This window comes from Colias croceus, chromosome 9 (genome assembly GCF_905220415.1).
Source record: "Colias croceus chromosome 9, ilColCroc2.1".
Classification (NCBI taxonomy): domain Eukaryota; kingdom Metazoa; phylum Arthropoda; class Insecta; order Lepidoptera; family Pieridae; genus Colias; species Colias croceus.
This window is the reverse complement of record NC_059545.1, coordinates 9,247,652-9,493,670: the sequence shown is the minus strand read 5'-3', so window position 1 is coordinate 9,493,670 and position 246,019 is coordinate 9,247,652. Positions and strand designations below refer to the sequence as shown.

Genomic DNA, 246,019 nt, shown 5'->3' with positions numbered 1-246,019 from the left:
TTTAATACCAGCTGCTCCGCGCGGTTTCACCCCTCCGGTTGGTCATATCCCACCTTCCTCGATAAATGGACTATCTACCTATAATTTTTCAAATCGGACCAGTAGTTAGCGAGATTAGCGCTTTCGAACAAACAAACAAACTCTTCTGCTTTATAATATTAGTATAGATTAAAACTACCTAACCGTTTACCCCGCCATTTTTTTATTCTTCTTCTTTATCAGAATGTCCTCAATCGTCTTAAATAGAAACATAATTTGTTGTCGGCCAGAAGTAACTAGAGCATAACCCACAACATGTAGCTTTGCGGCACACGTGCTACCGTTTTTGATGTAGCTATAATTATAAAAACAAATTTGGAGTATGGTAATAAATGGTGAGCAATAGAATGACTTTTATTTTTGCAAATTATTTCAAATTAAATAGGGCGCTTGATTTAGTTTTGTATTACGGGAATGAGCGGACTGAACAGGTATTTGGACTATTTGGTACCTATTAGTTAGGTTAGGTACCTATTAGCCATTAGGTAAGTATAGATTCTAATTAAAATTTTCTATTGTTTTTCCTATAATATGCACTCGACCTCATAATTAATTTTCATGGTCGAGTTGTAATATAATATAATTTCCCCAATAGGTAAAATAATAAAATATTTTACTATTGAATTCAGAGCAATAAATACACACGAATAATGACCAATCTAGAGACAAGAACAACGGTAAGAATTATACGGGAATAATTCGGGGATGAAAAATCAAAATTTTGTTTTATTTAACTCAGCAGGCCATATTCGTCATACAATACTGAATGCACTATTGAATAGGTCTTCTCTTCTATCTATAGTTATGAGTCTTAAAATTCAGCAAGGCACCTATAGAGCCGGTGAACTCGCTCGTTAGCCCTTAGCCATACACGAATCCTTTCAGTGCCAATTATTTCAACTCGATAAATACTAAGTTCGGCCGCCATTTCTAAAACTGCAGTCGTATGCGGCCGTTTCCATAACAACATCGTTGTTTTGCCGATCCCCCATTCGCTTTTTTTAAACTTTTTCGCGGAACCGCCGTACTGTGTACGCGAAAATACCTTTTATGAGCACGGAGTTAGCGTCTATGTGCACCGCCATTAAGACCTCACGACAATATGTTATTTTTTTAAAAAGAATTCGCTGGTGCTTCGATTCCAGAAGCACGAGCTTTATGGGAAGCCATTGGTATGGATGTTATGGTTTTACGATTTTTTTGTTACTCTGGTACTCACTGGTTTGTATTTTGGTATTCATAATTTAAATTTGAATGAATTATTTATAGGTACCTACGGAAATTATTAGGTTATAAAACTATTCATAAAACACATGCATTATAATATAAAAATTGGAGAATTTCTAAACTATATCGCAAATATAATAATAATTATAATCAGTAATTTGATACCCGCGAATTTTTCAAAAAAAAGGAATGTAATACTAAACCATAGACATTCTTTTTTTTCTGCGTATGTGTTACCAAGACAATATTTCATTATGTCATTCGCTAACATCTGACGCAATCATAGGGTCGTTTTGACCTCTCTGGGCTTTAAGATTATGCTAAACATTCGACCTACAGACGTTCCAAGAAGCGGATAGTTATTTTTGTTAAGCGCTACATAAATTCTGATTTATATTTTATAAATATTTCGAATGGCTTTCGGACATTAAGATAATGATTTTAAATTCAAGGCAATCTCGTCTAGGTTATAACAAAGGGTCTAGATTCTATTTAGCATAAAATGTTATAAGAAGGACATGTTATATTTTTCTTACCTTACGCTGATTATTTTAGATTTAACTACATACTTTTATTTTGAAATGATTACATCTCTAGGTATCCTACACCTACATCACTACGAGCAACTCATCGATATAAAAAGCACCTTCCTGTTCCTTGTATGTAATTAAAATAAATTACAATTTCTTCGAAAACTTACAAAGAAGCACTAATATAATTTAATAGACGTAAGGAAATAAATAATTTGAAATGATTGATTGTGATCATCCTTTATTTAAATTTAATTGTCGCTTGTGGTTAGCAGTCAGATAAACTTTCATTTCTTTAATATTAGAAGGGTAATTTTACACAAAAAAATCTCCTTTCTAGATGCTCCTATACTTCCTAGAAGTTGGTTGATTTGATAAATTACATTTTATTAACACCGAGCTGTTAACAGTTAACACAATATTATAAAAAGTTCAAACTTTTTGTTGAATTTTGGGTTAGACTTTAATAAACAATCAAACTCAAAGGCAAATCTTTTCTCTTGGTATTATAATAATAATTATGTAGATAATAATTTACATTAGTTTAGGCATCGTCGTTGCGGACATCGGCTACTTATTCAATAATAACATATTATTTACTCGATCATTTTAATTCTTACACGCAATCTGCACATTTGGAGAATCAAATAATATTTATAACTATATAATTACTTCTAACTTCCTCTAGTAATTGATTTCGTCTCTAAAAAAAGTTGTTCATCTTTCAATCAATATCACTATAAAATAAAATAAAATTGTTAGGTATTATAGTATTACTAAAACAATCATGATTTCTAAGTTGTTTGGCTCTACAATTCATTTAGATAGTAAAAGGCTCAAACACTATAATATAAAACGCAAAGAATTGAAACATTATCTTTGACCAATTAAATAAAGAATTTATTGGTAACATGACGTATTAAAATTTAAGATTTGACGAAAATATTAAAACAGTAAATTAACTTATTTTTAGTACGATGTATGAGCGATAGATGGCGTTAGTCGCATTTCAAAAACACAAATAATATAAAATGGTCCAAAAGTTTTTAATATGGACTAATATTTTGAACATTCCTATAATTATAATAAGTAAGTTAATAATTCAACACAATACTATGATAACTATTACTTGATTCTCCACATTGAATATTATTGTAATCGTTATAATTTTCTGCTCTGTACCGATTAAAAGAAATGTAGGAATAATTTATTAAATTAACAATATGACTTTACAAGTTGAAAATTTTTTGAGAAAAAAGGCAAGTAGCGGTTTTAGCACTACGAACAGGTTGTATAAACTAAAATTGATGAACTATACCCGGCGCGGCCTAAGATGATCCCTATGACAGTTCGTCTTAGTGATTGCTCGTATGATGGATCGTGTCGATACTTTACTATTTTATAGGCAAAGGCGTGGTTTGCATTCAGCCACGTCGGTAAACATGTTTTTACAAATATTATAAAATGAATTTTTAATGTCTATTATGTAAACGAAACGGTAAGTAAAACGAAAGTTTTCCAAAACATAAAAATGCACCTTATCTTTTTCTTGTAATTTTTAACCCGTTTAACACAGTGTATATTATTTTATAATGAAAATGGAATCCCCCATTTCATTTTTCTAAAAAACTTATATTATCATAGGTAAGTAAATTAACGCGAACGGTAATTAATTAATTAATTATGCTGCGATCTTCTGTTCCATTCAATAGTGAATGAACTAAAGCTTAAGCATGGAAAAAATGTGAACTCGTTTCCTTTATCGAAATTTGTTTATCGATACTTTCCGCACTAGTCGATAAATGCCAACGATGTAAGTTTTGAAGGACGTAAACGTAAAGTCAGATTGATATAATTTCTCGTAAATGATAAGAATTGTTATAATTCCAACGGAATATCATTGTAATAGCATAAAGCTACGTAAAAAATAATAAATGCCATTTTTAGACGCCTCCAATACGTTTCTAATTTAATGGTGACGCCATTACAAGTTTGTCTCTTGAGAATAACTGTCAGTGTCATAGGGATCATCTTAGGCCGCGCCGGGTATAAATATCACTAAGTTGCTGAACTATCTATAATTCCATACAAATTAAACTGCAAATATTTTTGTGGATACTTCTATGAGGTTCATTTCGATTATATCTTTTTATCTCCGTTATTTTTAAACGCAGCTACTGTAGTTCTGTCAATTCTCAAAGATGAGGTGTTTTTTTAAAGACACATCAAAATAAATACATTTACAGCAGTGAAAGTAACGGAATCTACTCAAAACCTTTTGTTTCTATATATAATATTTATAATATTATTTATCATTGACTCAAAATCGGTTATATTATTATCGAATCGTTTATTTTCAAGGCAAGGAGAGAAAGAGGACAGTCAGAACCATTCGAAAACTCATAGGAAAACTCTAAAGGTGGAAAAATGACAAGGAAATTTTTTAAGAATGCTATTATAACTAAGCACAGATAATAATCTAGGTAATACTATAAGTATGAATAACAGAATTTTTCAAAATTCATGAAAAATTGCATGAAAAGAGCTTTTTAATGTAGAATAGAATAAGGAGAAAATTCTTGTTATCAAAAAACGAGAAACGAGACATGATTACCTTACCTAACTACGTTAAATATTGTTATATTCTTAATATCATTCTTAATATAATTCAGACATCATTCTTTAGTGAATTAAAATTTCCTGTTCCTGTGCAAGATAAGGTGAAAAAGGTGCTTGAAAAAAGTGTCTGCAGGCATTGGATAGATGCGGTATGCCTAAGAAAGAGAAAAGTGCCGCTTTCTTTATTATTTCTGCTTCTTAATTTGTGCTACTTCTTTGTAACTTCTGATTACTTCTTTATAAGTTCTTACTGCCCAGGACATTATCTTCCATGGCATTAACCTGTAATTATTTTATCGTAACCCAATACATGTTAACCGTGCTTCTTCTGTAGTCTTTTAGTTAATTGATCTCAATAATCATCATACAGATATCAGAGTCAATGACCAAATAACTAGTGCAATGCAATTTGGTCGCGGAACAAGTGTTAGATGAAATGAGACGGGTAAAAAAAGCAAAAAACCCCAGCATAATGGCGTCGCTCTGAGGTCTAACACTTTCTATTGCGGTCCGCGGTTGTAACTAGGCTCTTTAGGGTTTACAGTTTAATTCTTTGCTAATGATGCGCGAATATTCAGGTAGCGGAAACTTGTATAAGATATTACCCATTTGAATGGTATTACTTGAGGTACCAGAAGAATGGTTGTGGATGAATTATAAACAATACCCGTCAATCATACCACTTAAAACGGCCAGATGGACAGTGTACTTTATAGTTAAGTCGGTAGTCTCCTTTTTTTTAAGTGGGGAAATCTTCCAAATATACCCACAGCCCCCGGGGAAGAAGACGTGGGTTATATCGGATTCTTACCGACTAAAACCCCACTGTGTTCCGTCGAGCCGCTTTCATGATGGGGCCGCGGGTATTGGTTGGAATTCTTCCGCGACCAAGTCAGTAGTCTCCTGCTTTTTGGACAGTCGAAATCCGAAAAAGAGCAGTGTCCTTGTATGTGTGTAAAGAAGACACTCATTCAAAGAGCAGGAGATCAATAAGTCGATGAACTTGAGTCATTTTTATACGTACCTATCTATTGGGAATTTTCAAGCTCTAATGTCTTCTCTATCTCTGCTAAGGTGGGACATATTATCTTCTATCCAGATTTTAATAACATGAGGACAAAAGTAGAAAATCGAACACCAAAATTACAAATTATTAATTAGAACAGCTTTCGTGAATAAGTCTGCTTAAGGATTATTATTTTTTGTTTTCATTAAGTTCGCAGAATGATTCTCAAAGGTGTCACACAGGAAAAAATAAAAGAGTAAAGACAGGCAATTCAATTAAAATTTATTAAAAAGTTTTGAAAATACACGCAGAGTCAAATTCACATAGATTGAATTTGAAAAAATTACATCAGCTCAATTGCAAAAGGTTACGCCTGACCACAAATATCAATTCCTTATATCGATACAATACACAGGCTTATAAATAAACAACAAGGAATTATCGAAGCCATAAAACAAAGTACTAAATATAAACGGGCATACGATAAAAACCGCCATTGAAATTCGATTAAAAAGTAAGCATATCCAAACCACGAATAACAAACACAGGCGCTACACAAAACGAGAAGTCTCGACGTAATCGGCTACACCATTCCTTACCTCATAACTTGTTAAAAAAGCATAAACATCACATTCAAACAAGACAACGTAATTGTCGGAAACAAAAACTCATACGACTCCATGAATGGGACGAGCCGAATCCACCGGGAAAACGATAAAAAGACGCTCCATATTCGAGAAATGATTAAAAAAGAAAGATACAGAAAGAAAACGAGCAAGACGCGCCACGGCACGTACCGGGTAGTATTAAAAAGAGGAGTACGCCGGCGAAGCGTGAATGAAAACGCAGCGCTGCGACCCGCGTAACCGTAATCTTGTGATTATTATTTTTATTTTCCGTCTTGTGTACTCGCTTTTTTATTTTGTTAATTCTTATTATTTTTGTAGCGTGCGTCGAATGTAGGTCAGGAGTGGACTTTTTGGTTTTTCGCGGCAAGGTCGATGTTTTGTAGAGGATCCCACGTCAGGTGTAATTATTGTAAAGATTGAACCGGTATCGAGAGCTTTCTTCGGATAAGCGAACTATTCATCATTGTTTCTCGTTTGGATTGGAAATGTACGATTGCTATTTGCGAATGAGAGATTAAAAATCTAACATGCAGGTTGGCGAGTTAGGTTTTCAGTGAAGTGAAAACGTTTGTTCTTTTACAGCTTTTTGTATTGGTTCTATTATTCTTACCACCAGATAATAGAAAACGAAATATGATTTTCGAATAGGACACTAATTTTTATATAATTTTTACTTCATTTTGCTTTGTTTAGCAATAACATTTTTAATAATCTGAACAGTCATTTAGAAAAAAATATTTCACTTGCACCAACAAAAAATCTGTTTACATCTCCTACACGTACGTTTATTTCACAAACAACAACAAATTAAAAACCTTATTTTTCATTAAAAACTCAACAAAAATACCAATATGCGCACTGCGCAGGCTTCAAGACTCACAACAAGTCGGCTCATTTGGCATACCTACTTATACAAAAATTCTTTAGAAATACAAAGCCTGCTGTTTTCAACCTAATGCGAATATAATATACGTGCCATTGACCTCGAAATGGCGGCAAAAACTTGGCCAGCAATAATTAACAGTCAGCATTGTTAACCACACTGAGTCATTGCTTAGATTACTGAACTAATTTTAAACATGCTTTTTTGTGTAGTTTTTGCTACCATTACTCCAGTGTAGGGAACTGTTTGGTAGAATATTTCCCCAGAATACTACTTTAATGAATTAAAAAGTTCTTTTTTCGTATTTAAAGCATTCATTTATGGTACACGAAAATTATTTGGCTTCGCGTCACCGACATGCTAATTCCATGAAATTTTTCCATTTTTCAAGAAGTTTTATTTCATATTTTAATATTTTAGGTTGACTTTTTTGTTAAATGTATGAAAATTCAAATTAAAAAAAATAACATGAAATGTAGAGCAAATTGTTACGAATATTATAATTTTGTAGTCGGAAAAGCGTCTGTCTTCGTCTTTTATTTTCCTATTAGGTACTTTGTAATCTAACCAATCTTTTTTGTGATCTGTGACATTAATTAAGCGTGTGACATAAATTAATTAAGAGAAAGATATTCTATATTGCTTTAATAAAAAAATCTTATGTTGTTAATAATACGGGGAATCATGTTTAAAATATTTAGTAACAAAAATAAATAAAATACACCGCATTGTTTATTTGCAAAAATTGTAAATAACTTATAGCGAGTTACAATAATTGTTACCAACAAAAAAATCCTTTTCCTTATTACGTAGGTACCTACATATTTACGTAGCTTACTCATAATCAGGAATACTCTAGCCAGGAAGATATATTTTCCATTCAACATAAGCCATTAATATATTTTTTTTATAAATAAATTATATCTATATTTAATACTCCTGTTTTCGACCTCTTTATAAACGAAATGTTTTGCGGAAAACTATTTATGAGCAATTTGAATGTAGCTACTATACAATAATTCTTCAAAGTAGATAAAATAGGAAAGTAAATACACAACTCACAAGCGTTTACAGGTGTCTACCCACTGCAACGTATCATACTATGATCGTAACAGGAAATTGTTAGGCAAAAAATAGCGTGAGTACCGAACATACGTGTCAGAAGTGAAACTTCTTTAGCAAGATTATTACCAAAATCGTCGCCTTACTCCATGACGTGACGGTATTGCCATGACGCGATCTCGAAATTTTACTCTCAACGCGCCTAAAGAAGTTTCACTTGAAAAATCCATTGTATTGAAAAGTATGAAGCTATGCTCTAGACTCTAGAGTCTAGATCGTTCCATCACTGATCCACCGTCACGTACCTAGTATGCACGGAGCGTCAACAATTATCCATACATATACGGCTTTGATACGTAATCAATACGAGCAGGCATATTTATATAATATAGTGTTGCTTTTCGACCCTGACTTAAAAAAGCAACTATGGAGCTTCTTGCCGGTTGTTCTCTATAGATGCTTGCCAAATCGATGGTAAGATTGATACAGTTCAAAGGTGCTTCTAGAAGAAGTTTAATTGAATAAATAAATGTTTGAGTTTTTGACACGTTCCTAAGGTCTAAAGTAAGGTCTAAGCTAAGGTCATAGTACGATACGTTGTAGTGTGTAGAATCCTTTAGAATTTAGATGTATCTCTTTAAATCAACATCTAGGTACAATTATAATCTGTTTCTGTTGAATAAAGATTAATCTTAGAAAGGGAAAGGATAGATTAATAGTTGCTTATAGTTTTACGAATTAAGATGTCTATGGTAAGTTGTCGGCTATAAATTTGTTAATGATTTCAAACATTACATAGGTAATTCTAAGAAAACATAAAACAAAGGTTGCGGGATGGAGAGAATTTCTTCTAATTTCATATTCATCATCATCAGCCCATATACGTTCCCACTGCTGGGACACGGGCCTCCTATGAGGGTACAGGCCATAATCCACCGCGCTGGCCAAGAGCGTGTTGGCGGATGACACATGTCGTCGAACTTTTTAATTCTTCGACATGTCGGTTTCCTCACGATGTTTTCCTTCACCGTTCGAGCAGTGGTGATGTTACAAAATGCGCAGATAAATTGAAAAATCAATTTATTTCCTACGCGCTCGCCTGGTCTCGAACCACGGACTTATCGATTCGAAGTCTAAGGTCTCACCACTGAGCCACCACTGCTCTATAGCCACCACTGCTCTACCTTTCATATTGTTACTATTTTAATAGTTTATTGTAATAAAATTGCACATGATTTACTTGCACAAAAAGGTTTTTAGATTAAGCTTGAGAATATTTGAATTAATAATGTTCAAGGTAATTCAAAATACGAAACAAGATTAATTATTATCGAATTATGAAGTGTATGTCCTTAATTACAACAAACTCATAGCCGGTCAAAACCACTTTACTCTAAAATGGACAAAAACTTTTTTCACCGACTCCGTTAGTTGAAAACGTGACGTTTTACAGTAAAATAGTTGAGACTGTAACATCTATACTAATATTATAAAGCTGAAGAGTTTGTTTGAACACGCTAATCTCCGGAATACTCGTCCAATTTGAAAAATTATTTCGGTGTAAGATAGCCCTTTATCGAGGAAGGCTATATGGTTATATTTCATCACGCTAAGACCAACAGGAGCGGAGCAATGCGGGTGAAACCTCGCGGCACAGCTAGTAATAGATAATATGTTATTGTTTTATAGAGATGAGGATGAAGACGGTTGTGGAACATCTACATAAACTGTCCACGTAAACTCATCGGTCCTGCGTGTGATCTCTGTCTTTTCTGTGGGCTTTCCGTTCGATCGGGCTATTAGGGATATAATATTTTTTTATGGATGTACTATTAACTGTAATACACTTATTGATTTATATCTGTGCATCACTTAATATATAGGTGTATCAATATATTCCTGTACTATATGTATAAAATAAAGTAGTGCTAGTTACACCACATTAAGCTCAAGATCGGCTGAACGGATTTTAATGATTTCTCCGTTAGCTGGATTCGCGTCTACTGGGGTTAGTAGGTATAATAACTGAAAAAGAAAATCCGACTGAAAACAGCCTATTATCAATGAAGAATCTCCAGTATGATAAAAATTTGAATGATTTCCTTGATACTTACTATATTATGTCATGCAGTTTTACATATTTTTTAGAGGCTCTATATTATTTTATAAATATTGGTAATTTTTATAATAGTATTATGCAGAACCCTTTGGCCCTTTTGCAATTGCAGTATAATAGGTTTATTTTCTATCAATAGTTATGACGTCTCAAGTATTCGATGTGTAGGTAAATTAATAGTCAAGAAGTAAAGTTGAGTTTTTAATCCTTTTTTATAGAATTAACTACTTTTTATCAAGATTTTACAATAATTGTATAGTTAACACCTACAAGTATTTTTAAAAACATCTACGATCTTAAACTTTTTGAAAAAGGTTTAAATAGACATCTACATTCATTTTCACATAGGTACCTATAACCTTTTTATATTGCGTGTATTACTTAAATTATTAGTAAACTACTAATTTACTCTATATTTAATTAAAATTCTATAAAAACATAACTGGAATTACTTTTAGAACGAAGTAAAAAACTACTCCTATTACAATACAAAATGACAACCTACCTATGTAGAGGTCAAGAGCTTAAAATAAAAACAAATAAACGGCAACGACCATTTATTATTGATCAGGATATGATAATTGCATAGCTATTCATTTAATTATTTAAATATCAGTTGTTAAAGTCTATGTCTTTGTCTATACCTAGGTACATAAATTAACTATTACAAAAGCTATTGACTTTAATATATTTTAATTAATCGAAATTATAATTTAGTCAGAAGTAGGTACCTACAAAAATAACAAATTCATTCGAAACATTTAAAAATGGAACTTGGTAAAGAACTTTTTTTTTATTTTCCCCAGATTAAGTACTTATCATACTTTCCCGCCATTAAAAAAAATAATTTACGTCTCCATTTTACGTTTTGTTACCTTATATTCTATAGATAGTAATAAGAATATGTGTAAGTCTTATTATTTTTAAATACCAATTAGTAATAAAAAAAACGTATTGTCTCAAAACTAGTTTTTACAAAGGACGTTGAAATTACTTGGTCATCGATACACACAACATAGCATAGATATAACATCGCCACTGGCTTAACGCATTTAGTCATCGTTCTCAGTAAAAAGTAAAAATAACTTCGTCTGCATCTCAGTCTCAAGGCCAAATCCTGACTTGAACGATAGAGACGAACATAGGAGATACCACAGGCGGAAAAAGGATAGACGCTTTAGTGTCTTCGTCCTTTGAAAAGGGAAAGTGGTAGTTAGAGCTCAAGCGAGAGTGGGATGAAAAAATGTCCGAAGGGCGAAACGGGACGGAGATATTATGTAAATGTAAGTGTAAAAGAGACGGTTAACAAAAACCGGTTAATTTTAAAGGGCTCGCTTGGTCCACGATGCTGCGTGCAGCTACAGATGATTTTCTTTATTATGTTGATTTATATTGACGTACTATTTCTAGTGGAAAAAACGTTTCTAATAGAGTTGTAAGTTTGTTTTTACTTTCGTAGTGGCTTACAACTGTAGGCTGTTTATTTGTTTTTGTATACTGGTTTTGCTAAGTGAAAGAAAAAGTATTGGTAAACTTTATGAGGTTGAAAACTTATTTTGCGACTTCGTTTGCGTTTTCTTTTGGAAAGAGTCAAGATCTTTCATGAGCTTGTTTATTAGGTTGTTATGGAATACAAAATTTTATAGACTAAATGTCTTTTTCTCTTGATAGATGAAACCCAAAAGTATCTAATTTCTTAGATTTGTTGATAAGTATTTGTTTGTGGGTAAAAATATCAGATCAATAAATAAGTAGCTAACTACTTGAATTTATAAAAAAAATAAGATGACAAAAAAATGTTATGATATTCTTAAACGTATATAATAGATAGATATCGTAATAACGTATCCTTTATCAGGATTTAACTGTATTAAATCATTTATTATAAAAAATCAAAATTACTGAACAATTAATAAAATTGTGTTTAGAAATATCAATGTACTATCTTATGGTCTTTATTTAGGTACCTATTTAAGCGAATGTCTAGAGACTCTGCTCTCAATCGTGTCTCGAGTCCAGAACGACTGAACGGATCTTCATGAAATTCAGTACGTAGATAGATTGTGGCATTTGGCCTAGAAAAAGCTTCCTTTATTTGGATGCAATGTGAAACAGTTCTATGAGGCTAACATCTTCTATAAAATATTTATATCACTCCACACAAAAACATATGAGGTTTAGCTAAAGTTTAGTAAGTGGCATGTATGTATGTTATTATATACATGTTTTTAAGTAAGATTTCATACAATTTGCAAGATGTTTGCATATTTCATGACGCACATCATGAAATAGCTCTATGTAACACACTTTTATATGTTGAGGTAGGAAGAGTAGGTATGAGATATTCAACTGTGTAATCCGCTTTAACTGCTATTAAACCAAATCTTTTTCGATTGAACTTATCAAAACATTTTTATCTTGAATTTAGAATTATTGGAAAATAATTAAGTATGAAGCCGATAAACATATTTTTAAACGAAATTAAATAATAGATCTTCTTAGATTCCTGTAAGACTTCCACATCTAGCATAATTAACGTATCACTGAAGAAGGCACTCTGTACCCAAGTCAACATTTACTTACCAATAAATATTTGCATACACACACACACGCACAGTTTGCATGTGTGCGTACACTGCACAAGAATGCAACGCGTTGTTGACACAGCCAAGTTTGATATTCCTTTATTTATTGCTATAAAAACCCTTTACCAACCGCCATTTCATTTTGAACACTAACGTCTATTTCATAAAATCCTAAATCGATCGCCAAATTATCCACTTACGTCCTTATAATTGACATACAATTTAAAACGACAACAACATAATTTGAACGCTATTAACATATGTTACAGTGTGATTTTGTTTGCGTAATCAAAATAACCTATGACCTAATAGAACTGGCGAGGGTTGGTATATTTAAATAAGGATTTATGCGTTGTGTCTGGTGTTTTGGCGAAATACGTGGATAAAGATTTGTAAAGGATTAAAAACTGGAGATCTCCGATTTGGGATACACAATGGGCGAGTATCATCTTTCCGTATATTATCTAAAATACAGCTTCGCGTATTGTTTTGAATGTATTATCTGTGCTAACCATAGACTAAATTATTAGCTATGATATTGCGAAATGGCGGGAGCAGCAGATTAAAAAAAAATTGTTTATCGTGTTTTACAAAGTTCCAAATTTAAATTTTATTAATATGTATCATGTTTGTAGTGAAATATAGACAACTTGTAGTGAAATTTGAGATAGAGAAGACCACATTTATCGCAATCAATAATAAAATCCTAATAAGTAAGTATTTGAATTATAGGTACATATAAGAAAATACAAATACGGAATTAAAACCTAATAACTGTATGATTTATAAATAAGAAATTAATTAAAAACCTATTAATTTATACAAAATTAAGGCAAGATAAAGTTTATCAGATCATCACGCGAGCGAAGCCCCATGCGCATACTAGTATCTAAGCCTATATAAATAACGTTGAAACAAAATCGAGAGTAAGATCAATCTATAAAAACACTTTCATTAAATCTTTCCCACCAAGTCCCCAACCTGTTTCATATCCAACAAAAACATTATATTAATTTGGGATCCCCACAAAAAACGAAGATAGCCGATAAAAAAATCTAATGGCCAAGAAAAGGAAAAAGGATTGAATAAAAAAGGTAAAAAAGGAACTTCGAAGAAAGGTTTCGGTGTATACAGCGTGTTCTTATGAGATTTAGTTTAGATTTTAAACTTGTATAAATACTAAATAGGCTTAGTAGCACTTATTATTAATAGTTGTAAATTTTTAAGTTATATTATTCACACTACATAATTTGATTTGCCTGAAAGTAGATGTGTGTTTTAAATTCACATTTGTGGACTTAAACTGTCAGTTGTCTAGATCGACAGTATCAAATTATTTAATAGATTCATAAAGTTTATAGTTAAAAAATAAATGTAACTTCAATTGTTTTCCAATGACAGTTTTTACGACCAACATAACACTCTAGTTGTCCTGTTATTTGCAAGGAAATAATTGACAATTTTACGTACAGAAAAACAAACTCATACACAGTTAATAACAATGTTGTACTCGTTCTCTTAAAATAAACTGCAACTTTCGATCACAAGCAACATTCCGATAAATAAAACGGTGTAATTTTTCCCATTTAAAGATCATTCGTCTCGATTTGGAGACCATTATGCGGTGGCGTATGTTTTGTGATTAAATGATTTTTAATACAGTTAGACGATTTTGATAAGTAGGTATTGCAAATATTAATCATTTTACAAATTATCATCGCAATAAAAAATTGCAAGAAAAAAATATAAACATAAACCAACATTTTCATCATCATTCAAATTTTTTTTAAATTTAATTGCAGATGAAACGAAACATCCTGTATACACACGTGACATATATTTTGGGGTTGCATCGCGGTCAGGAATTCCATGGCAGAGTCATTTATATCGAAATGCAGATATTTTATTAAATGGACAGAAGAATAGAGTTAGATTTTCACTTTTAATTGATCAGCTCCGTTGCCATGGTGACAGTAACGACTTTGTGGTTTGTAGAAATTTCTTTTTTGTGCACATCTTAATATTATATTGTGTTCTTAAGTTTTGTCGCGTATCGTTTTTCGTAGAGGTAAAGTTTAATTAAGAATGTTAACAAATAAATAAATCTTTACTAATAATATTATAAAGCTGAAGAGTTTGTTTGTTTGTTTGTACGCGCTAATCTCAGGAACTGGTCCAATTTATTACTGGAAAAATTATTTCGGTGTTAGATAGCCCATTTATCGAGGAAAGTTATAGGCTATAATATATCATCACCCTAAGACTAACAAGAGCGGAGAAATGCGGGTAAAACCGCAGGGCACAGCTAGTAGGTATATAAAAGTAAAAAAATATATAAGTATTCAAAATCAATCGCGCTTGAAAGATCACAACTACACCCGCAAAATGATCTGTGGGTTAAGTGCACGAAAGCGCAGTCAATCTATTGATGGGTGACCACACATTGGTTGTATTCAAGATCCTTCATGCTCCGGTAAATACGTAAAATCGACCTATTACTATAGAGTATAGACAACAGTTGTAGGTGATTATAGAGCCCAGATATAGGTGGTTGTAGAGCCCAGATGATACTTCAATCTGGTTGATTTAACTACATGAACTTTAAGTAAACTATTGATCAATAACAATAAACAATTAATTAACATACACAGTTCATCACATTATTACTTGTAAAATAAAAGAGGAAGTCATCTGTTACATAATATAATTTTAATTATTGAGTACAATTAATGTATTTAATACTGGTCCAGTTTAATACATCCTAAATATTTATATGTTCAACAAAGTTGCATTTCGTTCTCAACCCAATATCTGAATGCATATAATTACGTAGCAAGTATGGAGAGGGCGCTAACAGGTGTTCTATCCATCTTACCGGACGCTGCTGTGCGTGGAACTAGGCGTCTTGATACTTTATAAGATTTGACCGTTTTTTGATGTTTTGTTTTGGACATGAGGCATTTTTAAGGTATAGACATAATACATTTTCGAGCTCAAATATATTGCTGCGATTCTGTAAAAATTAATTATCAAGTACGTTGATGAAAATATCCAATAAAGCTATGATGATTCATAAAATAATATCTTCTTAGTATTTTTCGTGGATTATCAGGTTAGCTTAGGGGTTGAAAACCATTTTATTATGTGTCTTAAATTACTTAAAATACCAATATGTAATATAATATAATCTGCTCATACATGCGAGATAAGTTTTTATTTAGTGTTCTCATTTACTATTTACAATCTACACGTCTATTACAAATTAAATACCTCGTGTCTCACAGATTGAATACCTACAATCTGTAAGAAACGAGTAACAACGTAAATAAAAATTACTACCTATAACGATTAAACCATGCTTTTAAAATCTGCAAGTAGCAAATGTAATAGCTATTGTTCGTAAAGATTACTTTAAATATTACTATTAAAGATACTTAAGGGGGGTTAGGCGGTCAGCGAAAATTCAGCTATTCGGGCCTGAGGTAAGCGGTGAGGGGGTCCGCGTTTAGTATGGAATCAACGTGCTCGGAACTAAAAATCGTAAGCGCCATTCACATTTTTATCAAAAAGTGAATGAAAATAGTTAGTATTTTCTAAATCTAAAACAGTCACGAAATCGAGAAGGTAAATGCCTATGTACTTGTGATTTTATATGAATTATTATCGTAAAATACGGTTGTAATGAGCATTTATATGATATTTTAGAGGTAACTTCAGAATTTTTTTTTATCGAGCAAAATTTTTCCAATCGTGTTTTGGAAACAGTCATCCCATCACACATACGTTCTGTAATACATATTAGAAATTTCAGTGCGAAAAAACCTCAATATTTTCAATTATAGCTCATAGAAAACAGTCCATTTTTCCGTGTTCACCTACTAAGGGCCCTTAAGGCGTAGTTTATTAATTATATTTTATTTACATCACTTATCCATGATCCAATATATAATTTGCTAAGCTTTGATAAACTTCACAGTATAATCCTTATTAAATAAACCAAATATCAAGACGGTTAATTTATTCTATAACATATAAATCACCTGGACCAACCGTAATAAAGAATGTTAGGTTTTTGTATCAGTGCTCAGAGCATAATACAGTCTTTATCCCACGGATTCACTTGCACATGTTTGTAACCCCACTGTGTCACGATGAAATAAGTAGTTCGCTAGAGGAAGGGTTATATTTTTAGTTTGTATGTATGTACGTTTACTTTCTTGGCATGTACCGTAGTGGTACAGTTTAATAGTCTATATTATTTAATTGAGAATTTTTTTTTAAATATGTAAATTAATATTTTGATGATTTTGTTAATAAGTATGCGGTATGGAATGTTTTAAAATATAATATCCTTTTAATATATTTGATAAATAATTTGAACTTTCAAGTTACCTATCTAAGAATTTACGCCAAGATTTACGCTATCCGTGCTGCAAAAGCTTATTTTGGTGAAACATTGAAGCTTTTGTGAACGAAAAAGTATTGAAAATTCTTCTATTTCCAATTCGATTTCTATTTTAGTCTTCAAATAACTTGTGTCATACTTTCATAATAATTACATTCCCTTTTACGTTAGGAAAACAAAGATAATAGGTCCCAGGAATAAGCGTCAACCTTATATTTTTTTAGGACTAGAAAAATGTTGGATGAAAGCGAAAAATAATACCTATCTGTTTTTGCGTTTACGTGAACATTTTTCTTCAATAATATAGTGAGAAGCAGGTAATACTAATTGATTATATAAATTAATTATCATCTAAGCCTCACGAGGTTTTTGAGATGAGATTTTTAAAATAATACGAATCCCTTTGTAGAGGGCAACCGAAAACCAATAAACTAATTTGATACTGAAAATCAATTTTTAGTCATCGATAAAAGGAAGTAGAAGAATTAATAGACATTACATAGATATTACATAATACACAATAGCAAGTACTAAAGTACATATTTATTTTATTAATATAAACTCACACGGTAAATTAATATTTATGAGTAAGTGCATTGTATTGCATTTATTATCAGTATTATCTAGTATCAGTAGTATTATCTACAAAATGTTTAAACAATAAAGATTTTTGTATTTTTTTTTTGTATGTTATAACTTACTTCACTGTGCTCGTCTATTGATAATAAACTCAAAAACTGCTGCACTGATTTTCATTCTGTTTTCACTCATATGTATAGCGTGTTCACAAAGAAGGTGTTATTTATGTAATTTGATACGTTTTAGACAATGCGGGCGACTTATGTATTAGCTTATCTAGAAAGTTTTTACGCATAAAACGATAAGTCTTAAAATTTAGAAATATAATTAATTTAAAATATGCTTACCCTCATTTAGGACGAAGCCACTGTTGCTATGCCGAGAAATGAAATAATATACTAGGGTTGCCTCTTTGATATTTTAAGAAGCCTTACATGTGTACACGTGTAGTATAATGTGAAGAATATGTTATCGGAATTTCTTATGATAAAAATGAACGTATTTATATAGATACAAATAAAAAAAAGAACTCAATTATTATTTATTCATTGGTACAATATGAGATTTTTATGAAGATTCAAGTGGTGATATTGAGCAAGGTGCAAATAATAAATCGTAGGTTCGTAATTATTCATTTGATAAAATTTGCTCTGTGCATGAGGATTATGGATGTCAATGAACACGTATATTCATATACAAGTTCTTGCCCAGTTCGGCGTTTTATGCCCAGGATTTTTTAGCATCAGTTTTATTCTTATTTATCAATATTTATTCAGTATTTAAAATATCATTAAGAACATGTAATTAAGAACTTATTAAACAATAACATTCTTTACTCCCAAATGTACCTTAATTTCATTTCAAATCTATACATATCGTAATCCAAACATTATAAAGAAGTTTTCCTCCCCAAAGCTAATGCATTTATCAAAATTATCCCTGTTAACACAAAAATAACATTCAACATATAAAACAATTTATCCCGCAGTGCCAACCCTAAGTGGATAGGACGGTGCTGTTTTTTCATTTACGAATATTTTCCTTGGCACACGATATTTTTTCAACGTGTTTTCCCAGTTGTAAGATAAACTACACTCCATCAAATGTATCTATATTTTTTTTCCATTTTTCCTTCGCAGTGACGTTTTAAATATTTCAGTTATTACAACATAATATGGGAATATTCTCTAATATTAATGTATGCTATTTTGCGTATGGTAGTTTTATTAGTTCATCAGCTACGATTAAAAACATAGGTATATTAAAGGTCTTCTCTAAAAGCTAAAAATGTATAGCCTAGTAATTAGTAGGTAATGTAGCCAGTAGCTTTCTAGTTTCTAATGGCGAAAAGATTTTTAAAATCGGTTAAATAGTTTTAGAGTTCAATACGTATTAACTTATTAAAAAAATATCTTTTCATATCTAGATGAGTTTTCTTTTTATTGAATGCTATGTGCATTTCCATTTATTATATTATTTTCTAATTAAAGATTGAAGTTAGAGACTTCTCGTTATGGCTATCTCAATACGTTCGCAGTGTTCCCTAATGCTGTGAATTGCCGGGGTGGCAATAAATAAAAAATAAAAAATGTTTCAAATGTAGAGCTACCTACTTCACACATTAGCTGTAGCAAACTACATTAAAACTTAAAATTTATATATTTTTAACATTAAAACACTTCAATTATACACACTAAACATAACCCCAATTATCTTCCTTTCCAAAACACAAAAAAATATGAATCTGATCAACCTGTTAATAAACAATAAAATCTCGATCGATTTGTCTATGGTGCGCGACGAATGCGCCCGCGCCACTCGCCCGTGACGTCACGCTTTGCCACTAATCGCCCAACTTTGGTTACTGTAACGGTCAGCAAGTAGCCTTAAAAAATGTTAAAGTACTTGATTGAAGATACGGTACAGTAGGTACCTAGGAGACGATTGATTGGTGATCATCGGTAAATTGAGAGCAGCTTCATACAAATCTATATACATATTAAAATGTTCGTCTGCATGTCCTTTATAGAATCAAAAACCATGCATTTGTTCATATCATGATCATAAGCGTTGTGTAGAGGTTTGTGAGTTGGTACGAATCTTCGACAGTGTATCACAAGCGAAGCCGCTGTGCAAAACTAGTTTAATAAAATATGATACGCGATATTATGTGTTTATAAATGTTTAATTAGGTATATTTTTTGATAGTGCAAAAGTTATAAATAAAATTAAATGGAAAAACATTCAGTCAAATTGATACATCTTCTACAACAAGAACACAAGAACGTATACTTAGATCCAATAAGCTTTTGTTACAATTAGGTAGATATTGTTTGATTATTTCAATAATGTATGTCATAATGTACGTTTTAAGCTGGTATTCAAAGCTTTTACAGAATTCACTATTGATTGAAAAGAAAAAAAAATGTGTGCGTGTACTGGTGTACACACGTAAGAACTAAGAAGTGAAACTCCTTTATGACCTTATTTTTCAAAAAATAATTTACCATATGCAACTTTACAGAAATACGTCGGTCGAATCACGCGTGGTAAGGATAAGAAAAAGTTGGCGCGTAACGAAAAAATGTTACACTAAATTTTTTTCCAACCCCGATAAAGAAGTTTCACTTCAAAAAAACTTCAGTTCACGTGAATTATAAAACAGATAGACGTGTAATTGTATTTGTAAACTCTCGTAGCAGAGGATTTTCCAATTTCAACATGATACAATGACACACCTATATCATGGGTTGATTTGTTTTATCACCTAGAACTTTGGAAAGTGATACTCAAACTTTTTATAGCATGACTAGCTTACCTACCGCGGCTTCGCCCGGTTTCTCTAAAACGATTTGAGATTTAAACTATCCTACCTCTCAAGTTGGATCAAACTGCACATGGTGTGCGAATTTTATTATAATCGGTTAAGTCGTTTAGGAGTCCATTGAGGACAAACATTGTGACACGAGATTTATATATATTAAGATTAACGGTCTTACTAATAAAATATTACACATTCGCTATGCTATGCTGATTAGTTATTGCAATAACCTGTCTTGTTTTTATGATTGACGTTTCATGTGAGCAAGAGCAGGACGCAGCTATGGTAGAAAATGGTAGAAATTTATCCGTTGTTTAACTTTTGTAAGGCTAATAAAAAGTTAAACAAGAGATTATAATGCTCAAGATAGCCAGAAACATAACACTAGTTTTTAATTGAAACCACTTCCCAGACACTTTCAAATTCATTTTTTAAAAGGACGCGACAATAGTACACCGTTACAATGATGACAAAAAGTTAATATGGCCAAATTCCGTGCACCGGTTTTTACAAAAAGAATTTGAGATTCTGTCAAAAGAAGTAACAAATTGCAGAGGAATCATTGAATTCAGTTTTTGCGGTGCTGACTTTGTGCTGATTAAATTTGACGATTGATTGACATGTATTTATAAGTTGTCTGGTAGCCATGTATTGTAAAACTAATGCTATATTGTATGTAACTAATAACTTTATTGTATGTAATGTTGCTCCAATAGTCTTTAATTAATGGTTGTATTTAACTTTGTTCGGCAAATATTTTGCATAGGTATGCTATAGTTAGGCAAATGGTATTTCTTTGAATAAATTATGTTGCTTTTTTATTAATTTTGAGTTTCAGTGTCTCCTTAGCAATTTGTGCCAATGTATCAAAGTATCAGTAAGGTTCAGATTTTGGTAGCAAAATTCAGGCCTGTATTTGCTCTATATTGGTCTATATTTCATAGGATTATGAAAACCCTGTAAATAGGGTATTTGTTTATCAAAAACAGCATCAGCATTTTTTTAATTTAATTGTTATAATTTAAATTAAAAATTAATGAATTATTCTTGAATTAATTTTTAAGTGGCACGTAGTGTCTGACGTTCTAAAAGTGTCACGTACTATTTTTAAACGATGATCATAAAAAAGATGGAGATTCTCATTTTGTACTTTATTTTTTACTTATTATACTGTGAAATTGGAGAAAATAAGAGTTTTATTAGGTTTTATACAAACACATGAATGCATAACATAGGTAAGTGTTTAGAAACTAAGCTGGGAGCTAATCACTATTATAAAGACCTAAGATGTTAAAATTAAACGTAGATAATACGTAAGGTATCTTGATTTCTATAGATATTATTTCATTTTACTATTGGTATTTTTTAACATTGTTTGATAAAGGCGTGGAAGATAACACATAAACACCGTTAATTCTACGAAGTTTTCATGCTTGATAACGGACAGAATCAACAGTTCATATAAATCCGAGCCAGTTTCCAACAATGGAGCAAAAACGATCAAAAACTTACCAAAAAACGGGCGCCGTAAAAAAAACGAGATCGGCGCAACAAAAAATCGATACCGCGACAAAAAAATCGATATCAGATCGAATGATCGTCGCATCGGAAGCGTGACACGATAACTCGATCGCGCGCACTCGATGCGAAATCGATTTTTGGTGCTTCTGCGTTTATAATTTACTACGTTTTCTACAAATGAGATGCGACGTTACAATCGATTTTCTAGTGCAATTCAATTGACACGCATTAATTGGAATTTCTAAGAATGCAATGATAAGGTGCATTTTTTATTATTGGCAATTTTAAGAATATTAATAAAGGCTGCTTTTGGAAAGCAGTCGGTATTCTCTTGCAAATATGAACGAACTAGATACACCTTTAAACATTAATAAAGTCCCCTACATTATGTTACTTTTTACCAAAAATATCTCCAAATGTGAAAATTCCAAACAATCTCAAAACTTGGACTTATGACCAAGCAGTAATATTAAATGATTTCTAAGTAATGATTGTGGTCAATTATATCCAAGTTCCAAGTAAATGACGCCTATTTGAGAGTTTTTACCGTAAATTGTACAATTAACTTGCTAGTGAAGTTATTAACAAATGGGTCTCAGAAAATAGCATTATTGCCATGTTTCGAGAAGAAATGATAACTCTTTATCTCTAGATATCGGGTATAAAGCATAGTAAAAAGAAGATTCCGTAAGTTTAAAGAGCATAAAATGTTATTAATACTTTACTACAATTTACAAAAATACATGTAGGTAGATATTAGATAAATTATATGTGTGTAATGTGCTAGTGTTAATTTTTTGTCACTATTAAATTATAATTTATGTTTTTGTTCTAGTCATCACCTCTTACTTATAGAGAGATCAATTTAGATAACTTTTTAGCTTAAAAAAAACTACATTTTTACAGAACCAAAAAGTAAAAGAGCTGTTAACAAACGAGCGTATTCTCAGAATAATAAATTATAATCATATAAACACATTACATACAATTTGACGTGAATGTTTTCACGAAGAAATTGATGGAAGGCACTTAATGATTCCCTCTAGCTTCTGTCCAAAAAGTCGTGACTGTACCAAAGCTAGTGTGTAGTGCAAGATATACAATATAAACCATATACATAATTTTCTATGCGCTAAAGTGTTCGAGGTATAGAAATTGTAACTATCCTACTAATATTATAAATGCGAAAGTTTGTGAGGATGGATGTGTATGTTTGTTACTCTTTCACGCAAATACTACCGAACCGATTAAAATTAAATTTATCACAGATAGTAGGTTTTATCTAGGAAATCCCACGGGAACGGGAACTATGCGGGTTTTTTCTTTGAAAACGCGGGCGAAGCCGCGGGCGGAAGGCTAGTCACACTATAAATAACAAGCGGCTTCGTCCCTATAGTACATATTATACAGCCATATTTTTAAAACCGTCCAGTACCTAGTATTTGAGACTAGCGCGTAGAGATACATAATTAAAAAATCTAGTAAGTACTGAAAATCGTTAAGTAAACCATGCAATACATGAATATTTCAGCATCATATTAAACTTAAGCGTAAGCATTATTTTACATAACTACCAAAAGAATTTTTATTCTCTACTAAAGTGTCTTTTTATAATATCTCTATAGAAACAAAAGAATAAAAAATAAAAAAAATCTCTATAGAAACGCTTATATAGCTTTAAAATCTAGTAAATATTACATTTCTATCGCTACACGACTGACCTTATACAAAAATTATGACGCCACTTACCGTCAAATGAATAGCTACTTGCACTCGTCCATCTAATCGATTCATGACATCTCGATGCTTAAAATCGATTTTTGGTCACGATATGCCCTATGAATGTGGGTCAGGTGTTACAAAAATATGGACAAGTGTGTCTTTTATACAGGCTATTATGAAATATGTTTTGAAAACAACCTTCGTAGGGACTCACCCTACATAATATGTGTTTATGTAATTTGAGTACAGATCTCGTTTTGGGCACTTGGCCGGGCTAAAAATGAGATACCTAAATACAGCACTTGCAGTAAAGAAGAAAAGCTCTTTAAAAGGTCTTACCACCCTGAAGTTGGTTACTTAGTAGTAAAGTTTGCAATTATACATGTCAAAATGGTATAGAAAAGGCGAAAAATTTAACTTCAGTGCGGCCAAAATGTGGAAAAGAGCAGTATCAACTTTCTCAAGGGCTATACAGGTTGTAAGAAGACGAATTTAGTTATTAACCCACTTCTGAAACATTGTTGCATGAATATAGGTATACTTGTCTTTCGAGACAAGTGCATACGCTGTTTCAGTAGGTATAAAAATATAGCTTTTCTCTTCTGTACATTTTAACAAATTAGAACGAGATGGTTCAAACTTCCTATCAAAATGATCATGTTTATTCACATGACTATTCATTGCATAATATCATCTAAAACCTTAAAAACGTTACACTGTGAAGATTGTTTTGAAACGCAAAAAGGTAAAATTACGTATGTTTACTGTTTAGGATAGCTCGACCTTTGGGGGTACAAGGCCTAGCTGGGGGTACAAGGCCTAGCTGTTAACCCCTGCCGCCAAAGGCGAACGGTGGCCACCGTTGGGTTTTAGTGGGTATGGCTTCCTGCGAGTCCCACATACCCCCTCATACAGCAAAACTGTAGAGGGGGATGCGTAAAGTGCATTTCCCAACGTAAAAAAAAAGGATAGCTCGACCTTTCATGATGAATTTTAGTGATATTTCACGGACCTCAACACATTTAAAGGTGAATAAAAAACTTAGTTATATGCCCTAAAATTTCCACTTGGCTTAGACTTCGTACTTCCAAGTCCTTATTCAAATATATTGCGTAGTATCAATTGAGATCTCGTGTAAAAGTTTAAACATTTCACAAATCTCAGTGTAGTGCTCGTAAATCTTCAGGCGGTGCCAAGTGCGATGCCAAGTCTTGTTCCCGCCGGTCGCCGGTTTGGTGCCGGCCACTCAACAATACTGAATATTTTGCTGATTTATGCACTGTTTATGTGTTGTTTTTAATGGGATTTAATTTATAAGAACTCGGAAAAACTTGATACGTAGTTTTGGTAGATTTCATGTTGTCTTCGTAGAAACAACGGAATTGCTTGGTCAATTTTATATTTTATCTTAGATTCAGGTACGCAACGAAAGCCGCTTGCAGAATATAATAACTTGAAGTAGTTTTGGATTTTATCCAAAACAACAAACAAACAATAGAACAAAACTTTCGTCTTCATTACATTATTGAAGCAGTTCTTCTTTAATCGTACCAAAAAAAAGAAGAATACATACTTGACTTTTACTTTAAAAGATTTTAAAGTAATATACCAGAAATATGCACTTTAAATGTGTTTACATTCTCTAACGAAACCTTTTCCCGTTTACATTTTTTCTTCGCTAAAATAATTGACTTCCGATTCAACGAGGAAAGCCCGTTCATCTTATTGTCAAATTTACAAAATACCATTCGAAATTCAACTTTATTTCCTAACAATTAAGTCACGATTCCATTAACATCGGTCACATTACATTTAAGGTACTACGAATTTGATATAAATGTATCTGTAGTGGCGTCAATCAAATTTGACTTTTAGGATGTGATGATAGAGTTGGTTTTAGGTGTTGATTGTATGCGGTCAGTTTCAGCCGGTTAAAGTGGAGAATGCTTCCGTTAATAGAATTTTAATGAAGAAATGTCAGGTCCGGCGAGATGTGCATGTCATGCCCATCTTACGTGTGCATGCGGCTACGGTCAGCAACAAAATCTAATATAATGATTATTTACATGGAGATAGAATTTTTTGTTTTAATTTCCTTTACCTCAACACTTGTAGTTTATACTATTATACGTTTATACTACATATTTAATTCATTCATAACTATTCCCTTCATCCTTAAGAGTATATTTTATAATGAAACTACTTTGTCTGTAAGATGCGCATAATTCATAATTCTTTATTTACGATAAACATGATATATTATAAGATATGATTAGAAGTAATAAAAATTGTTCAACCAAAAATATAGATTGCTAAAATTTATGATTTCTATCGTAATTTACCTTTTCGACATTTTTTGATTCTGGAAATCTTCTTAATTTTCAATGCCAAAAATTATTAGTAACAAAACTGTGAACCACTTAATCTGCTGTCGCTACCGAACATAAGTGGCCATCTATATTTGGCGAATCTATTCCATCAAACAGAATACAATAATTACCGCTATACAGTTATAGATGTTCCGATAGGGAGGAATACATTGTAGCACTCAAACTTGGCTACTATGTATAATACGTGGTGATAGGTGGACTAAATTATACCTATTATATTAATGTGTGTAATCTACTTTAGATGTAGTAGTGTAGACGAAAATATGCATGGTCTTCTTTCCTTCCATTTGTGAGAAATTTTTCTGTGTATTCAATCTTAATTTTAGTTAACTCTCACGTAAGTTATATTTCAATGTTTAGTTGCTGTAATTTTTTTGTAATAATGTCTCTTATTCTTCTACTCTTCTTCTTCTATCTTATTCTTCTGTATTGTGCGAAGCGAATATTTTCTTGTACACTAGTGTTTCGAATGTAATTAAATGAAGTATCTCCACTCGCTTCTGCTACGACTAAGTTGATAGGGATAAGAACTCAAAAGCGTATGACAAGAATATTAGTTTAGTATTAACAGTTTTGATTTAAATGTAGATTCATACAAATAACGACCGATATCACGTAAGGCTACCCTACTATGAAAAGACCACTAACAAACCAATCCTTACTAATATTATAAATGAGAACGTGTTTGATTGCTTGTCTTTCACGTCACAATAGTTATTTTGTTATAATTACTTACGTCTACAGATAGTTCGGAGGCTAGAGAGGTTACCGCGGTCAAATATGGGTGAAGTCGAGGGCGGAAAACTAGTGAAACCATAATAAAGAGTTTTAATACAGATGCAGTTATCCCGTCAAGCTCGAGTTCTTACCACGTGACATCTCGACGGAATACCCCAAGGCTGCCGTCTCTAAGCATTTGTAAATATTTTTTCTCTTATATGTAGAGTCATTAATTTGCGATTATGTGCAGAAGCGAGACTAGTGTGGGGTGTATACATAGTGAATCTATACTAATATTATAAAGCTGAAGAGTTTGTTTGCTTGTTTGTTTGTTTGAACGTGCTAATCTCGGGAACTACTGGTCCGATTTGAAAAATTCTTTCGGTGTTAGATAGCCCATTTATCGAGGAAGGTTATAGGCTATATATCATCACGCGCGGAGCATCTAGTAAGTAATAAATCTAGTGGTATAAGTAAGTACCCTCATAGGAGGCTTGTGTCCCAGCAGTGGGAATGTATATGGGCTCCTGCTGCTGATGATGATGATGATGATAAAGTAATGTAGTGGATGATGAGAAAGTTAAAGTTAGGTTAATTCAATTAATTAGTATTTTGATAGGCTCTACATTACCGCTACGCTACATTAGTTAATATATTAATTTAAAGTACTGCAAAAACTCTTTGGCTACTTTTTACGACATATTTACCTCGCGAGTGAAGCTGAAGCTTGAAACTAGTCCTTCCGTCCTGCTAATATTAAAAACGCGAAAGTTTTAAAAAGGAATATATTTGTTATTCTTTGACGCAAAAACGGATGATCGGAGCTACATGAAACTTTGTAGAGGGAGTTTATAGCCTGGATTAGCACATAGGCTCTTTACCAAGATCTAATTAGTCGATTAATAAAACAAACAAACAAACAACCATTATATACACACCCTTAGTCGAATAGTACAGAAAGCATTAAAGTACGGTTACATATGAATATGTTTCACGCGCCTGCGCAGGCTAAAAACTTAACTGTGGGTCTTAGATTTCTAGACTGATGACTTATTGTGGCTATTATAATACATGATATTTATAATGCATTATATTCGAGTACTAATGATTTTTTAATTTGAAGTTGACCAATGTAACAAATAGTGGTATTTTTTATCTGTCAAGTGAAAACAAAAAATACTAGTCCGTAAAAACTTTCTTCACTAATATCCTTAACATTGCGTTTTGCTTTAAACAGCTGTATCATTTTAACTATATTCTCATAGCCCAAAGACGTTTATTTACTTGATCATACAAGGTAACCTCATAGGACGCCCTTGACCCAGCAGTGGGAACATAAGTATATGGGCTGATGACGATGATGAAAGGTCCACTTTATTTTTAAGTTTGTACCAAAAGTTGAGAGAAATTAACTAAAACTCGTTTTTCTTCCAAACTATTATCATTACGAACCTTTGTTTAAGAAACGCCTAGTATTTTCGAATTGTGATTTGTGACATACATAATTATATTGTAATTACGAAAAAGTGTAACGAGAAATAAAGTTGAAGAGTGAATGATTTAGAATAATAACTTATTTTCCTTCCCGGAAATTACTGGATTTTAAACGTTAATCCATGCAATAAATTAATACTACGCTACTATCACCAATTACACTGAGTAAACTTCAAAATTACTTAATTGTCACGGAATAATTCAGATTTGCCGCGCAAATTTCTGATTGGTCAGAACCAATCATAGTGCTTTCCTATTGGTCAATAGATTCTACACTATTCTTTGATTGGTTACTAATTCATTTCTCTTCCTACTAAGATAAATATGTTCTATGTAATTACAGGTTTTTACATGGGATTGTAAATATCCCAATTATTTATCTTATCAGATGCAGCTGACGGCTTTATTGCGTATTATGGTTGAATGTTTTATTCAAAGGCCTTTGTAATTAATGGCGTTGTCTTTATTTGAATTTTCTGCCATTTAATTAAGTAAAATCCATACTAATATTATAAATGCGAAAGTAACTCTGTCTGTCTGTCTGTCTGTTACTCAATCACGCCTAAACTACTGAGCCAATTTTCATGAAATTTGGTATGGAGATATTTTGATACCCGAGAAAGGACATAGGCTCCTTTTTATTGCGGGAAAATGACGCATTCCCGGATATCCCGAGGGAACGGAAACTATGCGAGTTTTTCTTTGACTGCGCGGGCGAAGCCGCGGGCGGACACCTAGTCTCACCATAAAATCAATTCGCTAGGATAATAAATTTTTAGTATTTATAGGATTGTTGCATACAAAGGTATTTTCCTAAAATTTCTAAATATCCTAAATAAATAAAATCTTGCTTTCATAGGAGGAGAATATTTTATATCTACTAATATATTATATTCAAGGATGTCTACTCTCTACAATCATTAATTAATAATTTAATTAATTGTTACATACGCAAAAGATTGCCAACTTAATATTATTTCCTTATTAAAAACATGTTGTTCCTCTCGAATATTTGTGTCCTTCAGACATTTCATAAGATAATCAATTAGGTATGTTTGCTGAGTAAAAGAAAAGAGTGTACCTATATTACCAATTTTATTATTGATAATAATAATGATACCATTAAAATTTAGGCGTGAACGAATTTCTTTTTTATATCTAAGTACTATTTATATTAGGGTTGTTCTCTTAGGTTGTTCTATGATGTTCTATGCTACGCTTATCTATGATCTAAGATGTTACGTATACTATCAAATTCTATTGTTAATACAAATAGTACAAAGTTATTTGTTTGTTTTTATTTTATTTGTCAAGTGAAATGTCTCTGTGGTAAGTAATAATTAAAAACAAACAAATAATACATGTTGTTGTGAGCAGTGAGACTAGTGGCATTTTAATCATGTCAGCACTTTATTTCTTTTTAATAATAGTTATACTTAATACTATGTCCATTAAATTCTTAATTTGTGTTAAGGACGCTATAACGTATTTTTACAAAAACACGCTGTTTTTCGGTACCATTTTAACTTAAAGCAATTACACGTGAGAACATAGTAATATCTTAATTTAAAGATAATATATTCAGCTCTACGTTCATCTTATAAAAATTGTTCGACGTCATACAAAATTGTCGCTGAAATACGTTTTTTCCATCACAATAAACGCATAAAATGCAAAAAAATGGGGTCTAAACCGGTACCATTTTAGGAAAATTAAGAGCCTAATCTATCTTCTTAACTATATCTTATTGAGGGATATATAGTCCTTTATATATGGTGTAATTTTTATGAATCTAAATCAAAATTTTATTTCAATAATGAGCTAAATTAAAAATACTTGTCGATTTCTTCATACATTTTGTTCTCGCGGTTCGTCAGACCGCGCTCAGAAGCGCTCTTGGAAGGACGGGTGTATCGCTCCTCGTGCCAAAAATAAAAACGAAATAAAAAAGATTATTGTGCGTGCACTGTCTTTTTCGTGATTTGAAATATTTGATACTTTTTATGAGTAAACTGTTTATGTTTCATATTCCAATTATTTGTAATTTAAAATTATGTTTTTAAAATTACCTTGCCTGAGATCCTCTTTTTTATGGGTTGTTGAATAGATTGGTGGGGTAAAACAATTCAAGATGGCGTCGATGAAAATTTGGCTTTTTTTCGTGATGGGTGTCATTTTCATAGTTTTTGGGGTAGCTATTACCGAATATGAGGTCAAAACTGAAATCCAAGATGGCGCCGACGAAAATTTTACATCTTTTCGTCATGGGTGTCATTTTCATGGTTTTTGGGGTAGCTATTAACGAATATGAGGTCAAAACTATAATCCAAGATGGCGCCGACAAAAATTTTACAACTTTTCGTCATGGGTGTCATTTTCATGGTTTTTGGGGTAGCTATTAACCAATATGAGGTCAAAACTGAAATCCAAGATGGCGCCGACGAAAATTTTACATCTTTTCGTCATGGGTGTCATTTTCATGGTTTTTGGGGTAGCTATTAACGAATATGAGGTCAAAACTATAATCCAAGATGGCGCCGACAAAAATTTTACATCTTTTCGTCATGGGTGTCATTTTCATGGTTTTTGGGGTAGCTATTAACCAATATGAGGTCAAAACTGAAATCCAAGATGGCGCCGACGAAAATTTTACATCTTTTCGTCATGGGTGTCATTTTCATGGTTTTTGGGGTAGCTATTATCGAATATGAGGTCAAAACTATAATCCAAGATGGCGCCGACGAAAAATTTGACATCTTTTCATCATGGGTGTCATTTTCATGGTTTTTGGGATAGCTATTAACGAATATGAGGTCAAAACTATAATCCAAGATGGCGCTGACGAAAATTTGACATTTTTCGTGATGGGTGTCATTTTCATGGTTTTTGGGGTAGCTATTAACGAATATGAGGTCAAAACTAAAATCCAAGATGGTCGTCGAATTTCAAGATCGCGTCATGGTAATACTGTCGCGTTATGGAGCAAGGCGGCGATTTTGGTATCTATGAATCTCGCCAAAGAAGTTTCACTCCTGACACGTTTTCTCGGCACACACGTTCTTTTTTATTTTATTCTCTTCGTTTAAATGTTTTAGATAAACTTTATTTTAAATAAAGTTTAGCGAATATATTTAAAGAATATATTTAAAGTTACTAATATCTGTCAGAATATTAACATGATTGCCACAGAGTTGCGTTTTATATTAAATTTCTAAATATGCATTTCAATGTTCTTTAAAATTGTTTTTTTTTAAGACTTTCTACAAAACTGTGGGTGTTAACGTTTTTGTTATTTTATTTAAGTTTACTTTAAAGGAGTAAGAAAAATATACCTAATTATCGACGGTTACATTGGGGATTTGGTAATAGCTGTCTCAAAAACCTTGAAAATGACACCCATGCCGAAAAGATGTAAAGTTTCGTCGACACCATCTTGGATTTTAGTTTTGACCTCATATTGGTTAATAGATACCCCAAAAACCATGAAAATGACACCCATGACGAAAATATGTAAAATTTTCGTCGGCGCCATCTTGGATTTTAGTTTTGACCTCATATTCGTTAATAGCTACCCCAATAACCATGAAAATGACACCCGTGACGAAATGATGTAAAATTTTCGTCGGCGCCATCTTCGATTTTAGTTTTGACCTCATATTGGTTAATAGCTACCCCAAAAACCATGAAAATGACACCCATGTCGAAAAGATGTTAAATTTTCGTCGGCGCCATCTTGGATTTTAGTTTTGACCTCATATTCGTTAATAGCTACCCCAATAACCATGAAAATGACACCCATGAAGAAAATATATAAAATTTTTGTCGGCGCCATCTTGGATTTTAGTTTTGACCTCATATTGGTTAATAGCTACCCCAAAAACCATGAAAATGACACCCGTGACGAAATGATGTCAAATTGTCGTCGGCGCCATTTTGGATTTTAGATTTGACCTCATATTGATTAATACTTATTTAATAGCTACTCCAACTCCTTGAAAATGACACCCATGACGAAAAGATTTCAAATTTTCGTCGGTGCCATCTTGGATTTTAGTTTTGACCTCATATTGGTTAATAGCTACCCCAAAAACCACCCACATTTGCAAATGTGTTTGCTACTTAGGAAAAGTTCATATTTAAAGATAAAGGTAATGTGAATGTGTGGTAACGAATTTAATTTATTTCATTCCGACTGTTTCTCGGAATAACATACATTTACTAAGAATTGCTTACAATGCCGGGTTTAATATATTGCCGGTAACATATAGTATTATGTATGATAATAATTCTTAAAAAAGTATTTTATACATTTCTTAAAAAGCTTCGATATTGTATACAATAATACAATTCATATTCAAATTGTTGTAAAATAGTCACACTTTTTTAAGTTGGTTGAATACACTAAAATACTTATAAGGATCGTACCTACTAATAATAGTAACAAAATGAATTTTTAAAGTTCCCAGTAATCTTCTGGAATCAATTTCAATAAAAATATAAAAAAAAATAATATCAAGTATGAAGATGGTCTATAAAATGGAATGCGCTATGTTTACGTGAGCGCGATGTTCCCGCGAACCACGTGGCGACGTTAGATACCTAAATTTGAGTAACGCAGATTTGTGACAGCGTCCTTAACAAACGTGTTTATCATTTATAAAGGGCATTTTTATTACAACATAATATTTACATATTTTTAAGAACTTTAAATTAAAAATAGGTATTTCATTCGGTGCAAGGTAAATGTCGAATTTCTGACCGTTGACATAATATCAAATGTAAATAGACCAAGTAGACGAACCTTAGAAACGAACCTTTTCATGACACAGATTATAGGTACAAATAATAGACCGTCCTACTCTTTCTTTTGAATCTGTTCTGATCGAAAATTGGCGCCAAACGGTTCCGTCTCATGTTTTGGGTGTAACGAAAAAGTATTTTATCGATAATGAATTGTAACTTTCATCTATCAAACAAATTATCGGAGCACAAATAAAAATGTTACAAAAAATAACCTCAAACTTAGTGTTGAGAGACCACCGTTATTTAGTAACCACTTTTTAGATGTTTTCTATTCACAAATTCGTTCAGCTACACTTCTATTTTGATAAAAAATGTACCATCGCTTTCCTTTTATGTAAGTATTCTTATTTTAGTGTTGTGACACGTTGGTTTTTTATTATTCATCAACAACTTAATTTGACATTGTCAATAAGCTATTTGTGAATGTTAATTTTGTAGTTGTATTTTTTTTATTGTTAAATTTTATTGATTGTATAATGTACCTATACGTAGTCGTTCAAGTATGACAGGTATTGTTCTTTTATTTTATCGCATTTTTCATGTTTTATTTTACGTTATTTATCGTCTTTTATCATCGGGAAGATTCAGTTAAGATCTTTAAGTTTTTTATGGGACTATTTTGATGCAGTTTGGATACTGTTTAATTTTAAACCAGGATTTATCTAACCAGATACCTACTCTTTAAAACATTAAGATCAAAAATTTAAATTGTATTCTAATCCCGAATTTTACTTCAATTAATTAACCAATTAGGAGAGGTTGTTTTTTAGGGTTCCGTAGCCAAAATGGCAAAAACGGAACCCTTATAGTTTCGTCATGTCCGTCTGTCCGTCTGTCCGTCTGTCCGTCTGTCACAGCCGATTTACTCGGAAACTATAAGTACTACAGTGATGAAATTTGATGGGAATATGTGTTGTATGAACCGCTACAAAAATATGACACTAAATAGTAAAAAAAAGAATTGGGGGTGGGGCCCCCCATACATGTAACTGAGGGATGAAATTTTTTTTTTCGATGTACATACCCGTGTGGGGTATCAATGGAAAGGTCTTTTAAAATGATATAAAGTTTTCTAAAAAACATTTTTCTTAAAGTGAACGGTTTTTGAGATATCAGCTCTCAAAGTCGTAAAAAGTATGTCCCCCCCCCTCTATTTTTATAACTACGGGGTATAAAATTCTAAAAAAAATAGAGGTGATGCATGCTAATTAACTCTTTCAACGATTTTTGGTTTGATCAAAGTATCTCTTATAGTTTTTGAGATAGGTTGATTTAACTGTAATTTTGGTTAAGTTATTGTGCTTACACTGAAAACGATGGCTGAACCTTATAAGATAGATCAAAAAATATACTACAGTATTGTACACCTTTAAAAATCCGCGATGATATAAAATCTTTATAATGTAGGTACTTTTTACGAGAAATATTAGCTTATTCAAGCAATACGCCATTAATCCTTATCCAGTAATGTACCTTAAATACATTGTGCATTTGAATTGTATAACCACTAGAGGTGAAACTCACCTGGATAATATATTTGGTAATTTTAATTGTGAAGCTGGTGTATATACTTCTTTATTCAGTTATCACAAGCCGATTTGGGCACGCCTATAGCACGGAATATTTATAAATACATATATAAAATTAATATTCATACATAAAAGTACAAGGCAAAATATCGGGAGAGTTTAGGCTCCATTCACCAGGTGTATAAATTGACATAATAAGTTTATTATATTTGCTGCTACGGAACCCTTTGTGCGCGAGCCCGACTCGCACTTGGCCGGTTTTTTTTAATAAAGATCGCCTGCAATTTAGTTATAGCAGAACAGATCCTCATTAAATGATTTTTAATAAAATAAACTTCATTTTCAAAAGTAACTACGAGGTAACCAAAATCCGTTCAAACCACATCATCGTCATCATCATCATCATCGTCATCATCTTCATCACCATCATCCACCACAATCCAAGAAGTTGCAACTTGATTCAGTTTTGCTTAATTTCTTTATTGGCACGTTCCATCCCGGTTTTGGCACGGAGCCAAGTGCGTGACGAATTTATGTGCGTACCTCTTACGATTCATGTACTAAATATATTTTGGCTTTCGTGCTTCTATTACAATAAAAGGATGGCTGTTGGATTTATTTTTAAGTGTTCTTTGACTCCTTGTTAGCTTGCAAGTGTTGTTTAGTTTGTTTGGATGACATTGGTGTTGTTGGATTTATTTAACGTGTTCTAGAAATTAAAATACTTATATTTAATTGATTATTGTACTGTCTTCATCCCCTTTCATATTATGTTCATCAGTTTTTCAAAAAAAAGAAGGACCTTTTTTTTGAAGTCGGTTAGAAAATTAATTTTGAAAAAATGTGTGCGTGTACTAGTGTACACACGTATTAGAAGTGAAACTTCTTTATGACCTTATTTTTTAAAAAATAATTTACTATACGCAACTACAGAAATACGTCGAATCATGCGTATATGAAAACGTATGCCATAAAAAGATGGCGCGTAACGCAAAAATGTTACACTAAATTTTTTTCCAACCCCGATAAAGAAGTTTCACTTCAATAATATTGTTTAAATCGTAAAATTGGTAAAGACTAAGTTAAATCTAATTTCTATTCATAAAACAATCACTAAAAAAAAAAACACTATTCAAACACCCACGACACGGTTAATATACCTACGTTTCTCTGAACAGTCAATAAAGTATCAAAAAGGACAATATTATTAATCGCAATAAAGTCCACTAATAGCACTAAGTCATAGCGTGGCCACATAAATCCCTCGCACGCTGGCGTCACGCCAGCTCGCCACACTTAGCGTCTTAGCTCTGACCGGTTGATTCGCTTGGGGACCATGCACATGTACATGTGGTAATTAATAATTATAATAACATTTAATAATATGGGTTGTAAAGGGTTGGTCACAAATGATTTTTCTTTAGGCCGGTTGCAGAGCTTCACCGACTATCAGTGCATAACGTCAGTCGCGCTTGTCATAATATGTATGGAAATACGCGTGCGTATGGTCGGTCTAGCTATGAACGGTTTTATGAATTTCCATACATATGACAAGCGCGACTGACGTACGCCCTGATGGTCGGTGAAGCTCTGCAACCGGCCTTAGGCTTTTTTACATTTTAATTACGTATAGAAAGTCTGATTCTCAAATTGCGAGATGTCAGTCAATGTTCGTCGTTCCTCTTCTGTTTAATCCAAACGTGATTCTTTTTACTTTTACTACTTTCATACTAATGATCGACTGAAAATCTGAAGTCATAGTGACTTATGAAAGTGCTTACACATAAACAGCACAAATGTTGTAAAAAGGGACATCATTTTTACAACTAAAATACAGCACCTAAACCTATAGGTAGTTGTGGAAATTGAAATAACATACGAAAACATTACGTACACTCCGTTGTGCAGTCGGGATAACAACATGTACATTGTACAGTCTCCCCAACAGCTCGCACGGTACAGTATGTTTTGTGTGTTAGCGATGTCGTCCTTTTGTCACTTCTTTCATCGCCGATTGTCCTATTTTAGTTCTTTATTATAGTGCGTATGTAGTGGCTTAGTGGTTCGACTACATACAATCCAAAAGTAGAAGATTCGAGATTCGATAATGACGCCAAAAGAAAAAAAAATGCTCATTGTTAATGAGAATGTGGTTGTAGTTATCAGGGAAGATTAATGATGGAAAATCGCTAAAAAACTTTATCGTTTTCCTTTTACTCACAATTATTTATGTGAATAGTCTTGTCATTATTAACAATATAAGTTTAATAATTATGAAGATTTCATTATTATTCAACAATCCGGCCAACCATGTTTATCTTTCTACCTCATTTTCCAAAGCTATCAATTTTTTATTCAAAATATTGATATTAAGCTCATTGTACTCCCAAATGACATGAGAAGAAATTGATTTTTCATTTTTATTTAAGTTGATTATATACTTCAAGCTGGTGAAGTTGTATCTATAATTCTATGAAAAATAAAAAGTACTTAGTGTAATTTGATTATTTAAATACCTGTCACAAAAGTTAAAATGTTCATTACTTACTGAAATGGATTACACAATTTAAAATACGGACCAAACTTTAAGTAACAGAATAATATTCTAAAACCATAATCAAAGCGAACGATTGTTTTTATTCATTTGTATAAACTTTTGCTTGGATTTTGCAGTAATGCTTTGCTTATCAGTATTACTGCAAAATCCGCATTTTATCTCACACAGGGCTAATTCTAAAGCGCACACATCAATTAGGGGCAAACTGAGCCGAAATGCCGTCAGAGTTGATGTCTCACCCCTATTTTTTCAGCCCGCCACCCCCACACGCTGCGGTGACGCTTGCAATGCCTAGTACGCTTCGTGTGAAATGGTCTTTATATATTTTTTGTATGCTAGGATTTTTAGCAGCAATTTAATCCGGAAAATCAAATTACATATTGATGAAATAATTAAAATAGGAAACAATTTTGCCGAAAAATAAAAATCACTCTCACATATTTTAGCAATCTATGTTAAAATTGCAATATTTCGGTTATTAGGTATATAACAGCCCACTTTTTTCAACCTTGTAATTTCAAAGCTATACCACACCATTCATATCTCTCAGTCTACTTCTAATAAATACGCACAACATACAAGCACATATAACTAAATATTTCCTACTCAAAACAATACAAAATACCTGTCACGAGCCACGCTACAGCGCTCCGACTATATTCCGGGTCCATTTTGACGTGTCGATTTTTTCCCGGGCGGGCCTGTGTTTCGTTTATTTGCCACACATGCACCCGATCAGACGGGTCGATAGATCCGTCCATCAGTTGCATATATGACGATAATTCCTCATTCCACTTCAAATTTTCGAATTTCCGAAGAGCTGATTGGTTGCGTACGGAATATGAATTTTGATTTTTATTTGGGCACGATATTGAATTGGTAATTTTGGTTGTTAAAGCTTAATAATTCCAAAATACACATTTTCTCTTCTTTATTATAAATAGTAGATACCTAAATTAACAAGGCTAATCAAAGAACGTTTCTAGGAGTTATTCTTGCGAAGACATATTTTAAAAAGGTTCTATTCTTCATCAAAGTAGAGATTCCAATCTATATTTTACTCTATCTTATCAAAATCCGATACTTAATAATATCTATCTCCATTTACTATACGAAAATGCACCCAAAAACCAACGCTTTAAAAAAGTAACCGTCTCAAATCGTATAGGATTTTGTAAAGATACCATATCATAGGTGCTATTCACGGAAATAGGTCAAAACTGCAGGGCTGCTTATTTTAGAGCACTTATGCAGGTACTTCATAAGTGTGTCAAGTGACGGGGAAATGAGGAAACCTTCAAAAACCTAATGTTGTTTTGGTTCGTGTTTGTACTTGATTTGCGTTTGTTAGGTGGGATGCAACACTAGTTATGAACCGCTGGTTCGCAATTCGCATGGTCTAAAATAAAAGTTAATTGGTAATGAGTTATGGTAATCTATCTGTATATTGAATTTCAGTGGATTCGGTTTAGTAGTTTTAGCTTGCAGAAAAAATGTACTTCTTCGTAAATATTGACACGTCCATCAAATTTTCTTTATATTATTAGTAACAAAATTCTGCAAGCTCTTTAGATACTTGTTTTTTATTTTTAATTAATCATGGTTGGTTATCTATTTCCTAACCTAAGCAAATGAACTGCTTATATTATTATTTCAAATACTTATAGAAAACTAGCTTTGCACCCGCAGCTTCGCCCGCGCAGTCAAAGAAAAACCCGCATAGTTCCCGTTCCCGTGGGATTGCCGGGATAAAACCTATCAACCTATGTCCTTTCTCGGGTATCAAAATATCTCTATACCAAATTTCATGCAAATTGCTTCAGTAGTTAAGGCGTGATTGAGTAACAGACAGACAGACAGAGTTACTTTCGCATTTATAATAGTATGTATTTCCATATTAGTATGGATAGAGGCTACGGCCTACGCCATCTAAAATGTCGGTTATAACATGGTTATGACCATAATTTCATACAGATACAAAAATACTCCTAAATGTAACATAAATGTATAATAAAAATGTAATGTAACACACGTCGGGGGTCACATACATACATCCGATCCGTAAATTAGCAATTAATGAATGCGCTACGCCACTGACGCTCGCATTTTTACTGGCATGGAGATCGTAGCACGTCCGGCACACATGGGATGAGCTTACAACATATCCTGAGATATATCTCAAGATTTTTTTTTCTTAATTCTTCGAGGATATTCTCTATGAAAATTAATTTGAATATAGATCAACATATTTTATATAAATTTATAAAGAATAGAAAAAATTCGATCACGAGGCGGGACTTGAACCCGCATCCTTCGCGCCATTCCGGGGCGGATGCCTAACCAACTCAGCCACTCGTGACCCGCCTGAGCAATCGAATTTATTCTATCCTTTCAGTTTTATGTGTCTTAAGGGACACACCGCGCGCCATCTATTGAGATGATTTAACAACCATCTCAACCAATATGAAGCACTTTTCAGTGAATACAATATTGTAACGATGGAACACGACCTTTTCTTGAATTTATATTTTTTGGTTTTTATGGCATTCAAATGCTTTATAAATATAAATTTATAAAGAATAGAAAAAATTCGATCACGAGGCGGGACTTGAACCCGCATCCTTCGCGCCATTCCGGGGCGGATGCCTAACCAACTCAGCCACTCGTGACCCGCCTGAGCAATCGAATTTATTCTATCCTTTCAGTTTTATGTGTCTTAAGGGACACACCGCGCGCCATCTATTGAGATGATTTAACAACCATCTCAACCAATATGAAGCACTTTTCAGTGAATACAATATTGTAACGATGGAACACGACCTTTTCTTGAATTTATATTTTTTGGTTTTTATGGCATTCAAATGCTTTATAAATATAAATTTATAAAGAATAGAAAAAATTCGATCACGAGGCGGGACTTGAACCCGCATCCTTCGCGCCATTCCGGGGCGGATGCCTAACCAACTCAGCCACTCGTGACCCGCCTGAGCAATCGAATTTATTCTATCCTTTCAGTTTTATGTGTCTTAAGGGACACACCGCGCGCCATCTATTGAGATGATTTAACAACCATCTCAACCAATATGAATTTATAAATTTATATTTATAAAGCATTTGAATGCCATAAAAACCAAAAAATATAAATTCAAGAAAAGGTCGTGTTCCATCGTTACAATATTGTATTCACTGAAAAGTGCTTCATATTGGTTGAGATGGTTGTTAAATCATCTCAATAGATGGCGCGCGGTGTGTCCCTTAAGACACATAAAACTGAAAGGATAGAATAAATTCGATTGCTCAGGCGGGTCACGAGTGGCTGAGTTGGTTAGGCATCCGCCCCGGAATGGCGCGAAGGATGCGGGTTCAAGTCCCGCCTCGTGATCGAATTTTTTCTATTCTTTATAAATTTATATTTATAAAGCATTTGAATGCCATAAAAACCAAAAAATATAAATTCAAGAAAAGGTCGTGTTCCATCGTTACAATATTGTATTCACTGAAAAGTGCTTCATATTGGTTGAGATGGTTGTTAAATCATCTCAATAGATGGCGCGCGGTGTGTCCCTTAAGACACATAAAACTGAAAGGATAGAATAAATTCGATTGCTCAGGCGGGTCACGAGTGGCTGAGTTGGTTAGGCATCCGCCCCGGAATGGCGCGAAGGATGCGGGTTCAAGTCCCGCCTCGTGATCGAATTTTTTCTATTCTTTATAAATTTATATTTATAAAGCATTTGAATGCCATAAAAACCAAAAAATATAAATTCAAGAAAAGGTCGTGTTCCATCGTTACAATATTGTATTCACTGAAAAGTGCTTCATATTGGTTGAGATGGTTGTTAAATCATCTCAATAGATGGCGCGCGGTGTGTCCCTTAAGACACATAAAACTGAAAGGATAGAATAAATTCGATTGCTCAGGCGGGTCACGAGTGGCTGAGTTGGTTAGGCATCCGCCCCGGAATGGCGCGAAGGATGCGGGTTCAAGTCCCGCCTCGTGATCGAATTTTTTCTATTCTTTATAAATTTATATTTATAAAGCATTTGAATGCCATAAAAACCAAAAAATATAAATTCAAGAAAAGGTCGTGTTCCATCGTTACAATATTGTATTCACTGAAAAGTGCTTCATATTGGTTGAGATGGTTGTTAAATCATCTCAATAGATGGCGCGCGGTGTGTCCCTTAAGACACATAAAACTGAAAGGATAGAATAAATTCGATTGCTCAGGCGGGTCACGAGTGGCTGAGTTGGTTAGGCATCCGCCCCGGAATGGCGCGAAGGATGCGGGTTCAAGTCCCGCCTCGTGATCGAATTTTTTCTATTCTTTATAAATTTATATTTATAAAGCATTTGAATGCCATAAAAACCAAAAAATATAAATTCAAGAAAAGGTCGTGTTCCATCGTTACAATATTGTATTCACTGAAAAGTGCTTCATATTGGTTGAGATGGTTGTTAAATCATCTCAATAGATGGCGCGCGGTGTGTCCCTTAAGACACATAAAACTGAAAGGATAGAATAAATTCGATTGCTCAGGCGGGTCACGAGTGGCTGAGTTGGTTAGGCATCCGCCCCGGAATGGCGCGAAGGATGCGGGTTCAAGTCCCGCCTCGTGATCGAATTTTTTCTATTCTTTATAAATTTATATTTATAAAGCATTTGAATGCCATAAAAACCAAAAAATATAAATTCAAGAAAAGGTCGTGTTCCATCGTTACAATATTGTATTCACTGAAAAGTGCTTCATATTGGTTGAGATGGTTGTTAAATCATCTCAATAGATGGCGCGCGGTGTGTCCCTTAAGACACATAAAACTGAAAGGATAGAATAAATTCGATTGCTCAGGCGGGTCACGAGTGGCTGAGTTGGTTAGGCATCCGCCCCGGAATGGCGCGAAGGATGCGGGTTCAAGTCCCGCCTCGTGATCGAATTTTTTCTATTCTTTATAAATTTATATTTATAAAGCATTTGAATGCCATAAAAACCAAAAAATATAAATTCAAGAAAAGGTCGTGTTCCATCGTTACAATATTGTATTCACTGAAAAGTGCTTCATATTGGTTGAGATGGTTGTTAAATCATCTCAATAGATGGCGCGCGGTGTGTCCCTTAAGACACATAAAACTGAAAGGATAGAATAAATTCGATTGCTCAGGCGGGTCACGAGTGGCTGAGTTGGTTAGGCATCCGCCCCGGAATGGCGCGAAGGATGCGGGTTCAAGTCCCGCCTCGTGATCGAATTTTTTCTATTCTTTATAAATTTATATTTATAAAGCATTTGAATGCCATAAAAACCAAAAAATATAAATTCAACATATTTTGTTTAAATGTCGTGGAAAACGTATCTGTCAATGTATCTACGAAGTTTTAAAGGCTACGCCCGTAGTTAACTGCTATAGTAGTTATTCCAGAAACCTTACAATATACGAAGAGCTAATCTAATGAATATTTAAAAAATTATGCGTATATTACAGTAAGAATAAATTACATATTAATTTTACTACTACATGTACCTAGATCTACTACGTCTAATCTAACTAAATGTACTAAATGCGAATTGAATAATACTTAAAAATATAGAGGACTCGTACTATTTGTATTACGTCAAAGCCCTATTTTCAGTTATTTTAATTATTATTGAAAAGTATAAGGTAATTCTTTTATTATTTTTAAATAATTCGTTTACGTAAGCGTGCACGGAAGAATTATAAAGCTACGTAAGTATACAACTTATGTTATTTAAAGTAAGATTTTTTTACATTTTATTGAAATCAATAAAAACCTAAATAAACTTTCTCTTCTTGCATAGTAAAAGATGTAGATATATAAATATATCTATTCTATATACAATTTCTAGGTATCTTCCTAAAAATTCCCAGTCATATTCTGCATGATGAAAAAGCTCTCTGCTTGGTTGTGTATTTTTTAACCAAATTATATTCACATTCTTTCAGTTTTAATATTCTAACGTCATCATCCCCCACTTTAAAAGTGAAATAAGTAATTACCTACTCATTGTGTTATTTGTTCATTTCTCTCATAAATATCAGTTAAATACAGAATCACTGTAAATCCCCATATCTTGTGACCATGCCCTCGTATGTACTCCATCCATTTTTTCTACCCCCTCCCCACCCCCGATAGCACCATGCGCGGAATTTGATTAATGCAATGTTCACGATAATTATTCCTGTTACTATTTTTTGACAGGCTAAAGTTTTTTTTTTAATTTTTGTACTCTCGTACGCTGTGTACGTTAAATAGGGTTGGCAACGTTTTTATTCGTTAAAAACTTACTGTGTATATTGTTTATTGTATAATATGTAGTATGTAATATGTATCTGCGATCACGTTATATCCAAAGTTTATACAGTTCCTACAGGAATTAACTTGTGTGATTAGTATTTTTAAGGACAGTAAGGACGTCGATGAATGCAGGAATAACTTACCCAAGGTGAAACAATTTAATATAATATTATGTTTTTACTTGATCTAATTTCAGCTTTTGTCGTAAATTTTTAAGGTACCATATGAGTATAACTGGTATACTATAGTTCGATGTATTAAAAATTATAATATTTTTCTGTAACAGTGTAAATCTATTATCGTAGGGATGCCACAATGACGTCAAAGAATATTTTATAAGTTGCCAGCCCTGTATATAACGGTTACGTATTTTTCGTTAATACAACGCGGAAAACGTACTTTATTTGGGATTAAAGTTAACTATTTACGTAATACTTTAAAACAAGGAAGTTAAAGGAATTGTGGCTATCCTTGGATATCATTATTGTTTATTTCAGTTCAAAACAATAACATGTTCGTGGAAAAATAAACAATTGATGTTAATGACTTATATATTTTATTATAATTTTGAATACTCGGGAAAACACTATTTTGCCTATTTTTGTAGGGAAACGTAAGAAATAGTTGTAAACAAATATTAGTTGATTGAATACTAAGGTCTAAAAAAGGAACCCAAAAATGCTAACTAATCTAGGAAAAGTAAAGTGTATCCCAGGTAAGTACGAGAGCCATCTAAAACAATCTCCGTTGACAATATCCGTCCCTAGCAACCTAATAAATCCTCGTTATAAAATATATTCTACCAACCTATCAATAGAGTTTACTTTTAGTTGACTATCGCCATAACTATGCGGTGTTACATATTATAATTTGAACTCTATCAACATTTGCTTACAATACCATTTCTGATGACGTATACGATTTTGTTCCATTCAACTCTGCAAATGAATGTGAACCCTTTCAGCCAAGCAATAGAGTCCACATTGCTCTTTTACGTTTATTTTCATGATGCATAATGACGGTTTAAAAATTGAGATATAATTTTCCAATGCTAATTAGTACGTTCCCAGTATGTTTAGGCTTTTTATATCTCTTTACAAGCTTGTAGTTATTGAGGGTTGTTAGTGCGTTTTAACTTTGTTCACAGATTTTTGTTACTCAATTGAGAAAGCGGTTTACAAACAAAAAGCAAAATTAATTGAAGGACTGAAACGAGAGCGCTTGAAAAGTACTTGATTAAGCTACGGAATTAGTAATTTTAATATTTAATTCAAACTGCAAAGCCTCTTAGGTTCACCTGACTTTTCTTTTTACATGTTTCAGTTTAATTTCGGGTGCTTTAAATGGAGTCTCAATGAAAGGGTTTTATTTCTAATTATTCGAAATGCTAATTTGCTCAACTATCCATTCATAATCCATCAAATTATGAGGAAAATGCATTCAAAGCGAAATTTAATGTGGTCTTATTTTGAACATGAAAAATACGAGTTCGAAAAAATATAATGATGCATCTATAGAGAAACTAAAATGAGACGAAATTTGTTTATTTGTTTCAGACAAATCTCTTCAACTATTGAATTGATTCTAAAAACTCTTTCGTAAATGGAAGCTTAATTATTCTTGATTAACGAGATATATACTTCTGTTAATCAGAAAAGGGGTGGATAGTATAAAGTAATGCTTAAGATTTTAATTAGTTTCTGTGATGTTTATTTTCCACACAAATCATGGAAATAGCTCTTTATTTATAAGTTGCTAAATCGCAATGCTTTTCTGAAAATACTCCGGTACCAGGACGGAGACGAGATTTGTAGATTAATGAAATTCACGCACTAATTGTTGATCTTCTTTAACATTAAATAGAAAATTGAAGGTGTTTTATGTATCTGATAGTTATAATTTTTAAACAATGTTTAAATTAATAACATAAGTAAGTGTTTGTTTACCGATTCCCTCAAATAAGTTAAAATTATAAATTGAGATAATTGAACGTATTCCTTTTATAAGAAAATGTAAATAAACGCCTTAGGTTCACGAATTCTGGGAATTACATGAATCGAATTATCAACCCTTTATATTTAATACTATACTTTCGCCTCTTTTTCACTGAAAATATAAATAAAACAAGAAAGATTGACGTAAAATAGCAACCACATCCTTACATACTTACTTAATAGCCTTTCTTTCAAATATTATCTACACTTATATTATAAAGAGGAAAACTTTGTTTGTTTGTTTAATAATAAAAAAAATAAAAAAAAAAGATTTTGATGAAATTTGGCACAGAATATCTGTAGACCCTGAGAAGGAACATAGGCTACCTTTTATTGCGAAATATGTACCACGGGCGAAGCCGGGGCGGACCGCTAGTTCGGCATAAAGGCATACAAACTTAGGCATGAAGATATGTAGATATTTCATAGAAACACGAAACATTCCACCGCTTGACCACACTACGAACTAGACAATAGTTTTAAAACCCCGATACATTTATGTGGATCATCCATCACGGCCCCTCCCGCTCGCATCAATCTTATGCAGCCGGGCTGATGCTCTGCAGCGTAATTTGCTACTATATTTAATGAAATTTATATAAGTGTTTTATAGGATGCGGGATTTGGATGAATATTGGGAAATTTCAATGAATTTTAAGAGGAATTTTTATCATATAGTAGTACTTTAAATATGTTTGTATTGATAATACCCTCCTGGCTTCGCCTGTGGACATATTATTATGTGGCTTAGAACACTCAAGGATGACGAATATAATATTAAACGGTGAGAGAATTGTTGAAATCGGTCCAGTAGTTCCTGATATGCGCGTTTATATCTTCAGCCGCATCAGTCTAGATAGATTGAAGCGAACATACAATTAATAATTTAATGTACCGTCTTTCTTTTCTTTTTTTTCAAACTGCCATTGCCATGGTAACCGCTGATATTAGCAATCATAAATCAACATTCTTATATTTAAACTCAACTACCTATTTAATGGCCTTCCGAAAATTCCCAGGACATTCGACATGACGGGTCAAGTGTACGATAAAAATCAAAGGATTTATTCATCACGCGTGTTCCAATCGAAAACTGACTTTATTTTGAATAAAATAAAAATCGAATTGCAATAAAATTCGATCTCCTAACATTATCCTGCCCGCGGGTCGTGACTATGACATAGCGGTACAGGTGATGTAAAATGTGTTTTATGTTAAATTGGTAAGGTTGTTTTTTGTTCGTATCGTTAAGAGGCTTTAACGGATGAGGGTGGAATCCAACAAAAAGCAGTTGGACCGGTTAGTACGCTGTGAACGATTCCAAGTGATTCGATATAAGGAATCAAATGCCCTAATAATAAATTCATAATTTTTTTAACGAGTCTGTTTAAAATTTGTGACCAATTTAATGACTTTCTTTACGAATGGATTTACAAAAGTTTAATGTAGGTACTGACTCTACAGATGTTTTGTCGCACGCAAGATAAAGTTTTTAATTTTTACCTTTTCCCAAGTAAAATTTCCCAATTCGTAACTTAATATTGGTAAGAAAATTTAAATTGGTGAAGCTGTTTAAGACTTTTATATTAATAATTTTTTTGCAAACGTAGGTATATGTTATTTTAATTATTTTAAAGTCAAGGCCACTGGCTCAATATCCTTTACATTGCATACGTTGCTATTTGGAATATTGTCTTATTAACATGTGCAATATGTATAAAACTTAATAAAATATGCACTTTTAAATTACTTATGTTTATTATTTAGTATCTTTATTCTCTATTCACCATTTAGAATCTAAATGGTGAATAGAGAATAAATACTTATATATATTTTCACCCTCGCTAAATAATCTAAAATTTCGATTATTTAGCGAGGGTGAAAATATATATATATAAGTACCTATTTAAAAGTAGTAAAGGCATTTAATTAATGCTGGTTATTTGTCAAAAATATTTATATTATTTTTATGAATCTATATGAACTAAATACATACTATTTTACTCTATGTAGTAGGTATGCCAGTAGGTAATATGTATTTTTAATGTTTTAAGGCTTACAAACCTACATTAAGAATTTTTCTCTTAGTAAGAATTCACAGAAGGTTTAATGCGTAATAAATCGCATTTAAAATACTCTGTAGTGTATTTTATCTGTTTACCTATATCAAGTAGTCTAGACTCTAGTATTCACTATCACTTTCATCCTAAACTAGTTTACGCTCATAGCTTTGTTTACGTTATCATGATCTCAAATGTGATCTCAAACTCAAACTTTTTTTTTCACTAGATTTCTTTAATAAATACTTAAATTATCATTTTTTTAATAATACCTATACTTACATTGATAAATAACATATTAAAATAAAAAGGGACAAGTTTCGTTCAATATTTATCAGAATGCACTAAAGTTTGTTTAGTAGTTTAGTAGTTTTATAATTCTAAAATTTGTTACACGTAAGATTACGTGTAACAAATTTTAGAATTATAAAGTGTCTACTCAATATAAGATTATTGTTTAAAATTAAGGATTTTAGATGTTTCAGGATCATGAAACTGTTATCAGGCGGTTACAAACGCCCACATAAATTTTATGTTTTAATTAATTTAAATATATATATATCCGTCCCGGCTTCATCTATGGCAGTTTGCGATCACGTACATTTCTAGCGGTGAGAGAGCTTTTCAAATCGGTCCAGTACTTAGACTCTGAGATTAGCGCGTTTAAACAAACAATCTCTTCTTAAGTAATATTCAAAATTTTATTCTTAAAACGGAAAATATTTTTTTGATATTTTACTCACAATCTAACACCACAATAGCCTTTAACATTTCCAAGAAACCTTCATAGGCGAAAAAGCACCTTCCTACACATTGGAATAAAAAAATTTACGCAAAATACAATCATGTAGTCATATAGTTATATGTTTGCAGAACAGGTTCCTCAGTGGAATACCCTTGGTAATGAACTGAGCTGGTTTGACCTGGGATCACGTGAGTCATGAGTTATTGCTACGGAGCCACTAGGCAACGGTTGGTGGATTTGATAATATGTATATTGTATGTCTTTGTTGTGTTGAGTATGGTGTATGGTATTAGTAGGAAATCTAAATCTATCATTCTATACTAATATTAAAAAGCTGAAGAGTTTGTTTGTTTGAACGAGCCAATCTCAGGAACTGTTGGTCCGATTTGAAAAATTATTTCGGTGTTAGATAGCCTATGTATCGAGGAAGGCTATCGTTTATATATCATCATTCATCACGCTAAGCCCAATAGGACCGGAGCACTGCGGGTAAAACCGCGGAACACAGCTAGTTTATTATATTCGCAAATGGTATCAGTAAGTACAGTAAAGATCTAAAGTTACCACATATCCACAACTCAACTGTGTTTTAGTATTTATTATTGGGACATTAGAGATAGAGACAACAAAATCAAATAAAATGATGATGGAAAATTGAAAATAAAATGATTATTTTTATATCATCAAGTCGCATATTTTTTAGGATACAGTTTTCCTATGAGGGTTGATTGTTGAGGCCATAATCCATGCTGGCCAAGTGTGAGATGTCACATGTCGACGAATTTTTGGTTTGGAAGTTGGAACATGACAGCTACCTCCAGATGTCTTCGTGTGTTTTCACCATTGATAATGTGGAGATAAATTGAAAAGGTTAACACTCGATTTACAATATTATAGGTAAAGTACGGTTACATACAGTAGCATATTAAGTATTTTATGCTTAGATGTAGTTGAAATTACGACAATACTTTAAAGCAGTGATGACTATGGACACGACAGATAAATTGAAAAAATCGTATTTTATATGAATTTAAAAGGCATATCGGAGGCATTACTACTCCATATCAAAGTAGCATACATATTTCCAGTTACTAAAAGCTTGTAAAAAGAAAAAAAAATTGTATACATTGACCGTAACATCTTGTCACACATCGTAACCTTGTCCGCGACCTGCCTCAACGTGACGATATACAGTATAATAGCTTGCGCAGGCGCTATTTGCATACGCATTCGTTTTCTAATAGAAACAAATGTATTGCTTAATTAAATAACGATAAATTTCTTGGTTTTTTGTAGAATATAGAAGTTATTATATACCTTTTTTATTATTTGATGTCTGTATTATGTGTCTGTATTGTAATTATCAGAATTCAGAAGAAAATCATCTATCTAATTTACACCAAATCGTATAGGTACGCTGCGTAGCATGCTAAACAATATACATGAACAAGTAATACTTATTCTATTTATGTCAATACATATACAAAAAATATAACTCCACTTTAGACACAATTGGTAAAAAAAAATTCAGTAGAGTAAATCGAGAAAAATCGTATTGTCTCTATCATTTAAAATTGTTACAAAAATAACATTATTTTTGTATTTGAAAATCATTAAAACACAAAAAAGATGAATACATAGGTATGAAAATACATAGTAATGAAAATGAATACATAGGTATTCATCTTTTTGTGTTTTAATGATTTTAATTTCACCTCATCCATTTTACAAGCTTTTATTATACTTGTAGGATCACATTAGGATAGAAAATATGTCCATCTAAATAGACCATTTCACTAGTTATAAATTTATTAGTTAATCATCAAGAAATTCTTGTTACAACAATAATAGTTCTGTAATAAGAATTTCCAATTGATTTCCTATTTTTCAAATGTTTTTTTTTAATACAGACATAGTTCAGGATACATCGCCCATTTTTGCAAGTGACTACTATCAAGCTGATTTTCCGTTTGTAGCTTTATTTTAATGAGACACCGAAAAATTTCGTGTACGAAACTCTCGATTGTGGTAGCTAACAGAGATAACAAGGATAAAATTTTTTGATTTGATGGTTCTCACAACACTTGCAAAAATGGGCGATGTATCCTGAACTAACAAGACCTCTGGGTTGCACTTGCAACTTAAGAGCATCACCGCCACAACGATAAGGTGGTCTAAAAACGTAAAATATTCAGCATATTATATGAATATACAAAGACTTGTAAATTTTCAAATTATTAAAAAAAACATGAATCAAGTATACTAGATCAAGGATAACCTACAATTTTTCGAATTATTGGTAGATTATTCTTCAAAAAACCCAACTTTCCTTTTCCATTACATAAGAAATAAATAATTCATGTAAATATCAGTTTGTGGGATTTCTAGAGTTCATACACCGACCTTGGTGGGACATTGAGATCACATTTGTACCATAAAATTAAACTTTGATGCAATAATAATTGAGTGCATATTCCCTTACTGCAGTTTAACACTATTAAGACGAGTTATGTACCAACTGACTTTTTGAATTATTATTTTCATTTTCCTGTGTTTACTTTTGATAATGGCCAAAATGTTGACTTGAAAGTTCATGGATTTTAAGTGATTTAGATTATTGTTTTTATCATACCCATAATCTTGTGTATAAAATATATCAAATAACCATAATATATATGTATATGACTATCTACCACTTAATACGACGCTGTTTTATTAAAGAAAGCTGTAACTGAACCCAAATTGTTCTAACTGCGTATACTTATACGATACCTTTGCCAGAACAATTACAGAAATGTTAAATCTCTGATTCCTTTTTCCATAACCACAATCCACATGCATAGGTATCATATTTTTTCATTGAAAATATTAGGGCCAACTGATATTCGGTATCCTGCAGTAGGTATTCTGCACAGAACAGGAAAACTGTGGTATTCTGCATCATATAAAATCAACCAGTGAAAGTTATAACACGTAAATACAGTAATTTTCTTCTTTCTGTTCAGAAACATCCTGCATAATAATATGTAGATCGTTTTTAAACCTTCACTAATCATGAAATAAATCTGATGCGGCGATATTTTCACAGCTGTTTGGATCGCAGATATTCCTATTTAACTAAAATAATAAGATTAAATAAAATCAGAAGAAAATTGCAAAAATGTTAATCACGGAATGTAAACCCTCTCTGCACAATCGTAGTGATGCTCTGAAGAGATTTAGCTCAGAAATCGTTTATTTTTTCGTTTTCATTTCTATTTTCTATCTGTTGGAGTATAGAATATAGATGTAGTGGAATATCAAGATCAAAACACTACAAAAACAAAATAATATAGTAATACCCACCTTGTCTGCCTTTCAATTAAACCATAGCCTACCCCATTACAGTCCTCTTTAGTTATAAAAAGTAGTTATTTTTAGCAGTAATTCCGGCAAAGACTCGTCAAGTGGTCAAAATTTGATTTATTCGTAGCGCTGATTGCAGATTTTAATTAAAACGTCAGCCGATCAGCTGTTAACGCTTGAGTGTTGCCAAAAATGTTGATGCATTTCATTTAATGAAACTGGTATTGCCATTATGTATAAATAGAGCCTTATTGCTTTGCGAACGAAACAGTAAATAGAGATAAAATGAATAAAGGTAGTTTTTTATTATGTAACACCATAACTAAGGACTATCTTTTCATATCGATATTTAATCGATTTTATATATTGATATCGAATCTGAAATAAGAATGAAGAAGTAAAGAATAACGCCCCATTAAAGTAGGTATCCAATATAATAATTATATCACCAGCTGATTATTATCTATAGCCTATTTGATTTTTTTGTTACGTAAATTTTCATTGATTATCTGACATTAAAACTAACTATATTTTAGACAGAACATATAAGAATGATCAGAAGTCACACATAAATATCAAATATAGTTTAATAGTCTTAACAATGATCATCGTCATCATCTTTATTCGACATCATGAGAAGGAAGATACCTTAAGGATCTCCCAAAAGAGAGCATAGGTTTGTAAAAGAGTCAAAAGCTAAGCAGGAACTAGTAAAGTTGCGGCAGACGGGAATTTCCATAAATTAGAAGCTGTCGGTTGCGTGACGTGGCCCCAAACGTGTGTACGTCGTGGCAAATATGTAGAAACAATCTGTAAAAAGGTTTTTATAAATAACAAACATCAAGCCGTTGCTGCGGTAAGGCGAAAGACGCGACGAAACGTGGGTTCAAATCCCGCCTGGATTTGAACCCACGTTTCGTGAATTTCCCAATCGATGAAAAAAAAAAGAAAATTTAGACTCTGATTTAGAAGTTTGTATTTTTCAATTGACATTTTATAACACCATTTTATTTTTTATGTTCTACAATCTAAATATAAATATGCTAACACAGATTTAATGTTGTCGAAATAAATAATAATATATAAACTGTTGCTCTTTAAAATTAATACTTTGTCTAGAAACACATTGGTCATCAAAGCGGCCTTGTATATGAGTAGCTCCTTCAAAGATTCCATAATAACACGGCCGGCAGTGTAACGATCAAAGTACTAACTTTCCATGCCTCGTAGTAAGACGAATGACGTAAGTTGCGGAAGTTCAAAAAACTGCGTCTACCCTCACGTATTTTAAAAAATACAGCTAATACTATTGATTTGAAATTGGTTGCACATATTATATGTATATTTTAATGCATTTCATACATATAACTTTTGCATAAATATTTAACAAATATAAAAACACCTGAAAATCAAATCATTTCATGTTATTCATTTAAATTTAATTCATTCAATACAGTATATATGCTGCTTCAGCAAAAAATAGCGAATATGACTTTTTGATTAATTAGCTTCACGCGTAGAACCGTTAAATAAATAAATAAATTAGCTCATCCACTCTATCTATCTCGGCCAATTTTATCAACATTCCATCAGCAATTTTCATGAGAAATACAAACAAACAACCATCACACTACTACTATAAAGCTTCAATTTACAATTTACATTCCCTAATTACTATTTACTATACACGCACTGAATAGAGTTTAAACCTTTGTCCCAAAATCTGATTGCAAACGATAGATTGCTGAAAGCTCATCACAAATTAAATTGCGATTGATTTGCTTTATTGCGCGAGCCAATCAATTGCCGAAAAAATTGTAAAGCAGATGGCAGATATTGTAATAGAGATCCGTGGTGTACTGAATTTTATAGTTATCAAATTTACAATACGATTTAAGTAAAAAACTACTTGAAGAAATCGGAAATTTTATACCTACTACTAGAAAGTTTAGCAGCAATATGCTTTATTTATATGCTAAGGTTTTTTTTGTTTAAAAAAAAACAGTAATTTTAAGTTTACGTTTATTCTTGAAATGGGAATGTTTAAAATAAAATATGTAAATTAATTGACTAAAATTAATAAAATAAGAACTAACAATTTATTGTGTCTTAATAATGGTTACAAAAAATTATTAGCTACTTAATAGAGTTTAAACTATGATGATGATGTGAAATATTATTTTAAAAGTATACAAATAGAGCTTGGAGTATGAAATAATAAAGTTATATAAAAATAATATTAAAATACGGAACCCTCAAACAAATAATCCACGTTTAATCTGTAAAATCAACACGGGCGGATCGATTCCGCCATTCCATATGAAGGTATGTATATATTGTATATATATATGTATATGCAATTGTCGTTCTATCTGTGCACTTGATTAAGTTTTTACAGCTATTTTTACAAACAAACATACAAATGTATCTAATGATGTTGTAAAGAAAATTATTGCTCAAATTTAATAAGATTAAATTATTTAAGATCAATGTAGAGTTTGTAAACAAAATATTTTCAGTTTCATGATCATACTTACAAAAAAGAAACTAATATTAGAGAGTTTAATTTGTTTAATATATTTTCACAATATTTTTTTTATTTTTAATTTACTTTACATGGAACAAAACCATTGCCATAGTGTTAAATATAATTAAGGACTTTTAAATAAATCGGTTCTGTATGAAAATCGCCATAATAAAGGTATGTGCACGCAATTTCCGAAAAATGAACGTACTTAAAATTAATTGGCGCTTAAAACCACGTGCTCACGACACATTGGATGTCAACGAAAGTATTCATGCAGGCAAAATGTTTAATAATAATCATTATCATTTATTTTTTATAAAAGAGTTAAAAAAATGAAAATGTGTACTTTTTTTGGAAAACTTTAGTGAAGACCAAAAATTCGATCACTTCGCGTGATTCTTACTTTATTTTCGATGCAATTTATAAGTTCTAAGACTCTTTTTTTATTCGATATCGAAAAGAAGATATAGGATATGGATACCTTTACATCATATTAGAAAAATGTCCCTTCTACACTCGCTCGTCTAATTTAAAAATGTATGTTAAAAAGTTGGTTAATCAAACCGACTCTACGTTAAATGATACAGAATATAATATTTCTTGGGACACACAACAGAAGTCTGGATGTGAATATATACGTACTCTATAATAATACTCTAAAAACTATATAATAGGGTTGCTTTTGAAATAAAAACAAAATTACAGTGTAAATCTATTATCTAGTCAGATAACTCGATCGATGGCATAATATTTTGAACAGAATAAGAAAAAACAACAATTTTTTCTCTGCTGCTCTTATTGTTTTATTTTTAAACTAGTTGCGCCGATCTGTTCTGCCCGCATATATGTCCAAAACTTTGAACAAATACAGCCTCCGTCACTTGATAAGATATGTATGAGCTTTCAATAGGAAGCTTTACAATTGGCTAAATTGTTTTCTAGACTTTATATACAATTCATACAAAGACACAGTTTTTATTAAAAAAAAAACATGCTTTTGAAAATCACATTATTTTTGTTAGTAATTAAGTACTGAAAATATTTTGCATGATGGACGGAAAATAATATGTCATGGCATCTCAGGTAAGTGAGTCATCACACGTTCTTAAGCATCTACATAATTAATTGTAGATGTCTTTTCAATATGGACACAAAATCCAAAATATCATAATATGGTACGAAAATACAGATTACTGTATATTTCGTAGAGACCAATCTTTACGTGCGTTCAACTTACAAAAATGTTTAAACTTCAAACAGAACATGATTTGCCAAGAATTATAACCTTATTTTGGATTGATGCGTTTGAAAAAGTAACTATCAATTTATTAGACAACTAAGTTTAACTATGTTATACTAAGTCTATATGATGTTCTAAGTTGAAAGGTGGTAACCCTAAACTGGAAATGTACAAAATTATCACCACAAATAATTTAATACTTTACACTATACAAGTTAGCACATTATTTTTATCTGCGTCCAATTTGGCGCAGTTTATAAAAACGAAAATCAATTAATTCTTTTTTGTCATCGCGAATAGAAGGGACATTTTGCTAATATGATGCAATTACACTTGGGTGAGGTCATCACACCCACGGCGACCACTTAGACTTCTGACTTGAGACGATTTTGTGCGAATGAAAATAATCTACACACGTGTTCACATGTTTTGTTTTACTTATATGCATCTCTTTATTTAAAATATTTTTTCTTAAGGGTTCTTTAATATCTTTCAATGTCGAATGAATAAGTACAATATACCTAAATATATTGATTGATGATATTAATTAAGACGAAGGATATGGCTTGGAACTCTAAGAGGCAGAACTAGTATTTTACAATGCAATCAGATAGTAGATAATTTAAATAATAATTACATGTTACTGTAACATAACGTCTGCTTAAAAATAAATTAAGTTGTATGAAATTTGCTTTGTTTATATTTCAGCTGTGAAAGCAAAGTCTATAATAATACTTATAGTTACATGTCCGCCACGATTCTTGCTCTACAAACGTATAACAATTAACTTAATAAGACAAAGATCTAACTAATAATAAAATAAAAAATACACTCCCAAAAAAAAGCGATGAACTCCACAGCATCAGCAGTTAATGCCAAATACATATTAATCAGAACCGACAAAGATCAAGCTGGGAAGGACACTGTAAGGTCGCAATAACAAATGTGACACACTAAGGTGAAATGTAATGTCTAGTCTTAGGATACCTGATTCAAAACTGGTTTCAGTTTTACCACACACAATATTTTTACTAGTTTTTAAAGAAGTTTTACGATAAATTTCTCATGTAATAAATGGTACTTACAATTGTTATAATAAGTGGTTATTTATTTATAAAGCACTAACTGTGCATCCCGGCTTCGCCTGTGGTACATTTTAAGTGGTTATTTATTTATAAAGAACTAGCTGCGCATCCCGGCTTCGCCTGTGGTAGGCTGTCGATGATTCCTCGTACTCCAGTCGTCTAGTTTCAAACCTTAGTGGGCTCATTCTCAACACTTTGCTGCAGATGATGATGACATGAAAGAACATGCAGTGAAACTTTAATTTATAATACTTTTTAATCTTAGCTTAATACATGGTTTCCCACACCTTTTATTACAGGAAATAACAGTATTACAACTTACAAGACAGTGTGTTAGAAAAAAAAATAATTACAATAGCTTAAGAATTTTCAACTAAACTTTATGCAAAATGTGTAATATTAAATATTTTTTTGTATAATTTTTAAAAATATCACGATTAATAAGATTATTTCTTTACAGACTGTAGACTGTAGATTGTAGAAGTGTAGAGTGACCTCCTTTTTGGGTTTAGGTCATAACCTACACGCCCGCTAAGTTTATATCACATGTTTTCAAATTTCTATGTCAGGTAGATTGAGTCTATTTCATTATTCACTGATAGGTTTAAAATAAATATCAAGGTTATTTTCGTATTTAGTTTTGAAACCTTTACGTTGTTATTAGAGATCACTAGATAATACTTCTGTGTGCATGCTAAGAGTTTTAATAATATATTTGTATGTATTCCTGCATAATTTTAATAGCCAATAATATTTATATTTATGAAACCAATAATCAAGTTTAAAACACAAAGTAGTAACCCACGATCATACATACATACCGGGCAATGGCACGTAGGATTATATCTCATCGAAATAGCTTAAGATACGAGATGAAGAGATAATTCTAAAATCTAAAATTTTGTGTCGACGAGGTATGAGGATCTTTGAGTCGAAATTCGACCTACAAATAACTACTTTACTATTTCAACAAAGAGCGAAACCTCTAAATTAGGATCAGTGCTTAATTTTTTTACTGGTAGAACTGGATTTTATTGTATTTTCGTTATATGCACATAATCAAAAGACAAAAGATCAAAAGAAGATCTATATAAGAGAACAGGCATGTATCGAATTGATGGAGATTTGTATGTGGAACAACATTTATAGGATGAAATGCATGCAACTTTATCGATACCTACATAATAAGTATAGTTTGAATAAATCGCTACCGCTTATGACATTTACCACACCAGTTCTCACCCTTCTAGATCTTGATGGATGGACAGACTTGAGCGATTGTTGCTCCTATAACTATATTACAATATAATTGAATAGCTCCGTCTGTTGTTTTGCATCCATTGCACCCTTTAATGAATAGAAAAATATCTTTAACACAATTTTTTTCTTCAATACCAGTGAAATATTATATATTTTTGTAAGTTTATGTGATTAATATAAGAATTGTTCTTGTTTCTATAGATTTATTTACTTCTTTCATATTCATACACGCAAAATGTATAAAGGTTCTTTGTGCTATATAAAAATAATACAAATCAAAAACTGTTGCCAGAACAATTAATTATTTATAAGAATACAATGCCCATATTGATCATTTAATTATACTTTAAAAATAGCACCCAACGATAATAATATATTACCGTCAAACTAAACATCGCAAAAATACCAAGAAAGGATTGTTGCATTAACACTCGCTTCTAAAATTCAATTCATTACTCAACATTCAAACAAATTGGAACCCTAACACTATTGAATACGTTCCAAAACAAAAAACAGCCTGAAACTGCACTACCACGCTGAATCATTTCAGTGATAGACAAGGCAAGAACTAAAAGATGCTTTTTTCGCATACGTAAAAAGGAGATAGATGTATGTTCGCGGGTTCGCCGTCAAACGTCTGGAACTCTGACTTTTGACGAAGATGGATGGCGCTCCTAAGCAGTTGAATGCAAGCCATGAGAATGGATAAAAGATCCTTAATTACCTCAGATTTAGTTTTGAATCATTAAATCTGAAATTGCTTTGCAGGATAACATATGAGTTGGTAGACTTATGGTTCAGTTGAAGACCCGACGATCCTTGTTTCTGTAGTTCGATACTCGTTGGGTCATTTATCTATAAATCTGTCTGCTTAAAGAAACTTTAAAAATTTCCAAACATTCTAGTTCTATTTACAGTTTATAATAATCCATAATATGACAAAACCCTTTGTTGCAACTTATCCTTTTAAGTAGTTACAAATCAAATAGTAGTCACCACATCACCAATAAACATTAAAATAACAGGAAGGTCAAATTGAAACGTTCTTTCCAGATCCAACATAATTTTTGGTAGTGGAAAGCATCATGACGGTAGCCATCTCGCCTTTACTTCATTTGTTTTTCATTATTCCAAATTAGCTCCTAATATTATCATTCTGTTTTGAATTGATTGTATAGTCATAGACATCAAAATTAATTAGCAAAAACCAGAAGCTCTTTTACATATTATTATGACAAATAACAAGATAATTAATGTGTGTCTGTTTGTCTAACAGCTTACTTCGTAATCTTAACTTAAAGACTGTTGTCATATTCGTAACTGAGAACGACTCAAGCGAAGTTTGAAATCAAAAGCCTATATTAAATAATTAGCGACTAAATGTTAATTTAACTCAATAATTTAACACATATCCGAAGTTCATTCCAAAGGGATAAAAAGCATTCTACAAAGCACAATGTGGCCCAAGTATTAAGAAAGTAAATTTTACATGCCTAATTAAATATTCATTGCATTACAAATAGGGTCTACGAAGAATTTGTTTACACTCTTAAAATTTGGGCATTTTATTGGTGTCAACTATTAAGCACTTTTATATATATGCGTTATAACTAAACAATGACAGATACTCATAAAGCATCAATGCTTATTTCTCGTATGTAAAATTGTCCTATCCAAAGAAAATTCATTCATTCATACAACATAATATGGCAAATAAATCTCCGTAAACCATCATCCCCATTTGCAAGAAGGACCTTTACCAGCACTTGTACTACTAAAAAGGCAAACATAATATTATGTAAAAAAACGCAGTTTTTCCATCGATTCACCAGAAGTGGTGCTCTAAGCAATACAAGCACAAACTAACCGTGTGGTAGGAACCCTCAGAGGCCACTTAGCACCTCGTTATGAGGTTTTTTCGCGAATCGTTGCGAAATTTCACACCACGCCGTCAATGCCTTACCGTGTTCATATTGAGTATTATTAACCTGAGTGCTTTAAAAGCCATTTATGTCAATAGTTCTGTTTCAGCTGAAAGACGACTTTGATGTGAATTTCTGAGGTAATTGTCATCATATTTTGTGACACCCTTTTTTGCAAGTTTTCATTTAAAGAATATACGATATTAAGACACCTTTTGGAAATATTAATTTGAAAAATCAAGAATGTTTACTGTTCATCTACATCTTCTGCATGTAGACGTAGAAAGTTTTAACATAGCCACATAAAAGCTTCTTACATTTCGTATTTAACAGATTAGTTATTATCTTGATGTACTAATTATTTTACGATAATTCATTGACATACCTAAACGTTTTATATAAATATGCACCGACCAACTTATTAATTCCCCTCTATTCACCTCCACTTTCCACATATAAAATAAGAAGATGATAAGTAAATTATCAAAATCTTATTCCGTTCATCTTCCATCTCAGGTGGCTTTCTCATCTTTTTTATCTGTACCAAATCGCTTATAACGTATCCTTGGACCACAAACAACAAACCGGTCGTCCTTGCGGGGTCCACTCTCGGTTTCACGACCACACTATCGGTACGACCAGATATAAATGGATACCTACAAGTAAATTACCCGTAGTACTTTCAGTATTTGTAAGAATAAAATGCTAGCGTGTGGAGTTATAGTTGAGGCATATTAGCATAATAATATGTGTAGTAGTTGAGTATACGATATTGTAAATGCATCATATTAAATAGAGTAATTTATTAGTAAAATGATGAATTTCTTTTATTGTTCTAAGTTACTAAACGGCTGCACCAATAATGTCGTATAAATAATAATTATATAGATAATACTAGCTTACCGCCCGCGGCTTCGCCCGCTTTGTCTAAAACCTAATAAATTTAAAAATATATACTAAAACCTTCCTCTTGAATCACTCGTTCTATTAAAAAAAACCTCATCAAAATCCGTTGCGTAGTTTTAAAGATTTAAGCATACATAGGGACATAGGGACATAGAGACAGAGAAAGCGACTTTGTTTTATACTATGTAGTGATGTTAATTTGGCTTTTTTTATTGTGGAAATAGCAGGATTTTGATTTCAAATTTTACAAAAAAAAAAAAACATAATGGATGGCTAACATGGATGGATGTTTACTCATAAAGGAAAATATTGCTAAGTTCCTTTTAATGCAGATTCTTTGGTAAAACTACAAGGGACATAGATTCCCGCTTCTTAAAAAGGAGATCTTTAGCTTATTCTTTAGTGTCCAGGACCCAGGACAAACCGGTTTCCAATGCCATAAAATTTCAAAATCCCATTCAGACATTGGCGCAAAAGTTTATGGACTTAGGTAGCTTTTGTCGTAGGCTGAGACTAGCCTTTTCCCGACAGACAACATGTAAATGAAAAATGTATCGATTCACCAATTTGACAATTATAAATCACCAAATTATTTCAGGTTATAAACCTAAGAATATCAACAAACCCAAAGCATATAATGAAGTTTAAGCACCTCCGTCATTTTGAAAATATCTATTTAAATTAGAGCAAGTTTAGATAGATATATAAAACGTTTTTTTTTTTCACTATCAAAGAGCAAAATACAAAATTTACAGAACAGAAATTAAAATATATAAAAATAACAAAAGTTAATGTGCAATTTATAATCTACTAGTGGTCCGCCCCGGCTTCACCCGTGGAACATATATTTCGCAATAAAAGGTAGCCTATGTCCTTTCTCGGGTGTCAAAATATCTCCATACCAAATTTCATGCAGATTGGTTCAGTAGTTTAGGTGTGATTGAGTAACAGACAGACAGACAGAGTTACTTTCGCATTTATAATATTAATATGGATTCAAACATAAATCAAATAGTTGAAATGAAGAGATGATTGACAAGTGCTAAAATGAGGAACCGTCTAATAGAGCGCGTGGCTAATTGTGGCGAGAATAATTGTGCTTTTGGCGCTGAAGGTGTAATTATATGTGCTAGGAATATAAGGATAAGATGGAATTAAAAGTAGAACTCGGAACTTTACTGCTCACGTAAAGTATTATAAGCGTGTAAGTTATAAGTAAAAGTTAAAATATTATAAGTTATAGATATTTTGTTAAATCCGGACGAATGTTTCTTCTACTATCACCTTCCACTGAGAAGAATTGGCAAACAACTCAATAATTATCATTAAACAATTTGACATTTGCATGTATTCACTATTGAGTATTGACAATGAAGCGAAAATATAGACATGAATTTTATATATTTCTTTCGCTTCTTTTAATAAAAATGATAATTTTAATTGATAATCTATTAAATCACCATATTATAGTCACAAATCAATATTAACATTTAACTGTTATACTTTAAAAATCTATCAAAATAAAGGAACAACACGATTGATAGAAAACGTTTAAGTTCTTAAAGTAAAAGAAATCTCAAACTTTCTTATTAACTTTTTATTCCATGGAACATCCACGCTCAGACAACGGTCTTATCTTGATTGTTTGATAGAAACTCACTTCCGTATGTAAAGTAGTCCCGAGAATTAAAATTGCCTTGCAAGGTAATAGTATAAATATACTTATGTGTCTATTAACGCGATTTTCACTTGTTTTGTGCTTTCTAATGTTGGTTTTTGATATAACTGGGTATTTGTATACACAGTTATATCACAATTATTATTTGTCTTCTTATTAGATAATGTAGCTTCTTACTATAAAGATTAGTACTGGATACATCACTCATCATGAATGTTGACTTTATTGTAGCTTATTAGAAATCAATTAAACATCAAAACAGGCTGAAGTACGTACAAGCTTACTTCCCTTTTTGTAGATGAAACCTTGTAAAAATCCTTGCTTATAGCTCATCTACATAAAGAAAGCATTGTGCACAATGTCAAATTAGTTTCATGTTTGTTGATAGTACTAAGCAATTCAACAAATAGCACAACAACAACAACAAACAAATAATAAAAAATAAGTGTGGCACTTGTGGACTGCCGCGGTAAAGCTATTGCATAGCATGCCTTCAAGCCACACCTCCGTGCCCGTCCCCGTGGGAGGGTGAGCGTGAGGTTTTTCGTTACGGAATTTCTGGATTCGGTCCCCGCGCTCAAGGCCCGCGATAGAAGCTATATAATAGCTTAACAATTTCCCTATAATAGGTATTTATCTATCTAAGTGTCCATATTTTAATACATATTTAAGTTTGCAATTGCAACTTTCTTCTCCTTTCTTATCATTTGAGATATACAGATACATAATAAGATATATCGTTTAGATTCGCGGTAAAACTGAACGATTTCCTCAATTCACCGTTCACCAAAATGTAACGAAGACATTATATAAACCATAGCTATTACCACAATGGAACCGAATCACGAATGGCTCTACATTTGACCACATTATTTACATTTCACTTTGATGACCAGTTTACGTTGACCCGTATCTAACGCTTGATACGAATGTTAGAATAAATTTTTGTTTATATTGTTAAAAGTTAAAACATAATTATTATGAAGAGGAGAAAAAAAATATGCATCTTTTAAATGCTTTCAGTATCGTTTGAAGGACCGTTTAGCCTACATAACTAGTCTTTGAAAATCGCAAGTGGTGTGATACGCAAAATCGCGTTTATTTAGTACATTTGTTAGCTTTTAACTTAGGTGAAAACCAATACAAAATGATCACCTGCTTCTACACACTAGTTCTTGATAACCTACTTACCAATGAAGAAGAATATATAATTGAGAAACATGTGAAATGCTATGCTTCATACTCCAAAGGACAAAAAGTGAAAGAATACAGGATTTCACGAAGCTACGAACTATCTAATCTATGACAAACATGATCAATGATCATGATATAATATGATGCATTTTGAAGTGAAACCTCTTTAGGCGGGTTAAGAGTAAAATTTCATTGTCGCATGGAAATACCGTGATGTCATGGAGTAAGGCGTCGATTTTGGTATATTTGAATCTTGCTAAAGAAGTTTCACTTCTGACACGTGAGCTCGGCATACACGCTCATTTTTAATACATATTATTACAGGCCACTCATAACAAAAACTAATAAAACGTAGGCATAACATGAACTGTTTAATTAAAATGGAAACCTCATCTAACAGTGACATAAGCACTGCTTTCGTTATACATTTTCTTGTGTCAATTAATTGATTACTTTATTATGAATGACGGAGCAAATTGGTTTTATTAAGTATTATATTATCATGTATCACAAGCTTTATTAGAATAAGTATCATTTGTTAGATATTGTATGAATATTTGCATCCGTCTTCTTCAAGTAAAAGTCAGTGTTTATTTCACAATCTTAAACCTTCTCAAATGTTATAAATAAATTCTAAGCAAGGTAAAGCTCGCAATATAACATATAATTATTTTCCTTCTTCGTCTACAATTATAAATACATTAGTAATGATAAATCTGGATTAAGGGATGGTCCGTAAAGGTTATAATGTAAAGGGTATCTGTATCTTCAGAGTTCCTATACTAAAGCCAATTATATGGCTAGATAACACATATTTCAAATTACTTATTTAATATCAAATTAAACCAAAAAATAATTCATTAGGACACTATTATATATGCAACTTTAAAAGTAGAGTCAATCAAATAATAAACAAATACTAATGTTTAAACCTAGGGGTCACTCTAAACTGGTCGATGGATTAAAATGTACCATTTACGAGGAAGCACTCCATATAATCATATGCATTAGGTAGCGTATTAATCTTACAAATACTACCTCAAGGCAGAACCTGAAGATTGGGGTCAATAACTCGAAAAAGCGGCAATTTTAAAAACCTTTTTCATTCTAATGTATTTGTGTTCCATGATTTAGTTTATGACCTGTCTTACGTTTTATTTGATAAGGTACAATTCGTGTGAATTGACAATTTTTTTATATATTTATTTTTTAGGAATTTGCATAGATTATACAAATTCTCATTATAGGTTATTGGAAATTTAATTGTAAGTAATGTCGGAGTTCAGTAGTGACAACAATTTGACCTAAGATATTCATTAAAAAAAAATATACTTTAATAATTATGTAGTATGGTTGGCTACCATTATTGGTTTCTCTAATATTATTCAGCTTAGGATGTGGATTTAAATTTAACTATAATGAGATTGTAAAGATTTGGCTTAATGTAAGTCAAAAGCAACGTAAAGGATTAGAAAAAAACATATCCATTTATTATATTATTTAAATATAGAATACTAGCTTTCCACCCGCGGCATCGCCCGCGCGGTCAAAGAAAAACCCGCATAGTTCCCGATCCTGTGGGATTTCCGGAATAAATCCTATCCTTTGTCTCGGGGTAAAAAGTAGCTTATGTCCTTTCTCGGGTATCAAAATGTCTCTATACATACCAAATTTCATGCAAATTGGTTCAGTAGTTAAGGCGTGATTGAGTAACAGACAGACAGACAGAGTAACTTTCGCATTTATAACTTAAAGTATGGAAGCATTCAGCATCTAATGATTCCGAAGCTTTTTATCCCATTTGAATTGAAGCAAAGCTTTGGTGAACGGCTAGTTTATAATCTTTCTAAATAATAAATATCGTAGGTCATAATAATTATGTTGTTAGAAACTTGTTAGCCAGGTACTACAAATAAATGTGTTCTTATTTTTAGCTTTTTCAATGAAAGTTATTTAAAGAAATTAGCGAAAAATAATAATTACTGTTTAAATTAAAAGAATTATAGTCTTGTTAAAGATAGAGCGATATAGGTAGGTATAACGTTAATAAAAACCTGAATACAATGAATACAAGAAAAACGAAGTTGTTATAACAACAATATCAGAATTAATGGATTTCATAATTACGCCGAATCCTATGTAAGAGCGATTTTATTTATCTCGTTATTTTTAAGAAACGTAGAGCTATAGAATATCGAAAGCCCGATTCAATTAAAACAGCGAAATATGAATCCAATTTCGCATTTTAAAATCTATATTCCTAAAACAAATGCGGGAATAGAATACCTATGAGCAAAAAATTACTAGAATATTCCGCATCAGATTTTCGAGGCAGCGTGTAGGACCAATACCATTCGTATCTATCATTCATTAGCACAGCTAGAATCCAATACGACATTTTTTACAATCCCCAGGCACAAAGAACGGGCGTCCACTCCCACACTAGCGAACACCATACAAACAAACGCGTCTGTGTGAGTACAGAAAAACTTGAAAAAAATCCGACTGACCTGCGCACACACGCGCAAATACCGCGAAAAAAATCACTGACACAAAGAAAGTCTACCAAAAACTTCAATACGAACTTTTGTACGCACACTACGGCAACGCACGCACACTTCGAAAGTCCACAAGGAAGTTGTGGATGTGTTGGTAAGTGCAGCACGTCGTTACGAGGGCTAAACTTAGCGCGCGCGTGTGTGTGCGCTCACAGTTGCAAGAGTCCAAACTTCAGTAGCAAGCTACGGCACCAACATGCATCCGAGTTGCAAGCCGATAAAGAGCTTTTGAGTCTCACTTTAGAGCACTTTTTCTTCACAAACACATGCAGTTAAGTCCTTTTGTAAGTGGTTGGAGGCTGCGCAGCGCGGGTAGTTTTCATATTATAGAAGTTGAGGCGCGAGATGCAACGACCATAAGTACATGAGATGAGTATATCCATCTCACTCGCACCACCACCGCCCGGAGCGGGGGCCGATTGGGGGGTGGGGGGGTGTCGTGTCGCGTTGATGAACATTTTTCTCATTTTTTGCATTATTTTTACGCGAATCGTTTTTAAAGGGTTTCGTCATAATTGCAAAGCGTCCGATTATGTTATGCCCGATAAGAGCGCACATCTTAATCGTAAAAGCTCATTGCGTAAATGAGTTGTCTGCGGCTGTATGACAACTTCCTTTTAAGAGTGTCTTGAATAAAAAAATAAAAATTCTTATTCGATTGCTCAGGACCTTATGTAGCCATTAAAATTACACTTAATATTCATGGCAATAAGTATTAATCTCCATATTATCTTATCAATCTCGAATAAATTAGAATTAAGAATAAGACGTCGAAGATCGACATAAACAGACGCAGCGTATTTGTACGCATGTCTCGAGTAAGTGGCGGGAAACTTATTTTCCCGCGTTTTCTCGCGCCGCCATTTCCCATTATTTGCTAACTCGAATCTAATTAGAATAAATTATTTGACGCACATTACGATTTATCGGCGATAAAACGTCGGTCGGATCACATCTGTAGCTGTGCATAAATTAGCATAGAAATAAAGTCGAAATAATAACAGAACGTTTATGAAAGTATATTTTCGTGTACGTACAGTTGTGCGTCTGTTTGCGATTTGTATTGAAAAGTTGATCAAGTAATGCATAATTATGAAAAGGTTCGTGGCGATTGAGATCCTCCCGGTTGTAGGGGAACAAAAAAACGCATCAGTCGACCAGTCTCGCTGCAAGTGCGGCGCGCGCCGGCCGCATCCAAACGATAACCTTTTATTTTTACATTACGTATTTCGTTTCGCGTAGACTTTTGGACCGCGGTAGTATAGCGGCGCGATTTGTGCAACAAAATTGTGTTTTTGGACCCTAAAATGGAACAAAATGAACATTCGGATAGAAAAACAATAAACAATTTCCCGGCAAAATTATTAACCGCAACTAAACGCAGTTCAAACTAGATTATTTTTTTTTTAATTTCTTTTATTGATTGTTACACTCAGTTCTTACGGCAACAGTTTAAGTTCGATTACCGTTTAGTTATTTTAGTTTCCAATGAATCTGTAACTCGAAGAAACTGTAACGGACAGAAGGATAGAGAAAAGAGAGAAAAAGAAGATAAGAGAAAATGGCGCTTGCTTCTTCCGTGAGCTTATACTACTCGATAGTACAACGAGCTGCGAGGCATTACTTAGAAGATTACTGTCATACAGGTAAGATTTTTTAGTGACTAAGTTAATTAATTGTATTGAAATATATTTAATAACAATTAAGAAAATTAAATATGAAGTTAAGAAGGAAAAAAGATTAAGAGATTTATATTTAAGTTAATAACAACGCGGGTTTAATAGGTATATCTCTACAAAAAAATTTATAGAGCTCAATGTTTAATACATAATTAATTACTTACATATTGTTTATACATAAAAAATGATAGTTACATATTTACATATTTAAATTAATGAAAGAAACTTTCAGAATATGAACTTTTAAATCGTTATATTGATAAAGCTAATTTTAATTTACATAATTTAATTCAATATTTATATTAATAATGATTAATAGTAATTTAAATTTAATTTTAATGTATATAATATCTTGCATCTATAAATATTTTAAACATGTTTATTATAGAAAATACTATAAATAAATTACGATCATGATTATTTAAGAATTTTTGCCGCTCGAATATTAGTACTTACCTTTATCCGCTCTTTGCCCATTTGCAAAGACTTATCGAATTATAGACTGTTTGGACATTTTAAAAATAACTTGTCTGCAATAATTAATATTATCTATTGAATATATTTTCTTATGTTGAATCAAGTATAACTTTGCAAATTATGCCATATAAATTATTTTTTGGGGGCTCTACATTTTATAATGTTCTATTAATAATGAAATGACATTATTTTGATTTACATTTTTACGTCTTTAACTGGTCGTTTATACCTTTATAACATTTACATATAATATAGTATGTATGATAATTTAATTCTAATAAAACAAAAAAGTTTTTAAAAACGCTCTATTTTACAATTTCTCCTGCAACTATAATTAACTAAATTGACATTCAAATATCACAGATTAAAAATAAATAGTCCTCCGTTTGTTAATAACGAAGAATTAGGTCCTTTTTATACTAATATTATAAATGCGAAAGTAACTCTGTCTGTCTGTCTGTCTGTTACTCAATCACGCCTTAACTACTGAACCAATTTGCATGAAATTTGGTATAGAATACCCGAGAAAGGACATAGGATAGGTTTTATCCCGGAAATCCCACGGGAACGGAAACTATGCGGGATTTTCTTTGGCTGCGCGGGCGATGCCGCGGGTGGAAAGCTAGTAATTAACTAAATTGACATTCAAATACTTATCACAGATTAAAAATATATAGTCCTCCGTTTGTTAATAGCGAAGAATTAGGTCCTTTTTCAACTACTATTTTTGTAGAAAATACAGAACATCACCTTTTTCTAATTCTATGCATACCTACATGATTCTCAGATTGACATTAGTTTAAAAATCAAAAGGTTGAAAGCATTTTGAATTCAATACCTACTGAATAATGATAGTCATATAATTTTTATTGTATTTTTTACAACTTTTTGCGCGTTAACACGGAACTTTTATAGCGACAAAGTTAACAATAAACTGTATTATATTAAGGGAAATTTTGCACGCTATAAGTCTAGACTAGTTTGCGATAGGATTTGTATTGGATAAGTGCTATCTGGGGTTAGAATAAAATGCTTTATAGTACTAACTAGTTTATAAGAATCATTCTTTCTATGATATACCTAAGTACTAATACTTTACATACTAATTACTAATACGGAATAATATGCTTGATTTTAATACTCGCTTTTACAATAGAATTCCTCACAATATTAAAGAGTTTAGTAGTTCTAAATTTAAAACTTATATAAAAAATGTATTAGTTCAGAGAGCGTACTACAGTATTCAGGAATATATGGACGATAAAAACCCATGGAGCGTTGTCGCGTAAAAACCACAAGACAGTTCATTGGCATATTATGATATATTATGTAGTTAGATATAAGTTTCATATATTGTAATATTTACATGATGTTAAAAGAGCAACTATGGAGTTTCTTGCCGATTCTTCTCCATAGATACTGCTTTCCGAATCGGTGGTAAATGTTAAAAATACTTACCTATGTAATGACGATTCTAAAGTGCTACTAAATAGTAGTCTAATTGAATAAATGAATGTTTGAGTTTGAGTTTAATGTATTAGTATAATGCATAATAAGAAAGCCAAAATTAATGTAACATAAATTTAATAATTATCATTCGACGGTTTAATATATAATAATTAAAACTTAAAATCTGCTTTATAAATAATTTATTAAAAGAGTGTTTACTTAATGATATATTATGTAAAATATAATTTTTAGTAAATGTATCTACCAATGGCGTATCTTCAGATATTCTCACATGTTTATCAAATATTCAATTTAAAGAAATACTGGTAAATATTAAGTTTTGTGAATTAGTTCACCGTGACTCTATCATGTAATGTAGAACTGAGTTGTGTTTATTTATTTATTTATTTATTAAGGTTTACGAGAAATTGTTACACAAATTGACAAATATACATAAAACTACTGTGTGTTACTCCTAATTATATACTAAAACGATAGTATACAAAAAGCTGCCAGTTCTTAAAGTTGATATGATAGAAAGCTTAAGGCGCGGAATAGAGTAAAACCCAGCTCTAGCCGTTTTTTGTACTGTTTTCTGGAGCTATCTCCTTCTTATCCAAAAGATATATCAACTAAATAAAAATACATTAAATTTCTACATATTCTTGGCTCAAAAATGGCAAAAGTATTTTTTTATTTTATTGACTTAAAGTGTTATTAATCTCCTCCCAAAGAAATCCCAGAAATTAGAAATAATTATGTATACCGTGTATCTCCTCTTAAACTAATGATTCTTTTGATTTGGTATTTACACTATTGGATAGGCAATTTCATTACGAAAATAATGGTAAGAATTTTTTTTGGATAGGACCTAAACTAGATTTTATAAACATTTTATTCAAAATTTTGGGCGTATTCGCAACTATATCTCTTGCGCTTGTATGGGAGATTCAGTCGGCCGCTAGGTCTCGAGGGTGAAGCTTGTGTCGTTTGTCGCCGTGAGCGTCACATGACAATCACGTGACCCATGTTTATTCGAATCTACGAATATCAAACAATGAGCGAGGAATAGACGCTACTACTATTAATTATTTATAGTGAGATTTTAGAAATCATCAATAATATAATAACTGGTCAATGTTATTATAATATATTATTATATAATTATGATATTTAGTTTTTAAAACATTCAAATGCTTTATAAATATAATTTTTTTAATAATCGAAAATATTTTATAAAAATTAAATTTAAATTATTATAAATTTATTAATTTATGCAATAAATCACATTTTACTTTTTAAATTTTTAGTGAGGTATTAGGATTAGACAAACAACATATTTTTAAGTTTTAAGTATACTACTTTTTGTCATGGGTGTCATTTTCATGGTTTTTGCGGTAGCTATTACCCAATATGAGGTCAAAACTAAAATCCAAGATCGCGCCGAGAAAAATTTTTCATCTTTTTGTCATGGGTGTCATTTTCATGGTTTTTGGGGTACCTATTAACCAATATAAGGTCAAAATTAAAATTCAAGATGGCGCTGACGAAAATTTTACATCTTTTTGTCATGGGTGTCATTTTCATGGTTTTCGGGGTAGGTATAAACCAATATGAGGTCAAAATTAAAATTCAAGATGGCGCCGACGAAAATTTTACATCTTTTTGTCCTGGTTGTCATTTTCATGGTTTTCGGGGTAGGTATAAACCAATATGAGGTCAAAACTAAAATTCAAGATAGCGCCGACGAAAATTTTACATCTTTTTGTCATGGGTGTCATTTTCATGGTTTTTGGGTTAGCTATTAACCAATATGAGGTCAAAACTAAAATCCAAGATGTCGCCGACCAAAATTTTACATCTTTTTGCTATGGGTGTCATTTTCATGGTTTTTGGGGTACCTATTAACTAATATGAGGTCAAAACTAAAATCCAAGATAGCGCCGACGAAAATTTTACATCTCTTTGTCATGGGTGTCATTTTCATGGTTTTTGGGGTACCTATTAACCAATATGAGGTCAAAACTAAAATCCAAGATGGCGCCGAGAAAAATTTTACATCTTTTTGTCATGGGTGTCATTTTCATGGTTTTCGGGGTAGGTATAAACCAATATGAGGTCAAAACTAAAATTCAAGATGGCGCCGATGAAAATTTTACATCTTTTTGTCATGGGTGTCATTTTCATGGTTTTCGGGGTAGGTATAAACCAATATGAGGTCAAAACTAAAATTCAAGATGGCGCCGACGAAAATTTTACATCTTTTTGTCATGGGTGTCATTTTCATGGTTTTTGGGTTAGCTATTAACCAATATGAGGTCAAAACTAAAATCCAAGATGACGCCGACCAAAATTTTACATCTTTTTGCTATGGGTGTCATTTTCATTGTTTTTGTGGTAGCTTATATGAGGTCAAATCTAAAATACAACCAGGCGCTGACAAAATTTTGACATTTTTTCGAAATGGATGTCATTTATGTGGTTTTTCTTACAATCGTTTATATATTAATCGAGCAGAATTCAAATTATGTGGTTAAGGTGTAGCTTTTTGATGTGAAAGTTCTATAGGCGCGTTGAGAGTAAAATTTCAAGGTCGCGTCATGGTAATACCGTCACGTCATGGAGTAAGGCGGCTATTTTCGTATCTATGAATCTTACCAAAGAAGTTTTACTTCTGACATGTGTTCTCGGCTCACGCGCTCTTTTTTATTTTATTCTCTTCGTTTTAGTATATTAGATGAACTCTATTTTAAACAAAGTTGAGCGAATACAGTGAAAAAGCGAATATCTGTCGGAATATTGACACAGATTTGCGTTTTACATTACATTTTTAAATATGTATTTCAATAATAAATGCTCTTTAAAATTGATTTCTCCCGTAATATATAGGATTCGACTATATAGCAAATTTGAGTATAATTTACGCCGTGGCTCAAATAATATCACAAAACTCGCTTTCGTGATAGATCTTGTTTTTGATACGTAAAACAAGGCCTTGGAAGCGAAATTTTCTCCTTTAAAGTAAACTAAAACAAATTAACAAATACAAGCTATATAGTCGAATTCTTGAAAATGACACCCATGACAAAAAGATGTAAAATTTTAGTCGGCGCCATCTTGAATTTTAATTTTGACCTCATATTGGTTAATAGCTACCCCAAAAACCAAGAAAATGAGACCCATGACAAAAAGATGTAAAATTTTCGTCGGCGCCATCTTGAATTTTAGTTTTGACCTCATATTGGTTAAAACCTACCCCAAAAACCATGAAAATGACACCCATGACAAAAAGATGTAAAATTTTAGTCGGCGCCATCTTGAATTTTAATTTTGACCTCATATTGGTTAATAGGTACCCCAAAAACTATGAAAATGACACCCATGACAAAAAGATGTAAAATTTTTCTCGGCACCATCTTGAATTTTAATTTTGACCTCATATTGGTTAATAGCTACCCCAAAAACCAAGAAAATGAGACCCATGACAAAAAGATGTAAAATTTTCGTCGGCGCCATCTTGAATTTTAGTTTTGACCTCATATTGGTTAAAACCTACCCCGAAAACCATGAAAATGACACCCATGACAAAAAGATTTAAATTATCGTCGGCGCAATCTTGAATTTTAGTTTTGACCTCATATTGGTTAAAACCTACCCCAATAACCATGAAAATGACACCCACGACAAAAAGATGTAAATTATCGTCGGCGCAATCTTGAATTTTAATTTTGACCTCATATAGGTTAATGGTACCCCAAAAACCATGAAAATGACACCAATGACAAAAAGATGTAAAATTTTTCTCGGCGCCATCTTGTAGGTAAGTAATTTGACGAATATAATAATATTTATTTCATTCCGACCATTTCTCGGAATAACATACATTTTCTAAGAATTGTATACAATGCCGGATTTAATACATTGCCGGTAACATAATATGTATGAAAATTCTTAAAAAAGTATTTTATGCGTTTCTTAAAAAGCTTCGATATTGCATACATTTCCTAGGGGTTTTATAAAACACTCACACTTTTTTAAGTTGGTTGAATATACTAACATACTTTACGCTATCGCACTAGACTATTAAAGGTTTATGTATTTGTGTATAAAAGTTGGTGTATTTAAGGTTTTATTTACATTCATGTATATTTATTTCAACTAGAAGTCCTTCAAACCATTTGGCGACAGTTTTTGTAGAACATTTGAATGGGATTGTGTATCTAGTTTTAAAGAAATATAAAAATATCACCGAATGATGATCATTACAGAGTACCATCAATTTTGATTCATTTTAAAAATTTAATATTAAATTCATCCATATGACTATAATTTAACTCTGAATTGGTAAAGACCAAAATTATGTGTATGCACCATTATAATTTTTTTATATAAAAAAATATTTTAATTGTATGCCATGTCTGTTACTTCTGAGCTCTGTGAATTTTACTTGTATTTGAAACAGTTCACGCGGATGCGCGTTAGGTGGCGCAAGAATTATTTGCGAAGTATTGTAGAAGCGGCGGATAGCTGTGGTTCGGGAAAGAAGTGTGAATGCTCAAGGTCACTCGCTCAGGGAACGACCTTAAATAAAACTTCAGTTCATATTTTATTTAAAACAATTAATTCAACTCGCGCTATTAAACAACTACCCTAAACAAATTTATAATACTACTAGCTGTGCCCCGCGGTTTTATCCGCATTGCTCTGCTCCTGTTTATAGTCTTAGCGTGATCATAATATAGCCTATAGCCTTCCTCGATAAATGGGCTATCTAACACCGAAAGAATTTTCAAATCGTACCAGTAGTTCCTGAGATTAGCGAGTTCAAACAGACAAACAAACTCTTCAGCTTTATAATATATATAAAGCTGAAGAGTTTGTTTGTCTGTTATGATATAGTATAGATGAGCTTTCAGGTACCGTATTGACTGCTTATATTCCAACCTTTTACCATATCTGAAAGAAACAAATAAGTGTGTTAGTGAACGTAATTACATTCTAATAAATAAAACGCTACGAAGTGAGAACCTTCCGTAGTTTTTGGAAAAGAAACATTACCTTTCAAACAATCAGTCTTCTCTTACTTATAATTATCTTAAAAATAACATTAAGAAATTTGCTTTAATTCTTTCTTTCAAACAAATTAAACCTGACAAACTAACACTTATTATTTATATTTGCTCAAGCTCATTTTCATACCAGAATATCTTGCATGTTCATTACAAATACTACTAGTATAGTATCTGCGCAAATACGATTTAAAGCACAATTACATTACAATAGTGTTCTTCAATCGACTATAAAATACTTGACACTGCTCTTTTTCCTTAGTCCTTAATCCTAGGACAGCGATCGCTTAGTCGAACAAAAACAATTCCCTTAAGATCGTGTTCTAATCTGCAGCTAATAAAAAACAAGGAATTAATGTTGAGAATTTTTCACCCATTGAGCCCCGAGCGGCCCGATCGGGCCACGACACAATAGATTTTCTATTGTGTCTGTGATTCCGGGGGCTGAGTTGTTGTCCTAAAGATTCATACATAAATCTGGTATTTCCTACAGTAGTAAGTATAGTCATTTGAAAAAGCTCAAAACTTTCATATTTCATTATCTTCGAATCAAATGATTTATAATCCACGCTCCCAAATACTTTTCTATAATCAGTAATTAGGGTTCCGTAGTCCGACAAGGAACCCTTATTCTCACCCTCATTCAGTCCGTCCGTCCTTATAGTCTGTCACAGTACAATATCTTCTACGTTTTTTTAGTAATCTGCTCAGTCGTATTTCTTATTAAACAAATTTTATATTTATCGTTAATATTAATTATAATTTAATTATTCTGTATAATAAAACAGAGATTAAAAAAAATGATTTACTTTTAATACTTAACCAGTTGACAGTAAAGCGTAAAAGTATGGAAATACCCATTGTAACCTTTAAGATACTTTTTGTTTTTCTTGGAACAATCGTTATTTAATTATTTCAAGTATTTGCACCATATTATGTATACGAAGGTAGGTATTTAAAACACTAGTTAATCCTAGGTTTGATAATGTAATTCTTAATAATAGAGTTTTGAAATCAGACATATCCGAATAAAAGCTTAGTTGAGAGCTGATACATGGTGAAATAAAATAATCTAAACTTTTCCTCATGAATCATAGTTATATTTTTGGCTCTCCTTTTCTTCTCCTTTGTCATTTTTACTCAAGACTTCAGTATTGAAATTGGCAAATCAAGTTAACAGTCCATTGTTTTCCGCTATGAAAACGTCAATAACTAAAATAAACAAGTGCTCATTGACGTAAAATACTTATTTTTTAAGGCTCAAAATATCATTTTAATTTTCAAAAACATAAAAACCGGTCGTTCGTAAATAGTTACAAAACCACCGATTAAATATGGCCACTTAAACTTGAACTTGATAAAATAAATCGAAAAAACTCGTTGACAAAATTATTAATTGATCGCCACTTAAAATCAATAACACTTTTAATCAATAAATTGTTCTTACTACGCCCTTTGGTCGAAACCGGTACAATCGCGCTGACAATCCTTTTAAAAAAATACAATTTTTTTTACTTGAATTTTTTTATGTGAATTTTGATTTTACATTATGTGAAAAATCAACATTTATTAATATGTCTATTTTGTATTTTAAAAACATAATTAGCCTACGTAATAATAAACATATTTATAAAGGACAGTATTAAGTTTTACGCACGGAAACAATTCTTACGGAGCCTACACAGTATTTCATAATGTATTTTTATCAGTTCAATATATTCGACAAAACTTTCTATAACTCTCGAAATTGTTAAATCTTTAAGAAATCGTTCATTTTATTTTAAGCTTATTTCACGAGTGTTAATTATGCAGAAAAAATGCATTCATCAACGTCCTTTATTAATTATGCATTCTCTTACACACATGAATAAATTAATAAGTTTGCAATCAAACTAATTAAGAAATAAAAATTCGTTACATCAGTAATAATAATCATTACAGCAATGGAGAAAAACTGAGATAATATGTACTTTAAGTATATAGTTTTGAAATTGTGTCGTTAAAGATACAATATTTGAATGTAAATTGCGTGAAGTATAGTGCCATTTAAATAAATAAGCAATGGTGTGTCTATGTTTGAAGTTCGTTAAATCAAATTTTCCGTTTAACCCAAGCAATTATTAATTACAATTAGAATTTACAAATGCCTCCATCCTCCACGTTCAAAATTCAAAAGCATACATGCAAACAAACATGCAAACAGCTTACAAATTGAATATCGTAACATAATTGTCTACACGACTGTACTTAGAAACCAGTTGTGTAGCGTCGCGTTGAAACCAGTCGGGTAATCGCATCGGGGCGCGTTTATATGCAAATGCGGTGCATCTCTTAAAGGTCAAGGTCGGGATAGTGCACTTTTGCGTGCGACTGTATCTATTAGCTTGCTAGTTGCTATTAATAGTGGCAACTATGATTCAGACGCTTTATAACTCTATTCGAAAAGTTACAAAGTAACAGATAATGTAATGCTATGCTAGTAATACTGTTTGCAAGGGTATGTGAGACTGTCAAAGTGCTAATTTAAGCGCTTTCTTTGAATTATTTACATACTCGTATAATTATGTTATCAACGTTTTAATATGTATAAAAAATACTCTTTACACCATGTTTTAAACATTGTTAAAAGCTCTTACAATATTTATCTTATAACCTACATTTACTTTGGTTATTCTAGTTCCAGGTAAAAAGATGTCCGATTATGTTCAGAGCTTAAAAACAGAGGTATTGATGACCCAGTCCACTGGAGTATCGAATTAGTAGGTAACTGAGCCGCTTTCGGTGCCAAAATGACACTGACCTTAGGAAAGGGGTTAAATCTTTTTAAAGACTAACAATTGAACAAATTTCAACTATTTTAATGATGTAATAACTTTTATTATAGTAGGACAATCGGGTAATAAATATAATTTGCCTGAAGTTATTTGAAAGGAAGTAAAATAGAAAATCTTCAAGATAGAGCAGTTTTGTTTGACTTTGAGAGAATATATTTATAATTTTACTTTTTAATTACTTTAAAGTGAATATGTGTTATACAAAGAAGCCTGCAAATATGTCTTAAAAAGTTATTTATAAAATATTTGTTGTACGTCAAACCAAAATTACTCTACGCCTATAAATTAGTATACCTATAGACAGTAACCAGGTTTCAAATATTTTAGCTTTAATATTTGAAATAATGATTATTATCTAGGTCTATAGAAATATACCTAGATAATAATCATTCACACATGATACAATAACACGGGTCATTAACGTCAAAAGATAAAATATCCTCGAGTAAAATGAAATGATTTGTATGAAATTTGAAGGTACTATTTGTAAACTATAAGGTAATAACTGATTAACTGAAGCACATGACCGGACGTTTGTAAACTTTGATAATGTGTATTGGCACGTGATTTCAATGTTAGTAATGTTGTTATGTGATAAGTAAGACGTGTATGAAAAACTATTGCGCCAATAAATGTAGATGCCGAAAGTTGATGTATTGCATTAATTGCATTACTTACAAATTAAAGACATAGGAAGGTAAAAAAATATGCTATAAAGTTTATAATTATTTTTGTATGTAATTTTTATTACCGAAACACAGATAAATATTTTAAATAGAGTTTAAGGATAGTTTAAAGAAAAAATTGTCAGTTTGTGAACATAAAAACATGAGGTGTTTGTAAGTTTGCAATTTTATTGGTAGAATATCCACTGAAACTATACATCGAAATTTGAAAATTCTTTTACCTGCAAAAGCTTTATCCCTGAGTGACATAGGCTGTATTTTTTATTAGTTTTCATCCCGGATCGGCTCGCTTGTAATAAAACATTGTCGCAGCAAATATAGGCTCAAAGTTTTAAGCCCTACTAAATTTTTAAAGAACTTTACGCGGTTTTCACCTCTGTGGCGAAAGTTATCGCAGTCAATAAGTTTCTAAAGGCTATTTATTATCACCTAGGTTTCCACCCGCGTCTTCGCCCGTCGTTCCGAAGAAAAACTCACATAGTTCCCGTTCCGGGATAAAGCCTATCCCATGTGTTTATCCAAATTAGCCTCTATATGTGTGCGTTATCGGTAGTTCAGTAGTTTTTTCGTGAAAGAGTAACAAATATACACACATACACATATAGCCTCGACTGCTTCCTCAAAAACTTTGGCATTTATTATACATCGTGTCCCACTATTGGTATACTAAGCGCGAAGGGACTTGTAGTTTTGCATACACTGATCACGTTAAAAATACTTAAACAACAAAATTACATCAAAAAATTTTGCTAAATTTTTCCTGAAAATATATAAAAAATAATATAGAAATACAGGTTTTTTAATTTTACGTCAGTTCATACATTTAATACTTTTTACCAAAAAATATGTCCCAAACTAGATAGCGGGAGTAATTTAAACATTTATTATTAACTAGATTTCCGCCCGCGGCTTCGCCCGCGTTTGCAAAGGAAAACCCGCATAGTTCCCGTTCCCCTGGGATTTCCGGGATAAAAACTATCCTATGTGTTAGTCCAAGTTACCCTCTATATGTGTGCTAAATTTCATTGTAATCGGTTCAGTAGTTTTTACGTGAAAGAGTAACAAACATCCATACATCCATACAAACTTTCGCATTTATAATATTAGTAGGATATTAATAGACATAAAATCATAGAGTCTGTAGTCCTAGTGTTCTTCAGAGCACGTGATTGAACTACTAACTACTAACTTCATCACGTTGATTGCCACGTTTGTAAAACAAAGTTTTATTTACTAATATAGTTTATAAGGCACATTTTTTTAGTATATAAGGCACCCTTTATAGTATGTGATCTGTGCGTAATTTTGATGAGTTTCTTTTAAATAATGAATTAATATATTTTTGTGTGTAATATAGAAAAGCTAGGTAATCTATTTCAGCTACAGTTTCAAAGTTTGTAAATATTAGAGGATATTTTATGCTCTATCACGCTAAGTTACTGAACCGATTTGGCTGTAATTTAGAATGCAGATAGATTGCGACTTTTTTTTTCCTAAAAAATAACAGCTCCTATAGGCTATAACTATTATATGTATAGAGGTAAAGATATTAAAGTGAATGTGTTTCAAATCATTAGAAAGCTTCTTAGATTTTTGTTTCATGTTTTGATTGTAAAATATAAACTGGCTATTTCTTACTAAAATCTTTTAAGTTAAATCTTTTTTATTTCGTTACTGCCAAAATTATCACAAAAAAATCACACAAAAAATTTCTCACCAAATACAATACAATACAAAAATCATTGAATCAAACTGAACAAGGGTTGAGCAATGAGCATTCTTGTGCGTATTGACCCGGATAGGGCTGTCAAGGTCAGCCAAGTTCAAGGCCGGGGGTGGCAACCCTATGCGTGCTTACAGGTGGGGTGCGTTCGCTTGGCATCCTTGAGGAAGTTTAGTTTTGTTTTGTCTCAGATGTTAGAGATGAAGTTAGATGAAGACTTTATGGATATAGAGTTAGGTATCATATACCTATAGATATGCCGAGGTATATCTTATTGATTTGATTCAAACTTAAAATACTTCGATGCATGAGTTATATTAATAAGCAAAATATAATTTTTATGCAACTGTTTAATATTATATGAAAATACGAATTGTCTTGTTCAAATAAATATAACAATAATAATAAGATTAGATACCTACCTAAAATAGTAAGTAGTAGAACTTCAAAATGTTTACAATTTCACGATTGAATCTAAATGTAAAGTTACAGAGAGGGAATTTAAAAGAGTAGCCTCTTAGTAGTTAACACTCTCTACTCTCTAGTCTCCTTACTTTACCTAAACACAAAATTCATGCCATAAAATCGCTCCGTTTCAACGTCAATGATAGAGAAACAAACTTTTAATTTTTTAATAACCGTAACACATCGTTTATACGTACGTCTATCCTATAATTAAAACCTTATTCATCCCAACAATAGGGCTGACAACCGTTAATAAAGTCATAGACAATAATTATATCAATTACTGACTCAACTAGGCATAGAATGGACAACCCTATAACATATGTCTAAACCGCATGTTTGCTGACCAACAGACGGGCCTAGACAAATAGTAATAAGGCCACTTCCACACGTATCGTTATAAAACTTATAGTTCTATGAAATGGTTAGGCTTCGTCGAAACGTTAGGTTAAATAAATATTTTTGAATGTGTTATTTTATTACTACAGTTGGTTTTTTATTTATTATAAGCCTAATATGAATGTATTTAAGGTTCCTATGAAAATGGAAGTATTAAAAAATAACGATTATAAAATCTATGCCTATGCGTACTGTGTTATCTATAAAAAAGATGAATCAATTTTAACAGGAATTTAATTTTGACAGGATTTTTTTAAGAATATTCTTCTTATACTGTGCTTTCTCTAAACCAAATTAGCAAAGGGAGGAAACTTATTCATAAACTAAAGACTAAAGACACCGCCTAATATTTTTATCGCCTAATATTTAACCGCGCAGCTTCCAGCCGCGTTTTAAACTCTCGCCTCTCACCAGCTTTAACCAACCCTCCTGACCATAGACAATACAGATTGATCAACCTCACCCTCCCTCTTGAATCAATGTCACTAAGTATTGGTGCTTCGTATTAGTTCCTTTGTTACTGTGATAAGTCGTGATGATAAACCTTTTGACTTCCAAGTTCCAAGCTATAGTTAAATTATAAATTGCTAAAAAGTAATCCTAATAATACGGTAAACTATCTTTCCAACCGGCCTAATGATGAAACTTAACAAAATGATGCTTAAATCTTACTCGAGAATGTTGCTATCGAATGGTGAAAACAGAATGAAAATCGGTGCAGGAGCTTTTGATATTTAAAGCGTGCAGACAGACATATAGACGCGGAGGGTTTTGTTTCTTAGCATATAGGATGGATGTTCGTTAAACTCACGCAAAAACGCAAAGAATTGGTACAGAGATATGGTATGTTGTCAGTTGTGGCTTCTTTTCACCTGAATAGTAGGCGGGTGACGTCGCAAGATGCAACTTTATTAATTTAAATTTTAAACCCACTGACCCGCCTAGAATATATTGCAATATGTTAGGCGCTAGGCCTAAAGCAATATTTTGGAAAATAATAATTCTACGCCTCTGAAGTTTAGCAAACAGAACTGCATAGCAAACGCACAGTTTTTATATTAAACTAACCAAAGATTAGTTGTCACTACATCTACTTTATTTGTTTTTAACACATCAACAAGCCATTCAAATAGCAATCCTAATGCCCCGTCATAAAGATCGTTATCAATTTATTAAGTGTTAACATTTATAAATAAAGCGTCTGCGCTCGTAAAGCTGTCGATGTCGTATCACAAATTTAAGCGCTTTATCACGAGAACTTGCGACTATGGTATAAGTGAAAAGCGTAAGCAAGTTTAAAAATTTCGTTTAGTTCTTTCTCGTTTTAAAAGATACTGTACATAAATTTCAATAACTCTACCGTTTAACTTTATCATTATAAAAATAATAAGAAAAACGTCTGCAGATAATAAATTAGTAGTAAATTAGTAGATAATCCTTACTAATATTAAATCTATATTAATATTATTATAAAGCGAAATAGTTAAATTCACTCTTTTAAATTTGTCCAATTACTAAAATATTTCATATAAATTCAATTAATTACCGTCCCTCTATATAGAATTCAAAGCACATAAACTAAAACTATCAATCAGTGAGTGTTCAATAACAAAATCGCAGTCAGAATTTAGATTGTCGAATTTATTTTATTTTCATTTCAATAGTATACGAGTTAGTGAATTTCTATTTTAGCTCTATTTTTATAAAGAATTCGAATTGAATTGAACTTTTTTAAACGAAAAACTAACAGCTATGTTTAACACTAGCCGCTCACCCAGGGTCTTCGCGGTATTACCTAAGGTTTAAACAAAAACTCTCGTAATTAAATAAAAGATATTGTCGTTTTCTAATTTAGAAATATTCTTTAAGATCGGTAGAGTAATTTTTGAATTTATAGATACATAAACGCATCAAATCCTTCCTTTAATCAAAGATTAAAAGGTTTTAAATTTAACCTTTGTCCAAAACACGCTTTCCGCTAAAACCTGTCACTTGCTGGTAACTAGCGTGTTTACCGCGGGTTTCCTCGTTCACGCGACATCACGTGCTCACATAAATACAATGTAGACGAAATTTGTAAACAGCATATAGTCTGCTTGGTGCCGGCGCAATTTTAGTGGAAAGTATGTACTTTAAATTCGAAAGTATTTAGGGATGAACATGAAAATGATTTACACAAATAACTTTATTCTGTTAATATTCATAAATGCAATACAGTCGTTCTTAAAGACATGGCGTTATAATATTTGTCTCTATCGTTTTTAAATCCTTTCAAACCTATGATATTACATAGCTTCCTCTTCAGCATTGATGACTGAAGAGGAAGACAATCTTTGGCTAGTATAATGCAAATATATGCTTGTGCCCTTCCTAGCTTTTATTGAATAAATTTATACTAGGACAAAAGAGAAAAGAGAGAAAGAGCTTCAGAACTAATACCGGCTTTGAAAACTTCTTAACATTGGACTGATACAATTAACTATTGATATTAAAAAGATAACTTATAGAATTAGAATTTCACTACAACTAATTGCAAAATTTACTTATATTGTAACCCCGTCTATATAAATGAACTTAATTAATTGAGCTTATTACTAACCACTAACCTTACAATTTACAAAATAACAAGTAAATAAAAGTTTAAAAACTTACCTTATAAATAGACATACAGTTAGATGCGTATCATGTGACATACATTGAACTTGTCTCGGCCAACGTCGGCCAATTACATAACCTCGGTCGATGCCATCTAATTGTTTAGCATATGTAAACAAAGGCCAATTTCATTGTTATATGCAAAGTAAATTGTATGTTTAAATAGTGTTTAGTATCTTTTATAAGGAAAATTGTTATTTTGGAATTGTATCGCCGGGAAATGATTTTATAACAGCACACAATGTTTGGTTTGATGCTTTATCTTAAAGTGGTCCTCGTAGGATACACCCACGCCATATTTAGCCTTTAACACTCACAGATCACGCACACATCAAAAGAAGACATAACCGTCATCGATCCGGTAATTTACCAAGGGAGACAGAATTTTTTATCGATCCAGTAATTCCTGCGTTAAGCACGATCAAATAGACAAACCAACAAACATTTCAGCTTAATATTAAACCTAGATCAGCCTTTAGATTTTGAATATAAGCTTCATCTAACAAACAGAAAGTTATAAAAGCTGTGCATATATTATATTTCTTTTTAAAAAGCATAAATACTAAATATGACAGGAAGGGTGCATTAGGAAATATTAAAATTTTAACTCTACGCCCCTGGGAACGGAACGGAAACGGTGACAAGTTTATTTTCATGTTTTCTTAATTAAAGTTATGAAAAAATAAAACTAAGAAAATAAAACAACAGTTCCTTATCATTAAGGGATATATTTTTAACCGCTTTAGTTATTAGAAACAAAACAGCCTGTCTGAAACTCGATGTCTGCATCTAAATAATAAAATACCTACATAACGTCCAAATCCGTTCACTAGTTATTGCATAACAGACTAACTAAAATAGCCTAACTAACCTTATTCTAATAAATTAATAATGAATTTTACCTATAAAAAAAGTAAAGAGCTGATGCAGGTTTTAATAAACACAACAGGCATTTAAGAAATTGAGATAATACAGATAGTTTTATATAATCTGTGATACAGATCAATTGAATGTTCTAATTGAATCTGTAATTTGAACAGTCTATGAATCTGACATTAAAAAGCGCGGCAACATTAACTTTTTAAAATCTAAAGCCAGCTATAAATCCCGCTCCACACTCGCAGACAAACCCTGACCTCCGTAATGTCCACAAGTGGTTCAATTGGCGGACGTGACGTCATCGCACTTCCTCCCCTAATTGCGCCCGCGCATGGTTGCGAATTAATCATCTTTAAATATAACTGTTTGTGGGGATATGGGTGTTTAAAACTAATGAAAATAGTAGAAGGTTTTAGCTGGAAATTCTTATAAGTCGGGTGTGTTAACTTTGACTCTACTCACATTTAAAATGGCTGAATACAGAGGTTAGTATTAATAATTTATTTGATATAGTATTAAAATTTTAATACAATAACAGAACCATTACACATCTATGCTTATTGCTTATTAATAGAGTTAAGAGAATAACATATTAATATTACTCCGAATAAAATTTCAGCTTTATGTTTTGAACCACATTATTATAATGTTATATTGTATTTTGAAATACTTAGATTGGTTTCTTAAATGTAATACAAATTATTATTTGAACTTGATATGCAAGGGTAACAGATATTTAACATCTGTTTCAGTCAGAGGAAATTGATGCAGCTTATAAGATACATAATTTTGTATTTTTATCGAAAGGGATGTCTTAACTAATGTTATTAAGAGGAAAGATTTTACATTTGTTTGTTATAAATAGATTATAGAGTCAAAAACTGAAATCTACCTAGACTATTAGCCTGAGGCCCGATTTTTCAATCCTTGGTTAAAACTTTATTAACCATATTAACCAATAAAGTATTACCTACACGATAACATTAAAATGTCACCATTAAACTGTCAAACCCGGGCAATTAGAATACATTTTTGAAATGTTACATTAATACGTTATCAGAAGAATAAGTTTTAACCAACGATTGAAAAATCAGCCCTTAATTTAATAATTTTTACCGAGGATAAAAAAATGCAGTCTGGCGAAGCCGCGACAATCAGTGACAAATAGATTTGAAAAGTACCTAAAATTAGTTTAATAACATACTTACATTGAAAAAATCGCAATTCTAGATGTTTTTATAATATGTGTAGGTAATAATTTGAATTAGAAGACCAATGTTACATATTTTCTGCAATTAATTGTGAGTAATTTGAAATTTTCTCTAAAATTCATAGTCACATTTAATAATGTATGAGCTTCACAAATATGATTTTAGAAGTGTGACTAAATTATTTTGATATCATTCAATTGGGGAACAGTTACATCCAAATTGGTACAGCAGGCGTGGCAGTTGTTTCAGTTGATCCTTATTTCTCTAGTTATTTTATAACAACTGAAATAGACATTAACTACGTACAACTGTGAATAATAAAAACTTATTATAAAAGATGTATTATAAAATCGTATGAATAAGCTACGATAAGTTAATTATATACTATGCATAAAATTTTAATTAAGAGATTAAGACAGTTATCCGACTTCTAAAAATTATGAAGTTCTCAATTCACTGAATATTTTTATTAAAAACACCATGATTAGTTTAAAAAATCTTATATTACTTGGCGGTGCTGGATTTTCTTAGAAAAAAGAGTCTCCTTAAATTTATTTTCTTTAAAAGAGTCTCCAGCTATTAAGTGTAGTGGCCATTGGCCACATTGAAACATATTTCGCATTTTCTTGATTCGCAAAAACTGTAAAACGGTTCAAGGTAGAGACATACCTAATTCAAAATATAATGGCAAGTTAACTGAATCTGACTGTAATTTATTGTTTGCTAGAGTAATATAATAAGGTCAAAATTTTCTGACATTCGTCGTTGTGGCTTCGACGCAGTACCGCTCCTTACCAAAAGAAAGGCAGATGAATGCAGATACCTACTTGAAAACCTCAAGAAATTGTATATATTTTTCGAAACAAAATAAAATGAGTACTTAGTAGCTGTAGATAGATAATATAAAATAATTAAAATTTATACCGGTGAGCGGTACTTGCAATCTAAAATATAAATACATTTCTCTTATAATAAAACTCCTTTGAAACCGCATGTGGAACAATTAAAAGAAAAACATATTGAATAGCAGCGGCAGCATAATTACAAACTTACAAAAACACACGTCGCAATTAAAATAATTAAAATTTATCAGTGCAGGTAAACAAAAGTAAGACAATGCGAAAGTAATTTCGAGTATCTCTAAAAAGCCTAAAAGGCATCCCATTCAGAGCCGTCGCCTGGTAACACTGAAAAATGCATTCGGGAGACAAAAGCATGCTATTACGTCGCCCAGGATTAGCCCTATTGACACTACGTTACCAATTAAAAAGGGAGGGGTGCGTTTTCGTCTCGATTTTTTCAACAGACTCTTTTTCAGGCCGCGGGTGACCCCCCCTCCTCCCAGCGCTGTAGAAAAATCAATAACGCAGCCGTTTTTTCCGCGCGTAAAGCATGCACCGACACGGCGTGTAGATGTGTGTGTGAAACACATAGCTAGGGCTGCCAGCTCTTTATTTTTTTACGTGCCGCTCCATCGTGCCTTTGATTAGGATATGACGGTTTTACAGATGCAAGGCTTTTTCGTTTTACATACTTTTGTTTCTCCTTGAGACTTGTCACTCAACAAGGTTCTTTGAAATGCATGTCCTTCTATGTACTTCAAATATCCATCAGAAATCTCTTTTAAATGTATATTTTTTATTTATCCAAATATAAGATTGCTTTTATAACATTCCAATGTAAAAACTACAAACTAAAAAAGTGACTGTCTCTATATTATTACCTATGTATTCTGTATAGCCACTAGTGATGTGCACGAACGTAATTGAAACTATAGTTGTAAGAGTTTTGTATACCTAATGATATTAAATATAAATTATATTCTAAAAGTTATACCCTAAAACATATTATCGTAATGGAAATGCTGATTTAAATCCACAAAAACATGTATTCTTGAATACTCCATGAAAAACTCAATAATGAACGATAAACAACTTCTATTTTTTCTTAGCTCATTAAAACCAGCTTAAAACTACAATAAAATGCTTTTAAAATATGAAAATTCAACCGTGGAAAACGTAAAAATATATCTTCGTCATTACCACGTTTTCTTTAGAATTTCATTTCTAAAAAAATATAAAAAGGCCATTTCAAGACACATGTGAGAAGCAACAGGCGGAGTGAGATGAAAAAAACAAAAGAAAAACATTCACGTACTTCTCCTTCGCCTTCCTGCCTTAATACAGAAAGATTTATACATTTTAACGAGCTCTTATATAAACCTATGTGTATACCTATTTCTCCCGGGATAGTCAGTCATATAAAAGAGTCTACAAATTAGACAGTTTGATTTTGTTAAGTCAGTCATATAATAGAGTCTTTAAGTTAGTTTCATTTTTTTATTCTTAAGATTCGTTATTCATTGCTTCCATTTATAACTAAATGAGCATTTAATGATTTTTGTATTTTGTTCTGCCTTGCATTTTGATTCCAATAAGATCTTCATTATGAGCATTGCGTTTAATTTAATTTGAATGCATTACTGGTAATAAATTAAATACATTCTCTTTCAAACCGTAAAATCAGAACAACAAAACAATAATTTAATATCAAGTTTGTGCCAAAAATAAAAAGTCCATATCTGTTTAATTACGTCAATTTAAAAGCGACATTAATGCAAATATAAAAAATATATACTTGTCCGCGATGAATGCATTTTTGACTCGGTATTATATTATTCAAAAAATTTGAAAAGGATCGCATAACTGGTTCTCTAAAGATCTCAGTAAAATGAGGAACTGAACGTTCTGAATGACGTATATACTTGGGTTTAAGCGCTCAGCCAAAGGACCAACACGACCTTGGACATTGAAAGAACTTCCGCAATCCTTTATCGCAAAAACCATACATATAAACGAATTAAGAGACAATAAATATATTTGCATACATTTCAAATATTCAATACGGCAGCCTCCCATCACTAATTGTGAACGCAGACTAACGTAAAAAAGCATCACATTGAAAAAAATAAAAGGAACGCTTTGCACATTTTTATTTTGCATCGTCCATGACAGGAATGCTTCCGTCCCGTTTCCACCCCATTGTTGAGGTATACACGGGCGCGGATCCCGTCATCAGTCCATCTTTGTCTGACGCGCGCTTTTTTTGAATGTGCAAAAATATAAAAACGCCGAAACGGGCGGGGTGGCCCCCATAGCCCGCCTGCAGTGGTGTGCGTCAATAATCGTTGTTTAGGGCGCCGGCCGATCATAGGTCAATACAATGAAATTTATATGCAGTGATCATTTTTGTGTTCCGATACGATATGCTTCCAGTATATTCATGAGTTTTGTGGACTTGAAAGGTGAAATGATCATTCGTCTATACATTAATATAAAACACTTATTGGTAGGAAAAGGTACCTACATACGTACATTATTCGTATCATATAAGGAAAACAGATATAAAGAATAAAGATAATTGCTATTTTAAAATTTTAAAACTATTGGTTGAACCTAAATACGATATAAGGGAGGGTGTTGATAATTTTATATAATCAATAAAGGGTACTTCCAGCGCAATTTTATTACCTAGGTAATCCAATAAAAATTGCAATGAAACTAGACGATAGATTAATGAAAAAAAAATATTTATTACACTCTATGGTTTGTAAGCATTATCACACTGCTAATCGTAAGACAAACGCAAGCAGTAAAAGACAAGAACATCTTTCAAAGAAATTTCGGAAAATGGCAAACACTCGCCTCTTTATTAATCATAGCCAGCTCTTATTCAAATGAAAGTACTAGCGAATGACACTTGCCAAAACAACAAGTTATTTTACAGAGTAGCCTTTCCCTCGCTTTCACCGTAATAATTGGTCTATTTAAATTATGTCTAATATATAAATCACTATCAATCTGTGGTTCTAAAGAACTAATTACAGTTGTTGTCAACACAATTACCTACAACGCTATTTTTACATTCTATTTTCAAATCAAATACAGATAAAAAAATGTTGTGTGGTTTTATGAAACGTGAAACGTGAAAAGTGAAACTTTTTTTCACACTATAGACATAATATTATTTTAACTAAAATTATCGTATTTGTACGATAATTATCGTACGTATCGTGCGTCACGCGACATGCGCTACACAGACCAAAAAGTTTGAGACGTCGTAATAAAAGTTTCACTTTAAAAAATATTGACAATTTAATAAAAAAACGCGGTAACTCGATTTTTGTTTAACTAACATCAATTATTATTCGAATACAATATACATGAAAATTCTGTCATTCCATTTTTGAATTAAATGAATAAAAAATAATATCACCAGTACTAATAAAGTAATAACAAAAACGCGGAAAAACACGCTGAATTTATTTTAAAATAGATAACATCCATTATTTTTATACAACGACTTTCAATTTCTGAATAATAAATGTTATAGCACAATGATTATAAATAAAACTGGTTGGCGACGCGACAGACATCTTGTGTTGCGATAGGTTAGGGACAAAGCGTCTTACTTTTCTTGTCTTATTTCTAGAAACATCTTACGTCCTTTTTATTTATATTGGCCTTTAAGATTGCAAATTATTATGTTTTTAAGGTATTTTGATGATGTAATATTAAGTTGTTTTATCTGTGTGTGAAAATGAAAATTTATGTGATTAAAAGATGACTCTATCTGATAATAATAATTAATTCGAATAAAATGTGTGAAAAATGATCAATCTTTACAAAATATCCTGTTTACTTTCTTATATTTAATTTACGCACGTGCACATAAATATAGAATTGAAAATACTAAATAATAAATTACTTCTCTACTGCTTTTATAGAGCATATTTTAAACATTCTTGTAAGTAATTTATAATTACATATTTTCTTAATTATAATTATAATCCATAAAAATAGGAATGTCCAATCTACAAACTGTCTCATCTCTATTGAAGCAAAAGTTCCGTCAAAAGAAAAAAAAAACATATTTATCATGTATACACTCTCCAGATAATATAATAAAGCGTTAACAGTTCACAGGCCAGCTTCCCCCACATCAATGGGCCCATTTATCCGAGCAAATTTCCTGGCACTTTTCCCGCCGACTTAGTGTATAGAAAAAAGTTTCAACAAAAAGTTCAGTCGCCGACCTTACTTACGCAGTATCGTTTTATTGCAACCGTGCCCCTGGCCTCACTGCTTCTTACCTCATAACACAGTTTCTCTTGCGTCTTTCTCTCCTTTTTTACGTTTTTATCCCCCTCTCTCTAGCCGTGTGTTACACTGACTGGCCATAGTCGAAACTTCGAACGCTCTCAAAACATAAACTATAGACACACGCCACAGATTATTCAAAGACATCATTAAAAACTTTTTGTCAATTAATTACTTGGGGTTTTAAGTATACGTTTCTATTCATTCTCAAGGAAAGCGTTTCATTAAATTTCTTTAAAAAAAGCAGTTCTTTTGAGCATTATAATTAAGGCTTCGTTAAACTCTATACTTTGCTGAGTAAAAGGAGTCTTGAAAAGATGGTTTAAAAATTGAAAACGGAGTTTAAAAATACGTTTCTTAATTGACTTTCAGCGCAATATGATCTTGAATGGGAATTAAAAATATTTATATGACGTCTTCTTTAATACTTAATTTTCTTAATTGGACACTTAGCCTTTAACTTTTTTTATTAAAATCAAATGTTTGAATGTAAATACCTTTTGATTCTAATTCTATACATCGCTAATTAAATCGCTTAAAACATAATTTTGGTGAATAAAATAAACATTTTCATTTGAATAAATCTTTTCATAAGTTAAAAATGAATTTTTTTAGTCGTCTCTGCTAATTTAAGTTCATTTTTAATATCTAACTAATCCTTTAAATTCATAAGGATTTCCTTAAAAACTAAAATAATTTCACGACATAAATTTAACATGAATTTCTATTTTATTTAAAACTCAATCTCATTATAACAAATAACAAAGCATACCAAATTTTATTATAATTCAATAGCAGAGCGGCAAAACAGATTACCTATCTGATATATGACAAACTGGGCTCAATGTTCCCCTGGCAACAACCGTCCAGTTTAACTTGAACTCTGGTAAAAAACCGAAAATCCGTATTACCTATATATTTACGTAGGCGGGGTGGGTCACTCGTGGTGGTTGTTTGTGTATAATGCACATTTTTGCATGGAGCTTTGCACGCAGTGGCCTTAAATCGAGCTCAACTCTGCAGGCACGCACACATTGACAACCCGTGTATGGACAAGGACACAAATGTGTGGAGACGAACGGATTAACATCGCATCATTATACAGAGATTTTATGTATTTTTTATAAATAAGAATACAATATCTATTAGCTGTAAAAGCTTGTTTTCTTATAGGAATCTTTTTAAGGTTCTTATTGGAATGGCTTTAGAATTAGGTACGTATAGACAAATCCCATCATTAGTATTGCCTGTATAAAATTTTAAGGATTCTTCGAGCAAATCATACGTATGAGAGTGTTCGGGAAAATTGCTTTATAATCTGTGTTATTAATATAAAATTGCAAAGACGCAGCTTCAAGCCAGCCTTTAATACTCATTCCGTTAACACCGCCATGACACAACAACATGAATTACTTACAACAAAAATTGATCCAATTATTTTAACAACGTAATAATTTTAATTACGAACTACGCGCATTGGCTTGCATCTCCGTAATGGCGGCCTATAAAATAAAATAAAGTATCTCGTTATACAAGCTGTCATTATAATAATAGGCAGACCGATCGGGGTTGACGCTCGAAAAATTCTATCTCCCCACGAGGTGGGGTATGCAGGTGGGGTTGCCAGTGTTTTTATTTTCCCCGATTGGCGGATTGCAACGTCGGTAATGATCGATGGTATTAACGCGCGCTACTGCCCACCTAGCCGATTTGAATTCCCAACGATTCCTAGTTTTTACTCTTTTCGGACGTTGTTTAGACGTGAGTCTGGCTGCCACTGAATACGACTGAAGACGACGTCGCATGTATGCTTGCCATGTATGTATTTTTAAGCAGAAAATAAATTTGTTTTATGTACCTTACGAATTGAAACTTCAAGTAATACCTAGGTTTTTTATTACATTCTTATTCAAGTTAGCAGGCACTTGGCAGGGATAAAATACAAGGTGTACAGACATAGTGAAATCTTATAGCATATAAAATTAAACGTAGGTATCGCAAATAAAAATAAACCACCCATTTATTCCATCCGAACGGGTTTAACACAATGTAGTGTGTCTACAATTTAACATCAAAACGCATCATTGGACATAAAATTTCCGATCGAACGAATTTCCATCTTCATAAAACAACACTCATAAAAATTTCCGAACGCATGAAATCTTTTCGTTTTTTTTTTTTTTTGTTGTTCATGTCGACTGCCATGCACCCCTGTCCAGACTGATATTGGATAAGCTGAATCCTATATATTTCGATTCGTTTACAAATTAAACAGGCTGTGTGTATTCAGCCTCCCTCTCCCTACGTGTGCACTATGTACAGAGCCTACATGATTTATATACCCATATACATTTGGCATAATTGAAAAATGGCGAGTGAGTTAATGTCGGAACACGGTTGGACAAAGCAAATAATTTGCTTTTCGCGTATGAATATGGATGGGCCGCGTCTATAAATTCTCTCGCTCGTTTAAGGATAATTTACGTCTGAAATTTTTAATATGACTGTGATTTATTGATACTGAATGGGTTTTGGTGATGAATATGCTGTTTCGTTTTAACTGTCGTTGGTACAGCACATTACCTAGCCTATGTATAGTAAAGACTCTACCTTAAACTGAAAAGTTTTATTTATGTAAACTTTTTCAGTACCAACCCATGCTTATATAGTAGTATTATTGTCTTGTGGAAGTAAACTTATATGTCTTAAATTCCATATAACTATATTATAATATTATGGAAGAAAGGACGTACGTGAAGACAAATGAGAGAAATTATTATTATTCAGAGATTTTCTCTTACTTATATTTTTAAGCGAGTTCTAGTCAGAGTGTTTATGCTACAGAATATAAATTCTATACCTAGAGTATCAAAACGAAGAAAGTACAATAAACCATAAATAAATCACGTAAGAAAATTATATAATGCTAATCGCCCTTTTTTCCCAATAAAAAGCATCCCATGCCTTCTTTCTAGCTATTACACAAACTTTCATCCAAAAGCTCAGCCGTTCGCGAGCTACCAAACAAACACACAAACGATCACTAGGATACTAGGCTGGTCCGGTTTCCACGCAGTATGACATTGTAACACTGTCATTGCGAGTAGTTTGCATCCTGAAAACGAAAGTTGTCGGCTTAGTTCCCAGGGCTGTCACTGTACAGTTTTAACTAAGCCTACTTGTAAAAGTTTTTGGTACAACCTTGATTTAAAATAGATAGGTTTATAATGGTGGATGTATTGATAAATCGTGTAATTTTGTTTAATTGAAGTTTTTGTTAAGAACTTAAATGGTAATTTATTTTGTTTACACCTACATTGTAGACTGTAGTAAAAGTATATTAATAAAGTGCTTGTTAGAATTCTAAATTAAAAATAACAATTAATACTGATATAAAACATAAATTTTATCCTTTACAATGTACAATTAACAAGATAAACAGTACTTCACTAACGTATGAAAGTTGAAACATTTATGATTCCCAAAAGAGTTTTCCATAGCCAAAAACAGTGTTTAGATTTAGGTAAAAACAAAAATTGTAGCACTCAACCCGCAGGAAGTGGTGGCGTGTCTCAAACTTTTCAAACCCGCGCTTTCAGAGTTCGTTCACCCCAGACAACCTTCTTACAAAACCCTGTGCAACCACAATAATCCTTATTACCAACATGTAAAGCACATTATCCATTACCGCACACGCAAATCGCCGCGTGCCAATCTTATACTTTCGTATATAAAGTTCATTTTCGAAGTTTTAGCAAAATCGCTCTTTTGACGGATTTCTTTTAAAAGCCAGAATTTATAAGACTTGGAAATTCTCGCTTAGAACAAATGAAGTCTTTGTTTCAAATTGAAATTTAAGATTTACAAGGAATAATTGCATAAGGTCTGCTTTTCTGCATTGTTCTAAGTCATATTCTTAGAGTTATGTCAAAGATTTGAAGATGTTTTTATAAAAACCTTTATCATTGTGTGTGGAAAAGATAATTTAATTATAAAATTGAAATTTTAATTATATTGATATGACAGGTAAATTATTATCAAAATGAGATTTTCAAACCTTGATAGCTTATTTAATGACTTAACATAACACATGGCGTAGTCCTTGAAACATACATAAAAATAACAAATATTATATCAGGTCATAATCTATCTGTATACCTATCAATTCGAGTATTTCCTTTGAAATTTCGCCTCAATCTTACCGACAAACAAAAAAACAAAACGAAAAATCTAAACGAATTAAATGTAAATCTCAATTCTTGGAAACATCCAACAAACTTCTATTCAAAGTTAATTTATATTTTTAGATCACAATAAAAATTATTTATAAGAAAGAATGACATTCTCCGAATCGACCTTTCGGTAAAAATACTAATTTGGCCTGTGATAATAAATAATGTGAAATTGCTCAATAGATTTTCATGAAACAGTGCGAGGAAACATACAGTTATTTTTCTTTCCCGCCAGTTAAATGAGGAAAAATTATGTGAAACTTGAACTGACTGAACAGATTTTGATGAAAAATCGCATGGAGATAGCTAAAGATCCTTTCACTTTTTGAACCTTCTTAACCGCTTAACATATTTTAGAAAATGCGGATAGTTGCATTTTGATAGATTCTAACAAAAAGGAAAATTTAATGGGACATTATGAATTATTTTCTATAACGTCTTTTTAACATCAATCGTTGCTAAAAAGTAAACTACTGAACCGTCAACGAAAATACCTTTATAGACAGTCGAAGATCCTAATTCAAACACAGGTTCCCTCCAAAATTAACTCCTGTTAAAGTTAAATAGGGGAAAACTTACTGTGAAGTGCACGGATAGTTTCTATATCTATATATTATATAGTTATATACCAAATGTATCGCGTGCAGCCAAAAAGGATCGTTGATCCCACTATATTTATGAGTTTTTCTCTTAATTTATCGGCTTCGGGACATGCAACGTCGTACTTTGACTAAGTTTGCGCTGCAATGCGCTTTTAAATTTTTGTGTTGCGTGATGGAGTGTCTATTTACTGACTGTATGGTGGCTAAGTTTGGCTAAGTAACAGTTCTATGTAACTGCTTAGTGAAACTGCCTCATTTTGGGCGTTAAATTCTATTATTTATTGATATACAAATATAAGTACACTGAATAATATAATAACTTATCACATCTTATGACTCCCAACACCTAGAAGTGTAATTAGAACAATAATCATGTTTTATGAGCTTATTTTTTTTTTCTTTAAATTCGTGACAATTTGCGACATCAAGAACATACAAATGCTAATATAATAAATATAAATACATAGCATGATATGCAAGCACTCTTTTTTAAATCTTCTTAATATATATAAATCTCGTGTCACAATGTTTGTCCTCAATGGACTCCTAAACCACTTAACCGATTATAATAAAATTCGCACACCATGTGCAGTTCGATCCAACATGAGAGATAGGATAGTAATCGTTTTAGAGAAAGCGGGCGAAGCCGCGGGTGGTAAACTAGTACATATATAGTTTATATAAAATTTTAAGTCAATACTATATCTTTAAAATACCATTTACTAAATTTCAAGCTAAGGCGCAACAAAAAGAAAAAAAACCGGCCAAGTGCGAGTCGGGCTCGCGCACAAAGGGTTCCGTAGCAGCAAATATAATAAATTACAGTTAAATCAACCTATCTCAAAAACTATAAGAGATACTTTGATCAAACCAAAAATCGTTGAAAGAGTTAATTAGCATGCATCACCTCTATTTTTTTTAGAATTTTATACCCCGTAGTTATAAAAATAGAGGGGGGGGGACATACTTTTTACGACTTTGAGAGCTGATATCTCAAAAACCGTTCACTTTAAGAAAAATGTTTTTTAGAAAACTTTATATCATTTTAAAAGACCTTTCCATTGATACCCCACACGGGTATGTACATCGAAAAAAAAAATTTCATCCCTCAGTTACATGTATGGGGGGCCCCACCCCCAATTCTTTTTTTTACTATTTAGTGTCATATTTTTGTAGCGGTTCATACAACACATATTCCCATCAAATTTCATCACTGTAGTACTTATAGTTTCCGAGTAAATCGGCTGTGACAGACGGACAGACGGACATGACGAAACTATAAGGGTTCCGTTTTTGCCATTTTGGCTACGGAACCCTAAAAAGTCAAGGGAAAAGTCTATTTGATATTCATATTTGAATTATTATCATCATAAGGTCAAATATTTATGAAGGCACGCTATATATAAGTAAAAACAATAGTATTTCTAAATAACCTATTTGCACTAACAGCTAATTCAGCTCGCGGTTTTGCTCAAGTTATTTTCGAAAAAAGTAAATAATAATGTATCTAAAACAGAAAGCTCTATAACTAGCCAAATGTCAATGATATTATTTGTAGAGTTTGTGAACATTAATACTAACAAACTCTTCTATACAAACTCTTTTTTTTTTCGAAACGTGGAGACAGATTAAAAAACTTTCAAAATATTTACAAAACTTTCACTACAACACATCAACTTATTCAGCTGAACGCTCTATAACCAAGCGAAAACCAAAAAAATAATATCTAATTAAAGCAATACAATGCACACACTCGTGTTCGAGCATAATAAAGGGTCATTGAGACGAAAATAAAAAGCTTGCGGCACAGACAACGGCCCTCAAGTACAAGAGGCTCTATTTTTAACAGATTATGCATGCCGCTGACGAGGCGTGTTCGTACTCTTTTTTGCAACCTACTTAGTTGGACTAATTAGATGTGAATCTTGTGGTGTAGACTAGGCTTTATGTACCAGCGATGTGTACTAGATGAAAGAAGATAGTATAGGATTTGCTACACTTCATATACGTGGAACTATTAAAAAAATAAAGGAACTCTAAATGTTTGCTATGATTTTGAGACTTGGCTATGATATGATATTTGGTACATAGATAGATTACCTTAAGAAAGGAAAAAAAACTTACTTTTCGGCTTAAAAACTAAGTTTTACGGGGGTGAAATAGGAATACATTTGATAATCAGAACATGCTTAGTATTCATTCAAAAGCATGATTATCAATTAATAATTTATTCAAATTAAAAAACTGCTTTTGAATTCTAACCAAATTTAGTTATAACTACATCCCAACCATACCATACCACAGTAGCACTGCTGGATATCTAAGGCTGGATATAAGTTTTCGTTGTTTACAATGTAATGATTAACAGAACTATTCAACGGCAATCTGAAGAACTCTACAGGAAGGTGGTTTGCTTTTGACTACCTGTAACTATCATAGTTTCTTGGTACCTGGTTCTTCTCTGTAGAAACTTTACTTAGAACCGTAATATAAAGATCAAAAAGCTCTTTTTAAAGTAGCCTCATTACAATGATCAACAGTTTAAGTTTGAGTCTATCGCAATGGTTTAAATTTTTAGCCACTGTTTAGTTGGTTTAAGTTTGGGAATAAAAATATATTACCTCGGTTTGCTTCTGAAATCTTATTTCTTGCTACATCAAGGACCAATGTGTCCAACCAAGATTTATTTTATCGAGCTAAGATTCGAAGTGCTAGTGATAAATACGTAGTGTCATGAACGTCCGCCATGGTGCGTTCCTCTCATAATTAGCCCAAAATAGTCCCGTCTCTCTCCACCCTGCGACATTTGCATCGCGCCTATCCGCTCGCACGTCAGCTCCAATTAGATTTTGAACAGGAACTGGGTATCAATTATATTAATACGTTTTATAGATAATAAATCTAGGAGTGAAGAAGTTAGTGTTTCCTTGGTATCTGAGTTTCTTATTTATTTATGTGAAGTGTCGTTTGTCCAATTAAAACAATGTAATTTAATTTTAATAATCTTACAGTACGTATTTAACATGTAAAGGGAAACCCGAAACATCCTTTATAGAATCATACCGACGAATATATTCTGGTCTTCATTCTTAAATATTATTAAATTCATATCCATTAATAAAAGCTTTACTTACTTATTTTTCTATTATCCTTACTACAATAGCTAAACCGATTGGTATGAAATACATTAATCCTTGGAGAACTACCAAAAAAGCATCTACTTCAAATTTCTACACCAATTAAAACTAAAATGGCTTATTAATCGTATCGAAAGAATATTATATTGTAAAAACTAAATATAAATCGGGCTGTCAGCACCCATTAGTACGGGTCCTTCTGCGAAACTCGTTCATGACCCTGACGTGACTCATACGCTTTGATCACTTTCATAGATTTGAATAAATATAAACCATTATTCAACTAATGACTCTGTTTATTTCTGAGTTATTGTTTTAGACTATTCAGTGAATTATTAACTGGACTATGACAAATAGATTAATACTGACAAAGCTTTTGATAACATATTCAGGGAGCTTACATCATCATAAATGTGGAATTGAAAGGTGTTTTGGTTATAATTTTGATCGTTGAACATATATTTCTAACAATTTTATAAACGGATGTTTCGTCTGGAATAATTTCTTTAACTTATTTCTTATTTCAAAAATAATGCACCTAATATTATAACAAAGCTTTTTTATTCTTGCTTAGCATTTACGAATAATATTTTTTTTAAACTACTCTACCTTACGTTTGTAATGTCGCTTCTTCCGAGGAGAATCGGCAAACAAACTTAATGGTAAATGTAGGACAGTATAATGGCATGTAATTACAAGAATCACTAGCTTTATACATACTTATCTATACATATTTATAAAAAAACATTTTTGTTAACATCCGCCCATACTAGATACCTACCATAATCATAATATTATTTTGTTTCTATACTAATCAATGATATCAGATCATAAAATCACGATGAATAAGTTGCCTTACTTTACTCAAATGTAGGAGAAGCAATAACAATAATAGTTGCTACGGCTCTGGTCGAAACATGGTACAGACCATAGACTACAGATTGTAAAAGGCCTGGAAATGAGCTATTTATATAAACAGAATGAAACTAGAATCTAGAAGATAGAGTCCTCATATCACCTGAAAGATTCATAACCTTTGTACTGAGCAATATTTCAGTTAACACTTAATAAAATGTACAATATTCAGAGATCGATGTGCAATCACGATCACCAGCAGTACCCCAGAGGACATTAGCATTTGTCGAGGGGCGTCGCACGGAAATAGCACGGGCGCGTCACCAGCGCTCGTTCGTGTCCACTCATCGCGAGCCTCTCTTTAATTACGGGCGCCATCTTGAAATGTCACATTTGGCGGGAAACTTGACAGATCGCTTGTCAATTTTTTTTATAACAATGGCCAGGTTTTTTTTGTGTTGTTTTTTTAAATACGATTGTTCTATCATAAGGGTTATAGGAGTTATAAGTGGTTCTTAAGTAGCTTGGATCGTAATTGAAGCGAATTATAACGAAAAACTTAACTGACAAAGTATGAAGAATAAATAGGACACCAAACATCATATTATAGATTAAATAGGAATTAAGAATAAAACTCATTTGTATTCTGAATAACAAAGTACGTCCATGTAGCTTCAGCTGAAACTTTTATTGCATCCAACGCCATTCTTTATAGCCTGTGTGGACATACCATTAATTGCAGCAAGCATTTACGAGATTTATTATGTTTATTTCAAAAAAGCATGAGCGTCAATTGTCCAACAGATTTTTTTTTAGTATTTATTGTGCCTAGAATTTCTCATATGCGAGATTTCACGCAATAGGTAGTTCAATATGGCTTCATAAATTGCGCCTGAAAAATAACTTCTCAATAATATACTTACCTACAAAATCTTCATAAACATAGATATTAAAACAAATCTCGCGTGAATGTAAATATCACTCAATGAAGTTAGCAAAAAGCCAAGTAGCCGCTGTAAAAAATGCAATGCGTATAAACGCACCAAGCGAATTACACGAGCATATAAACATGATCGTTTTCATTGCTGCATAAGAGCCAGTTCAGAATGCATTAACCGCAACAAGTGCAGCAATAAGACGGCAAGTTATGTTCTTAATGCGTAACGATGGAAAGTGACAGATCATTTGGCGGGAATGCCCGGCGGACATGTTTTTAGTTTTTAGGGTTCTTTGTTTATGAAAATTTTCTTTGTGCGTAGCTTTCTTTAGCGTAGCATTCAATTAATACTCATAAAACTTATAAGAAACATTGCTTCTACAACTTTAATAATAACTAAGCTCAATATTATTTTGTGAAAATACGTTCGCATAGGTATTATGTTTTACTAAAATAATACAAAATGGAAATCATATAATACAAAATGGAATAAAAACTTTGTTAAAAATAATAAATATTTAAGCTTTTTTATATAGGTATCTCTCCTCTCACTAGCTTGTCCCTTTTTAATCAATCACATTGTTTATATGACTAGGTACCAAAAAATGACAAAACAAACAAATGGTTCGAGGCACTCTTAACCGTTTTGAATCACAGTAATTTATCAATTCAGTCTGCACGTGATTGTTAAAGTGAATATATATAATGTAGTAAAGCTGCAGATGTCTAAAGAATTTTAGTTTGTTTAAAGAATACTTATCGGATAAAAAATAATTATTTTTATAAAAGATAGGTTTAAACAACAAAAAGGTGCATCAATCAACTTTACAAATTAATATGAGGAGAACACCTCATCTGATCCAATTTCCATGTGCCCCAAATCACTACTAATTAATAAATAATTTATGATCGATTTCTAAGTCCTAACCTAACAAATAAAAAAAACAGCACCTACCTACATTCAACAGTTCTTCTAAACAAATAAAAAGTTATTAGTAACAATTCATCCTATTCCTAACCTAATTTTTAAAGCCATAACAGTCCAAAGATTACGGCAGACATACGGACATATAAAAACGTATAAGCGGTGACACCGACCGTACGACTTGCGACAATTTATTTTCGGTACAGGGCAATGCACTTTGCCGAGATCATCACAGAGTATGAAACACTAAAACGCATATTAAAACGATAATTCCGATTTGAATGATTTGGTTAATTTATTGCTTTTAATTAATATTAATTTGGTGGAATTTAAGATGATTATTTTTAGTAATAAAAAATGTGTTTAATATTGATTATTTGATTCAATTTTAAGGTAATTAACTAATTATAAACTATAAACAATTGTTGCGAAGTTATTTAATCAAAATTAATATAGAGGCTTCAATAAAACGTAAACTAATTTAATCTTAAAAGTTATTGTTATAATTACTTAGAAAATATTTAGTTATCTGTGGTTATTCAAACTAACTTACTCATAGATTTACAATCATTTTTATCGTTTACCATAATAATTGATCACACCCATCAGAATAACAGCAAACATACGATATTAAAAAAAGTTAAAGAAATCATCACTACGCCCAATTTCAAAACTGCTGGCGGTAACTGACTGACATGAACAGACTGACAAGCTAGTTCCCGGGCCGTCTTAAAAATAAACATATTCTATTTATTTTTCGGAAGCATTTTAAGCAAACATAAGTATTAGTACAAAGATTCGAAGCTTACTTAGCAAAAAGTTTTTAAAAAGTGTTTTTTCACAAAAATATTTGCACAGATATAATACAAATATTGGAATATAAACACAGAGTACTAAAAAGTTAGTAAAAGGTAGTTCTTTTGTTTTCCAATACATATCACATTTTTTTAAACCCTTTCCCAGGTCCTGCATCCCTATCTATCTATACATATATAGAAAACTCAAAGGTGACTGATATAGTGATCTATCAACGCATAGCCCAAACCACTGAACGTATCGGGCTGAAATTTGGCATGCAGGTAGATGTTAGGACGTAGGCATCCGCTAAGAAAGGATTTCCCGAAATTCTTGCGGGAACGGGGAAAATCGGGGATGCACGTACAAAGTCGTGGGCGGAAGCTAGTCTATACATATAAAACTAAAGCTATACATACAAATTATATATTTCCCACTATAAAGGCATAAAAATTAACTTATATACTCTGTGCTAATGAACGTCACAATGCCTCTATGAAGGAAAAGTGCTGAGCTCTTCGTTTGCAATGCATCTTGAAAAATTAGGCCGAGGAGACTCGAGATCTTTCTAGAACATACGAGATAGATGGACAATGTCCACTAAAGATTGTGGACTTATAATTAAAGTTGATATATTCTTCGGATATGTATATGTGTGTATGTGTAGAGTCTATTTACAAAATATACAATTTGGACCATTATTTTCTTAGGAAAATAAATTGTATGTTCTCGAATTAGAGAATATAGTGTAAGCCAAACTTTACTCTACCTAAAATATATTAATCTATGTTTTAGGTAGTATACAATTATTACTATGTACCCATTTTGAGATAGAGCTTCTGTTTAGCATTTAATGATTAATTATTATTAATTATATTTCCCCTTTTATCTTGCAGCGTTCTTAACTTTTTATTAAAAAATATGTCTTGCTTAACTTTAATGGAAAATTATCAGTGTAAGATAGAAATTATAGACCGTAGAGAATTTTTAATTATCCTATTTAACATGTATTATCATTTTGTAATTACGTTCTCTTTAGCTTTAACATAGCTTTTAAGATATAACGTCCCTTTCATTATAATTATTTATATTCTACTTGTACAGTTGTAGGTACTATTATTTAAAAACTAGCTTCCGCCCGCGACTCCGTCCGCGCGGATGTCGGTCTTCGCGTGGATGGTTTATTTCTTCATTTTGAGTAACTCTGACAATGATATCTTAATATATATAGGACCCAAATACGGCTAGGCCTATAATAATACGCAACGTGTGTTCGCGGTTCTACAGAACAACGTCTATGGATAAAACTGAAAAATTAAGATTATTTTTTTTCTACGTATTTTTCCAGGATAAAAAGTATCCTATTTTACGCCCAGGATAATAAGGTATAATTATACCAAGTTTCATCGAAATCGAACCGTTAGTTTTCACGTGATGCCTGAACATACAGACAGACAGACAGACAGACAAAAATTTTTTAAAACTCATATTTGAGTTTGGTATCGATCCAGTAACACCCCGTGGTATTTATTTTTTCAATATTTTCAATGTACAGAATTGACCCTTCTACAGATTTATTATATGTATAGATATGTAATTAAAGTACATTATGTTGAAGATTCATTGCAGAAACCTTTATTCAATAATAACATCTATAATGTGAATAATTAAAAAAACACATGATTAAATGACATTTCTATCAATTTTATTTAAATTAAAAAACTCCAACAAATGAAAATCGTTTCCACTTCCTCTCTCTTCCTCTTACAAAGATCCCTAACTGTGACAAATAATTTCACATAAAGACATAAAATGTTAACGAACTTACAAATAATGTACAGCACAAAGGTATGAGTAATCCATTCTTGCCATCCTGTAATGTCGATCGAATTTTGTGAATCACTAGACCAAAATAACCAGTTACAATGCCAGTCAAAACATTCTCTGTTCTTGTTTGTCACTTTTACTTTTAAAGGACTATTATTTTAGTCTGTGCTTTTTGTTCAAATTCAAGATATTACGTCTAAACTTATTAGTTCAGGATACATCGCCCATTTTTGCAAGTGACTACTATCAAGCTAATTTTCCGTTTGTAGCTTTATTTTGATGAGACGCCCAATAATTTCGTGTACGAAAGTCTCGATTGTGATAGCTAACAGAGATAACAAGGATAAAAATTTTTGATTTGATGGTTCTCAAATATTACAGGAAATGTATGTAATCCGTCATTGTATACAATTCGTAGGAAATGTATACAATTCCTAAAATCGTACGGAAATGTGTGAAATAAATTATTTTATACACATTTCCTAGGAAATCTATACATTTCCTACATAGCTATCGGAAATGTAAAACATTTAAGATATTGATATGTCGCAAGCAAGGGTTGGACTAAAGCAAAGGGGGCGCAGGACTTAAAAAAATTTTGATGGAGTTGGTGTCAATATAACACCTATTTATTATTGTTTTATCGTAAAGATTAGGGTAAAACCGGGATAGATGCCCCACTTTTTGAAATAGCCTCATAATTTAAAAAATATGAATCTTATACGAACACTTTGCATGAATATAGTTAGGTGAATTATCTGTTTTGAATTGTTGTGTATATTTTTTATCCTATCATTTATAGATAAAGTGTAATAACAATTTTTGTAGAACACCTTTTTTGGGGATAGATGCCTACCTATATGGATAGTTGCCCTACCATGAAAATACTAACGAGGATAGATGCCTGCAGAGTGGGATAGATGCCATACATACTCTATAAACGCGAAATCAAATAAAATTTACATGATAAACCGGCAAATATCATGTTAACATAACTAACACTAGTTGTTCTGTTGTCCAAGAATACACTCGCGCTCGCACTCCTTCTTTTCTTTTGTATTTTCGTGGCATGGTTCTGATACAATCAATATAAGGTCAAATCATTAATAAGTAAGTATACATAACAGTAAAAAAGCTAATTTAACAAGTAAAATCGGTTAACATACAGAAAACCTCTGACACAATCAGGTAAAAATATAAACTGCATGATTGTTTATCGACAATGACATGTATATATTATGTATTGAGGGATAGATGCCCTTAGGGTCCCCTAAGGGCATCTATCCCTCGAAAAAACAGGGCAACTATACTTTTTGATAAGGATAGTTGCCCCGGTATTTTTTTTTATTAAACAATAACAAAAGACCGACCATTTACACTTAGATATATACTTAATAAACCAGTGTATTGACATAATAAGAAATATAATGAAATTTATTAATACTTATAAAGTTATGCAAAGGCAAATATTAACCCTTCAAAATTTGACGTATTCGTGAAGTTCGCCGCGGAGATAATAACACGCACTAGCGAAACATGTCTTCACCAAACAACAGCTCATGCCTAACAGAGGTGCGGGGTGATAGCAGCACCTATTTAAATTATTAATTCATAGTCACGAGTTTTGGAAGTTAGGTTTTTTGAAAATGAGGCATCTATCCCAGTGCGGCATCTATCCCGGTTTTACCCTACGCTTATATAAGCATGTTTTATAGGAACAACTTTTCTCTAAAATCAAAAATAGCCGAGATATTCGCCCTCAAAGTTAGGTTAGGTTTAGGTTAGGTTAGCCGTTAGGTTAGGTTAGGTTAGGTTTGTTAAAAAAAAAACTACACAGAAATAGGAGCCCCGCTTCGCGGGGCTCCGTCGACGAAGATCGAACGATAGAAGATAATAATATGAACATAATATTATTACAATTTTACGGTATGACTGTTACCCGATTGTATCAATAAGAGCTATAATAAAAAAAAAATAACAACGTGTTTTATTACAGAAAGCATTTACTTAACACATTTCCTAATACGATATAGGAATTGTATACAATTCCTAGGAAGATTATACATTTCCTAGGATATGCATGCATTAAATAGTTTTTAAACAATATTTTATGTAACATTTCCTAAATGGTATCGGAATTGTACACATTTCCTAGGAATTGTATACAATTCCTTGATTTCATACATTTCCGGTAACATATACAAAGTTTGAAATAACACAAAATATAACACTAATTTCAATACTTATTTAGCTTTTCAACACAACTATAATCTAAAATAAGTACCTAATACTCAAAAGAAGTTATTATAGAAATTAAAAAAGGATCATTTTAAAATCCTTCAAGGCAAGGCAACTAAAGGCATACCTGTCATCACATCAAGCATACAATTTTTGTAATCAAAAACATTATTGAACCTGCGCGACCGCAAGAGCGTATAGATTATGTTATTCCCGCCTTTACCTGACCACAGATAATGCAAGCTTTATGATACAGATAATAAAGGTTATAATTTATGCGCGATCTGCCGGCTTAAACCAGTGGTCGCCTGACCCGACCATCCGTGAACTTGTAGGGTCTACAAAACAATCTTAGGAATCCTTAGATACTAATATTATAAAGCAGAAGAGTTTGTTTCTTTGTCTGTTGGTTTGTTTGAACGCGCTAATCTCCAGAACTACTGGTCGGGTTTGAAATATTCTTTCCATGTTGGATAGCCCATTTATCGAGGAAGGCATCATCACGCTAAAACCAACAGAAGCGAAGCCACGCGGGTGAAACCGCGGAGCGCAGCTAGTAAATAATAATTAGGTATTCAAGCTTTAAGGTTACAAACAGACAAGTCATAACTGCGTTAAAAACAACCGACTTCAAAGTTGCACTTGCAACATTTACAAATACAGACAAAAATGCTCATAAAATAAAAACTACTGGGCCTATCCGAATAAAATATTTTTGGGACCAATTCGACACCATCCCGCATCGAACAAAAAAAGAATCACGTTAATCGGTTCAGAAACCTCGGAGTAATCGGTGTACATACATAAAAAAAACATACCGGCCGAATTGATAACCTCCTCCTTTTTTGAAGTCGGTTAAAAATGGAATATAGGTTATTTTTTAAGTCTGAAATATTACTTGACTTGATCAAACGAAAACAAAGATTTACAAAGTTCGTTTTAATGACGCTTGACATAGTTTTTTTTAATACCGTAGTTTGGTTTGAACTCGATTTTCGATCCATCTTATCCAATTTATAAAATTAATCATCTTCATTACACAAAATACTTATTTTATAGATTGGATTTAGACAAAGTTTGTTAAACATATTTTGCAGCAATCTATCGGTAAACATACCTAATAATTTTACTAAACTGGTTAAATTTGTATAGCAAATAGAAGGAGGTTGTAAATTGTATTCAGTGTTCCACTGAAAAGTACGAACTCCATGTCGAAAATAAACAACAATATTAAAAGCAGTGTAATATTATAAGCCGTATTTTTTGTTCCATTCAAACTACTACCAGCAAACATCTCAATCCTTTATTACAAAAACAATAAAGTATTTGCTATTTTGCTGACGGTATGCGCGTACGCAGGGGCGGCGGGACCAGTTTGAGATCAGGCTTACAGCCTACTGCCTCACATTCTACGAGTATTGTAGTTTTTGTGCCATTTATATCACTCGCTTTTTTAATAAGCAGGATGTAAGAATGAAATTTGTTTTTAGGTTTTTTTGAATAATGTAGAGATTATGATAGTAAGTAGTAGATAATAATGTAGTATTATGTGTAAATTAAATCCCACCAAAAACATAAATGTAAAAATTGGAGCCGAGTTCAATCGTTGACTTAATTTGCCAAAAAAGAAATGAGATCTAATTAATGTGTGCCAAGTTCTGCAGACAGTCCAGAAATTTATTTATAAAGATGTATTAAGTTCTTAGGTTGACTGAAAACTCAATTGTTTTATTTTCCCTTAGAGAACAATGTTTATTCCAAAATATAACTTTTTTAATTTGAATAATATAATTATTTTCACAAAGCAAACAACTAATGACCTATTGAACCCCATAATTTGATGAGGCTAGTTTTTAGAACTTCACAAAATATAAACAGTATGTAAAACTAGCCTCATCAAATTATGGGGTTCAATAGGTCATTAGTTGTTTGCTTTGTGAAAATAATTATATTATTCAAATTAAAAAAGTTATATTTTGGAATAAACATTGTTCTCTAAGGGAAAATTAAACAATTGAGTTTTCAGTCAACCTAAGAACTTAATACATCTTTATAAATAAATTTCTGGACTGTCTGCAGAACTTGGCACACATTAATTAGATCTCATTTCTTTTTTGGCAAATTAAGTCAACGATTGAACTCGGCTCCAATTTTTACATTTATGTTTTTGGTGGGATATCATTACTTTTTGTACAGAAAATTACTCTGCAAATTTGATTTACTTTATGAATATAATTATACTTTTTATATACGATTTTTTTTATATTTTTTCTTGCGGATTCTTTGTATGGTTTGTTTAGTATTATTTTCTATATTTTCTTGTATGTTATGAATGTCAGCGCACATTGCCCCGTCATTATCTGCAATTTTTTAAACTCGTTTTCTGTTTAAAAGATTACATGATTTTCTAAACATTCAGCGTGAATATGTACACACACTATTACAAAGATGCAAAGATCGTTGTAGAAGAATCGTCGCTTTACTCCATGACGTTACGGTATTGCCATGACGAGATTTTGAAATTTTACTCTAAACGCGCCTAAAGATGTTTCACTTATATTAATATTAATATTACGCAAATTAAATCATTTCGACCTTCGACAAAGCCTTCTTCCATTACACTGAAATTAAAAATAAACTAAACACTCATAAATAAAGAATAAAGAAATGTGAATTTGTAAAATTATATATTATTTTTAACTGTATGAGCAATATTTTTATTACAATTTTCTTTTATTTTACGTTTAATAATAGTTTTGAATAAAGAAATCATGCAATCGAAGTAATCCGCCCTAGCGATACTAGCGCGAGTGAGTGTGTTGTCAGAGGCGCATCGAATCTACAGATGTTTCGCGCTAAAATATGTAAACTTCAATAATCTATATCTCAGTCATTTATTGATGGATTTCAAAATTTTTTTCGGCCACTGACTAGTTTTGATCTATTTTTTAAGACTAGTAAGGTGAATATACTATTTTCTATTTTTTTAAACTTTTCCATTTTTCCATACAAACAAAATTAATGTCATTGAAAAAAAAATTAAATACAAATAAATTCAGTATTTTCTGATTTTTTCCTTTGTACACTCACTATTACCTAGCTGATTACAAAATTTGAACTTTCTAGGTCATCTGGAAGTGGGTTAGGTTTTGTATATGTCTATAAGTCAGTCAGTCTTAAAAATTGCGATTTTTGGATATTAATATCTACGCAACTGTTTAATCTGTATTTATGAAATTTAAGGTTCTTGTTTATCTTGAGGTCCTCTTGATATGTTCCAAATTTGGTTTATTTAACTTAAATAGTTTTCGAGTTATAAGGGGGTGAAAAGTGGCTCGAAATGGTTCGTGTAAATATACACACGGCTGCTGCTCGCCAGTTCTCTTCGCTTGAACTCGGCTTGACACGCTGCCGCGTGTCTAGATTTGGAAGTAACTATTTAGAGATCACAATATTTATACAAAATCTATTAATCGGTTGTAAATATTAGACTCTGGAATTAAATTACTTCAAAACTTGTTTCTTATTCTTAATTGTTGACGAAAATATACTTCGTTATTTTTATTTGTAGTTATGTATTGTGTGCGTGAAGATTGATTAGTCAATTAAGTAACATCGGTTAGTAAAAATATGAAAAATTCATACAAGATCTTTATGTCTTCGATTAAAATATGATACCTCGTATTCCGGTACACGACATAAAGTTTCCTATATAAAATAAATACACATGCCCGTAGCGTACAATATTAATAACGAGTCTTAAATTACAGTCGACTTCTTCCCTTCATAAATATCAAGCATTGATGCAGAGCATTAAATATAACGAGAGCCACATTCAGCTTTGTCATTTCACATCTTCTCAAGCATATGTCATTGCGTCATTAACGTTTTGATTACAAAAAATCACATAGAAAGGGGTGCATCATTCCCATACATTACTACTCGCGGGTATAAAAAACCCGCCCACATGTGAACCGGACAAAATTGAAAACGTCATTACACCCCGCACGAATTAATCGTATTTCCTTTATTTATATGAAGATTATAAACAGATGTTATTCAGTAATAAATCTTTGCGTCTGACACACCAAGTGATGTACTTTAATATCGCGTTTGCGTTGTTTATGGCTACGTAAATGCGAAGGGTACGATAGGATACAGTTCTTTTACTGTTTTCATGTTAAATATTTCATTTAAGGATAAATTTTTCAAAAGGTTATCGTACGATTTTGTTAACAATATGAAAAACGATCATTTTTAACTACAAATATCGAAATTATTACAATTATGAAGACCGCATGAAGTAACTGACTCAAAATATCCGTGTGTGAAAAATGCTTTAGGAGAGCCATATTGTTAAAACATAAATAAAATTAATATAACATTCCTTCTTGCTAAGTAGTTTACTTGTTAAACGGAGCCTATATATTTTATAATTTCACAGCCATGATTGAAATGTAAGGCTCATGTTTAAGTGGGTTTTCTAATTAAATTATTTTAAATCATCAAAAATCTCTTTCAAAAACTCTACATCAAAATAATCATCGTTTTAATCTCTTTTACTGCTACAATACTTCACTTCCCATATATTTTTCATAGTTAATACATTATCAGAAACTCAACCTTCACGATGCATTGTCCAGTATCAAACAGATCTTCAACTAATTGGGTATCTATAGTGGCAAAGGCTTGGTCACGATTTGAGAGATATCGACAAACCGATTCTGACTCCGATATGAATAATATCTTCATAATGGCCCGATTTTATCAACTCCCAGCCGATCTTCTGGAGTTTTTAACTTGAAGAATGATGAGGGAACAACTTTTTGGTTCATTTTTAAACTGTAACAGTCTTATTGAGAGATTGATGAAAGAGTTGGGTTATCCAAGGTTACGTTAATTATTGTGACATTTTTATTAATAGAAATCATATTTTGGTACTTGTACTGAAATGCGACAGAAATCTCAATCTGTTGTTGTTGATGAAATTGTTAGTATTTTCAAAATAAGCACGAAAATGTTATGTTGACTTGCTCAACTTTAATTCAATAAAAGTTCACTTTAGAAACAACAGTGAAAAGAAAACAGACGTTAGCTTTATGCTCATTTCCTTTAGATACACGAATTTACATAATATTTTCAGATTTAATCGAGTAACGCGGCAGCGTCAAAACGATAATGGTTGTACTGCATCCGCCATTTGCATTTCGCTTCGGGCGGGAAAAGAAAATGGACGCATTTCCCGCCTTTTTTATTTATAACGGATTCCAACGTGAAAGTGAATCATTAGAAACTGCATTTCATAATAATTTACTGAGGATAGGAAGCGAACGGTTAAAAATCGCTTAAGTAAACAATACTATCATACGATAATCTATTAACTTGCATTCACTTACTACGAAAGTAAATATAGTATCTATGCAATGTATAATTTTTTCAATTGTGAATTTTATGCAACACTTTAATATCATACTTCAAACGGGAACAAAACGTTTCCGTTATGCGCAAACATTTTTTGAATTCTACTCTTTAACTAACTTTGATAGAGCAAAATAGTAGGTATAAATTTATCTTAATTAATTGACAGCTAAAATTTTATACCACCTATATAGGAATTCAGGGAAGCAGTTGCGTGACACAAGCTTTGGTTATTCACGGGTATATCACATAACCATGTAACTTTCAAAAATGTCTCACCCTTGGCGGCATATGACATTTTATTAAATTCTTATTTGGCAAGCGAATCGTCGCCGGCACGCGATAGCGAGACTTGCAGTCTGCACCTCATCAATTGCATGTCATGTTTATAATTATTGGTTCTATGCACGTGCTATTAATAACTGTGATTATGAACTGTTGAAAATAGAATAATAATTTCTCAGAAACAAGTTCTTCTAAGAAAGTTATGGTTCTTCTATTAAAAACGCTATACAGAAATGAATGTAAACTTTGTGTTAAATAAATAGTGTTAAATATAATTTTTATAAAATGTTCCTTTTTCTCTTTCCAGATACGACAGCACCTTACGTACTCTACAAAGATGGCGTCGAGCGAGCACCCCCCGGCACGCAGTGGGGCGGTGCCGTGCTCGATGGAGGCTACCAAACCATGCAGCACCAGAGCCCGGGCGGCCCTTCGCCCCAACCAGAGCCGCAGCTGGCCTCTCCAGCGCCGTCACCATACCCGCCGGCACCACCGCCTCCAGACCCGTCAGCGGATGAAGCCGCACAGCAACTAGCTCAGCAACAAGCGCAACAACAGGCTCAACAGCAAGCCCAACAACAAACTTCGCCAGAACACATGCAAGTAGAACAGCAACTGCAGAGTCAGACTCAACAGCCGTCACAAGATCATCTAGACCGCACGCCTTGCTTCGTCCCTCAACCAGATTTACAACAGCAGTACGCGACGCCGTATTTCAAAGAAGCCAGACCCACTAGCCACATGCTCGGAACTGGTGGCTTTCCATTACACTATCTGAAACAAAATGGAGGCGTCCTATCATTAGAGGGACCTTTAGATCAGTATGCAACGCCAGACTTGCGGCATCTACCCGACATTGTGCAGCCTGAACCACCTAAGCCACGGAAACACAATCCAAACTCTGAGTTGCGCTTGTTCAAATGCCTCACATGCGGCAAAGACTTCAAGCAGAAGTCGACGCTGTTACAGCACGAGAGAATCCACACAGACTCGCGGCCGTACGGGTGCCCGGAGTGCGGCAAGCGGTTCCGCCAGCAGTCTCACCTCACGCAGCATCTGCGCATCCACGCGAACGAGAAACCATACGCTTGCGTGTATTGCCCGCGATCGTTCCGGCAGCGCGCCATCCTGAATCAACACCTGCGCATCCATTCCGGTGAGAAGCCCTATACGTGCGGCGAATGCGGCAAACATTTCCGCCAGAAGGCCATCCTCAACCAGCACGTCCGAACACACCAAGGCGAGCGCTATTCACACATATATGCCCCGGTCCGCTCCCCGCGCGCGCCGCCCGCAATGACCCGAGCAGCTCGCGTCACTGCCGGCGCCGCCTGCGATCCCCGCCGCCCTCCCCCCGTTCGATTCGGTCTCGCATCCATTGGCCTTCCTATCAAACAAATTCTCGCTCCCATCTTCGCCCGCATTGCGGAGGGCGCTCGCGAGACGCGGAACCGATCGCCGGACGCTCCCGTAACCGTCCTCAGTTCGATTAACCCGATCGATCAGTACATTAGAGCTGAGCGAAACATGTAAATGACCGATTATTCCATTTTTACAGACGTTTCGCCGCACCTGATCTTCAAGAATGGCACCACGCCGACGCTGTGGCCTCAAGATGTGCCCTTCCCGCCCGATGAGAACAAAGAGGAAATACAATCCACCTTTGGAGACGCAGATGGACAAAACGGCGAGCAGCGTGGGTCCTGTTTCTCTCCTGGAGACACAGCGCAGTATCCCGCCTACTTTAAAGATACAAAGGGTCTTAATCACACGGTATTCGGCTCAGGACTATCCCTTCAATATCTAAAGGGTGGTAAGCTCCCAGACGTGCTTGGCGGACGCGCGATGCCGCTATACGTCCGCTGTCCCATTTGCCAAAAAGAGTTCAAACAAAAGTCAACTTTGCTCCAACATGGATGCATTCATATAGAATCTCGACCATATCCGTGCCCGGAGTGCGGTAAGCGTTTCCGCCAACAATCTCACTTAACTCAGCACTTGCGCATCCACACCAACGAGAAGCCGTACGGTTGCGTCTACTGTCCCCGGTTTTTCCGGCAGCGGACTATTCTGAACCAGCATCTCCGCATTCACACCGGAGAAAAACCCTACAAGTGCACACAGTGCGGTAAAGACTTCAGGCAAAAAGCTATTCTCGACCAACACACAAGGACCCATCAAGGCGACAGGCCATTCTGCTGCCCCATGCCGAACTGCCGTCGGCGGTTCGCCACCGAGCCTGAGGTCAAAAAGCATATAGATAACCACATGAACCCGCACGCGGCTAAAGCGCGACGCGCTGACGCCAAGACGCCGCGCCCGCTGCCGCCGGCATCTGCGGTCGTGAAGCCGGAGCTGTACTTCCCGCAGTGCTACGCGCCGCCGTTCCAGCAGTTCTCGTCCGGCGCGGAGTTCAAGCCGGCCGTGGGGCCGGGCGCGACGGTGGCGTGCCTGCCGGCGCAGTGACCCACGCCCCCGCGGTGGCCGCCCGGGCCTCCCGCACCGCACCACGCGCCTCCGCACGCGCCCTCTCACCACGACCTCTACGTCGACCGCCTCTACTGAGCCCTCCGCTCCCGGCCTGCGACGACCACACCGAGAGGAGCGTCGCGTCACCCAGTATACGACTCGCTTTTGCGAGCTTTTATCGAGATATCGGATCGCTGTAAACACGCTTCGATCTGTAAATAACCGTTCTATCCGGCGTCTGTCGCGAATGTACAGTTTCCGAGAGTTCACATGAATAGTGTTACCGTCAAAATGCGAGTATAGATAGCGTTTTTTGCCCCGTAATATTAAGTTACCACGTAAGAGTTAGGTTTCTCTGTGATTCTTCAGTCGAAACTTGCGTCAGAATCCGTGCGGATCGAACCAGAGATTAGAATTTAAAACTCTTCGTTGAAATCTAAAAAGTAAGAAATTCTCTTTTACCACGTAACGGTATTTCGCGATGAATGCTTCCGGCATAAAAATGTGCCCAAGAAATGAATATTTTTTAAATATATTATGTTAAATTTATTTACGAGTGTTAAGGTTATAATATCTGGCAAACGCAGGGTAAGGTGAAAGAAAAAATAATGCTCAACATTTAAAGATACTTAAAATTTTCCGCGTATTACGCTATAAAATTATTGGTATTGAATTCTTAAGAACAGCATGCAAGTAAGCAAACCAAAAACGTAGGTTACCTTTTGCCATCAAAACATTTATTTGTTAGTACTTACGAATTGCATTTAATCTAGACGAGATTTATCTCATTAACTATGTAGGTGCCAAATAATGTAGTAATTTCCTGTCAATGTCCATTTTGTAATCTCAATATTAATCACTTTATAAAAACACAATGGAATATTATTCACACGAGCCAATAAAATACTGAGAAAATGGACATTGGCAACTGCCAGTTTATTTTTTTATAGGCCTAGTTTAGGTTGTTACCAGTTTTTTCAACGATACGACAATTTGGATGCATTTACGTGGGAAAGGTCAGACTGAGAAAGGACTGTGATAGATAGATAGGTTAGGCGTCTATTTCGCTCATTTAGCGTTAAAATTTCGTGTATTGTACGAAAAGATGAGAGCATTGTCGTGTGATTGTTAAAAAAATATACTCGTGACTTTTTTGTTTAATTTAAAGATTATGTTCCTAAATCTAAATTGTGTTTGTTTAAGGCTGACAGGCCGCGCGGGCGCCAGCCCTTGCCTTTTCTCGACTGATTTAAAAAATGTAGCCGTCACGAGTGAGATTAGCGAATTTTTGCCAATTAGATAACGTGTGTGATGTCGCAAAGTGCTTTTCGGTGTAGGAACGGAGAGAGGGTTATGCCAGAGATATGTTTTACTTAATTTTAGCTTAGACTATCGAATTTCGAATTACCAAGCAATTCGATCATTCATCGCGAAATAAATTAGTATTAGGAAAATAAAGATATATATGTCTCAGAAGCGCGGCAGTATCCCGTCATCGCCCGAGCCTCCGTAATCGCGTCCTCACTAGTTACAGGTATACTTAGAACTCCAGAATTACATATTACATTACAGATATGCATAGGTTTGAACAGAGGGATGATATATGAAATATATCGACTTTGTTGTAGTTGTCAGAGCGCTCACGCGAGTCTCCGTGACTATAAACTTCGCGCTTCGGGATACTGGGGCGAGTTTTTAACGTTTCGTCATCTGTTTGTATCTATAGACGACTTATATAGCTTATTTTACGATATTATTGTGATGATTTCGTTTTCCTACCGCATAAGGGATGTTACGTATTAACTAATAGTAGATAATAGTATGTATTTGTGGAGGTACTTGTCACATAACTTGGATACCATAGTTATTATTTGTCGCCGACCAGGTGGCCGAGATTACTTGTTTATGTGTGTTGTTCGTTTTATGAAAAATTATCAATCATTGGACTATTATGAAAATTTATAGCATTGCAGTTCTGACGATCGATCGACATTCTAGCGATATTTATTTTGTTATCTATAAATTTATAAGTCTTGGATTTTTCTGCTCTAAAAATTTTAATTTTGTTGAAATTTATGTTTGAATAGAAAAATAATTATTTCTTCTTCAGTAAATTGCAGAGAGGTATTATGTATTATATATATTTAAAAAATTTTGTTAGAAAAAACACCTGTTTTTTAGATAAAAGAAGCTGTACCGTTCGCGCTTCATAAATAGCTATAAAAACAGATCGATATCAGAATTGCAAGCGAATCCGTTGTCTTTATGTTTCTGATTGTTTTTCCTATCAAACTTTTGGAGGTTTACAAGCAAAAAAACACCATTATCGAAGATTTATAATATTCTTCCGTGACTATATTTATCCTGAAAGTGATCCTCCTGAGAGGCGAGGCACTCCGCTCCCGGCGCAGCACAAGCAATAGTTTACAGATCAGTTGTCGGTGCTCAAATTTTATTACCTGACCTCAACATATTCATTATGTCCACGTTCGACTTTTATAAACTTGTTGGATTTTTATGCCGCAATCGGTCACTTAATGAAATTTGAACCCAAATATTTACCCACCACAATACAGCAGCCTTATACAATAATAGTTATAAGTATTTTTATACATTTTACAATATATCCGTTTTTGGCGCCGGGAGCAGAGCGCGGCGCCGCAAGTTTGAATACAAACACATGCAGTGCCATAGCCGACTACTAACCTCAGATTTATAATTAGATTTTTATACCGATACAAATGGATTTAATTTTTAAATATAAACAAAGGTGATTAAGTATACAGAGATTAAAGATGATATTTTATACATTTATTACATACAATATTATTAAACGTAAATGTGAAATAGACTTAACATTTTTAGTATACCACGTGCTAAGTACCTAAGTGTCAGGAAATCAGGTTTTTTGTAAGTTACGCGTGAAGCGAGTGATGGGAAATTGGTTACGATTAACGTGTGTCAATTTTTCGCAATATCCTCATGTCTGAAAGGGCACGTTTTAAATAATTTTACAGCGTTCACAAATTATTATCAGCCTAATACATATCACAGATAATTTTAACGAGTTATTTTAATTTCATTTGACAGCTGGTTTCCCGCGTAATTCTTACGCCCGACATGTTTTTAAAAGTTTGGTGCATTTTGGGCTGTTTTGTTTTAATTGCTCATTGTTCGTTACGTTTTGCTCAATTTTTCGTGTATACCTTACATAATATTACTTGTGTTAGTTTTATGCGTCCTTGTATTATTGTATAATGTACTAGAGAGCACGGTCCGCTTTTCTTTTATTACTTAAGTGCGTGTTTTGTCAGTGCGAGTACTTATGATTTGCATATAATATGGACGTGTCATTTTTTAAGACTGTAATTTTGTTTTTTATAAATTATCTGTGCCGTCCAATTAATTTGAGCATCCAAAACTTTGTATATTTCTCTACAAGCCAGACATTTGTGTACTCTGATTTTTTGTAGACTCCACTGACATTTAGTTAGGTTCTTACTCTGTTCCTAGCTTTGGTAACGTTTATTTATATCTGCAACCGTCAATATTGAAGGACAAACGAATCCGTTGAAGCATAATTTTGTATTAGTTTTTATTGCCTTGTCTGTCGATGTTTATTCGGATATGGAATGAAATTCCATTCATATAACTACTTATATACCGTATATACTAACATTTCGCATTTATTTTAATGTGATTTACTAACGCTATTATATTGTAACATTTAAGTAATCTTCTTCTAATCGATCGCTATCCATTTAACGAATGTAATACTTATTTTAAGTTTAACAAAAGGAGAGAATAAGATTGCATTGTAAATGTATACTTTGCATATATTATCGTGAGCGTCAATTGTATTAAATACAATAAGTTAAGTAAATCCATTGCTAGGCTTGGTGAAAACGTTTTAGGTTAAAGTCCCTTTGGTTTGCATTAGTAAGGAATAGACAAGCCGCGAACTTGCCGAAATGTCAAATATCATAGAAGTTAACAAAAATAATAGACTATAGAGACAAATTTAATCTGTGGCGACTAGTCAAGTTGAATTCCCTGGAACTCGATAGCTTGAATCCTAAGAATGATACAATAGTGGCGTGATATCTGACTTTCAAAAGGTATTAAATCATTTTTCATGGATTTTTTTACGATCCAACCCAAACAATCCATATTTTCCAATAACAGAGCTATTTCCTTAATGTAGAGTCAAAATAACGCATTATTCCAACAGAACAACTTCGAGCGAGGTTCGACCTATCTAGTTCCGCTATTACCTATTATTTTGCATTTTCTTGCCTCTTTATAAAAAAGGGATTAATAATTTCACGCCAAATTACGACATACTGTCAATTATGTATCCACACGATTAGATTAAAAATTAATTTAATAAATTCCTTAATGCCCATAATGAGTTTACGATAAATGATTCTTTGAAATTATGGGAACGTTTGAATAAATATTATAATACTTAGTCTCCGGTAAAATATTTAAAAGTACAATTATATATAAAAGACAGTGCGTAAACATTAGGTCTTATCAATCATTCACTTTTCGTTGCATTTATTTCTGATCTCTTAGTCACGAGATTATCTACATATTTATAAGTTTTGGCAAATTAGTCTTATATCTATGTAAAGTACTTTATGCCTAGATTTTTTACAATGGCTTCTAAGACCATAGTAATAATATGTATTTGAAAAATCGTAGTATTTCACGCTTTATCTATTTCAAAGCTTTTTACAAACAAATTAAAATTCTATTTAGTACGCGATATCTCTACACAGATTCAAATTATATTTATTGATTTAAATTTTTCTATTTTTTTAACCTCAAATATTTTAATATTACTATGAATATATTGATCCGTATGCTTGGATCCATTTTATTATATTTTAAGTATTGTGTTACAATAGGATTATTTCTTCTGTACACGCTGTCTTATATACACGTTCTATTTTTTATCTGTAAAATATCTTTAGCCAGCACAATTTTAAAATAAGATTAAGAGTGTGAATTTGTCATTATATTACTCCAAAATTAAATATTAGATTCCACATTGTTTTAGACAGCCTAGTAAGGAAATTAGAGTTTCGGGATTTTGTATTTTATTTGAACCGTTGGCTACGAATTATTATTTTTACGTCTTCCATTTACGCTGTAGTTTATAATTATATATTTACATGTACTTCGTATTTAACCTGTATCTTTTTAATTGAATTATTATTTCATTGTATAGAACACAAAAATTATCTCTACATGCGAGCAATAATTGCGGATTTAGTGCAATACACGTTTTTTTTGGCGTTATAAATAATTTGTATTATAATTTAATGTGCTTATTTTACTGTAAGGTTAATGTAACGGATAGTATAGATAAGCGAATAATTGGTAGCCAACATAGGTGGCCTACATTACGTTTGATTTGTTGTTAACTCCATCGTGTACACTGCCACACTCGCCAACCGCTGTCACTTATATTATTAAAATGAATAATAATTAATTTCTATCACAATAGAGACTTGTTGAAACAGTTCCACAATAAAATAAGAGTTGTTGAATTTTTTATAAAAGATAAAACATATTAGATATATGATCTTGTAGTCTGGATTGAGTTTTTTTTACAGATTTTATTAGACGCGACAGTTGAAGTTACGGCGCCCATTCCGCTTATTTTTGCTACAATACTTATTTAAATACAATAAAGTTACTTATACCGGATAGTACAATAGATATACAGATTTTACATGATATACAATAGATTTTTTATACAATAACGGCGTGATATACATATTACAAAGATTTTTTTAAAGCATAGTGGGCGGCGTAGCTATTCGTTAGATAATATTGGTTTTCAGTGAAATGGGTGCTGTTATATTATTAATTGTACATATTTATTATAATATACAACAATAGACTGGTAATTTTACAATGTTGTTAGGTTTCTACAGAATTATTCCGGGGCTGCAGAGAATTGATTCAAACTTTCTTAAATGTTAGACGCTTTGTTGTGGACTTCGCGTCGTTCCCACTGTCTTCCAGATTTTATTGTTAAACCAATGTTTGTTTTGCAATAAATGACCAGAAACCCACACAAAATGTAACTAATGCAAATACAATAAAATATATGCTTACAGAAAACAGACAACGATAGATATAAACATAGATCTGTAGTTATTTTATTAATTTTGCCGATAATAATGACCCCTATATAGTAACTATTATTTCATATTTTATTTGTGTATAATATTTTCTAGTTGCATAGATAGCGTAGTTGTTACCAATCTCTGATAGGCCTACAGATCATCTCTCTACAGCCCCGCTCACAGTGTTACAATAGAGTATATTTTCTTACATACAAATACACCGAAATAGACTATATGAGATTGATTTTATACAATCCCAGAATACAAGATCGAACTTTTTACACAGTACAGATTTAAACAGGTTTTATTTCCTTTTCACCATAGACTTCTGTTTGTTTTTCTTTTTCGAAACAGTTGGTTGCGATACGGTCACAAAGATCCGGGCGAAAAATTTTAACGTTGGCAATTAATATTAAAAAGTGAATTTGTAAATATATTTTATAGTTCTTCCAAAATGATATCAGTATTAAATACAAAATTCGATTCGGTTAGGTCAAAAGTATAAGTGTGATCTTATAGAAAATTTGTATTAGATTCTTCACGATGTAACTTTTTTCGTATAGTTATTTTTAATTATATTAATTTTTATTATTTTAGATTTATTGTATTTTAATTGAATTGTAACGTTCTTGCCTAGATTTGCATTTATATTAGTTACATATTATGCGTTTAAAGTTGATACCATCGTATTTATGTATATTATTATTCTATTAAGGGTTTTGTTTGTTTTTGTCATTTAATAGAAGTAAAATGTTGTAAAAAGTAAGCTCGTTGTATTTTATCAAATAAACACTTTTTAGTCCAACTGAAGCAATATAGCGCAGTTTTATTTATTTTTCTTTTAATGCCCCTTTACCATTTACCTGTTTTAAAGCTAACATATTATTGAAGCAAGATGTATACACACAAATAACTGTTAAAAGTCGGAACCCCCGATTGTTAGGTAGGTACGCGAAGTAGCACTTTAATTTGACTGTCAATCACATACCAATAGTATATGTTAGATAGGTACATATTTTTATTGGTAAATTAAATTAATAATATTTTAATGACTATTAAGTTTGGGATCAAGGCTGGCCAAGAAATATATTTTTGGGTGAAAGTAGATCTTTCCATCAAAGTAATTAGGTAGTAAAGTTAAAGTGCGATCTATGGCGCGCTCAAAAACATAGTCTAAAATCACATCATAACACTAGCATAAAGACTTTATTTTGAATGAATTATTTTTGTAGAATAATCTAATTAGGTCTTATATCTAAAAATAAATTGAGGTACATTGTAAACATTTCACTAGTGCTGAAAAGGTCGCAGGTTCGAATCCTGGACTGTACGAAAATCAAGAAATATCGTTGGTGTCTCCTCACCTCTTTAATTTACGAACGTCAGTGAACAATAATTCCAAACTTGGTGTAAATGCAAGAATACCCAAAGTCAATAAAAAATATATTGCATAATTCATATTATGCAGAGAGCATCGAAATATTGAAAGGATTTATGTTCCAGTTAAAAAAATGTAAGTACACTTCTGATTTAAGCGCCATCTAGTAGATTTAACCTTTATTAATTGAACTGAATTCAAATATACCTTCAGAAGTCTATATAACATAAACTGATAGAAACAAATTTTCTAATACAATTTATTTTTGAAAGAAAAACTCCTTAAATTTCGTATGCTTTTTTATCGGTGTCAAGTAGTATTGCCACTACAAGTTTAAAGAGCTAGCGCGCAAGAGAAACTTTTGTCTCCGCAACTATTTTGTATGTCCCATCAACTCAATGGGCTAGTAAGAAAGTGCGCGCACCTAGCGACACAACTCCCCATAGAGTTGATGGGAGAGAGATACTTTTGTCTCTTCAACTATTTTGTTGCGGAGACAAAAGTTGCTCTTGCGTGCTAGCTCTTAATCGACACTTTTACTTCATACATATAAAAACGATTTATTTTTAGGCGTGAAACAAAAAAACTCACTACTGTTATACCGATTTCAAAAAATATTTGGCTATTGAAAAGCCACATCTTTGCCGAATAACATAATATAGGCTATAAAATATTTCTAACCCCGGGTTACTAAGCAAAGCAGGGCCAAGATAATAATCTACAAAACAATAAAAATAAAACACAACATATACAATAACAATTTATTCACCCTTCTTCGACAACAACCTATCAATTTTATCTTTATTCCTATATATACATAGATCCATAAATGTAAGTGCAAACAGCATGCACTGGGCCATCATGTCCCTTTCCAAATCATTTTGGTCTCTAAACTTATTTTGTAATCTTTCTGGAACAAATACGTGATTTTGGTTTGAAGAAATATTTTGATTATTTTCCTTTAGAAGAATGTCCACCGTTTGGTCTGACGTCACTCTTTCGTTGCCTATGAGGGTGCCGTATAACCTGTAATGAAAAATTATAATCCTACTAATATTATAAAGGCGAAAGTTTGTAAGTATGGATGTATGGAATTATGGATGTATGGATGTTTGTTACTCTTTCACGTAAAAGCTACTGAATGGATTTGAATGAAACTTTACCACAATATAGCTTATACATCAGAATAACACATAGGATAGGTTTTATCCCGGAAATCCCACGGGAACGGGAACTATGCGGGTTTTCCTTTGAAAACGCGGGCGAAGCCGCGGGCGGAAATCTAGTATTATAATATAACTTAAGAGTTTTTCTGTTTGTTTGCTTGCTTGAACGCGCTTATCTCAGGAACTGCTTGCTGCTATCGCTTATATCAAAATTATTTGTCTATATTACGCTATTATAGAAATTTTATAGACCACGCAAGTTTTCAGAAACAATTTTAAAAATACAAACACAACAATGCAAACAAATGAAAATGAATAGACCATAAAAAATCTAAACACTAAAAAATCTTATCGAAAAAAAAACAGACAATTTAATGACAGTTGTTAGAGAGCCATCTCGTTATAAATATCGAAACTACAACAATCGAGTTTTAAATTGTATTAACAGATGTCGTTGTTGGCAACAATGAATACTTTTATTTTTTTACTAGCTGTGCCCAGCGGACCACGGTACAGCGTAAAAAGCAGGTTTGAACACAGCAGAATGATCCTTTTTTTCTATTCATTAAAATTTAAAAACTGTAAAAAATTGATTAATGATGAAAATGCCTTGTCTTGTACGGAGCACGTGACTGACGTGTTCTATGTTACGTGTACGTGATCTGTGTTCCGTGTCACGTGTTCTATGTCACGTGTTATGTGTCACGTGTTACGTGTCACGTGAAACGTGTCACGTGTTCTGTGTTCTGTGTCACGTGTTCCGAATAAATGAATGAATGCGCGTTAAAATAAAAATATTACGCCAATACGCACCTAAAAGGTAATGAGGAGCGCAGGAAAAACACATTCTGCTTGAATTTGTTTACCATTTCACTATTGGAGTCGTCATCGATATCCACACTGAAAAATAGTGATAAAAAATAATAAGTAATATTCTATTGTATTTGTATGATGTATCCTTCCAAATATTTTCATTTTTATTTAAAATAAAACTGAAATTACATAATGGTCCCAATAGGATAATTAATGCACAACATTTCTTAATTAATATTTCGCTCACACACACACTCTCTCACTCACAACATTTTAATGCATTCAAAGACAAAAGTGTGGGCTTTTACGTAAATGATTCTTACATTTCATATTTCACCACTTATAACTCAAGTTGGATTTTTCACATAATATTTTTCATTTTTATAACATAATATTTTTAATTTTTGAAAATAGTATAGTACGCACAGCCAGAGCAAACAGCTAGTATATACATACCTGATAGTATTCCCTCTAGCGGATATAAAAGCGACCATCATGGCCACCATTTGTGACTTCTGCAAGTTAATGCCAAGCACTTTTGGGTTGTTGGGGTCACTGCCAGAGGCTCGGAGGCTTGTGGCTTCCGCCTTCATCACGTAGAGATCTGCTGTTGGCAGTTTTGTTACTATTTCCCAGGACTAAGTTAATAGATTAGAATAAAAATTATTTATTTTTTTATATTATTATTTATATGTTTTAAATGAATAATTTGAATTTAATACATAAAGGGATAGTTAGATTAATATATCAATGTATATTTGTAAATATTATAAACTTATATTTTAGTTAAATTATAACTTAAAGTAATAATGGAATAAAAAAAATTACAAATTTCATTGCATTTTTCTTTAACAGTAAATTTCCCTATTTATATAGCTGTGCCCCGCAGTTTTACCTGCGTTGCTCCGCTCCTGTTGGTCTTAGCGTGATGCTATATGGCCTATAACCTTCCTCGATAAATATCCAACACCGAAAGAATTTTTCAAATCGGACCAGTAGTTCTTGAGATTAGCTGGTTCAAACAAACAAACAAACTTCAGCTTTATAATGTTAGTATAGATTTAAAGCAAATGCTCCTGAAAGTAAATAAGCAAAAAAATTCATTGCATCTCAAAGGAAACTTACAATTTCCAAAATATCACTGAGTTGAAATCTCTTGTTCTCAGGGTAGTGTATACCTTGGTACTGCCAATCCAATACTTCATAGTTACTGCGATCTATTAGCGTCCAAGACACTGAGTTTATTGTTACATACACTGTTAATACTGACTTTGCCGCCTGAGAAAAACATGGAAAAGAAGTGTTTTTTAAGTACTTTTAAATTTTTCATTACAATGTTGTTGAGCAAGTAAAGTATTTATAATGTAATAATTTTAAAAGAAATAATATGCTAAACGGCAAGGAGATTTACTTGTACTACAGGTAAATAAAATTGTGTTTCTTCATTTAAATTGATAATTATACAGTAGACCCGCGGTATTCCGCCAATCGGTTTGCAGGGCCTTGTTGAAGTATTGAATATATTGGATTATAGAGTGCTGCCTAGAGATCCCCCTATAGTCCGAATGTTTTCAAATAACGGACCTAATGATAAGAAAGATGTTATAAGTATGTAGTTCTGTTTCAGAAGTAGATACAAATCATGCTTCATTGTATATTTTGGAATTAAAACAATATATTCGAGTAGAGTATAATGGTTGGTGGAAATTTTTTTGTACAGGTTGTACACTGTTCAATCATGCATGATGACGTAAAATAGGGATTCGTATTACAGGCCAGGGGCCGGCGTAACGCAGGTCTACTGTATATGAATTTATATTTGTAAATAGTACATATTTATAATTCAAAGGCAAGTGTTAATATAAGAACGGAGAAGTGACCTCCCAAACAAACCAAGAACCTAAAAAAGTTCTATTAAATGCCAAACCTGTCTCATACTCTCGGACAAAGTAGGATTTAATATTTGGCCCTTTATCTGTTTCACCGCATTTGGCTCTTCAACTTTAACTTTCCCCTGCAATATGCTGTCAAATAGTTTCTCTGCATGCTTCTCACTAAATCCCTCAATAACCTCTATATCCAGTATATTATTTATTGGTCCATTGTTACTTATATGTTGTGATATGCTTTTCGATCTTTTTTTCGTTACATCATACCTAGAGAATAAGTTACTAGTAAAACAGCTAGCCAGCCTTATAAGAAATTTTACATATACATGCAAGTTTTGTACACAAATTCCAAATTTCATGATAATCTTAATTTATTATAAAATTGTATTCAAGTAATGGATATGCTCTCATTTGTTACCTTGACAAAGTTGAAACATCAGATTTGTTTATAACCTCTAAAATATTTTTCTTTTCTATTTCATTGTACTTATTTTCTATCTTTTGACCATAATATCTGCCGAATCTACACAAGGCACACGACGGAAACTGTAACAGTTAATTGAGGTTTGAATAAATATGTCTCTACACAACACTCTTCATATTTATTAATGATTATAGCTTAACTTTACGTACAATTATTCTCTTAGACGCCAAATGTAAATTAAACATGGTATTTTTTGTACACTATAACTAACTTATTAATTATCAATATTTACATGTATTCAAATAAGTATTTTAAATAAAATATGACTCCAAAAGGTCTCTAATAATTTTTGAATTTACCACTTTTCATTCAACTCATTCAACGTCAAATATTTGACAGCTCACAGCTATGGCTTGTAGGAATCGTTTAGAACTCCGAGGTTTAGAAGGAAGGTTTAGAACGTAGATAAAAAGTAAAAACATTTTATTGCTGTAAATAATAAGGTACTTAAAGATATTATGTACACAATTACGTGGCATGAACGGCAAAAATATATATATCTAATTGCATATGAAAAATGTAAATAATTGCGTTTAACGCCATCTAGAGGAATCTATTAAAAATATCTTGCTTCTCCTTTTGAAGGTATGTATTAAATTACCATTTTATAACTATATGAAAGTGTTGTTATTCCTCAATAGATGTCATCAGTCTCATAAAAATTGCCTAGCTCTATATAATATATATTATATAGGTAATACGAAAATTATTATTTTAATTTTACCGAGTGCCTTCGAAAGGCCTTCGAGATACTTGCATTTGGTACCAACAATGCCCGTAGAATTGTAGGTTCATAAACAGAATCTGTTAATTAAAATAAAAATAAGCTACCGCCTAATCCATATTTAGTGTTATTAATAACCTACAAATTACAATGTAGGTATACCCCCACTTACGCAATTATCAAACCAAAGAAGAAATAATATAAAAATATTCGTGTTCCTTAGTACCTAGATAGGTAAGTACTGTCACACACACAAGTTTTATCGAAAGCTGAATGTTTTTTTCTAAAAAAAGGTTCTAGAATCTAGGACCTAGATACAGCTCTAAATGTTTGTTATTTGTGTTAATAACTAGTTGTTATAATAAAAAAAAAGAAGTGGAGAATTAGTAGGTATACAAATAATTAAAACATCTACATTTATTAGGTAGGTTTTTAATCATAATGAGTCATCTCATATACGTATGAAGGAAACAAAAGATAATAATTATAGAAAATCAAGACAACATGAACGATAATTTCTACAATACAGATAGGTATAATCAGAAAAAGGTAAATAATATTCGGTATTCCAGTCATTTAGCATTTAAAGCAAGAAGAGGAGTCAAAGAAGGGAGCTTAGATAGGCTTAGATGGTAAAGAAGTGGATAATGATTTTTCGTAGAGAGTTATCAACGCGAAGTGAAATGAATATATCTATCCCGCTCAATCTCGCGTGGTAAGTCTACAAAATGGCGGCTGCCGCTCGAATACAGAACCGGCGCACGACTCCGCATTCATTCACCTTCCTTCTTCGAGAAACTTCGTGTGCGTCTGGAATTCCTGATTACAACACCTGGACTGGATAATAGGAGATTGGTGAGTCAATAACCAATTTTTTTTGCAGACTTTAGATAAGGTACTCCTGGAATTTTGAATATCAGCTGGCGGATAGCAGGATTAGCAGGTGCCTTAACTTCTGCAATGAATATTTTAAATATTCCGTTTAAGCTAGGGCAATGGGCATGGTCTGCGAATATGGATTTTTCTGTACATGTCTTCGAGTGACTAATCTATTTCTCGCTAAGATTTCTCGCGATGTAACTGTGTTTAACTAGGCAGGAATATTCAGAAATGGATAATTACCTACTAGGTAAGTATCCGTTTTTGAATATTCTTCTTAGGTCTTCCACAAAATGTAAAACAGATTATAAAACAAAATCTGAGATCTCTATACCAAAAAAGCGAAATCATTATCACGACCATAATAATATGGATAGTCACGCGGCAAATTCCATTGGGCATTTTATTGAACGTAATGATGAATTTCAAGATAAGGTTAAATCTGACTAAAATGGAACTTGCAGTAACTGATTCTGAATAGGGACACAGAAAAGAAGATCGAAGAATATCAACATGGTTACAAAACCATGGATAATACCTAAATAAATATCAATTGGCAATTGGCAGTGGGAAGAACGGAAACGCGGCAACATCGCACTGATCGAATACCTACCGGCCGCGGCAGTTCAGGCAAACACGATGTACAAGTTGCGCGTTGCGTGGTTGCCGGTCCGCTGAGTTCATAACTGTGCTGACTATTGAACACACACAATGTCATTGCCCATTGGGCCAATGGCACCAAAGTCGAAAGTATGCACACACACATTTTGTGTGTAAATGAGTATTGAGTATCATTATATTTATTATTAATTATAATTAATAGATATCATTTGCGTAGTTGCGTATTATTAATAATTATTATTCTCTGACAGTCATTGAGTAAATATGTACTACCTGACAGTCGCGGTCGGCGTGTTAATAATTTTAGAAATAGGTATGCATTGAATTATTAATTTTTCATTGTTTCCTGCAATTCCTTATCGCTTTTTTGATATAAGTAGTGTGGTTACATAATCATCGTATTACTATTATTTTTTATTAAAATCACGTTTAACTTCTTTATACTAATTCTAAAAAAACGGTTTTTCAAAAATTTGTAACTTAATAAGTAGGTAATTGTTAATTTCTTAATTATACATTAAAATTAATAAAAAAATGGCCCTTCTATAAGCATATAATATAAAAACTGCGCATAATAAAAAATACTACTTATACTTAATTAAGTAATATTTCACAATTCAAGAAAAAGTATATAAAATTAATAGCGTATATAAATCGAAAAATAAAATAATTTTTAATCCTCTTCTCGCCTGTCGGTAATTCTGTACACATAACACAGTTTTATATTCAGTGGTTGAAAAAGATTGTTCATAAACCATTGCTGGGCTTTAGCTGAGTTTTCTAATTCGTGTTGTAACTACAACCGCAATGTAATCGAAAGCTACTTTGTAGCAGTTTGACAATGAGCTTGCTAAGTTGCTAATAACAGGAATGATAATGTGCTGGATATGAACACACGAATTAGAGATGTTCTGAAATTGATATTTAAGGAACAATTAATTTGGTACACACATTTATCCACTTAAACATAAATGTTGTTTATCAGATAAAAATATTTTAGTATTAACCCACTCATACTAATTTTAACAGGTTTTAACTTGTTTTAGTTTTTTTTGGGTATTGTGCTATGCAAATGTAATTTTGACTGATATAAAAAGAGGAAAATAGTTGATAGGTTATTTTTCTTTGCTACATTGCAAAGACAATAAGATATTGCCTTTTCACAAAAAAGTTACTACTGGTTACAAATAATACGTTTTTTGTTACGCGGAAAGATAATAACTTTGAGTAGAATCTATTTTAGTAGTCATTCTAAATGAGCCAACACACTTCGGCGCGGATCGGTTTTCTACGCCTGCCTTCGTGCGTCACACACGCCGCGGCAGGTCAGTGCGGCAACGTCGCTTGATCTCGAAACGCTTTTTGTGCAAAACTCCATTTTATATATGCTGCAGTTCACAAATTCCATAACATTAGGTACGACTTTTTTATCTACACATTGATTACCCAAAATTTATCATCTTCAATAAGGTGATATTAGGATTTCTAAAACTTTAATTTTTTAAGATACTTTTTTAATTCCATCTTGTCTAATCGCATATTAAAATTAGTTTATAATATGACCATAACCTACATTTAAAGCGTTAGTACTTAGTGCCCAGAAGAGTAAGGTACAAAATTATTTTGAGCTAAATAAACCGATATTTACTAGACCAATATTCTTTAGTGTCTAAATGTACCTACACGAGAAGCATTGAAAAGTAGAACGCAAGAGAATGAGAATACACACTCCGTAATTTGACCTCGCGATAATATACATTGACATAATACTCGAGAGGCATAGAGTAATGAGTCTACACAGCGTTCTGTTGATTTGCCGTCATACTGGGTTTTTTGTTTCACATCGCCTGTAAAGTAAACCGGCGTGCCGTCCCGCTTTCGCACGCGCCGCGCGTTGTTGATCTGAACTTGGCTTTCTCTACACGCAACCTAGTCTGTATATTTTAGTTCTATTACTTGCCACTTTCTGTGGCGCTACATGGCGGCGGCCATTTTCTTCTTTCTCTTTCTGCTAACGTCAGTAATGTGTAAGCCGCAATACGAAGTGCTCGTTTCGCGTGGTTGTTTATCTTCTTAATTCTTCTTCTGGAGTCTCTTCTCGAATTATTAGGTGGGTTCTCGATATGTTTTATTTATTTATTATTATTTATGTTTAAGTTAGTCAGTACTTGTAAAGTATTATAGCATGTGACTTAATTTGTTTTTTATTTGGAAGCGCTATATGACACTTTATTGTTTTTTTTTGTTGGTTTTGCGTATTTTGTTTTCAACTATTTTTTTCATGTGCTTTTGGAAATTGTTTGACACGAATCATAAGAAATTATTATTTATAGATTGATTATTTTTACGCTCATTTTTATTTGTGTTCTTTTTTTTCACTTTTATAGTTTTTTCAAACTATTTAAAAATGAACGTTTATCCTTCTTAAACACTTTGTTTATTGTTACTATTTATAGCTATGTATCTGCCCCCTCGTTAGTAAACTAGGTATCCACTTGAATTTTAGAGATTTTAGAGTTCTACACCAGCTGTCATAATAATCGCCGGGCACATTTTGGGTTCCGTGAACACACCTTTGTTAAACTTAACATTCCTACGAAATAGCATTTTACTAACGTATTGCGTTGCACTATTCCATTAGGTACCTCCCTATTTAATTTTAAGTCGTGTATGATTTCGGCGTAATGTTTATGTCCAATATTAAAATATAACTACTTTATTAGCTCTCTGCTCCGATCCGCTGTGTATTTTTGACACCGATGGGATTTTTTTTTGGTCTACGTCATCTGTCAAATTGAATGCCGGGTTCGTTCCGTTCCGTTAGGGTTAAACGCATTTTTTTTTACATTCTGCGAATGTTCTTTGTTGCATGAATAACTACATGGATTCCTGAACTTTAATTATTATTTAATTTTTTCATAAATGAGCTTGGCATATTGTTTATGCAAATTATTATGCGATTTGATATTGAAACAATGACGTGTTTTTTTTACATCTTCAATTTCTCCTGTGTACAAGTAGAACGGTGACAAGAAATTATTTTATCAAATGTTATAGTTCTATATTTACCTATCTATTACACGCGTGTGGTTATTATCACCCTATCTGTTTATTCATTTGGCTGGTGATAAACTATCAGCTGCACTAACAACATTAAACGTGCAAGTTCTGCAGCATAACAGGTTTTGACTCTTGGTTAGCGTTCAATAGGTGCCAGGCCTTCCCTTCAACTTGGATTTTATTTTCGCTCGCGCGCAATGATCGAACGCTAGCCGTCTCCCTCTATCTAACCTTCTGTGTCGCTTGCGAGAGCGTGACGCCCAGACTTCCGTGGCACTGACCGCATACTCCGTTCATCAGTGCTATACTGTGGCTATACCTAGCTGTTTAGGAAATGTAATTTGGAATTCCGCCGCAGAACGTCATGGAACTCCGCCATTTTGTTGTGTGATATGATATTATGTGATTTTATTCATTATATTTCATTTCTACTACGTTACTGATTGTGGACACATGTCAATCTTTGGTCTCAGAAATCACCTGGGCTCAATCTAAGGGATTAATGTTATATTTTTATTATGACCTTTAAAAAATCTAGTTCTTTTAATCATTTCAGAAGATAAATAGGAGCTAGAAGTTTATAAGTATCAAATCTTAAGACCACTACAATAATGAGGTTAATGTCATTTTACTTCAAAGATACTAAGGCCCAGTTTCACCAAGCTCTGTTAGTTAGTTTAACACGTTGTTAACTCTTTTAACGCGACATCAATGTAAGAGAGTGTCCCACCATGACCTAATCGAGGTTTAGTTTCCTTAACACGGCATCATATTTAATTACTGGCATAGAGGCTCTTTAAATTTTTAACAAGCGATTAGAAAAAATGATTTGATGTTTTCTTGCTGTCAAGATGGACTCTGCATACTATTTTATTTTTGAAAATGAAGATGTGTTGGATGATTTGTATAATTTGGATTTTATAGTGCGAACGCGACGGCCCAGAATTTATAAAGAGGTCGTCATTGTTTCGTAGAATATGATGATGTTGATTTTAGTACAAGATTTCGTCATTATCAAAACAATCGGTTTTGGAAGTATTGCAATTAATTGAAGATAAACTCGAATAACCGTCGGATCTGTAAGTAAAACTATCTCGTGAGGTAATATTTATATTTATGTGCATAAAAGGTTCCTTCCTACATACTGTATTATTTTCAATACCAATGTAATATTTCAACCATAATTATCCTGTGAGTCATGTCAAATCTAGTATTGAATACCAATATAGGTACTTCAAATGTAAACTTCACCACTACTCAGGTAAGGCTCAGGCCTCCTCATGATTATGAAATGTACCTACTTATCTTAATTTTAAATTCTGTTTTAGGAATCAATCAGTTTCACCTACAGACCAACTGCTTATTGTAGTGCAGTGCAGTGATGGCTCAGTGGTGAAAAACATTGTGAGGAAACCGACATATCATAAGATAGCGTGGTGGATAATGACCCTTACCGTGTTTAAGTTTAAAGTTAGCACTACCATATACATATATAAAAAAGTACTCTGTGGCACTACCAATCCCATGTCCCAGCAATGAGAACGTATATGGGCTGACGATGATGATGATCCTAATTTAATTTAAATGTGACATTGTTATAGAAAAATGTAATTTTTCATGTTAGTTACCTAAATAAATAAAACTTGTGTTTTTATAAAACATTTTTATTGTACCTACCCTTAGATTGTACCTATCAACATCATTCAATAAATTGGTTATAACAACTAGATACTAGGTTATTACGAACAAGAATTTACTATTGATTTACTGCTTTCTTTCATCTTTGTCTTTATTTTTCTTGTTAATTGCTCTTCTAGTATGAGATATCTCTCCACTTTCCATCGGACTCCGAATTTTTTTTCGTAATTTCAACCAGATCCAGTTTACCTTCTACCAAGTGAAATTGAACCGCGATTTTTCTTCAACATTATTGTATTTATTCAACTCAAAATAAAATTAAAATAACACAAGAAAAATCACAACAAAACAATCTCCAAATAACATCAAACATTTGTAACCATGGTAACGACCAAATCGTTTGACATATAAACCAGTAAACGTAAAAGTTACTACATGATTATTATTATTCTAAACTGTATCAGAACATCTCGATTTAGTCGAATATCCAAACATGACAGTTATTATACAACTAGAACAAATAGCCCTAATGTGCGAAACTATGGCATTGTCAACTATGACATTTTGTATCGGGCGGTTTAAAATACGAATGAATGATTCGTGAGTCGCTCAGTTAAAAGTCGATTTGATAAACGGCTGTTAGATTTCCTTTTTGGGACCTGAAGAGTTGACAACGATGTTATAATACATGTTTATTTTGAAGCTCGATTAATAAATCTCTGATTTAGAAAATATTGGTGAAATCGGGTCTAAAGGAATTAAATGAAGAGTGGCAGACATTGGTCACGAATGATTTTTCAGGGAAGGTTACAATAATATTATTTTTTGATTTCGAAAAATACTCTAAGGAGTATTTTATCTAATGATAACGAAGAAGGGGGAAGTTAGTTATTTTAAAAAATTAAGTCTATTTAGGTATAGGAATAGTTCCGAATAGTTCCTATTATGGTTCCTATTATATCAATCGTAATTTAAAGTGATCGTTTTCGGTTTCAGTTTCATTGATTCATTCAAATCGATTATATCATTTAAGTTAACCTTCAATGTGATTTTGTAGATTTTGTAATTCAAGCTTGTAGCTCCTTGATGTATCAAATCATTATTCATGAAAATCCCAGAAAAAATAATTAATATAGTTTAAAAAAAATATAAGTACTTAATCTTTGCAATTATTGTATTACCATTTACCACCCTTATTAAGTGTGCACAGTTTGAATTAAATATGACGGTTAAGACTGGGTTCATAATCAAGTCTAAAGGAGTCTGTTACAAACAAACATACAGGTGCAGCTAATAAAAGCGTGTTAATAATGTGTTATTTTAAATAGTAAGCTCTTCGTATCCAGACCAGGTTATGATCCTTTGATGGCTCCTTGCATTTGTGATGTCACTTTGACGTTTTGATTTTCAATCGCGTTACCATAGCAACCATGGGAATTTGTCAAAATATGACTAGTTAGGTACCTATTATTTTTATGAGTTTCATCTGAAAATTATTACCTTTTTTAAGAATAACTAGATCTTGGTCGCTAAGGAGCACTATATAATTATTAACAGATGGAATTTTGTACGGCGACAGAAATATTAAGGTCATAAGTAATATTGTGAGTATTTGGCTAAATTGTAGTACTTATCTGTAGTCGGAAGGTTATATTTTTATAGTAAGATTTAATATTTTTTTTTTAAACAACGTATCTCTAGGAAAAATTTTGAGCTTTTGCGTTTATAGAAATGAGAAAATTATCGCTTGTTTATTTAGTCTTCTTCTAAACTTGATTTGATTTCTCTTTGTGATCTTTGATGTCAAACTTCTTTAGGCGCGCTGAGAATAAAATATCAAGGCCGCGTCATGGCGATACCGTCACGTCATGGATTTCGATCGGTTTTGGTTCGATTTTGGTATCTTTCGATCTTGCCAAAGAAGTTGCACTTCTGACACGTGTGCTTGGCATACTCTGAAATCATTAAATATACTATTGTCCTCATTGAAGGTCTGGCTACAATATGAAAATTAAGTGGTAATTAGGTACCACTTTACTTCTGGTAAAAAATTAAGTTAGCTAAAAATATTGTTAGGTTTTGTAACCGTTGGACTTTGAAATCGGCTTCTTGTCCAGGAATGTTTCATGATTATACGTAATTCCAATTTGAAAGTACGGAAGTTTTTGTAAAGGTATTTTATGCTCGGAGATTAGAACATTTGATATTATTCTCTTCACATACCTAATTCCCCAGAAAAACTATATTTTGAAATAACGTGACGTTCCAAGAAACAACGCGGACGGAAGATTTCATATAATTTTTTGTACAATTTATTCATGCTCACTTTCCTTTAGAATCCCTGCCACAACTAGATAAATATAATTTTTGTTTTTCGTCTTTATTAGAAAACTTATTAGCTTTTAGCTTTCCGGCTTCCGTCACTTTAGTAATTCTGTATACGTTTGGAAATGCCTGTAAACGAGTTTCATTCTGGGCTTAAGAAAACTAAGTTCAAATCAAGATTTCCCTTGTGCATTTTCTGCCATCTTGTAAAGTAGTTCACTTCGATCTTTTGAGAAATTGGCTCTCCGTCGAAATGCGGAAATTTCAATCGAATTTTTAAAATTCCTACACCTTTTCTTTCGTATAGTAACTATTTACAAGAAGGTACTTACTCGAAATAGATTATAGCTGATGAACCATTTTACGATTTTGATTGTAGAAGAAAATATTTTATTAGCTACCTATAATTGTTTTTTTAAATTATTATGTACTTTTGTATAATCTATATGAATGCGCTTTACATGAATATCCATAAATGCATGCAGACATCATATATATTCATATATCGTAAATTAATTAACTACCAACTAACCCTTAAAACGTGTTTATTAAATGTGTAAACTAAATACCTGACAATATTATTAAGTTCCTATGTCCCTTTCTCCAGTTCACGTGCTATGCTGGCAAAACGCAACCTTCCTTTTATCTCATGTTTTCCCGATTATCTTGGCCTCTGGTATCATTATTCGCCGTCAGAACTGTTTAGGAAGCTTGTGTTTGTGTTTTCCTAATTTATATTGTTGTATGTTTCTTTTACATGTTATGTTTATTTTATAAAAAGATTTTAACTCTTCAATAATAATTGTCGCCTATATTATATTTGAAAACAGAAAGTAAAGATTTAAATGGGTTCATTATTTTCTTACTGTGATTCATTTGTTAATTAAAAAAATTACTGCTAACAATTTGATATATTAAATATGACACGATTTCAAGAGGTCATTGGGGTTTGGGAGTGGTGTCTGCGCTTTGTCGTATTATTATTGGACAAACGGACACACCCTATGTGCCGTAAAGTAGTATTTTGTAGAAATTGACAGTTCCGATAGATGGCGCTATATTAAATAAGTTTTCTCTCGCATCGTAAGGCTGTTATCAACTTAGCGACCAGATGTATGAATATGGATGATTTCTTATACATATTTTTATGTCTACTGTAGTCAGTTTGTAGCTATATTTTATTATAATAATTTTCTTTTTTCATTTCAGATTTAATCTCCGTGAGAAGGGCGCTGGACATGCTACAAAATGCAATTAATTTTTGATACTGAAACTGAAACGTGCATTGACAAAAAAATGGCCTTCATTGATAAAGAATCTATAAATGAAAAATTTAACGCCGATAATATTATTGAAAAATTAAGCAACAGCATATCTAACGGTAACGGCAATAAAGAGAATATTGAGAAAGTAGATAACATTGTAGCCGATAAAAGCACCGAAAATAGTGATATTGATAGTACTAAGAAATCAGAAGTCAATGGCCAAAACGAATTAAGTGTAGATGAAGAAAAAAATACAGCTATTGTTGATACAGCTTCTAGTCAAACTGTTCAAAGTGAGAGCATAGAAAAAAATACTGATAAAAAAGAAGACGAAGAATGTGCAGAAAGTGCAACAGATATAGATAATACTGTAGACCAATCTAGTAATATAGATGATGCAAATATTCACACTGATAATGATCTCCAAAGTGATTTAGAGCATGAAGAAATTGCAAATGGTAACCTTATAGATAACCAAGTCGGTGAAAATAGCTGCTCAGAACATAAAAATGGGGAAAACTCAAACAATGAAGAAAGTGATAGTTTAAATAATGTTGGTAGTTCTGAAAAGGATTCTGACGATCATAAGACTGAAATGGATACAGAACCAGATGTAAGTACCGTAGAAAACCAAGATGAAATTCTTGAAAACTCGACTGAGGAATATGAGAAAAAAAATGAAGATGTCGCTTTGCAGTCTAACCAGAGCGATGAAGAAACAGTTTCTTTCTTTTTCAATAAAACTAAGTCAGATGTACCAATAGCTGGTGATACGATAGCTATAGAAAATGGCAAAATCTCATCAAATGAAGATGTCATCAATGACAATCAGTTAGATAAAGAAAATATATCAGAACAAGAAAAACCATCCAGTTTAAAGGATGATGATGCAAAGACAGGCGCTAAAGATATTTCTTTATCCAAAGATACTGAAGCGAACAGTGAAATAATGGAAATAGATCTGATCAAAGAGGGGGCAAGTGAAATACCCAGCGAGTGTAAAGAAAAAGATTGTGAAAGTCCTGTTGAAATTGAAAATCAAGTGGATGAAGTATCTAATAAAAGCTCAAATATTCCATCTTTACAGGAAGACCAGACTGGAAATGAAAAGCCAAGTAATCTAGTTGAAACTGAATTTAAACCAGAAACTCGTCCCGATAATCAAAATTCAACAAGTGAACCCAAAAAGTCTTTTACGAAGTGCAAGTTATCATTAGATATTTTATCTGATGATGAAGACACATTATCTGCTGGTGAAAATTGTAATGAAAATTCCATAGAATCTAATAAGCAATGTATAAATATAGAGGACGATGATGACGACATAATGTTGATAGATGATGAGAATAGCACAAAACCCGATGATACACCTAAAGGAAGTCATGAAAATAAAGAAAAAGTTAAAATAGAAAACAAAGATGATACTATTTTTGAAGATAAAAAAGAAGAATCTCTGAATAATACCTCAACAATTGATAAAGGTAACGATCATTACTTAGATATGATTTCCCAAATTTTGTTGTATAAGTATCTGTAAATATAACAAATACTACATAAATTTCTTAACTTTTCAGATATTCCTATGGATGAAATTAAAACAGATATAAAGAAAAATGATACAGATCTTGTTGATAAAGAAGAAAACAAACAGAAGATTACGTCTCCGAAGCCGCTACTACCCACTAACTTTGTCTCTACATGCAAGAAAAATCTCGCTGATATGACTCGAAGTGATTTAGAAGAATTTTGCATCCTAAAAATTGTTGAAAGTGTCGTAGACAGAGGTAATCTCGGCGAGATAAAATCTCAATTAAAGAAAATGTCACAGAATATTGAGGAGCATAAAAACAAAACAAAGATGCTAACAAAGCAGAATCACGCATTGCAAGTTGTTTTAAAGTCGGTTCAGGAAGAGTTAAAGAAAAATTCAAATGCCCCAATAGTACCATTAAAGATATCCCGCTCAGTTGGCATACAGGTGTTAATGTCAGAGAAGAACAAAAACAAGAAAACCAACATCACAAACAGCAGTGTAGTAACCACTGTAAATAATGCAACCACTCCAAGTCCTATAAATAAGCCTATACGTGGCTTACCACCTCAAATAATTAGGTCTCCAAAACCACCTCAACAAAATATTCCCGTTCCTCGATTAGTCCCAGCAAGCTCTGCCGTAAAAAGTAATACGCCAGCAACTAACCAAATTCCAACAACGAACAATAAAACAATAATTACTGCGCCGCCTGCTGCAAAGAAATCACCGGCACAAAGGCCTGAAAAAAGACCTTTAGTTAAAATACCTAACGATACTGTTGATTTGACTGACGACGAACCACCGCCAAAAGTTACATCGAGACCAAACAATCAATCTGTAAGGCTTGTTCCACCTCAAAATTTAATGGCACCACAGCGTCCTCAACTCGGGACGCTCATTAATAGCCCCAGAAAAGTTTACATTCCAATAAGCGGAGGACAAGGGCAGAACGTGCGGCCAGGTCAAACCTTTATGCTAAGAACCATCAACCCTCAAAGTACGTATTTGTCAACCCTTCTTTAAAATGTATATTTCAAAATGTATGCAATTTTTTACAAATATTTACCTTTTCAGATGTAAGACAGAGAGGTCCAGCGCCGATTCAAAAAGAAACGTCGTATCGAAAAGTATCGTTACATCCGGCACCTTTGCCCGAAGGTGCGAAACAGTGCCAACCTCCCAACTGGAAGTTAATACCGCCGGCTCCGGAAATAACGCTGTCAAAAGTTGATAATGGCATAGTAATTTCTTGGAATTTGGACAGTTATCATGAAGACAATTATGAGAACATAGCCAGTTACCAGATTTATGCCTATCAAGAGACCGCAGCTCCGCCCAGCACGAGTTTATGGAAGAAAATCGGAGACGTCAAAGCGCTTCCTCTTCCTATGGCGTGTACACTAACACAGTTTGTGTCTGGATATAAATATTATTTTGCTGTGAGAGCAGTTGACATCAGATCTCGACTAGGGCCTTTTAGTTTGCCCAGCAACATCATGCTCGTTAATAAATAAGAAGACTGATATTAATTAGACATATTATAACATTGCATCGTATGTGTTTAAAAGTGACTGTTGTTGGACGTGTACTTCTGATGTGTATTTATATTTTTGTGTAAATTTTTTAAATGTCAGTTTTTACTTCTAGATAGTCATAATTATTGTACATTTAAACTAATGTAGAGTCATTTAATGGTACATGGTAGATGTTAAATGAAAATAGTATAACTATTTGCCGTGTTTTATTTTGGTCACTTCGATACAGACAACGAAAACAGAGGGTAAACAATTAAAAATACTGCAAGAATAAGGTACCTACAAAATATAATGCTTCATTAAAAACTTCTATGTCTGGATTAAATCTATAAATTTTAGTGAAGTCGGTTTAATAGTTCTAGCGTTTTAATTGGTTTTAATAAATTAAAACAATTCTTGAATCTACCCGAACACAAAATTTTCGTTAAAATTGGTCCCGCCGTTTAGTAACAATGTAGGTACCTACGCAGTCATGTCCTCGACGTTGATAAGTTTTTTCTGTGCATTGAGATATACGCATGGAGACGACACCGCCTACATCACTTATGTTCCGCTCAACATACGCCATATGACGTAACTGAACGCTCATTTTTTATTTGTTTTAAAGTGAAACGCATCAAATATGCCTTCGTGTGTGTTACGATATTGCACAAATAATACGGAAAAGTGCAAAGGAATAACTTTCATCGGTAAGTACTTAACTAGATAATAATAATTTTTAAAACTTAGTTAGAGCAAAAAAATGGCGCACAGATTTTGTTCGTGGTGTCTCCTCCATACGTAGTAGTAATATTATCTCAATGTTTCTGTGAGTCATTTCTCTAGTAGATATTATATTTTTCTTAATAATAGAGTCCCAATTTAACTCTTAACTATTCGCCTGTGTGAAGTAATTTCGATGGACGGCAACACTTGATTAAAGATTAATGAATTGGTATTACCTTGATATTCAAACTCAAACTCAAACTCAAACTCAAACATTCATTTATTCAATTAGACTACTATTTAGTAGCACTTTCGAATCGTCATTACATAATTATTTAACATTTACCACCGATTCGGAAAGCAGTGATCTATGGAGAAGAATCGGCAAGAAACTCCATAGTTGCTCTTTTAAAATCATGTCGATATTACATAATATGTAACTTATATCTAAATACATAATATATCATAATATACAAAGAACTGTCCTGTGGTTTTTACGCGACAACCCTCCATGGGTTTTTATCGTCCATATATTCCTGAATACTGTAGTACGCTCTCTGAACTAGTACATTTTTTATATAAGTTTTAAATTTAGAACTACTAAACTCTCTAATATTATGAGGAATTCTATTGTAAAAGCGTATACCTTGACCCATAAATGAATTTTTAACTTTAGCTAATCGGAAAAATGGCATTTCAATTCTATTTCTGTTCCTTGTGCCATAACAGTGTCTATCTCCTACTCTTGTGTGTAAGTCGGCGTTTTTGTGTACATGCAAAATATTATTAAATATATACTGTGATGGTAGAGTAAGTATACCAGTATTCTTAAAGAGATCTCTTAGTGAGTCCCGAGCACGTAAATTATATATAGAGCGAATGGCTCTTTTCTGTAAGATAAATATAGTTTCTATATCTGCTGCCCTGCCCCATAGTAGAATTCCATAGGACATAATACTATGAAAGTAGCTGAAATAAACCAATCTAGCTGTATCTTCATCGGTGAGATGCCTTACCTTTCGGACTGCATATGCTGCTGAACTGAGCTTACCTGCAGCGGTGTTGACATGGGCTCCCCACTGTAGTTTCTCGTCCAATGTTAACCCAAGAAATACAGTCGATTCTGTAGGGTGTAATACCTCCCCGTTCAAGGTAATATTTCTGCTCAACTTTTTAACGTTAGGTAGTAAAAATTCAACACAAGTTGTTTTTTTGGCATTTAATAATAAATTATTAGCAGTAAACCAGTCGGATATGTGTAAAAGAGTACTGTTCACTTCGTCAACATTTGGGTCATGCCTATCCACATTGAATATTAATGAGGTATCATCTGCAAACAGAACTATTTCACACCTATCCTGTAAATAATAAGGTAGATCATTGATATATACCAAGAACAAGAAGGGTCCTAAAATAGATCCTTGTGGAACACCAATGTTAATTGACGCACCGCTAGAACGTTCTCCATTAACAACTACAGTTTGTATCCTATCATGAAGGTATGAGGCTATGAGGTTCTGAGCTTGTCCTTTAATCCCATAGTGATTAAGTTTACGCAATAAAGTACAATGTTCAACGCAGTCAAATGCCTTGGAGAGGTCACAAAATATCCCCAAAGCATTTTTTGAGTTTTCCCATGCCTTATATATATGTGTTAGTAGTGCAACTCCAGCATCTGTGGTTGAGCGCCCCTTTGTGAAACCAAACTGTTTGGTGTGCAGCAAATTATTAGAAACAAAGTGACTAGTCAATTGGTTTAATATTAACTTTTCAAAAACTTTACTTAATGTTGGTAAAATCGAGATAGGTCTATAGTTGTTACAGTCTTCTTGATCACCTTTTTTAAATAGAGGTATAACTTTACTAAACTTTAGTAAATTAGGAAATGTACCATAGTCACAACACCTATTAAATATGAAAGCTAAATTGTTTGCAATATTTTCTATTATATTATTAACTAAATTTACGGACATTCCCCAAAGATCACAAGTATTTTTTAAATTAAGTGTCTTAAATGCTGTAACAATATCATTAGCAGTTACGTGACGCAATTCAAATAATGTACTGCACCCCGCAACATGGTCCCTCAAAAAGGTCTCTGCAAGTATTGAAGACGAATTTAAATTATTAGTAATGCTAGCAGGGACACTACTAAAGAAATCTTCAAAAGCAAGCGCAACATCAGCATTTTTGTCAATAACCATGCCATTATTTACAAGTTTTATGGTATTACTTGATTTGCTTTTACCCATTTCACCATTAATAATAGACCAAACTGTTTTAACTTTATTATCCGAGTCGCGTATTTTATCCCTGATATACAAACGCTTCGCAGTAAAACAAACAATTTTAAAAGTTTTTGAGTAATTTCTAACATAACTAAGAAAAGATGGATCTTTATTATATTGCTTCATACCATATAACTCATAAAGAACAATCCTACACCTATGTATGCTAGGTGTCGCCCATTTACTAAATGGTAAATCCTTGGTAATATTTAAAGATTTAACTTTAAATATTTTTTCAAATTCACTATGAACTAAATTAAAAAGATTTTTAAACATTTCACAAGGATTATTATGACAGGATTGATCATTCAGTACGGGCAGGTTTTTATTAATATTATCTCTAAATTTATTAATGCCTTTTTTAGTTATAGGCCTAACATTAGTTCTTTTAAATTCAGGTAAGCAATCCCATTCAAAAACTACTTTCTGGCCACAGTGATCCGAAGTGAGTGTATTGAGAATATTTTTCTCTAAACAGATGCAGTCGCAGTATATATTATCAATACAGGTTGCAGAAGTAGGTGTAATTCGTGTGGGTTCATTAAAAAGTTTATACAGGTTAAATGACTGAAACAAATTAACAATTCGTGTTGCCGTTTGTGTTTGTAAAAGTACATCAATATTAAAATCACCACATACTATAACTTTTTTTTTACTCCTACTTAAACGCTTTAATATTTCTTCCATGACTGTCTCAAACATATTAAAGTCACTGGAAGGGGGTCTATAAACGCAAACAATAATGTAACGCTCCAGTTCAACACAGGACAGTTCAATGGTCCGTTCTACAGAAAGACTAACATATAATTATACATATACTATTACATTATTAATTATTGATATGTTATATTGTCTATCAGATTTGCTGAGATATGGTATACATAAATGTGCCTTGCTATTAATACCAAAAAGTAGTATAATACTATAGGTAGTAAATAATATATTTGTAAAGCAAAATGAACAATTTATAAAAACAAAGAAATGAAAAGGTTTGTTGAGACAGTGGATTGCCGTGCCGCGGCCGTCACCTTGAACATCATTTCCCTATTAATCCTTTATCCTACACATAGAGTAAGTACCTAATTATATTATGGTGGGATTGGTGGGGTAATCCTACCGCCGATATTTGAAGGGTGTCTAGATGCGAATGGTAAGCGTATGGTGATCTTAGAATGGTGGTAACTGATAATAATATAATTAATCTATATACTTTCTATATATATAAAACTCAAAGGTGACTGATATAGTGATCTATCAACGCACAGCCCAAAACACTGGACGTATCGGGCTGAAATTTGGCATGCAGGACGTAGGCATCCGCTAAGAAAGGCTTTCCCGGAATTCTTGCGGGAACGGGGAAAAACGGGGATGCACGTACAAAGTCGTGGGCGGAAGCTAGTACAAAATATTTATGAAAAAAAAAGAATATGTTTCTGGCAACAAGTATTAGTTCTTGTGTGTAGGTGTTGCTATCTGCAATTTAACAAATTCGCTATATATCTGTCATTAATTTTAATTGATAAAAGATAAAAGGTGTTTTGTAAAAAGTGCCCTTTAAAAATGTCTTTGATTTTTATTAGTAATAGGAGAATGAAAGATTTAAAAATATATATAAAATATTGTGTCAAAAATTTAAAACTGTCAAACGTTTAGTATAATCTGTTTTGTCGTAAGTGCTCTGTATTATCTACTTGTTCTACGGTACCTACTTGACACTTGTTAAAATTTGCCAGTTGTCGATAGGTCGTAACGCAGTAGTGTGTCGAATTGCATACTATTTTTATTTACAGATTGATAAAATCGAAAAGGTGACAATACAAAGTAAAAGTAATAAAGTACACTGTTGGCAGCTAAAAGTGTTATACCTGTGCATACGTTGCACGTTGTGAATATTGCTTTAAGATAATAAATTCTTAATAATTTGACGTAGATTGACATATCGTTTCGCAAGTAGTTTCCACGGAGCAGTATTTGTGTTCTTGTGAATAATATCGGTGTGGAATTTTCTAAGTTTTGTTCAGGTCAAGCTAAAATCAGTGTATATCGTGTAGATTGTGACAAAGAAATAGTGTTTATTATAAGTGTTTCAGTGATTTACGTATTACTATGTACGTGCAAAACTTTCATGTTGGCAATGATTGCTTAAAGGTACCTATGTTTACAAGTACATTAGATTTCTTACAATAACACCTTATCTTTAGCCTTTACATATGCATGAATGTAAAGAATATTATATTTTAACCAGTCCTGTAGACATGACAGAGATTACTGACTCGCACTCGTGTAATAGAAAACGGCTTTTTGAAACAAGAAATACAAGTTGATTAGAAATTTTAATTCAATTTGTTGTCATTTATTGAAAACTGAGATACGCCATAAATTGCCCTCCCCACATCTTCATACCACCAATCATACATTTATAATTTTATTTATAGGTATAATTTTTTTTCTTTAGTGTTAAAAATATGCCATTGTGCAACCAACTGTACTTTAGAGGTCATTTAGACTATCAATGTACTAAGAAGTTGATAACACATTTTGCTTTATTTCTTTTAACAATCATAAATATTGATGATAATTTTATATATTCTGTATGGGTTGCCAAAGTTTTAATTTTTGTGTATCACTATTTAAATAGTTATAAAAATTAATTGTTACTGATTGACAAGTATTGTAGATAATTTAGACATTAACTTAGCTGGGAAAGGACAGGTAAGGTAAGGTGTAGGTAATAAAGATAAAAAATAAATTATCTATCCACTAACGGCACATTCTGTCCATCAGTTTTTCTGCCAAGCATAACAACTATTGTTTGTAAAGATCGTATAGACTGCAGAAACAATGTTTCTTATGGTTATCTCACTTTCACAAAACTTAAGAATTGTCAATATAGTTACTGCATAAAAGTGATAATATCCTTATACTTAATTTATTTCAAAGATATTATAGGTAGCTAAAATCAAAATTTTCCATAAACATTCTTTGAATTCAAGGTAAAATTATTAAGTAAACAGATACAACTATTTCTCATACAAATTTCAGTGTTTTAAATTAATAGGTATTAGATTAGTTGATATTAGAATTGTAAATTGCAAAACATTGTTATTAATTCTCACTGCTTTTCAAAAACAAAACACAAAATTGCAAGTTTACTTTTCCTCAACTGAGAAAATTGTAACAATAGATTATTATTACAAAACATTACAATATTATTATAAACTAGCTGTTCCCCTCGGTTTCACCCGCATTGCTCCACTCTTGTTGGTCTTAGTGTGATGATATATAGCCTATAGCCTTCCTCGATAAATGGGCTATCTAACACCGAAAGAATTTTTCAAATCGGACCAGTAGTTCCCGAGATTAGCGCGTTCAAACAAACAAACAAACTCTTCAGCTTTATAATATTAGTATAGATACAGTCCCGCTAGAGTAGGTCTTAAAATGAACGAGGACAAAACAAAAATACTGACGAACAGCCACAGACATGCTATATTCCTAAATGGGAAGCCACTTGAATATGTCAGCAATTACATCTACCTAGGCAAACAACTATCCTTCAAAGACAAAAGCGAAGAACTAGAGGTAGTGCGGCGAACTAATATAAGTTGGAAAAAGTTCTGGTCCTTAAAGGAAATTTTAAAAGGCGAATTTCCCCTTCATCTAAAAAAAGTTGTATTGGACACATGTGTCTTACCTACCCTTACATATGGTTGCCAAACGTGGACATACAGCTCCAAAATAAAAAGTAAAATAGTAGCTTGCCAGAAAGCAATGGAAAGGAGTATACTTAAAATAAGAAAAATACAAAAAGTAAAAAGTGAAAAAATAAGACGAAAGACAAAAATCATTGACGCTTTACAATTTGCACTAAAACAGAAATGGCAATGGGCGGGACATATAGCAAGATGCTCGGACAAAAGATGGACACTGGAGACAACTATATGGAAAGGGCCGAAGGGAAAAAGAAATGTAGGACGCCCTAAAAAAAGGTGGATAGAAGATATAAAAAATATAGCAGGGAACGAATGGAGAAAAAAGGCAAAGGACAGAGATACCTGGAAAAAGCTGGAGGAGGCCTATACCCGAGAAGGGGTTCCAATCAATGGTACTGGTACTGGATGTAACGTCAAAAAATGAAAAAAAAAATGGAAGAAAAATAAATTAAGTATTAAAATTTAAGTGAAAAAAAATAGTGTAATTTAAATATGTAAAATAGTTAGCTTTAAGTATGTAAACTACATGTATCATAACTTTTTCTTGTGGATTGGAAATAAAACGGGCTTTTTATTTTATTTTATTATTATTTTTAGATACAGTCCCGCTATTTAGCAGCAATATTCACAAGTCAATGATTAGATTTATGGAAGTTTTTTTTATTGAATTTTTTAACTTTCTCACTATCATTGTAAAATGTTCATAACCCAAGAAGGCTAGTTTTCCAACGGCCATTAACAAGTAATAAAAATTAGCTTTTTAAGTTAAAACATTAAAATAATTTTGATATGTTTTCAAAATGGTCATATCATTAAGTCATTTAAATTAATTACCTTCTATATACTTGAGTCATATAATGTTATACTTGTTCTTATTTTAACAATTATGTGAGTCACAAAAGGAAACAGCAACAATTATGTTATTAAAATGAAAATAGATATGATAGCGGACATACATTTAGCGGCTGTTGATAGTACAGAAAAACTAGCCATCAGACCAACATTAGGGGTATAAAAATAGTATAGCTCAATCAATTTTAATTTATCACAGTTCTGTAATTGCGAAATTTTATATTTAGCTTTGGCGAACGGTTTATCAACCGCAGATAGTACCAAACAACAGACTATTTTAAGCTATTGCATAGATTCTATCGCGGGCCTTGAGCGCGGGGACCGAATCGAGAAATTCCGTAACGAAAAAACCTCACGCTCCCCCCCCACGGGGACGGGCACGCAGGCGTGGCTTGAAGGCATAGCATGCAATAGCTTTACCGCGGCAGTCCCCGAGTGCCACACGTCGTTTTTTATAATACTTTGATGTATCCAGTCTATTCCAACCCGACTAGAACAAATCTATATATTCACCACTACTATAAAAAATGATAAAATTACAACAAGCCTTTTTAGCTCCAGGGCATGCCAACATAATATTATATACATATATATGTAGCCATCTTGATAAATTTCATGCAATTATCAAGCATTTCATGAAGTGGGCAAATCTATGATATGACCATGACGTATGTACATGTACAATATACAAATTGTACATATGTATACACTTGCTAAATAGAAATCTCCTTCTGTGGCAGTCAAGTTAATCTACACTATAGTATTATAAAGAGGAAAACTTTTTGTTTGTTTGTTTGTTTGGTTGTAATGAATAGGCTCATTCAGAAATTCTTTCACCATTCGAAAGCTACATTATCCATGAGTAATATAGGCTAGGTTTTATCCAGGAAATCCCGCGGGAAAGGGAACTATGCGGGTTTTTCTTTGAAAACGCGGGCGAAGCCGCAGGCGGAAAGCTAGCTATTATTTATATTTAATATTTATATTACTATCTCAGTCCTCAACACTCATTTTCATACTTTCATTTCATGACTCATTGAACTCCATATTTTTGCTAGGTAAAATAAGATAACCTGAGTTTTAAATTAGAATTGTGTATTTAAAAGTTGTACCGTTACACTTTTTAAATTTTGCTCACAATTTTAATTTAGGTAAACACAAACATTATTTTCGATTTGGAATTTTTCTTTTAGGGTTTTCTTGCATTGCATTTCATATTAAAATTAAATCATTCATTTTAAGTAAATTGTTATCCTTATGTTGTGTATTATCTTTAAATCTTCAGCGGGTCAGCACAATTAAGTATAATTGTTTTTAACACCAACATATTTTAAACTAAAATGGCTTTGATATGAGCGGCAGTGAAATTAATGAAATTTCTGTTACCGTGGGAAGAATTTAACTTTCAATACAAAGTATATGAATAACTCTTGAGATATGCTGTATTTTTGTAATAAATTCAAGTGAATTCATTGTCTTTATTCCCAGCTTAGTTTGTACAACAAATGGAAGCAGGTTTTTATCAAATCTTTATATTAGATGTTTATCAAAGAAAGTTGTGTTACACCACTTATCAGCATGAATGGCGGAATCGACTTTATTTGTTCGTTTGGATATTTTGCACTTGTACATAATTATAAAAACACTTACTCAGGCTGAGGCAGGGTTAGCAAGGAGGGCATTTTTTTTCATTAAATCTATAGGTATTTTTTTAGTAGTAGATCAGAAATAAATATAAGAAATATATTGATACACGCTATTTTGTAGCACTACATAGCACCTTTTTTGTCTGTACCTACAGAAGTAGTTATATAAATTGTAACTACCTACATTACAAATAAACTTTTAGAAGATATTTTATATAGTTATTACATATTTCTATATTTTTATATATGCTTCGTCAATAACAAGCAAGACCGCAGGATCTAAGGCAAGGGAGGAACAACTCGTTCCGTTACTTTCGCCCCTGCAAACTTTCGCCGGCCGACAGTGACCGACATCCGATTCGTATCGGCTCCTTTGCTTTCATTGTATCATGTATGTTTGACTTCTACAATATAAAATATGTTACTATATTTACCGATCTAATATTATTGTAAAGCTGAAGACGGTCCGATTTGAAAAATTATTTCAGTGTTTGATAATCCGTTTATGAGGTTAATTAAACTAACGATTCTTTTAAACGAAAAGTTTAAGTATTGAATGTGGAAATTAACGCCTTTGTTTTTGTTATGTCTACAACTTGAATAGTGCTTAGTTAGTGTTGAAGTTTTAAGAAATAATTGTTATAAAATAGTCTACTCAAAATGGCTTAAATACGATTGAGAAAGAAATTAACTTCTTCGTCGTTTATCAAGTAAAACTGCAAGATATTAATAATTAGCTTACGGCCCGCGGCTTCCCCCCCCCTTTTTTAACGGAAATTGCCATCATAGAAATGAGATATCCCACCGGTAAATGGCTCCTATCTCTAGACCAAAATTAGGCATATCAATAAAACCGCTCCGTTGCAAACGTACAAACTAAAAAAAATACATTCTCGCAATTAGAATAGTTATTACTGTAAGGATTTCTAAACCTACTTCTGAAATCCATATTCCATACAGTCAAAGTAATAGAAATAAGAACGATATAATACATTTTCTAGAAATCGTTTATCAAAAACTGCATTTAAATCCGGTGAACATTCACTTCTATGCAACGTAAACAACGATGTAAAAGTATGAATTTCACCACAGATAAGATACGGAACATGTGATCCGTCTGATATGATATTCTGATAACGTAACCTTGGTATTGTTTCTCTTGGTCTCGTTATTATAATGCTAACTCGCGAACTCGCTGCACAATATGATAATTATCTAGCTATTTATGCACTGGGTTTGTTTGAGGCGAATATGATCGATAAAATATTTAATTTATATATTTATATAACAACATTACTATATGCGCATATATTTATACATACTCTATCTGATAGAACCATTAACTAGTAGGTATATAAGTTGGCATTTAAACATATTGTTATATTAGTTAAGTAGGTAATGTCGACATTGTAACACTATAACGAAGGAAAAGATGGTGCACACAATAGATGGATAAAGGGTTGCCAGGCGTCCGGCTTTAGCCGAACACGGTCAGGCTTTTGATTGCCTGTCCGGCCAAAATAAGCGGCGTCCGGCCTGTCCGGCTTTTGTTAGGCTTTTTATATTTCTAAATTCGCGCGGATCGGAATTGCGAAGAATTGCGGAAGTGCGAGGAGATTTATTTAATATTTAAAAAACTTGTTTTTACATTTTCAGTATACAATATACAAAATTACGTAATTAATAACTATTTAAAAAAAACATTTCAGTTATCGAAATAATTGTTTGTATATTATCTGAACGCGAACAATTTCGTACCTACTGATAAAGTTTTCTTCCAAAACAATTTTAATATTCATTACCTTTGTGTTTTACCTAATCGAAGTATGATGATAACCGTAACTATCCTCCTATTATTTACTTTTCATTTAATAGAGATTTTGAATAAGTCATGTAGAGCAATCTGCGATTTATTAATTACAAATATGTAATAGTTAATAATTATTAGGTACTATAACAGAGATACAATTATTAAAATTAACAAGGACAATATAACTAACATAAAATAGTATTCATCCTGGTAAGTACCTTAAACGTTCCTAGTACCTTCAGTATTTACATATTTTTGAAAAAGGTAAAAGAAGAATGTATTATTTTCTAGAACCTTTCCTTCTATAGGTCAATGGGCTAGACGCGCCCACACAGAAAAAAAAATTCATACAAATGTATACGAAATTTATCGCCTAATTTGAATTTTGGAACTGATAAGAAGTTAAAATGAGGCAAATAAGTGCGAATCCAGTTTTATGTCTTGCGGAACGTAGTAAAAACATTGTACCTACGACTTAGTTTAAAGAAAAATCCTTCCTGTGTTTTTGTTTGTTTGTCTTTAGTTGTTTTCCCGAATGTTCTATTTCGTAGATTTCTACTAACTAGTGATAAAATTATTAAAATAGATTAAGTAAATGTAGTTTTTCATTTTGACATAGCGCGTAGTTATCTACCTACTTAAAATCTTGAAGGAAAAAAGTTAAAGTTTTTTACATTCGATATGATTCGATGCTGCATCCTGAAAGTATATTTTTGCAGTTAATTAATTGTACCTACAGATGTTTTATGGTTTTCTGATAAGACGAATAGCAATAGTTAGACATAATTATGTTTTAATCCTATTTTTTCAGTTTAAATAACTTATAACTTAAAGTCAAGATAAAATTTTGATTTATTGTTGTTCGTCTAAAACTAGCCTAGCAATGTTGTGTATTTTTTATACAGGTGTAATTTCAAAGTGCTTTAAAACAGTTGAGATAAAATCAAAAGCATCGAGTATCGGTTGTAAACCTATATGATTATGACAAAATGTTTCACTACTATATGGGTCAAACGTAAAAACATTATCGGTCAACGTCTGCTCATAAGGCTGGTTGCAGAGCTTGAACGACCATCAGTGCGTACCGTCGGTCCTGAAGATACGCATCAACAATGTGTATGACTATGACACTAATACGCATGACAATACGCGTGCGTATGGTCGGTGTAGCTATGAACGGTTTTATGAATTTCCATACATCTGACAAGCGCGACTGCCGTACGCACTTATGGTCGGTCAAGCTCTGCAACCAGCCTAAATATTCGAGATCATTCCATCAACTTTATGTACGAATTTTATAGCAATGTTTTATTGAAAAGTGATATTAGAAAGTTCTCCGATTACGTCCTACATTCTAGCTTGATGGGTAGTTGGGTAATGGAAGAAACAGCTAATGCCCGGTTCCTATATTCAACGGATCGTCATAGTATCAAAGCTACTATCCGTTTTTCTAGAACTAACTACGAGTCGTTAATACCGTTCCACAATTTTATTTCTTGACGTGCTATCGACGGACATCCGTTGGTCATAAAAATACCGAGCCCTCTTCACTCACAGATGTGCGTTTCGTTATAAGCCAAATTGAAATTAAAATAACACAAAATTCAGGACAAAATAAGTTAAATATACAGCCGAATTATAAACTTTAAGAATAAAGTTTCTTATTAATAAAGAACTAATACTAAAGAACTATATATTTGTAGACATCTGCGTGATAATTTTCCTTCTAAACAACCTAATGCGTTACACAGAAAGCAAAAACGGAACGTTTTTCTCGCGCATGCGTGCATTGCTTGTCAGTTGTCAAATTATTGTCATTCATTGTTGATTGATGATTCATTGTCAAGTTTTATAATTAAAGAATAACAATACAACGACCACTGTTTACCTATATATTTATTAAAAATGGATATTACGCCGGTAAGTACGCCTTTATATTTCTTCTTTAAAATCGTCTGCCGCTTACTTTTTGCTTCGGACACTTTTAAAGTCAAACATATATTTCTGTTACAGAAATCGAAGAAGGCTATGAGTAAAGACGAGATTGCTCAATTATTATAACCAGTAAGGAGACTAATGCTTCTACGAATAAATTAAAGGATGAATGTTGGACTTCGTTGACCAACACATTTAATGCAAAAATTGGTCAAATACCTACCAGGAAAACTTTTTATTTTCAACCAAAAAATTCAAACATAATAAGGATGATGGACAAATATTATGAAGAAATAATTGAAATACTGAACACACAATAATTGAAATACTGAACACACAATAACTAATTAATTTTTGTATATTATTAAGCAATATATCTAGACACACGGTAGAAAAAGAATTTGTTAGGTAGTGCTAAATGTAAATCTTATGTAAAAAATGTATTTAGTTCAGAGAGCCTATTACAGCGTTAAGGAATATAATATAGAATATGATAATCGATGGAGGGTTGTCGTGTAAGAATCACAGGACAGTTCTTTGGCATATATAATGTAGTTACATATTATTATATAAAATTAAACTGTAATAAAGAAATAAAACTTTTATTCCATTTTATTATGTACTTTTATTTATTTTTTATTATTTACAATACAATGTTTAAAAAATTGATTTCTACATTGCAAACATAGACATACATATATATATACTAGTGGTCCGCCCCGGCTTCGCCCTTGAAATACTGAACACACAATAACTAATTAATTTTTGTATATTATTAAGCAATATATCTAGACACACGGTAGAAAAAGAATTTGTTAGTGCTAAATGTAAATCTTATGTAAAAAATGTATTTAGTTCAGAGATAATATAGAAGATGATAATCGATGGAGGGTTGTCGGGTAAGAATCACAGGACAGTTCTTTGGCATATATTATGTATTTACATATTACTATGTAAAATTAAACTGTAATAAAGAAATAAAACTTTTATTCCATTTTATTATGTACTTTTATTTATTTTTTAATTTTTATTATTTACAATACAATGTTTAAAAAATTGATTTCTACATTGCAAACATAGACATATATATATACTAGTGGTCCGCCCCGGCTTCGCCCTTGGTACATGTTTATGTTTTCTTTCCATAATAACCATCCTCGTACTTCAAGGAACATTATAAAAAAATAATTATCGAAATTGGTCCACCCGTTCACGCGTGATGCCGTGACCAAGGGAAATAGGTCTGCCACTGATATCGATATTGTGCCTAAAGCATAGAACCTCAGCGTCAACAGTAATTGATGTTATGGAGATACCCCATGATTCCTGAAATGACAACATAAATTAGGTATGTAATAAGGTTAGACGTGTTTGGTATAATATTAATGCCTCCATTAAACTAACCTGGCTCCTTTTATTCGTACGTCTGGATAAATTTCAAGAAGTAATTGTTCAACAGATTCTTTATCAAGTCGAAATCTCAATTGAAATTCGTGAGAATCCAGGGTCGCAAAAAAATCCACTCCTTCTCTATAATATATACTCTTTCATGCCCACTATCTTCTTCCGAAATTCGATATAATATTAAACACTTCTCTATCACTATCTGAACTCCACATTTCGATATTGAAGCGGAAACAATGAAATAGTAAGAATTTAACCGCCCGAAATCGACGGGTAAACAAAATGCTATACGAATAGTAACTTTGACAGCATAATGACATTAAAAATATTTATAGGAACGCGATAAACTGTCTTCTCCATACAATAAGCTTACCGTTCGTTAATAGTAACCCTCCCATCCGTCAGTAGGAAGCCGTCGGTAAGTTGCTTAACGAGACGTTTTTTATAGGAACGATTTTCGCTTACGCTTGGTTAATTATACTACTATTCGTAACTAAAACGGATCGTTTTTCAAATATAGGAACCGGGCATAAATGGATAACTATTTATTTTTAGGTCCTTGTGATTGCATTTGGAGCGAACGCATGGACATTCCGAATGTTTTATTTTCAGTATGTTATGTATGCCTTGAAAGTAATGAACTAACGAGCTTTTATTTTGGATCCTTATATAATATAAATAGGCAACTACCTTACCTACCTTTAGTTTTTTATTTGCATTTTTTTTGTTTTTAGCGAGATAGACCTTTATAAATTATGCAGCGATTTCAAACTTTACGTTATTATACTAAATTAATATTTAGTTTTTTGTTAATCTACAATGTACAGTAACTACGTCTCGTATTTTATGGAAGTTAACGACGCGATACATTGCACAGTTGCATACTTTATAAGTACCGATATTTTCTTTCTGGCTCTATCTATCAGTCTAGGTTTTTACAGCAACACATTGAATTAATAATTCCATATTTTACCGTCTTTATAACTATCCTCATTAAAATTATCAAACCGTAATGAAGTCTCTAAATAGTATCGAAGAATAATGGAACCTTAAACCAAACTTATGCGTGTACTTTTAATTAGGGATTAGATAGAGTTTATGTTACACCTGTAATAAAAGGTCCTAATACTGATGTAGTAGTAAAGATTTAATGGACCGTTCATTGAAGGAACATTAGCTTTATATGAGAAAACATTGACCATATAGCTTATTGATTGGGATGTGGAATGGTTTGGTTTAACAATGTGGTAACTTGTTGCTATTTAATTAATTATTTTGCTTTGCACGTGTTGTAGAGGTAAATTTATACGTCGAATTTATAAATAACTTTCTACTGTCCCGCTTTGATAACGTTCAGTTTAATGTTTGTTTTAAGCTTGTAAAAAAACCTTAAATGCAGAGTATTCGTACGTCCTAAATTTTATTCTTCTCAAACCTCTGGCTGTGAATCTGGTAATTCTAATGTTAACGATTTTATAGCTACTCGTTCCAAGCTTCTACTAAACTTGGTAAACGTTATACAACTCAGCCGAAACAGGAACGAATATCTTACAAACATAAACAAGTACAAATAAATTATTCTAGAATGTTCAAGATGAAAATATTGACATGCAAGCTGGCTGGACCGGTTTTGTTAGGAATCTAAATCAGTGCCTAGACTAGAGCGGTCCAACCTAACTTCCTTTTGTATTTGTTCTTCTGGTGACATTGACCTTGTCTGTTATAGATTTCTTGATTCATTCGCGATTGTCGAGCCTTTTAATAGACGCCTTTCATGGTAGTGTGTGCATAAGTTTATAGTGTTTTATCAGAAAGGGTAAATTATACGAATATCATACATTTAAACCTGGATGGATAGAGATATGGTCATTTTTGTTTTACTGTGCCCTTGAGGCGCATACATGGCATACAATTGAAACTGAATGCCGTGAAATTTTGAAGACCTCTTTAATATTATAATTACGTAGACAGTAGGTTGTTGGTTTGTTGATATACTGGCACTAGTTAACGTTAGATTAACAAGTTATGCGTGGATAACTAAGTTCTGGTTTTTAATTTTATACAAAACTGCTCTCAACAAACAAATGTGCATAAATTAATCATTGGTGCTAAGTAATTTGATAATAACTTTATGATAGCGGTTTCGTTTAAAATTGTATTTGTATATAATCTATCTGGTTTTGTAAGTTCAATCTATCTTGTGTTGTAGTTAACTGCACTCGTAGTTATTTTATCGTATTTATAAGCATTATCTGATAAGTATATGTAATGTAAACTTAGAGAGAGGATACGTAAAAATAATTGTATTTTGTATTTATAATATATAACTATGTATTTGTAACAATTATTTTTATTTCAGATACGTGATGGAGCGCCGATTAAACAGGATATAACTTCATAATGGTACGTTTCCTTATTATGGTCTAATTAATTATTTGTTATCTTTAAACGATGTAATTGGGTAACCTTGTTTTGCTTTTGGCTATACTTGCTTAATTAAGACATGTTTAATAATTCATTATTATTTATTTGTATTGTTATCGCCGAAGAAAATAGGAGACAATTATTTTATTCAGTTAGCCAGTGTCTATATTTATAAGCCTTTTTAATTTCGTAATAAATGAACTATGAATTGAATTTTTTGGATTTCTCTGTCTGATTTAAACGATACGGGGGTTTCTGTTGTAATTATATCTTCTACTACACTAAAAATCGTATTAAAATGATTTGAAAATTATACTTGATGTTAAACTAATGACGTCACATTAAAGTCGAACGACTAACGAGTGTTCAACACGTTAATCCAGCTAATTTATACAGGCAAACATACCACGAGCGTGTTATTTGAATTAACACGTATAGCACAAGGACGAACACAAAGAAAAATATTATGATTATGTCAATAGGTAAATATACGATGTTAAGTTCCGCGCTTCCGCTAGTTACGGTTAGTGGCACGCGAGCGGGCGAACCGACGCGTTTCAAACGCGAATATTGTTATGACAGCGTTAAATATAGATAATTTTTTGTATCACAATAATATATCAAATTAAATATATGAGGTTTCGTTTCCCGAACGATGGGTCGTGGAAATATCTTGCATATTTTTTAGCTCAAACACCGCGCGACCGTCTCAATCCCAGAATCAACAATTCAACGTGTTATTAAATTTGTATTCATGGGTGACGCTTAAGACGATACACAAAAAAAAATCCACTGCTTGCTGGGCGGAGTCTAATAGCTCGCTATCGCGAACGCGGGCGTGCGCGAAGTCATTCTTGCAAACTCGCCGCGCTGCCGCTGGCCGACTCGGGACAAACATGTATGGAGTCGTCATACAGCTATAATATTGTTATAATTGGACTGAACACTCCTGTGGGATAAAACAGGATTCACGGTATAACCTAATTCCACGCGGGCAAAGCCGCGGTCGGAATGATATTTTTTTAAATAAAATAATTATTTAAAAAAAACACACAAAATATATTCACGCAAGTATTTATTTTTTGCACTCTATTATAATAGTAATTATTCAACAAATAATCAAAATAAAATAGCCAGAACAAAGTTAGGCCCTGGTAGGGTAGGTAGGCAGGTACAGCAATGTGAGACGAATACTGGCTTATTTATACCAATACCAATACCAAAATAATGTATTATAATCATTAAATTAAGTTTACTTTCTAACAACAAAAATACATAATTTTAGCTAATGTGAAAACGAATCAACCAATCATCCCACAACAATGAAATGTGCACACAAATATTCATCCAAATCGGTTCATACTTCATGTGATTAGGAGGAGTGACTGCAGCGCCACCTTCCGGGCCCAATTGTGTTTCCAGATCACCCAGGAACTCATATACACAAAATTTTTCGAAAAACTTTCACATTACTATGTAAATATGAATATAAACCTGTTTTAGTACTAAGCAATTTCCCGCACAGGTGTAGTAAGTAAAAATGAAATAAATATCAACATCAAATTCTTTATACAACATACGTATCTACCACCTACTAAGAAATGTAATTCTTGAATTTTTTTCGTATTTTTTTTAAATATAATACTACTCCAATGAGCTCCTGTTCCATATTACGTCCACCATACTTCCACTAAGTTCACCATGATTTTTTATTTCTTTGCACTTTGTTGCTTTTTGCTAAAAATGGAATCATGCGATAAAACCAGTAGAGCGTTGATAACATTAATTTTTGACTGAATGAAGGTGCTTACGAAGGTTCACATTGTGAACAATTAGTGGGTTTATTTTCCTTCTGGATTCCGGATTTCTGAAAAGATTATTTATGCTATAAATTAAAAAATCTTACACATTCGTTATGTACTTAAAACAGGGGTACATATTATCAAACATCGTCTATAATACAAATATCATCAAATTTAAAATAAAACCAACTTACTTCATTAATTTGTTCCAATTGTAAGCATTCTTTTTCCTCCAACCTTTATGTTTCTTCTTCTTATTTTCTTTATTGTCCCCATTTGTCTTATCGTGTTGTCACCCTTTGTTGCGATTGCGCGACTCGAAGACAAGCGACACAAGTTCCCCGTGTGACGGCCGTAGCGGGAATGACTCGTGCAGCGATCGGGGTAGGAAGGTACAGGACGGCTCTCGCTAGATTGGCTGGTCGCGCGCTAATTTCAAGTATTTCTTGTTTATTTCAAAACCATCGCATATTTCAAAATTCTAACACGGTAGACGTATAGGTTGTATATTTTATAGTTAATATCCAAAAAGTCGTAACTTTACGTTTGTTATTTTGAAGATGCCAGAGATTTAAAAAAAATAACAATGAGAACTTTGTATTTTTTTTCTATCGAGAAAATATCATGGAATCATGTTTCTAAAACGGTACAAGTATTGTGTTACTATTGAACTTTCTTGTCAAGAATTTTCATCACGACAACTTTAATAATATAAAAATTACGAAGGTTTAAAAAGGGCCGTAAATGTTAGAAAAATTAATTCATCACCTTAAGAGATGACGTCTGTGCTGTAGTTTACATATGGTGTTGTTGATTTTATATTAATTGTTTTATGGAAAATCAGTTTCCTGTTATCTTCATCCAAGAGACTAGACTCCAGATGAAGCACTTTTTTAGCGAAGAACTTCATTCTTCTAGTAACAATGTTTTTGAAAACAAAAATGTATTTGATTCACTTTGTAAAACTCCATAAAATTTAAACCAAAGTCACGCCTTACCGTTTCTGCTCCTCGAGAAACAATCGCAAAGTTTCAAAGGACCTCATTGTGTGGTCCGTGCCTAAAGATTTGATAAGTGTTTATCACGAGAAGGTCGCGTGAATGTCTAATGTACTCATTGTACTTAGCGGAGTGCAAAGCTCTTGGAAATAGATGGAAAAACACTTCTGGAAAGGAGGGTATTTCGATTTTTCTGTTCTTGTATTGCCGAAGCAATATTTCCAGCAATATCAAAGGGAATTCGAAAAACGTTTCTTGTGTAATTCTATATCTTCGTTTCTAATAAAAAGAGGAACTATTGTTTGCTTTGTCTGTGATGTACTGTTGTAATGCCACTTTTAAAACTATCTTATGGAATCCAAGGTCTTTTATGTTGCAAATTCGTTTATTCGTGTTTTTATAATTGACAAGAACACAGAACAACCTAACATAAAGATTGATGTTGCTACTTTGTATGCAACAAAGTACAAACTATGTTTTTTTCTCTTATTTAAATTACGAAACAAAGTCTCTTTCCGCCGTCTGTGCGTCTGTATGCTTAGATCTTTAAAATCTGCCCCCCTAGCCAAGTGGCTTTCTGTTAGCGTAGCGTTCAATAGAATAGACTACGAATGTATGAGATTGACGTAAGCTGTAGATAATTATCTACAGCTTACGTCAATATCTATCTACAGCTTACGTCAATCTCATACATTCGTAGTCTATTCTATTGAACGCTACGCTAACAGAAAGCCACTTGGCTAGGGGGGCAGGCATCATATTTTGATGTTTTTTAACAGATAGAGTAATGCAAGAGGAAGGTTTTACGATATAACTTATAAAGTTTAAGACCGAGCGGGCAAAGCCATGGGTGGAAAGCTAGTAGTAGCTCGATGAGTTATTTTCGACACATTAAATCCTACTTGTCCTGCTTTCGCATAAACGGGTTTGGTCAGTGGTCCTTCGAGTACATGTTTGTTTAATCGCAACCGTAAATAGATTGTTTCTGGTGTTAATTTTGAACTCAAGGTCAGTTGATATGAAATGTGTTTCATTTGGGTCATTACAAATGGAACTGTGGTAGTTGCTGCATCGCAAGTGAAGTTTTTGCGTCACCACCAATTAGATTTATGTCCAAATTGGATCAAGCTTTTTGAATGCCTTTTACCGTATAAGAAAATTATACTATATTCGGTATTGCTTTATAACCATTATTGTATTGTAATATCACTACTACGTAATTTTGTAGATACCTACTGGAAAATAATGTAGGTAAACACGAGTAAGAAATTGAGATTTTTCTTGAAAATATTAATAAATGATTGCTTATTTACAAAGATAAACAAACAGTTAAACGATATAAGTTCTGACAGATATAAGTTCTAAATTCAAGACCGCTCCTGAACCCTTTTAGCATTGATCGTGTCTACTTGCCCTTACACATTGAATACACATAAAGGGCCAATGAGTCACGTCAGGAAGAGAATCCAATGCCTTATTTATATCGTGACCTACTCAGTGTTGTTTGTTTGTATTGTCTGTTATCGGTATGCACTCCGCGTACTGTGCTTTGATTTGTTTATTCGACATACATTTTTAAGGATCACTCATTAACTTATATAAATACGGTATAATCATAATCAGTAAGTATTTGAGGGTTATTTATATTATTTACGATGTATTTAAGTTTGCGGTTTCGTTCTAGCTGTACAAAAAATACATGAATCATTAAATATTTCTTATTTTCTTTTTTTTTTCTATTTCGTGTCATTGCATCACGGTACAGATCAACAATGACACTTTCACCTATAAGTACAAGAATAATATTTTATTGTTCATACAAAGTTAATATTTATTTGTTGTTTAGTTATTTGTAACAGGCATTATTTCTCAACAATATGTGCATATTGTTGAGAAATAATGCTCCCAGATCTGAATTTTTAGGCACTAAAACTACATTGTCGTGTTCACGTAGAATTTAGTTACTTTTTGGATTTTTTTTATTCTGACTTTCTACGAACCCTTTAAATCATCATCTTCAGCAGTTAGTATTAAGATATTTTCTTAATTTATTGCCTTCATATTTATATTTAAATTAAAGTTGTTTATTTTATAGGTACCTATGTTCGATAACTCTCCATGTTCAGAAGCGAAATTCCAGACATAATATATATAGATAGAACGTACCTACCTTAAATAAATCTTTGAAAATTAAAAATCCAAACACGTTAACCTAAGATTGACGTAAGCTGTAGATAATTATCTACAGCTTACGTCAATATCTATCTACAGCTTACGTCAATCTCATACATTCGTAGTCTATTCTATTGAACGCTACGCTAACAGAAAGCCACTTGGCTAGGGGGGCAGGCATCATATTTTGATGTTTTTTAACAGATAGAGTAATGCAAGAGGAAGGTTTTACGATATAACTTATAAAGTTTAAGACCGAGCGGGCAAAGCCATGGGTGGAAAGCTAGTAGTAGCTCGATGAGTTATTTTCGACACATTAAATCCTACTTGTCCTGCTTTCGCATAAACGGGTTTGGTCAGTGGTCCTTCGAGTACATGTTTGTTTAATCGCAACCGTAAATAGATTGTTTCTGGTGTTAATTTTGAACTCAAGGTCAGTTGATATGAAATGTGTTTCATTTGGGTCATTACAAATGGAACTGTGGTAGTTGCTGCATCGCAAGTGAAGTTTTTGCGTCACCACCAATTAGATTTATGTCCAAATTGGATCAAGCTTTTTGAATGCCTTTTACCGTATAAGAAAATTATACTATATTCGGTATTGCTTTATAACCATTATTGTATTGTAATATCACTACTACGTAATTTTGTAGATACCTACTGGAAAATAATGTAGGTAAACACGAGTAAGAAATTGAGATTTTTCTTGAAAATATTAATAAATGATTGCTTATTTACAAAGATAAACAAACAGTTAAACGATATAAGTTCTGACAGATATAAGTTCTAAATTCAAGACCGCTCCTGAACCCTTTTAGCATTGATCGTGTATACTTGCCCTTACACATTGAATATAAAGGGCCAATGAGTCACGTCAGGAAGAGAATCCAATGCCTTATTTATATCGTGACCTACTCAGTCTTGTTTGTTTGTATTGTCTGTTATCGGTATGCACTCCGCGTACTGTGCTTTGATTTGTTTATTCGACATACATTTTTAAGGATCACTCATTAACTTATATAAATACGGTATAATCATAATCAGTAAGTATTTGAGGGTTATTTATATTATTTACGATGTATTTAAGTTTGCGGTTTCGTTCTAGCTGTACAAGAAATACATGAATCATTAAATATTTCTTATTTTCTTTTTTTTTCTATTTCGTGTCATTGCATCACGGTACAGATCAACAATGACACTTTCACCTATAAGTACAAGAATAATATTTTATTGTTCATACAAAGTTAATATTTATTTGTTGTTTAGTTATTTGTAACAGGCATTATTTCTCAACAATATGTGCATATTGTTGAGAAATAATGCTCCCAGATCTGAATTTTTAGGCACTAAACCTACATTTGTCGTGATCACGTAGAATTTAGTTACTTTTCTTTATTATTCTGATTTTGATTTTTTTTATTCTGACTTTCTACGAACCCTTTAAATCATCATCTTCAGCAGTTAGTATTAAGATATTTTCTTAATTTATTGCCTTCATATTTATATTTAAATTAAAGTTGTTTATTTTATAGGTACATATATATGTTCGATAACTCTCCATGTTCAGAAGCAAAATTCCAGATATAATATTCTAATAGATAGAACGTACCTTAAATAAATCGTTGAAAATTAAAAATCCAAACACGTTAGCCTAATGTAGCGTTAATCAGAGAACAACCCATGTATTGTGTGGTGGTTTCTGTGCAAATAATAAACAATACACAATAGCGTGCCGGCTTGCGATTCTAATGATGTCATGTTCTTCAAAATCTACGTGGTTTTCTTGGAAACGCTTCAGTGAAAAATGTTTATTAAGTACCACTTGATGGTGTGAATATATTAGGTAGAAATGGTGAAGTGTGTGTGTGTGAAGGTTGGATGTTAGGCAATTTAAATTTATTCTTGGGTCTGGATATAGATGGTAATTGAAAGGAAATTAGTCAGGAAAGGAAATTCCCAATATAATTGGCAATCACGATCTTTTATAACATACAACTACTTAGATTAATTTCCACAAATGCTGTATTCAGTATTACCTATAATGTTACGTTAGGTTGTACTTATGTTAATATTAAAAGCATACTGTCACCCAATTACAAAAATTACTTTAGACCAAATTTTTAATCTCGATTAAACTCAAACTCAAACATTCATTTATTCAATTAGACTACTATTTAGTAGCACTTTCGAATCGTCATTACATAATTATTTTTAACATTTACCAAGTCTAGTTAGTTATTTAAGTTACTAATGTTCGCTTTCAAAACCCCCCATAAAGAGAACACTGACGCAGTAATAGCGTAAGGTACCTTATTAATAATGCAATTAAGGACAGCTTATGTACCTAACAGAAATGAAAGACGGTTTCACCACGAAGCGACTAGCATAGCTCTAGTGAACAATGAGGTACGCCTTGAGAACGCGCCACGCTCCGCGTGTGAAATTGGTTTAGCAATGTTTATGCTGCACAACATTCTTTTTTGTTAACGTTTCATTTAGCTGTAATAAGTATGTATAATAAATGTGGTATAGAGATATAAAAGTAGATATTTGGAGTCTGGAGATGGAAGAAATACATAGTGTATGTTGTCCTGTGAAATACTGATAAAGGTACTATTAGTCTATGGATATTTAAAAGTACCTCTTAAGGAAGTTAGTTGAATGACTCTTTGAATTGTTTGATACCTAAGTAAAATCTTCGAATCGAATTTGCACACACAGGTTAGTAAGGAAATGGAATGATAGAATGAAATGGATTTTGGTAGAAAGTATTTAAAGGAAACTATTGATTATGTTTTGTTTTAACATAACATATTATGCAAAACCTTGAGATGAAATTTTCTCGTTTAGTACACGGAGTAACAACAATGGTCATTTCAAACCACGATAATGAATGAATGAATGAAAGCCTTTATTGCAAGAAAATTTTTAGTAACAATAATTAATAATTTAATAGCTTAACTAGGTTTCTTCTGGGTATCTTGCTTGCCTTTTGTCGAAACCACGATAAAGATGCTCTCAAATCTATAATCTTGATTCGTTCTGCTGTGCTGGCGTGGTTGTCATAAACGTAGATCCAAAATTCCAAACCTTCATAATTATAGCAGTCACATTTGTAAGAAAAGTTACAAAAAATGTGGAGTATTAATAGAAATTTGTAATTAGAAAGGCGTGCATGATAAAGAATACAGTTACTTATCGCTGCATATCAATTGTGTATTTTGAAGATAAGTCAGATTATACGAATTCCTGCAGGTAGATACAGCACGTCGTAATGTGGGATGGAATTAAATGTTCTGCATGTGTGCATTATTATTTAGTTACGTGTATACGTTTGTGTGGGTGTAGGCACAGGTGTAGGTGCATACAACTCGTATTAGAATGAAATGAAAACCTGAGTTATGTGCTATAGAAGAAATAGTTTATGAACGATTGAATGATGTGCGGTGTGCCCCTTAAACCCTTAATTATTATGAAATTCGTATATAGATACCCCAGTATTTAATACATTAAGTTTGAGGCAAAAAGAGCGGGAATTTATTTAGATTTATTAGTTATCCATTTAGTATTTTATTATTGTGGAATTTACACCGTATTATTTCTATTAAAACCTTCTATTATCAAAAGACATGTCACAACAATTTCACAATAAAAATAAAAAGAATGAATTATAACTTGGTTGCACATAATATATAAATTAGCATTTATATTATTTATTTCATTGTGTTCTATCAAGATCGTAACCGGCCGTCCTTCTCAGAGCATTAGGCAATGGAGTTGAACTGAGATTCTGCTTGTACTTAATAGATTTGGAATACATTTAGTTGTAGGTATTTCTTCTTATATGCTACATTTCTAGATACTCAATTTAGTGCTTTAGCTACATCCATTTAAATTCATATTATACAGCTGTAGAGTGTTATTGTCTGTTTGAACGCTCTGATCTCATCAATTAACTATTGGTTATTTGGTTCAAAATTGATAAATTATTTTTATTTTGAATTATGCCTAGTCCATTTATCTAGGAAGGCTATATAAAATCTGTTAACCTTTAATAAGTCAATTACTGTTCCTTTAGGACACCCCAGCGAAGCCGCGGGCGGTAATCTAGTAACCAATCAACCAAATAAAACAAGTTAAAATCAGCGCAAGATTTTCCATCTATCTAAGTAGGTATACTATGAAAATTTGTTCGCTATTGTATTGTATTAAAATAAAGGTCATCACATTTTTCACATATACCTTCCCCCGTCACATGATGTCTTAAAGCAGCATTATTTCCAGTGTGGATGAACACTGGAATTAAAACAGCTACACGACATCATCAACCTTGCTGGTTCTTCAGAGAACGCACATATATTTAAATACCAAATTAACATAGATTCAACTTATTGTTTCTATACCTCTATACGTCTTATACTTATCTATACTTTAATATTATAAAGTTGAAGAGTTTGTTTATTTGTTTGTTTAAACGCGCTTATCTCAAGAACTACGGGTCCAATATGAAAAATTCTTACGGTTTTGGATAGTCTACTTATCGAGGAAGACTATAAGGCTATATTATATCATCACGCTAAGACCAACAGGCGCCACGCGGATGAAACCGCGAGGCGCAGCTAGTATAGTTATAGATATATACGCACGCGGTTAAACAAACACTAAATTCATATGTATAACCATAAACAAACACACAGTATATTTTATTTACATTACCAAAGACGGATGACAAAATCGCACTTGATATTTCAAACAAAATTTTGAATTCACGATGACTGAACATGTGTGGCTATTTTTATATCATAATAAATAGTAATATCAGAGGTTATGTAAACTTTGATTATAACCTTTCAATGATGCTTTGTGTTTATATTAAGTAATTGTCTCTTTGAATACCAGTTGTACATAGCTATGTATGTTGTTTGAGAAAGATTTCATCTCATTTTAAATGAGATAACTAGAAGCTAAGCTAATGACGAAAAATTAATTCTGATCATAATTACATGAAATCCTATTCTGCCATGTTTTAAATCCGAAATTTTTTTGTTGAACGTGAAAATGTACCTATTTTCATGCGAACAACATCAATATGATAAAAAAGTTAATTCTATGGAGACAGATTTTTCGTAGAATATGACGGGCGATTTATTTTTTGTCGAGCAACGGACGTTGAAGCTAATACAATTTATTCATGGAAACACAACATATGAATATTTCTTACTAGTTTTGCGCCCGTGGCTTCGTCCGCTTTGTCTTAAACCTAATCTAAATATATATATTTAAACTCAAACACAGCCTAAACCACTGGACGGATCGGGCTGAAATTTGGCATTCAGGTAGATGTTAGGTCGTAGGCATCCGCTAACAAAGGATTTTGATTCAATTATATCACCAAGGGGATAAAATAGGGAATGAAAGTTTATACCATGAAAATTTATCTTTACCACGCGAGTGGAGCTGCTGGCAACAGCTAGTAATAATTTATATATATTAAAACCTTCATCTTGTATCATTGTATATTCTATTAAAAAACAACCCATCAAAATCTGTAGCGTAATTTTAGAGATTAAGCGTTCAGACACAGACGGAAAGCGACTAATTATGTAGTGATGATAATTTATACGTTTTCGCCCGTTCCTAGGTACAGTTTCTATATGCTTAAAAGTTGATGATGCGTTTCAAAGATGAATAATTAGCGAGTGCATTCATTGCGTTTGCATTCAAGCGTGGCGAGTTTAATGGCAATTTTATCTGTACTAACATTATGTAGAGGTTAATTTGTTTGCTTGTTTGTACGGGGTAACCTGTGAAACGAATTTGTTGGGTGGGGTAAATAGAAAACTATGCTTGGTTGTTTTTTGTAAAATTGGTTGGTAAATATATTATGTAATATGTAGTTAATAATTCGAATTGTTTACAAAACAATGGAATCAAATTTTTTTAACGATATCTAATATTTATATTTAACAGATACAGAATAATTAGCGTTGCTCATCCTCTAAGCTTTAAATTTTAATCACAATGATGGAAGATATTTTGTTATCTGAACCTACAAGTTATTATGCATAATTATAAGAAAATTTAGCTCCAATTATCCGCTATCTGTAACATAATTGGCTGCTGTAAAATCGATGAGATTCAAACTAAGTTTGTAGTCCAGTTTGCGCTGTTTGTTGAGCGCGGTTTGACCTCATTACCTGTACTGGGTACTCATATCGAGTATTGAAAATTGATCATACATTTTTATACAATTCAGAGATATGTAGCAAATGATACATAAAAAATATAGGTACACAAGTAAATAGCATTTAGGGCCGATTTTTCAATCCTTGGATAAAATTTACCCGTCCAATAAAGTATTACTCGATAATATTAAAATGTCACCTGTAAACTGTCAAATACTGGCAATTAGAATACATTTCATAAATAGTAGTTTAATATGTTATTCTACGAATAAGTTTTAACCAAGGATTGAAAAATCAGCCCTTAGATAAGTGCGCCAAAATTGGACGTTTTGGGGGGTTTTCATGGGATAATAAATAATTATGCATATTACTAGATACTTTTTTGAATGTAAATCAGGTAGTTGAAATTAAATGAAATGAAATGAAAATTTATTTGTATGAATTGTGGTTACAAAGTTATAATCACGTCCGCACAATTCGCCAACAATTGGCATACAAATATTTTAATTTTAGTTATGCATATATTATATGATTTTATATTCCTACTTAGGTACATAGGTATTTATTCATAATAAGATGTGAAAGCCTCTTTAGTAGGTACTTTACCCTAGAATGTTTGTACGTTAATTAATTGGAAATAGGATATAGCTTTATTATTAACTAGCTTTCCACCCGCAGCTTCGTCCGCGCAGTCAAAGAAAAACCCGCATAACTAGTTCCCGTTCCCGTGGGATTTCCGAGATAAAAACTATCCTATTTACCGGGGTAAAAAATAGCCTATGTCCTTTCTCGGGTATCAAAATATCTCTATACCAAATTTCACGCAAATTGGTTTAGTAGTTAAGGCGTGATTGAGTAACAGACAGACAGACAGAGTTACTTTCGCATTTATAATATTAATATGGATTAGTATGGATTAATTATAGATTCATTAATATAATTAACGTTACATTAATTATTATGTTTTGTAAGATTTTATCTTGTGCTTCTATAATATCTAGTTTCGTACATAGTTAATCCCGGAAAGACCTGTCACCTCAAGTCTAAACCAATTAGTATAAGTGGCTATAATTATCGAATACTAGCGGTCCGCCCCGGCTTCGCCCGTGGGCCGTGGTACATGTTTACGTTTTCTCTACATAAGAACCATCCTCGTACTTAAAGGAATATAATAAAAAAAGGATTATCGAAATCTTTCCACCGTTCAAAACACGAAAACGTTCACACGTCATGATGCCGTGAAAACGCGAAACGGGTTACATTTTTATATTATAGATTTTACGTGTTTAATACATTTTATTGTGACTGATTTTACGCGAGTACCAGATATACCTGCAAAAAGAGTTATCGGGCGGATTTAATCTTATTTTTCTTTGTAATATATTATACCGTCGCGGTCGCGGTCGTTTTGAACGCAGCAAGCACACGATTCCCCTTGAAGAGTAGTTAAAAATAGTCCATACAATAATTATCTTCAGGTAGTTGAAATATATATACAGTATATCATAAATTATCTACTTCTCAAAACTATATTATGCCTTTAGAAATAGCGACAGAAAAGACACAGCGACTACGAATTTGAAATAGATAATAATCTGTAATATTTTATATCATCGTTTATATTTTTGATGTCCAACGTCTAGACGGTCAAAAAGGATATAAAAGATAAAAAATCGATTACACTAAAAAATAAAAATGTATAGTGATACGCCATAAATTATTATAACACGGATCCATAACTGTCTATAAAAATGTGATCGTTTGATTGATCGTATAATATTATCGTCTATAGGTACATACCTACGGTACAATGTGTAATACAAGTGATAACTGCGTTAAAAACAACCGACTTCAAACTTGCACTTGCAAAATTTACAAATACCTACAGACAAAAATGCTCATAAAATAAAAACTACTGGGCCTATCCGAATAAAATTTTTATGGGACCAATTCGACACCATCCCGCATCGAACAAAAAAAGAATAACGTAAATCGGTTCAGAAACCTCGGAGTAATCGGTGTACATACATAAAAAAAAAAAACCGGCCGAATTGATAACCTCCTCCTTTTGTTTGAAGTCGGTTAAAAATCGTTGGAAAGTCAAAACTGTATATTGAATTTTTTTTTTTTAAAGAATACTTTGGGCGTGAACTACAGTAGATACAATGTATCTTCTGTACTATGCCATCTACCATGGCCGAAGCCAAAAATAATGTTTATAGGATTTTTGTCTGTTTGTATGTCCGGGATAATCTCAAAAAGTATGAATAAATGGATAATCTCAAATTTGGTTCAGGGATAGTTAGCTTGAGACCTGAGGATGGACATAAGATAGGCTTTATCCCGGAAATCCTACGGGAATGGGAGTTTTATGGGTTTTTCTTCGACTACGCGAGCGAAGGCGCTGGCGGAAAGCTAAGCTAATAAGATACTACAAGAAATAAAAATAAAGATGGGATTTTTGCACGAGGCGTGTTAAAAAGCGGATTATAAATAACCTTCGAGTAATAATATACAATTAGTAATAGTAATCGTATATCAATTAATATTAAATTAAATTAGCGATCATGTTTTTCTATGAGGGTATTTTTAGTACTTGATTAATGAATACTAATGGAGTTTTTTTTATAATGTAGAGAATTTCTTGAGGTTTTCCATACGCGAAAAATATACTTAAATAGATTTCAATTGGCGCCAAAATTATAATATTATGTTTAATGGATATTAAATAGTAGGTAACCTAAATAATAAATATATTCGAAGATTTCTGGAGAGGAAATTTCATTTTAAATCTGTATTTAAAATTATCTAGAGATAGTTGAGGAATATTGGTTTTATAGAGGAAATAGTAATGGTATATGTTTGGTGGTTCTTTCAAGTTTCTACACAGTTTAGTGTTGAGTTCTGATTGCTTACTGAAAAAACTACTATAATTAACATTTTTGTTCCTTTTTCATCCGTATCTAAGGCTGGTTGCAGAGCTTGACCGACCGTCAGTGCGTACCGTCGGTCCTGACGATACGCATCAACAATTGTATGACTATGACACTAATGCGCATGACAATACGCGTGCGTATGGTCGGTCTAGCTATGAACGGTTTTATGAATTTCCATAGATATGACAAGCGCGACTGACGTACGCACTGATGGTCGGTCAAGCTCTGCAACCAGCCTAAGCCTTTGTCTTGAATTAAAACTTACAATATACTGCGTACTGACCTCGATTACCTCTATATTAAATTATCGCTTCGAGAAATTCGCGAGTTATCTCATTAATGCAATTTCACTCGAAGTGCTTTATGATCTCATGTATTGAACAGCTGTAAGATACTACCTGTACCGCGCGGTTTCACCCGCAAAATCAAATATTTATATTTTCTATAGTTTATGTGTTATTCTGATGTGCCTATTACTGTTAAGTTTGATGCAAATCCACCAAGTTGTTTCGTTCAAGAGTATAATAAATATCCATCCTCATAAACTTTCGCATTTATAATACATTATTTACATTATTAGTAGGATGTATTTAGACAGCTTTATATTAATTGAAATTTATGTATTTTGTAAGTTATTTTTATACTAGATTTCCGCCCGCGGCTTCGCCCGCGTTTTCAAAGGAAAACCCGCATAGTTCCCTTTCCCGTGGGATTTCCGGGATAAAACCTACCCTTTGTGTTAATCCAAGTTACCTTCTATATGTGTGCTAAATTTCATTGTAATCGGTTCAGTAGTATTTGCTTGAAAGAGTAACAAACACACACACATACACACATCCTCACAAACTTTCGCATTTATAATATTAGTAGGATTAAAACTGCTTTTTACATTATCTCTCTGATTAAATTTTCTAATTTATCTATCAAATTAAATAAATAATAATGTTACCTTCACAATCGCCTAACAACGGTTTAGAGCAATCTTCCGTATCCTCTCCCATCTCACGGAACCGTTGTATTAAGTTCTCTTCTGAATTATTTATTTGGTATGGATGTGGGCTTTGAATTTTTCTTTTTCATTCATTGGAATGATTTTCAAATTGTTTTTAACTTGGAAATCAGATGGTGGCAACTGGCAAGTTGCGAATTACTGAAATGCCATAGGTATTATATTTTACTCGACTGCGCAAGGAATTTAATAATTTATGTTATAGGTATGTACCTATATTAAAATAATGCAGTCATCTAAAAACTTATTTAAACGTATGTACAGAATGCTCTATTTTTATTAATTGATAAAATAACATGATTTCTTTTATTTAAATTAGTTGCGTGTGCGAATGATATCGAAGCAACTGTGGGCCATCTCAGAAGCGGAAATATTCGCTTTTCTGTACCTATTCAATTAAGTACAATTACTTGCAAATATTCAAGTAGATATTGTAACAAATAATAAAGAAGTACATATTTATAATTTATCGTTTTATTTATAAATAATTATTTAACACTTTAGCATCAGTAAAACATTTGAATTGTTAAGTGGATAGGTACTATTGTCATTTGTAATAAATGATTATATATAATTCATGCATCATTTAATAATTGTAAATATGCACTTAGCTTACGACGTATTTATTGAAGGTCTACCTATTAATTAATGAATTACTTTGATTAGCTCACAAATCATCCATTTATTAATTGAACAATACTGTTTCCTCTAAACAAAGATATAATTATCTACTGTTGATTTCATTCTACGTATAGATTGAATTTGTAGATACTATGAGATGTTCCATGTAAGAATGTCTAGGATTTAGGTAGATCCTATTTACCTATAGTAGATATCTAGGTATAGTAGGTATCTTGGTATAGTGAGGTATCGTACTCAATGAACAATAAAAGATAGACCAACTAATAAAGATCATTTTTGTTTCAGGGGTATTCAATACTGCGGCAGTCTCGTATCGCTGCCAACGATGTTGCGACCGGAGTCACCCCTCGCTGACCACCGCAGCCTCCTCCCCCGGCGGCTGCTCCCAGTCAAAGCGCAGATCGCGCCAGCCGACAAAAAGAAGAACAGGCGCTCCCTAGAACTCAACCCAGCCAACGAACACCCAACCTACGACTACCCGAAACTGCTAATATCGAAAACCACCGACTCCCTCAACACAGAGTGTCCGAGAAAACACTTGAACAAACAAGACTCGACTGATAGCTTAAAAAGAGCGCTCTTAGCGAAGGAAGATAAAAAGAATGCGGAGAAGAAAGTCGCGAAACAAGACTCCAGCGAGAGTTTAAAGAAGGCGCTGTTAAGTCGACAGGATTCGAATGACAGCCAGAAAAGATTGGAAACAGAGAAATGGGTGCAAAAAGAAGAAAAAAGGGAAGTGAAACGGGGCGGCGATAAGAAGGGCCTATTGGAGACTGATATAGATGATTCGTATAAGAGGATATACGAGAGGCGGACGGGTTGTGCCCGACCCACGCTGCCGCCGGTTGCAGAGAAGGGAGTTTCTCCCAAGTCTCCAAATGGGAGTCCGATCACGCCGGGCGTGGCGGCGGTGGCTGAAGGGGTGGTGCGGTGGGGAAGCGGTCTGCTGTCGCCGCGGGAGGAACCGAGGCTCCGGCCGGCTAGAAGCTGGTACGGGTATGGGACTCTACCGACAGACGGTGATAAGGTACGTTAAATGTATGATTGATTGAACTTTGAAACTTAAGACTGTTTGATGCAGTCATTAAGTAAATGGATTGCAGTAATGATTTAATGATTACGTTAGGTAATTTAGAAAAGACATGAAATATCTATTTCAAGACAAAGGAGCAAAGTTATGATAGGCTGAATTACTCATGAATTTCACGGTAAAACTATTAAAACGATAAAATCAAGCGGCAAGCCAGTTACATACTGTTATTATAAAAAGATAATTATGCACGATTCGTGACTCACCAGACACCTACAAACATTTAATTGTAGTGTTAGGGTTTTTCTCTCTGTGTTTTACAAATTGCAGTGAGCATCTTTAAATTTCGATTAATGTTTTTATGCATAATACATCTGATGTATGAAAATTCCCATGAATTAATCGGGTTTCTCGTAGTGTAATTGTGTGATTGATGAATCTTGTTTAAGTACCTATTGCAGTGGTTACTATGCTAGAGAATACAGGTCTTAGGTTCGATGTTTTTATAAAAACACTAGCTTACCGCCCGCGGCTTCGACCGCTTTGTCTAAAACCTAATAAATTATATAATAAAACCTTCCTCTTGAGTGATTCAAGAGGAAGGTTTTATTCTATCTTTTAAAAAAAATAGAAAAATAGAATTATGGCTTCGCCATAAAAAAAAAACAATAAAATATCCTCATATCGTAAGATGCATCTGAATCAAGTCCTGCTCATCGTTTCTTTTCAATTTTCGTTTCTACTATGGAATTTCCTGTTGGAAAACATGTTTACAGTATTAACACACTTTCAACTATTTATTTGTTATGTTAATCTAAATTATCGCTTGGTATCGATTTTAATAATATTACAAGGTCGTCAATTACTTTGTTTGGGTTTGAAATTCCGTCCAGAATATTTAACTATAATTTGTCATACATTGAATTTGAAATATTTTTTTTGAATTTTAATTTTAGAGTTGATTTGATTAATGTTTATTATGCTGTTGTGTTAGAACAAGTGATAACTGCGTTAAAAACAACCGACTTCAAACTTGCACTTGCAAAATTTACAAATACCTACAGACAAAAATGCTCATAAAATAAAAACTACTGGGCCTATCCGAATAAAATTTTTATGGGACCAATTCGACACCATCCCGCATCGAACAAAAATCACGTAAATCGGTTCAGAAACCTCGGAGTAATCGGTGTACATACATAAAAAAAAAATATATATATATATACCGGCCGAATTGATAACCTCCTCCTTTTTTTTGAAGTCGGTTAAAAAACCGGCGTTATTCCATTCTAATGAAGTACTAATGGATTTTTGTTTATTTTTAATGAAATGATAATAATTGGTATTCACTATTTAATGAATTAGCCCCAATTATTTTCAATTAAAGATAGTTCGTATAATTTAACATGCAACGTATTTTGTTTAAATCTCGATAGATCTCAGACGAAGCCAAGACATGCAGCTAGTTAGTAATTATCTTTCGTATATATCTTTTTTTTTTTTTTTTTTTTTTTTTTTTTTCAGAGCAAGCAAAGGAGCAGGTGGGCCACCTGATGTTAAGTGGTCACCACCGCCCATAAACACTTGTAACACAAGAAGTGTTACAGGTGCTTTGCCGGCCTTTAATGGACAAATACGCTCTTTTCTTGAAGGCCCCAATGTCGTAGTTGTTCGGGAACACCGCAGGTGGCAGATCGTTCCACAGTTTCACCGTACGCGGAAGGAAGTTAATATAGTAATCTAATGTATAAAATTCCCGTGTCACAATGTTAGTTACCATACTCCTCCAAAACGGCTGCACCGATTCTCATGAAATTTTCTGTGCATATCGGTAGGTCTGAGAATCGGCCAACAACTATTTTTCATACCCCTTAGTGACAAGAGTAGGTAAGGCAGGACAACGTTTGCCGGGACAGCTAGTTTTGATATAGATTTCATAACAACAAACATGGCTTTCCGAAAATAGTTTTCAAGGTGTGTTGATACAGCTGTTTTTATAAAAATTAACTATGATATAATTTATGACTTTAAAAATATTGGGTATTTTGTAAACAGATTTTCCTTTAATCTTTCAACAGGTTTTTACCTGTGATATTTAATGATTGGACAATCCAAATGATAGTGTTTGTTATTAATCATTTTATTATATACTAGCTATCCGCCCGCGGCTTCGCCCGCGTTTTCAAAGAAAAACCCGCATAGTTCCCGTTCCCGTGGGATTTCAGGGATAAAACCTAGCCTATGTTACTCGTGGATAATGTAGCTTTCGAATGGTGAAAGAATTTTTCAAATCTGCCAAGTAGTTTCGGAGCCTATTCAATTCATACAAACAAACAAACAAAAAATCAAACCTTTCCTCTTTATAATATTTGTATAGATTATATCGATATGAATATTAAGGAAATATCACGATAAGAAATCTTCTTCCTCCTCTTTTGAAAGTCTAAACTCTAAACTAATATAATAAAGAGGAAAGAGGAAAATTGTATTTTTTGTTTTGGATCGATTTACCTCAAAAACTGCTGTGCCTATTTTAAAATTCTTTTTCCATTAGAAAGCGACATCTTTAGCGTGTCACATAATCTATCTTTTCTAGTAGCAGTTGTTTGAATTTGTGTTGAAAAAAAATATCCCGTATGCAATAGGGACTAAGCCGAGACCTTTATAAATTAAATGTAAAAAAAGCGTACGGTTCCTTCAGGGTCGGGTCACGTAAACAATGAGCGAAAACAAAAGTGACGCAAGCCATTGTTCGCACCGTTCGCTTCTGAAACTGGGACGGTGCCGGGTCAAAGAGTACAGTTATGGGAGGATTAGTACGGGATATGAGATAAAACAATAGTCCTGATGAAGCAGAGAAATAAATAGATGTTATTTGTCGCCTATGCATATGGTGGCTTCGAAGCCTAGGCATAATATGTCGCTCAGGGAGAAGAAAATAGAAATTTATACTGCTTTCTGACCTGACAAACGTTGTTTTGCCTTACTCTCATCAATAGGGGGATGAAAATGATTTGATTTTGACCAATTCGCACACAAAGTTTAATAAGTATCGGTCGAGCTATTTCGGAGTAGTTGACTTCGAGCTTCGGGCCTTCTAGCTTGTTTGTCGCTCAGCATGATTTGAGATAGTGAAATCAAATAGTTATAGCCCGATAGCGTTCCGCCCGCGGATTCTCCTCGTCGTCAAAGGAAATTCTCATCGTGGTAAACCATCAATGAGATTGTTTAGCGCGATAAGAGTAGCCTTTATCACTCTACCATTTTCACTATCTCCATCCTCAGACTTACAAACAGACTTGTAAGTTCTTCAGTAGGTTTGAGTTTACCTTTCTTTATATTATAGCCATGTATTTTTTTTTTACATTTTTGTAGTAATAGTAAAACTTATAACAACAACATTATTAACACTAGGAGTTGAAATCTCGTGTGACGTTCAATTCCTAGCGAAGCGAAGGCTAAATTAGCCTCGAAAAAACTTGTTGTGCTCAGCAGATCGAGACTGTACTTCAAGCCGGCCCACCGACTTCAGCTGTACAAGGCTCAGGTGCGACCGCATATGGAGTACTGTTCTCATCTCTGGGCCGGAGCCCCACAGTATTAACTCCTTCCTCTTGACCGCATCCAATGTCGAGCAGCTCGAATTGTCAATGACCGTAGGCTTTCCGATAGGCTCGATCCTTTGTCAGAGCGAAGAGACGTTGCGTCTCTCTGTATACTGTACAGAATCTACTATGGGGAGTGCTCTGAGGAATTGTTCCACCTACTACCAGCCGCACAGTTCCACCACCGGACCACTCGCCGTAAAAACCAGTTCCATCCGCACCATCTGGATGGTTGGCGCTCCACCAATGTCCGCTTCACCCGCAACTTCCTTCCGCGTACGGTGAAACTGTGGAACGATTTGCCACCTGCGGTGTTCCCGAACAACTACGACATTGGGGCCTTCAAGAAAAGAGCTTATTTGTCCACAAAAGGCCGGCAAACCACTTGCAACACTTCTAGTGTTGCAAGTGTTTATGGGCGGTGGTGACCACTTACCATCAGGTGGCCCACATGCCCCTTTGCTTGCTCTGACATAAAAAAAAATGATGGAGTCTGTTTTATTTTTTATTTGTCTAGATTTATAAATGCGATTGTTATGAGCATGACTCTTATTCTAAGGAACTGATTCATGTATATTTTGTTAAGGAAATAATACAATACAAATACGTATATAACTATAGTCACTGAATTTGGAATTGAACAATATTTTTTCACAAGATTGCATGCATGAAAAGCCTTCATTTTCACGAACGAAGTCAGGGTTATCCACAAATGAGCAAACTCTTTTTTACATGCCTTTATTTATTATTTAAATTATAATAATTATAAGATTATACAGCACCGGTTTTCATTTATCATCATCAGAGGTATTACAATTAAAACTCGAAAAAACAGCTAAAGAAGTAAGATAAAAAATTAATCCAAGGCATCATCTTAAAAACAAAGCAATTGTGGAGCTTATAAAAAATAATCGGAAGTCTTTTAAGGGACACTACAAGAGGAAATAAGCTTTATATATCGTATTTTATTGTAAGTAATGTTTTTATAATCTTAATCGTGACTTTAATGCATCGTGTACAATGTTATGAATGGAAAATCCGGGTGAAAACTACTCTTTCGCTTGAATAGTATTGTAGTTGTTGTACATGGTACACAATAGAAAAGAGATAAATATTAACCGCTTCAGAAATAAACTAGTTGAATTAATGTGAGAGTTAGCCGTATGAATGACATATTGTGATATACCAATATCTTTCTGTCAAATATTATTAGGACATTATATTACTTTTCAATGGCAATCTTTTTTTTTATACATATAAGTCGACGTCGGGACCCTTCGATAAACATACTAACAACAAGACACAATATCGTCAATCTTGATTATAACGGAAGCTGTAAAGACCTTTATTTGTTACTGAACTTTTTAGATGTCAAGTACGCGCAAAGATGAATTGCTACAGAATATGTTTGCTCTTTAGCCTCTTTTCTCTTAAGTCGGTTCAGGGTAATGATCGGAAAGTGGCCGCGTATTAGTTTGCGTTATGATGAATGACCTAGTGTCCTGTTTGGTTTGTAACAAAGAAACTGTGGTGTTAGTCATATGTATTGGAAAAGACATGCTAAGACAAGCATTTTGCATTCAAGCAGATGACTAAATCAGACTGATTACAATGTTCTTTGTAGTTTATTGTTTTTAGAATTTAAGCTCCTATATAATAAAAATGATTCGCCAAATGTGTTGCTAAGCGCAAATCACAGCTGAACCGATTTTGTTAATTCTTTCTTTAAAATATTCCTTGAAGTACGAGGATGGTTCTTAGTTCTTACGGAGAGAAAACGTAAACACGTACCTACCACGGGCGAAGCCTGGGCGGACCGCTATGGACATATTATAAATTATCATTTAGGCATACCTCAAAGTCAATATTGTTTTTAGTTTCAGTGTTGACAGATTTTAGTTAAGTGAATTATGGCATTAACCTCTTGACATTGCACTTTTAATTGTGATAAACGTGACAGTTGACCTAGTGATGTTATTGCCAATATCATTCGTTATAAACAATTGCGCATCGGCTGTGTTGTTATTGAATATTAATGGAATGGGATAGGCTAGTGACAAATGTGTTTATGAACGATAGTAGTCTTTACATTGAGCGCGAAATCGGAATCGGAAAAACACTCAATGTCTTAATTTTCAACCAATAAACATGTTTTAACATTATATATAATTTTCTAACTGACTGTTTGCTGTATCTCACATCTGGCATTCCAATCTGTGTGTCTGGAGCTCGATCAAAAATAGAATTATCACTTTACAATTCGATTGTTTTGGCAAGAATCGTTTACAAGTAGTAAACTCTCTTTCGTTAATTCACAATACATCTGACGTTCCAATATCTATGTGTTCTGGGGTGATTGGAGACAAATCACTAGTTTAGAGTTGAATCTTTGCATAGTTTTGCATAGCAAGGAAGCGTCCTGGTATGTCTAAAGATAGATCATTAAAGGCGTTATTACTGAACTTCACGATTGCATTTGCACCTGTATGGCAGAACTCTAGTAGATAGTTTTAAGCTTCACTTCCACTGTAGCACACAAGCAAGCGTTTTAATGTGTCTGAAGACAAATCGGAAACTGCAGCATTATTACGATTGTTATTGCAATTGTTTGAAAACTTATGTTAAGTTTAGATGTGAACTTTGATTCGCATACAAGGTAGTTTTCTGTGATGTCTGTAGGCTATGCTGTATTTAGATCACAATCGCTGCTATCATTTAAGTCCATGACTATTTTTGCATTTGTTTGGTAAAAGTATTAAGCGAACTCGACGACAGGAAATCATCTAGGTTGTATAGAAACAGATCACAGTACAGTATTATATCTCATAGACACTATACTTTTTGCACTTATTTGGCAAAAGTATTGCGCGAACCTTCACTCTTAAACAAGGAAGTTTTCTAGGGTGTCTGGAGCGCTACATTACAGCATTGTTGCCCGTGCGCCCGCGTCGCGCGGTCGTGTGTATTACGGTCAGTGTGCGCGTGTGTGTGTGTGCTCGTGATAGTGGTGTGTGTAGTGATAATGCCGAGTGACGTGAAGCGTACGAGGGTAGGCTTTTTTGTTTGTTTGTTTTATTTGAATTTGATAGTAAGGTCTGATTGATTTTATTATATGCATATTTTAAAGTAAATAGCTATTAAAAAAAATATTACCTTCCTTATATATCTCGGCAATTAATTTATACTTAAACTGCTATATACTTATGATTATTGTGTTTTAGGTTAGATGTCATTTTCCTGCAAATGATGACATTATTATTTATACTTTTTAATTAGGACAGTGAATCATAGCAGCTAATAAAATAAATATTCGCACTTCAAAGATTCATTTATATAAACTTAAATTAAAATGTTGGAAAAAAAAATCCTGCCTTACAATAAAGCTATTTGTATGTTATTAATTTCCTTATCTGATTCTAACTAATATTGTACCTACGTAACTAGTTAATTTTATTTTGTATTTGCAGTGATGATTTTTACCAGTTATATTTTAATTCGGAAATTAAAATGGCTATAATAATGAAATAATTAAAGAGCAAGAATTAATAAGGCGTCTATATCTACATTCTACACTAATATTATAATAAGGAAAACTTTGTTTGTTTGTTTGATTGTAATGAATAGGCTCATAAACTACGGGACCGATTTTTAAAATTCTGTCACCATTCGAATGCTACAATATCCACGAGTAATATAGGCTATACATATCTATATCATCACGCTTAGACCAACAGGAGCGGAGCCACGCGGGTGAAACCGCGCAGCACAGCTAGTGTATGATAAAGTTATTAACTTATTATTATTTACTAGATTTCCGCCCGCGGCTTCGCCCGCGTTTGCAAAGGAAAACCCGCATAGTTCCCGTTCCCGTGGGATTTCCGGGATAAAAACTATCCTATGTGTTAATCCAAGTTACCCTCTATATGTGTGCTAAATTTCATTGTAATCGGTTCAGTAGTTTTTACGTGAAAGAGTAACAAACATCCATACAACCATACAAACTTTCGCATTTATAATATTAGTAGGATAGAGTCTGGTACTTCTTCCGTTATGTTTTACTTACAACTATTCAGCTCTATCCAGGAATGGTGAAATTATTTTTCATATAATAAATTAACATTTCAATTTCAAACAATATTACTAAAACTGTAACAATACTATCTAAACTATAAGTATATAATATATGAATTAATATTGATTTATTGATAAGATAATGCACTGACTACTGACGTAAAAGATAATACTATTTATATTAGTTTGTGACTTTCTAAATGTAACAAATCAATGTAATGTGAGAATTTATTAGTATTCAATTTTGTGTTGTTCAAAATGACTGATTACACACGTAGCATATAAATTACAAACGAAACCCGGAGAAAATATTTAATCTAAGGACTGTCTAGGCTTATTATTCCTATAAAAGATTTAGTAATAATCAATGTACATATTTTTAAATGTTATATTATTTAGGTTGGTATACTTACAAAATGTTTCATTTAATTTAATACGGGAAGTGACAAGGCCACTGCGCTAACACAATAGACTGAAAACCTTTTATCTCAAGAGCGTGATGTTTTTTGTATGTTTTTCTTAATTCAGTTTCAGGGAAAGAAACCAGGTCTGTTTGTCGCGGTTTTATTCATTAAGTAAATGTAATTATACTATTTTTATGAAGAATGATAATGGCTGTTGTTTGGAGAAGTTTGAAGTTTTTTTTAATTATCGTGTAAATATCAAAGTTGGTTTTATAAATGGTGTCGTTTTCTAAATATTATCATTAGATTGTGTATTATGTTTATAAGTAGATACTTATGTTTCATAAAAATCGCGTCACTCTGAATTTCAGTAGGTACCTAGCAGAATATTACCTACCATTAGTTTTGCGATAAAATGCAGAAAATGTATCGCAGATGATTTATTTAAATAACTATCAACAGAGTTTATTTTACACATCTTACGGATATAGAGGTTATAGTGAAAAAAAATGCCTAGTTTATTAACATTGGATTATCATTCAAGGAGTTTACTATAAAAGGTGTGCAATAAATCGCAGTAATATGTCCATTGCAAAATGTTACTATGTGTTTCTGTTCAGGGTTGCCAACTCTATTTCTAATTATGTGATACTATTGATTTCTTTCACCTTGTACGATTTAAGAATATATTTTTATTGCTTGAGTAATGCTGTTTCGTGTGCAGATTGAAATTATTTTATGATCTCATTGGTATTTGTAAACGCGTGGGTGAATGTATAAATTAGTTTTATTAACGTTGACATTTCGTAGGTTAGGCAAATAAATAAAAATTATCCACGTTAGTTTGTAATACTTTGTATGGATATATTTTTTGCATCATCAACTATTAGTTGTTTTTACAAGTTCTTTTGCCTTTACCTCTTTTTCAACACCTAAAATTACATATCTCATTAGAAATTGCAGCTAATTCAGCGTACGCTGACAATCAGCACTGTATTTAAACAGTTGACAGCCCTAGCCGGCGCTGAGATGAAGTCTATTGCCAACAACCTCGTTCCCTTTTAATTGTTAATGAAACTTTTGGATTTCTCACCCCAAGGACACTTTGACAAACGACTAATGCTGACTATTATTCATTTTCTTAATGATTTATACATTTTTAACAAGTTGTGATAAATTTTGCAAGCGTTGGTTAATGTTGTGAAAGATATTTTTTTTTTAATCAAATGATATTATTTATGATTCTATGTATCGTAATTTTTAGTAAAGTTCAGCAAGTTACGATGTAAAATACTTAAACTTGAATTTATATTTTTTTGGTTTTTATGGCATTCAAATGCTTTATAAATATAAATGTGTCCCTTAAGACACATAAAACTGAAAGGATAGAATAAATTCGATTGCTCAGGCGGGTCACGAGTGGCTGAGTTGGTTAGGCATCCGCCCCGGAATGGCGCGAAGGATGCGGGTTCGAGTCCCGCCTCGTGATCGAATTTTTTCTATTCTTTATAAATTTATATACTTAAACTTATCAAAGTTACTTAACATATTATGATTATATTGTGACTATAGACATCTAAATGAATTTGATACATTGAAGATTATAATACAAATATGAATCAAGTATTTCATTTACGTCACAACGTCGGAAGTGTGTTTGTTTGTCTTTCCTACACACAGTGACTGAGTATCCCATTGAAATGATACTAACATAGAGATGATAGAGCAGACGTAGTGATACAGATATATTTATTAAAATAGTTATTTATTCGTCGGATTTTGTAATTTAGAAATATACAAGCTTATTCGATAACTTTTTATAACGAATAATCGCTTATGTTGACATTACGATTTAATCGTTCACTATGTTTAAAGTTTGACTAATTATTTAGTATAAAACCAATTACTGATTTAGTTTTATAATGAACAATATTAACAATATTAGATGAATTCATAATAACTTAACATAGATACAAATGTAGTTCGTTGTTAGTGTTGATCTACTGTGTATATATTAAACAATAATTAATTGAAATAATATCCTTATGTTCATATATAATTTTACAGTAAAATGGTATTGTTTACTTAAAATACGCTACAAATGGAGAATCACAGTCGTATACTATATATTATTTAAGTAAATCCAGTATGTACTCTGTTAGTTTTATTTTGAAACAAATTCAATATTTGAAGACACTGCTAAAAATTGATCGTAATAACTAACGCTAACATGTAAAGTGTTAATTAATTTGTGTTTGAGATTGTCATACGGAATTTGTCAAATTCAGCCAATGTTGGCAAATAAGTTATCCTAATAGGCTCATTTGACAACTATCGAGGTCATAGTGTTAGAGGTTAATTGGTCAATGTTGGCGAATTGCATTTAATTATATAGTTAGGTAGTTTAGTATGAGTTGTATGCTTATTGTGAAATTGAAGAGTACGTGAGTTTAAATTTTAGGGATATTTATGGTAGAAGTGTTGAGTTTTTCGAAGGAAGTTCGAGTTGTGTAGGTTGGAGAATGAAATGTCCTGGCCTGGCACTTGATTGTGCTATATGTTGAGGTGAGCCTAAGTTTAATGTAAAATAATTAGTGTAACGATGTCGTTAGTTCCCGTCCGATTAGGGCCCTTCTGGCCTCCTCCACTCAAGCGACAGCCCAAGCCGAGGTTCGAGATCCCCGTCAAGGGGGGACGCCCTTGTGCATGTCGCTACCAGGGTGAACCTTCAGTTCACCCCCGCGTCTGCGTTAAAATGTAAAAGCCCTTCTGGCTAACATTGAGAAACACCTTACAAAAAAAAAAAAAAAAAAGATGTCGTTAGTTGATATAATACGGCCTAAAATAGTTTTTTTTTTTTATTTTCTTTGCATAACTACACGCGTTAAATCAGAAACTGTATAATTTCATAGAAATTTACATTAGGAGCAAGCATATAATCTTTTTAGTTTTGTGATTCAGAACGTGCACGGTTTCCATCGAAGATCTATTTTTAACTGTTGGTTTGATAGCAATTTGTATGTTGGTTTAACGTCTATATTTAAACAGATTCGTATATATTTTAGTGATTTTTCTTAATTATATATGTATATTAATATACTCACCTAGAGTTTTAGTTCCATTTCTTATTTTTTTTTATTTTGCGCCTATTTAAGTACCGGTCCTTCTGAAAAAAAATTTCATTAGTAGGCAATTGATGGATTATTTTTAGTCTAGTACACGTGATTATAATTATCTTATTTTCCTTGATCTTTGATGAAACGATATAAAAGTACCGTTTTTATTATTATGACGCAGGTTCTTTTTTAATGAAAATTTTATCAGGTTAAATTTATTGGCAGTTGTATCTCACTGTTTTTCGTCCTACTAATATAATAATTGCGAAAGTTGTGATAATGGATGTATGTTTGTTACTCTTTCAAGCAAAAACAACTTTACAGATTTTGATGAAACTTGTCTGTCATGTAGCTAATATATACCAGATCCATATCCATAAGCTATTAAAATACATGCATTTGCCCTCGGGTTTAACCAACGTGGTGCACGGCACATCTAGTTTTGTTATAAAAATTATTAAGTTTCATGAAATTCTCGTCGTTGTAAAAACGCTTTTCGTTTCATGGGCTTTAATGAAAAGTTACTCGTGCAATCTTTCGTCGCTGACTCTTAAGCTCCACTAAGTCTACAAAGGGTTGAGTTTTATTGCCTGTCGCCAAGGTCGCTTGAAGGGCGTTTAGTATGGATTTACGCTAGTATGAGAAAGGATAACTCAGCTGAAATGTTGCCTAATCTATAATCGATTTACTCATGTGTGTAAAGTGTGATTGAATATGTGAAATAAGCTACTCAAATAAAAGTAAAAACAAATTGTAATGATTATATTAGCTCTTTTTCGTAGTTATGAAAGTCTTTTCTGTATGCTTGTCGTATGTTTGCAACTGGCAATATTTTAGATTAGGTAATGAAAGATATTACGGTCATACCTATGTACAAGAAAACATGAAATAAAGTATTTTCTATACATACCGATGTACCTATCCTGTAACGATTGTTGCCCAAATGTACAGTCAAAACAAAAAAGCATCTTCTATCAATTCCCTTGGATAAGATCGTAGTTTTTTCTCTAATTACGAGACACATATAGCTAGAGAAAAATTGCGGGTGTCATTAGTGAGTTTATTTATAGAATGGACTCGGATTATAATATACGTAACGCGACATTGAGGCTCTGCACTTTGATCGATTTTGCTTCGTATGCTATTTGTGTAGTATTTCGTATTTACGTTGTAATGTATGAATGAATGCTAGTTGGTGTATTTTGTAATGACTGTTGTGTTTAAGAAGTTTTGTACGCTTTTAAGTTTTAATCTGTAGATTTAATAAAGAAGTTTTGAATGGCTGTTCAATGTTCAAAGTGCTATAAAATGTACATACACATTCCCGTATAGATTATAGTTATTTTTAAATTAATTATCGATATAAAAATATTTACTTTGATAAATGTGTAACATACATATAACGGTAATAGTCTCTCATGTGAAAAAATAAACAGGATCTTAATAAGTTAATCATCGGTGTTATAACTGTAATATTATAAAGAAGTTACGATATAAACGAACCCATAGATAACCTTTGGTGAAAATATGCATTTAAATGAATAATTATCATGCAAGAGCTTCAAGTGTATTCGCACTGACATATTACGTAAATAGCACGGATGATAATAATTTTAAGTACGAATTTTCGGTGCGACTGTACTCTAAGTAAACAATGTTTGCATAGTAACAGTTGAAATAGGAAATATGTTTACATTTCATATTGTATTTTTTATGTAAGAAAAATTATTAGAATCGAATTATAAAAAAATAAGTAAAGTCGAAATTAATTTGCAATGTAAAAATACAGGGAAATATTGTAAAAATATAGTTATTTTCTGTTATATTCAAAATAAATAAATCACTTTGCCGTATTCTTTTTACTTGAATTCTTTGTCAAAATCATCAAATAGTTACCTACTACTTAAATTTATATACCTACCTACTTAAAGAAAAAAAAAATGGAAAAACCGAATTGTTCTTCAATAGATATAGTTCTAACTATAGATATAGGTAGTTCGAAACTAAACGGTCAGCTCGTAAGCAACCATGACCTTTGCTAACTGTCTTAACCAGTTAAGGCTGTTTAGTGCTTCTAAATAATGGAACTCGAATTTTCCAACGATTGTTGTTTTTCAACTTGCAACGTGAAATAGAGAGTGATAGTTTGAACTATTAAGTATTATATAAGTAGTAAGCCTTTTTTGTGGCTTTAAAGTACGATTTAGAAGAATTTTAACCGATTTTGTCATAATTTATTCCGACTTTGCTCATTTAAATGATGATGCTTAAATCTGTACCACTAAATGTATAAAAAACACGGATACTTTATTTATAAAAGAAAAAAAATCGACAAAAAATCTGGACTAGATTTTTTGTCGATTTTTTGGGTCCGTGGGTTACGCCCCCGGTGTGTTTTGCCCCCGTGGTGGAAGCCCCCGATTTTAAATTAAGTTATTATAGTTGATTTCGCCGAAATAAAAATATTTTTTACTAGATACAGACGATGAAAAAAGTGTTTTTGAACCAAATACGTAGACAAACTTACTAAATAAGTATTCTAACTAACACAATATTGGATACTATAAACATGCTACAAGGATATTCACTTTATTACTATATTACAATTATTTACTTTAGATGCATTACTTTGTACTTTGTCTAAACGAGGCGCCCGTGCCCGGCCAAACTGGTTTTACACAATAGCCAGATCGAATTCTAAAAGAAAGAGATAGGTAGTCAAAGAAAGGGAAAGATAGGGTTGAAAACAATAGAGTCCAGGGTGACGGACAGTGAAAATAGCAAACATAGCGATGGGCACTATTTCTATCCCTTTCCCACATAGTTGCAATATGTTACTGATAAGAAAGTTTAGTCGGTCATGTTAACTCAAAATGGCAAGTCCAGGTCCTTCACGGGGTTTAGCACAAACCAATTACAAAATAATTTCAAATAAACTAGGTGGAAGAACGTTACTACATGTCGGATTTGCTTATAATCTTCATAGGAAAAATAATAAATCGAGTGTGTGGACATGCGTAAATAAAAGACATGGCAAGTGTTAGTGGTTCTATAAAATTAAGTGAGGAAAGTGACAATGTACAAATCCAAAAGTGTCATAATGCTGAGTGTCAACCTAACTTAATGAAAAATGAAGTTAGAGTTGTTATGGAAAAATTAAAAAAGGAAGTGAAAACGAGTTTCTCGAGCTCTATACAACAAAAATTTGAAACAAAATTTGCCGAGTTAAAAAACACAGACACAGCCTTCGATGAATACATACCCAAATTCAAATAAATTTAATAGGTTACACTTTGCTATCTGACTGTACTTTTGATAAAAATATTTAACTAATAAATATTATAGTACTAAAACGAAATCGGGGGCTTCCACCACGGGGGCAAAACACACTGGGGGCGTAACCTACGGACCCGATTTTTTCATTTTGTCAATGAAAAAAGTCGATTTGCAACATTCCAATTCATTTTTTATTGAAACCAACAAAAGCATTGTCATTGCTCTTGTCATCAGGATATTGTTTTTGTGTTAAATAAAAAGTTGAATCTTATTCAATTTGTTAATGACTTCAAAAATTATCCATGCACAACTTCCAAAAAGTTCTAGAACAATCGAAAACGATAGAAAATCAGTTCTTTGAATAAATTAGAAATTTAGGATAGATTAAAATATTTTTCATGTGAAATTGCGTTTTTCATAATATGTTCTTGAAATTCAGTGAATGAACATTTATTCTAGGAGGTAGCAACGTTGACAAGTGAGCATTTTAGTATAGTTGGTTCTTTGATATGCTGTTCCTCTTGCTATTTCGGTTACAGTCCGGGCTGTCTGGCTGGCCGCAGTGGTTGCGTTTATTAGTGCGCATCTTATCTGCACAGGAAAATATCCTTAATTTAAAGTCATTTTTTAACGCGTAATTTTTAATCGTTTGCCTTTAGATAGATCCATTAGACATACATTTTTTATTGCAAGACGTTTTGTTCGTTGTTAAATAGGTGCCAGACGCAATTTTTATTTCAAAATAATTAAAATATCATCGAAATAAGTGAAATTCCATCAACATGAGTCCCAGTGAAGGATAAGTAATCACTGTGTTACTTATACTATATATAATATTCATTTTACTATTTACCGTTTTTTTGCAACAATCTACCATTTCGCCTCCTTTTTCCCAACGAACCTCAAATAGGATGTTAATGTAAACTTGATAAAAACCAAATATCATCAAGAAATTAAAGACTTTTTAACGGATTTTAAACGCGATTTATTCATTGTATTATTTTCTCAAGTCTTTAATTTCAAAATGTATAATACTCGCGTAAAATCAAACACTAGAAAATACAAATATCATCAAATTCATATTTATACCCAAAAGTGTAATAAATATGAAACCATCTATTAAAAATATTAGTTTACTAATTATTCAATATAAGTATTAAAAAAGGATAATATAATATAAATAATAAAGTTATTACTTACCTTTTAAGCGGAATCATGTTGATGTAATTTCACTTATTTCGATGACATTTTAGTTATTTTGAAATAAAAATTGCGTATGGCACCTATTTTACAACGAAAAAAACGTCTTGCAATAAAAAAATTATATCTGATGGATCTATCTAAAGGCAAACGATTAAAAATTACGCGTTAAAAAATGACTTTAAATTAAGGATATTTTCCTGTGCAGATAAGATGCGCACTAATAAACGCAACCACTGCGGCCAGCCAGACAGCCCGGACTCTAACCGAAATAGCAAGAGAAACAGTATATCAAAAACCCAACTATACTAAAATGACTTTTTTTTAAACGTTGCTAGCTCCCGTACTAATTGGAATAAATTAATTAAATCAAGTAAATCTGAATGTAGATGGTTGTTGATCTTTCTCACAGTTATTGACCCTTACATTAAATTTCCATATCAATATATACGAAAATATAATTTAACTAGCTTACCGCCCGCGGCTTCGCCCGCTTTTCGAAAACCTACAAAAAATTTCCTCTTGAATCACTCTATCTATTAAAAAACCGCATCAAAATCCGTTGCGTAGTTTTAAAGATTTAAGCATACAAAGGGACATAGGGACAGAGAAAGCAACTTTATTTTATACTATGTAGTGATAAGATATCATTACATAGTACTCATATCTATTGCATCCATCCATCTCTGTTCAAATTAACAGACACGGGATCAGTTATATTTATGTAAAAGAGAAACAAACATGGAACATCCATCAATCCGTTATGACTTTCACTCTATTAGGAATGTAGGAACTAAGATATTAGGATGTAGAGCTACCCACTAATGTACTTAACTTTATGCTGATACTCTAATATTCAATATATATTATCTTTACAAACTATTGGACTATCTTTTTGCCGTGGGTTGGCCCGTCTTGTTTTTAACTTAATAAATTATATAATTGCTAAAATCTTCCTCGATAATCAGGCTAACCTTTGGTGAAAACATAATGGTAATGTGTTTATCACGAACAGACGCGGCGAACACACGCGGCGGAGATCTTTGTTTATAATAATATTATGTTCACGGGCATCTCGGGAGACATAGACATCTTCGGTCAATCATTAACGGAATTTAAATCGTTGATCATCAGAGTCCTTAATGAGTGATAGAAATATTTTGTTATTGTCTTCTTATTAAATGTATTTTATGTATGGAGTTTGAATGAATTGTAATGAATTTAATTGGAATATTCAAGCACTTTGACATTTAAAATATTATTACATTAAAATTTAAAATTATTATTATATATAAAAAAATAATTTAAATTTATATTATATTATTTTTCAGCAAATTTACATATTATTGAATTTAAAATCTGCAATAGTAATGCTTGTTTGATTTATATAATGGCTCTTTAATTATTATTATTGTTATATACCTAATATTTTTAATAAAATGACAAATTGTAATTGAATTGTAATGAACATTGAACGCTGTAATTTCCTGTAATTAAAGGTACAGTAGATAATGTATTTTAATAAGATGTAGATAATAAACGTGAACTGTGTCCTTTGTTGGAAATTCTATAATAAATAAAATAAAATAAAAAATAAAATGTAATATGTAGTGTATTATTGTTATTATTATATTATATATTAAAGCTTAGATCATAGAAGCATAGATAAATTTTGTGAGGAATTATTATCTCAATGTGAGTGATGCAATTCAAGCCGAATCATGCATTCGGCTTATTATGACTCATAATAAATATACGTACATATTATAATAGTATTTGATTAAAAATATAAATAGGTGTAATGGAAAGCAAATGCATTATTTATTCTCGCGTCTTTTCCTTATTCTTTGACCTAGTTAACAGCATCTCTTATATGAAGACACTCTTAGCTTGATTAATAATGTGTTAGTACTTTTTCATGATTTTAAGATTATTTTTATTTTTTAATACAGTTTTATGCTCGACTGTTATAACTGGTAATGGAGATATGTTCTGTAATCTGTTTATATTGAAATATCATATTTGAGATCGTTTATTTTTAAACTAGGTATCAGTAAAGTATTTAGGAAAATGGGAAGAAACAATTTTTTGCCATAGCTCAATATACAAACAAAAGAGCGAAAAGAACTTAAAAAAAAATATGCAAATGCTTCCTGACGAAAATATTTTTTTAAACATATATCCAAGAATTTTTATTTTCTGCATATTGTAAGATAAGTTAGTGTTTACAAATCCGTCCGAAATTATAAAGATACCGTTGGGTAAGATGTGTTTTGTTTTATCGGAATGTACCGTGAGTCATGCTTCGTGTTATTTTCAGTTTACAATGTTTGCGGAATTTCAGTGGGTTTCTGTTTGGAGATTTGGTAGACATTGTGTTTCGTTGCATCATTGAATAAGAGGATTTTAGTAGTTTATAATGTTTGGAGATTATATTTTAATGTGTTGCATTTATATACTAGGTGATAGAATGTTCTACGAGGACGTCCTTATCACTTATCAATATACACAAAATGTTATAAAAATCGGTGAAGCTTTTGCGGACGATTACAACATTGACAGAATTTAATAAATATCTTCCGTAAGTAAATACGTAAGTATAAAATATAAAAATACTAAGAGTACATTGAAATATTATCAATGTTATGTATTTTATCAGTTGGTATTATGTAAGTATCCGTGTCCAATTAAATACTTCAATATTTGCAATTTGACCTTTTAACGTGAGATGATAAAATAATGAAATATTATTTATGATTTATCTAATTACATATTGTTTGTAGATAAATATATAAAATATATTTAAACTAGCTTTCCACCTGCGGCTGCGCCCGCGTTTTCAAAGAAAAACCCGCATAGTTCCCGTTCCCGTAGGATTTCCTGGATAAAACCTAGCCTATGTTGCAGTTGCAGCTTTCTAATGGTGAAAGAATTTTTGAAATCGGTCCAGTAGTTTATATGCGTATAAACCATACATACATAATTACAAACCTTTTCTCTTTATAATATTAGTATATTATATATTTAAATTGATGTTAAAGTTATTTTACTTTGCCGAACTTTATTAATATGCAAGTATTTAATAAATATTCGCTGGTAAAAAATATAAAAATGTTTCCACGGCGTTGGAGACTTAAGTAAAAGGATTTTTATGTATCTATCAACTTTTTGTACATAAACTTGCGCTGCGCATAAACTGCGCAGTACGAATGAATTTAAATTAAAAAAAATATATATTTGGAGTAAATAACACGTCCATTTGTATTAGGGCCGATTTTTCAATGCTTGGATAAAACTTATTCGTCGAATAATGTATAAAACTACCATTTTAAAAACGTATTCTAATTGCCCGTATTTGACAGTTTAGGTACGTGACATTTTAATATTACTTATCGTGTAATACTTTATTGGACGGATAAGTTTTATCCAAGCATTGAAAAATCGGCCCTTATTTTAATTATTTGACATTCAATCCTTACTAAAAAGTAAATAATAAAAAGGTAGAAGACTTAAATAGTAAATAATAAAAAGGTAGAAGACTTAAATAGTTGACAGTCAAACTTTATTCATAAAAGATTAATTTATTTTGACGTACGTAACAAAAAATATGGCACGAAATAATCTAGTTCTATCTAAATAAAAACACAATAAGAACAAATGCTTAAAGCATATTATTATAATGCGATATTAAAACCCTAACCACGTGTTGTTGATTTGGAAATAATTCAAAGATTACAATCGTTACAGGTTACGTGACGGTCACTTGAGGAAGTAGTGCGCGTAATGTATTGTGATTTGGGAGTCTAAATGTTTTGAGTTTTGATCGTGAGCAGAGTAGCATGTATAATGTATACGTATAGTCTTACTAGTTGTTTTTTTTTTTTTTTGAAGTTATACTTCTTTTGGCGCGATGGAGAAAAATGATGAGAGTGAATTTTTACGATGCGCGCGTAACTATGTTCAAGTTGTATATTCTATTTTTTTTCCGTACGCCAAAGAAGAATAACTTCTAACGCGTGTACATAAGCACACACTCTTTTTTTGTGTGGTGATTCTCAATGTTAGCCAGAAGGGCTACTACATTTTAACGCGGACGCGTGGGTGAACTGAAGGTCCACCCTGGTAGCGACATGCGCAAGGGCGTCCCCCCCTTGACGGGGATCTCGAACCTCGGCTTGGGCTGTCGCTTGAGTGGAGGAGGCCGGAAGGGCCCTAGTCGGACGGGTTACTAGCTGTGCAGGGTTTAACCGCAGATAAAAGATACTAGGTTTAACCGTGTTCAAACTCGCAAGCAATATTAAGTACTAGCTGTGTCGCGCGGCTTCACCCGCGTGGCTCCGCTCCTGTCGGTCTTAGTGATAATATATAGCCTATATTACTCGTGGATAATGTAGCTTTCGAATGGTGAAAGAATTTTTTAAATCGGTCCAGTAGTTTATGAGCCTATTCATTGCAATCAAATAAAGTTTTCTGCTTTATAATATTATTATATTATATAGTGTAGATGTCTATAGCTCATTATTTATACATATTATACAGTAAAGTTTCATACAATCCATCTCCATTTAGATTATTATCAGTATAGTAAAGGTCACCATTTATTTTTAAAATAGAATACAAGTTTCTAGGTTTGTTGACAAAATTTTAAAATATATTTGATATACACAATTCTTTGCTCTCTCTGTCTTGCTTTTTACTTCTTTAGCTGGATCGTCATTATCAAAAAAATATTTGAGTTATCAAAGAGATTTTTTGTGTAGTCGTGTGCAGCATTATTGAAATATTTTTTAGGAGACTAGAAAAAATATTGGGTTTTTATTAGATGAATAAAATTAAAATTAACATTTTTTTTTCTAAATGAGTAATGAGTAAATTTATAGTTAAGCTTATTATGGGATCAGATCGTGCCGTGTGTGAAAATTGTCCCGAAATATTTATATTTATTTATTTATATTATTTATGATCACAATATGTTGCGCTGTGTGAAATATCACAAAGAATGCATCTATTTAGCGAATATGAGAACAGGGTCATAAAAAACTGTGTTTGACCTTCAGCATATATCGTCTGGAGTAAATTAGTTTATTTTTAAATCAACTATTATGTATACAAAGTGCAAAAAAGTGTGATGCAGCCGTGCTAATTTATTTGGTAATCAGCACGCGCTGCCTGATTATCACGTGTATTAAAATTGTATTTTTTGTTTACTTGTATTTTAAAACAATGTATTAATATGATAGTGATAGAAAATATTCGATGAGGTTTTATTTAAATTTTATATTTCAAAATTATTACGATGATTGGTTGTTTGTCAATTAAACGATGACAGGTGTTAAAATTATTTAGTTGATTGAGATGTCGACATTTTTTTGCCTGATTATTATCAAGTAGTTAATTGTTGAATTAAGTTTAATACTAATGTACCTATGTAGGTTTAAGGTAGGTATACTATGTATGTAATATGAAGGTATGCGCAGTTTTCATTTGAACATGATGCCATTTGGATTATTCTATGATGCTAATTGCTATGTTTTTTTAATGTCTCGACTTTGAGGAGTTTACTAGTACATTGAACACAAGAAAATTGTGACTAGAAGAAATCTATAACTACTGTATCATATAATTATTATTAATAGAAAAGATTAATTGCTTGTAGTTGTAGATACCAAATGAGATCCGAAATTACTGGATCGACTTTTAAAATCCTTTCAGGTCATATATCTATTATCTCCACAATATGTACAATGTACATCTTATATACGCTTTTATATCTGGTTTTGCTATCTCTATAAAATTTGTTAGTTTTATACAAAGCGGGCGAACCCGCGCGCGGTAATCTAGTCTAGAATAGGTATATTTGTGTTGCATTTGCATGTCATCCGAATTAAGTCAACAGAATACACGTGCGCCGGGCTTACACGTGAGCTGTGGATCGTGGATACAATTTATATTTATAGCAAAGTAAATTTATGCCCGATTTCCGAACCCCTAAACAGTCTCCTAAGTAAGGGTTCCTTAGTTTAAGGGACCCTTCAAATCACTACCAAACCTAACGATTTAGGTGACACTTATCTGTCGGTGAAAGCAAATTTTATGGGTTGTTGGTGAAAACGGGCATTAGTCTTCTTTCTTTGAGGTATTCATGTAGTTTGAAAAAAAATAAAAAAACGACGTGTGGCACTCGGGGACTGCCGCGGTAAAGCTATTGCATGCTATGCCTTCAAGCCACACCTTCGCCCGTCGGAGTGGGAAGCGTGAGGTTTTTTCGTTACGGAATTTCTCGATTCGGTCCCCGCACTCAAGGCCCGCGATAGAAGCTATGCAATAGCTTTATAAAATAATACGGTGATTTTTGTAAAAAGTTTTTATGAAAAACCCATGGCTCATAGCGTTTTTGCAACGTCTTTGTTACTAGAATTTAGCTGAAAATATACCAAAAATAACGGTTAGGTAGAAAAGTGCATATTATTTAAAAAAAAATATTACAGAAATCTGTCTTTGGGCACCTACTTGAATAGTTAATTTCTACAATCAATTTTAGAAACAATATTAAAATATTAGACCGATTAAAAAATTGCATATTTATAAGAAGCGAATGCTATGAAAGCATAAATTAGATTAATCATTTCAAATTAGAAATATTTCGGTTATTGTCTATAAAAAAACCAGGTTAAGACGTAACCTAGCAATTTGAATAAACGAACAAATTACCGAATTACACACACAGTGCTTGTAATTGTAGGGTAGATGTATAATTTGTTGCAACGTAAATGTTATAGTACATTTAGATGTTAAAATATAATATTAAGCAATGTTCTGATGCTGTATTATCACAATGAAATTGTTCTAAGAGCTCACGCGCAAGAGCAACTTTTGCCTCCGCAACTATTTTGTCTCTCCCATCAACTCCATGGGGAGTTGCGTCGCTACGTGCGCACACTTTCTTACTAGCCCATGGAGTTGATGGGAGAGACAATATAGTTGCGGAGACAAAAGTTGCTTTTGCGCGCTAGCTCTAAGAAGAAACGTTAGAATTTTTAAGAAAGGATTTGATATTCTTTTTTTAATATCCGTCCCTTTAATATTTGAATTGTGCTAACTATTACTACATATTATATCACCGGTATTAAAACTTAATTACTTTAAGAGATATGCAAAAAAATGCACAGAAAAATCGATAAATATTACTTAACGACTAACTAGGGTTGCATTAAAATTTGGCGCGGTAAAAGTACTGCCGGAGTCAGTTAGTTATTAGGTATGTTTGGCTTGATTTTTACAATGATTTCTATCTAGCCTAGTCTACAGTAGGTACTTAGTATATAATCAACCTGTATATAATGTATGTACATAGCATCGTCTAAATGCAAATATGCGACATCGAGACTTGTTTGTCGTGTGCGGCGCGTGAGTGGAAATAAAAATATTTATATCACCACCATATGTATGGAAATATAGCACTTATGTATATGGGGGTAAAGGTGTATTTTGTATGTAGCTTCTTTTGTTTGTCTATACAGACATTTTTGTTATTGTTGGCAAAAGAGGTACCTGATTTTGTAGCTAGAGCTCAACTGCAGATTTTGAGGTCTCAATTGTGGTTTAATTAATAAAGATTTTAGTTTTGTGCCTATTTTTATCTTTTTGCATTGTAACAAGGAATTTTAATTCATTTATACCTAATTACTTGCGATGATACTACTACCTTCCTATTGGACTGTATAAGTCATCGAATGGAGTGATATATTCTTTGGCAGATGGCATTGGTCCGGGAAGATATTTAATACCTGGAATCGATATGTTTATCATGATTTAATTAGTTACAGTAGGTAAATATAAACAATATTGAGGAGTAGACAAAACAAATGATATGCGGTTATATATAGGTACTTAGGTATTTAGTGTCATGGCTCTATGGTATTTCTTGTATAGACAACATAATTAATATTATGTATTTACTGCGCATATTACTGATTCTATATAAGATGATTGTTCAGCTGTGCCCTGCGGTTTTACCCGCAGTGCGCCGCTCGTGTTGGACTTAGTGTGATGATATAAAGCCAATAAGCCTTCCTCGATAAATGGGCTTTCTAACACTGAAATATTTTTTCAAATCGGACCAGTAGTTCCTGAGATTAGAGCGTTCAAACAAACTCTTCAGCTTTATAATATTAAGTATAGATATTAGAATACAGTATCAACTCTCCTTTCTTTTGCTGTGAAAGAGCTTGAAAATGAGAGATAAAAGGAGGATTAAATTTATCAATGTCAATTTGTATTTTAATGAGGGGTCGTATACTACGTCTCAATCCATCAATCTTCATAGAGAAGGTTCTTTGAATGTAAAAACCTTAAAACTTTGTATGATTATAATATCTACATTAGCTGTCCGCCCAAATTGAGTTAGGGGTTCCAAACTTGACTTAAATTAACATCTCAGTTTATAAATATGCGATAATCCGTAGTCATCGAATTCCTTTCAACAAAAGGCACATTTACAAACAAAAGTAAACCCAGGAATATCCGTAACCAGTCCGTCAAATTATATCAAATTCGCTTCACCAGTTTTTACGCTACACATCCATTACTACACTCACAAATGTTCAAATTCACAATAGAACAAACATTTTCAGCACAGAAACAATAAATGTATTCAAATGAGCGATATGCAAAAGTGAAGACAAGCGTCGCTAGTGCCACTGACCCCGATTACAAATAAATGAATTTTAATGGCTTTCCGACGAATTTCTCGGCTTCAACCTCGAACCTGAGGTTTATTGTTTTATATTGTGACGTAGTGTTGGCAATTTGTGAATGTATTGGTAGGACTAGTAGTTAGTACCTACTTCTTTGATGACAGTGTGGTTTTGGTCGGTAGGAATCCGAAATAACGCACGGCCCCTACCCCGTGGGCCGTGGGTACCTAGCTATCTATGCAAGATTTTCCCACTAGGACCTACTTCGACCGCGACTTTTTTCTCCGTTTATCTGTATTTTTCTCAACGAAAAGATACAGCGTTGTTTCCATCTATAGATATAGCAAAATTCATTCAAAGCGTATCAGCCGTTTTGTTCTATCCAGAGTCATGGATAAATGTAATGAGTAGGATAGTGGTTTGTATGTAAATTTAATTTGTAAGACTTAAATTATAACAGTAATTTGTTCTTCAAAACACAATTTCTTAAATTTAATAAAAAGAGTGTTTAATATCATAATAATCTTGTCAAACTGGTCAAACTATGTACGTAAAGTACCAATTAAATATCAACGAGTCAAAATATTAAATTATCCAAGCATTTAAGCTAATATCTCTGTATCATGATATCATTAAAATGCATCAGAATAAAATGTAAGAGGTTTTATAATAAATAACCGGAAGATTTATATTTTATTGCCTAATAAAAATAGATTTTTCTAGAACATTTAATACAATTTTTCATTTAACAAAATCACGGAACATGATGCAACATACCAATCTACATATATATATTCTTATACTTCGTTTTTATTGTGGTTTTTATCAATTATAATATGATAATTGTTTATTATATTTTTTTAAGTATTTTTGCTTAAAATGTTTTATTTTATTCTTGTAATTGCGATACGGTTAAAGTAATTGATATTGTGTTTTAAAATACTCGAAAATTCGGTGTTGTGTTGCCACCCATTATTATCTTAATTGCTTTGCGCATTAACTGTTACCATAGTATAAAGTGTTACGGTTGGTATTTTTTTTTCTGGTTACTTAGTGGTTGTTATGATACAAGTCGTGAGGGCTCCCGGGTTCCATTACTTATGGAGGTAAAAATGCGCTCAATAAGGCACAGAAGACGTTTTAGTTATTACTTATATTTAATTTAATACGACATGAGAAAAAAAGAACTTTTACTTCGTTGAGATTATTCAGAAAGGATATAATTACTCTACAAGTGCTAATATTTGTATTTGATGTGACAAACAATATCTAATTTTATTATATTTGTATGAAGATAACAAAAACCACCACGAAGTAGGTATGAGATCATACAAATTTATTACTATAACAATCGCAAAATTATAAATAATAATGTGTTGTATATCAAAGTATTTGCAACGGCCATTGCATGGAAGTTGGCGAAAGTCATTAAAAAGCAATTTATTCTTGATAAAATTACGTAAACTAAATAAAAGTATTATATAGTATACTGTAAATAAAAGTATTATATAGTTCTTATATATAGTAGGAAATACGAAATATTATTTTTTTACACATTGACGTTTTAACTCGACTCCAAATAAGGAGTGAATTGTTTTCAGCGTATATGCGTATATATGTTTATTTATTGTACGATAGCATAAATAAGTAAACATATCTGAGTTGAATTATTGTAGTAGCGTCTTGTGTTTGTAATAATTTCCCTGTTTAAAGTCGATATTTTCATAGTAAGTGGTCTCAATAATTAGATCATTATGTAGACGATTAATATATTTTTCTTATTCCTCAACAAGATATACACGTAGGCACACCCCGGACACTCCATACAAAATTATCATTTTGACAGTCACACTGTAGAGACTGCAAATGTGTGTGTTAACGCTTTATGGTTGGCACATTTGTGACTAGCGTAAAAAAAAATTCGCGTTTTTCTGATGAAATACATCCGTAAACAGCACTATATCTAACCCTTTTTCTACGAAAAACGATAATCACAAATCCAAAATAATAAAATTAAGTCAATTTGATTAATGTTGTCAATCTTCGTTGCGTATCGTCCTTGCAGAAAAATACGGACCATTTTTAGGCTGATTGTGTGGGGTGAGGTAAGTGTTTAATTTTGGCGGGAGGCGGAGAGTGTCCGTTCTGTAGCGATTAGCTACTATTATGTATTCTGTGACGTAGGTTAGAATACTCACAAACACATTAATATGTTAAATCCGCGAAATAAACTCTTCGACACCTTCCTGTTACTGTCATAGTATGATAGATAATATGTTGTATTGGGTAGAGTCCTTTAAAAAAATGCTCTAAAATGGTTCTACATTTTAAGGCCAGAAAATTGCTTGGCCTTGACGTGGTAAGATGGAGCACAACCTCAAACGCTTCGCGCTATGATGCGTGCAAAAGTCTGCTAGCAAACCCATTTTACGAACAAGAGTTTTTATAAATTATTCTATTCCAGATGGGAGCTGGCGCGAACGGGCCGGGCGGCAGGCGCGCTCTGGAGCTCATACTGAGCGGCGGGCTCAAGTCGCTGGCCCGCACCAACAAGCCGGTGCGGCGCGCGGCCAGCAGGGACTCGGTGCTGTCGCAGCCGCAGCCGCTGCTCGAAGGTATGTGTGCAGACTTGGATATTTATGTTATAGAAAGGTAAATAAACTGACGCTCTGCTGATGGTATCTAAGACCTAGCGCGAAAGAGCAACTTTTGTCTTCGCAACTATTTTGTCTCTCCCACCCATGGGCTAGTAAGAAAGTGCGCGCACGTAGCGACGCAATTCCCCATACAATTGATGGGAGAGACAAAATAGTTGCGGAGACAAAAGTTGCTCTTGCGCGCTAGCTCTTAATCGCGACGCCTATAGGTAGACAGCCGTAGCAAAAGTGACAGAGCTTGCAAACTCAGGATAAAGACGGTAACATATAAACAGACAAATAATTATCTGTGAATTCAGGTTTAATATGTTTTATTTCTCTTTACATTTCACTCAGAAATATTGTTAATGGCATATTGTTCCAAAGTAGTCAAGTTTATGTTTATGGCTTATGCTATGCAGTATGCTCTTGGAGCATGATTTTCATGCAGAGTTGTACAGTTATTATGATCGTTTTGATCCTATGAAATACTTTGAAACAGGTGAAATTTCAGAGATCCAATTACTTGGGTAAAGAAAATATAATGGTTAATTTCCTTTACTTTAAATGCTGAAGATCGTAACTTCGCTAATGTGTTTAGCTAAGCCTACATGTTATATTCCTGGCTATAATCTATTGGCATATTATGTTTCAGCTAAATCGATTATGGAGTTTTTTCTTGGCTTAGACGTTAAAGCTGTTATACAACGCATATTTTTCATTACCTATATTAATAGGTGCATAAGGTATGGGTTATATCTTACAAAATCGACACTGATATCTCAATTTTATGCCTAAAATTGTAGATTATTCCAAGCAATTTTCATTCCAATCTCTCTATTAGTTGTAAATGTCAAGTGATTTCACCATTACGTTAAGTTTTAAAGTGGATAATGATTCTTTAAGGTTTCCTCGTTAATACAGAGTTGTTAGAACTACTTCGTTGCGGGAATTTTCCAGTAATTCATTTGTATTGTCTATACTAGTATTATAAAGCTGAAGGGTTTGTTTGTTTATTCGAACGCGCTAATCTCTACTGGTCCGATTTGGAAAATTCTTTCGATGTTATATTATAGGCTATTCATCGAGGAAGGCTATATGCTATATATCATCTCGCTAAGACCAACAAACAGGACCGGAGCACTGCGGCCTGCGGGTAAAACCGCGGAGCATAGCTCATATTATATGTTGATCTGTGGCTACTTTACTTGGAATATATTAAGAGGTTATTAAACTGAATTGTTTAGTATTGAGGGAATAACTTTGGCCGTCTACTGGGTGTTGTTGGAATGCGGATTGCGAACTGAGACAGAATAATGGTCATGTATTTGTTCTCTAGAGTCTAATATAATCAAATATCATGTTGTATGTCTTCAATCTAAAAATAAAAATTTATCAATTTTGTTCAAATATCACATAAAAACGAAAAAAATAAAACGTAAGTGTCTATAAAGAGTGATCGATTATTGCATTTGAGTGTGAAAATTAAAATTTGTCTACGATTTATTGGAAACATTATTCAACACATCCTTTTAAAATTGCTTTCAGAATGAATGTTTATCTTAGTCATGTAGATTTTAGGGTTCCATATCCAATGATAAAACGAGACCCTAGTAACAATAGTAAATAGACAAGCAGTAATAGTAGTTCTTGAGATTTTCGCGTTCAACCAACCAAACAAACTCTTCTACTGTCAATTAGTGAAGATTATACATTGCACTATCCATCGAAACCGTATAGATTATAGATTCATACCTAAGAAGAAGATTAAGTTTGGGTAAACTTGTCATTACCGTGATTTCTCCAATGAGTGATTAGGGTGATTTTCCACCAGAGATGTGCGTCGGATGCGTTTCATATCCACTAATCAAATATATCCATTCTATAACGTGCTATAACTTAGCACTGGTGCAAACGGATACAATAGATATGTTTTTTATATGGAAGGATGCGTGCTATGGATGTGTGTTATGGATTCGTGCTATGGAGGGTCGCGAGTGGTGTAGCTGTGTGCATTGTGCAGGTCGTAGCGTACAATCGATACATCGCATAGAAAGTAGGACATAAATAAATAGCTAATTGTTATTTAATTCTATTTTTAAACAGTCTATGTTCACATCCAAGCCTTGTTAATAGTTCTAATACATGTGTTGTTGGCAGGTCTCCGCAAATGCTCAACAGTGCTAGCGCTCACGGACCGCGAGCGGGCGCCCGAGCCGATCCGCGCGCACAACCGCCTGCGAGCGCCCTCCGTGTGTTCGAGGTGCTCGTCGCTGTTGTCGCTCGCCGGCGCGGGCGGGTCCAGGTATGGTGATAAAATAGTTTTTATGTTCAATACAAAAAACAATACATATAAGGAACTGTAGATATTGACGTTTTCGTTTTTAAGTGACGCATTTCTCTGAATCCCAAGTTAGGTTTTCCAATTCAAGTTTTTTTTCCGCTTACTGGGAATTAGAAGTCCGAATAAACCAGAGCTTTTTCAGATTTCAGAGCAGAGGCTTTTCCGTTTTTAAATGCTTTAAAATTTGTTATTATGATTAGGTACCTATGAGATGAATTACGCTCTATACATCATCTTTGAAAATCGTTGAAAAATTATGCCGTCTACCCAATCTAACCTTATTTTGGTTAGTCGTTTATTTATTCCTAAATAAGTAGTCTTTTCGCAACGGTATATGCGCTTACATTAAGGAAAAGTTGAGTAAGCTTTATCTAACGTCTAGACTGCCTCACTAACAACAAAATAATGTAAATTTTATTGAAATAAAACTCTCAAAAAGAAGAAAAAGCGGTGAGAAACCGTTTATTTCGCAATTATGAGCGCATTTAAATGTGTAATAAAAATTCAGTTCTATCTAATTACCTAGGTGTTTTGCCAGCACTTTTTACTTTCAAGAAATCGGCCATTTTTTGGCACTTCTCCGATATACTTCGAAAGTACCGGATGTATTTTTTCAAGGCAAAATTGTGCATTTTGCAATCTTATGTAACTCTTAAATTGAACTATTTCCTGAAGTACGTCAATTTTCTTACATTTTTGGAAAAGCTCCAAGTGTTAACAGTTAAGAATAATGGTTATATGTAATAAGTAGATAGTAGAACAAACGATAAACCGATCAAGTGCGAGTCGGACTCGCTTACCGAGGGTTCCGCACAAAACTGTTTTTTATTATACGTTGTTACTTAAAATATTAGTATTTCGTTATTTTTCCTTTATCTGTGTTTTAGATGTTGCTTCGTATCGAATTTCAAGATTATCTGTTCACAGGAAGGACTCTGTAAAATACATTTTCCAACACATCAATATGAATTTTCATCATTGTTAGATTTTCCGAAGCCGTCGTATTTCCTTCTACGACTATAAATGATACAAATTTATTATCTTTCCCGATGTCTTCGTTTGTCACGACATTCGGTTCCTGGTACAAATGTTTAGTTCGATACCAGAAATGGATTGTAATGATATGATGTATTATCACAGAATACATAATAGTAGCTAAACGCTACAGAACGGACACTCTCCGCCTCCCGCCAAAATTAAACACTTACCTCACCCCGCACGATCAGACATGTTATGGTACCCATTTCCCCGCAAGGACGATACCAACGACGTCTTTAGACGAAACGCAACGAAGATTGACAACATTAATCAAATTGACTTAAAGCAATTTTATTATTTTGGATTTGTGATTATCGTTTTTCGTAGAAAATGGTTAGATATTGTGCTGTTTACGGATGTATTTCATCAGAAAAACGCGAATTTTTTTTTACGCTAGTCACAAATGTGCCAACCATAAAGAGTTTACACACACATTTGCAGTCTCTACAGTGTGACTGTCAAAACTATAATTTTGTATGGAGTGTCCGGGGTGTGGTATTATGACAGATATGCCTTGTTTGCTTTCGAATGTTGGAACTTTTTGTTACTCTAAAGTTATATGAGATGTCAATGTGAGGGAAAATAGTCAATTCCCCTCTAGTCTAATGATATTGAGATAATAAATTGACATTGGGAAAAATTTGCATTGATTCGATCACCGATCCGTAAATAGTTTCGCGGAGAGACCATTACCTTTCTTGAAGTTTTCATAATTTTGCCTTATGCAGTCTTAAATTGATAAAGAAATTAATATGCAATAAGATCTGCTGTCGTGCGATGTTGTGATACGAAAGCGGAAATCCTTATTCATTTTGCTTCTTTGCATCTTTTTATTTATAATGTGTGGTTCTATTATTGGTCTATTGGTCTTGATATGCTTTATAGATTGTTTTCTTCACTACATCACAACATAGTATAAAACAAAGTCACTTTCTCTGTCTCTATGCCCCTTTCTTAAAACTACGCAACGGATTTTGATGCGGTTTTTTTTAATAGATAGAGTGATTCAAGAGGAAGGTTTTAGTGTTAGGTTTTAGACAAAGCTAGTTCTAGATATGTAATATGTTATGTTCATAAATATACATTTCTCTAGATATTCCCTCGACGGTGCCGGCGGTTTCGTTCCCGCAGCTCCTATCAACTGCAAGCTCTGCTTGGACGACGCGACAGCTGACAATGTGACCGTTATATCGGGGTGTGGCTGCGCATTCTGCACTAAGGCAAGTTTTTATTTTTATTATATATATAGGTGTATCTAATGAAAAATTGATGGTCGTCCAATGTGTTGCTGAGTGTTAAATTCGAACGGTTCGATCGGCAATTTTTTTATGTTTTTTCTTATACAGTATATTTGTATTTTGTACCTACTAAAGCGAAAGGATTAAAATGTCATATCATAGTTATTTGATGGTAGTCGAAATGAAAATCTGAATAATTTAGTACAAGATATAAAAATAATATTATGAATGCGGAAGACTGTAACCTACAATATAATATAAAAATTTAAATTATCCATCGAAACTGTAAAAATAACAACCTAATTACCTTTTGCAGCGTTGCGCACAATTATAAAAACTTACCTCGAGAGAATTCGCTGCAGACTCGCGTTTTTTATGCAAATTAAATTGAAAAACATTCGCCCTTTTCACGTTGATACTGAAATTATACGGAATTGTATAGAAATGTCTATTTCGATCGCGGTTTATTTGTTTCTTACGTCCCACGGGAAAAATACATGAAGGTCGCGGAAAGATGGGTGCGCCGTGTCTAGAATTTTCTTAATTCTATATTTGTTGTTTAAATTGCGTTTAAATAAATACTTTTGTGTACTTTGATTGAGAAATATTACGTCTTATCATGTATTTATCTATACTTCAATACTTTCTAATTTCTATACTTATAGATGAAGAGTTTGTTTCTTTGAACGCGCTTATCTCAGAAACTACTGGTCTTATTTGTAAGTTCATTCGGTGCTAGATAGCCCATTTATCGAAGAAGGCTATACCTAGCTATAATATATCATCACGCTAAGACCAACAGGAGCGGAGCACTGCGGGTAAAACCTATTTTCAACTCTCTCAATTTTTTATTTAAGGGCCGATTTTTCAATGCTTGATTAAAACTTATCCGTCCAATAAAGTAATACACGATAATATTAAAATGTCACGTAAACTGTCAAATACGGACAATTAAACAACGTTTTTAAAATGGTAGTTTTATACATTATTCGACGAATTAGTTTTATCCAAGGATTGAAAAATCAGCCCTAAATGAAAATGTGTTCGATATTTTCTATTTTACTATTTATGGTGTACATACAAGTTTAAACCTAGGTCTCAAGTATTTTTGGAATTTAGTGACGTAAAACACGAGATTTTTATATAATTAATTTATGAATATAGTGATTTTATAATTTTCCCGTTTGTAAATGTTTTAACTGTTAAGAGTTGAATAAATTAGTTGATATGAAATCAGTGGATGAGATAATGAAGATTTATGACGATTCTATTTACATTTTAATCTTTATAATTGAAGATATCAAGCATTTATTTATAAGTATTACGCATACATTATCCAAAATGTGATTCATATTGATTTTGATGTTATTATCAACGTAATAAATAATTAATAAATCTAATTTCGTTTCATAATATAGGCAATTCTACATTGATCTCTGTTCCTAAACGCTATTTATACTAAACAAAGGTCATACATTAACTGGTTTCATCCAAAGCCACATATAATATAAGAAACTAGCAGCGAGCCCCGGTTCCACTCAGGTTGACGCAAAAATAGCCTATATTTCTCGATAAAGCTGGCCGATGATAATAAAATGTTTTAAATTCGATCTAGTAGTTTTCTATTTAAATCGTTACAAACGAACAATACATGTTTTCCTCTCAATAAAATTAATTTAGATTAACGCGTCCATATAGAGCAATTATTAAAGAAAACCCATATCTATAAATCACACCATAAAACATATTAACCCTAAATGACACTATACAACCGTCTCTTTCATACCTCTACGATTAGAGAGAGATGACAAGCAATAAAGAAGTGTTAATAAGTTAACTACCGTCACAAAGGTTAATTAATAATCACGATCCACGCGTGATTCATATGTATTGCTTTTATTATATTTATGGACCGGTTTTGTTGAGTAAATTCTGTAATCAAGAAAATGCTATAGTTTTCTTGCAGTTTCATCTATACTTTAGTTTTCTTGTAGTTTCATCTTCAAAGGAATGTCTTGTAAAAATGATATTTTTAGGTAGGTAGGTATTAGGCAGTTCATCTACTAAAAGGGATGATACATACGTCGTTATTTTCGCATAATAGAATACGGTTTTCCATATGTGATTTTTTTAGTTTAGATGTAGGTGAGAGAATGAGTGGATGTGTAAATGAGTGTGTGTGTTAGGGTCTGCGTGTTTGTGTGTGTGTGTGTATGTATCATTTTTATAATATTACAAAGCTAAAGAAAAAAATATAGTTTTTTCTGATTTTTATAATACAAAGGCAAAGAAAAATATCATCCCAGTCTATATTTTCCGTTGATGTGGAATGAACTGAGAATAAGATGTTTTCAATTAACAGAATATTCAGCCTAACTTTATTTATGATAGAGGAGAGGAAAATTATACGCAATTTTAGATTTGATTTAATTAATTTCATAACAAGAGGGGAGACATCCGCTGAATAGGTTTGAATGAATGAATAATATAAAGATGGAACTTTTGAGAAGCTATTGTTTTATAGTATTTTTCTCGACTTACGCAAATATAAAGATGTTTGCAATATTTAAAATATTTCGTTTCCTACGTGCTCTCGTGCTTGCCTGGTAGAGACTAGAGATATCTAGGTATATGTAGATATATAGTAAAGCCACCCATGGTGCTATGCATGCATATATCACTCATTTTAGCAATTGTTCATTTTCTTTGCATTTTAATTCATATAAAATAAATGTATAAATATCATTAAACTTAAAAGGGTTTCAAATAACGGATGACTCTTTATATATAGAAATGGTATTCATGTGATTTATTGCAGGCAAAACCGCGTGCGGGAACGTAGTAACTATATAACTATAATATATTATATAAACATAAATAACATGCCAGTTTCACCAAGACAATGGCATAAGATATTCGCTTGTAGAAAGCTCCATCCATTCAAAGTTATTTATTTGGATATTAAAGATAGCTACAAAAGGAAATGGGGTCTTGTCGGTACGATTGAAGAGTTTATATTTTATTAGTATTATAGCATTGAGAATCGTTATATAAATAATATAAGAATTGTTTTGATTTATATGTGTATTAATATTTCTACCTGTATCTTGTTTTGTTTGGCACAACCTATATATCTAGGCTCTAGGGTCAGGTAGATGGTCACGGACGAATTCTACCATACCCGTGGCCCCGTCGTTGATACGGCTTGACGGAACACAGTGAGGTTTTGGTCGGTAGGAATCCGACATAACCCACGGCTCTTTCCCCGGAGGCCGTGGGTATCTATGCAAGATTTCCCCATTTAAAAAAAAAGGACGTGTGGCACTCGGGGACTGCCGCGGTAAAGCTATTGCATGCCATGCCTTCAAGCCACACCTCCGCCCGTTGGAGTGGGCAGCGTGAGGTTTTTCGTTACGGAATTTCTCGATTCGGTCCCTGCGCTCAAGACCAATTTATTACAATTTATTTATTTATTAGATATATAGAAGCTATGCAATAGCTTAAAAAAAGGCTCGGGTAGATATTCGACACTGCTTGTGACACTGCGATGCTGCTTGGAGTGTATAAGTAGTGTCGTGAAACTAATATTTTAATATACACCAATAATTGACACTAGAGCCTAGAAAATTCTAACCATACTGCGACTGCATTAAATGAATTACTTAATTGCTTAAACCTCGAATGTCTGTTCGATTAATAAATACCTCAATAATTGTCATAGTAACAGGGCAAATATGGCAAAATGAGTATGTATGTATCAACGTTTATAGAAAACCAGTTTTAATGTAAACATGCGGTTTTTGTAGAGAGGTAAATGACATTGAGTTTGGTGTATACCTATGTCTGTGTGTTGATCAGACATATTAAGTTTTTATAGAATTTTCATATATCTTTATCACCCATAAAATTACGTTTCCATTGTAATTTTTTAAATATCGTTTGTCAGTTCGAGATTTTACGAAATTTTAAATTTACCTACTTTAAAAAAATAAATCCAATCTAAAAATTTTAAACCTATCAAACATAAATTCAAATCCGCCTCGAAGGACCATTCAAATAAAAACCCTATAAACTTAGATTACAAAATAAAAGACAGATGGAGCGTTGCCGAACTAAACCGAATAATTTATCGTCATTTTCAATAAAGCTATGTGTGCTGTCATTTCGCCGCTGCACTGTACGTACACGGTGCTTCTGTGTGCGTGTAATGTTGCCAGATATTGAAAAATTTCCCAAATTTTTCCCCGACTACGGAAAAAAGAGGGTTATGTTTTTCGAGTTTATGGATGTATGTATAATATTTCTTTGACACGCCCTGCAGTATAAACCGTTGGACCGATTTTGAGTTGTGAGGTTTCATTGCAATGATCTGAATTATTATGTTAGTGGCGGTAGTGACGCGGACGTAGGCTATACATATACATAAATGAGAAGTCAAATTTTTTATTAAATAAATTACATAAAAAAAGTTTCAATATTAACTATAATAATTATATTATTTTTTATTTTTCATAATATATGAATACGAATAGCGGTAGTTTTTAGTCGAGAATACGGGACATTTTATTTTCATCATATCCATCATGGAGTTCACATAAATTAAATCGCTAGCGAAAACGACTATGACGTTTTTAAGCTTTATAAAAGTAACAAAATAATGTATTATGCTTATTAAAATAATCTAATAATTATCATGAACCTTTAGTGCACTATACAAATAATCACATTCACGATCGAAAAATCCAACAGCATTACCCTGAAGATCTTTTAACCATTTTACCGTTTTACCAATAAAAATGGCAAATTCATTTTCAAAATACTGGCAACATACGTTGAAGTTTTGTATTCCTTCATATCTGTAAAATTATTATTCGTATAAGAAATAAATCAGCCAAATAATCTACAGAAAACCTGTGAAACGATGTTTTATATTTTTTTTTTGTTTTCGGGAACAAATTTTACAGCGTTTTATTATCACAAGACGGCATTTTTTTACTAAAATTGCAAACCCTTTTTGACGTATTGCATGACACTTTATGCGCTATAGCACTGGTGCAGCGACGTATTTGTTTTTGATTTCGTATTTTCTTTGACAAGGGCGACGGGCGGTTGTCATGCTCCATCTGTACTTTATTTTGTAATCTAAGCCTATAAATAGACGTTTATGACCTATATTTCAATGACAGAAACGATAAACTATGACTGAAAGCAAGCAATATAGGCACAAGATGATAATATATCGATGAGCCATGATAAATGTCGATGACCTAGCTACAAATATACTGCAAAGTATTAACCTAGAACTTCTGTGTACATTGGTTTTATGGTAATTGCTAAGCGAACATAATTCTATTTTAGTTAATGCCTAATAGTTTTGGAAATGTTAGGTTGATTTGGCTTGAAATTAGGTCACGCTATTGAAGACATAGACGCACCCTACAGGGGATCTGTATGCAGTTTTTTTGTTCTTTTGTATTTGTCTATGAGTGATCATAATATGGATGTGCTTTCATGTCGTAATGTAGGCAGAGGAGTTGTCATTAGATGGATATTGATCATCATCGTCTATGGACATTCAAACAATAAATAATTATTTTTTAATATAATTTATTAAAAAACAATTATTTTAAAATTGGTCTAAATGACGTAATAATGATAAAGGAATTAAACTTTCAAGGACTTCAATTATTTTGAAATAAAATTTACCACATGCACATTGTACGCGTGCGTAATTTACGTATAATATACGGAGCGTATCGAATGCATATCAATGCGGAATTAATAAAAACAACCCAAAAACATTTAAAGCTCCCACCCAAAAAAAGTGAACGCCGTCCTTTATTTTCTCACTACCGCGTCTTATTGACGTCAAGTGTAATCGGACCCTTATATGTGTTTCCGTATTTAATAATAGAAATACTGAAGGATAATAAAATCGTCATTAACAAAACTATTTAAATCATATCAATTTAAACGGTGATGCTAATCGCTTCCTTGTTGTGATTTTTTAAATGTAGCAAAATACGATTAGCAGGTAATCATATTTCCGACCTTTAAATGTATGTACAAATTAATTGCATATCGTTTCCTTATTCATACTTTGTTTGTGAGCCAACAAAAGAGATTTCACTGCACATATACAAGGTGTCCCACCGTTGGTATACTAAGCTCAAAGGAGGTTATAGTTTTGCATACGCTGAGTGCGTAAAAAATACTTATAAAATTCCAGACGCATTTTTTTTTTCAAAAAGATGAATTCTTAAAACTCTATGTGTACACCCATAACAAGTAACCTGCCCAACTTAGCCACCAGCACGTGAGCTATCGTTTAAGATTATGTTTTCATAGACAAAATGCTCACTTATGAGAAGCGGTATATGCCGGCTGCGCGAAGCTAGAGAAGAAAACATGGATTTTCAAAAATAAATTTAGCAAAAAATTTTCGACGTAATTTTGTTGTTTAAGTATTTTTTACGTGATCAGTCTCTGCAAAACTACAAGTCCCTTCGCGCTTAGTATACCAATAGCGGGACACCCTGTATTATAAGATTAAGCCCTAAATGTTCTCAAGGAGACTAAATAATGCGATACCAGAATTCATTAAATTTTTTCGAGATTTGAACTTACAACCATTAGACAGATTTTCCTTTATCTGCATTTATTATATAAAGAAAACCACGTGTAAGATGCTCTGGCAAAACTCTAGAATTTCATAAAATGTAGGTGCAAAGTAAAGCTCTAAAAATAAGCTCTTGCATAAGCCCTGCACCGTTTGCGTTTCAACAAAAATTGCTCTGAATCTATTTTTAAAGTGGCATACTTGGAAGGTTTTAATCTTTCGCATTTAAGAATAAGGAGATGCTGGGAATTCTCAGCAGTCCCGTGTTATTAAGGTGCGCTCTAGTTAGCTTGCTAGCCCCGTTCGTAATTAGGTCATAACTTGCACTAATTATTTTTTAATTGATGTAGTATATGGTTAAACTGTTTCTCCTGTAATTGATGGAATTTGATTGAATTTAATGCGTCTTTGGCCAGATTTTGTTCCTTTTAAGTCGTGGTGTGACAATACCTTTTTGTTATGGCATGAATATAAATAAATAAATAAAATAAATAAATATTATAGGACATTATTACACAAATCGACTTAGTCCCACAGTAAGCTCAATTAAGGCTTGTGTTGTGGGTACTAGGCGACGATAAATATAATATTTAATAAATATGTACATATATAGATAATAACACCCAGACCCAAGAACAAATAAATGAGTTCATCACACAAATATTTGCCCTGACCGGGGATCGAACCCGGGACCGTCGGCTCAGTAGGCAGTTACTTTACCACTGCGCCAACCGCGTCGTCAGTGCTTATGCAGTGCAGTCTCAGAATGCTTCTTAGATTCTTATAATAGCGTGGCCATAAAGGGCTAATTGCCTTTATAAGTTTCCATCAACTAATATTTAAAATTGTCCTATCCCTTCTTTCATAAAATATTGTCATATTCAACGTGACCTTGGGAATTCAATTAGTTATAGTACGATTATAAATGGACTAATCTATTGTAATAAATGTTAACCATCTACCTATTCAAGAAAATTTGTTAGGTTATATACATATTTGATAACAAAACTAATTAATGCATAGTTACATGACTGAATAGGATGTTATCTCAGAAACGTGCCGATTTAAATTATTGTGATCGAGCAAAACTAATTGGCTCAAGAGGAATATAATCAAACAGATTAGCATTAATATTTGTCAATGTGTCTCTTCATAATGGAAGTAATATATTACTTTGGGATATTTTAAATTTTACGTGACGTTATATATTGGTTCAATTGTCAGCTCGTTAGTGATATGGTTAATCATAGGTGATAAATTTGGTTACATTGCCGAAATATTTTTTACTTTAACACCGTAACATAAATTATGCCTATCTATTGGCTGAACTATTGAACATGTCTGTACTGTATTTTAAACTATTGTATTTTTATCCTATACCATTTGTAAGGGAGATGTGATACTGAAGAATATTGAATGCAAACACACGAACATGGATTATTATTAAATTCATTCATATTCTTATGTAAAATGTTTAACTAAAGCATATGAAGTAGTATTCGTCTCTGATAATATGATAATATGTATCGTGTATCTAAAGAAAATCTTCACCCTTTTCTTGCCGCCACTCGAGACCTCAATACTCAATATGTACCATTTGAGATTTAAGATTTCCAAAAGTAACATCTTCTATATTACATATCTATTTATTTGACCGTTATATGTTCCATTTAACAATCCATGTATATGTTGATCAAAGTAAACTGGACAGGAGTATAATAGACCTGAAAAGATCATCTGACATTAAAGATATCCAAAGGCACATCCATTTATTTACCTTAAAAATTACATGTCCCACATAGCAATCGTATCGATAGATATCAGCCAGATAGGAATTGGGGCGGTGCATTAGTGGGTGACCCGGCCCGGGCTGGATATAGGTCAGCGTTCAGCTGTGCCAGGTGCAATGCTAAGGCGGTGTTTATAAATATATGATGGTACTAGATTTCCCCCCGCGGCTTCGCCCGCGTTTGCAAAAGAAAACCCGCATAGTTCCCGTTCCCGTGGGATTTCCGGGATAAAAACTATCCTATGTGTATCCAAGTTACTAAATTTGCTAGTGCCAAGTGCTAAATTTGCTTTGCCAAGTTACTAAAAAAGTTACTAAATTTGCTTTGCCAAGTGCTAAATTTCATTGTAATCGGTTCAGTAGTTTTTTTGTGAAAGAGTAAGTAGCAGAGGAGGCGTTAGGTATATGGTCGTAATGGACAATGAGACAAGAAGTAGAAGGGCCGTAATTTAAAATGATACAAGGATTGTTCCAAGGAGAGAAAATTATCGGATTTGGTTAATTTTAATTTTCTGTATATTGGCTGATAAGTTTATTGGTTTGAAGGTTGCGTCTACAAACTGACTAGTGGGCAAATCAGACTATACAAATAGGTCAGAACCTATTTGTATAGTTATTCAGTTATTAGTTAATGTAAATCTTAATATAATATATAAATCTCGTGTCACAATGTTTGTCCTCAATGGACTCCTAAACCACTTAACCGATTATAATAAAATTCGCACACCATGTGCAGTTCGATCCAACTTGAGAGATAGGATAGGTTTTATCCCGGAAATCCCAGGGGAAAGGGAACTATGCGGGGTTTTCTCTGAAATCGCGGGCGAAGCCGCGGGCGGAAAGCTAGTAACTTTATAATATACCCAACCTAAAGTTTTGCTCCACATTGCATAATCCATTTCTGCAGCATTTAATATTCAAAAGTTCTGTATTCTCTAAAAGATTAACTTGTTAGTGTTAAAAGCGTCAGGAACTTTTATCCGCTCAACGCCAGTAATATTTAAGACAGCGTATTTTAAACTTTTTAATGCTATAAGCTTAATAAAAATAAAACTTGAGTGTCTTCATTGTGTGTCAATTTATCTCGACCTTTCATTTTCTCGCACTATTCATAAAAATATCCAAGTCGAGACGACCTTTTCTATTATTGCCAAGAATTCTAAAGAAACGTTGTACGGCATCTCGGTGTAATTAAATTTCTTTTAAATCAAACTTTGAACGGTTGCCTCCAATTTGTTCGTTTCGCGCGAATTTCATAAGGTCGCTGAGTTTGAGCTAGTTTTGTAAGTGTTGGCTTGTTATTTTCGATATTTTGCAGTTTTCGTGGTTTTCAGTTGTCTTTGTTTGTTTCAGTTTTATAACCTTTGAACATATTTCTCTAGAGCGGTCTTTAGATTTGCTTTCCTTTTTCTGAACATGGCTTAGTGATTGTATGATATAATTTTACTTTTTGGCGCACTAGTGATTCTTGCAATTTTGGAATTTTCCGTTACGTACTAAGTTTATTTAACAAGTCAATGCGTAAAACTTTCACGAAAAAGCAGACTTTATACCAATTAACTTCGTATTAGAGAGCATTTTCAAAATTAATGTACGTAGTGTACAAAATATTTTGAAACATTATTCCCAAATTGAACATTTGCAAACATTATTTTGCAAATACATAAAAAATACGCTACAGAACCAAAACTCCCTCGCTTTCCGAGAAAATTGCGTAATTAAATAATCGGAGAGTAACATAATGAATTAAGTAATCGTGTTTTAAATTGTTAAATTTATTAAAGGTATCATTGACTCGACACTTCGACAGATTCTCCTCTCATTAGCATCCCTTGGCCTTCCAATTGAAACAATTGCAAATATTTCAACTAATTAATTTAGTTTCAAGCCGGTTGTCAAGCTATCTCAAGTATTTCGCAATGTAATCATTTTTTAATTAGGGCTGCCAATTGCCGTAATTTTAAATTTACAAACGAAATAAAACTATTTTGTCTTGACATTTTCATTTTTCTCATTTGTGTTTTTATTTTTATTAATCGTATTTTATTCAGGTCCGTATTATACGGACATTTTGTAATTTTATTACCAACCCTTTAATAATCTTGATGCTTATGAAAATATTTTTTTTACAATTATTAAGTACTTAATATCATTACATAAACATTGTCGGCAACCCTGTCTGTAGGCTGTTTTAATTAAAGTAACACCCGCGAATGTCTAGCCTCATAATGCCGTGTACAATTCGCATTATGATATTTAATTTGAATAATAATGTAGGTACTACTTTCTCGGATATTTTGTAGAATATCGAAAATAAGGTTTTATTCATATAAATGGATTCGAAGAGTAATGGGATTTTTTGCGTGAATAGATATACAAACCACCTAAAGAGGTGGTTTGTAACCTTGTTTATTTTAGGCAATTGGGTAGTATTTATGAAGGAATTTTTTCTAAGGCTTTTTAGGTTTAGAGGTCAAGTTAATGTTGTATGGATTGAACTAGTTTTTTTTCGGAGGTTCTGGTGTGGCGAAAATTTATAAGATTCCATTTTCATTCATATCTTGTTTTAAACGTTATTGTACTAATTAGCTTATTGATGTTATTCAGTTTGTACACAATATAAGACGTTGGTTGTGTTTAATTCTTTCCACTACATAATATAAAACAAAGTTGCTTTCTCTGTCCCTATGTCCTTTTGTATGCTTAAATCTTTAAAACTACGCAACAGATTTTGATGCGGTTTCTTTAATAGATAGAGTTATTCAAGAGGAAGGTTTTAGTATATAATTTATTAGGTTTTAGACTAGTTACAGTACGAAATATCAGAAACTTATAAACATCTTCGCGTTGGAAAACTTTCATATTTACTTTATTAGCAAGAAAATAAATGCATTTTATTGCGGGTGACCCTCGAGTCTCGAGAAACTCTTAGTTGATTAATATCTGCGATTAATAATTTATGTTACCGACAAGTTTATACTCTTAACAACAACAGAAAATGACACTTTTTAATTTATACTCCATAAAGGTTCTCGAGAATACGTCGAGTTGTTTTAATTGATAATTGCCGTGTAAATATGATGTTGTTCCATCGCAGACATTAATTCTTCCACCATTCGTGAAATTAATTGCACATTACCATATACAACGTGCATCGATCATGCATATGCGGGTTGCAGACCAAGAGCTAAGCTAAGTTAGTTTAGCTTAGCTCGCATAGCTGACGCAGTTTTCCATACTTGTGTGCAGACCGCAAACTATGTGAACTAAGCTATGTGAGCTAACTAAAATATGCGAAGCTATGTTAGTTGTGTATGCCGATGCGCAGCTACGCGAACTAAGCTATGTCCCTCCCGCCTTCCCCGCGCACGCCCTTCGTCGTCCGTCTAATTGAACTCCGCAACACTAACTGAGCTTTGGCTTAGCTCTTTGTGTGCACGCCATTTATTTCTATCTTAGCTTAGTTTGGCTTAGCCTAGCTTCCCTAGCTTAGCTTTGGAATAGCTTAGTTTTCGGTCTGCAACCGGCATTATAACTGATAACTATATAAACAGATGTGCAAGTAATGACTCCTTCGAAAATATAAACATACTTCATTATTAAAACAATTAAAATTGCGCTTAATGAAGGGTACAAGTGAGTTAACAAAGTTAACAGTTTCGTATACGGTTTAAGTGATTATAAAGATTAAATGTCACGATAATTTTCATTATTTCCACGTAAAATAGTGGTCAAGGTTAACGCTGTGGCTGTTGGCTTGTTTGTGTAGTAAATTGGAAGATCTTAATGGTATGGTGAGACGTTTGTGGCTGAGATTTTATGCATGTTTAAATAGCTTATTAAAAGTGCAGTTTGTTAAGAGTTATTATAAGGCAGTATCCAGACTAATATTATAAATGCGAAAGTAACTCTGTCTGTCTGTCTGTTACTCAATCACGGCTAAAGTACTGAACCAATTTGCATGAAATTTGGTATGGAGATATTTTGTTACCCGAGAAAGGACATAGGCTACCTTTTATTGCGAAATATGTACCACGGGCGAAGCCGGGGCGGACCACTAGTTTTCTATATTTGGTGCTACCTACTCGTACAATTATCGATACACTCGTAGCATCTCTTTTGACTTGTTTAGCTAAGCATATGAGTCTAGCTGTTATAGCTGTTATAAACAGGGTAGAAGGGAAGTCTTTAGGAACATTCATTGAAACTAATCAATGGATATAATATGATGAGAAAATAATGCTTGAATATTTTTTTTTTTATAATAGCTAAAGCGATTTCATTTTAAGTCTCGTAATGAACGTCAATCAATTAAAATAAAAAGCCGATTAAAATACCACAAAACATATTTTAATTAACTGTAACACATCTGTTACCATCTTCATAATTAAAGTAAAATTTCTCATACAATTTGAAAACAGGAAATTATCTATACTAATATTATAAAGCTGAATAGTTTGTTTGAACGCGCTAATCTCAAGAACTACTGGTCCGATTTGAAAAATTCTTTCGGTTGTTAGATAGCCCATTTATCGAGGAAGGCTATAGGCTATATCATTACGATAAGACTAACAGGACCAGAGCCACGCGGGTAAAACCGCGGAGCACAGCTAGTAATTCATATTTCCAAACCCGTTCAAAACATAGATGCGATTGCAAAATAAAAGCACAAGGTCCCGAATTAATTGGCCATTTTACGAATATTCATTATGTTATGAAAGAGAGCGGATACACGTTTTTACAGATTATTTCAATGTCGTCTTATAGGCTTTTAGTTTATTTGCATATGTGTTGAAAGTCATTGTACTCTATGTGTGATTAGCGATGTGTTGTGGATGTGTTATGAAAGAAATAGTATAACGTTATTAAAATTTATAGTATAGATAGAGCCTTCGTCAGAAAGATTTCTTGTATCTAATATCACACTGGCTAGGTGTAGAAAAATAAAAGTGTGGCAAATTTACACATACTTTTTTAGGTGGCAAATTTACAATAACCCAGTTAGATAAATATTTCTATGGAAAATTTAATAAAATGATATAAACTTAATTGGGATAATACTAAAAGTGTTATGTATGTGATTATAGTACTATATGCACGTACTTACGAAGTTACGAGAGAGTCTAAAATATATTTTGAAATTGTAAGCTCTACAATAAATTCTAAAGACATTTATAGAAACTTTCATCTTTATTTCAATACATCTTCTTATTTCATATCGTTTCCTCCATATACCATGGTTTTCATATAACAACGTGGATTTATCGATTACATGTTTCATCGCGACACGTGCAGTGGAACGCAGGTGAGAGTCGTTAAAGTGACAAGGTCGCATTTTGACCAATCTTAATATATATAAATCTCGTGTCACAATGTTTGTCCTCAATGGACTCCTAAACCACTTAACCGATTATAATAATATTCGCACACCATGTGCAGTTCGATCCAACTTGAGAGATAGGGTAGTTTAAATCTCAACCGTTTTAGAGAAAGCGGGCGAAGCCGCGGGCGGGAAGCTAGTATGTAATATAATTTAGAACCTTGTGTTTTTGAGTTCGGATAATGAAATGAGATGAGGGTGAAGGAGCTTGAAATTGGATTAAAATCCAATATATCTACCTATTTCAGAAAAAAATTATATTGCATGAAGATCTTCTGTGAAACTATGATTGATATATCTAATAGAAATAAAACCACATATCTATATATATATATATAACTCAAAGGTGACTGATATAGTGATCTATCAACGCACAGCCCAAACCACTGGACGTATCGGGCTGAAATTTGGCATACAGGTAGATGTCATAACGTAGGCGTCCCCTAAAAAAGGATTTTAGAAAATTCATCCCCTAAGGGGGTAAAATAGGGGATGAAAACTTATACCATGAAAATTTATCTTTTCCACGCAAGCGAAGCTGCTGGCAACAGCTAGTTACTAAATAAGGACATAATTATTTTGTTAATTAGCACATCATTAGTAAAAACAGAACGTTTAATTACCTATGTCTTTGCTTGTCTTTCTTAACAAGGTGAAATTATTGATATCAAAAGCTGCAAAGATCTAATATCCAAATGTCAAATCCAGAATGAATGGACGCTTAAAAATGAATTTTAGATACATTTTGTGACTACAATTATCACATTAGATCGGATGAATACTGAATATTATATATTTATGGAAATTTCCAGACGTCTATCACCCAACTTGAGCTAATTTTCTTAGTTAGCGCTTGTTTATTATTCATTAGAATATATCAGTTTTCCAAGTGTTGTCAAGGTGATTATAGCACAGTGACGCTATAAATTTATCCATTAAAGATGCTATCTTTTGTGCTCAATTCGCAGCTTTTTTATTACCTTTAGAACCGTATTTCTATGTTTTAATGATGGAAACTGCGTGTAATTTCTTTATCAAGATTTAAAACAGGCTTCATTTAGGATAAAAAAAAATAGTAGGTATAACTCGGTTAAGACGTAGTTTTTTTACTAGTAAAAGGGTTAAAATCTCTCTATCTACGAATGTCTTAACTGATGTAATAGAGTCGCTGTTAAATAAACTGTTAAATAAAAATAAATATTTTCTCTTTATAATTTCGTCAAGATGTAAGTATCTTACTATTGCTTATTTTCTTTTTGCTCTATTTCTAACGTATTTACTGCAGGATCATTTTCTAAGCGATTACGTTTTATATTACGACCGACAGATTTTTACGTGTAGGTAAGTAAGTAATCTGTTATCCATCATATCCAATTTCAAGCAATTTGTTTTGATGGTTTTGTTTGAGAAATAAATATTTTTTCAACTGTATACATTTAGTATAGATTTTCATAGCTCATAGAAATATGTACAAACTTAAATAATTGATGATGCAAGTATGGTATAATTAATGTTATTTAATATAGAGCAAATATATATCCTCTTGAATTCTTTTTCGATAGTTTTTATAAAAACTTGTTGAGTTCAAACCATAAACCAACGAACTAAGAATACGACAAAACACTGATATAATCAACAAGAACAAAGTACTTTTCCCGTCAATAACTTAAATTGCAACAAAATCAAAGTATACACGCTATATCGTGATTTCAGTAGCGATCACGATATTACCGCCATACATTAAATCCGTCTGACATAAACGACCGCGATGCATTGTGCTGTGGGCACTAGGCTTTATATTATCCACTAACGTCACGTGATTAATGTTAACGAATGGCTAAATTGTATTTACATGTCAACTTGTAAAATATGCTTATGCCAATTTGTAAAATACGCTTTGTACGGTGTGCACTCAGCTTTACGTTATGCACTAACATTGTGTGATTAATGTATAGGAATGGCTAATTTGTAAAATTTGCTTTGTGCTGTGTGCACTACATTATCCACTAACGTTGCGTGATTAATGTTAAGGAATGGCTAAACATTCGTCATTGTTGTCAATTTGTAAAATATAGATAGTTTAAATTTATGTAATTGTGATTGCATTTTTTATCTAATGTTTATGTTAGTATGAAATCATACGATGAAATAAACATGTAATACATCTAAATTCTTCAATATGTACACTGTAAATACTGGATTCGTGACAAAATGTCTTACAACAATGTAACGGCATCCTATCATACCGTATGCCAGTACGCTGCACTAAACCACAGCACTGATTATTTATTGGTGGACTATTTTTATAGTTGTAGAAATCGATAAATAAAGCTGTTCGCATAATGATTTTGTAGAAAAAAGAGCGTATGTGCCGAGCACACTTGTCAGAAGTGAAACTTCTTTGGCAAGATTCAAATATACCAAAATCGTTGCCTTACTGCATGACGTGACGGTATTGCCATGACCTTGAAATTTTAATCTCAATGAGCCATTAGAAGTTTTACTTCAAAAATAACTATTTATTCATAATGATTAAAATAATGATGGTGATCGGTCGTTTTGGAAATCTGGGGGAGGCCTATGTCCTGCAGTGGACGTCTTGAAAGGCTGGAATGATGATGATGATGATGATGATTAAAATAACACATTAGAAATCCACGAAAACATACACAACTCTAATACTAACTTAGCTCTAAAAGAAATTGAATTAGCCATATTTATTTCCTTCCATTGTTCGATAGCTTGTTTAAAAACGGTACACTGCACGCGATGGGTTGGGCGACTTCAATGACAATTTACGGATTATTTATTAGTTTTGTTAGGTACTCGTTTATTGAATTAAATGTAGTGAAATTAATTTTCTTTGTTACGGCTTTGTGTAAACTTTGTAGCTTGCTTTGACGATATATTGATATAATTAGAGTAATTGTTTGATAATTAATAATGTCTGTCTGCTATCAGCTATACTAATTTTTGCGATGAAATAATTTAATATTTTCTCTAGATTCAACTGTGAGACAATCATAAAATGAATGCAAAATTCGTCAAAGAATAATATAAACTATAGTTAACCGCCGTCTCTACTTATATTTGTCGTAATTACCAGGAATCAAGCCTTAATCCCTTTGAAGATCTATCGTTTGCCTGGAGGAATTTCATTAAACTGTCGTCACAGATAAAGGTTTATTGATTCAATTTTAATCTGTAATCGTAACCAAGTACCAACATCGATATTAATAAATTTAAATTATTATGACTTTCAAACTTTTCGGTGTGCCGTGTGATAGAAGGAAGTTGAAACAAAGTGTTATTATATTTACACGAAATAAGTATCTAATGCACTAGATAAACTGTTTATTTTAATAATCAAGGACAATTTTAATCTTTTATATATATTTGGTTTTGAGAGACTGCGCTACGTGATTGGTAATCTATACTAATATTATAAAGGCTGAAGAGTTCATTTGTTTGTTTGTTTGAACGCGCTAATCTCGGGAATAACTGGTCATTTGAAAAAATATTTCGGTGTTAGATAGCCGATTCATCGAGGAAGGCTGGCTGTATATCATCTCGCTAAGACCAACAGGAGCAGAGCACTGTGGGTTAAACCGCGAAGCACAGCTAGTATATTATAATACATCGGCCCATATACGTTCCCATACTACTGGTATACGAGTCTCCTATGCCTAGTGCGGATTGGCAGATGTCGAAATTTTGATTCTTCAACATGTCGCCTGGTCAGGAATCCCCGACTAATCGATTTGAAGTCCGAGGTCCTCACTATTGAGCCACCACTGCACTGTTCGATATATACTGCTTAGACATTGAATCTATGAAATAAGTTTTCATGCCTCATCCTATTGTTATTCTCACTACGTCACGTCATCTAGCGTGACCGCAGTAATCAATATGTTTTGCTTTCATTACCCGCTCATTACGATCACTTATATCTATCTCATTTGTAGTTCAACATGTCTGAGAAGGCTCGAGATTTGATCCGACTTTTAAAAAGGAGATTCTTCATTGGACTGTATTTTTTGTTTGTTTTGTGGTCAGAACATTTGACTGGATGAATCGATTTTGATGATTATTTTCATTAGAGAATGGATACATTCTCGTTGGTCCCATTTAAATTGTCAAGTTCAGAGATTATAAAAACATTATTAATTCTTCGTTTAAATTCTAAGCGGTTCGACATTGGAAATGTTATTAAAATATATTTTCCATTTTAACTGTAGGTAATTCAACTCAAAATTGTTTTCTTAATTTAGAAAGCATGTTTTTAAGTTCAATTTAAATGTTAATAAATGAGAAAGATCTTACGTCATCGCCATTATTTTACTTTTAAGAAAATGCAAACTATATTATTTTATGATCATTAAGACAAAACACAGTTTTCGAATTTTCTCCTTTTATGATAGAAGCAAGCAACGTCGTCCTAATCCTTCGTATATTTTTATGGATTTTTATGATAATGTCCTTGAGATAAACTCTCAAAGTAAAGGAACATTACGTAATACAAGATTCATACAAATTATTCATAATCGCCTGTCGTTATGTACCCGCCTGGCCGTTTGTATAACATGCATATAGGTATCGGTAAGTTTCCATGCATGTATGTTTTTTTCATCGGTTTCTAGATTGTTCCTTTACAAAGATAGCTAATCATAAACGATGTATATTGTATAAATATAATATTATTATACTCATAACAAGGATAGTCACGTCGATTTCGATATGATGGTACTCAATTTTTGAGATCTACATATAAAATACATATTATATAGAATAGACAAAATACACAATAGAAAAAGCGGGATGTAATATAAATTGTCATTCTTAGCAACAAAATTGTGGGAAAATGTTTATGTTGATGGGTTAATTTGACGTCGACATTAATAAAATAGGAAGTGGAATATATTTTATCAGAAAAACAGGGCACGTAATACCCGTTTCACATTTCTTGATTGTTATCTCAAACCTAAAACACGTATATATTTACATATATTCACAAATTTGCGAGGCAATTAATGTCAAACATTGCCTATAATGCTTATAATAAACTAGCGGTCCGCCCCGGCTTCGCCCGTGGTACATGTTTACGTTTTCTCTACATAAGAACCATCCTCGTACTTCAAGGAATATAATAAAAAAAGAATTATCGAAATCGGTTCAGCCGTTCTCGAGTTATGGAATTACAACGAAAAGTGGCATTGATTTTTATATATTAGATAGTTGTACACTGTTTCGCCCGAAATTAATGACGTGTTTAATTAATATGATTGCCTTCATTTGAAACGTATTTACATTAACTTGAAATTGGTATAATTTTAAAATAGTAATTTTTTCGATTTATAATATGTATCTAAATTTAATGTTTTTGGACATGATTTATCAATGATTAATTAACTAGAAATGAAGTATATTATATTTTAATTTTTGTAGTATAATTTTTGACATTGTTATTAATATGCACGTTTGTTAGATGATAATTTTTGATTCATATGTACCTAAATTTATTCACTATGGACTTCATGTGTCTGCAAATAAATGATTATTATAATTTATGTTAATCTATAATTCTATAATATAAAAATGAATCGCAAAATGTGTTGGTAAGCGCATAACTTGAGAACAACTGAACCGATTTCGTTAATTCTTTTTTTATTAGATTTCTGGAAGTACAAGGATGGTTCTTATGGAGAGAAAACGTAAAAATGTACCACGGGCGAAGCCGGGGCGGACCGCTAGTTGTAAATACTTAAGTCGATAATTAATGAAAATGCAATAGGAGGCAACAGAGCAGACGCGTCACCTGGTGGTAAGTGCTCCACGTCGCCCATATGTACCCACAGATGTAATTAATGAAAATTGTAAACTTATCCTATTTTAATATTTTATTTTAAACTAAACATGTAATGCTTTGGGTTTTACACCTGTTAATTACTTGTTATTATGAAATAAATAAATAAATAAAAATAATAATGGTCAAGTTCGAACCGCGTTCCTGTCAGCTCTTGTAGAAGATATTTTCTCTATAGAGAATTTTACATTTTCATAAAGCACTTCATACCTACTATGATGATTTAGATTCATTTTATTATGCAGATGGATTTGGAATGGGTCATAAACAACTTATTATTTGTTTGTGTTATAAAATAAATTTAAATAATGTGTTATTTATTTATTGTTGTTTAATTTTGGTTTAGTTTAGATGCAATTACCTTTGTTATAAATTACGATTACATCGTGCTACAAGCGTTTACCTTCCCGCTTATATTATATGAATTGCATTATAAAATTGTTAAACAGTAGGTACGATAATTTGTCAATTTTTTTTTAAGGACTAATACGATGCGTAAAATATCGTCAATTTTATTGTCTAATTTTATTTATTGTTTTTATTTCAATTTGCTATTCAAATATGAAATGTTAAATGGCCACACGGTGTGTTTCAAGTACCAGGGAAGCATAACAAAGGCTGCGGTTTCTGCAACCGGTACGTGCACACATTCGTATTCGAACCGCACACGACTTGGTGAATTACGTCAAACGCTTTATTTAGCCTTACATGTAGTTCAAACGTGCACGCGAAGTTACCGAACAACTCCTACGCGATCGTGTCGCCCTGGTACTTTAAGATACAGCAAGGATTCAAAAGAGCCTTAAGGACCTGTTTAAATTGAATTTAAATTAACGATTTTTATTTCCACGTAAATGAAATTATAAATTTATTGTGAACTTTAGTAGCTTCGTAAACTAATAGCTGTACTTTTAACCAACCCAAAACGTGGCTCATTTGCATTTTTTTATCATCGAATAATTACGCGACTTGATGTAACCGGAATCCGGATCAAATATTTTTCCACTGTCAAATGCTTGTTCACGTTGATGGATATTATAAAAAGAAAAAAAATCAAATGCGATGTTATAAAAAATGAATCTTGGAATGGAATTATACAATATATCAACGAAACAAAAAAAAAATTGTGCAAACTTCTACGGTCTTTATGCAGAATTAACAATATGGTGTATAATGGCATAATTACAGTAAAGGCTGTTTGATAGTTTTGAAAAATTGCAAACAACAATAACAGTTGAATGATAAAAGACCGAACAATATTCCGAATAAACTATAACTTGAACTTTATTGTTGTTAGGCTATGTGGGTTCAGAATATAATAGTAGTTTGGTACAACAAACCAACAAGGATCGCACGGTTGTTGTAATTTGACCTTTTTAACAATTTTTTTAAACATACATTCTGCAAATCAGCATTGCTAAAGGATAACAATCACACATTTATCATCAATATACGTGGTGGAGACACAAAAAATACATACGGAAAGAATCACTATAAATAATAATATGTAGATTATATGCAGATATTGGATACGCGATTTATAGGTCATGTTCAATGCTATTTTAATAAGAAACAACGGACAAGGGCAAAGATGAAAGAGCAATTTTCCTTTTGTTACATTACGAATGTCACATCAATTCTGAGAAAGATTTATCAGTAATCACGAATGCATTAAGTGCCTTCATTTCATTTCGTTTCGCCTCGTTGTCAGTTTTTTACAAGGAAAAGTCGACATTTGGCGAAATTGGTAATGGATTTCGGAATTGATTTTTTTACAATTATTCAATTATGTTTGATTTAATCTTGAGGTCGTGTGCGTATTTGTCTCGTTTTGGTTTTTGCTTATAATTCACAAGTTTTGTGTAATTATTTTCATGTGAAATGTAAGAGTTTAACATACGTTACCAAAGGTACATAGAATTTCGGAATAGTTCAATTTTACCCACACGACAAAAATACCCTATGTAAACAAAAACTTACACTTGTAAGTCTTGTAACGTGGTAAAGATGTAGTTAATCGTGATAATATATTTTTTTAAATCAATCCAGTAGTTACACAACCTTTACTAAATCTGTCCCGACTCCCGTTGTATAAGTTCTAAATAATGCTAATCCCACCAAAAACATTTTCATGTAAAATGTTGCCAAGACGAGCCCATATGACTCGCACTGTCAAAAAGTTATCAGATCTCATGTAGAGCCAAGCTTATAGCACTACACGCCCTAACTCTACAAGGCCTAACTTCACAAACTCTACACCTTAGTCAAAATATGTGGCTTGGCCATTTCGCTACATTCACATCGGCGTAAGGTGAAAAATTTATTCACTGTTCATTACTTTTGTGTTATACAATAGTTCTTGTAGTAACGAACGGCCAAGCCACATATTTTGACTAAGGTGTAGAGTTTGTGAAGTTAGGCCTTGTAGAGTTAGGGCGTGTAGTGTTATAAGCTTGGCTCTACATGAGATCTGATAACTTTTTGACAGTGCGAGTCATATGGGCTCGTCTTGGCAACATTTTACATGAAAATGTTTTTGGTGGGATTTCATTTCTTTTTGTAAGTTGTTTGTTGTACAAAATTTTATACGTCGATTAATTTTTTTTTTTTTAACAAGGAGTACCTATACATATATATATATATATCTAGGGGAACCAAGTTCTAGATTATTAGACCTCTAGCGTGATCAAAATTTAATTTAAAATTACAGGTCTCATACAAACTCCCATCCCCTAGTTTAAGGGGTTGGGGGATGAAAGTTACAAGTTTTATAATTTTTTTGCCGTTTGTGTGCTAATACTAGCTTACATACAAAATTTCAGCTTTCTAGGACATTAGGAAATACCTTAAGAATTTTGATGATCATCAGTGAGTCAGTGACGAAATTAGCGTTTTTTAGATATAAATAAAATCTGAAGTATAAAAGCTAATGTAATTTAAACTTAATATGTTCAATAAGTCCGCTATTGACAATATATCCCGAAAATTTTGTTGATCTAGCATAATCCAAACCCAAGTTATGAGGGTTCAAAAAAACGTCGAAGCGTTTCGAGAAAAGGTAGGTAGTGCCCGTGCGCTTCGCTTGTTCGCTTGGCTCGTCTTGGCGGGGGCACTACCGTGCCCCCAGATAAATCATGAATTACGTGAACTCTATCGTGCTCATTCCGAGTCAGAGAGCACGCGAACAAATGTTAACTTGCATGATCTTAATATTAACGTAGTTGCTTGGTATTGGAGGAAACTTCCTAATTGAATAGATGTGCTTGAAACAATATAGAATTCTGTGAGGAAGATAAATATGAACTGAGGAATAGAGTAAATGTGAATGCAATTTAATTAAATCAATACTCATGAGTAAAATCTTATGAGGAGACATATTTACAATACGCGAGGAAAGGAAAGCTGTGGAATATGGAAAAGTACGAAATATATTTAAGAGTACAAAATATGAACAACTATCAATCCATGAGTTTAAGCTCTTATTATATTATGTTATAACTAGGTACAAGAAAATTCTACGTTATTCAAGTTTTATGGAAGTAATGGGAGCGGTAGTCGGTACCTAGTACCTACACATGTCGATTCGTATCGACTGATTTACACGTATAGTCGTGATACAATAGTTAATAACAATACAATTATGTCTACTTCAATGAAAATACAAATTGATATTATTATCTGATTATAATAAACATAATAGGTACATAGTATTTTTTTTTCATTCTTATGCGTCTATGAATTTCAAATTGGGCACATTATAAAAGGGTTAAATATTTGTAGATCTTTACTATATTTAATTAGCATTTGCATATTATTAATGGTAAACCACAACAATGTAAACATTTAATTCAACTGAGACAAAAGGCAACGTTCGCGCGTTCGTCAAATAGTGGTCTCCTTTTTAATAGACAACCATAATGTAACTTTTGTGCCAAGTTTTTAGCTAAGTATTTATCCTAGTAAGTTACTTAGTTAATAAACATGTTCCCGCTCGACGTGCAGGAGTGGTCGTGAATAGTTGATATTTACGATCCAATATACTTCGTCCAATTCGTTGGTGTGTCTGTATCCTAGTACCTACACATGTCGATTCGTATCGACTGATTTACACGTATAGTCGTGATACAATAGTTAATAACAATACAATTATGTCTACTTCAATGAAAATACAAATTGATATTATTATCTGATTATAATAAACATAATAGGTACATAGTATTTTTTTTTCATTCTTATGCGTCTATGAATTTCAAATTGGGCACATTATAAAAGGGTTAAATATTTGTAGATCTTTACTATATTTAATTAGCATTTGCATATTATTAATGGTAAACCACAACAATGTAAACATTTAATTCAACTGAGACAAAAGGCAACGTTCGCGCGTTCGTCAAATAGTGGTCTCCTTTTTAATAGACAACCATAATGTAACTTTTGTGCCAAGTTTTTAGCTAAGTATTTATCCTAGTAAGTTACTTAGTTAATAAACATGTTCCCGCTCGACGTGCAGGAGTGGTCGTGAATAGTTGATATTTACGATCCAATATACTTCGTCCAATTCGTTGGTGTGTCTGTATTACGTCACAGTTCAAATATTAAAGGCGGAGCTTTTTGCTTGCTTTGCAGTTTTTTTACTATGATTAGAAGTGTGTTTGAATTAATTATAAACGAATGAATCATAATGATGTTATTTTGAGGGTTTGTTGTGATAGAGGCAGAACTTTTTTTTGTAACTAGCGTAAAAAGTAATAATCGATCTTATATTTATTTTATAAAGATACAGGGTGTTTTCTTTAAACATACACTTCATCAATTTTTTTTCCTAATTTTCAATGACAATAAAGACGTCATTTTATTTATTCTTCTTAAATTGTGTGTTTTATTGTCCACAGTGCATGCGCTCGTACGTCGAGTTCGAGATCAGCAACGGCGCGTACGAGGTGTCGTGCCCGGACGCGCGGTGCGGCGCCGGCGCTGCGCTGTCCATTGACGAGATATCGAAGCTCGTGCCCGGAACGCTGCTCGACAAGCACATCAAGTTCCGGATCAACCATGGTTAGTGATATATAGTGATAAGAACTAGATTAATCTCTTTTGAAATAAAAAAGGCTTACATTTGGCGGTTTTCTTCAATGCAATCAATAGGATGCAATGCAAGGATACAGCCTCATGCTGCTAATTTTCGACATTTCTTCAACAGGGTTCTTCGTGAACACAGAATCTTGAAATTTTATACGAAGCAACGTCTGATAGCACTGATAAAGAAAAAATGAGAATAGTACGTTTGATCGGTGATGTAGATTGTAGAGCATAGCATAAGATACTTAATAACAGTTCTTTCATAAATTTTCACTCGGCAAATATATATAGGAGAACCAATTGATTATTTTGTCTGTCTGTCGGTCTTCAAAGAAGTTATGTTGCAGAGCGTAAATAAAGAAATTTTGGAATAAGGATCTTATGCTTTGAACAGAATTCAGTTTCCGCGTTAAAAATAATAATAGGCAAGGATTTACTTGAGTATGTGTGATTTCAGAATATATCGATTGCATCGTCTCAACCCGTTACTTTGTTTTACAACATATTAAACTATAAACAATGCATATTGTAATTAAAGCAATAAATTTATTACTACGCGAGCACGTTGTTTGCAATTTGCTCCGTGTTGTGGTTTTGTCAGAGCAATTCAAATATTTAACAACATTTGGTTCAAGAGTTAAGGTTGTTGACTTCTGAAAGGTCGAGGGTTCGATTATTCAATTTATCTGAACATTAAAATTGTTGCTACCCACCCACACTTGGACAGTGGTACTGTTTATAGCATAAGCTACAAGCCAAGCCGGGTCTCTATACAAAAAGGTTTAAAATGTGATACTTTATTTATAATGTCACATAAACTTTCAAAAACACTAAGTACCTAAAAAGATTAACTTTTGACAACCCTGTTTCAAACAACTTCATTTCTCAAAAGGTCACCAACCCTCACATCATATAATAAATATCACATGAACCGTTTTCCAAACTAATAAAATGAAGTAAAATTGAATTGGAACTACACGCGCGAGGTTGAACTATCGATTCGACCTCTAGTGCAATTATTTGCAGCCGCTAGTTACCCTTAATAGGGGATGACGTACAGGGAAAATAGGAATATACATTTCTTTGATGTTTTAAATTTTAAGTGGATATATGAATAGAAGTGAATGAATATTGATGATATTGGTATAATAAATGCAAAAGTTTGTAGCTCGTTTGTTTAATATTCCTTCACGTAAAAACTACTGAACCAATTTTCATGAAATTTGGCACACATAAAGGGTAACTTAGATTAAAACATAGGATATGTTTAAACCCGTTTAAGCACAAATAGTTATTTGTATGACAAGAAAGATGTTGTTTTTGAAAAGGATAGGCTTTTTTGGTGAATACGTGAACGTGGTGGATAGAGAAAGAAAGCTACTGTATTATAAACCAGATTGAAATAATTACTTTAAATAGCAATCTTTAATTGGAAGATTTATAATTAATTAAATAAGAATATGATGCAATAGTTATTTTTGTTGGTGACCTTTAACTTTCACTGGTTTTAAAGTTGAATTCTGATACATCAATAAATATTGTGACCCCAGAATTGTTGACTCTTTAAACAAAATTTTTAATTAGTTATACATCTAGACACAAATTTGAACCACCGTCATTGTGAATTTATAATTATGGTAGTTTTCATAAAATGGGATATTTTGAGCTACTTACGAGTAAAGCCGCTGGCTCCAGCTAGTCTACTTATAATTAACGTTGATACTAGTCTAGAATGAAACTCCTTATCTTTCACTAAACTGGAAGATAATACTGCATTTACTTGTTACTAGTGAAAGTATCGATATGTACTTTGAAGTGTTGTGAGCAAATTGAATTATCGATGGTTTAAAAGCTTTATTAGTTTGAGAATAATTATAGCAGGATGGGAAGATGTTTTTTGGTATGCTCTTGAGTTTAACTTTTCTCGCTGTAAAGTTTTCGTAACGTTGAAATAAATAATTGAAAAGCAGAAAGAAAGGAACTGTCACTCAAATCTGTTGAATAGTAGGTACTAATTTATAGAGGTTTCATTATATTAGTAATTAAATACAGAATTATTAACTTAAAACGGAAGTCTAATCGATGCTTACAACGGATCAGGTAAACACGTCGTTAGTTAATCAGATCTGAAATTATTCCTTTATTAAATTAAAAATGAACACGCTGTATATCACCTTCAGATATTTCCACATAAATAGGTTAGCACATAGAAGCATTATTACCATACTATTTATTCTGTTATAACATCGGCTACTAATTACGACGATGCGCTCTGTTTAGCCATGGTCGTGATTTGCCTATAGTTACATAACCACGACAATCGATACATAGAGAACAGTTAGGATTTACGGTGTTAGTGCTAGTTGCCTGTGTTATACAGGGTGTTATGTAAGATCACTTAGTGGTGCTTATAAATATATGATTGTTAGTGGTTTTATATAATTAGCTACCTAGAAAGTAGTTATAAAGGGCAGATTATTTCAAGAATTAATATTTATTAATTACTTGAGGTTTTTGCCTGATTACCTATTTGTGATTATTGCTATAAATCTAGATTTATAAATAACATTATTTTGCTGAATGTGGTTGCGTTAATGGTATAAATTACAAAACACATTGATTGCATTCAACTATAAAATAGAGAAATACAATTAATTTTCTATCATAACAATTTTATTACCATCAATAATAACTTAAACATTGTAGTTACAACGATAAACGATTAAAATACAGAAATATAATGTCCACTCGATATTACACTTATGAATAAAATATACGTGAAAACCATTTAAAGGTATGCCAGTGTTTATTTTATTTCTAGAACATTCGTATCCCTCCAGGATGCTGTCTTATGTTCGGATAATTTCCCTAGAGGTGCGCTCCGAAAGTGGAGGCTTGCAGTCTCTTTACGTGATATTTAGAGCTTATATTCTATACTGGACTTTGGAAACTGTAACGTGTATAAGGTCTGGAAAACTAGCTTTGAGAAGAGTTAGGCTTTGTGTTGACGACGAAAATTGATGCCTAATAAATTCGGTCAAAAGAGGTTTCCTCGTTGTTATCTAATTTATTCATGAAATCAGACTATTGGTTTACTATTTAATCAGTCGGAGGATGGTAAGAGATGTGTGTATTTGTGTAATGAACAAGCCATCTGTTGGAATCTCTAAGACCATATCTGCATCGGAAGATTTCGTCTTACTACGACATCCCTTGTAAAGTTGTAATCAGTGCTGATTCAGATATTTCATTAGTTTATACTGCAATACACGTTGTGTATTCTTTCCTACAACTTGTTACGTACAAATATGATGTTCTTCTTTATTCTACGTCGCTATTATTTCTTGAATATTTTATATAATCTCGTCTACAGACTTACCTCTTCGGAGTTGCCAAAAGCAAATTCATCGCACGTCTTTCGTCGGTTGTTTCTCATTTATCATCAACTCAAGTATTCGTCTACTATTGTGAATAAGTTATATAAACTCACATTTGATAGCTCAATAAATTTTCCAACATGTTTCGCAGAGATAAATTGTTATATTGATTACAATATTAAATATTTAATGCAGGACATAAACGTTCTTGATGTAAATGAAGCTATTAAATGATTAAGAACAATCGCCCATCAATCATGAGGCGATGCAAAAACTTGGACTAGATGTAATACTTAGTATTTATGTAACGTGTATTTACGTGATACACAGTTTTTATGGGAGAAAGGCAGTCTAGGAATTATGAAGTTTTTCCTTGTCCGAGACGGAGATGAGTTAAGATACATGTAATAAAGTAAAGAGTGTGTATAATGTTTTCCTTCGAAATAAATAAGTTAAGGCATAATATAATAATAATGGAGTAGGAAACGAATATCGGACTTTGTAACTTCAATATAGATCATATCACACGAAACTCACAGCTTCCTTATCAACAGAACATAATAACATTGTGGTTTTTTTTCATATTAACCTAAGACAAAGTGTACATTGACGTAAGTCGTAAAAATAAATCTTAATCAATTAAAATGTGTACTTTAATTGGATTCTAGTTTACAAATAACATTGTAACTGGTAAGCGTGAAATAACGTGTTCACAACAAACGTTCGAGCTTTCCAGAAGTTATCTCTGCCAATAATCTAAAAGGTCGTCGGCCAAGTCAAGAATATAGAAATAGAAAGTTTTATACGTATCGAATTTACCTTCGTCTGTACAGTTTACTGTCTTTATATTACGTCTCGAGTCTCGACTGTGTATCGCTTGCAAAAACTCGTTCCTTCTATCTTGCTTTCTTGGCGGAAATTGGTCTTGTTTTAAACTGATATTCATTGAATTTATTTTATAAGGCATATAGCTTATGTAGATGATTAGCGAACTCATTATAAAACCTGAATCAATATCCGAATCGTATATTTGGAGAATTTTCACACGGTTATAATTAACGAAGGACAGATAAGCTTGGATATATCTACGTTTAATGTAATCAAAATCTTCAAATTTTTCCTTATGTTTGCCTAATGAATGAATGAAAATTATAATGACAAGAAATCCCAAAATTAATAGACACACAAAATTTGATATCGACTTGACCATGGTTCCCTCCATTTCTCACAGATATGCACAAAATTCACCTTCCCATAACCCCGTGTCTTCATAGGTTATGACGTCACCTCTCACTGACGTCACCACATCGTCATCAAGCATTTAATCCATTATTGCAACGACCAAAAGCACTTCCGCGGTTGAACGATCACCGGGGTCAGTGACCGGCGATGATAAATGTATACTTTCGATTTTTCCCATGTTTTTGCGATGGTGGCTGATGAAAATGAAAGCGTATTGTGTGCACGAACGTTGTCTGTAGTACTGATGTAATCTACACTAATATTATAAAGCTGAAGAGTTTGTTTGTTTGCTAATCTCAGAAACTAGGTATGGGTCCAATAGGAAAAATTCGTCCAGAGTTACATAGCCCTTTTATCGAGGGAGGCTATAATATTATCACGCTATGATCAAAAGGAGCGGAGCAATGCTGGTTAAATCGCGGGGCACAGATAGTTGAATCATATGATTAAAATTCAATGAGGAAGAATAGTTTTTCATACAAATATAAAAGGAACTAGGGAGCTTGCTTTTGATAAACAGCTGGACTAAACAAGTTTTATGAATGTTTAATCTTGGGCTTTATGCCCAAGCAATACAAAACACGATTTAACTAGAAGATATTTGATTTATTTATGTACAGTTATAATTCTCCTTGGTCGCCTGTGGAATCGTCTATTACATATTTAGATACGCTTCAGTGCTTTTAAAATTTTCCTCGTTTTTACATACAGTTCATTTATGTACAAACAATCGTCCGTGCCATGTGCTCCAAAGTTCCATCCTAAACCAACAGACAGGCATCTACTTACTAATCCACTTACTGTATTTATGCTATATGCATCAATTCAATGAAGTAATGCGTTGGTGCTTCTTTAGATAGTGATTTCCCACCAAAAGCTTAATATATTTTTTTTTTATATTTCTGAATACTTTCGAGATTAAGTTAAAATTGATGATGATGATTTTCTAAAGTAAGATCCTTTCGATGCTTTTTTAGTTACCTTTAGCAGATAGGTAGGATACTGAGTTGTTTAAACGTCAGAAATGGTCATTACTTAGAGGTAAAAGTATAAGTCAAGACCGATAGTCACGGTCGTTCGTTGGCTCCACACCGGATGTAAGATTTGCTCTCGGATTTCAATAAAAAATTGTGTATTGATCAGGTATTGAAGCGAATGGATGTATTTTGTTTGTGTGGTTTTGTCTATGTTTTGAGTTGTTTGTTAATTTGTTTGTTCTGGATACTTGAATTAGCAAACTTAAAACTAAAATTATAGGGTTTTATTTTCAATACAATTATCTACGTCGTTTTCTTTGGTTTCCTTGACCATTTGTTGAATGAAGCATTATTCTCATGAGAAATTGATAATTGTTGTGGTGTTCTAAATTATGATGCCATATAAAAAATTAATAGCACTTAAAAATCTGTTTGTATTCCATTGCATTTTGCTAACATCAAAATTATCCATAACAGAAATTGCCATAGTGTTTGATAATATTCAATTTGCAATCAATTAGTACCACTAACAACTCGATCTCCTTACAGAAGTGGCGATGGACGCGATGCGCGCGTTCTGCCCGCGGCCCGGGTGCGACACGATCGTGCCGGTACGTGCCGCGAGCCCAGCGCACTGTCCCAAGTGCAAACACGACTTCTGCTCGCAGTGTAACCAGGAGGTGAGTACTTGTGTCAAAGGATAAAAGACTTTATTGTAAAGAGTTAAGGTTCGTAATGTAGATGATCGGATCGATATAATCGATAAAATCCTTACACGGGAATAGGGTTGGCACAACGTGCAAACACAACTTCTGCTCGCAGTGTAACCAGGAGGTGAGTTGAAAGTAGAAAGAAAGAAAAGAAATATTTCAACAATTCTTAAAGGATGATTCATGATGATGAAAGTTAAATAGGAGTTAACACACAAATGAGAAATATCTAACTCAATTTCAATGTAATTTACAATTTTTAGTAGTATATTATGCGCTCATACATTCAAACTCAAACATTTATTTATTCAACTAGGCTTCTTCTAGAAGCACTTTTGAATCGTCATAACATATTTGATATTTTTAATATTTATCACCGATTCGGAAAGCAGTATCTATGGAGAAGAACCGACAAGAAACTCGCTAGTTGCATTGTACTACATATGTATTTATCTAACTATAGTTTAAATCTTTTTTTTTTATACTTGATAGGCAGGCGTTTGACCACTATCCCGCCTGATGTAAAGCGGTGATGCGATCTATGTAGGAGCACGTCTGTCCGTCTCAGTTTAAATCGTCAGAATCGTCGTCGGAAATTACCTATACCTAATTTGCACACATTCATAAAGATCGTAAAAATAAACTGCTGAACCCACAATTACGGGCACATAAAATTGTGAAAGTTCAAATGCGATTATGGGTTATACAATAAAGTCGGTTACAATGGTAACCCATAGCAACCGTAACAATGGGATGCAAATCGCGAGCTTTCTCTGTACGCTGTAATCTGTATAAGTGCATAGACGGAAAGGCAGACTATTTAATTATGGGTTTAGACACGCTTATTTTTATGGTTATTTAACTATTAGAAGGAAACAGACGAATAAATAAAATTGTTGACTGTCTGGGTGAAAAGTGAAAACTTTCTTCAATGTAGTAGTAGATAATTTCTTCAGGTAGTGTGTGGTGAAGCTTTGTGGCGAATTACAAGTAAAAAAATATTGTTGTGAGTATCCATGGGCGGGCAGTGGTCAAATTATCTGGGTGTAACACCCAGATAATTTGACCACTGCCGCCCATGGATACTCACAACAATATTTTTTACTTGTAATTCGCATTCTATGAGACATTCTATGAGAACATTTACTGCCTTTATTTTCCATAATAATCCAGAGTTTATTACATTTTAATTATAAATAGTTTCACAGTTTAAATCTCAAACTATCTATCGAGTTAATTATACTGAAAATGGCAACTTCAAAGAGACTATAAATAAAAACAGCATAAAGAAAGAGTCTTCACACAATCAGATAGTTCGCAGAAGCTTTGAACAGCAGTGGATTTAGGTTGAGCACAATACATTGCTGCATCGGTGTTGGCAGCCTGCCGGTGCACTTAGCTCGAGTGAGTAATGGGCCGTTACAAGGTTACAGTCTCGAGGGTAGAAGTATGGGGTGTAAACATTTCATTATCGAATGTTGTATGCCCTTTACATTATTTAGTCAGATTTTTTGTATGACAATTTTACATAAAATAGATGTTATGAATGAGTGTCCTAAATTAATAAAAATTTACAGGAAAAGGAATGATACATATCATCCAAGAATGAATACATCAGTTTATAGCTGTAGATTTAGTGTGACGTATTTAGTACAAGCTAACCTTCCGAATATGTATACGGTTACAAGCCTTACAAGAAGAGCATAAAATAACTCTGGTAACCCATTTTCCCTTAGTTTTATCTCACGTTTATAAATTAGGTACTTATACGATATTATTACCATGATATACGGTTATTGGACGTGCCATAAAAATTATAATCAATAAAATTACCACATTTTGAACCTTGTAAAGTTGTGCCATACATAAAGTATTCCTAACGAAAATAAACATTCACAAATACAATATGTAAATAAATTTAAAAATAAATGCAATTACATAAAGTACAAGGCGAAAGAATACATAAAGTAGCGGTGAAGGAGCAATCAAATGTGTTTTATTTGATCTTTGTTCAAGCAAAGTTTTAATGTATCATAATATATGTTATTACGGAATGCTTTGTTTACTTCGGATATTGTGGAAATATATTTCAGTTATTACGCAGTATATATGGAATAAATAAGGTGAAGTTTATTTCTTCGCGGACGAAATGATTCATAAATAACGCTGGTACGTACTGAACAAATATAAAGTATTGGAGCCGGCGGTGAAATGTTTGCAACGAAAACTGCGATTTAATCTAAAATTGTTATCAAATGGCTAAATGTATTGATCGTGGAAAGATACCTCAGCAACGATATTGATAAAGTCTCTTTTAATAAATAGGTTATAAGATCGCTTCTATAAGCATGGCACCTGAATAGGTGTAGCTCCATACAACTTTTAATCGATGTTTCTACTTCAATGTCTCCTACTTTTTTATATAGTGCTTTTTTTCCAATAGCCATCTGTTCATAAGGTACGACCTAGCTTTTATTAGTCTAATTGTATACCATCCATCTATTTCCATGGTCTCGAGAATTTAGCTATACTTTGCAATTTTGTCTAAGGACTTAACGGGATCATTTTCGCGCAATCTAACAATGGTATTCAATACTTGATTAGATATCATCTACCTATACCATATACATTTTCATAATAACATAACCTGACCATTTCCTGGACTACAAGTTGAGAGTCATGGTAATCATAACATTAATTTAAATATCAGCATATTACAGTTCAGAACATTAACCACAGAATAAAATAGTACTGCATTAACTTCTGTTTCGTCATGAGCATCAGAAATAGATCTATCATAACTCATAATCATAAGTATAATTGAATTAATCGGAATGCCTAACTGAGCGATGGTGTACAAAATTTCGATTTATTTCGAAAAATAACCTTCGTCCTACAGCCGAGATCTGGCGCGGTGCCAGGTTAGTATAAGATTTCGATATACATTATGTTACGTGACCTTCCTTCTTGGTACAATTAATGTATACAATCTAGAGGGCAAGGGTTCCATTCCTGAAGTTATAAGAAGATTGGTGATAAAGGTGACATACAGATGTGAAATGTATACGAATACAGACGAATTTACATACGTCCAAAGATACGTAAAGCAAGGCGGTTAAAAATTAGGAAAAGTTCCTTCAAATAAACTTGACCCCTTTTGCTCTAACCCCAAATTAAGAACTGTTAAATTAAACAAAGCATTGACGTCACTCACGCATTATCCTCATAGAGTACTTACTATTTTAATTGTCCAAATTATATCCAAATGTGAACCATATGTTTCTACCAAAAAAAATAATAATATTGTAAAATTTTAAATCTCCGCTATTGCTCACTATAATTGCTCGGTGAAGTCAAATACCATAATAAATAAGGTTAAGAATCACGTCATATTTTAAGGTAATTAAGCATTTAACAAAATCACAACTGCAGATAGCACGTGATTGAAGGCGCCTCATTTAATAACATCGGATAATGGAATTTTAATTGAAGCTAAGCGGCTAGATTTATTAAACTAACTATTTTGCTTGGCGCTGTTTAATTAGCCTGTGCTGAACGAATATGGACCTTATTTTCTATGTAATAAATTACGCGTTGTTGTAAAGATGATGCAAAAAAAATGCTGTGAATAATTATAATCAATGGACAATGATTATTGAATACCAATACGTATTTAGCGTCGATTGTATACTAGTAATGAAATAATCAAGGGAAAAAGTTACTTTGTTGCGGTCACACAGAATTGTAAATAATTGCCTGGTTACACGTGGTTACACTGTATTTAGAGTATTTTTAGAAACAGAATTAGTACAATATACGTAAACAAATATTAAAGTAATTATAAATGGTATAAATTTTGCTATGGGGTAACCCGGTAGCCCCGTGCCACGTTCATAAAATCGAATGATTCAGCTGCAAGGAATTGTAATTCAAAACGGACCTTTAATTAGCTAATTAATATGGCACGAGGTTACCCTATGTTAGAATATCACATCACAAGTTGCAGAATTTAAAAATGCGTAAATGCGTACAAAAAGTTTCCGAAAGCGCGACGTATATGATCTGATGCTGTTATCCTTAAATTTCTCTTTTCATACCATTATATAAATATGTATATTCTGTATTTATAAAAGAACAACTACAGTCTACAGAGTTTCTTGTCGGCTTTTCTTTCTCATAAACTGCTTTCCGAGCCGGTGGTTAAAATCAAATTATGTATTTGGACGTTTCAAAGGTGCTTCACAGGAACTCTAGTTGCATTATCCTTAAAATTATCCCTTATTCTTCCATTTATATATCTTATACTATCTCCCAGTGGCACGGCGGTATAACGTGCGAAGCTGCAGCCGCGTCCTCCTCCATGGGGGGCGCGGGAGCACCTCTGCTAGCTGACTCGGAGCTGATCAAGCTCTGCCCCATGTGCCGGGTGCCCATTGAGAAGGACGAGGGCTGCGCGCAGATGATGTGCAAGCGGTGCAAGCACGTGTTCTGCTGGTACTGCCTCGCGTCGTTGGATGTGAGTAGCGTTGCCATGGTAACGTGGTTGATATAATCATAGATGAGATAAACATCACAGACTTGACAGAAATCTGCATGACATTTACGTTACAATTTTCGGTGGCAAAATTAAAGTTGGTAACTAACCTTCATTCTTCAAATGAAGTGAGAACATTTTCATTCTAAGAACCTAGCATTTACCCTTCTCTGTTTAATGTATTCATCCTCGTTAGAATACACCTTTAATTATAGAAAAGCAATTTTTTATCAAGTACATACCCAAAGCCAAAAAGCCTTTAGTAATTTATTCAAAAATTATCAAAATAACACATACTTCAACAATTATATTACTAATTGTTATTTCAATTTCTTAAATGTGTATCTTTTACTATTTCAGGACGATTTCTTACTCCGGCACTACGATAAAGGGCCGTGTAAGAACAAACTAGGACACTCACGGGCTTCTGTATTGTGGCATCGTGCTCAGGTAATTATAGTTTCTTTCGTAGGAAACGCTCATGTAGACAATTTTATTGGTAGACTAGATATTATATTAGTTCGATATGAAAGCTACGCTAATATTATAAAGAAGAGGAAAGATTTGTGTCCTATGAATTTTTTACGAATAAGTAACGAATTTGAAAATTAAAATTCTTTGACTAACAGAAAGTTGTGTTATGCCTGACAAAGGCTATTACTTACTAGCTTTCCGTCCGCGGCTTCGCCCGCGCAGTCAAAGAAAAACCGATTCCGGAGATAAAACCTATCCTATGTCCCGGCGTAAAAAGTAGCCCTATGACCTTTCTCGGGTATCAAAATATCTCTATACCAAATTTCATGCAAATTGGTTCAGTAGTTAAGGCGTGATTGAGTAACAGATAGACAGACAGAGTTACTTTCGCATTTATAATATTAACTATTAAGTATGGATTTTTAATACATTTTCCAGGTTGTGGGCATATTCGCCGGCTTCGGTCTATTGCTGCTGGTCGCGAGTCCGTTGTTACTGTTGGCGGCGCCCTGTATTGTGTGCTGCAAATGCAGGTTATTATAATCTCATTTTTTTATTAAAAATATACATTATTTTAATTTAAGATAAAAAAATGTTTCATCATATCCTTCTGTTTTCTTTCAAATTGTATTAAAATAGCATAAGAGCAATTCAACAATTTGTTTTATCGACTTTGCAGTTTTCCAAATTTTACAAAAAAAATCCTTTTAACTTTTATTTTAAGCTCTATATTGTTTTCTTCCTGATTAAACGTGAAATTTTCATATCGAACATAACCATAACTATACAGTATTTAGAATAATGCTAATAATAATAATAAATTCAATAGAATCTAACTAAAATACTATACCTATATTCAGGACAATTTTCACACACGGTCTGATCGATCGATCTGATCCCATACTAAGCTTTCGATTGTGTTATGGAATGGAAGCCAGATGGCTGATAAACAAACATATATAAAATTTTAAATAAATACTTATATAGATAATTAACACCCAGACACAGAGCAAACATTCATCTCACAAATATTTGCCTCGGGTGGGAATCGAACCCACGACCTCTGGCTTGGAAGGCAGGGCCACTACCAACCAAGCCAACCGGTCAGTCAATTATATGAATAATTAATTTTATGAATAATTTATTTTCCAGGTTGTGCAATCCGAACACGAAAAACTTGGAAGAAGTGGACGAAATCGAGAGCATCAGTCCCGGGCGGGAGGACGACGAGCCGCGCACGCGGTACCTCGCCGACTGACGGCACAGGAGCCTTATGGACCTTACCATGTACTGAATACAGTTCAGTTTCCCGTAACACGTGTTGCCAACAGTGAACGAAATGCGATGAACCTTATAGTGAAGTGAATAAAGTTCAGTTTCCCATAACACGTGATACCCACAGTGGACTGGAGATCATGGACTTTATCGTGTAGTGAATAGAGTGCAAACTCCCGTAACACGTGTTACCAACAGTGAACTTGAGATCATGGACTTTATCGTGTTCTGGATAGAGTTCAGTTTCCCATAACACATGTGGGTGAAACAGTGCCTATGGACGTTACCGTGCGAATGGAACAGTGAAACAATGGACTTTATCGTTTTGAATAGAGTGCATTCTCCTGTAACACGTGTACGAACAGTGAACAAAATACGATGGACGTTTTCGTGTGCTAGCGAACAGTGAAACGATCGACCTTATCGTGTAGTGAATAGAGTGCAAACTCCCGTGTCACGTGTTAACAAAAGTGAACTGAAACAATGGACTTTACTTGTAGTGAATAGAGTGCAAACTCCCGCAACACGTGTCAATGAGCAGTAAAACGATCGACCTTACCATGTAATGAACAGTAAATGAAATACGATGAACTTTACTGCATAGTGAATAGAATGCAGTTCCCCGTAACACTTGTGAATGGAACAGTAAAACGATCGACCTTACCGTGAACTATGGACAATCGATCTTATGTTGAATGGAATAGGTTGCACTTTTCTGTGGCACGTGTTAACCTAGAGTGAACTGAGGGAGATGGACGTTATCGTGTAGTGCATAGAGTGCACTTTCTCATATCACGTGCTAACGAACGACGAGGGATTGACGAATAACAGTGACAACGCGCGCGATTTGAAAATGGAACGAGAAAATAATAAAAAAGTGAAGATGTGCAGTTGTGGTGAAACGACCAATAGTGATCAAGTGATTTGCCACGCGAAGGAATGTGATTGTTTAGGATGTGCGCGTAAATAATTATAGAACGCGGGACTCGTTTTTGATTCAAATTGTTTTGTATCGGCAAGAAATATAATTTAAACTTTTATGGTAATAACGAGAAAAACTATCAAAGCCGTAACTATAAATAAAACAATAAAGCCTGTCCCAGACAGACGCGGCCTGCGGTGGCGATCTGCTGTTGCCTTCTTGCTTGACCGTGATAACAATATACTGCCGCGGCCGCGGTGGCGGTCATTCTAACCTACAGCGGCACATTAGCTCTCGAGTCTCACCTGCAAGTGGACGTTTGTAATGGCCAATCGTACGAAGTTTTATTGCTTTTATTGCCCATATTTTGTCTTTAATTCTTTTGTTTTTTTAGTCTTTATGTGATGTATCATACAAAACTGGGTAATTTTGCACTGTTTGAATAAACAACTCAGTGTTTATAGGCATAATTTCACGCGGTACACGCGGCCTGTTGCAAAAATTTACAACTGATCGCGTAATGACCGCCTCATGTCCGCGCGCTCATTCACACAGAAGCGGTGGCGGAGAGGGCGGGGCTTGCGGCCGCGGTAAGCCGCGCTGTGACCGCGTCTGTCTATGTCGTTCCTAGAACTTTCAAGTCATCCAACTGACCGCCACCGCCACCGCCACCGCAGGCCGCGTCTGTCTGGGACACGCTTAATGCTTCTATTTTCTATTATGCATCATGAAGATTTGATTTTGAATTACTTACATTGACTGTATAATAACAAATAACTTTGATCCGAAAAATAAAAATAAAATATCTTGACTATGTTAAGATTAACATGTCAAATGTTATGGAAAAGAGTACATTGTATAGACAAGAGAATATTTTTTCTATTTTGATCTCGGTGTCGAATTAGTGTGGTTGTTATAACAAAATTAAGGCAAAATATTTTCTGTGAAGTAGACATGCATTTTTAAATACATAAAATAATTACATGTTATCTATGGTTCTTATCCATCGATATTTGATAAGAAAAAGAAATAGGTATAACAATTAAAATTTAAGGACATGTTTTCTGTAACTCATGTTAAATGTAGTATTTATTGTTAAATACATGTGGCCTATGTATAAATATAATTAATGAAAAGTAAATTGTTTTATTATACGATTTAATTATTAAAATTTGTGCTTATTAATTTATGCATTCAGAAATAAATTCGTATCTATCACATAAGCTTTAGATCTAGCTTTGTAGAACGGTAGCTAGCTATGAACGAAACAAAACTGCCTACTTGTAACTTAGTGTCAAACCACTTCACTTTAAAATATTTTTTATCTGTGTTTCTGTATATTTAAAAAAAATTAAATTTTCCAATTTCAAAATAATTTTAATTATCTGTTTTTAACTACGATACAGCGCCATTTGTATCATCTGAATTTAGTTCCACATTACGGCTGTTTGACCACTCGTTAGAAATCATTGTGAATACACATTCAATAGTACAAAGATGGGATTAGATCTTTAGTGCGTCCATTTTACGATGGTGGTTATGTACTTACTTTATTTTCTACAATATACTAAAATTTTGCATTTTTAGTTATATTTCTTGTGACACTAAAGACGAAAAATTTGATACTTAGATTATTTTAATTTGCATTTATATTGATAACATTGATTTGAATCACCTTCGTAAAATGGTTTATCTGTAAGGGAAATTATTAATCATAATAAGATCGATAGATGTTGTGGTTTGATGTGATTATTAAATGAAAGAGATAAGTGACTCGTTTGTGACAAATGTTATTTAAAATATGTGACTTAATCAATATTGAGTTTCTCGAACGAAAAGGATTTTGTACTTTAAACGTTTAAATCGTGAATTATTTTAAAAACTGTATTCTGTATTTGTTATTAATATATTTGAATTTTTTATACCATTTGAGAATTCTCAAACTTGAGGTCTAATTTTTTAGACCATCGATTATAGACATTGAAAGCCAAAAATCGCGCCAAATTAGAGTCTGCGCTGAATATGTAAATAATTTCGACGAATTATCTCATCTATGTTAAACCGTTATAATTTTACGTACAAGGTACCTAAAAAAATTAAAGTTCAGTTTGGGAATTCGACTTGTGTATCAATTAACGAAACAACTCGATAAATACGTCGTAGTACTTATCGATATTTTCTTAGTAGAATGAAGACAAAACTGTTAACAGAAAATTTTGTCTGATTTCGTATAATGAGACTGAAACACGATCTGTCAGGAGCAAAGAGTTCACTTAAGGCTCCCACAGACTCGCTGTTATGACGTTTTGCTACTTTATACTTATGCTTTCCAAGTATGTTTTTAACTTAACGTAGATAGTGTACTTTTAGTTAGTCATTTCTAATTAAGCGGGAATTAATACGGTCAGAGCCAGACACTCAAGAGGGATAATGTAATAGAACTTTTAATATTTGTTCATACGAAAAAGTAGCAATATACCAGTCTATTTGTTATTGTATTTACAAATAAATGCTAAACTAACAGAGTGTGGAAAATCGACATTTACACTATTCATAATGTTTTATTATTTTAGTCTATATTTTCTGCTATTGTGGATGAGATAGATAAATATTTAAATCTTACATAGATTGGTATGTTTTGCTTTGTGTACAATAAGGACATGTATTTTCACAAGTTGACA

The 246,019-nt window shown here is 32.8% G+C and overlaps 4 protein-coding genes and 1 long non-coding RNA gene across 6 annotated transcripts; 3 read left to right on the top strand and 2 right to left on the bottom strand.

The window, feature by feature from the left end:
* The first annotated feature begins 67,313 nt into the window (after nt 1–67,313).
* LOC123694484 (zinc finger protein 774) lies at nt 67,314–114,557 on the top strand. The gene is made up of 4 exons (XM_045639932.1): nt 67,314–67,709; nt 112,307–113,239; nt 113,558–113,772; nt 113,809–114,557. The coding sequence occupies exons 1-4, from the start codon at nt 67,625–67,627 to the stop codon at nt 114,463–114,465; spliced, it is 1,890 nt and encodes a 629-aa protein (XP_045495888.1). The 5' UTR covers nt 67,314–67,624; the 3' UTR covers nt 114,466–114,557.
* Nucleotides 114,558–122,736: 8,179 nt separating this feature from the next.
* LOC123694483 (transcription elongation factor, mitochondrial) lies at nt 122,737–126,650 on the bottom strand. The gene is made up of 7 exons (XM_045639930.1): nt 126,491–126,650; nt 126,276–126,403; nt 125,896–126,124; nt 125,094–125,246; nt 124,425–124,606; nt 123,969–124,055; nt 122,737–123,015 (listed from the first exon to the last, which is right to left on the bottom strand). The coding sequence occupies exons 1-7, from the start codon at nt 126,524–126,526 to the stop codon at nt 122,751–122,753; spliced, it is 1,080 nt and encodes a 359-aa protein (XP_045495886.1). The 5' UTR covers nt 126,527–126,650; the 3' UTR covers nt 122,737–122,750.
* A 1,156-nt stretch (nt 126,651–127,806) lies between these two features.
* Nucleotides 127,807–140,117, top strand: LOC123694482 (activating transcription factor 7-interacting protein 1). Of its 2 annotated transcripts, none has more exons than XM_045639928.1 (4): nt 127,807–127,920; nt 136,798–138,334; nt 138,428–139,384; nt 139,462–140,117. In XM_045639928.1, the coding sequence occupies exons 2-4, from the start codon at nt 136,837–136,839 to the stop codon at nt 139,899–139,901; spliced, it is 2,895 nt and encodes a 964-aa protein (XP_045495884.1). In that variant the 5' UTR covers nt 127,807–127,920; nt 136,798–136,836; the 3' UTR covers nt 139,902–140,117. The 2 variants fall into 2 exon arrangements, with proteins under 2 accessions (XP_045495884.1, XP_045495885.1); XM_045639929.1 differs by lacking the exon at nt 127,807–127,920 and adding an exon at nt 130,522–130,675.
* Nucleotides 140,118–144,659: 4,542 nt separating this feature from the next.
* LOC123694479 lies at nt 144,660–243,504 on the top strand. The gene is made up of 12 exons (XM_045639927.1): nt 144,660–145,063; nt 156,635–156,678; nt 172,729–173,470; nt 200,306–200,456; nt 202,638–202,782; nt 204,953–205,079; nt 229,641–229,803; nt 235,973–236,103; nt 240,449–240,649; nt 241,028–241,117; nt 241,580–241,674; nt 242,294–243,504. The coding sequence occupies exons 3-12, from the start codon at nt 172,769–172,771 to the stop codon at nt 242,397–242,399; spliced, it is 1,911 nt and encodes a 636-aa protein (XP_045495883.1). The 5' UTR covers nt 144,660–145,063; nt 156,635–156,678; nt 172,729–172,768; the 3' UTR covers nt 242,400–243,504.
* On the bottom strand, nt 158,252–159,269 carry LOC123694481. The gene is made up of 2 exons (XR_006751817.1): nt 158,696–159,269; nt 158,252–158,566 (listed from the first exon to the last, which is right to left on the bottom strand). It is a non-coding gene; the product is annotated as an uncharacterized LOC123694481 (long non-coding RNA).
* Nucleotides 243,505–246,019: the final 2,515 nt, after the last annotated feature.

Bases quoted from the DNA above. Each gene is read 5' to 3' on its own strand.
- LOC123694482 (XM_045639928.1), top strand. From the start codon at position 136,837: ATGCAATTAATTTTTGATACTGAAACTGAAACGTGCATTGACAAAAAA. The intron at 138,335-138,427 runs GTAACGATCATT...TTAACTTTTCAG, and splicing joins TACCTCAACAATTGATAAAG to ATATTCCTATGGATGAAATT. The intron at 139,385-139,461 runs GTACGTATTTGT...TTACCTTTTCAG, and splicing joins AAGAACCATCAACCCTCAAA to ATGTAAGACAGAGAGGTCCA.
- LOC123694483 (XM_045639930.1), bottom strand. From the start codon at position 126,526: ATGTTTAATTTACATTTGGCGTCTAAGAGAATAATT. The intron at 124,607-125,093 runs GTAAGTTTCCTT...CTATTAACTTAG, and splicing joins TCAGTGATATTTTGGAAATT to TCCTGGGAAATAGTAACAAA. The intron at 124,056-124,424 runs GTATGTATATAC...ACTATTTTTCAG, and splicing joins GCTAGAGGGAATACTATCAG to TGTGGATATCGATGACGACT.
- LOC123694484 (XM_045639932.1), top strand. From the start codon at position 67,625: ATGGCGCTTGCTTCTTCCGTGAGCTTATACTACTCGATAGTACAACGA. The intron at 67,710-112,306 runs GTAAGATTTTTT...TTCTCTTTCCAG, and splicing joins AGAAGATTACTGTCATACAG to ATACGACAGCACCTTACGTA. The intron at 113,240-113,557 runs GCGAGCGCTATT...CCATTTTTACAG, and splicing joins GCACGTCCGAACACACCAAG to ACGTTTCGCCGCACCTGATC.
- LOC123694479 (XM_045639927.1), top strand. From the start codon at position 172,769: ATGTTGCGACCGGAGTCACCCCTCGCTGACCACCGCAGCCTCCTCCCC. The intron at 205,080-229,640 runs GCAAGTTTTTAT...TATTGTCCACAG, and splicing joins GCTGCGCATTCTGCACTAAG to TGCATGCGCTCGTACGTCGA. The intron at 229,804-235,972 runs GTTAGTGATATA...ATCTCCTTACAG, and splicing joins CAAGTTCCGGATCAACCATG to AAGTGGCGATGGACGCGATG.